Source organism: Symphalangus syndactylus, chromosome 14 (assembly GCF_028878055.3).
Source record: "Symphalangus syndactylus isolate Jambi chromosome 14, NHGRI_mSymSyn1-v2.1_pri, whole genome shotgun sequence".
Taxonomy (NCBI): Eukaryota; Metazoa; Chordata; class Mammalia; order Primates; family Hylobatidae; genus Symphalangus; species Symphalangus syndactylus.
In genome coordinates, this window is record NC_072436.2 from 38,733,064 (window position 1) to 39,021,421 (window position 288,358).

General features: G+C 42.3%; 4 protein-coding genes, 1 non-coding gene and 1 pseudogene across 14 annotated transcripts; 2 read left to right on the plus strand and 4 right to left on the minus strand.

Moving 5' to 3' along the window:
- Positions 1-22,245: 22,245 nt before the first annotated feature.
- MALL (mal, T cell differentiation protein like) lies at positions 22,246-57,869 on the minus strand. Of its 2 annotated transcripts, XM_055242935.2 has the most exons (5): positions 56,382-56,396; positions 55,295-55,491; positions 29,960-30,127; positions 25,982-26,104; positions 22,246-24,198 (listed from the first exon to the last, which is right to left on the minus strand). In XM_055242935.2, the coding sequence occupies exons 2-5, from the start codon at positions 55,397-55,399 to the stop codon at positions 24,136-24,138; spliced, it is 459 nt and encodes a 152-aa protein (XP_055098910.1). In that variant the 5' UTR covers positions 55,400-55,491; positions 56,382-56,396; the 3' UTR covers positions 22,246-24,135. The 2 variants fall into 2 exon arrangements, with proteins under 2 accessions (XP_055098910.1, XP_055098911.1); XM_055242936.2 differs by lacking the exons at positions 55,295-55,491; positions 56,382-56,396 and adding an exon at positions 57,627-57,869.
- A 4,937-nt stretch (positions 57,870-62,806) lies between these two features.
- NPHP1 (nephrocystin 1) lies at positions 62,807-162,542 on the minus strand. Of its 6 annotated transcripts, none has more exons than XM_055241761.2 (20): positions 161,556-162,035; positions 158,026-158,099; positions 137,217-137,277; positions 136,013-136,137; positions 127,459-127,651; positions 126,108-126,209; positions 122,726-122,826; positions 122,362-122,404; positions 120,735-120,819; positions 119,289-119,383; positions 117,809-117,937; positions 101,687-101,761; positions 86,891-87,001; positions 85,729-85,811; positions 83,468-83,544; positions 82,526-82,625; positions 71,167-71,279; positions 68,675-68,748; positions 65,105-65,149; positions 62,807-63,532 (listed from the first exon to the last, which is right to left on the minus strand). In XM_055241761.2, exons 1-20 carry the CDS (start codon positions 161,622-161,624, stop codon positions 63,260-63,262), a joined length of 2,028 nt encoding a protein of 675 aa, XP_055097736.1. In that variant the 5' UTR covers positions 161,625-162,035; the 3' UTR covers positions 62,807-63,259. The 6 variants fall into 6 exon arrangements, with proteins under 6 accessions (XP_055097736.1, XP_055097735.1, XP_063473637.1 ...); XM_055241760.2 differs by having other exon boundaries at positions 120,735-120,822; positions 161,556-162,034; XM_055241763.2 differs by lacking the exon at positions 62,807-63,532 and adding an exon at positions 64,658-64,793 and having other exon boundaries at positions 120,735-120,822; positions 161,556-162,040.
- On the plus strand, positions 141,602-142,801 carry LOC129462087 (alpha-centractin-like; annotated as a pseudogene).
- A 671-nt stretch (positions 162,543-163,213) lies between the features above and the next one.
- Positions 163,214-163,320, plus strand: LOC129463399 (U6 spliceosomal RNA). Its single transcript, XR_008651168.1, has one exon. It is a non-coding gene; the product is annotated as a U6 spliceosomal RNA (small nuclear RNA).
- Positions 163,321-168,666: 5,346 nt separating this feature from the next.
- MTLN (mitoregulin) lies at positions 168,667-173,646 on the minus strand. Its single transcript, XM_055243416.1, is given in 5 exon segments — positions 168,667-168,757; positions 169,349-169,766; positions 169,769-169,948; positions 172,851-172,967; positions 173,518-173,646. Coding segments are annotated over 4 exon segments (702 nt in total). The 3' UTR covers positions 168,667-168,757; positions 169,349-169,490.
- Positions 173,647-202,623: 28,977 nt separating this feature from the next.
- On the minus strand, positions 202,624-243,447 carry BUB1 (BUB1 mitotic checkpoint serine/threonine kinase). 4 transcript variants are annotated; one of them, XM_055240919.2, is made up of 25 exons: positions 243,302-243,447; positions 239,778-239,837; positions 239,558-239,696; positions 238,145-238,341; positions 235,982-236,025; positions 234,918-235,015; positions 233,283-233,335; positions 233,007-233,191; positions 231,744-231,895; positions 227,022-227,281; positions 225,428-225,486; positions 224,062-224,190; positions 223,858-223,968; positions 222,991-223,090; positions 222,477-222,558; positions 221,184-221,361; positions 218,894-218,981; positions 216,012-216,250; positions 214,708-214,851; positions 207,090-207,205; positions 206,612-206,773; positions 206,277-206,434; positions 206,008-206,179; positions 204,683-204,789; positions 202,624-202,951 (listed from the first exon to the last, which is right to left on the minus strand). In XM_055240919.2, exons 1-25 carry the CDS (start codon positions 243,325-243,327, stop codon positions 202,756-202,758), a joined length of 3,255 nt encoding a protein of 1,084 aa, XP_055096894.1. In that variant the 5' UTR covers positions 243,328-243,447; the 3' UTR covers positions 202,624-202,755. The 4 variants fall into 4 exon arrangements, with proteins under 4 accessions (XP_055096894.1, XP_063472690.1, XP_055096896.1 ...); XM_063616620.1 differs by having other exon boundaries at positions 222,991-223,089; positions 223,854-223,968; positions 243,302-243,427; XM_055240921.2 differs by lacking the exon at positions 206,277-206,434 and having other exon boundaries at positions 206,008-206,166; positions 243,302-243,427.
- Positions 243,448-288,358: the final 44,911 nt, after the last annotated feature.

Genomic DNA, 288,358 nt, shown 5'->3' on the forward strand with positions numbered 1-288,358 from the left:
CTGCTGTGCCCTGGAGCTAGAACAGTGGGCACTGGGGTCCAGGGTGCAGGCTGTGGGCAGAGCAGTGGCCCTGTCCTGGGGAAGAGGTCTCCCGTTCACAGCTCAGCCTGAGTGTCCCCTGGGGAACGCAGCCACAGGGGCTTCTGGTTGCACTGTTTGTGTCTACGGGTCCAGTGGGGGACAAAGCTCTGAACATCACACTGGGGACACATGGCTGGGCAGGGAGGTTGGGCCCAGGACAGATGCTCGCCTGGGCTGCTCCTTGTCCCCACGGGGCATGGCACTGGGAACAGCGTCCCCTGCGGGCAGTAGTGGCCTCCGGGGCAAGGTCCGTCGAGAGAAAAGGCAAAGTTTCTCTGGGGCGTGGGGCTGGCAAAGCCCCCCTCACAGTAGTAACTGGCCGAGCAGGGCCCTTGGGTACAGAGGGGTGTGGGATTTCAGGATAGAAGTCTCCCCAGCTTGTATTTGAACCTGCCTGAGTGTGGGAGGCCCAGGTCTTGCCCCCGCAGTAAGCCCCTGCCCCTGGTTGCTGTCCCTAACCCTGGAGAGTCATGGAAATTAAAGAAGGAAGAAAGCAAAGGGGAAGCAAGGAACTGCAGAGCAGCCTCGGTGTCCGGGGCCCACAGCCTGCAGCTGGCGGTGTCCACACAGCTCTGGCATCGGTGTTGGCAAGGACGCCAGCAGCGTGAGGAGTGACAACTGGGGATGACAGCGGTGGGCACTGTCCAAGCCAGACCGAGCTCCTGACAGCAATGACCTCACTCTACACAATAGCTGCAGGAGGTGAGTGCTACTGTCAGCTCAGTTCATAGGCAGGAGACCCAGGCCCAAGAGGGCAAGGGCCTTGTCTGGCATCACATCAGCACTAAGCTCCAAGTGAGGCAGGCGTGGCTCAGTGGCCCTGCTCTTGGCCATGGGGCTGAGACCTCTTAGGGGAGGAGCAGGAAGTGGCATGAGGAGGTGGGTGGGAGCCACAGGCCTGTGCTGCAGCCCTGTGGAGGAGCTGGACATTCGGGACCCCTGACACCCTGAAGCAAGGATTCAGGGCATTGGTTTTGAGTTCTGTGTGATGCTGCAAGCCTGCTCTGTGTCCCTGGCACCTCTCTCAGTCTTTGCAGCACCAAGCTGCCTCCCGTAGGAGTCCCAGTGGCCTCCTGTTCTCAGCCAGCAGGCTATGCCATGGGGCCAGTCCCCTGGCCACCCGGTCAGTTCCCAGGACACACTCTGTGTGGGCATGGGTACCTACCCTCAGGCTGCCCATTGCCCTCTCCTGGGCAGTACCTCCCTGCAGGGCAGGGCTGGCAGGCCCCAGGGGATACAGCACCCTCCCGCCGGCTCAGGGTTCCCTCTGGGCAGGGGCGGGCAGAGGACGTCCTGGCTGGGCAATAGTGACCTGCAGACAAGACCAGGGTGAGCGCCAGTGTCCCAATCCCATGACTGCCCCGCACTCCACAACCTCCCATCCTTTATGGAAGAGAAGTTAGGGCAGCCCCGAGGGTGCAGAGACCACAGCCAGAGGGCTCGAAGGGGATGCTGGTCCAGAATCCAGGCCAGTGGGGTGGAGTCTGTGTCCGGGCAGCTGAGGTGGGTGTGACAGTGAGTGTGTGTGTGAGCAAGTGTGAGTGGAATGTGAGCCAATGTGAGTGGAGTGTGTGTGCCAGTGAGTGTGAGTGTGACAGGGTATGAGTGTAATGGTGTGAGTGAAAATGGACGTTACAGTGAGTTTGAGAAATGTGAATGTGTGTGAGCATGGGTGTGTACATGAGTGTGTGCACATGAGCACATGTTTGTGTCTGTGTGTGCACGGGCTGTTCCTTAGGGAGAGGTGGGCCCAGGGCAGGTGTGGTCTGGCTCTGCAGGGCTGAGAGGGAAAGAGCTTCATGTCCTGGAGAAAATGAGGCCATGTGTCCCTGTCACCCCTGCACTACCCTGGAGCCCACAGGCACCACTAGATGCCCCAGAGGTGACCTAGAGTCTCAAACCAGACCCGCCACAGTCCCCTCTGGAGGTGTTCCTGCTGGGATGGGGCTCCCACAGGCACCAGGCACCACGGTCTCATTTGCAAATGGGTTTGGTCTGCCCAGGGGTGCAGTGCCTTTGAGTCAGGGAGGAGCCGACCCCAGCGTCCAGCCTCTCAGGACAGGAGAGTACAGTGCGGGAGGCTGCCTGGCCGTGTCCCGTGTGCTCCCTCCTTCCCCCTGCACAGCCACACGCTGGGGACAGCTGAGCAGTGCCCAACACAGACCGTGCAGGGCAGGGGCTGGCACAGTCCCCAGGTGTTGTGGCCCCCACAACACCCTTCTCCCAATGGCCTCCCTCTGTCACATGATAAGCCCATTTCATAGGTGGGTCACCGGTGGCAGCGCAGGGTTAGGTGACACTCAACACCCAGCATGGCGCTCTGGACAGACCTGAGCTCAGAGAGCCGGGGGTGTGAGATGCCAATGTTCTTTGCCTTGGAGGGCCAGGGCAAGGTGGCCTGAGGATGTTACCTTTGGGGCAGGTGGTGGGCTCCACGGTGGCAGCCTTGTGGCAGTAGGTGCCCTCTGGGCAGGGCAGGCAGGTAGCAGCCCCAGGCAGAGGGCTGAAGGTGCCAGGCTCACAGGGCAGCTCCCTGTGGGCCCCTGGGGGACAATGGAAGCCAGGGGGACGTGTGTATCCATCCGTGGCTTCCATCGGAGGGTGAGGGGACAGCGCTGCCTTCCCGGCAGATGTACCTGGGGAGACAGAACTGTGGCTGAAACTCCCGTAGCTGCCGGCCGGGCTGTTTGGAGCCCTGGATATCAGGCTGTGCTGCAGGGACAGCCAGTGTGGCCACAGCTGAGGGTCAGAGGCTGAGCTGGGCCATCCCTAGGACCAGAGGGAGTTGCAAATGCAGCAGGAGTTCTCTGATTCCTCAACCTTAAAACATGCTTGTGTCCCTACCATGAGAAACTAAGTAGTAGGGGCCTCAGGAAAACAGTCCTGGAAAATGTCTGGCATTTCCCAGAATAAGGACGGCTCCCATCTCCAAACTGTCTCTGTTCTCAGGACCCCTGAGCAGGTGAGGCAGGTCGTCCTGCACACAGGATCTGGCTGGAGCCTCTGGTGGTCATGGCCAGTCTCCAGCCCTCTGGACAATGAGGGAAAATGCACTTACTGGAAGCCTTGGATGCACGTTGGGAGAGGATGTTGGCCAGTGGGGTGAAGACCAAGGCCTAGCAGTGGCTGTGGAGGGAGTGGAGGTGCCCTGAGGAAGAGGGAGACCTTGGGGCTGGTCCGGCACACCCAGGGCTCCTTGGACTGCAGAAGGTCAGTGCTGAGCAGCCTGTGAGGGTGTGTCCTGTTCAGCCCTGTGTCCAGGGACGGAATGTCTGAGGCCTGCAAGCAGGGAGAGAGTCACCCTGGCCTGTGCTCCCCAGAGGGTCTGCGGAGAGACCATGGGAATTTAGGACCTTTTAGTTTGTGACCTGGAGGCCCTGGCAGGCTCTGTCTTGTGCTGGGGACCCTCCTCCCTCCTCTTCCTGAGGAGCTCAGGGCCAGCGCCCCCTTACCCTGCATCGCAAATCCCCGCCTCCAGGGCGCTGGTCAGCCCCGGTCGGCTGCAGTAGCGCCCTGAGGGACACGGCTGGCACTGGTCCTTGCCGCCCAGGCTGGGAACAGAGGAGTAAAACCCAGGAGGACAAGGCACTGGAGAGCTTGTTCCCTTAGGGCAGAAGCAGCCAGTGGGGCAGATGTCATTCCCAGAGAGTCCTGGGGCATCCACCTGTGCAGGAGAGAAGCAAGAAAGGACTTCAATCAGGGCCCCTGTCTGTGCTGCATATACGGGGGGTGGGACCTAAAGGAGAAGCCGGGACCAGCATCTATTTGAATGCTACATTGCAATTAAGATTACATGTAGGCTGGGTGTGGTGGCTCACATCTGTAACCCCTGTACTTTGGGAGGCTGAGGCAGAAGAGTCTCTTGACCCAAGCGTTTTGAGAACAGCCTGGGCAACACTCTTGTTTCCTGAAGAGATCTAGTCTCTTCAGGAAATAAAAAAGTTAGCTGGGTTTCAACCATTGTGGAAGACAGTGTGGTGATTCCTCAAGGATCTAGAACTAGAAATACCATTTGACCCAGCCGTCCCATTACTGGGTATATACCCTAAGGATGGTAAATCACGCTACTATAAAGACACATGCACACGTATGTTTATTGCAGCACTGTTCACAATAGCAAAGACTTGGAACCAACCCAAATGTCCATCAATGACAGACTGGATTAAGAAAATGTGGCGCATATACACCATGGAATACTATGCAGCCATAAAAAGGATGAGTTCCTGTCCTTTGCAGGGACATGGATGAAGCTGGAAACCATCATTCTAAGCAAACTATCACAAGGACAGAAAACCAAACACCGCATGTCCTCACTCATAGGTGGGAGTCGAACAACGAGAACACATGGACACAGGGTGGGAAATATCACACACTGGGGCCTGTCAAGGGGTGGGGGGAGGGGGGAGGGATAGCATTAGGAGAAATACCTAATGTAAATGACGAGTTGATGGGTGCAGCAAACCAACGTGGCACATGTATACACATGTAACAAACCTTCACGTTGTGCACATGTACCCTAGAACTTAAAGTATATAAAAAAAAAGGCTGGGCGCGGTGGCTCACGCCTGTAATCCCAGCACTTCGGGAGGCCGAGGCGGGCGGATCATGAGGTCAGGAGATCAAGACCATCCTGGCTAACACGGTGAAACGCCGTCTCAACTAAAAATACAAAAAAAAAAAAAAAAAAAAAAAAAAAAAAATTAGCTGGGCCTGGTGGCAGGCACCTGTAGTCCCAGTGGGAGGCTGAGGCAGGAGAATGGCGTGAACCTGGGAGGCAGAGCTTGCAATGAGCAAAGATCGCGCCACTGCACTCCAGCCTGGGCAACAGAGTGACACTCCATCTCAAAAAAAAAAGTTACAAAAGTTAGCTGAGTGTGATGGTGCACACCTGTACTCTGTTACTTGGGAGGCTGAGACAGAAGGGTTGCTTGAGCCCAGGAGGTCGAGGCTTCAGTAAGCTGTGATTGTGCCACTGCACTTCAGCCTGGGCAACAGAGTGAGACCCTGTCTCTAAAAGAAAATATTACATGTAAAACCACCTCACTAATTTGTGTTTTGGCTGTGTCCATGAGGCCTGTGAAGGATGAGCTGGGAGGACCCCATGGGAGGGTTTTGGCTTCTGAAATCCTAGTGTTAACTCAGCGGCCTCCTTTCCCTCCTTCTGTCATCTCCCGCCTTTTTCTCTCCTCTGTGCCATTGATATGGAATTCTCAGAAGAAAGAGCAGTCTCTTTTCTAAAAGGGAGGCCTGGGCCCAGAGAGGAAAGGGCCATGCCTGCCTCAGGTCACACAGCAAGTCAGTAACAAGATGAGAGTCAGTCAATCAACGAACACTGGCCACTGTCTCTCCATCCATCTGCCCAGCCCTGTCTGTATGTTCATCCTCCCAGCTACTCTCCACGACTCTAGGATATGATGATTCAACACACAGACGCCTCTGGCATTTGCCGGAATAAGGATGGCTCCCGTCTCCAAACTGGCTCTGTTCTCAGGGCCCTGCAGCAGGTGGGGCAGGTCATCCTGCACACAAGACCCAGACTCCCAGGCTCTGAACCTTCAAGGTTCCAGCCTTCCCCTCCCTAACCGCCCCGCACAAGACAAGATGCCTTATTCTTTGTCTGATTTCTGGGCATGCTGACCATCTGCAGAGAAGGTGCATGACCCAGGAAAGCACCCCACATGGCCTTGAGCAAGCCAATTACCCCATGCTCCGGGTCTCTTCATATCTAAGATGGGGTGACTCTGCAGCCTTGTCCCAGCCATGAGGACTCCTGAATTCCCATGGACACTCAGAGTAAACAGTTCGCGCGTCAAACCCAAGATGACAATGGCTAGAAGGCAAGCTGTTATCTCACAGACCATTTAAAAGAAATACACCCCTGCTAGCCTTGGTGGTCAGACACCATCGATTATAAGATGCTGCTGATTTTAGGGTTAAGTGTGAACAAGATTCACATATTAGAATCAAAGAAATGTGCTATTCCTGGGCCCTGTGCCGGGCCCTGGAGACAAGAAGGTGAGGAGGGTCCTGCCCTCAGGGAGCTTCAGCCCTGCTGGGAGGAGCCCCTGGTCAGCCTCATGGTTCTGAGCCAATACATATCTGGGTGTTCCAGGGTGGTCCTGACACCCCTCTGGGGTGCCAGGGCCTAGCAATACCTACCTTGTGTTTGATGGGGGTGGGGGACACAGCCCCCCTGTGCAGTAGTGGGCTGAGTGGCAGAGCCCCGAGGGCTGGGGTAGCCCTTCCGATGAACAGAACATCCCTGGAAATGGCAGATTCAAGGAGAAGCAGATGGCAGAGGGACCCTTGCTGCTTTGGCAGCCACCCTGCCTCTCTTGGGCCTTGCCCCACTGCCCCTCCCTCCCCAGGATCAGGCAAGCAGCAGGTGTTGGGGCTGACAGAGTGGACTTTTTCTTAGGTAACATACCAATGAGGTATTGCAATCAAACCCTGTGCTTTGATTCCATCATTGACATTCACAAATGTCACAAATCTCACAAAGGTCAAAAACAGTCCTAATCTGATTCTCATGATATAAACATTTGCCAATTCACCAGATCTTACAAAGGGCTCCCAAGTCAGAAGAAGCTTCCTTCCTTCCTTTATGAGGCCAGCAGATGCCAAAGATCGCATGTGGATAGATCAGAATTCTGGACTAACTTGGCCAGGTGACAAAATTAAGTCCTATAACTGCCAAAACAAAACCAAAGGCCTTCTCTATCAGATTTAGCAACCCCTTCTGTTCCTATGGATTGACAGAGACGCGTGGAGGATAAAGATGCACAGATGCCACTATGACAGAAGACAAGGCACCGTAACAAACCCCAACCTGGGAATCACCAGTCCCACTCTGACCTTGTTTGTAAACAATTCTGGTCTTTTTATCTTTGGTGACAAGGTGTATAAAAGAGCCCCACCTAGATGATCGGAGCAATGTGGATGCAGATACTTAACACCTCTGTCACCAGGTACTCTAAATGCTGGAACAGTCACTGCACTCCATCCTGGGCAACACAGCGAGAGCCCCGTTTCTTTCTTTCTTTTTTTTTTTAAAAAAAAGGTAAGAAAAAGAAAAGATGGAGAACATCTCCTTCCCCACAGGGATCCCTCATGCTGCCCTTTTTGGCCAAACCCACTTCTCTCCTTAGCCCATGGCCCACTAATCTGTTTTTTATTTCTAAAATTTTGTCATTTCAGGAGTATTATTTAAATTGAATCACACCATATATAACATTTTAGGACTAGATTTTTTTTTTTTTTTTTTTTTTTGAGACGGAGTCTCACTCTGTCACCCAGGCTGGAGTGCAATGGTGCAATCTCAGCTTGCTGCAACCTCCACCTCCTCCTGGGTTCAAGCGATTCTCCTGCCTCAGCCTCCCAAGTAGCTGGGATTACAGGCACATGCCACCGTGCCTGGCTAATTTTTTTTTTTTTTTTTGTATCTTTAGTAGAGACGGGGTTTCACAGTGTTAACCAGGATGGTCTTGATCTCCTGACCTTGTGATCCACCTGTCTCGGCCTCCCAAAGTGCTGGGATTACAGGCATGAGCCACTGCGCCTGGCCTAAGACTATTCTTTCTCTATTGGATTGTTCTTGCATCTGATATGGTCTGGCTGTGTCCCCACCCAAATTATATCTTGAATTGTAGCTTCTGTAATCTGCACATGTTGTGGGAGGGACCCGGTGGGAGATCACTGAATCATGGGGTGGTTTCCCCTATACTGTTCTCATGGTAGTGATGAGGTCTCACAAGAGCTGATGGTTTTATAAAGTGAAGGTCCTCTCACTTGGCTGTCATTCTCTCTCTTGCCTGCCACCAATGTAAGATGTGCCTTTCACCTTCCGCCATGATTGTGAGGCCTCCGCAGCCACGTGAAGCTCTGAGTCAATTAAACCTCTTTTTCTTTATAATTTACCCAGTCTTGGGTATGTCTTTATCAGCAGTGTGAGGACAGATTAATAAAGCATCCTTGTTAAAAATCAATTGACTGTGAACGTGGCGAGTTGTTTCTGGACCCTTAATTATATTCTGTTGTTGTGATGTCTGCAATTTTGCTAATACCACTTTTACTGTATTGATTACTGTAGCTTTGTACTAAGTTTTGAAAGTAGGAAATGTGAGCTCTCTACTTTTGTCCTTCTTTTTCAAGATCAAAATCATTTGGGCCATTCTGGGTCCTTTGCATTTCCACTTGAATTTTAGGGTCAGCTTGTCAATCTCTCCAAATTGCCATTTCCCATTGGGGTTTGCTGGGGATTGCATTCCTCTGTAGATAAATTTGAGAAATGTAGCCTTCTTAATATTAGGTTTTCCAATCCATAACCATGGATTCCTTTCTATCTATTTAGGAGTTTTTAAATTTCTTTCAACAGTGTTTTGTAGTTTTCAGTGTGCAAATCTTGCACTTTTTAATTGAATTTACTCCTATGTTTCTTTTTGATGCTATTTACATGAAATTGTTTTCTTAATTATACTTTTGGATTGTTTACTACTAATGTTTAGCCAGCAATCACTTTTAATAGGCCTTTGATGAAAACCATTTGCTTTTTTTTTTTTTTTCTGACAGAGTCTCACTGTCACCCAGGCTAGAGTGCAGTGGTATAGTCACAGCTTACTGCAGCCTTGACTTCCTGGGTTCAAGCAGTCCTCCCACCTCAGCTCCCAGAATAGATGGGAATATAGGCATGTGCCATGATACTCAGCTAATTTTTTTTTTTTTTTTTTTTGAGACGGAGTCTCGCTCTGTCGCCCAGGCTAGAGTGCAGTGGCACGATCTCGGCTCACTGCAAGCTCCGCCTCTCGAGTTCACGCCATTCTCCTGCCTCAGCCTCTCCGAGTAGCTGGGACTACAGGCGCCCACCAACACGCCTGGCTAATTTTTTGTATTTTTAGTAGAGATAGGGTTTCACCGTGTTAGCCAGGATGGTCTCGATCTCCTGACCTCGTGATCCGCCCGCCTCGGCCTCCCAAAGTGCTGGGATTACAGGCTTGAGCCACCACGCCCGGCCGCTCAGCTAATTTTTTAATTTTTTGTAGAGATGGGGGTTTCACTATATTGCCCAAGCTGGTCTCAAACTCCCAGCCTCAAGCAATCCTCCTGCCTCAGCCTCTCAAAGTTTTGGGATTACAGGCTTGAACCACCTCACCTTGCCAACATTTGGTGCAACTGCAAATTTAATTAAGGAAATATCTTCCAACATTCTAAACTGCCTTTATAAGTTTAATATACTCATTTTCCTTTTTAATTATGTCAGTGATCTGAGAATAAATTGGTTTTCAGTGTCTTAAATGAGCCTTTGTATCAAGTAAGTTAAATTTGAAATATGATGAACTTTATATTCTCTTAAATGTTCCAACAGTTTGTTAACTTAGATTTCAACCTGAAACCACAAGTCTAAAGTAACTATGCAATTACACACCAGAGGCTAGGTCCCAAATCTCTAATGTATTATCTGCAGAAAATTCCAAATGTGCAGACTTCTTAACACTGAGACATTAACACCTAAACTTTCCCGAACTCATGCAAATCCTTCTGAGATGGGCATGTGTGTGCCTACTGGGAAGGGCAGTTGCTATCCCCATTGCCTGCAGAACTTGTTGGCAGTTTCGCTCACCTAAGGAATAATCTTAATCAGTAATTGTAGCTGGTTCAAGCAAATGGACTTACACGAAAAAGTATTTCCGTAAATGCAAGCCCAAGTTTCTCATTACGTTTTTTAAAAAGCCTTTATTTTGATGTTTCGTATCAATTCCACCTTTAATGCCTCCCAATACCTTTGAAATTATTTTTATCATAGTTAAATGTATACAGAAAGGTAATGTGATGATTTTTTTCACTAAGTCCCTACTTTATTCCATTGTGCAAAAAAAAAAAAATTGTATTATTTTCTATGCATTTCATGATATGTAAAAAGATTGGGAAGTAAAATATAAGAAGGTTCTATGGTGCCAGGCTCTTGATCCATATTTCCTTATTTAATTCTCACAACAGAAGGCAAAAAGGTGAGTGAATTGCCCAGGACAAGTCTCTCACTCCTAACCAGCTGGCTCTCGAGAGATACTTGCCAAAGGAAGAAATGGCTTATGTCTACCATTCACACTTTAGTATGAATTTTTTCCTACAGTATTATTTCCACTCTGTGTCTGAAATGAAAGACAAGTGTTTCATGCAACCTGCACTAGTAAGAGATGCCTAAGAGGCTGGCTGGTTTTTGCTGTGCAAGTGGTTCAACTGTGCAAGTGGGGCTGCAGAATACTCTGGCCTAATTCAGAGCTGAAAACGCAGACACCGTGGACCCAGGAGTCCACCTGCCTTGGGTGTTGTGACTGCACCTGGGCAGGAGCGGAGCCAAAAAATAAAAACAGAAGAAGCTTTGGCACATAGTAGAACCTTCTTATATTTTATTTACTTCCCAACCTTTTACATGTCGTGGAATGCATAGAATACGATACAATTTTTTTGTTTGTTTGTTTTTTTGCAGAGAGTGGCTCCCAAAGGTGGAAGCTATTTGGGGGAACCTTGCTGATCTTGCCCTCTTCCTAAACGCATGGGAAATATAACCCGTTTATCACACAAGCTGTCTGAGGACGCAGTAGCCTGTGAGGTCAGGGGAAGAGCCCCGGCTCCTCTGAACCTTCCTCTTGGTAGCACAGGCCATGGCTCTTCGGCATGTCAGATCTAAGCCAGAATGCAACCTCCTCAGTCACCCACCCTGTGAGCTGTGGGCTGGCAGCCTGATCTCTCTGAGCCCAAGTGGGTGAGGAACCCTGCCCAGGGCCGTGGTGGGGTGGAAGGACCAGATGTCATGTGCCTGGCACATTGTGAGTCCCACCTCATGTCCTTTCCCTCACCCTCCATGTTCCCTCAGCTGAGCTGGACCCAAACCTTCATACCAGGGAAATGGGACCCAGTGACCAACTTGGCTGTGCTACCGCAGGCACCTTTGAAATGAGCCCAGGGGAAGCAGTAAGAAAGCAGCAGGCTATGCTTGGGGAAGCGCCCGTCCTGTCCACCATCCCTCCACCTTTCTCCCTTACTCCTTACCTGACCCACCCCAACACCGGTGGCCAGAGGCAGGAGGGCTCCCCAACAGCTCCTACAGGGGTTCCCTGCAGCTTCCAGCCAATTCTCACACAGCGACAGCTGTTCTTCTGGCCTTCGCTTGGGCTCTGAGCCCAAGCACATGTATCCACATGTGCGAGTTCAGGCTGAGCTCCCACGGTGGGCAGCACCCTGTGTGTGTGTGCCTGTGCATGTGTGCACGCATATGTGTGAACTGTGCAGGCTGTAATTTCCAAAACTAAATTTGGCTTTTTTCTATTTGTAAGTTATTTACATCAAAGATTTTAAAGAAGCATAAAATGAAATTAAGTTAAAGTTTTAGTGGATCACCTCTGAAAAAGAAAAACTTTTATTCTGTGAAATTGGATTTCTAAAAAATTCCAGGATTCCCCACAGTTAAAGGCACAAGGCAGGGACAAATTCAGGCCATGATCACATGCAGGGGGCACAGGCAGTACGAGTGGGAAATGGGGTTCGGGGCTCAGTTCCCCAGCACCTTGCTCTTCCTCTTTCTGACTCCCCTGGTTTGTCTTTTCCGGTGTCTGTGAGCCCCTCAAGGGCAGAGGCCCTTTCTCATTCATCCTAGCATCCAGTACCCAGGGCCCAGCCTGCCATGAGTAGGTGCCCAGCAATCTGTCAAAGAGTATTTAAGACTGGGTCCTGATTCTGTCTTTTGTCCCGTCCTTGGGTTCCCAAACTCTCTGTATTCTGCTCCTTCACATTTAAATTGACCCCCAAACAGGACCTCCCAGCCTCCTTGGAGATGTGGGCTCCATGCAGGGATGACAGGCTGGGGTCTGGAGCCTTCCCCCAGTGCCACCGAGCTGGAGCCTGCTGAGTTCGCAAATCATCACGGAGAATCCTCGGATCCTTCGGAGATACCACCCCTGGGCCTACTGGATTCTGAGATGGCAGCCCTATGGCCAACCTCATCCAGAAGTCATCACTCCCTGGGGGACTGTGAGGGTGTCATCGAATATCTGCCACATCTGCTGACAAGAAGACATCCCAATGGCCATGGAGAAAACATCTGTGCAAGGGCTTTGATCCTCCAAGGCTCCATGAGAACACTGCTATTATAACAGTTACTAAGCCTAATAAAAAGTATAATGATATAATATATATCATGATGCGGACCCAAAATGGCAATGTTTAGTTCTTAGCGAATTCAAAGTACACAGATTCTTGAGAAGGACACAGCTCTCAAAGAGACTCAGGTCACCTCCCTGCAGTGGTCACCCTCCCTGGTGGCCAGTGCAGGCACAAGGATCTGCCACTCCCTGCTTAAACCCCTCCCCCCATCCAGAGCTCCCCATTCCCTGTGGGAAGTCACAGGAACACCCAATCCCTGTGAGCCAGACCTTGGCCCAGACTCTCACTCGTCACCAGCCAGCTGGCTGCTGCTGTTCCAGTGCCCTTCTTCATGCAGTTCCCAGCGGACTCTCCCCACAGGCTGCCCTTCATCCTCCAGGGCTCCAGCAGGGTGATCCTAGACCAGAAGGGTCCATGTGCTTGACCAACAATCATTCTAGTAACTTTTGGGAGGTCACACTTTCTAGGAGGCCTCTAGTAAGTCCCTCCCCTCCACTTCCGGCAGGGGCCGGTGACCCCTCACCCTAAGATGTGAGGCCTCTAGATCTGCTTCATTCTGCTCCCAGCCTTCCAGGATCTGGAGAGCAGGAGGCCCTGGCCCAAGAACAGGCACCCAGCAGATGCTCAGCAGCCATGCTTGCAACAGAACTAAATCTTCCAGCTTTGGCTGAAAGCAAACATCATGGCTGCCTCAGCAGGCATGTACTCCCAAAGTTGTGTCCTTCCTGGAAGATCTCAGCTTCTCCCACATCTGTGTCTCCTGAATCCACACCAAAGGATCCTCCTTCAGAAGGGACCACAGGAAAGGGCACGGACACCTGTAATCCCAGCACTTTCAGTGGCCGAGGCAGGCAGGTGGTTGAGCCCAGGAGTTTGAGACTAGCCTGGGCAACATGGCCAAATCTGTCTCCACAAAAAATGAAAAATTAGCAAGATGGGTGGTGCACACCTGTAGTTCCAACTACTCGGGAGGCTGAGATGGGAGGATCGCTTGAGCCTCACAGGCCAAGGCTGCAGTGAGCTATGATCTAGCCACTGAACGCCAGCCTCTGCGACAGAGTGAGACCCTGTCTGAAAAAATAAATAAATAAAAAATAAAAGGAGGGGGCCCTGGGTTTGACTCGGGCCTCACGATGTGCCCTCTCACTGCACGAAAGTGGCCCAGGGGCACACTCTGCCCCTCTCTAGGAGGTGGTAGTGACTTGGGAGGGTCTTGGAGGGGATCTTTGTGTCCATCAGTACACGGAGAAGTAAACTGAGGCACAGAGAGAAGGGCATGTGTCCCAGATGGGGGGGGGGGGTCAGCGCTCGCTGGGGCAGCCCCTCCTGGGACCCAGGGGCAGAACTTCAGCAGCAGGTGGGGCCAAATAATAGGATCCAAGGTGCAAGAAACACCTGTGTCAATTCGTCTTATACGGCCCTGGAGAGGGAGGGTGGGAGCTGGGGCAGGTCAAGGTGCCCCTGGAAGCTTCTAGAGACCTGGATACACATCAGACAGCAGAGGCTGATAAAGGAAACAGGTGGGCTTTTAACAACGTGTGAACAGTTATGATTCTTCCCTTTTGCCCTGAGACTCCAACGTCCTTAGCCACGGTCCCTCAGCTGCCCCGGGAGCCGCCAGCGTGAGCCGGTGTCCCGTTTTAGCGCAGGCGTGCCCTGGGACACGGCGGGCGCTCAGTGACCTGACTGAGCAAAAAGGGGCTTCAAGTGGAAGCACCTTTTTCCAGGGACCTCCGTGTCACTCCTGCGCCTGCATGGGGTGCCTTCCCGGTAAGATCCTGAGACCGTGCCTGGGCCGGCCCGGGCTCCTGGCTCTGCCCACCTGATGTCACCCGAAGACTGCCCCTCCCAGCCTTCGCGCGGAGCCCAGGCGCCACCCAGTGGTGCATTCGAGTAACCGAACCCAGCTTTCAACCAGATCCCCGCCTCCAGCGGGCTCCCCAGTTATTTTCTCTTAAACAGGGCCTTAACTCTGCAGCGAGAAATAGCTCCATGATCTTAATGTAAAAGCGGCGGGATTGTTTCCTCTCATGGCTGAGGGAATGTCACCGGGTAGGTTCCTGCCAGGTGTGATGATGCAAATCAGTAATGATTCTTCATAGGCTTTCAAACCTTCTTCAGGCATACTTGCACATGTACCTCTCACCTGCACCTTGGCATAGCCTCACTGTCTTTGTCAGCTTGGGCCATCATAACAAAACACCAGATGACTTAAACAACATTTTATTTCTCACAGTTCTGGAGGCTAGAAGTCCAGGATCAAAAGTGCCAGGTGATTCCATTCCTGGTGAGGGCTCTCTTCCTGGCTTGCAGGTGGCAGCCTTGTCACTGTGTCCTCACATGGCAGAGAGTGTGAGCTCTCTTCCTTTTCTTATAAGGACACCGGCCCTATTGAATGAGGGTCCCATCATTATGACCTCACTTAACCTTAATTATCTCCTAAGAACTCTATCTCCAAATACAGTTACATTGGGAGTTAGGGCTTCAACATATGAATTTGGGAGCTGGCGGGCGGGACACAATTCAGTCCATAACACCCACCTTGACGTAACTACAACTTAACATGATGGCGCCTTGACATAACTACTTCTTGCCATATCTAAACCTTGAAGTAAATGCACCTTGACTTTGCTACACCTTGTTGTAATTACACCTAACCTAACTGCACCTTGACTTAACCTAACCTTGGAATAACCCCTTGACAGGATGGCATTAGCCACCTTGATGTAACTATACCTTGACATATGGTGTAGGAACCCCTATGCATCCCAATTTATGAACAAAAATTTGAATCTTTCAGCAGTGGCATGAGTTTCCTTAGTTGGCAAGGCCAGAAAGAAGCAGAAGTGGCCTCCTTCATGTTCTCCTTCCTGCTTCCCCGATCTCCAGATTTGGACCCTGGGTCAGGTAGCTTGTGGGAGTTGACCCTGAGAGAGTCATTCCCCATGCTTCCTTCTTCCTAAAAGTGACAGTGTGTTTCTGAGATGTAAATCCTGTTTCCTTCCTACTGCTGCTCTCAATGCTTCACTTCTGATACCAGAAGTGTGGGCATTTTCCCCACACCAACCACTTCTCCAATTCTTGGAACACCAGTTGGGTGTCCTATAATTTAACTCAATTCTGATACTGTCTACCTGGAGTTAGTATCAGATCCCACACATTATGGGCTCAGTCCCACAAGACCACCTCCATTTCAGATGCCAAATGCTAGTCCAGTTTGGCACCTGTGCTTCTGACCAACTAAAAACTGGAGGTTTCCACAACCCCCTCCTCATACTGGATAGTTTGCTAGAATGGCTCAGAGACTTCAGGGGAACAGTTTAGTTATAAACGATACAACTCAGGGATGCAAAGGCATAAGAATGATATAATGGTCTCTGGGGAGTTGGGGGGAAGGCTGGGAAGGGGGTGAGGGATGAAAGACTACACAATGGGTACAGTGTACACTGCTCAGGTGATGGGTGCACCAAAATCTCAGAAATTACCACTATAGCACTTATCCATGTATCCAAACGCCACCTGTTTCCCCCAAACTATTGAAATAATAATAATAAAAGGGATAAAACTCAGGGACAGCCAGTGGAAGAGATGTACGGAACCAGGTATGGGGAAGGGGCATGGAGGTTGCATGCCCTCTGCAGACACACCACCTTCCCATCACCTCCATGTGTTCACCAACCCAGAAGCTCTCCCAACACCATCCTTTTGGAGGTGTTCATTATGTTGGCATTTTTCAATGGAGGCTTCATTTTGTAGGCATGATTGATTAAATCATTGGCCACTGGTGATTAACTCCATCCCCAGCTCCTCTCCCAAACCAGAAGTCGGCAGTCAGTAGGGCTGAGTATTTCAACCGTCTAATCACACGGTTGATTTCCCTCACAACCAGCGCCATCCCGAGGCCACCCAGGAGCCCCCACCCTCCTAGTCATCTCATTAGTTACAAAAAGCCATATATCACTTTGGAGATCCCAAGGGTTTTAGGAGCTCCATTTCTTATTATAAGTCACAATGTCAGTCTTCACATAAGAAGCAAAGGCAGAGGAAGGAGATGCAGCAGAGCTGCTCCAGCCAGCTCCAGCTTCCTCCAGGGGGAAAGTGAAGACCCCTGCTCCATCTCACTCAAAGGCCACAATTGCTACTCCCGGCCCCCAAATCCTGCTGCTTCTCCAGTTCAGCTCTGGCATTTTTAAAGCCATTGTTCTAGCAGTTCCCTCAAAAGAGGTCCTCACACACAGGTCCTTGGGGCTCTGGTGGCACTTAACGCATTTTTATCAGCACTATGAAGAAAGAAAAGAACTTTTACCTGAGGTATGAGAGTCCTTTTAAATTGCCAGGCCCAGAGAGGCAATACAATGAGATAGTAATCAACCTTGAGCTATGTACTCAGCTCTTGAAACTGCTTGCCAACGATAAGGAGCTACAAATTAACCTAATAAAGCCACACCAGGCACTAAACCACGCAGTATAGCCTCACAATGTAGAGCCAATCACGAATCAATGTTATTTCTTTTTTCTTTTTTTTTCGATGGAGTTTCACTCTTTCATCCAGGCTGGAGTGCAGTGGTGCAATCTTGGCTCACTGCAACATCTGCCTCCCTGGTTCAAGTGATTCTCCTGCCTCAGCCTCCTGAGTAGCTGGGAAAAGCACCCACCACCACACCCGGCTAATTTTTTTGTATTTTTAGTAGAGACAGGATTTCGGCATGTTGGCCAGGCTGGTCTCAAACTCCTGACCTCAAGTGATCCGCCCAACTCGGCCTCGCAAAGTGCTGGGATTATAGGTGTGAGCCACTGTACTCAGCCTCAAAGTTATTTCTATAAACCAGTGAGAATTCCTGATGGATTTATATCAGCCCACTTGTTGTCCCCCCTTTTGCCTTTAAAAAACTTCTTATAACAAAGACCCAATGAAGCTTATTTCCAAGTTTACTTGGGTCTGAGTCTTCCAGGCAGCTGTCCTCACTTTGGCTCAAGTAAACTCTTTATATTTTATGCCTCAAACTCTTCCTTTTAAGTCAACAGCTACTAGTGCTGGGCCCAGAGCCAGGGGTGGCCTGGAATCAAGCTGGGCCCTTCCTCAGCTGGCCAGCCTTCTCTACAGCCAGGACATCCTTGGATCTGCATGGTGCATGGCCCTGTAGGGCCACCAAAGCTGGACTGGATCCTGGCAGTGGCAGGCCAGTCTCTTCCTCTTTGTACAGATGGGAAGCTAAAGTGAAAGGACCTAATCCACCATAGTGCAGGCCAAGGAGAAAAGGAAAGAAGCAGAGAACACCCCTTTTCCCCTGAGATGTAGACTGAGGGTTGGGGGTGAGGACTGGGAGGGCTTAAGAGCCAGCCATGTCATCCATCCCTGTAGCCTGGCTGTGGCTTTTGAAAGTCCCCATTCCTGTCAACAGTGTGAGCAGAGCACTCAGAGCTGAGGTTGGTGGCGTCAGGGGAGGGTGCTGGGCATAGGGAAGGGCAAAGATGATAAAAACATCCAAGAACCAAATTCCTGCTCATGGAATCTCATAGTCTTGTAGGGGAGACCAACACTGCATGAGTGGGTAACGCAGCACAGTGCAGCACAGCACACCACAGCGTGCACCCCGGGTGCAGAGGCGTCCAAGGAGGCAATGATTAACTGCACGGAAGGGCTGGGGGTGTTGAGGAAGACTTTGAGATTAAAAGATAACAAGAGTTTTTCCTACAGACAAGAAGAGGGCTTCATGTTCCCAGGGAGAGGGAATAGAATGTCCATTGCGTGCACGGATGCAACAGCAGGGCTGAGCTGGCTGCAGCTGCCATGCTGACACTGGACCATCAGGGCTGGGCGATGCAGGTAGCAGGAGCTGCAGCTGGACATAAGGCAGGGTCATACCTGTAATTAAGGCCTGGGAGGTCACTTTCCAAAAGGTTTGAACTTTATCCTGAGGACAGGGAAGAATTTGGGGTCAGAGATGGGCAGAATCTGACCATGGCTGAGAGACTGGCCCAAGTCTTTGGAGATGCTGCCTGACTCTGGGATGCAGGTTCTGCAGTACCCAATGGTGAGGGTGTGGGCAGGGCCTGGGAGGTAGGAGGAAGAAGACCAATTCCAGGTCCATTCTGGAGGTACAGTCTCTGGTTCAGGCCTGAGGGAGGACCATGCTTTGGAGGGAAGGCCCTGGTGGGCCTTTGGAGGAAGTGGAAGGTGGGAAAGAATACTTCTACCAGGCTGCAGTGCATTCAGCTGTATGTATCATGAGCTGACCACGGTGGGAAACGGATTTTGTCATCTTGGACTTCTTACAAAGTTCAAGCAAAGAGGTGGCTGGTGTTGGTCGAACAGCTGCCAGCATCTGGGCTTCTATTTTTGCCATCTCTTTGGCCATGAAGTCCTTGTCCAAGGCAGGAAGAGGAGGTGGCAGTGTAGTGGATGTGGTGGTATCCTGCCCAGGTCACCTGTTCAAGCTAAGGCATTCCCTACAGCTGCTGGGGAGAGCAGCTGCTACAGATGCCTTCACCCCTGCCTGGGAACTACCGTCTGACGTGAGAGACAAAGGCTCTGCCCACTTTACTCAAGGCAGGGCAGCTGCAGGGCCAACCAGCTCCAGAACTCCCTACAGTGTCAGCCACAGCCTCAGTTGCAACCTCATTGCCAGCCAGCTTTTCCCACTGCCCCATCCTGCCTCCCTCATTTGTCCCAGGTGCATCTTCCAAAAGCCCCCGCAGTAAACCTCCTGCATGCACAGGGCTCTCCGTCTCAGACTTTCTGTCCCCAGAAAGTCAGTCTAAGCCATGTATCAGGAAAGCAGCCCCAGCCCTGGAGCAGCTCTTGGCTTCTCTCTCAGTGGCCAGAATTGAGCCCTGGCTGCCAGGGAGCCCAGGCACAGTACAATCTCAGGAGTGTGCTAGCAAAGGAGAAGGCAGGAATGGGTGTCCGCGGCACTGACTGTCACAGAAGTTTCAGACACTTAAAACCACACATTTAATTTATCAAATCACCTGAGAAGACAGAATGCCCTGGGACAGTTAATGTTCCTGGGATGATGTTTTGCATGTTCCGATAAGCTGGGTCTGTCCTTTGAAAACTTCTTATGGCTAAGGGCTGAGATGAGGAAGAAAAGGTGGATAAATACACAGGTTGGCATTTAAGAAGCCTTAACCTAAGTGTTGACTGCCATGTGTTCTGGATGTGAAATCTGGACTGTTTCCTCGTCTGTCAGATGAGGACATGATGCCTCTGAGGAGTGGCCATGACCCAGCAAGGGAGGCCCTTCAGGGGATGGAGATCCTAGATGTGGACTCAGAAACCAGTGTGTTTCCTGGACCCTCCTGGCAGGTAAGTTAGAATAGAAGAGGCATCTACGTGGTGCCTTGATTCACCCCAGGTATTTTGCCACTAATTCCAACATTCCTTCTCTGAGAACACAAACATACATAGGAGATAGAGGGGTTTACAATCCCATTTCATACCTATACACAGAGTCCTGGGCCACTGAATCAGTAAAAGTTCATGGAGATTAAGCCTCTGCATGGGGGTGGTCCAGCATCACCATGGAAACATCACACCCTTCTCCCAGCCCAGGGAGTGATGGAGGGTGATGGGTAGGCACAGTGTCAGGAATCAGGCCTGGACAGAGGCACGTGCAGCACTGGAGATGACTGATGGATGGAGAGAGGCTCTGGAGCAAGGGAGCTCATCACCTGCTGGTGTGCCAAGGAGGACTAGATCCAACTGAGTGAATCTAGCAGCACAAATTGGGATCTGAGCTCTGCAGATCTGGGGGAGGAACTGGTAATGCTGCCTCACAGTCCCTGCCTTTGAACAGGAGCTGACCTTTGACTCTCAAGTCCAGCATCTAGTTATGATGTTAGCATCATAGTTAGCATGTAGATGCTAACAGCATCTAGTTAGCATGTCTAGAGACATGCTTCCCTGCAGATTCCTTCTGGGGAGGGAAGTAGGGCCACCAGTTTCCCTGGGGCCAACCCCAGAGATTAGGATGTTGTTTGTTTTTCAAATTTTAACATTTTATTGTGCTTTTCCCTCTATCTTTTAAAGATCATGGCCCAGTTATTGGCCAAAGCAGAGGCTCTGGCTGTCCTGGGACAAAGCTGCCAGTCAGAGCTGCTTGCTCAGTGTGGGGCATCTGGTGTGGCTGGTGGGACCCTGTGTCTCAAGGTACTGCACCCCAGTGCCCAGCACATGCTGGGGCCTCAGGAGATAACTGTGTCTGGGTCTAAGTTTCCCCATAGCCAGCCCTGAGACAAGATGGGTGCAGGATCCTGGGAAACCCAGGGGAAAAGACGAGTGAAGAACCTGGAAAGGAGAAAGCCTGTGAAGCTCATGCCAGAGCCCACTGTTATGGGAAGTCAGGGACCCCAAACGGAGGGACTGGCTGAAGCCAAGGCAGAACGTGGATTGTGAAGATTTCATGGACATTTATTAGTTCCCCAAGTTAATACTTTTATAATTTCTTATGCCTGTGTTTACTGCAGTCTCTAAACATAAATTATGAAGATTTCATGGACACTTACCACTTCCCCAATCAATACCCTTGTGATTTCCTATGCCTGTCTTTACTTTAATCTCTTAATCCTGTCATCTCATAAGCCGAGGAGGATGTATGTCGCCTCAGGACCATGTGATAATTGCATTAACTGCACAAATTGTAGAGCATGTGTGTTTGAACAATATGAAATCTGGGCACCTTGAAAAAAGAACAGGGTAACATCAATGTTTAGGGAACAAGAGAGATAACCTTAAACTCTGACCTCCAGTGAGCCGGGCAGAACGGAGCCATATTTCTCTTCTTTCAAAAGCAAATGGGAGAAATATCGCTGAATTCTTTTTCTCTGCAAGGAACATCCCTGGGAAAGAGAATACGTGCCTGGGGGTAGGCCTATAGATGGCCCCCCGGGCGTGGCTGTCTTCTATGGTGGAGGCTGTAGGGGTGAAATAGACCCCAGTCTCCCATAGCGCTCCCAGGCTTATTAGGAAGAGGACATTCCCACCTAATAAATTTTGGTCAGACCGGTTGTTCTCAAACCCTGTCTCCTGATAAAATGTTACCAATGACAATGGTGCCTGAAACTTCATTAGCAATTTTAATTTTGCCCCAGTCCTGTGGTCCTGTGATCTTGCCCTGCCTCCATTTGCCTTCTGATATTCTATTACCTTGTGAAGTACGTGATCTCTGTGACCCACACCTATTCGAACACTCCCTCCCCTTTTGAAAGTCCCTAATAAAAACTTGCTGGTTTTACGGCTTGTGGGGCATCACGGAACCTACCAATATGTGATGTCTCCCCCGGACGCCCAGCTTTAAAATTTCTCTTTTGTACTCTGTCCCTTTATTTCTCAAGCTGGCCGACACTTAGGGAAAATAGAAAAGAACCTACATGACTATCGGGGCAGGTTCTCCAGTAGCCCACTCCTGCTGGAGCCTGAGAAGCCTGCCAAGAGCCTCGGGGTGTTCCCTCCAGAAGACAAGAGCCTGGGGAGACTCCTACACTGAGAGGAGGGCTGCCCCTCAAGGCAGAAAGCAGCACTGCAACAGCTGCGGGTGGATGGACTCTGGGGGCCCAGGCTGAGCCTCTAGTGTCTGCACATGGGATGGGAGGCCGGTGTTTGTTGAGACTTGGACAAGTCTTGCAGTGTGGCAGGAGACGATGGCCAATGTGCAGCAGAGAGCCATGGGGGGTGGTCAGCTATCCTCCTGCTGAGCCCTCCTCACCTCTCCCAGCCCCTACTGGTGCACTCCCAATTTTGCCTAGGCTGTGTGAGTTTGGTTTCTGGAACTTGCACCCAAACTGTCCTTACTCAAATACAAATGACATTAAAAACCCAAAGCCCTGGAGTCAAATGTGACCTCCATTCGCTCTTGCTCTAGAAGCAAGGCCAGGTGGGCTGGGATCCCACCCTCAGAGAACTTAGGTTGTGAAATGCTCCAAAGGGTGCTTTTCTTGAAATTACTGACAGCACCTAGGACCTGATGGCCAGTTCCAGATGCTAACAAGATGAAGTCGACCAACTGCTCCTTTTTACCATACAAACAACTTTTATTTGCATGTGGCTACTTAGTAAATATTAAACAGTGATCATCCTAGACAGCTGCCAGGCAACAAAAGGAGAGACACATGGAGGCTTTTCAACGTATCAGGTTGCAAAAAAAAAGAAAAGTATCACAGTGATCAGAAAGTGAGCAGTGAGCAGTAGTGAAGCCAGAATTTTCTTTCCCATGACTCCTGTAGTTCTGTCCCTGCCCCTGCAAACCCCAGGAGGGGAAAAATGTTGATACAAAACTGTAAGGTCTCAAACTAGTTAGGACAAGTCCCTTTCTCATAATAATTTATTTCATTCCCAATGGCAGAAGGCACGTGCAGTTACAGGGCTGTGCTCTATTTGTCCGGGTCAGCAGAAGAGCACAGCTTTCTTTAGAAAAACATTTACTTTAAAACCAAGCACCTTGATTTGATATTTTAGCGTGCACAACTTTGCCCATTGAGGTCCTGGTGAGCCCTTGCCCAACCCCGTGGGCACCACCATTCTGCCAGGCTTTGGAGGGCCACCGGGTGCTTAAGAGAATGTGAGGGAGGTGAGTGCAGGTGAAGGAGCGTGGTCCCTGGGACATGGGTCCCTCACTCCTCGCTGAGATGATGCGGCAGCATTTTCTTCCAATGTGGTTGTGGCAGGAGAATCCACGGATGTAATGTTTTCACCTTTTTCCCTGAGGGTCTTTTCTGAGGAACCAGTCCTTAAGAGGTGGGGTCTTGGAGTCCTGACCCAGGCGTCCGGCAGCTGAGCAGTTTCTGAGATGTCAGACTCATGGAGGAGCAGGCTGTGCCCTTCCCTCCCCATTCCCCACCCCTCAAGCCCCAGGTCTTACTGTATAATAATTTATTTTCCCCACACATTTACTCTCAAAATTGGCTTCATGCAGATTTTCCTTGGATCCCAATGCTGGAGAGGAAAGGGGAGGGGAAGTGGGAGGCTGGTGGGCAGGGTGGCTTGACCCTGTCAGCATCCCCGGGAACTTGGGATCACGGCTCCCTAGCGCAGGCTGAACAAGGACCAGGAACAAGGTCTGTGCGTCTGCATTAGATCTGAAGGCCTTGGCAGCACCCCAGCACAGACTGAACAAGGACCAGGAACAAGGTCTGTGGATCTGCATTAGATCTGAAGGCCTTGGCGGCACCTCTTCAATTTTAAGAGAATCAGGCTGGGCACGGTGGCTCCCAGCACTTTGGGAGGCCGAGGTGGGAGGGTCACGAGGTCAGGAGATCGAGACCATCCTAGCTAATACGGTGAAACCCCGTCTCTACTAAAAATACAACAAAATTAGCCAGGCGTGGTGGTGGGCGCCTGTAGTCCCAGCTACTCAGGAGGCTGAGGCAGGAAAATGGCAGGAACCCGGGAGGCGGAGCTTGCAGTGAGTGGAGATCGTGCCACTGCACTCCAGCCTGGGTGACAGAGTGAGACTCCGTCTCAAAAAGAAAAAAAAAAGAGAGAGAGAGAGAGAGAGAGAGAGAATCAGACTGAGTATTCCCCTGCACCTACTCTAGGGAAACCCACAGCTGAGGCAAAATTCCCAAACAGACTTGGCATTAGTGGAGCTGGGATTCTCCATTAGTGGAGTGAGGGCTTTGATGTAAGTTGTCTAGAAGAGCAAGTTCATGGTTAGATAATTCCAAGAGACAGTTGTTTTCCCAGGAAAAAGAAAACCTTCCTCCTATGCAGCAGAGTGAATTTAAATGTCCAAACAAAATGTGGTGTCATTGCTCAGTCTGCAAGGACGCTGTTAATCCCGTGGACGTTTTAGTGGATCTTCTGTTTATCATCCAGATGGCAAACGTTGGAAGCTGCTTTTGGGGACCAATAATCGGGGTTTTCAAAGAGCATTTCCCCTTTGGCCTGGCGCCTGTGCATCAGCGGTAATAGATGCTGAAGGCATGGAGAATGTAGAGCAGCGTGGTGATGAAGGCAAAGAACTGGAAGGAGGTGGAGAGTGACTGTTAGAGACAGCCGCGCCAGCTCCTCCCCCTGCTCAGGGACCCTCAGCCCCACTGCCCAGGAGGCCACGAATGACCCTGTCTCCTCGCCTCCTGCCTGGCCTGAGGGCAGCAACCCCTGGCCAACAACTCCCTCTTTTGGAAACTTTCCATCAGGGCCTCCCGGGGCCATCCTGGTGTCCTTTCCGGACTGCAGTCTCTCTCATCTGCACCTGGCTGTGAAACAGGCTCACCTCCACCCTAGCCCTGGGCCCATATCCCACGCTGACCTCCTGCCCGAGGCCCGCTCTCCTCTGCCCACCTCCAGCAAACCTGTGTTCTGAACATTCCTACAGCTCCCCTCGCTGGTCCAGAACTCTGTCCTGAGCGGCTGCTTATCAGCTCCTTGTGAATGTTCAGGCCTCCTCCAGCTCTTCCTGGCTCACACTGAGCCCCCGACATTTCCTCACAAGCCTTACAAGCCCAGTGGGCCCCAGGGTCCTCCTCTCGCCCCACTGCCTGAGCCTGATGCCTGTGGCCCCTGGCTCCTCCTGCCTCCCTTGCCAGCCATATGCAAAGCCACCCCAAAGGCTACAGATTTCCCTGCCTAGCTCTTGGGACATTCATTTCTCCCTTGTCTCAGCCACCGGCATCCCTTGGCAGGACTCCTCATGGTGTCACTTGTCCACTTCTGCCTGCCCTGCCTCTCGAATCTGCTCCACCATTTGGTCAGGGCAGGCAGAAGTGGACAAGTGAGGACACTTCTCACTCATGGGGAGAACACAATCATGTTGCCCCATGTTGAAGCTGTATGATGGCTCTGCTCTTTTCTCAGGGTAGGGCCGTCACCTTCAATACTTTTCGGGCCCTGCCAAACATCCCAGCCCCACTCTGCCCCACTGTCCACTCACACGCTCCTCATTCAGTCAGTCAGTCCACAAATATCTTTTAAGCACCTGCTTTCCTTCAAGAACAACTGTGGGTATAACAGTGAAGAAAATATTCAAAAATTCCTGCCCTCATGGAGCTTACATTTGAGAGATAAGAAGCAGATAGCAGCAAGATAGACGAGTAGCACATACATGGGTTAGATGGAGGTAAATGCCACCCACTGTGGAGTGCACTGTGACCCTCTGGGGTGGCCACAAAATATTTCAGCTGCCTTCCAGCCTGTCTGCCTCCCTTCCCTCCTCATCAGGTGAGTTTAACTTCCTAAACTTGCAAGACCAGCAATGGCCCCTGCAGCCCTCCATGGCCAGCTGTCCCAGCTACATCACCCTCCTGGCTGCCCTTGAGCACACAGAGGGACCTTAGCAGGGGTAGCTGCCTGGTGGCCCCTGCCTCCTTCTGTCCTCTTGACAGGGCCTTCCCTGATGCCCCCTCCCCTGAGACCTTGGCTTTCCACTTTCCGCTTCCCTGCTTCATCTCTCAATAGTTCAGCCATGCCGAGGGATGCGGGCCCCATTCCAAAGGCAGTGGGTGCCATTGAAGGATTTTCAGTAGGAGAGAGACACCTGTTCCAATTTGTGTTTTGGAAAAAGAAAATTCTGCAGACAGTGTGGGGGGGTGTCTAAGAGAGAGGAAAGCTAGAGTGGGAACAATCGAAGGTAAAAGAGGACCCCTGAACGTGGGTGCACAGGTTTACAGGGACACACATCCCTCTCCCCTGCCCCCATGGCTCCTTCTACTGGAGGGCTCAGGGTCTATACAGCACAAGCAAAGTTAGGCCTCCTGCACAAAACATCCTCCAGCCAAGACTGCTGTCCTTGGCCAGCCCACTCACCGAGGCTGCCGAATTAATGTAGTAAATTCTCGGGTCCAGTTTCTCAGAAACGATCGTGGCATGTACTTGCAGGACGGCAGCGCTCATATACAGGATGCCAGTGGTCCCGTGGTACAGGCTGTCCTGGAAATGCAGAGCAGAGCCACGCATGGCCACGTCAATCAGGTGAGCATGTTCCTCTCTGGCTACACAGCTGTAAAGAATGAGCAAATGAGGCAGGCCAGCCCCCTAGACTCCTGCTTTTTTTTTTTCGCAGTGTGATTTGGTTTGGCTCTGTGTCCCCCCCAAATCTCCTCTCGAATTGTAATCCCCACATGTTGGGGGAGGGACCTGGTGGGAGATGATCGGATTATGGGGTCAGTTTCCCCATGCTGTTCTTGTGATAGTGAGGGAGTCCTCATAAGATCTGATGGTTTAAAAGTGTGACACTTCCCTCTTTCACTCTCTTCTGCTGCCATGTAAGGTGTGCTTTGCTTCCCCTTCGCCTTCCACCATGATTGTAAGGTTCCTGAGGCCTCCCTAGCCATGCGGAACTGTGAGCCAATTAAACCTCTTTTCCTTATAAATTACCCAGTCTCAGGTAGTTCTTTATAGCAGTGTAAGAACAGACTAATACAGAAAATTGGTACCTGGAGTCAGGCACTGCTATAAAAAAATTCCAAAGCAACTTTGGAACTGGATAATGGGCAGAGGTTGGAACAGTTTGGGGTACTCAGAAGAAGACAGGAAGATGTAGGAAAGTTTGGAACTTTCTAGAGACTTGTTGAATGATTCTGACCAAAATGCTGATAGTGATATGGACAATGAAATCCAGGCTGAGGTGGTCTCAGATGGAGATGAGGAACTTATTGGGAACTGGAATGAAGGTCACTCTTGCTATGCTTTAGCAAAGAGACTGGTGGCGTTTTACCCCTGCCCTAGAGATCTGTGGAACTTTGAACTTAAAAGAGATGATTTGGGATAACTGGCAGAAGAAATTTCTAAGCATTGAAGCATTCAAGATGTGACCTGACTTTTCCTGAAAGTGTACAGTCATATGCATTCACAAAGAGATGGTCCAAAATTGGAACTTATGTTTAAAAGGGAAGCAGAACATACAAGTTTGGAAAATTTGCAGCCTGACCATGTGGTAGAAAAGAAAAACATACTTTCTGGGGATAAATTCAGGCTGTCAGCTGCAGAGATTTTCATAAGTAATGAGGGTCCCCAAGACAAAGGGGAAGATATCTCCAGGGCATTTCAGAGATCTCCACAGCAGCCCCTCCCATCACAGGCTCAGAGACCTAGGAGGGAAAAATGGTTTTGTGGACCAGGCTCAGGGTCCTGTTGCTGTGCACAGTCCTGGAACACAGCACTCTGCAACCCAGCTGCCCCAGCTCCAGCAGTTGGGGGCCAAGGTACAGCTTGGGCCATTGCTTCACAGGGTGTAAGCCCCAAGCCTTGGCAGCTGACACATGGTGTTGGACCTACAGGCATGCAGAAGGCAAGAATTGAGGTTTAGGAACCTCTGCCATGATTTCAGAGGAGGTATGGAAATGCCTGGATGTACAGGCACAGTCTGCTGCAGGAGTGGAGCCCTTATGAAGAACCTCTACTAGGGCAGTGCAGAAGGGAAATGTGGGGTCAGACCCCCCACACAGAGTCCCCACTGTGGCACTGGCTAGTAGAGCTGTGAGAAGAGCTGTCCTTCAGACCCCAGAATGGTAGGTCCACTGACAGTTTGCATTGGTCACCTTGAAAAACCACAGACACTCAATGCCAGTTTGTGAAAGCAGCTGCAGGGGCTGTACTGTGATGAGCCACAGGGGTGGAGCTGCGCAAGGTCTTGGGTGCCCACCCTTTGCAACAGTGTGACTTGAATGTGAGACATAAAGTCAAAGGAGATTTTGGAATGTTGACATTTAATGGCTGCCCAGCTGGGCTTAGGACTTGCATGGGGCCTGTAGCCCCTTTGTTTTGACCAATTTCTCCCATTTGGAATGGGAGCATTTACCCAATGCCTGTACTCTTATTGTGTCTTGGTAGTAACTAACTTGCTTTTTGATTTTACAGGCTCGTAGGCAGAAGAGACTTCTCTTGTCTTAGATGAGACTTTGGACTTAGACTTTTGGGTTAATGCTGGAATAAGTTGAAACTTTGGGGGACTGTTGAGAAGGCATGATTGTATTTTTAAATGTGAGAAGGATGAGATTTGGGAGGGGCCAGTGGTATAATGATATGGTTTGGCTCTTTGTCCCCACCCAAATCTCATCTCCAATTGTAATCCTTATGTATCAAGGGAGGGACCTGGTGGGAGATGATTGGATCATGGGGGCAGTTTCCCCTATGCTGTTCTCATGATAGTGAATGTGTTCTCATGGGATCTGATGGTTTAAAAGTATGACACTTCCCCTCCCCCATCTCTCCTGCTGCCATTCAAGGCATGCCTTGCTTACCCTTCACCTTCCACTGTGCTTGTAAGTTTCCTGAGGCCTCCCTAACCATGAGGAACTATGAGTCAATTAAACCTTTCTTTATAATTTACCCAGTCTCTGGTTGTTTATAGCAATGTGAGAATAGACTAATACACAGTGTTTTTAATGTAATATCTATGTCATAAGCAATGGCAGATTAATAAAGATATTTCAGTTACCCAAAGTCAATCTTGGTCTGAAATATTAAATGAAAAATTCCAGAAATTAATGATTAAATGTGTGCCTTTCTGAGTACAATGATGAAATCTTGCACTGTCCCACCCTGTTCCACCTGAAATGTGAATCAGACCTTTGTCTAGCATGTCTACACTGTCTATGCCACCCATATTAGACACTTTGTACTCATCTGGGCTATCAGATCGACTGTTGTGGCATTGCAGTGCTTGCATTCAAAGAATCCTTATTTTACTTCATAACGGCCCCAAATTGCAAGAGTAGTGATGCTGGCAATTTGGATATGCCAAAAAGAAGTCATAGAGTGCTTTCTTTAAGTTAAACAGTATAAGTTTTTAACTTAATAAGAAAAGAAAAAAATATGCTGAGGTTGTTAAGATCTATAGTAAGAATGAATTGTCTATCTGTGAAATTGTAGAGAGGAAAAAGAAATGCATGCATAGCAAATTTGGGGTTCAGTACTCTCTGAGGATTCAGGCATCTCCTGGGGGGGGTCTTGGGACTTATCCTCCAGAGATAGGGGGACCACTGTATACTGTCTTAGGTATGCTGAGGAATTGTTTACTTTGTATACATGTGATAATGTGAGAAAGTTTGCGGGGGTTTTTTGGAAACATACTGAAGTGTGTGGAATAGAATGGCATGATTTTGGGGTTTGCTTTAAAATTCCTTAGTGGGGATAAAGGCTAGATGAAACAAATGTGTTAAGGTCTTCATAATGCTGGAATCTGGGTTATGGCTACATGAGGGCCTATAATACAATATTCTGTACTTTTAAATATGTCTTCAATTGTTCAGTGTGGAACACTTTTAAATGGTTTTTTGCGATGATGCAATAAATAAAAACTAACGATGTAATATTAAATGAAAGTATCTACATCCAAAATTATTTGTAGAGTACAATTAAAGTATATATATATATATACATATATACTTTGCATATAATTCATTTGGGATATGGAAGAAATAACCTGTCACAGGGATTGTGATAAGGCCTTGAGAATGAAGTGATTTTTTTCCTACTAGCTTTTTCTTCAGCATTGCTCCAAGGATTTTATCAGGAAGAAAATTTAGGGGGAACACATCAGAATATGCTTGATCACAGGTCATTGTGTATTCTCCTAACAGGGAAGACAGTGAAGGGGAATACCAGGAATTATTTACTCTTGTGGATAAATGTCTTCATTTTGGCATGTTAGTGAAAATGGTAAGATAAAAAATCTTGGTTCCATAGGAGCCTAGCCCAGGATCCCTCCCTGCCCAGAAAGGCCAATCGTCCTCACCCAACCCAGAACGTCCACCCAGGAAGAGCCATGCTGCTGGTCCTTACCAGAACTCTCCAGGATTCAAATCTTTTGTAAAATCCAAACAAGTAAGACAACAGGAACATCAAGGAGATGAGAAACGAGGTGAGCGAGACATACATCACCCATCCTTGCAGCAATGGGTATACTATGTGGGTGGCAGCTACCAGGGTCCAGACCAGGAACCCAAATATCTGGAAGATAAAAGCATAAAAGAAGGGGCTTCATTAGCTAGTGTGGAGTATGTTTCCCTTTGCAGGGTGTCTCTTTTCTGTCTCTAGTTACAAGTTCAGGTGAAGTTAGGAGGGAACCAAGAGGGAAATGGGGAAGGAAGGCTGGCCCCTCTGAGTCACGGTAAAGTCAGGTCCGATTGTTAGAAAATTCAAGGGGTTAATGCAGAGGTCACGAACAGAGGGACTCTAGGCCAAGTCTAGCTTGCGAATGTGTCTTTTGGCTCAAGCAGTATTGGCATATACACTTTTAAACAATTCTGAATAAGTTCCCAATATTCAAAACAGGATGTTTCACATGGAAAATCCAGATTTGGGACATTTCTTTAGAAATCCATGGTACTGGCCACAGTGTACCCATTTCTCAGGCCAGAGTAGGCTGAAATGAGTTGTGACTGTCTCTTTAAAAAGGACCTGGAGTCCTCAGTGGACCACATCCCCTCACCCCACTAACCTCACACCATGCTGTGGGACACTCCCTGTTGCTCACTGACACTGTGTAATTGTTTACTCATGAGATAGAGCTTATTTTTATATATTTGTTAGCCATTAATATTTCCTCCTCTGTAAAGTTTTGTATTTTTTTAATCAGTTAAATATTTTTAAATACATTTTTCTTTTTCTTATGGATTCATAGGAATTATTGCTAATGGTGTGGATTTCATGGACTGTCATAAACATTGCAAATATATTCTGCTAGCATTCACATATTTTATGGTTTCCTCTGATTAACTAAGCCGGTAATTTTAATGCAGTTGAATATGTCAATCTTTTCCTTTATTGACTATGTTTTTATCAAGTTTAAGAAATTCTTCTCTATTTTGAGTCATGAAGATATTCTTGCGTTCCAGATTTTCTTCCTGAGATAATTTTCCTTCTTCCTGGAGTGCAACCTTTAGTAGTCTCTTTAGTGAAGGTCAGAGGGTAGTAGTCTGTTTGATTTATTAGAAAACGTCCTTAAATTTCCCCTGACAATTATTTTCTCTCCGCACTTCCAAGATATATTTCCACTGTGTTGTATATTTTTCCATATTATTCTGTTGATTCTGGCTTCCATTGTTGCCATTGAAAGGTCAGCTGTCAGGTGAACTCTTGCTTTGTAGGGATCTGTCTTCCTTATTTGGCTATATTTAGTCTTCACTGTGTCTTTGGCATTCTGCAGTTTGTGAAACAGTGATACCATGTGTTGAGATGTGGATATCTTTTTATTACTCCTGCTTAGTATTCATTCTGCATTTAATATCTGAAAATTCCATTCACTTGGCCTTAATAGCTTGATTCTGCAGTTTGTGGCTTCCGTTAACTTCTATTCTTGTTCACTTGTTTCCTCTTATACTTAGTGAATTTTTATTGGGAGCTCATGTCCGTGGAGGTAGCTCAGTTCTGAATGATGTATTAGAAACTTTCTAGACCAAACAACTTCACTCACTTTTTTTTCTTGAGAGAGTCTCTCTCTGTCACTCAGGCTGGAGTGCAGAGGTGCAATCATGGCTCACTGCAGCCTCCAACTCCTGAGAGCAAATGATCCTCCCACCTCAGCCTCCTAAGTAGCTAGGACTACAGGTACATACTACCAATCCTGGCCAATTTTTATTTTATTTTTTGTAGAGACAGGGTCTTGCTGTGTTGCCCAGGCTGGTCTTAAACCCTTGGCCTCAAGCAATCCTCCTGGCTTGGCCTCCCAAGGTGCTGAGATTACAGGCATGAGCCACTGTGCCCCACCTTCACGCCCTTCTGTATAGCTCAGCCAAAAGATATACAACTTCAGTTCTGCTTTCCAAACTATATCCTTAGCTTTCTGGGACCAGCAGTTCGTACCTTACAACTGGCCAATACATAGACATAGATATGTCACCCTTTCCCTTCTGAGGCTTCCACATGCTGTTGTCTGGCAGTTGTCTTTGGATTTATGGAATATTCATGGTCTTTTAAGGAGAAAAATGAAAAGGGAGATGAGAAGCCAGAAGAGAACAGGAAGTTGACCACAAGGCAGAGACTCCTCAGCAAGGAGGACAATCATAGCTTTATGGGGCCGGAAAACAATTCCAGCAGCATGGCCACCTCTTAAAGCACCAGTTCTGGTAGCAAATTCCTCCTTAACAATCAATATCCAAGTGAATTTTGGAAGTCCTAGGCTGGTCTGAGACTGCCGGAGAATGAGTCAAGGCTGGCTTGTCCTAGGGAGAGGGTGGTGAGGAACAGAAGCCTCTGTCCTCTGGCTCCCCCTTAACTGTGCTGTTGCATGTCAATCCCAATGACAAGGGCTGCTGATGCTTCAGAAAGGTACCAGGGCTCAGCTTTAAGGCACTTGCCAAGAAGCCATGAGAAGTGTATTAAGATGCTGGCACATGAACAGCACCCAAACAATGCTGGTTATTAGTGGTTCACCAGGTACTTTACGGTTGATAAAATGCATTCACTCAGACTGCCTCATTTAGTCCACACAACAATTCTAACTCCCTTGGAAAGACCAGAGAACTAGCATTCGATACTTTCCACTGCTTACTGCCAGCTCACCTGTGCCAGGCATGGGGACAGCAAGGGAACCTCAGTCCCATCTTGCCAGTCAGTGCCTGCAGAGGGGTCCCGGTCCCCCTCTTGCCATCTGAAGCTTGCCTGGCCAGATACAGCCATATGCATGTTACTTACATTTGCGCATTTTATCTTTGCCACAGTCCATGAGGTAATACTGTACCGGAGGGGACTGGGGCCTGAGGTCACACAGGCAGTGCATGGTGGGACTTGGACATGGTGTAGGACACTTGTGGTTCTTGCCCTAAAAACCAGGTTTCAAGGCCAAAGGCAGGGCCAGGTAGAGGCTCCTAGAATGTGCCAGAGGGTGGCCTGCTAGAGCCTCAGCCAAGGTCTGCCTGGGGCATTAGAGGCCTTGATGGGGACATCATACCTGGAGTCTCAGGGAGCCCATCAGTGGCTTCCTCTCTCCGGGTTCCAGCTATGGCTTAGGGATCCTTGTCCTACCTTTCACAACAGGCCAGGGGCCTCTGAGCATTTGGGAATCTGCTCAAACATCATGGGAACCTTCCTGCAATGGCTTCAGTGTTGCAGAATCAATGTTCTGCAGAAGAAAGTCACTCACTTCTTATTTCCACACCCCTCTACCTCCTAAACAGGAGGAGGGACCAGAGCCAAGGGCTGCAGGTGGATTGAAACCCAGTAGAGTTCGTGATCTCATTTCTGTCTCAAGTAGTCTAGGTTGGATTCCTTATAGTTGTGAAAACTTTGAGTATTTGTTTTTACTTTTTCTTAAAGCTCATATTTGGCTTTCCAAAGTTCCTGGTGGCCTAAACTGCTTTCCCATTTTAATGCTTATTTTTGTATTTCCTCAGAGCAGGAGATATTTTTCAGTGGTTGGGGCTGGCCCTCAAAGTGGAGAAATATTTGATTACAGCGAGCCATTTAGAGCAAGTAGATTTCAAGCACAACTTTGGCAGATCCTTTTCTTATAAGCAAACACACACAGTCATATACGAATTTTCCAAGAGGCTGAACTGAAACTTGAAAGGACTTCTTAAGGAAAGATGGAGCTTAACAATAGGTTTTTAAAACCTGTTCTTCTCTAGAACACGAAGAGCTCCTTCATGTTTAGAAAGTTGGTTAAGAGCTAGAATGTAAGAACTGGGGTAACAACACCCAGACTGGAGTCCAGGAAGAAAGGGCTGATGCCAGGTTTGGAGAGGGAGGTTGAGCCTGGATGTTACCACACCAGAGAGTGAGAAAATTTCCAAAGGCTCCTGAGGTCCAGTCAAAAGGACTCAGCAGGCTCCTGCTGCCCAAAGATGGGACGGCTTGAGCTTCTTACAGCTATGATGGATTGGAATGCATCAACTAAGGTAAAATCCATGAGTTCAAAATGATACTTAAAACAAAAACTTCTTTGGTCACTTTTGGAGGATGCTTATTATTTTGAAAACTGCTTTAACAGAAAAAGAAGCTGGCAAAAAATGTGTTGTGGGGGCAAAGAGCTTCTCAAACACACGCATACCTGAGCACTACCCTCCAGGCAGCACTCCAAGTCCTGCTACTGCCAGAACACTTTGAGGACTTCAAGAAAGCCCCAGGGTCTGGGTCCTGCACCAGAGAGTCTGCTTGAACAGGTAAGGGAGGCTGCGTTGTTGAGAGTTCCCTAGCGGGGTGGCCAGGGCTGAGAAAGCCTGAGGCCAGCTCTCTGCTTCTACTCTCACCTCCAGTCCATGCACCATGCAGCGCCATTCCTCCTGGGTTTGAATCCCAGCTCTGCCTGGTGGGTAGGTCATTTAGCTTGTCTGTGCCTCTGTGTGCCTGTCTATCAAATAGAGGAGGTGGGGGTCTCAATGGCCCCTCTATCATCTGGCCTTTGTGAGGGTTTGGTGAGTCTGTCTGGCACATGGTGAATGTTGGCTGTAGCAGCCATAACCATTTGGAATGGCACAGAAGGCAGGAAGGGATGTTCCATGAGAAAGAAACAGAGGAGGGAATGTCCAAGAGACGCCTCTCTAAAGGATGGGAAATTCACTTTTGGAAAGGAGAGATGGGAGATCACTCAGCTGGGTGGGTGAGATAACATTTAGACGGCACAGACCCTTCTTATGAGTTGATGATAGCTTTGGTTGCCAAGAAAAATGTACCTACACACCACACACACACACACACACACACACACAATTTTTGCCTACAAATCTGGGGACTCACAGACCCCCAGTGTCCGTCTGCAACCTCCCAGTTGAAGTCCATTGCCACCTCCAGGTTAAATAACTGTGCCATCAACGACTCTATTATTTTGGCAATATTGATCAAAACATTAAATGCACATACTGTTCAACTCAGTAATTTCACTTGATGGAATTTGTCCTACAAATGATGCACGTGAGCAAAATGACAAATATAAAAGTTGTTTATTGCAGCCTGTTGATTACAGAAAAGCTAGGAAATGACCCCTTTATCCAGAGGCGACCAGTTAAATCAATTATGTCTGCAAAGTGAAACACTCTGCAATCTTCAAAAACAAAACAAAAAAAAAAAAAAAAGAGAGAGAAAATTCTATAACCCAAAATGGAACAAGCTCCAAGAATTTGTAAAGGCACAGACCAGTGTACCCAGTGTGCTATGATTTGTGCAGAAAAATAAGAAAATGCACGTGTGAGTGTCTGTATATATGTGCATTTGTTGCAGGTGAACAGAATATTTCCAGAATGAGACCCAATCAGCCAGTCAGTGCCTTGGACTCGGGAAGCAGAACCTCTTGGCTTGGAGACAGTTTTGAATGTAGGACCATGTTCACGTTTAAACTAACCCCAAACAAATAATATGTAAATTTAAAAAGAAAAGAAAGCTGCGTGGGCATTGGAGACTCATGGAGAATTCTGAATGGGAAAGAGATAAGGAGGATGGCCTTTGGAGAGAGTGGATCTGCTCACTTGCACAGAGCAGCTGGAAGCCCCTCATGGGCCGGAGAGGGGCTGCTGCAGGGGCTGGGATCACACACTGAGGTTCTGAGACAGACTCTGCCTGAGTAATGACGCCCTGGGAACAGTGAAGGATATGTCAAAAAGATGCACGGTCTCAGGTCTGTGTGGCCAGGGCTCTGGGCTGTGGCTGGGAGGTGTGGGTTTGGGGTGGGGCAGACAAGGAGCTGAGAAGCAGGGAGGAGTGCCAGGGGTGGGTACCTGGTGGCAGGTTTTTCCGCATAGCTGGGCATTGCTTCAGCATGGCAGGTTTCATGTACTGCCAACCCCAAATTCCTTTTCTTACTGCGTCTCTTAATTTTTATGACAGCTTTGCCTCTCCTTCTCTTCCCTGGCACTCAGATGACCACAGACTTCATAAAGCCTAAAAAACTTCAGGCTGAGAGGAAAAGACCCCAGTCAAGATGGGTGCGGCTCATGTCATCAGCACACAAGTGAGCCGGGGTCCCCTGGTCCCACCACGGGCCAGGCAAGAATGGGCTCTGTAAAGGACTCACGTGGGCGTTGCCCACAGTGGGAACCTTGATGCCCTGCAGGCTCCCTCTGCCACTGTGATGTTTCAGGATGAAGGAAACGATAGTCCCTCGCATTCACATATGCAGAGTGCATGCTGTTTAAGTCCAGGATCTCTTGTCTACTATATACCTCTCTCTCTTTTTAAAAATTGTGGTTAAATACATATAACAAAATCCACCATCTTAACCATTTTTAAGTGTACAGTTCAGTGGCATTCATGTTCATTCACACTGTCGTGCACCCATCACCACCATCCATCTCCAGAGTGCTTTCCATCTTGCAGGTCTGAAACTCTGCACCCATTAAACAACAACTCCCCACTCTTCTCTCCCCACAGTCCCTGGCAACCACCATTCTACTTTCTGTCTACTCTGGGTACCTGATACGAATGGAATCATGCCATATTTGTCCTTTTGTGACTGCCTTTTCTTGCTTAGCATAATGTCCTCAAAGTTCATCTGTGTGGTAGCATGTGTAGAATTTCCTTCTTTTTCAGGGCCGAATAATATTCCAGGTCTGCCAACTGTGTGTCACAGTTGGTTTATCCACTCATCTGCTTATACACACTTGGGTTGCTTCCACCTTTTGGCTATTGTGAATAATGCTGCTATGAACACAGGTGTCCAAATAGCTCTTTGATGCACACCCTTCAAAGGAAAAAACAGCTGGGTGCAGTGGCTCACACCTGTAATTCCAGCACTTTGGGAGGCCAAGGTGGGGATCACTTGAGCCCAAGTGTTCAAAAGCAGCCTGGGCAACATGGCAAAACCCTGTCTCTAAAAAATACAAACATTAGCCAGACATGGTGGCACATGCCTGTAGTCCCAGCTACTCAGGGGGCTGAGATGGGAGGATCACTTGAGCCCGGGAGGCAGACAGCCCTGATTGTGCCGCTGCACTTCAGCATAGGTGACAGAGAAATACCCTGTCTCAAAAAAAAGGAAAAACAAGACAAGGCCTACGCCGGGGCTGTGCTTCAGACCCCGTCAGGCAGTTGCCATGCAAAATGCCTCAAGAGTCACAGCTCTGTCAAACAGATGTGCACGTGTTCCTGCCACTTTCGCATCCCTTGGGAGTTTGGTTCTGTTCACACAAAATGAGTGGGAGTTTGCTTCTGAACACGCAGCACTAAGGGGACCTCGAAAAGGACACCTTATAGCACAAGAACTCAAACAGGAAGGCAGAGTGTCACCTTGCTTGACCTCAGCTGGGAACGTGTGTGCGTGTCTGGCAACTCAAGTTTTTCGCTGCTCGAGCATGTCAATGACTGTGAAAGCACCAAGTGTATTAATTTGGGGGTTACAAACACATCTTAGCAAGTGGGTGAATGTGCAAATACAGAATCCAGGAGTTATGAGGGTCCACTGTATTTTCAGTGTCAAAATTATCTTCCATCAAGTTGATAAAACCTCATTTACTCAATTAGGCCCTAGTCAGGGTATGTGGGGTGTTCTAGCTTTTTCCTGTCACAGATGATGCTGCAGCAAATGCCTTGTTGCAGAGCGAGTTCTCTCCTTATAAACTGTTTTTGTGGAGTGAGTTCCCCAACTGGGCTCTCACCAGTAAGGGGATGTCGCTGCCCACGCCATTAGGCTCATCACATTCCCTACTAGCGACACATACTTGACTTAGTCCTGGTCAACAAGACAGCGGGAAAGTCTACCCGGTGTCTAAGAAGGGGGCATAGGGCACAATGGTCCCTTTCTTGCTCTGGCCATTATTGTGCAGTGGTGAACCTGGAGCTATGAAATGGAGGAGGAGAAAGCTGAAAGGAGCTACATCCCAGATGACATGACCGAGCTGCTGACCCAGATCGCAGGACACGAGATAGTGCATTTCCCTTCTGTTAAGGCCAGTCCCAGCCGGCAGCAACCCTTTCATAGCACTGCTGAGGAGTCCCTGGGGTTCAAGTCTGTGCAGGTCACCCATACCCCTCACCCTCTCTTCAAACACTCCACTGCCTCCCCTGACTCCAAGGCCACACTCAGGACACCCACCCTCTGCCTTTATGCTGGGCTCCCCAAGCCTCCATCACTTCCCCCAGCCCTGGGACTGGCAAACTATGAGTGAGACTCATTCATGGATTGTGACTCCATTTAGAGGATTATCAACCAGCATTAAGAACTGAAGCCAACTGGGCATAATGGGTCACACTTGTAATCCCAGCACTTTGGGAAGCTGAGGTGGGAGGATTGCTTGAGGCTAGGCATTTGAGGCCAGCCTAGGCAACAAAATGAGATCCCGTCTCCAGAAAACACTTCAAAAAATTAACTGAGCACACCTGTAGTCCTAGCTACTTGGAAGGCAGAGTGCGGGGAGGATCCTTTGGGCTCAGGAGTTCGAGGCTGCAGTGAACTATACTTGTACCACTGTACTCCAGCCTGGGTGACAGAGCAAGACTCTGTACCCCCCCCCCCCAAAAAAAAGAACTTAAGCAGACTAGGATATAAAGTATAGGAGCGTATTGTGTACAGGAAAGGGAAATACTGTTTCCTGGATCTTTTGTTTCACTTACACACACACCCGCACCCGCCTATAGTGTACCAGGTTGCGATGGAAATCTCTCTCTTTCTGTGGGTGAGTTTGTGGAAACCCTTGCTCCAGCGTGCCTTCCTTCCTGCCCGCCCCTGGACCACTCCTCCCCTTCACAGCACTGTCCCATGGGTAGGCCACAGCCCAGCACAGGCCCCAGCCTGGCGGCTGCAGCAGGAGCCCCATCCCAGGGCCTGAGGGGCCATGCGGGGGTCTGGGTGGGAGTGGGAGCTGCTGAGGAAGGTGAAGGGAAATGTGGTGAGATGACAGGCCCGTTGTCAGGGAGAGTGGGAGGAGCCCTGGAGTGCTCTACCTCTGTGCGGCTGGAACTCCCTGTACCAAAGCTAGGGTCTTCCACACGCATGTACCCCAAGTGCCACAGCTGGAGGTCAGGGACCCAGCCAGGCTGTGCTGGGTGCTCCTGGGCAGGGTTCACCTGACTGCAAGTCTCCCTGTGGGTGGCTAAGAGACCCAGAGCCCACCTGGGTGCTGCTTACAGCCCATGAGGCAGCTCCCACCCCCATGTCACTGGCCCTGCAGCCTCATGAAGCCTGAGCAGCCGTCCTTATCTCCTTTGTGCTTTGAATACAGGAGGATGCTGGCTTTAAAAGGCAGAGGGGCATCCTCAGTTACCCAGTAGGGGCGTGGCAGGTCTGTCTCCAGCACCCCAAGAGCACCCTGAAAACAAGTAGCATTGCACGAAAGTTCCACACTCCGCAGTTCAACCTAGCACACTTCCAAACCCTGAGTCACTGCATCCTGACTCGTGGAGGGAGAATTTTCTTTTTCTGTGGCTTTAAGGCTAGCAGGAAATTGCCAGCCCAGGCTCCTAAGGCCTCCAGTGAAGGCCGGGTCTCATCTCCCACTGGATAACAGTGTTGGCAGGAACTTCCATCCAGCACTGGTGGGAACTCGTGTCCGCAGCTGCTCCTGGCTGAGCGAGTCATGTAAGGGCGTCCTTGGTACTCATAAGCACTCACAGAATGGGGCTGGCAGTGCGCCCGGCCTCTCTGGGATGGGCACACCAGAGTGGCAGGAAGCGCAGTCTGGGGGGGCCCTGAGTCAGGGCCAGGCATCCCCAGTCCTGCTTCCTCCTCGCCCAGCACCACTTCCGCCCATTCAGACTGACTGCCTTCACTTTTTACTGACCAAACAGCACAGATTTACAATGTGACATAAAATTGACTAATTAGAACATTCTTTTCCACCCAAAGTCTAAAGCCCTTTTCCTTCTTGTCTCTTAAAAACAAGGAAGAGGACAAAATTAAACACAGCATTTGGGGGGGCATATTTTCCCTTTTGTCTACCCGTGTACCTTAGAAAAGCACAGAAGTGCTGTAAAGCAGCAAGGGGAAGGCATCCTGCTCCTGCTGCGGCCCCGTGGCTGGGCTTCCCCACTCTCCCTGGCCCTCTGCCCCAGTGTCCTCTTTCTCACTCTCCCTGTTTGGTCCCCGTACATTGATTAACTTCATGTTCCTGCCCATGTTCCCCCCAAGAAGTTGCCTGATGATCCCTGGACTCAGGCTCAGGGGAAGTCCCATACCCTCCTTTCTCCTCAGGAGCCCACAGACTTTTTGTGACTAATAACCTGCCCTTCATTAGGCACCGGGTCACTTAGTACTGGTTGATGGATTGCTTGCTTGGCTCTCCCCAGCTGATCCCCAGTCTATCTATGACCAGACCTTGAAAGGCAGGGACCAGACCATGTCACCTACTCCAGGAAGCCACCCTTGACTACCAAGCCCCCCAGCACACCTCCCTTAGGGTCACTCTCCACTTTCATTGTCTCTCTTTGTCTCTTCCCTGCCTCCTGTTGGAACTCTGAGCTCCTGCAGGCAGGACTGTGCCCTGAGGTCTCTGTCTCTGGAGTAAAGCACGGAGCCTGGCATAAAGCAAGTGCTTGGTACATGTCACTGACTCACTTGAGAAAGGAGGAGGGGGCTGCTGAACACACCACTCACTAGCTGCTCACAGCCTCAGCTTCCTGGGACAGATAGATGCCCATGAAGGTGGCACCACCTGCTACCTTCTGGGCATTCCATTGTGGCCCAGCCACAGACTGGCATTCCTGCCAGGAGCCTGAACCAAATGGTGACAGACGTGTATTTGTTTCATCCTCACATATTTCCTGCTCCATCACCTCCCAGGCCCCAGAAATTCTCCCAGTAGGGTAGGGAGCAACCTGCCCTCAGGATTCCCCGGGAAGGCTTTTCCCACCACTCTGCCTCCTCCCTGACCCCACTGGCACCCCTTGTCATCCTGAGATGCCCCACTGCCCTGGTACATAGGACACACTACTAAAATATGTGCTGTCAGAGAGGACGGTGCTCAAATTAATTCACATCCCCCTCCATGCCTCCCCCAACATCACTGGGGCAGAGAGAGAGTCCAGATGGGCAGTGTTGGAGGGAGGCTGGTGGGGGGAATCTGTGAATAGTGCTGAAGTAGAAAAGCAAAGCTCAAAGAATCCAGCCTTCTTTGAAAGAGGTCCGAAGACTCTGGAGTCCCAGACCCATGATATTTGGCCCCTCTGGATGGGGATCCCACTGAGGCTGTACTCTGGGATCCCGCTGGTATCTTCTAGGGACAGTTTGTGGCCAGGGGACAGGAAGTGGTGCCACAGGGAGCTAGTGCTGTGGAACGTGCTATAAGGGCTGGCCCTGTCCAATGGGGTGGGGCCTGTGTGGGGCCTGAGCAGCCATCCATTCTGGCTGAGATGGGGGACCCTGACCAGGTGGTGACTGAGGGAGAGGCTGGTCTCTTCAGGAGGCAAAGAGGGCCCGAGGCTAGGAGCTGGCTGGCAGGGATGGACAAGGCAGGGGAGGGGCTGGAAAGAGATGAGGCGGCAAAGGCCGGGGTCCTCGAGCTCCTCCGCACTAGGGCCCTTTGCCCTGAGTGTTGCCAATCTGGACAACACTCTAGGAGCCTCTCCTGACTCCCACAGATCTGCCCTGCCCAGGGGAAGGTTCTCTGGGGAGAAAGCTCCTGGGAATGGTGGAGAGAGCCAGCACTTCTACTGGCAAGGCTCCTTGTCTGGGGCTCGCCCTGGGTCCAGTGGGTCAGACTGCCCAGGGCCTCTCTGTTAGGCTCCGTGCCAGCAGCCGGTGGCTCCTTCAGGGCAGCCGTCAATGCTGTGGACCCCTCCGGGTGGGCTGGCCTTCTGACAGTGTGCTTGGTTGTTTGTCTTGGCCGAGTTGAGAGAGGTCACTGGTTCAGGGACGGCTGCTCATGGTCCTGCTGGACAGCCAGGGAAAGACCAGGGCTGGAAGTTCAGACAGGGGCCGGAGTGGCCAGGGATGCGGGGCCAGGCCAGATGGTTCCCAGCGTCTCTTTGCTGTGTGGTGTGGGCTCCCTCGGTGGCTGATTCCTTGCTAGGTTCTGGCAGGGGAGGACTTGGAGGGAGGCTGGGATGTTAGGAGAGAAGTGGGGGCTTCCTGCTTTCTTTTCCAGGTCTTGCCATTGTCTCTCCAGAATCAGCAGCAGCAGCTGGAAATGAGGGTCCCAGTGCCCTTTCTTTAGGGTGAACACTGTCTCCCAGCACCCCCACACTGTTCTGAGCGCTGGCAAGGCAGAGACAGCTTCATCTATATGTTTGAGCATCAGCATCGCTGCCCCTCTGTCCCTGATTCTGGCGGTGGGTGGCAGCTACTGTGAGTGCTTATTATTCTCCGGATTGTTCAGTGGCCCCTTTCTGTTCATCCAGCCTTCCAACAACTGTGTCAACAAGTCCTTGTATTGAATCCCCTCCGTGTGAAGCACCTATCATGGTTTCTGTTTCCTACTGGACCGTGACAGGCACGGCGCCTTTACAGATTTCCTTGGCTGTTCTCCACCGCCCTCATTACGCATCAGGCTCCACAGGCAGGGGCCATGTCTGTCTTGTTTATTTTTGTATCGCCAGTGCTTGGCAGAGAGAGAGTAGGTGCTCAGCTTGAATGAATACTTGGGATTTAAGTGGGGGATTTAAGTCTTTCTTGTACCCTGACTTTATATATTTGTTAATTTCCTGGTCCCAGGCAGTCCTAATCTGAACAAGAAAATGCGTCACCCATCAATCCAAGCCCTTCAAGAATGTCAAGCTCCTCCTTGAATCATCTTGTCCCGACACCAACTGGCTCTCGGGGCCTCTGGGCAGCTGTGGCTGTGCAGCCCCTGCCTTTCACCTGTCTCCTGTCCTGGAGTGCTCATTGCATCTTCAGTGTGTTAGTTGCAGCACTCCTTTAAGAGAGGCTCATGCCTTACCTTATCCCCTCAATGACTGTCTTATTTTTGTATGCCCCTAAGAGCAGAGCATGGGGCTAGATTGGCAGTAGTGTTTCAATAAACACTTGTTGACTTACAATTGTTACTTGTCTTACAATGCACTTTCTAGTAAGAGGTCCAATGACCGCCAACGCTAAAGTAGTATGGGCTGGCATTATGGAGCACTCACTCACCATGTCCTGACATTTCCTATGAAGTCCACATTCAAACCCCACAGCTGTCTTATAGGATCCTTGTTTCTATTTATTGTTTCTGTTTCCATTGTTGACGAAACTGCGGCTCAGAGTGATTAAGTAACCTGCCCAGGGTCTCACAGCAATGAAGAAGCAGAGCCAAACTTTAGGCCCCATCCTGACTGACTCTATTTTACTGAACCTGAATACACAGTGGCCTCCCAGAGTAGGGGCTGGGCCTGGCCAAGGGGCAGGAAGGCCAAGGTGGCCACAGGCAGCGTGGGGAGGTTCGCATCCAACTCCTGTCCCATGGCCTTTTTCATCTTCTCTCCTGGGAGGCCTTGCTCTTCCCCAGCCCAAGGCCTTCCCTTTCCCCATGTTCTCCCGTCCTTGTCTTCCAGGGGACATCCTCGGCCATTATTCCAATGGGACCCCATGGTCCCATGGGCACAGAGGTTGGTGGCTCCCATGTCCTGCAGGAGAACAGAAGAGAAGGGTGCTTCCCTGTGGGAGCCGGACCAAGGACAGGAAGAGGCCACATGGCAGTGAGGGGAGTGAAGAGAGGGACAGAGACAGAAAGGCTGAAGCATGAAAAGAAAATTATAAAATAAACTGGGGTAAATTGAGTTAACTTTGCTGCTCCTGGAAGTATGGAGAACTGACGGGGGAGCAGAGGAAAGCAAGGGAGATGATTTCTCCTCCTGGAAAACTCAACTTCTAAGGCACAGTTAGAAGGAAGAGGAAGATGCCTGCCCTAAGGTCCGGCCTAAGAGGGGCCCTAATTTCTTCTCCCAGCCCCATCCAGTCACTTTCAGTCCACACAGAGTTGGCCCTAGGGGGCTCCCCGGAGGCCCCTGGCTTCAGTGAGTTTCTGACAGGCTCTTCCATATAAACAGAGTAGAAGCAGCAGCAGGTTGGAATGAAGGTGGTACTGGCCATTTGGGTTAGACATACAACGAACTCGCCGAACTGGAAGAGCTTGGGATGAACCTCTAAGGGCTCAGAGGATTTCTCTCTGACTAATGTGCTGGCGAGTTAAGCAGCTGAAAGGAAAACATCTAACATCAAACAAAGAGTTTGCATGGTCTCCCCTTTTAACTTTCTGAACCTCTAGGAATCTTAGCTGTTTGTTTTAAACTAGTCAAAAATCTCATCAGTCAACTAGTGACAAGGTTGACAGTTAAAATAATTTATTGGAGTCATATTCATAAAGCATTTCCTTGTTCACAGTCACCTGGGTGAGCTTGCAGCTTCCACCCTTCAGCTTATAAAAAAGCTGATGAGTCACCTCGCATTGTACAGGTAATGGCATGGTTGGCCCCCAGCACCCGCAGACAGCTGGCTCCAGAGCAGGGCAGGGGTGTGAGCTGCACCCACCCCAGGCTCCCTAGAGGCACACACACTTGCTACATGAAGGAGAGAGAAAATAAATGGATGTCTGTTCTCATCTTAAAATTCACCCATTCAAACCTTTTCTGCATTTGGAGATTATGTTTCAAAATTAATATTGTCTTTAAATAAGAAATCTAAATTCACCAGTAAACTACATAAAACATGAACTTTACTGATAAAGTTTCATCAGTCTCTAGTGGGGATGTAAAACGCAGAAGTTATTCTCCAGCCACTCTGGAAAATAGTTTGTCAGTTTCTTAGTAAAGCGTACATTTACTACACCACCCAGCAATCATACAGGGGCATTTTCCCTGGAGAACTGAGCATTACCCCCACACAAAAGCCTGCACACAAGTTTTCACAGCAGCTTTATTTGGAACAGCCAAGAACTGGAAACAGGCAAACTGTTTCTCAATAGGCGAATGGTTAAACAAATGACGGCAAAGCCAGACCACGGAACGCTACTTAGCAGTAAGAGGGAAGGAGCTATTGACAGAGGCCGCAGCTTGGATGGTGCTCAAGAGCACTAGGCTGAGTGGAAGAAGCCAACCTCAAACACCCATATACTGTGTGATTTCATTTATTTATATAACTTTCTGGAAATAACAAAATTGTAGGAATGAAATTTGTGGTTTTCAGGGGTTTGTTCAGGAGGGGGCAAGGGAGGGCAGGGTAGGGGGTGCACACTGAAAGGGTAGCACGGAGGAGCTCTTTGTGGTGAGTGGCAGCCCTGTGCCTTGATGCAGTGGTGATTCCCTGAATCTACACGTGAGAAAAGTGGAGCCCCCCAAGTACCAAGGGCAGCTTCTGGGCTCTGATACTGTACTACTGTTAGGAAAGATGCAGCCACCAGGGGAAGCTGGGGACGGGGACAGGAGGCCTCTCTGAACTATCGTTGCAACTTCCTATGAATCTATAATTACTACAAAATAAGTTTAAAAATGTGAACTTTACTGGCAAAGACTTGAAAATAAACCATTTTAGGCAATGATCCATGAGAGCAAGCTCAGGGGAGCAGAGGTGGTAGAGAAACTGCAGACTCCCCAGGGCCTGGCCCATCCCTGCCTGTCATCACCAAGAAACAGGGGATCCGGCCTGGCTAGCAGAGTGGCTTGGGGCCTAGGGAAGCTGGGGGAGGAGCCGGGGCCTTGTGTGAGCCCATCTGACTATGCTTTCCTGGCACATCTGGCCTCTTGTTCATATGGAAAGTCTGCCCCACGGGCCTGCTCTCAAGGATATCTCGTCAGCAGCAGCTAGAGGGAAAGGTCCTCCCTGGGCTGCCCCCACCGTGGATAGCATCAGAATCCCATTACTGGATTTCGAGTTCTTTGTCCCTTTGCTGGCCTGGTTTTACAACCCACTCTCTGTACTCACATCCTTAGAAAAACAAGCCTATCCGTGAGATTTTAGGCCCTGAGACAGAATCTGCTGGGCCCCCAAGGCCTGGTGCTCTGGGGTCAGCCCCAGTGGGCATCAGCAGCTGCACCCCCAGGAGACCAAGGCAGAAGAGGGGCCTGTGCTAAGCTGATTCTGTACTCGCCTCTCCAGCCAGTATGTCTTCTGTTCAATGGGATCAGAATCACCCACCCACCTCAACATTCTCCCTCTCTCCCATTTACCTCCCATTCCTCACCCCAGGTATAAGGCACACGTGATTCTAGTTCCATGCTAGGAATGCTTATTTAAGGGAAAACCAGGTACAGAACAGCAGGTACAGAATAACCCCATTAAATAGGTGTGTACACATATATGAGTATGTGCACACATATGGATCATATTTATTTCTGAACTTTCTCAGTTTTCGATAATGAATAGGATTACTCCTGAATTAAAAATAAACGAAGTTATAATGAGTAAACATCAGAGAAGATCAAATTAAAAGACATTGTACAAAAATAACTAATCAGAAGGCAGAGGGGATCCTGGCGGATGGGAGGCAGGATTAGATTACAGCTCCGGACAGAATAGCATGCGAAGGCTTGCACTGTGAATTTTAGCTACAGATCGACTGCAAAAACAGACCAGCAATCCTGAGAGGACCCACAGACCCTCTGAAGGAAGCAGTCTGTTCCTGCAGGACCCAGGAGACACCCCGAATACTGTGAGTGCCCCAAATGAGGAAGTAGGAAAGGGAGAGCCTCCTCTTCCAAACACACCCCCCCACTGGAGAAGCTGAAGGTCTGTTTGCAAGAGAAGTTTCCAACTTTACCTGGAGCCGAGTCAAGTTGGAGAGCCAAGCAAAATATAGGGGTAGAGGAAGCAGCAGAAAGGCCCTGGGAGCTCATTGGGTCCCCAAGCAGCCCATTCCTGCCTGGCACCACAGGGATTCATCGGGAGGGTGGCCAGAGGAGCAGGGGGAAGGACTTCTCTAGCTGAGCTTTGTAACAATTTGAATGGGGACAGATGCCTCCTGGCCAGAACTCAGGGGAGGTCACGAATCGAGTGTGCAGACTTTACAGGCGGGGGAAGAACTAAAGCCCTTTTCTCTTGCTTTGGGAGGAGGATATCCTTGGGCAAGTTTTCAAACCCATCTTGCCCTCTGCCTAGAAACAGACTTGGGGCTGCTGTTGGGGGTACACAGGGAGTGAGACCGGCCATTTGGTTTGTGTGGAAGCTGGGTGAGGCCTGTGACTGCCAGCTTTCCCCCACTTCCCTGACAACCTGCATGACTCAGCAGAGGCAGCCATAATCTTCCTAAGCGCACAACTCCAGTAACTTGGGAATCTCACCTCCACCCCTCACAGCAGCAACAGCAAGACCCACCCAAGGGGAGTCTGAGCTCAGACATGCCTAGCCCTGCCCCCATCTGATGGTCCTTCCCTATCCACTCTGGTGGAAGACAAAGGGCATATAATCTTGGGAGTTCTAGGGCTCCACCCCCCACTGGTCCCTCTCCATACTACTACAGCTGTTGCTTTTTGGAAAGTGTCACCTCCTGGCAGGGGGCCAACCAGCACAAAAATAGACCATTAAACCACCAAAGCTAAGGACCCTCACAGAATCCACTGCACCCTCTGCCACCTCCACCAGAACAGGCACTGATATCCAGGGCTGAGAGACCCATAGACAGTCCACATCACAGTACTCTGTGCAGACAATCCGGAGTACCAGCCTGGAGCCGGGTAAATTCGCTGGGTGGCCAGATCCAGAAGAGAGACAACAATCACTGCAGTTTGTCTCGCAGGAAGCCACATCCATAGGAAAACGGGAAGAATACTACATCAAGGGAACACCTTGTAGGACAAAAGAATCTGAACAGCCTTCAGCCCTAGACCTTCACTCTGACAGAGCCTACGCAAATGAGAAGGGACCAGAAAACCAGCCCTGGTAATATGACAAAACAAGGCTCTTCAATACCCCCAAAATCACACTAGTTCACCAGTAATGGATCCAAGCCAAGAAGAAATCCCTGATTCACCTGAAAAAGAATTCAAGAGATTAGTTATTAAGCTAATCAGGGAGGGACCAGAAAAAGGTGAAGCCCAATGCAAAGGAAGTCCAAAAAATGATACAAGAAGTGAAGGGAGAAATATTCATGGAAATAGATAGCTTAAAGAAAAAACAGTCAAAATTCAGGAAACTTTGGACACACTTTTAGAAATGTGAAATACTCTGGGAAGTCTCAGCAATAGAATTTAACAAGTGGAAGAAAGAAATTCAGAGTTCAAAGACAAGGTCTTTGTTATTGTTAACTCAATCCAACAAAGACAAATTAAAAAAAAGAAAATACGAGCAAAGCCTCCAAGAAGTCTGGGTTTATGTTAAACAACCAAGCCTAAGAATAATTGGTGTACCTGAGGAAGAAGAGAATTCTAAAAGCCTGGAATACATATTTGGAGGAATGATCAAGGAAAACTTTCCCGACCTTGTGAGAGACCTAGACAGCCAAATACAAGAAGCACAAAGAACACCTGGGAAATTCATCACAAAAAGATCTTTGCCTAGGCACATTGTCATCAGGTTATCCAAAGTTAAGATGAAGAAAAGGCTCTTAACAGCTGTGAGACAAAAGCACCAGGTAATCTATAGAGGAAAAGCTATCAGATTAGCAGCAGATTTCTTAGCAGAAACCCTACCACCTAGAAGAGACTGGGGACCTATCTTCAGCCTCCTCAAACAAAACAATTATCAGCTGAGAATTTTATATTTAGCAAAACTAAGCATTATATATGGAGGAAAGATATAGTCATTTTCAGACAAACAAATGCTGAGAGAATTTGCCATTACCAAACCACCACTACGACAACTGCTAAAAGAAGCTCTAAATCTTGAAACAAATCCTAGAAACACATCAAAACAGAACCTCTTTAAAGCATAAATCACAAAGGACCTATAAAACAAAAATACAAGTTAAAAAACAAAAACAAAACCAAAGTAGACAGGCAACAAAGAGCATGATGAATGCAATGGTACCTCACATTCCAATACTAACATTGAATGTAAATGGCCTAAATGATCCACTGAAAAGATACAAAACTGCAGAATGGATAAGAACTCACCAACCATCTGCTGCCTTCAGGAGACTCACCTAACACATAAGGACTCAAATAAACTTAAAGTAAAAGGGTAGAAAAAGGCATTTCATGCAAATGGACACCAAAAGCGAGCAAGGGTAGCTATTCTTATATCAGATAAAACAAACTTTAAAGCATTATCAGTTAAAAGAGACAAAGAGGGGACAGTATATAATGGTAAAAGGCCTTGTCCAACAGAAAAATTTCACAATCCTAAACATATATGCTCCTAACATTGGAGCTCCCAAATTTATAAAACAATTACTAATAGACCTAAGAAATGAGATAGACAGCAACACAATAATAGTTGGGGACTTCCATACTCCACTGACAGCACTAGACAGGCAATGATGACAGAAAGTCAATGAAGAAACAATGGATTTAAACCACCTTGGAACAAATGGACTTAACAGAAATGAAACAGGAGATATTACAACTGACAGAACATTTCATCCAACAACTGCAGAATACACATTCTATATAACAGCACGTGGAACTTTCTTCAAGATAGACCATATGATAGACCATATGATAGACCATGAAACGAGACTTGATAAATTTAAGAAAATTGAAATTATGTCAAGCACTCTGTCAGACCACAGTAGAATAAAACTGGAAATCAACTCCAAAAGGAACCTTCGAAACCATTCAAATACATGGAAATTAAATAACCTGCTTCTGAAAGCATTGAGTCAAAAACAAAATCAAGATGGAAATTTAAAAATTCTTCAAACTGAATGACAATAATGACACAACTTATCAAAACCTCTGGTATATAGCAAAGACAGTGTTATGAGGAAAGTTCATAGCCCTAAACACCTACATCAAAAAGTCTGAAAGAGCACAAACAGACAATCTAAGGTCACACCTCAAGGAACTAGAGAAACAAGAACAAACCAAACCCAAACCCGGCAGAAGAAAGGAAATAACCAAGATCAGAGCAGAACTAAATGAAATCGAAACAAAAAAAACCCATAAAAGATAAATGAAATAAAAAGCTGGTTCTTTGAAAAGATAAATAAAATTAATAGACCATTAGCAAGATTAACCAAGGAAAGAAGAGAGAAAATCCAAATAACCTCACTAAGAAATGAAACAGGAGATATTACAACTGACATCACCAAAATACAAAAGATCATTCAAGGCTACTAGGAACACCTTTATGCACATAAACTAGAAAACCTAGAGGAGATGGATAAATTCCTAGAAAAATACAACCCTCCTAGCTTAAATCAGGAAGAATTAGATACACTAAACAGATCAATAACAAGCTGCAAGATTGAAACGGTAATTTAAAAATTACCAACAAAAAAAGTCCAAGAAAAGATGGATTCGCACCAAAATTCTACCAGAGATTCAAAGAAGAATTGGTACCAATCCTTTTGATATTATTCCACAAGATAGAGAATGAAGGAACCCTCCCTAATTCATTCTATGAAGCCAGCATCACCCTAATATCAAAACCAGGAAAGGATATAACCAAAAAAGAAAACTACAGACTGATATCTTTGATGAACATAGATGCTAAAATCCTTAACAAAATACTAGCTAACTGAATCCAACAACGTATCAAAAAGATAATCTACCATGATCAAGTGAGTTTCATACCAGAGATACAAGGATGGTTTAACATACGCAAGTCAATAAATGTGATACACCACATAAACGATTTAAAACAAAAATCACATGATCATTTCAATAGATGCAGAAAAAGCATTTGACAAAATCCAGCATCACTTTATTGTCAAAACTCTCAGCAAAATTGGCATATGAGGGACATACCTTAATGTAATAAAAGCCATCTATGACAAACCCACAGCCAACGTAATACTGAATGGTGAAAAGTTGAAAGCATTCCCTCTGAGAACTGGAATGAAACAAGGATGCCCACTCTCACCACTCCTCTTCAACGTAGTACTGGAAGTCCTAGCCAGAGTAATCAGACAAGAGAAACAAATAAAGGGCATCCAAATCAGTAAAGAGGAAGTCAAACGGTCACTGTTCGCTGATGATATGATCGTTTAACTTGAAAACTCTAAGGACTCTTCCAGAAAGCTCCTAGAACTGATAAAAGAATTCAGCAAAAGTTTCTGGATACAAGATTAATGTACACAAATCAGTAGCTTTTCTATACACCAACAGCGACCAAGCACAGAATCAAATCAAGAGCTCAACCCCTTTCATGATAGCTGCAAAAAATAATAATAGTAATAAAATACTTAGGAATATACCTAACAAATAAGTTGAAAGACCTCTACAAGGAACACTATAAAACAATGCTGAAGGAAATCACAGACAACACAAACAAATGGAAACAGATCTCATGCTCATGGATGGGTAGAATCAATATTGTGAAAATTACCATACTGCCAAAAGCAATCTACAAATTCAATGCAATCCCCATCAGAATACCACCATCATTCTTCACAGAATTAGAAAAAAAATTCTAAAATTCATATGGAAGAAAAAAGAGCCCACATAGCCAAAGCAAGACTAAGCAAAAAGAACAAACCTGGAGGCATCACACTACCTGATTTCAAACTATACTATAAGGCCATAGTCACCAAAACAGCATGATACTGGTACAAAAGTAGGCACATAGACCAATGGAACAGAATAGAGAACCCAGAAATAAACCCAAATACTTACAGCCAACTGATCTTTGACAAAGCAAACAAAAACCTAATGTGGGGAAAGGACATCCTTTTCAATAAATGGTGCTGGGATAATTGGCTACCCACATGTAGGGGATTGAAACTGGATCCTCATCTCTCACCTTATACAAAAATCAACTCAAGATGGATTAAGCACTTAAACTTAAGACCTGAAATTACAAAAATTCTAGAAGATAATGTTGGCAAAACCCTTCTAGACATTGGCTTAGGCAAGGATTTCATGACCAAGAACCCAAGAGCAAATGCAATAAAAACAAAGATAAATAGCTGGGACCTAATCAAACTACAGAGCTTTTGCACACCAAAACGAACAGACAGCAGAGTAAATAGATAACCCACAGAGTGGGAGAAAATCTTCACAATCTATACATCTGACAAAGGGCTAATATTTGGAATCTACAAGGAAGTCAAACAAATCAGTAAGAAAAAAAAAATCCCATCAAAAAGTGGGCGAAGGACATGAATAGACAATTCTCAAAAGAAGATATACAAATGGCCAACAAACATATGAAAAAATGCTCAACATCACTAATGATCAGGGAAATGGAAATTAAAACCACATTGTGATGCTACCTTACTCCTGCAAGAATGGCCATAATGAAAAAATCAAAGAACAATAGATGTTGGTGTGGATGTGGTGAACAGGAAACACTTCTACCCTTCTGGTGGGAATGTAAACTAGTACATCCACTATGGAAAACAGTGTGCAGTTTCCTTAAAGAACTAAAAGTAGAACTACCATTTGATCCAGCAATCACACTACTCGGTATCAATCCGGAGGAAAAGAAGTCATTATTCAAAAAAGATACTTGCACACATGTTTATAGCAGCACAATTCACAATTGGGAAATTGTGTAACCAACCCAAATGCCCATCAATCAATGGGTAGATAAAGAAACTGTGAGATATATATATATATATATATATGATATATATATATATATATATATATGATGGAATACTATACAGCCACAAAAAGGAATGAATTAACAGCATTCACAGTGACCTGGATGAGCTTGGAGACTATTATTCTAAGTGATGTAACTCAGGAATGGAAAACCAAACATCATATGTTCTCACTGATATGTAGGAGCTAAGCTATAAGGACACAAAGGCATAAGAATGATACAATGGACTTTGGGGACTTGGGGGGAAGAGTGGGAGAGGGGTGAGGGATAAAAGACTACAAATATGGGCCGGGCGTGGTGGCTCACGCCTGTAATCTCAGCACTTTGGGAGGCTGAGGCAGGCGGATCACGAGGTCAGGAGATCGAGACCATCCTGGCTAACACAGTGAAACCCCATCTCTACTAAAAATACAAAAAAAAATTAACTGGGCCTGGTGGCATGCACCTGTAGTCGCAGCTACTCAGGAGGCTGAGGCAGGAGAATGGCATGAACCTGGGAGGTGGGGCTTTCAGTGAGCCAAGATCGCGCCACTGCACTCCAGCCTGGGCGACAGCGAGACTCCGTCTCAAAAAAAAAAAAAAAAAAAAGACTACAAATATAGTGCAGTGTATACATGGATGATGAGTGCACCAAAATCTTACGAATCACCACTAAAGAACTTACTCATGTAACCAAATACCACCTGTACTCCAATAATTTATGGAAAAATAAATTTTCCAAAAGCAGAAAAAAAGAAAAAAAACTAATCAGTACTCTTCAGAAGTGTCAAAATAAGGACCCAGATTTTCCCAGATTAAAGGAGATGAAGGAGATATGACAACTAAGTGCCATGTGGGATCCTGGACCAGAAAAAGGACATTAGTGAGGAAATTAGCAAAACTGGAGTAAGGTTTATAGAGTACTTGATAGCACAGTATCAGTGTTAGTTTCCCGATTTCAAGAGTTGTACCATGGAAGATGCAGGCATTACCGGCAGCTGAGGGAAGAGTACACAGAACTTTCTCTACTATTATTGCAGCTTTACTGTAAATCTCACGTTACTTAACAATACAAATAAATGAAGAAAATTGGGCCAATGTCAATTTTCATTGTCATTGAGCCCCTCACCCCCACAACACGTAAGGCCCCAGAGCCCAACACAAGCGTGCACTTTGCTCTTCCAGGAGTTTCACTGGCAGGAGCAGGACAGGTGGGGCCACCATGACCTCTCACGGTTCTCACCCTGGGTACTGTCCTGATTCCAGAAACTCCGTGCCTCTAGCCTCCTTCCAGGACTTCTCCCCTGGCCTCTAGGCCTTTCCCTCTCTTTCCCCCAAGCCTGTAAATGCCTGTTCTTTGAGGTCCAACTCTTAGTGGCAGGCCTGGACCCCTCCTTGGCCTGGAGAGTTCAGATGGTCCCTCCTTGCTGAGGCCACCATCCAGTTGTTGGGAGGAAATGCTCAGGAGTCTCTCCCCGGCAGACAGGAAACCACCAGGAGGCAGTGCCCTGTCACCAGGGGCTTGCAGGACTGACATGAACCACAGGCTCAATAAAAAGAGGCAGAGTCAACCAGTACCCCGGTCACCCATGCAGCTGCTCCAAGGTGAGGGGCACACCCAGGGCCTGGCACGTAGGACTCATCAGAGCACGGTTATATCATCAGTCTGGCAGGATGCCCACGCTGTGCTGGGGATGGTAGCCTTGGCAGAAACCTGCCTCTTAGGTGGGGTTTCAGCTGGAGCCACTCAGATCCTAGGCCCACACTGCCTGGTTCTCTTTCTGGTTGCCATCAATGGCCACCCGTTAGCCAGTTTGCCTAAAAGTGGCTTGATCGGGCCCAACTTTGCAGGCAGATATGAGAATGAGAAGGGTTGGTTACGTCCGATTTAAAAGTAGATCCACTTTCTATCTTTCCCCCCTGCTCAGGGACAGCACTGCCAAATTCAGGGCAGGTAAGAAAATATCACCCACAAGCTAGACATTTCAGAAGGTGCTGGAAAAAGAAAATACTTCTTTGCCTTGATTGGACCCCAGACTTGAGTGTGCTCCTCCGTGAAGAGGATGTGGTGCCAGCCAGTTCAGAGGGGACTTGTGCAGTGTGGAACACTGCATACCCACAGCTCTGCCGATGGGAGCAGGCAGGATCCCCAGGGCTCAGGGCCACGACTCAGTCGTAGGGCACCCCAGAGAGTAACACAGCGACAGGTTCTCATTTGCAACCAGGGTGCCTCAAAGGACTGTTTTATGGCAGATGTTGCCATAGCTACCTTGTGTGGGAAACCCCACAAAAGTCAAATTTCAAAGTCAGCAGACATGACAATTAAGAAAACACTGGAAGACCTGCTCTCAGAGGGAAACACAGTCTCCTCACTTCAAACCTGAAAGGCACAAATAGTTGGACAAAAGAAGCCATGTAATTAAAATTCATTTCCAACATCTTCCCGGGAATCCTGGATATTTTAGCAACGTCCCCCCAGGCCTCCACACTCAAGTGGGTTTTGTTTTGGAAGGAGGAACCCCCTTGGCGGCATAAGACGGGGCACAGAGTGGGATCTGCCTCTTGAGTACAGCTGCACCCCGCTGTGCGCCCGGTGGGAGACTGGCAGCCACCGCAGCCCCTGTGCTTGCTCCCCCGTCTCTCGGCGCGGTCCGGTCTGGGTCCGAGGCCGGTTTCCCCCTCCCTCTCTGCAGGTGGCCGGGGGGTGCCGCACTCACCAGCTCGGGCAGGAAGAAGGCGAAAGGGATGGAGAGGAGCAGAGCGACCCCCGAGGGCACGTCGGACGGGGCGTAGCTGGTGACGGGAGGGTCGCGCGAGGCCATGCTGTCAGCCCCTGCTGGGCGCTCCGCGGCAGCTCTCCCGCGCGCAGCCTGTCAAATATCACCTCCTGCCCGACACACCCATCGGACGTCGCCTGGGAGGGGAAAAAAAAAAAAAAAAACGTTCCAGCCGAGCAGGTCCTTCCACTCGCTGCAGCCAACAGATCCTCAGTGAGCGGCCCAGCGGCATCGAATGGCTCTGCCTGGCCAGCGGGGGGCACAGCGCTGGTGCAGGAGGCAGCAGAGCGGGAGTCTCTTTCTAGACCTTTCCAACTAAGGAATCTTTGACTCCTGGAGCATGTTATTCCAGGGGATGCCAGCGACAGCCACTCCCCTGGGCCCAGAGTGTAGGCCCAAGCTGCTTGGCTACGAGGGCTGTGTACTGAGGACCAACAATGAGCCAAGCTATCTGCAGACAGCCCAGGTGCCCACCACGGCCTGCACGTGGCTGTTTTTCCCTTTTCCGAGTGAGGAGACTGAGAATCAGTGAGGTCAAGTCAAGGCCACAGAGCTGGTTACTAACAATGCTGGGTCTTGCCCAGCTCTCTCCTTTTCCACTCTTGGGGGCAGCTCTCAGTCCCCAGCCTCCCCTGGGAGGAGCAGCCCTCCCTTCCAGCTCATGCCCCTGGGACTTGGTGTTTCCTTCTCTTTCTGGATTCCTTTCCATGGTCCTCCACTCTTCTTTTCCTCATGGGGCAGATGAAGGCCCCCCACTCTCTGGGAGAGGACCATACCAGCAGGCACCAGAGAAGGGCTGGGCTGGCTGGCTGCTGCCTCTAGCGGACAACCTCCTTCCTTCCCTGGCCTTCCTTCCAGCCAGTGCCTTGCCCCTAACTGGGCTTGAGGCCAAGAAGTTTCTTCCTGACTCCCAGGCAAGTAGGGGAGCTGAATGCAGGGCTGTGGCCCAGAGGCAAGCAACTCCTTTCACACAAATGCAAGTCCCAAAGGCTGAACCATTTTCCCCTCCACCTTTGAATTGGCGAACCTTCATTTTCCCGACCCACCCTGAGTCTGCTCAGGATGCTCGGGGTTGGGGTCCCTTCTTCCTGCCCCCTGCTCCTCCCTGGTGTGGAGAGCATGTGGGGAAGATTGCGTGAGGGCTGGAGTAATTAGGAGAGGCCATGTGCTGATCTCATTAGCAGAAATGGTGAATTCCAGGTCCTGCCCTCAGGGCCACAGGTGGGGAGACCAGCCAGCTTGGCCTTTGCCTGGTCTGGGGAGAGCCAAGGGAGAGAGGAGTTTGGACAAATGAAGCTAAGAGTAAAGGCATTGCAAAGAAAGGCAATGAACCCCCCAGTGGATCTCAAACCAAACTGATCATCCCTTTTTCCCAGGCTATGGAAACTAGGAAGTAAGGGAGACCCTAATCCCACCTGCCAACCCCAGTCTTACCTACACCACCTTGTTTACAGGATTAATCCAAGCAAAGGAGGGATTTCTCCATGAATCCCACATCTTGCCACCTCTCTTAAAGGTTGCAAATAAGCACTGTGCCACTCTTACAGGCTGTAGGATACCTTTGACTTGCCCATGGACAACATGGCATAGTAGGAAAAGCTTAAGTAAGAAGAAAAACAACCTTCTTAGGCTCATATTTATGAAATGGAGAAAATAATACAACCCATAACCCCTTAGTCTCTTAAGTTGAGAGGCCCTGAGCCACTTCCACCTTCTGAAACAATTAGTATGTTAAGAAATGAAGATATGCCTTGGTCCTCTGGCTAAAGACCAGGGTTTTCATTTTCCTTCTCTGCTGTGCACTTCTTGTAACTGGGTCTGTCTTCGGGACCAAAGCAGTGTGTGTGTGTGTGTGTGTGTGTGTGTGTGTGTGTGTGTGTGTGTGTGAGAGAGAGAGAGAGAGAGAGAAACACAAAGGTGAAAATTATTCCCCCCCATGCTTTTAGGATCATGGTTCCTCTGGTCAGAGACAAAGGTTCCCCTTTCCCAGAGTTCCAGGTACCTGCCTGGCTGCTACTTCCATTGCCACCACCACTGTCACGAGATTGCCCAGGGCTAAGGAAGGAAAGAATAAACAAACAAACAAACAAACAAAAAACAGAGATTTTCTACACTCTCTCTGACTCTTTGGGGCTCTCTTTCCCATTCCTCAGACCAGAAACATGGATTCTTTTGGAGATGTCTTTGTCTGCATCCTGTGTACAGTTCTGGGTTTCAGGTGGTCTCTGACACCGGCTGAGAGGTACCAGAGGAAAGAAAATGGGAAACTTACCAACAGCTTAGTAGTGTTTTGAATTCTGGTTTCCTTCCCAAATATTCCTGCTCCTTTTTTTTTCCTAGAATCCTCAGTTACCTTCTCCATGCATTCTGTCCAGGGCTGTTAATTGCATTTCGTGAAAGGAAGAGGAGGAGTATCCTTCTCTGCTTGACCAGAGCCCAAATAGCAACATCCTGCTTAACTCTGCAAGCACTTTTCACTACCCAAGATTTCCCCGATTTATTAATTTGCCTATTGTTTGTCTCCCTGCCCCTGTCCCTCTCTAGGATGTGGGCTTAAGGAGAGCCAAAACTTTGTTCATGTGGTGAACCACAGCCATGTCCACCATCTTGAATACTGTCTGATACACAAAAGGTACTCAATAAATGTTTTTGAATGATTGAAACAGTCATGAAAACAGTCGTAAAGACTTTGGAGACAACTGCTTATCTCTTTTTTTGACTCCTCTTTATTAAACTCTTTTCCCACTAAGAAATTGCTTTGTCTATATTTCAGAAACCATTTACTAGTTGCATGAAAAAGAAGAGACAGGCCAGAAGAAATCCAGAGATACCTGGGGGAAAGAATAGACAGTTGTATCCATTGGGATTCTTTCAATAACAAAAGTTAGAAAAACCCATTCCAACCGGCTTTAGTGATGAAAGGAACTTATTACCTTAGGAAGTGAGAAGCTGAGAGGTAATAATGGCTTCGGGTGAGACTTCATCCAGTGACTTGAACAATGCCACTCAAGGTGGAGGTGATGTTACCAAGAGAGAAGTATATGGAGGCTGGGCAGCAGAAACACCAGATATCCACTACAGTAGCCTCCCACTGTAGAAATAGGAGCAGAGCTCTCCCCTTTCCTGCTGCAAGAACACACATGTCCCATTGGCTCTCGCCTGGAAGACACAACTAGATTGCAACTATTATTTCTACAAATCAAGGTCTCTTTAACTCTCAAATGCGGTAGATAGAATGCACACACTGATAGACTCGGGAAGACGCTGTGATTAATGTTCGTAGCCATGAGGCAGAATTGAGTCTGGCTTCTTTTGTCTCTGGAGTTGGGCAAGTACAGAACAGCTGCCAGGAAAGAGGAAGGACTCAATGGGATAATGTCTGGGTCATCCCGAGATTCCTACCTGGAGAAGAGCTCAGAAAGCATGGAGACCTTTTTATTCCCCAAAATGACCTCTTTGAAAGGGCAAAGTTCTGCAAAGTTAATCTTTGCTGGCAAAGTCAGATGCAAATGAGCAGGTTAAGGTCCAGTCTGTCTTACAGAGTATCAGAAAAGGGCTAAATGACAGGCACACTATCAAAGTCCCAAATGTGAGCTGTATTCCATTAATGATTTCTGTTTTATATTGCTGCACACAGACCTGCATGCCTCATTCAGTATCAGTCATCACTGGGCAGAACATACTCAACCTCCATTTTCCTGCCTATGAGACAGTATAGCCTATAGCCTTTCACTTGCCATTCGTTTACTATTTGTTTGAGACAGGGTTTCCCTGTTGCCCAGGCTGGAGTGCAGTGGCATGATCACAGCTCACTGCAGGCTCAACCTCCTGGGCTCAAGTAATCCTCCAACTCAGCCTCCTGAGTAGCTGGAACTACAGACCTGCACCACCATACCTGGCTAATTTTTGTATAGATGGGGTCTTATCATGCTGCCTAGGCTAGTCTTGCATGCCAGGGCTCAAGCACCCTGCCTGCCTTGGCCTCCCAAATGTGTGAGCAACTGTGCCTGGCCCATTCACTTATCTTTATACCCATCCTTCTTTATCCAAATTGACTTGGTTACTGCATTCAAATATCAGAATTCAGAGAGCAAGTTTGAGTTTTGAGGGATACAGTATTACCAAATCCATGTGTCCTTGAGTTTCAGATAGTAAATATGGGAGTTCAAATAGTGAGGGATTCATCTGAAAATGTATTTGAATCTAACTGGTCCCCAACAACAGACAGTGGGGTTGGGAGAGGGAGAGTGAGGATAGGAAGGAACGCCTGTACACTTACCATTGACTTCGTGCCTGCCACAGGGCCACTAACAGACCCAACCATAGTACCGTTGGAATTAATTTTTGTGTTTGGCTGATTACTGTCCACCTCATGCATTGTAAGGACAGAGATCTTGCCTGTCCTGTATCTTCAAAGCCCACTGCTGTGCCTGGAGCGTGGCAGGTGCTCAACACTTGTTGATAAATGATGAATGGATAATTGTAACACTTAGATGCAAAGTGCCCTAAGTAAGGTTCTTTCTCTGCCTCTTTGTTTTGAGGAAACAGATCACAGCAGCTAGGTGACAGCTGTCTTTGATCACCTCCACACCCCAAGAAAGCCTCCCAACTTAGAATGCTTCATGCAAGAGGAAGCTGAGGCAGTTCACAGCAAAGGATATCCTATAATGCTGTAAATTGACAAAGCCCTCAACTGGCAGAGGACACTGCTGGCTTCCTCTGTTAAACTGATAGTTTCCCAACTGCTACCAGGTTGGCAAGTCAAACTTGCTCCATTTGTACACAGGGTCATGTATGTCAACTGGTTTTATGTGAGTTGCTCTGGCCTTGCATATTAGATCATAAACATTGAAGACAGAGACTATACCTGCTCTTTAACATCTGCCTCTGCCCCTTGACTTTCATTCCAAGCACCCAGGCACGCGAGTTGCAATATTTTTCACCTCTGCAGACCTGATGGATATGACACTCAACCAATTAAGAGGTTGGGAGGGTGGGGAGGAGTGGGCCACGTAGTTCACTGTTCAGACTCCCTGCCCTGCCCGCCCTCCCATGGTTCGGGTGTGGTGAGTCCCCTGGCCTTGCAGGTAGGCACCACATGTGTGGTCACTCAGCAAAGCCCTGCTGTTCACCCTGCTGCTGCCCGCCCCCCACCACCATGACTCTTAACAATTAATTCAGTGAGTTGCTAAAGTCACACTCCTTGAGGCAGACCCAGGAGGACTCATTTCCAGGATGTTTTTGGCTCCTTGACAACCTTTTCCGTTTTGGAAGCCAGTAAGTGGCATTTAAAGTCAGAGATTTTATTGTTTGGAAAAAAAAAAAAAAGATTCCACTGACTGAAGAGAAGGTGGAGTCTCTTAATGGCAGAAATGCCCACACCCCTGGGTCTCTCCCTTCCGTATGTACCTCACTTTCTGGCCTAAGCTTCACTTAAGCTTTTTCTCTGGTGTCCCTATACTTTCCTAATGTGTCAGAAACTATGAAGTTGTCCATATTTGTCAGCTCATGACACATTCTCAAATGAACATGGAAGACAGTCTTGGAAAATGCATTCTAATAAAAAGCCTTCTCTTCCTCCATGTTGTACATGCACTGAAAGAAATTCGCTAGCATTTTCTTTCACTCAAAATGCCCCACCCCTGGCTTAACGCTAAGAATAAGCCAAATGGTTAAAAAAAATAAATGAAAAAGATGGCCAAGCATGGTGGCTCTGAAATCCCAGCACTTTGGGAGACTGAGGCAGGAGAATTGCTTGAGTCCAGGAGTTCAGGACCAGCCTGGGCAACATAGTGAGACCCTGTTTCTACAATAAAAAACACAAAAATTAGCCACGCATGATGGCACGTGTGTGTGCTCTCAGCTACTCAGGAGGCTGAGGTAGGAGATCACCTGAGCCCGGGGAAGTTGAGGCTGCAGTGAACTGTGATTGCACCACTGCACTACAGCCTAGGTGACAGAGTGAGACCCTGCCTCAAAAAATAAATAAAAATAAATAAAAAGGTAGAGCTTAGAAATTAAAAGTCGTTTCTACAGAGAAAGGACTTTCACAGTGAGGAGTGATATGGGCTCATGTTCTTGCAAACACAGGACTGCAGGGGACTAAGAGTAAGAGGAGGCAACTCAGTAACAGCGTAGGAAAAAGTCGCTGTGCACACTTACCACCTCCATTTGAAAGGCAAAGCCCTCCCTGGGAGCAGGAGCTGGGGAGGGCCACGGTGCTAGAGAAGTGGTGGCACCATTTTGTAAGCGTGCTCAGGCAGCTGATGGGCAAAAGGAAGGTGTTTGCCACACTCAGCCTTGTATTGTGTGGTTGAGGGCAGAAGGGCACGCACGGGGAGAGATCTCCTGAAATGAGTTCCTGGAGAATGAAATCTCTTTTCCAATGCCCAGTTCTCACTTGTCACATTTGTGGCTGGGAACCCTTTCTTTTTTTTTTTTTTTTTTTGAGATGGGGTTTCGCTCTTGTTGCCTAGGCTGGAGTGCAATGGCGCGATCTTGGCTCACTGCAACCTCCGCCTCCCAAGTTCAAACAATTCTTCTACCTCAGCCTCCCAAGTAGCTGGGATTACAGGCACGCACTGCCACGCCCAGCTAATTTTGTGTTTTTAGTAGAGATGGTGTTGGCCAGGCTGGTCTCAAACTCCTGACCTCAGGTGATCCATCCACCTCGGCCTCCCAAAGTGTTGGGATTACAGGCGTGAGCCACCGTGCCTGGCCTGGAAACACTTTCATACCATGTTAATTTCTGAAACTGGGGCTCAAGTTAAATTTAGGTTAAGGGTTTAGGATAAGTTAGCCAAGATAGCCCAGAAGTTTCATAATATGACAGATCTCTAAAAATAAATGGCTCTTTTAAGGCAGCATGCCATAAAAAAAAAAAGTACCGCTAATGGGATTCTAATTATTTAGGTTAAACTTTTTCTCTTATTTTATTTTCACATGGAATCCTAAAAGGTTTGCACTGATAAGGCAGAACATCTTAGGTTGTAGAAAACTATACACGGTATCTTTACTTGGAATATTAGCTGTGCCACTTATTAGCTGTGACCTTAGGCAAATTACTTCATCTATCTGGTCTGTTTCTTCCACAGTAATAAAAAAAAACAGTACCTATCTCCTACAGTAGGTGTGAGGATTAACTGGGCTAATGAGAAATGCTCAGACACACAGTAGGTGCTCAATTAACGCAGGGTGCTACTATTTATCACTAAAAGGAAAGGCTTGGGACATTTTACCAGCAATCACAAGTTTATCTGAAATGCAACAAAACCTGAAAGGGTGAATCAACTCCACTCTCCAGTGCCTGAAAGTTTCTTTTTGTTCTTTTGACAGAGCACTTATTTTCTTGATTTGAAAAGGCAAAAGCGACTCTGTTTTTATACTTAATTAGGGGTAAATCACATTCAAGTATCAGACTGAATTAAGTGATACAACTTTCTCAAATGGATCACTTTAACTTCCTCTTTATTGAACAAGATAAATTTTATTAACACTCATAAATTTAAATATTTTGGATACTAGACCCTTATCAGTTCGATGATTTGCAAATATGTTCTCCCATTCTATAGGTTGTTTTTTTCACTTTCTTGAATAATCATAAATTTTGTTTTTGACAAAATCTTGCTTTTATAGAAATCTATACCATTAAGTAGCTGCTTTTGAAAAAAATAAATACTGTTTAAATTTAGATATAACAGTATTCCTTAAAAAAATTTATTTCATAGTTTTAAAAAATATTTAAATTATTGTATAAACATATCTTTAAAAATATGGTCTGTAGAAAGAAAAGAGTAAAACCTAAGTTGTAAAGTGACAGTGATTTTTGGTTCCATCATTTTACTCACGTAATCGTGGAGGATCCATCTGATTCCGTGGGAAGCTGAGGGCTAGAGGCTGCCACTGTCACACTGCACTCTTTCTCATTTCACCCAAGAAGTCATAGGTCTGCTCTGAAAGGTCAAAAGGTTCATGAACTCCGTCTGGTGACAGCAGAGCTTGGAGGGCGCCCTGGTTTTCTTGGTTTTGCTTAAGGAAGTCAGTGATAACTTTCCATCGTGCAGTCTCAGTCTCTTCTTCTGCCCACCTGAACGGGGGTAGGCGTGTGGAGTGGAGAAGTGGGAGCACACAGTCATGGTAAACCAGGAGAAACGTGGACTTCAGGAACTCTTTGTCTCTCTGGGAAAACACCACCCCCACAAATAACATTGTTATTTTTAAAGTGTTAAATTCTAAGAACTCTATTAACTAAAAGCCACCTAAGAGGTAGGATGGAGGGTGCCATTAGTGCCTGGCAGGTATCGGCTCTGAGTCAGCTGCTCAGGCAGGACATGGCACTTCAGAAGTGGAAGTGAGCAGAGTTACACAGAGTACAGCGGAGCAGTTCTCCCTGAGAGCCTCTACGTGGCTCCATGAGACCAGGGTGTCTCCTAAGCTCCATGGAGGGTGTCTCACACATTCTGTCAAGGTGTTGCAGTCTAATTTTGGTGACACCAGTGTGGTTAGGGGTAAATATAACTGAAACAATGCCAAGTCAGCTGAACCTACTTACTGACAGCATATCAGAGGTAACTGTCATGTTATCTAAGAGAATTGTAGCAGGTGTTCTGCATAGGATCCAGAGTTGTTGGCTTATTTCCAGCAATGCCTGGGATGGAGGTTGAGGGGTCCTTTGGTGATGCGGATGTCAGACCCTTCCCAGATAAGAATGGTGCAGTATCAGCTGTACCCATGTCAAGCCCCGATGCCCACAGGCCATGGTGGGAATCTCAGAGAGCACAGCAAGCTGAGGCCAGAGCTGTCCATAGGCAGCAGAGTCTACACAGAGATATCACCCATCCCACCACACATGCCCACATAAGGGCAATGTCTACAGGCCCAAGGCTGCTGTACTAGAATAGCACTAAGCCTGACAGTTTTGGCAAAGTCACACGTATGTAGATGGTACTGATCAAATGGAGGCTGAAATAAGGATACAATGTATAAATTGTTTCCTAATTTTTAGGGTTTTCAGCTCATTTGTTACTTCATTTTCCTTGTAGATAACGAATACTTTAGATCAGGACTGGTAAAGTATGGACTGTGGGTCAAATGTGGACTGCCACCTCTTTTCATAAATAAAGTTTTATAGGAAAACAGTCACATTTGGTCATTTACTTATATTGTCTGTGGCTGCCTTTGTGTTACAACACCAGAGTTGAGTAGTGTAACAGAGACCATAAGACCTGAAAAGCCAAAAAGATTTTCCATCTAGCCCTTTCCATTTGCCAAATCCTGAATGAGAGCAGTCAAACCACTACTCACTGATTAAAGCAAGTTCGGATTGGTAATTACCATGATTTTATAGCAATGTAAGCAGAAGCAGTGCATTGTTTTCAATATATGGTACAGCTCAGGCCATTTTTTTTTCCTTCTCTTTACCTGATACAGGCTTTGAGAGCTAGAGAAGTTTTTTAAAAATAAAAGAAATTTGATACACAACTGAGAGACTTTGGCTTAGAAACTTCCCCTTTATTTAAATAAAACTCAGTAATCTGAAATGGCTGTCTTGAACAAGTGTTCCTTCTCATATTAGTTAACAATCATGCATAACCCTCTTGGAATGTGTTTTTGCAGCCATAATGAAACAGTTTCCCTGGTTAAGAGGGATTATGACTACAGCTACTTTCGCTAAAAAAGAGACATTTTTAGAATAGGCAAGCAAACACCAGGTACTGCAAATATGAAGTTCAGTGTGGAAAATCATATTACCTTCTCTGATCTTTTTAATGTACTTTCTTTTTCAGCCCATGAACTCTAAAGAGCAAACAGAAATATTATATTAGTCCAAGTAGTAACAAGTCCTTGCAACACTTATGCAAATTTACTCTGTAAATAAACTTATGGACAGGGTTAAAAATGCTGTACAGATTCTACACAAGCAAGAAGTGAATCTGTAATTAGGAATCTACTGCAAATGACCCAGCACCAGAACGACTAGGCAGATGTATCTGTGAAAAATGCCGTAGAAGCCCATGATAATTATAAATCAAAACTAACTTAAGAATAGAATCAGTGAAACACTAACACATCCATGCAAACTATACAAACACAGCACCTGAATAATAAGATAGTATTAAGCTTTCCAAGTAAGACAGTAATGAAAATAGAAAACACTGCCAAATACCAAACTTTTCTACAATTCTCTCTGTTGTGATTATGACAATGGTCAGAATGAGACAGACTGAAGTACAATTTTGTAAGTAAATATTTCTAATCTGTCCACAAGGCTTCACAGAAATTTCTTTAAATAAATAAAAACCTCAGAGTTCAATTAGTCCCACAGAAGTATGAATTTAAGACTTTCACTGTGTCATTTCCTGGCAAACTGAACGCGTGGGTGGAATATGACCAGTCTCACGGCTGCCTGTTCCAGGGTCTGGGTTCTGTGCATGTCAGTAGATATCCTCCTGTTGGCACCTGATATCATGAGTAACCTGAAAGCATCAGACCTTTCTCAGCAGGGAGGCCCTGGGATGAATATAACATATGGCACCAATAAAGAGATTCTCCATAAAATAAATGATGCATTGATGGAGCTGTTATCTCCTCCTATCAGCAGGAGATAACAGACTATGACACTCATGAGAACATTTTGGAATGTTCATACCTATTACCACGTGAGGGGACTATGGTCCTCCACCCTATTAACTGCTGTGCTATGGGTCCTTAGGAGTTTGAAGAGGACCCTTACAGAACCAGAGTGTTTTACTAAACAGGCCAAGTGCCATTCTTCTTCTTATTAAAATGTCATCCACAAACTGAACTGTGCTAGGTAAGTAAACACTAGGAGGCTCACATGCTGTACATTTTAAATTTTATTCGGTTGGTGCAAAAGTAATTGTGGTTTTTGCTACTACTTTTATGGCAAAAACCACAGTTCTCTTGCACCAACCTAATAATATGGCTTAACATGAGTATCACTTAGCAAATGCAGACTTAGTGTCTGGTAAAATTTGTCTATTTTTGTTAGTTACAGATCAATGTCCCACCTTATTTTTCATTCAGCCACCAGCAAACAGTAGGATGTTTCACTTAGACTAACTCATTTGGGAACAGCAAACGTGTTAAAGGTCACTATTACCTCACCAAGATCCACTTCCTTTCTTCTGGAACAAAAAGAAGACTATACCTCCTTTGAAGTTAAATGGACTGTGTGACTGGTTTTGGCCAATGAAATGTGAGCAGAAGTGGCCCAGGCCCCTTTGGAGCAAAGGCAGTGAAAGCCCAAGAACAATTCTCTATTCTCCCTCTACTGCAGGGCAACTGGCAACAGAGGCAGCTACTTGTTCCAGATGGTGCTGTGAGACAGTGGAGGCTCCACCAGCCTGTACCCTTGGGTGACTGTGGAGCACCGTCTTCCACTGATCCATGCTGGATACATACCATGGGTGAGAAACCTGTGCTAACCACCACAGCACAGCCGAGCTTCTCCTAAGTAATACACTATGCCACGGAGAGAAGAAGGCTCATGAGTTTAGAAACAACCACCACTTTCTTTTTTAAAATTATCATTCCACAAATAATTCAATGTGAAAAAATTAAGAAAATGTAGGTAAAATAATCCAACATCCAGAGATATTCACCAATACTCTGGAATATATTCTTCCAGATCTTTTCACAGGCAGGTATATAAATGTATATATATTTATGCTTATTATGGCTCAAATGGGGTCTTTTTGCTAAATAACGTATGTGCACAACTTTACCCTCATGCTTTCAAGCAGCCCGTGGCACATAAGGGGTGCACCCAGAGCTGACCTGCAGGGACAGCCCTGGCTGGGTCACAGCTGAGCTCCATGGCCGGCCAGGTCACTGCACGTCTCTGGGCTGTCTGCTCATCAGGGAAATGCAGATTTTAGACTAGATTAGGGTTCCTAAGGTTCCTCCTAAGAACAAGGTGCAGATTCCTGTTACACACCTAGGGAAATATTCCTGTGGCCAGCACAGTGCCTTACATTAATACATAGTGGGCTCTTGTGAAATCTTTGTTGAAGAATCAGTGTATATATGTTCTGTATAATGAATAATTATTATAATACTAGTGACTTTATAGGAGAAGAAAGAGAAATTCTGCATTATCTAGCTATAGTGCCAGATGAACTTATCTAAAATTACAGGGGATCATATGCACCATGAACATTTTCTTAAGCATCTCTGTTGAAAATGTCATTATTACTATTGACACCCCCCAACCCAGCCAAGCTAGCATATGAATTGGTTTCAAAGTCTAATAAGAACCTTTGTAGATGACTGAGTCCTCCTTCCGTTTCTGCTGTCAAGTCCACATGGCCTAGTTTTTATCAGCAGGAGTCACCCCCTAATCTGTTCACCTCCCTCCTGCACATGTTCTGCCTCTTTGCACTTGGCAGAGTTTGCCTAAAGAAGAAACCTTCCTGGGTTACCCAACACCTACCACCACCCTCAGCCTCACACCGAGACTCAGGCTTACCTTGCCCATCTACCAACCACTCCCTTACTTGCATCTGACATGCCAAGCTGGACTGTCAGCTCTATTCCTTCCTGCCTCAAATGTCTGCTCATGCTAACCCTTCCACCTGCAATGTCTTCACCGCCATCTCAGCAGGTCAAAATCCTCTTGGCCCTGGCCTCTATTAGGCTCTCTCATGCAGGACCTCTCTAATGAAACAGAATTTGGATCCTTCTTTGCTGCCTTCTTTAAATCTTCAAGGTCCTGGGTTATACCTCCCCCATAGCACTTGTGATGTTACCTGTGTATCTGCCTTGCATGCATGCAGCTCTTCTACTTATTGACCCTGATGTATTAGGCTAACCCATATGAAACTGCCACTTAGAGAGGCCAAAAATGGCTGAAAATTGGAGATTTCATATGATTTAACGTAATACCCAACAGTTATTTCAGACAGCAAACAGCACACATGGAATTAAATTAAAGATGATGTGCATGCCCTGATTCTCCCCTGGAAATTCAACTGATCGATCTTACAGACCATTTTGGATTTTTGCTCTTAGGACACAATCAGTGGCCATCCTAAGTCAAGGAAAAAATGGGCAAAGATTGCAAATAGTGTACATAGCAGGCACTCCATCTGCTCCCTGGGTCAGGGAAGGCAGCCCTTGGGAATTCATGCTAAGATGGGAAAGATGAGGACTGAGTTACCTAGACAATGGATAGGGATTGGGAGACATCATCCTAGTAACAAAAAAAAGGGCCTAGACCAGATGACAGAACTCATTAATACAGAGTGTGTAACTGCTTCCATAAGCCAGCAGGTTTCCACTGCAACGCATGCTACCCACCCTGAGGGCATCCATCACATCAGGCTGCTCCAAGAGCACGGGGAAGGTGGCCAGCATGGGATGGCTAATTAAATCTGAAATGCAAAACAACAGAAAGAATTTTATGCAAACTTTACTCAATGGGTTTTATTGCAATAGACACAAAAATATTCAGATGAAAATTATTGTGCCAAATGATTTGTTGATGACACATTCTACACACTTTGACTTCTAGGAGAGCTCAAAGCTGTCCCTTCAACCTTCATTTGCCCCTATACCCATATCCTGGTGAGTTCCTGGACCAAATTAATGGAGCTTTTAGAGTGAGGGCAAGGAGGCTCTGAACAGAATAAGACTAGAAAATTTTGTTCTGTGTTTTTCTTCAACTTCTCTTTCTCCCTTATGGCTGTGGCATGGTAAAAGGAATCTTCCCCTTAGAGGTAGCCCTGCTCTTGGGAGACTGAGCAGAAACCAGGAAGCACTGGGGGAAAGGAGGCAGAGGGCCTGCTGCTCAGGTCTGATACCGGTCCACCAGTGCTCAGGGAAGGACCCAAACTTGTGTCTGGAGCCAGCAGACAGTGGTAGGTGAAACTGGAAGAATTAGGAATTGAGGATTCTGGCCATATGACCAAACACAATGGGGGAGAATATTCACATTTCACAATAGATAACAGCACATGAAAAATCTGTGCAAAGAAGCACACCAGGAAAGACATGTCTTAGTCTATTTGCACTGCTGTAGTGCAATACCTGAGACTGGGTAACATAAACAAAATAAAATTATTTCTCCAAGTTCTGGAGGTTGGGAAATCCAAGATCAAGGTAATGGCATTTAGTGTCTGGTAAGGGCCTTCTTACAACATCCTCCAGAGGGGAGAACACTGTGTCATCATGTGGCTGAAGGCAAAAGGGTAAGTGAGACAAATTCCCTTGTCAAGCCCTTCTGTAAGAGTCTCTAATCCCATTCATAAGGCAACAGCCCTCATGGCCTAATCACCACTCAAAGGCCCCACTTTTCAATACCATTACGTTGGTAACATGAATTTTAGATGGGACACATTGAAACCATAGCAGACACTTTTGAAATGGCAAGGGCAAGGTATTCTATAATCTGGTGTCCTCAGTAGAGAAAAATTCATTCTTTAGATATTATTAGGATATTTTATTCTAATGATTAAATTCAAACGAAGTCAACAATTCTGAGTAAACTTCTTATCTATTGGGAAAACTAACAAGCCTTATCCTCTTTAAGAGGTCATATCGTTCATGAAGTTTCTCAAGAGTCATGAAAATGAATTCAAAGGCAATGGTGATTAAAGGTTTACCCGTCCTCCCCCTTAGAGTTATAATGATTCCTTGAGAACTTTCTGCGCTTCTCTGCCTTTGAGTCCCACTTCTACCTATCTATCCAGGTGATAAGTCCCTGGGAGAGGACTCCTGCCTATGAATGTTATTTGTCCACAAGTGCTAAGCCTCTCACTCACTCTGCTCCATCCATACTGGCCTGCCTCAGTTTCAAGCCCTCCAACACATGCATGTCTTCTTTCCCTGGGTCTTTAGACATGCTGGCTCCTCTACCCAGAAAGAATCCTTCCCCACACACTTCCCTCATAGGTCTAATTCCTCTCTCACATCTTTTGTTAAATATTACTCACTCAAAGAAGCCTTTCCTTGCCCTCCACATTAATCAAGTCTTCCCAGTGCATGTTCTCGTTGTGTATTTTCCTTCACAGCACTTATTTCAAAAGGGTGGAAAGAATTATTGATGAAATTGTGTTTGAGGCCTGGGACGCCTATGCCTGTCTCATTCATCACTGGGCCTAGCATAATATCTGGCACATACCAGGTACTCAGTACATATCTGGTTACTGATTTATTGAATTGAAAGAAGAACCAATAAAATTAAACTGCTTTTCTTTTTGAAGGCAATTATTATAACACATGCATTTCTCTTTGTAGGTTCAATCATGTATGGTGACTCATTGATTTTTAAACTTATTTTTTAACATTTTACTTGGTAAAAATTTCAAACATACAAAAAAGTTGCAAGAATAAAGACAGTACATAGGACACCCAAATACTCCGTATCTGGATTCACCAATTTAAACTAATCCATTTGATACTTACACTTCATGCACTAAGAACCAGCTATTTTGGTTGATATTGGTTTCTCTTCAAAATGATGATGTGCACACCAAACACACGGGAAAAAACAGATTACTCAGAGACATCAAGGGAAAATATGACTATATCTGACTCTTGGGATCTCAAAACTCTAGAATTTGAAATGTGAAAATACATACGTTTGAAAGAACTGAATATGTGTTGAATTCACAAAGCTGAATGCTTTGGATCCAAAGATGTCCCATAAGTAATGTATTAACATCAATGCTGTTCTAAATATTTTATTCCAAAAGTCACAATCAGAAACAGAAGATACAAGATGGTATAGGTTACCTTTACTCAGAGTATGAAGCATTACTGCACAAAAGGAAGTGACAAAGCCCACTTACCAGTACTTTGCAAGCTCATCCTGTCTTTCAGAAGCACATCTCCAAGAATTTGTCGATAAAATACCAACAAGTGAATAGAACACACACTTCCAATTAATGTTTCTGGCAGTAGACTATTAAAGAAGAAAAAAATGTATTCATTAGACAATCCCCTACAATCCAACTTATAATGTTTTGATGTATATTACTTTAATAAACAGTCCCAAATTTTGCTTCATTACTGGAACACATTTTTAACTATTTAAAGAAAAATTTCTACTACAAGTAGGCCACATTAAATTTCAGATAACATTTTTTATTTGTTTACACTTTTGAGTCTCAACTCTATGTTACCATTTTTGTGCTTCCATGTTAGCATATATACCGATGTTAAATATCAAATAAAAAAGGGAAGCCACTAATTATATGTTTTGAAAAGAAGGGAACTAGTCAGCTACAAGCTTTGACAAAGGCATGTGGCTGCCATGCCTGATTTGGTGAATGCAGAAGAAATACAAATTCAGGCTGTTCACAGTACTGGCTGGGACATGGGAGGGTGTGACAGACCTATAAGTCTGGACTTTGTCACTTCTTAGCTATGTGACTTTAAATTAATTAATTCATCTCCTTGTGCTTTGCTTTCCTCATTGGATACCAATAGTAATACTTGCATTTCAGAAGGTTACTAAAAGGATTAAAATTAAGTAAGTGTGGGCTGGGCGTGGTGGCTCACACCTGTAATCCTAACACTTTGGGAGGCCGAGACGGGTGAATCGCTTGAGGTCAGGAGTTTGAGACCAGCCTGGCCAATATGGTGAAACCATATCTCTGCTGAAAATACAAAAATTAGCCAGGTGTGGTGGCGGGCACCTGTAATCCCAGCTTCTCAGAGGCCAAGGCAGAAGAATCCCTTGAGCCTGGGCGGTGGATGTTGCCATGAGCCAAGATTGTGCCACTGCACTCCAACCTGGGTGGCAGAGCAAGACTCTGTCTCAAAACAAAACAACAACAACAACAACAACAACAACAACAACAACAAATGAAGTAAGTATGGAGTGCTTAATGTAGTGTCTGGTATACAGTAAGGGCTAAAAAACAGAAAATAATTCAATATCGAAGTTAAATTGGTATCAGTTTAAAATAGACTGCTATAACCTTAGGATGTTGTATGTAACACCAAGTTAAGTTGGTATTAGTTTAAAATAGATTGTTATAACTTTAGGATGTTATATGTAATACCATGGTAACCACAAAGAAAATAACTATAGAATATTTTCGAATGGAAAGTAAAAGGGAATCAAAATTTGTCACTATGAAAAATCAAACACAAAGGAAATCAGTGAGGGAGGAAATTAAGAACAAAAAAAGCTATAAGATAAGCAGCAAATGAGTAATAAAATGGCAAAAGTAAGTCTTTCTCTATTAGTAATCACTTTAAATGTAAATAAATTAGACTCCTCAATCAAAAGATACAGATTGGCAGGATGCACTAAAAAAACACGATTTAATTATATGCTATCTATGAGACTCACTATAGACTTAGGACATTCATGGGTAGAGAGTGAAAGAACAGAAAAAAAATTTTCATGTAAATAGCAACTAAAAGAGAACATGTTTAGCCATACTAATATCAGACAAAATAGACTTCAAGCCCCCCAAAAGTTACAAGAGACAAAGAAAGATATTGTACAATCATAAAAGAGTCAATTCAGAATATATAACAATTATAAACATATATGCACCAAACATCAGTGCTCCTAAATATATGAAGCAAACACTGACAGAATTGAAGGGAGCAATACACAGATCTACAATAATAGAGAAGATTTCAATATCCTACTTTCGATAAGGTATAGAACAATGAAACAAAAGATCAGTAACACTGTAGACTAATTGGATCTAGCTGACATTTACAAAACACTCTACCCAGCAACAGCAGAATACATATTTTTCTCAAGTGCACATGAGATATTCTCCAGGAAAGACCATATGTTGAGTCACAAAGTAAGTCTTAATAAATTTGAAAAGATTGAAATCATACAAAATATCCTTTTTCAATCATAATGAAATGAAACTAGAAATCAAAGCAGAAGGAAAACTGGAAAACACATAAATATGTGGAAATTAAACAACACACTCAAACAACCAATGACTCAAAGAAGAAATCTCAAGAGAAACTAGAAAATATCTTGAGAAATGAAATGAAAACACAACATACCAAAATTTACAAGATACAGTGAAAACAGTCCTAAGAGGGAAATTTATAGCTATAAATACTTAACGTTAAAAAAGAAGGAAGAGCTCAAGTCAACAACCTAACTTTATGCCCTAAGGAACTAGAAGAACAAAACTAGCAGAAGGAAAGAAATAATAAAGATTAGGTCAGAGATAGACAAAATAAAGAATAGAAAGACAATAGAGAAAATCAATGAAAGCAAGAGTCTGTTCTTTGAAAAGATGAACAAAATTGACAAACCTTTAGTGAGAATGACTAACGAAGACTCAACTAAAATCAGAAATGAAAGAGGGGATATTAGTATTGATTTTACAGAAATAAAAAATGTGTAAGAGAGTACTATAAATAGTTGTATGCCAACAAGTTGGATGACCCAAATGAAACAGGCGCATTTCTAGAAACACACAACCTACTAAGGCTGAATCACAAAGAAATAGAAAATCTCAATAACAAGTAAGGAGATTGAATCAGTAATTAAAAAAATCTCCTGATAAAGAAAAGCCCAGCATCAGATGGCTTCACTGGAGAATTCTAGCAAACCTTTAAAGAAGAATTAACATCAATTTTCCTCAAACTTTTCCAAAAAATGAAGAGGAAAAAACACTATGAAACTCATTATGAGGTCAGAATTACCCTAGTAAAAAAGCCAACAATGCTACAAGAAAAAAAAGAAAAAAGAAAAAACTACAGGCCAATATTCCTGAATATTAATGCAAAATCCTCAACAAAATACTAGCAAAGTGAATTCAACAGCACACTAAAAAGCTTGTACACCATGACCAAGTCAAATTTATTAATGAAATGCAAGGATGGCTCAACATCCAAAAATCAATCAACATAATGTGCTACATTAACAGAATTAAGGGGAAAAACCCACATTATTTTCTCAATTGATGCTGAAAAGCGTAAAATTTGACACCCTTTCATGATAAAAACACTCAACAAACTAGGAATAGAAAGAAACTACTGCAACATAACAAAGGCCATATATGAAAAGCCTACAGCTAACATCATACTCAATGGTGAAACACTGAAAGCTTTTCCCCTAAGGTAAGGAACAAGACAAGGATCCTGCTCCTGCCACTTTTACTCAACATAGTAATGGAAATATTTTTCTAAAAAAAGAAAAGCATCTTTGTTTGCAGACAAAATGATGTCGAAATATGTAGAATATATGTAGAAAACCCTAAATACTCCATGAAAAATAGCTTCAGAATAAATGACTAGCAAAATTGCAGAATACAATATCAACAAGTAAAAATCGTACTTCTATACACTAACAATGCACAATTTGAGAAGGAAACTAAGACAACAATTTACAATAGCATCAAAAAATAGCCAGAAATTTAAAAATATAAAAATTTCAATATTTAGATTTCAAAATAATAATCTGGAAACATGAAAAGTGAGTTCTTTAAGACCCTCACACATGATATATACTAAATACTGGGAATATATCATGCACAAGATTCAACCTTTGAAAGTACTCAAGAAAATATCTTAGATCATTCTAATATACATTTCTAATACTATTTTTAGAAATATATAAACTCTGTCATTAAGCATGAAGAAGGACCATATAGAAAATCTCAAAAACCTTACAAATGATATGTTGTCTTCTATCAAAAGGAAGATATCTTTGGGTTGAGAAAAATCACCAAAGATTTAAAAAGAGATCTTACTTTTTGTAAATTAATCCTTTATCTTAATTCCTAAGATTTGATTTTTAGAAGGGAAAATTATCACAGAGGTAATATTCAGGATTCCAGCCTGTTGGAACAGAACAGAATGAATGTGACCACTGAGATGAGGTGACAGCAATGGATTCCATGAGTAATTAAGTTTCACGGAATGCATCAAAAAGCTTATCCACCATGATCAAGTGGGCTTCATCCCTGGGATGCAAGGCTGGTTCAACATATGCAAATCAATAAATGTAATCCATCATATAAACAGAACCAACGACAAAAACCATATGATTATCTCAATAGATGCAGAAAAGGCCTTTGACAAAATTCAACAACGCTTCATGCTAAAAACTCTCAATAAACTAGGTATTAATGGGATGTATCTCAAAATAATAAGAGCTATCTATGACAAACCCACAGCCAATATCATACTGAATGGGCAAAAACTGGAAGCATTCCCTTTGAAAACTGGCACAAGACAGGGATGTCCTCTCTCACCACTCCTATTCAATATCGTGTTGGAAGTTCTGGCCAGGGCAATCAGGCAGGAGAAGGAAATAAAGGGTATTCAATTAGGAAAAGAAGAAGTCAAATTGTCCCTGTTTGCAGATGACATGATTGTATATCTAGAAAACCCCATAGTCTCAGCCCAAAATCTCCTTAAGCTGATAGGCAACTTCAGCAAAGTCTCAGGATACAAAATCAACGTGCAAAAATCACAAGCATTCTTATACACCAATAACAGACAAACAGAGAGCCAAATCATGAGTGAACTCCCATTCACAACTGATTCAAAGAGAATAAAATACCTAGGAATCCAACTTACAAGGGACGTGAAGGACCTCTTCAAGGAGAACTACAAACCACTGCTCAATGAAATAAAAGAGGATATAAACAAATGGAAGAACATCCCATGCTCATGGGTAGGAAGAATCAATATTGTGAAAATGGCTATACTGCCCAAGGTAATTCATAGATTCAATGCCATCCCCATCAAGCTACCAATGACTTTCTTCACAGAATTGGAAAAAACTACTTTAAAGTTCATATGGAACTAAAAAAGAGCCCACATTGCCAAGTCAATCCTAAGCCAAAAGAACAAAGCTGGAGGCATCATGCTACCTTACCTCAAACTATACTACAAGGCTACAGTAACCAAAACAGCATGGTACTGGTACCAAAACAGAGATATAGACCAATGGAACAGAACAGAGCACTCAGAAATAATGCCGCATATCTACAACTATCTGATCTTTGACAAACCTGACAAAAACAAGAAATAGGGAAAGGATTCCCTATTTAATAAATGGTGCTGGGAAAACTGGCTAGCCATATGTAGAAAGCTGAAACTGGATCCCTTCCTTACACCTTATACAAAAATTAATTCAAGATGGATTAAAGACTTAAATGTTAGACCTGAAACCATAAAAACCCTAGAAGAAAACCTAGGCAATACCATTCAGGATATACGCATGGGCAAGGATTTCATGTCTAAAACACCAAAAGCAATGGCAACAAAAGCCAAAATTGACAAATGGGATCTAATTAAACTAAAGAGCTTCTGCACAGCAAAAGAAACTACTATCAGAGTGAACAGGCAACTACAGAATGGGAGAAAATTGTTGCAATCTACTCATCTGACAAAGGGCTAATATCCAGAATCTACAGTGAACTCCAACCAATTTACAAGAAAAAAACAAACAACCCCCATCAAAAAGTGGGTGAAGGATATGAACAGACACTTCTCAAAAGAAGACATTTATGCAGCCAAAAGACACATGAAAAAATGCTCATCATCACTGGCCATCAGAGAAATGCAAATCAAAACCACAATGAGACACCATCTCACACCAGTTAGAATGGCGATCATTAAAAAGTCAGGAAACAACAGGTGCTGGAGAGGATGTGGAGAAATAGGAACACTTTTACACTGTTGGTGGGACTGTAAACTAGTTCAACCATTGTGGAAGTCAGTGTGGCGATTCCTCAAGGATCTAGAACTAGAAATACCATTTGACCCAGCCATCCCATTACTGGGTATATACCCAAAGGATTATAAATCATGCTGCTATAAAGATACATGCACATGTATGTTTATTGCGGCACTATTCACAATAGCAAAGACTTGGAACCAACCCAAATGTCCAACAATGATAGACTGGATTAAGAAAATGTGGCACATATACACCATGGAATACTATGCAGCCATAAAAAATGATGAGTTCATGTCCTTTGTAGGGACATGGATGAAACTGGAAACCATCATTCTCAGCAAACTATCACAAGGACAAAAAACCAAACACCACATGTTCTCACTCGTAGGTGGGAATTGAACAATGAGAACACATGGACACAGGAAGGGGAACATCACACACCAGGGCCTGTTGTGGGGTGGGGGCAGGGGGGAGGGACAGCATTAGGAGATATACCTAATGTTAAATGACGAGTTAATGGGTGCAGCAAACCAACATGGCACATGTATACATATGTAACTAACCTGCACGTTCTGCACATGTACCCTAAAACTAATAATAAAAAAAAAGAAAAAAAAAGTTTCATGGAATTAAAGAAATATCCTTGACCACTCTTTAAATCCTGAATTTCTAGAAACATCTAAAAATATAATACAGGTTCTCTTAGCACAGTTATCTTGATATACAACATGTTGATACATAAAATCAGAAACTGTCTTTTTCAAACTGTCTTTTTTCAACCTGGCTAAATTCTGATCTTGTATACATTTGACCTACATTTTAAAGACGGGATGCAGGGGACCATTTCAGCTGCCTCAGCGTCATCACCACATGCTTTCTCAGGGATCAGGCTGTGATTCTGGGTTGTTCTGGGACCATGGACATGTTCATGAGCAGGGGGCAGAACAACCTGAGTTCATGAACAACATGTTCATGTTCTGCCCATTGGTCCACGGTCCCATTGCACAGTGTTTCAGCTGCATGCCCGAACTCAGGGCTCATGATGAAGAACAGCCAAGGTTTTGCCAGGGAAAGGGGTGGGAATTTCCTTCCTTCTGCTTGGCCCTCTCCTTTTCTCGTAGACCTGCCTGCTTTGCCTGGCAGGCATTGGTCCACCCAGTGTGGGCACTCCTTTCCTTCTGGCACCTTCTCACAACATGAAGCAACGCTGCTTGCCCTTTATTAGATTTTCTTTAGAGAAAGCATCTGATTTTCCCAAACTTAAGACGACTAGAAAGTTCTGGGCTGCTAAAGTTAGCTGAATTAAGTAAGTAAAAATATACTTCCTTCTGAATTCACATGTAGACCCAGCAAACTCTGGCAATGAACACAATGAATGAGTCTCAAGCATTTAAGCAACTAACATTATTACCTTATTTATTTTTAGCAATGATATAATGAAAGTAAAGGAGAAAAAAGATGGAATGCATCAAAAAAAGGATAATTAATTTATAGCAAATTTACACACACACACACACACACGCAACCTACTTCTACAGATCAGGGTTTCTTGATATTTAGAACTCATGCACTGGAAATCTGAAGTCAAATTCAGGGCTTTCCCTCCTCAGGTGTTTATACACATGCTTTTGGTCAAATCACATCAAGTTAAACCCTTTTGAAAAACAGCTCCAAAAGACAAATGTTGGTGAAACTGAAGCATCTATTTGCTCTCTTTTTCTTATGTTGACAAGGTCGCCATGATCACAACCTACTCCACAAAACAAGACTGCCAAGCCCCGTGAGCAGGACTCTGGTGCCATTGGTCTACACTGAATAATTCACATTTTCACAGGATTCCTGATATCCAAAAGATATACATGTGTAGGACTGCTGGCTGAGTCAGAGAGGGCAGTGTAAAGCCAAACAGCAAGGGCACTGGGTAAAAATGGGCACTAATGCAAACTCTAACTAGGCTTTCTGCCCTTGGCCTTGTCTCCACTGTCTCATGTCCTTTGGCATAATGGAAAGAGCCCCTGTCCTTTCGCCTCTGAGCAGAGAAGTTTGCACAAACAAAGGTGAAGTTTGTAAAGAAGGGAGGGTGAGGATAGAGGCGGGGCATGCCTTTGAAGGAGAGGAGGAGAAGGACTATTGGTGTCATTACCTGTCTTGTTCTCCCACCTACCGAAGGTTTCGGGTCAAGGGAGGAGAGGATGTTGAAATGGATCAGTCCTGCTTCAGTCTCCACCTCCAGGATGCACAGGCTCAGTGATGTCCAAAAGGGCCCAGGCTGGTGCCTAGCCTCTTACCTTGAACCCACAGCACAGCCCCACCCCGCCCCCTGACTATGGCCCCCAGGGCCCTGCTGCAAGGCCCAGGGCCTCTGGTTTCACTGCCCATGAGCTGGTTTCTGTGCGAGCCAGCCTGGAGTTGCACCAGCAGTGTGTCCCAACTCACTTTTGAAATTCCCAGGAATGTATATTTTGCGGTCATGCAAAGTGGAGAGGCAATTTCAAGCCAGCACTCAAGTCTCTCTGTGGAAGAGCACACACCAAGACAAGGCAGAGGGAGGCCAGGGACAGCTGGAAGCTGTGCAGAAGTCCTGAGGAGTATACTTTCACACTAGCAGGGAGAGCTCTGCTTTGAAATTATTTCACAAACATTTTTTGGGTGCCTATTCTGTACTGTAATGAAACAAATGACGCAGTCCTGAGGTATGGAGGACAAGGACACAGGACCTTTAAGAACCCAGCATACAGAAGAGCATTCACTGCTTAAGAAGAAGGGGCTGCCTTGCTAACTTCTGCACCACACAGTCCAATTTGATCTTGAGGTCATACAAAGTATCTGAAAACCAGTGTTTGGGGGCCAAAGAAACACTATTAAGAGCTGTAATTGAAAGATGCACATGGAAGTGCTTCCGGACTCTTGGAAGCTTATCAACAAGATGAGTAGTGAGGAGGCCAAAGATGCAGGAAGAATGAGGCCAAACAAGATTTGGCTTTTCTTTCACAAAGACTGCTACTGTGCTGCTTTCTTTCTAATCTTGAAAAATAACAATTTTCCAAGGAAAGACTGGCCAAAAAAGAGGATTTACAGGCTCTATGAACATCCAACGGGGAAAAAAGCTAAGAGAGTAAATAATACCCATGAACACATTATTAATGGCTATTGAAAGATTGAACTGTTAACACTATAATTATAAAATAAATTTCAGTAGTAGTGGTAAGAACAAGGGGTATTTAAGTTAAGACTATGATCTGGAATGAGAAAAACCATTCACAGGAGCATGCCAAGTCTTCACTGACTTCCCTACTTCTTAATAATCTGTGAGCAATGAGCAGGTCATGGTGGGACAGTTCAGCTGCAACAGTCTCTGTCCCATGCCATGCTCTTCCTTCCCCCTCTTGTCCTCGTGCCTCCTCTGTGGAGCTCCTTTCCTCTGCATCTTCCCAATCCCTCAAAGGTGATTTCAAATGCCCCCTGATTTTGCCAGCTACACATCTTCATTTGAACAAATTTTATGATATAGCACCATCTACCTGGCTTTATATTTACATTTATCTATATATAAAACAATTATAGTAGTAAATAACTATAGCTAACACTATTGTGTTAGTTACTATGTGCCACACACTGTAAATACTGGCTAACTGTTTTATATATTTTCTTTCCATTAAACCTCATTATACCTTTATGGGGTTGATATTATTATTATTATGTCCATTTTAAAGATGTAGACATTAAGACCCTGACAGAGATGTTAAATGACTAGTCTAGGGGGGTACTGAGTGAGAAACTGATAGATCTGAGATTTTACTAGTTTACAAACTCCCTGAGGAAAATGTATATTTAAAACACCATGAGAAACCACTATTCTCATTTATTAGAATGGCCAAAACAGAAAAACTGATCATATCAAGTGCTGTCAAGAATATAGAGTAACTGGAACTCTCATACATTGCTAATGAGAGTGCAAAGTTGTACAGTCATTTTAAAAACAGTTTGGTAGTTTCTTATAAAGTTAAACTCCATATGTCCCAATAATCTCACTCCTAGGTATTTATACCCATGAGAGATGAAGACATAGATCCACAAATATGCAGAAAATTTGTACACAAATGTTTAAAGCAGCTTTATTTATAATTGCCCAAACCTAGAAACAACCCAAATGCCCATCAATTTGTGAATGAATAAACACATTGTAGTATATCTATCAAAGGGAATTAAGATGCTCCTCAACTTATGGTGGGTTATATCCCCAGAAACCCATCATAAATTGAAAATATCATAAGTTGAAGATAATATCGTAAGTTGAAAATGCATTTAATATACCTAGACTTTTTTTTTTTTTTTTTTGAATCAGGGTCTCATTCTGCCACCCAGGCTGGGGTGCAGTGGCACCATCACAGCTCATTGCAGCCTCAACCTCTTGGGCTCAAGCAATCCTCAAGCAATCCTCCCACCTAAGCCTCCCAAGTAGCTGGGACTACAGGTGTGCGTCACCATACCCAGCTAATTTTTTTTTTTTTTGGTAGAGATGGGGTTTTGCCATGTTGCCCAGGCTGGTCTTGAACTCCTGGCCTCAAGCGATTCTACCACTTCGGCCTCCCAAAGTGCTGCAATTATAGGTGTGAGCCACCATGCCCAGCCTACAACTAGCCTACTGAACATCAGAGCTTAGACAGGCCTACCTTAAACATGCTCATAACACATTAACCTACAGTTGGGCAAAATCATCTAATACAAAGCCTATTTTTTAATAAAGTATAACTATCTCATGTAATTCATTGAATCTGTACTGAAGTATAGTGTCTACTGAATGGGTTTTGCTTTTGCACCATGGTAAAGTTGAAAAACCTTGAGTAAGTCAGGGACAGTCTGTACTATTTAGAACAAAAAGGAACAAATTACTGGCACATGCAATGGCATGGGTAAGTCTCAAATGCACTAGGCTAAGTGAAAGAAGCCAGACTCAAAAGGCTTCCAAGTGTTATGATTCCCTTTGTATGACATTTTGGACAAAGCAAAACTGCTGGGAAAGAAAATAGGTGTGACTGCCTGAGGCTGGGGCTACAGAGCTGACTACAAAGGGGCATGAGATAACTTTTTAGAGTGAGGGAAAGTTCTCTATCTTGATTGTAGTGGTAATCACATGACAGTATACATTTGTCAAAACAGAAAGAACTATAAACTAAAAAGAGTAAATTTTGCTGCATGTAAATTATATCTAAATAAACTTGACATTAGAAAAAGTTCCCTGAGGGTAGAATCATGCATTGGTAAGCCCCATTTAGTCAAGTCTTCTATTTACTAGTTAGCTCAAATAACAGATTTGGTTAGAAGAGCTAACTAGTAAATAGAAGAGTAAGCTAATTTCAGCTTTGTTACCCATTTCCCTACTGACCTTTGGGGGAAGAATTAAAGAGGACAAAAATATTAAAACAAAAGATGACTAAATATGAGGAAAAGCCAAAAGCAGAGATGGTCTCCAAGTGCTGAATGATCCCAAATTCACTGGACAGGTAAAAGCAGGTACCAACCTTAGTACATTTCTTGATCTTCTGTTCAAGGATCTCAGTTTTACTAGAAGTTGAGGCTGCCTTCTCATTGTCATCATCTGGTAGAAAACACTACCGTGTGCTTTTAAGAAAAATCAAAAGTAACTCACGAAACTTTTAAGTACTTGAGACAGTGAGTATAACAAAACAAGTATTTCATGAAAATATACCACCTAGTAGTGCTGAATTGAATGAAAGGCAAGAGTCATCCATATACCCTAAATGAGCTGAGAGACCTCCCTAAGGGCACAGGATTGTTTGCTAAATCAGATGAGTTACAGCATTATTGCTGCCAGATTACAAAGGAAAACAGCATGTCTGACTGCAGGTAGAACCAACTGCATCCCAGACGCCAAACTCCTTTCTGTCCCAAGAAGGCAGGACTGGCGTTGTGGGGGCAGCAGAGGTCCTGAATCACCAAACAAATAGATGGGTGGCTGAGGAGTGGAAATGGAATTCCAAATCTGTCAGGCTCTGAGCCCCATGAGGCAATGACCATATCTGTCTTGTTCTTCATTCTCCCATTATATAGCACAGTGCCTGGTTAATGAACATAGTAAAAGATGCTCAGTATTTCTAGAGGGCAATTTGGCATACATATTACTGTTTCAAATGTCTGCATCGTTTGACCTAGCAATAGGCAGTCTCTGTATTAGTCACAAGTATCAGTTCAGTGGTCAATGAAAAGGAACTAGCATTAGTTCTCATTCTTCATGATTTCATTCTTCATGATTTCTTAGAGTCTCATATGTGTTACCAAGAAAATAAGTACTTAAAATGATTAAAATTTTTACATCAAATGACATATTTTGGAAAGTGTGAATCCAAGTAAAAAACGCTATGCTTATTAGAATGTAGCTACCTCTCGGATGCTTCTATTTGTTTAACCTTTAAGGAAAGGAAGACAACACATGAGAGCCATACCTCTTCTGGATACTGAAGGATCCACTTCAATACCTTTTTCATAAGGAGTACCACCATTCAAGAAAAGCTCGTAAGTTCTGTAAAAGAATAATATACAATGACAGAGATAAGCAGTGGACATGTAGAAAACACTGGAGTCAGTAGTTACGTATTTTTTAGCACTAATATACTCACAGACATTTTATTTATGCCTCATTGGTAAATGAAAAGAGTAATTGTTGATCCCTCCATGAGGTACTATCTGGGCAAATAAACAGTCTTTCTTTCCTAATTATAAGCTGCAGAAAATTATCTTTCCTAACTATACACTGTAGAAAATACATTTTTCCTTGAAAATGAGAAAAATTAATTCAAGTCATTAAAGTGTTCAGACCTTAATGACTTATGCTAATGACAAGTGATTGTTTTTTAATGTATTTTTCAAATGTGTTGCATCATTATTTGAAATGAGGCCATTATGAACTTATATTATTTTTAAAATATAAAAGTAACATGTAGATTATTATAAAAAGTTTGAATGGCAGAGGAATGATAAGTAAAAAGTGAAAAATCCCTCCCCATGCCGCCTTCTCTAGTTTGGTTAATCTCCTGCCCTAACTTTTTCTATGCAAATGCAAACAAATGTATAAACACGGTGAATTTCAAAACTAACACATGCTTCAAAACTAACAGACTACATGCTTTTCTTTTGAAGTCACATATTAAGTGTAGAAAGAAGAAGGTAAAAGAGCCCTTTAACTGTAATGCACCACCTCCTCAATTCTGCTCCTCAGAGGCAACTTCTGGGAAGAGTTTTGCTTTGTTTTGTTTTTGTTTTTTGGAGGCAGAATCTCACTGTGTCACCCAGGCTAGAGCACGGTGGCATGAAAACTGCTCACTGCAGTCTCGACCTCTCAGACTCAAGCAATCCTCCCAGCTCAGCCTCGTGAGTAGCTGGGATTACAGGCGTGTGCCACCATGCTTGGCTAATTTTTTTATTTTTGTAGAGACAGGGTCTCACCATGTTGCCCAGGCTGGTCTCTAACTCCTAGGCTCAGGTGATCCTCCCACCAAGGCCTCCCAAAGTGCTGAGACTACCGGCATTGTGAGCCACCTCACCTGGCCCACAAATAGTTTTTAATGAACAAAAGTGGAGTCGCAGTATTCAAAATATTCTGCAACTTTTTCCACATACTAATACACTGAAAATGTGTCTATATTAATACACAGAGCTCTACTTCATTTAAAAAAATATCTGCGACTTCACTTTCAGAAAGATGGAATAGATACACAATTCCTTATTTCTTCCACTAAGCACAACTAAAAACCCTGAGCATATTAAAAGACAAAAACAAAAAAGCAAATAACAATCACAAGAAACCAGGCACCCCGGGTAAGGCACCCTCTAGGATGATGTCAAAGGACTTGAGTCAGGACTTCTACCTCTGCCCAATGGCAAGGAGGCCACATAAGGAGCATTATCTAAATTAATCCTCACAACAAGCCTTTGGAGTAGGAATTATTACAATCTTCCAGATTAAAGATAGGTGAAATTCAGACTTGGAGATGTTAAGAAATCCACCTACAGTTACACGGGTAGAGCTGGCACTGGAGCCCAAAATTTTATAATCCAAATTTGGGATCTTAATCACCATCCTACTGCCTGCCCATTTGTGTCCTTTCTTGAATTTCTTGTTTACATCCTAGATTTAGATCTTTCTTTTCCTCCATTTTAAAATTTGGATTATCTTTTTCTTATTAATTTTTGAGAGTTCCTTTTATACTAGGGATAATGATCTTCTAACTCTTCTGTACATATTGCAGTATTTGCTTCCAGTCTGCCTTTTGATCTTAAAGTTTAAATCATTTACCGTGGTTGCCACTATGATTTCAACGTCCCACCTACAGAGGAAGGGTAGAGACTCACAGAGGACCTCTGGACTCTGGACTTAACTTTCCCACTCTTTGAAGACAACTAGGCTCTGTTTTCAGCATGGTGAAATGTGTTAATACTATAGGAAATTACTGAAAGAATATTCTCAGCAGACAGCTAGTGCAAACATCTTTTAAAATACCTCTTCTCTAGGAGTCATTTCTTCCTCCTTAGGATGAGACTGTGCATGCTGTTTTCATATATTTCCTAAACAACACTAAAGTCAACATAAAAAGCCCTCTCCCCAAAAGTTACTGGCATGTTCATAGAACAAACTTGAGGTATCAAGAGTCTAAAAAATGAATTTTCACAGAAGTATTCATTCGTTAGGAATATATAGCCAACTTACTTTGCTGGAATAGGAACTCCACTGGCATCAAAAAGTTTAAGAAACACCCAGCCACAGCTTAACTCTCCTCTTTCACCAGTTGACTAGGAAATAAGACAAGTATATGAAACTTAAGGTCTGAACTAGTCAAATTTATAAGCACATATGAAGTCCTTTTAAAGGAACAAAATTAGTATTCACCTTTAGAACTAAAAAGTTCTTCACAAGAAAATAAAATGAAACATAGTAGAGTCCCATTTTGCCTGCGGGTCAGATATTAAAGGTAGTATATCAAGTGACAATCATATTTTGTCAAAATTGCTCTCGAAAATCCCTTAAACCAGTGATGTGGCAACTGGTGCCATTGTCTCTTGACTGATACAAGCATTTTGTGGAGTGATCTCAAATCACATCAGTACTACATGGGATTATGAACCTTTGTTTCACTGACAGATAGAATGCAGATATTACTCATTCAAGGGCTTTTCTGCTTGGAATTTTACCCCCAATGTCAGTTGCTAGAGGCCCCTAAGGCTACCTTTGGGGGGCTTGCTCCTTTCCCCAGTCCTACCCCCTCCACAATACATATGGATGAATCTGCCTTAAACAAATGAATGGACAGTGTAATACCATTAATGTAACATCTCTGTAATGCTCTCTGGGTTACCATGAGGTCAACTATATATACTATACCTATCAACTATTATTAGTCTGTGGAAACATTTAATTACTAGCACAGAGCCCCACCCACTGGTTCAGTAGTTTATATGACATAAGTTAACCTTGCTTTATAAAAGTCATTACTCTGCTAAGTCCCTTAATTAGAAACCTCAGTTACAAGGCTAAGTATACTCGGCCCCTGGAGGACAGAGGTGAACCATGGGGCTGAGATGCCAGTGAGCAACTTTTATCACTTCTGCAAAGTCCCATCCTTTTTTGAATTTTTATTCTTTAAAAGCACTGGAGTTCACTCAAGCTATAAATGTGAATAAATACACTTATTTTAAATGCTACGAAAACAAATCAGCACACGCAAAATTAGAATCACTGGCATTCTCATTCCTCAAGGGATTAAAATTCTATTACACATAAAGACTTCAAGGATTTCCTTGTCAATAGACACATTTTTTAACCTTCCCTTTTAACTGATACATTAGAAAGCCTTATCTTTCAACGGACATACATTGCACATGTAAGAAATTCCAAGTTCAAATAATATTCCAAGATCTGGAGATGCAGAATTAGACCTGATAAAGCAATCACCATCAAGCAAACATGGCAAGATGCGAGTAACCTGAAATGATAAAAAATTAAAGTTATTGATAAAAATAAAAAATGGGAAGGGGGTTTGATATTGATTCATATGATATGAATAAATGTCCCCCACCAAATTTCATGTTGAATCGTAATCCCAATGTTGAAGTTGAGGCCTGGTGGGAGGTGTTTAGGTCATGGGGGCAGATCCCTCATGGTTTGGTACTGTCCTCACCACAGTGAGTTTGTTCTCAGGAGACCAGTTTTTTTAAAAGTGCGTGGCACCTCCTTCCTCCTTCTTGCTCCTGCACTGTCATGTGAGATGCCCGCTCTCCCTTCACCTTCTGTCATGATTGGAAGCTTCCTGAGGCCTCCCTAGAAGCTGAGCAGATGCCTGTGCCATGCTTCCTGTACAGTCTGCAGAACCAGGGGCCAATTAAACCTCTTTTCTTTATAAATTAACCAGCCTCAGGCATTTCTTTATTATTATTATTATTATTATACTTTAAGTTTTAGGGTACATGTGCACAATGTGCAGGTTTGATACATACGTATACACGTGCCACGTTGGTGTGCTGCACCCATTAACTCGTCATTTAACATTAGGTATATCTCCTAATGCTATCCCTCCCCGCTCCCCCAACCCCACAACAGTCCCTAGAGTCTGATGTTCCTCTTCCTGTGTCCATACGTTCTCATTGTTCTACTCCCACCTATGAGTGAGAACATGCGGTATTTGGTTTTTTGTCTTTGCGATAGTTTACTGAGAATGATGATTTCCAGTTTCATCCATGTCCCTACAAAGGACATGAACTCATCATTTTTTATGGCTGCATAGTATTCCATGGTGTATATGTGCCACATTTTCTTAATCCAGTCTATCATTGTTGGACATTTGGGTTGGTTCCAAGTCTTTGCTATTGTGAATAGTGCCACAATAAACATATGTGTGCATATGTCTTTATAGCAGCATGATTTATAGTCCTGTGGGTATATACCCAGTAATGGGATTGCTGGGTCAAATGGTCTTTCTAGTTCTAGATCCCTGAGGAATCGCCACACTGACTTCCACAATGGTTGAACTAGATTACAGTCCCACCAACAGTGTAAAAGTGTTCCTATTTCTCCACATCCTCTCCAGCACCTGTTGTTTCCTGACTTTTTAATGATCACCATTCTAACTGGTGAGAGATGGTATCTCACTGTGGTTTCGATTTGCATTTTTCTGATGGCCAGTGATGATGAGCATATTTTCATGTGTTTTTTGGCTGCATAAATGTCTTCTTTTGAGAAGTGACTGTTCATGTCCTTCGCCCACTTTTTGATGGGGTTGTTTGATTTTTTCTTGTAAATTTGTTGGAGTTCATGGTAGATTCTGGATACTAGCCCTTTGTCAGATGAGTAGGATGCAAAAATTTTCTCCCATTTTGTAGGTTTCCTGTTCACTCTGATGGTAGTTTCTTTTGCTGTGCAGAAGCGCTTTAGTTTAATTAGATCTCATTTGTCAATTTTGGCTTTTGTTGCCATTGCTTTTGGTGTTTTAGACATGAAGTCCTTGCCCACGCCTATGTCCTGAATGGTATTGCCTAGGTTTTCTTCTAGGGTTTTTATGGTTTCAGGTCTAACGTCTAAGGCTTTAATCCATCTTGAATTAATTTTTGTATAAGGTGTAAGGAAGGGATCCAGTTTCAGCTTTCTACATATGGCTAGCCAGTTTTCCCAGCACCATTTATTAAATAGGGAATCTTTTCCCCATTACTTGTTTTTGTCAGGTTTGCCAAGATCAGATAGTTGTAGATATATGGCATTATTTCTGAGGGCTCTGTTCTGTTCCATTGATCTATGTCTCTGTTTTGGTACCAGTATCATGCTGTTTTGGTTACTGTAGCCTTGTAGTATAGTTTGAAGTCAGGTAGCGTGATGCCTCCAGCTTTGTTCTTTTGGCTTAGGATTGACTTGGCAATGCGGGCTCTTTTTTGGTTCCATATGAACTTTAAAGTAGTTTTTTTCCAATTCTGTGAAGAAAGTCATTGGTAGCTTGATGGGGATGGCATTGAATCTATAAATTACCTTGGGCAGTATGGCCATTTTCACAATATTGATTCTTCCAACCCATGAGCATGGAATGTTCTTCCATTTGTTTGTATCGTCTTTTATTTCATTGAGCAGTGGTTTGTAGTTCTCCTTGAAGAGGTCCTTCACATCCCTTGTAAGTTGGATTCCTAGGTATTTTATTCTCTTTGAAGCAATGGTGAATGGGAGTTCACTCATGATTTGCCTGTTTGTCTGTTATTGGTGTACAAGTATGCTTGTGATTTTTGTACATTGATTTTGTATCCTGAGACTTTGCTGAAGTTGCTTATCAGCTTAAGGAGATTTTGGGCTGAGACTATGGGGTTTTCTAGATATACAATCATGTCATCTGCAAACAGGGACAATTTGACTTCCTCTTTTCCTAATTTAATACCCTTTTTTTCCTTCTTCTGCCTGATTGCCCTGGCCAGAACTTCCAACACGATGCTGAATAGGAGTGGTGAGAGAGGGCATCCCTGTCTTGTGCCAGTTTTCAAAGGGAATGCTTCCAGTTTTTGCCCATTCAGTATGATACTGGCTGTGGGTTTGTCATAGATAGCTCTTATTATTTTGAGATACGTCCCATCAATACCTAATTTATTGAGATTTTTAGCATGAAGCATTGTTGAATTTTGTGAAAGGCCTTTTCTGCATCTATTGAGATAATCATGTGGTTTTTGTCTTTGGTTCTGTTTATATGCTAGATTACATTTACTGATTTGCGTATGTTGAACCAGCCTTGCATCCCAGGGATGAAGCCCACTTGATCATGGTGGATAAGCTTTTTGATGTGCTGCTGGATTTGGTTTGCCAGTATTTTACTGAGGATTTTTGCATCAATGTTCATCAAGGATATTGGTCTAAAATTCTCTTTTTTGGTTGTGTCTCTGCCAGGCTTTGGTATCAGGATGATGCTGGCCTCATAAAATGAGTTAGGGAAGATTCCCTCTTTTTCTATTCATAGGAACAGTTTCAGAAGGAATGGTACCAGTTCCTCCTTGTACCTCTGGTAGAATTCGCCTGTGAATCCATCTGGTCCTGGACTCTTTTTGCTTGGTAAGCTATTGATTATTGCCTCAATTTCAGAGCCTGTTATTGGTCTATTCAGAGATTCAACTTCTTCCTGGTTTAGTCTTAGGAGGGTGTATGTGTCGAGGAATTTATCCATTTCTTCTAGATTTTCTAGTTTATTTGTGTAGAGGTGTTTGTAGTATTCTCTGATGGTAGATTGTATTTCTGTGGGATTGGTGGTGATATCCCCTTTATCATTTTTTATTGCATCTATTTGATTCTTCTCTCTTTTCTTCTTTATTAGTCTTGCTAGTGGTCTATCAATTTTGTTGATCTTTTCAAAAAACCAGCTCCTGGATTCATTAATTTTTTTGAAGGGTTTTTTGTGTCTCTATTTCCTTCAGTTCTGCTCTGATTGTAGTTATTTCTTGCCTTCTGCTAGCTTTTGAATGTGTTTGCTCTTGCTTTTCTAGTTCTTTTAATTGTGATGTTAGGGTGTCAATTTTGGATCTTTCCTGCTTTCTCTTGTGGGCATTTAGTGCTATAAATGTCCCTCTACACACTGCCTTGATTGTGTCCCAGAGATTCTGGTATGTTGTGTCTTTGTTCTCGTTGGTTTCAAAGAACATCTTTATTTCTGCCTTCATTTCATTATGTACCCAGTAGTCATTCAGGAGCAGGTTTTTCAGTTTCCATGTAGTTGAGCGGTTTTGAGTGAGTTTCTTAATCCTGAATTCTAGTTTGATTGCACTGTCGTCTGAGAGACAGTTTGTTATAATTTCTGTTCTTTTACATTTGCTGAGGAGAGCTTTACTTCCAACTATGTGGTTAATTTTGGAATAGGTGTGGTGTGGTGCTGAAAAAAATGTATATTTTGTTGATTTGGAGTGGAGAGTTCTGTAGATGTCTATTAGGTCTTCTTGGTGCAGAGCTGAGTTCAATTCCTGGGCATCCTTGTTAACTTCCTGTCTCATTGATCTGTCTAATGTTGACAGTGGGGTGTTAAAATCTCCCATTATTATTGTGTGGGAGTCTAAGTCTCTTTGTAGGTCACTCAAGACTTGCTTTATGAATCTGGGTGCTCCTGTATTGGGTGCATATATATTTAGGACAGTTAGCTCTTCTTGTTGAATTGATCCCTTTACCATTATGTAATGGCCTTCTTTGTCTCTTTTGATCTTTGTTGGCTTAAAGTCTATTTTATCAGAGACTAGGATTGCAACCCCTGCCTTTTTTTGTTTTCCATTTGCTTGGTAGATCTTCCTCCATCCCTTTATTTTGAGCCTATGTGTGTCTCTGTATGTGAGATGGGTTTCCTGAATACAGCACACTGATGGGTCCTGACTCTTTATCCAATTTGCCAGTCTGTGTCTTTTAATTGGGGCATTTAGCCCATTTACATTTAAAGTTAATATTGTTATGTGTGAATTTGATCCTGTCATTATGATGTTGGCTGGTTATTTTGCTCGTTAGTTGATGCAGTTTCTTCCTAGCCTTGATAGTCTTTACAATTTGGCATGTTTTTGCAGTGGCTGGTACCGGTTGTTCCTTTCCATGTTTTGTGCTTCCTTCAGGAGCTCTATTAGAGCAGGCCTGGGGGCGACAAAATCTCTCAGCATCTGCTTGTCTGTAAAGTATTTTATTTCTCCTTCACTTATGAAGCTTAGTTTGGCTGGATATGAAATTCTGAGTTGAAAATTCTTTTCTTTAAGAATGTTGAATATTGGCCCCCAATATTCTGGCCAATATTGGGTTTTTTGTGTCTCTATTTCCTTCAGTTCTGCTCTGATTTTAGTTATTTCTTGCCTTCTGCTAGCTTTTGAATGTGTTTGCTCTTGCTTTTCTAGTTCTTTTAATTGTGATGTTAGGGTGTCAATTTTGGATCTTTCCTGCTTTATCTTGTGGGCATTTAGTGCTATAAATGTCCCTCTACACACTGCCTTGATTGTGTCCCAGAAACTCTGGCTTGTAGAGTTTCTGCCAAGAGATCAGCTGTTAGTCTGATGGACTTCCCTTTGTGGGTAACCCGACCTTTCTCTCTGGCCACCCTTAACATTTTTTCCTTCATTTCAACTTTGGTGAATCTGACAATCATGTGTCTTGGAGTTGCTCTTCTCAAGGAGTATCTTTGTAGTGTTCTCTGTATTTCCTGAATCTGAATGTTGGCCTGCCTTGCTAAATTGGGGAAGTTGTCCTGGATAATGTCTTGCAGAGTGTTTTCCAACTTGGTTCCATTCTCCCTGTCACTTTCAGGTACACCAATCAGACGTAGATTTGGTCTTTTCACATAGTCCCATATTTCTTGGAGGCTTTGTTCATTTCTTTTTATTCTTTTTTCTCTAAACTTCCCTTCTCGCTTCATTTCATTCAGTTCCTCTTCCATCACTGATACCCTTTCTTCCAGTTGATCGCATCAGCTCCTGAGGCTTCTGCATTCTTCACGTAGTTCTCGAAACTTGGCTTTCAGCTCCTTTAGCTCCTTTAAGCACTTCTCTGCATTGGTTATTCTAGTTATACATTCATCTAATTTTTTTTCAAAGTTTTTAACTTGTTTGCCATTTGTTTGAATTTCCTCCTGTAGCTCGGAGTAGTTTGATCGTCTGAAGCCTTCTTCTCTCAACTCATCAAAGTCATTCTCCATCCAGCTTTGTTCCGTTGCTGGTGAGGAACTGTGTTCCTTTGGAGGAGGAGACGCACTTTGCTTTTTAGAGTTTCCAGTTTTTCTGCTCTGTTTTCTCCCCATCTTTGTAGTTTTTTCTACTTTTAGTCTTTGATGATGGTGATGTACAGATGGGTTTTGGTGTGGGTGTCCTTTCTGTTTGTTAGTTTTCCTTCTAACAGACAGGACCCTCAGCTGCAGGTCTGTTGGAGTTTGCTAGAGGTCCACTCCAGACCTTGTTTGTCTGGGTGTCAGCAGCGGTGGTTGCAGAACAGCGGATTTTCGTGAACCACAAATTCAGCTGTCTGATCGTTCCTCTGAAAGTTTTGTCTCAGAAGAGTACCTGGCCGAATGAGGTGTCAGTCTGTCCCTACTGGTGGGTGCCTCCCAGTTAGGCTGCTCAGGGATCAGGGACCCACTTTAGGAGGCAGTCTGTCCATTCTCAGATCTCCAGCTGCGTGCTGGGAGAACCACTACTCTCTTCAAAGCTGTCAGACAGGGACATTTAAATCTGCAGAGGTTACTGCTGACTTTTTGTTTGTCTGTGCACTGCCCCCAGAGGTGGAGCCTACAGAGACAGGCAGGCCTCCTTGAGCTGTGGTGGGCTCCACCCAGTTCGAGCCTCCTGGCTGCTTTGTTTACCTAAGCAAGCCTGGGCAATGGGGGGCGCCCCTCCCCCAGCCTCGCTGCAGCCTTGCAGTTTGATCTCAGACTGCTGTGCTAGCAATCAGTGAGACTCCGTGGGCATAGGACCCTTCAAGCCAGGTGCGGGACACAATCTCCAGGTGTGCCATTTTCCAAGCCCATTGGAAAAGCATAGTATTAGGGTGGGAGTGACCCGATTTTCCAGGTGCCGTCTGTCACACCTTTCTTTGACTAGGAAAGTGAACTCCCTGACACCTTGCACTTCCCGAGTGAGGCAATGCCTCGCCCTGCTTCAGCTCGCACACGGTACACTGCACCCACTGTCCTGCACCCACTGTTTGGCACTCCCTAGTGAGATGAACCTGGTACCTCAGATGGAAATGCAGAAATCACCCGTCTTCTGCGTCGCTCACGCTGGGAGCTGTAGACCAGAGCTGTACCTATTTGGCCATCTTGGCTCCACAAGAAAAGGTGGCATTTCCTTACAGCAATGCAAGAATGGCCTAACACAGGGTTTCAGCCCTATTTGTTAGTAAATAATTTATGCCTTTGCATTATAATAAAAGTCTTTTAAGAAAACCAAAAAGCAGATGGACTGAATTCATCTATGCCAATGATTATAAATTTTAAAAATTTAACTTCTCTTTTAAAGGGAAAATACCTTTACCTTCGCTTATTCTTTGCTTAGAGGAGAGGCTAATAGTACTGTGCCTAGGTCTCCAGAGGTGTTACAAATAATAGTTTATAGACATTTTAAGATATTTATATTAACCACTGTTCTTCATAAACAGAAGAAAAATTAAAGACTGAATACACATATTTGCTCAACTTTCCTGATGTGTGCCTTGTGAATTTTCATTTCTCTTCTCTTTTGCTCATTCAATTCCCTCTCCCTTGACAACCATATCCCTCCCTTCTTGCCTGTAAAATCTATCCATGCTTCAAGACCTAGTTTCTCTTCTAGAAAACTTTCCCTGAGCCAAAGGACTAGAATTAACTTTACCCTCCTGTGTGCTTCCAAAGCACTTGGAGCTCCAAAGCCATTACAATCTGCCTGAGTGGTAGCTACCAACAGTACTCGCCCCACATGGCTACTCTGATTAAATAAGGTAGTGTACATAAGAGCCTGGCACAGGGCCTAGCACACAGTTAGGGTTCCATAAGTAGATGATATTGTTATTCCTCATGTACGTATTTTCCCCTACTAATTTTGCTGGAATAGGAACTCCACTGGCATGAAAAAGTCTCCACATGTCTAGGAAAAAATGTTTGCACGTAACTGTTTAATTTCATTCAACAGAATAACACATACTCCCAACAGTTCTTCCTTCTACCCCAGGAAAAACATTAAAAAATTCTACCCTAAACACTTCACATACACAGAGACACAATAACAGAATTGTGAAGTACTGTGTCAAAAGAGAAGCTGTGCTTCTCACCAGAGGAAGGGTGCTAAAAAGATCAAGATGGACTTGGGGAGGAGCCAATAGGAACAGCTCAGGTCTACAGCTCCCCGTGTGAGTGACGCAAAAGACAGGTGATTTCTGCATTTCCAACTGAGGTACCGGGTTCATCTCACTTGGGGTGTGCCACACAGTGGGTGCAGCACACTGTGCGTGAGCCAAAGCAGGGCAAGGCATTGCCTCACCCAGGAAGCGCAAGGGGTCAGGGAATTCCCTTTCCTAGTCTAAGAAAGGGGTGACAGATGGCACTTGGAAAATTGGGTCACTCACACCCTAATACTGCGCTTTCCCAATGTGCTTAAAAAACGGCACACCAGGAGATTATATCCCGCACCTGGCTCGGAGGGTCCTACAAACACGGACTCTTGCTCATTGCTAGCACAGCAGTCTGAGATCAAACTGGAAGGTGGCAGTGAGGCTGGTGGAGGGGCGCCCGCCATTGCCAAGACTTGATTAGGTAAACAAAGCGGCCAGGAAGCTCGAACTGGGTGGAGCCCACCACAGCTCAAGGACATCTGTAGGCTCCAACTATAGGGGCAGGGCACAGACAAACAAAAAGACAGCAGGAACCTCTGCAGACTTAAATGTCCCTGTCTGACAGCTTTGAAGAGAGTGGTGATTCTCCCAGCATGCAGCTTGAGACCTGAGAACGGGCAGACTGCCTCCTCAAGTGGGTCCCTGACCCCTGAGTAGCCTAACTGGGAGGCACCCCCCAGTAGGGGCGGACTGATACCTCACACGGCCGGGTACTCTTCTGAGACAAAAGTTCCAGAGGAACGATCAGGCAGCAGCATTTGCGGTTCACCAATATCCGCTGTTCTGCAGCCTCTGCTGCTGATACCCAGGCAAACAGGGTCTGGAGTGGATCTCTAGCAAACTCCAACAGACCTACAGCTGAGGGTCCTGTCTGTTAAAAGGAAAACTAACAAACAGGAAGGACATCCACACCAAAAACCCATCTGTACGTCACCATCATCAAAGACCAAAGGTAGATAAGACCACAAAGATGGGGAAAAAACAGAGCAGAAAAACTGGAAACTCTAAAAATCAGAGCACCTCTCCTCCACCAAAGGAACGCAGCTTCTTACCAGCAATGGAACAAAGCTGGATGGAGAACGACTTTGACAAGTTGAGAGAAGAAGGCTTCAGACGATCAAACTACTCCGAGTTACAGGAGGAAGTTCAAACCAATGTCAAAGAAGTTAAAGACTTTGAAAAAAAAGTAGACGAATGGATAACTAGAATAACCAATGCAGAGAAGTCCTTAAAGGACCTGATGGAGCTGAAAACCAAGGCATGAGAACCATGTGACGAATGCAGAAGCCTCAGTAGCTGATGCGATCAACTGGAAGAAAGGGTATCAGTGATGGAAGAAGAAATGAATGAACTGAAGCGAGAAGAGAAGTTTAGAGAAAAAAGAATAAAAAGAAACGAACAAAGCCTCCAAGAAATATGGGACTATGTGAAAAGACCAAATCTACGTCTGATTGCTGTACCTGAAAGTGACAGGGAGAATAGAACCAAGTTGGAAAACACACTGCAGGATATTATCCAGGACAACTTCCCCAATCTAGCAAGGCAGGCCAACATTCAAATTCAGGAAATACAGAAACGCTACAAAGATACTCTTCGAGAAGAGCAACTCCAAGACACATAACTATCAGATTCACCAAAGTTGAAATGAAAGAAAAAATGTTAACGGCAGCCAGAGAGAAAGGTCGGGTTACCCACAAAGGGAAGCCCATAAGACTAACAGCTGAACTCTCAGCAGAAACTCTACAAGCCAGAAGAGAGTGGGGGCCAATATTCAACATTCTTAAAGAAAAGAATTTTCAACCCAGAATTTCATATCCAGCCAAACTAAGCTTCATAAGTGAAGGAGAAATAAAATACTTTACAGACAAGCAAATGCTGAGAGATTTTGTCACCACCAGGACTGCCGTGAAAGAGCTCCCGAGGAAGCACTAAATATAGACAGGAACAACCGGTACCAGCCACTGCAAAAACATGCCAAATTGTAAAGACCATCGAGGCTACGAAGAAACTGCATCAACTAACGAGCAAAATAACCAGCCAACATCATAATGACAGGATCAAATTCACACATAACAATATTAACTTTGAATGTAAATGGGATAAATGCTCCAATTAAAAGACACAGACTGGCAAATTGGATAAAGAGTCAGGACCCATCAGTGTGCTGTATTCAGGAAACCCATCTCACGTACAGAGACACACATAGGCTCAAAATAAAGGGATGGAGGAAGATCTACCAAGCAAATGGAAAACAGAAAAAGGCAGGGGTTGCAATCCTAGTCTCTGATAAAACAGACTTTAAACCAACAAAGATCAAAAGAGACAAAGAAGGCCGTTACATAATGGTAAAGGGATCAATTCAACAAGAAGAGCTAACTATCCTAAATATATATGCACCCAATACATGAGCACCCACATTCATAATGCAAGTTCTTAATGACCTACAAAGAGACTTAGACTCCCACACAATAATAATGGGAGACTTTAACACCCCACTGTCAACATTAGACAGATCAACGACACAGAAAGTTAACAAAGATACTCAGGAATTGAACTCAGCCCTGCACCAAGTGGACCTAGTAGACATCTAAAGAACTCTCCACTCCAAATCAACAGGATATACATTCTTCTCAGCACCACACCACACCTATTCCAAAACTGAGCACATAGTTGGAAGTAAAGCATTCCTCAGCAAATGTAAAAGAACAGAAATTATAACAAACTGTCTCTCAGACCACAGTGCAATCAAACTAGAACTCAGGATTAAGAAACTCACTCAAAACCCCTCAACTACATGGAAACTGAACAACCTGCTCCTGAATGACTACTGGGTACATAACGAAATGAAGGCAGAAATAAAGATGTTCTTTGAAACCAACGAGAACAAAGACACAACATACCAGAATCTCTGGGACACATTCAAAGCAGTGTATAGAAGGAAATTTATAGCACTAAATGCCCACAAGAGAAAGCAGGAAAGATCTAAAATTGACACCCTAACATCACAATTAAAAGAACTAGAAAAGCAAGAGCAAACACATTCAAAAGCTAGCAGAAGGCAAGAAATAACTACAATCAGAGCAGAACTGAAGGAAATAGAGACACAAAAAACCCTTCAAAAACTTAATGAATCCAGGAGCTGGTTTTTTGAAAAGATCAACAAAATTGATAGACCACTAGCAAGACTAATAAAGAAGAAAAGAGAGAAGAATCAAATAGATGCAATAAAAAATGATAAAGGGGATATCACCACCAATCCCACAGAAATACAAACTACCATGAGAGAATACTACAAACACCTCTACGCAAATAAACTAGAAAATCTAGAAGAAATGGATAAATTCCTTGACACATACATCCTCCCAAGACTAAACAAGGAAGAAGTTGAGTCTCTGACTAGACCATTATTGCCTCTGAAATTGAGGCAATAATCAATAGCTAACCAACCAAAAAAAGTCCAGGACCAGACGGATTCACAGTCGAATTCTACCAGAGGTACAAAGAGGAGCTGGTACCATTCCTTATGAAACTATTCCCATCAATAGAAAAAGAGGGAATCCTCCCTAACTCATTTTATGAGGCCAGCATCATCCTGATACCAAAGCCTGGCAGAGACAACCAAAGAAGGGAATTTTAGACCAATATCCTTGATGAACACTGATGCAAAAATCCTCAATAAAATACTGGCAAACCGAATCCAGCAGCACATCAAAAAGTTTATCCACCATGATCAAGTGGGCTTTATCCCTGGGATGCAAGCTGGTTCAACATATGCAAATCAATAAATGTAATCCAGCTTATAAATAGAACCAAAGACAAAAACCACATGATTATCTCAATAGATGCAGAAAAGGCCTTTGACAAAATTCAACAATGCTTCATGCTAAAAACTCTCAATAAATTAGGCATTGATGGGACGTATCTCAAAATAATAAGAGCTATCTATGACAAACCCACAGCCAATATCATACTGAATGGGCAAAAACTGGAAGCATTCCCTTTGAAAACTGGCAGAAGACAGGGATGTCCTCTCTCACCACTCCTATTCAACATCGTGTTGGAAGTTCTGGCCAGGGCAATCAGGCAGGAGAAGGAAATAAAGGGTATTCAATTAGGAAAAGAGGAAGTCAAATTGTCCCTGTTTGCAGATGACATGATTGTATATCTAGAAAACCCCATAGTCTCAGCCCAAAGTCTCCTTAAGCTGATAAGCAACTTCAGGAAAGTCTCAGGATACAAAATCAATGTGCAAAAATCACAAGCATTCTTATACACCAATAACAGATAAACAGAGAGCCAAATCATGAGTGAACTCCCATTCACAATTGCTTCAAAGAGAATAAAATACCTAGGAATCCAACTTACAAGGGACGTGAAGGACCTCTTCAAGGAGAACTACAAAACACTGCTCAATGAAATAAAACAGGATACAAACAAATGGAGGAACATTCCATGCTCATGGATAGGGAGAATCAATATTGTGAAAATGGCCATACTGCCCAAGGTAATTTATAGATTCAATGCCAACCCCATCAAGCTACCAATGACTTTCTTCACAGAATTGGAAAAAACTACTTTAAAGTTCATATGGAACCAAAAAAGAGCCCACCTCACCAAGTCAATCCTAAGCCAAAAGAACAAAGCTGAAGACATCACGCTACCTGACTTCAAACTATACTACAAGGCTACAGTAACCAAAACAGCATGGTACTGGTACCAAAACAGAGATATAGACCAATGGAACAGAACAGAGCCCTCAGAAATAACGCCACATATCTACAACTATCTGATCTTTGACAAACCTGACAAAAACAAGAAATGGGGAAAGGATTCCCTATTTAATAAATGGTGCTGGGAAAACTGGCTAGCCATATGTAGAAAGCTGAAACTGGATCCCTTCCTTACACCTTATATAAAAATTAATTCAAGATGGATTAAAGACTTACATGTTAGACCTAAAACCATAAAAACCCTAGAAGAAAACCTAGGCAATACCATTCAGGACACAGGCATGGGCAAGGACTTCATGTCTAAAACACCAAAAGCAATGGCAACAAAAGCCAGAATTGACAAATGGGATCTAATTAAACTAAAGTGCTTCTGCACAGCAAAAGAAACTACTATCACTGTGAACAGACAACCTACAGAATGGGAGAAAATTGTTGCAACCTACTCATCTGACAAAGGGCTAATATCCAGAATCTACAATGAACTCCAACAAACTTACAAGAAAAAAACAACCCCATCAAAAAGTGGGTGAAGGATATGAACAGACACTTCTCAAAAGAAGACATTTATGCAGCCAAAAGACACATGATAAAATGCTCATCATCACTGGCCATCAGAGAAATGCAAATCAAAACCACAAATGAGATACCACCTCACACCAGTTAGAATGGCGATCATTAAAAAGTCAGGAAACAACAGGTGCTGGAGAGGATGTGAAGAAATAGGAACACTTTTACACTGTTGGTGGGACTGTAAACTAGTTCAACCATTGTGGAAGTCAGTGTGGCGATTCCTCAGGGATCTAGAACTAGAAATACCATTTGACCCAGCCATCCCATTACTGGGTATATACCCAAAGGATTATAAATCATGCTGCTATAAAGACACATGCACACGTATGTTTATTGCGGCACTATTCACAATAGCAAAGACTTGGAACCAACCCAGATGTCCAACGATGATAGACTGGATTAAGAAAATGTGGCACATATACACCATGGAATACTATGCAGCCATAAAAAATGATGAGTTCATGTCCTTTGCAGGGACATGGATGAAACTGGAAACCATCATTCTCAGCAAACTATTGCAAGGACAAAAAACCAAATACCGCATGTTCTCACTCATAGGTGGGAACTGAACAATGAGAGCACATGGACACAGGAAGGGGAACATCACACACCGGACACTGTTGTGGAGTAGGGGAAGGGGGGAGGGATAGCATTAGGAGATAAACCTAATGCTAAATGGCGAGTTACTGGGTTCAGCACACCAACATGACACAGGTATACACATGGAACAAACCTGCACATTGTGCACATGTACCCTAAAACTTAAAGTATAATAATAATAAAATTAAAAAAAAACAGATGGACTTTTAGGTGTGCTCTCGGCAAGTGTGGACAGGCACAGCACACAACTGAGGTGGCTGGCCTCATCCACATCCTGAGCCCTCTCATTGAACCTCCATCTTGCCTTAAGATCTTTTGATGCAACAAGAGGAAAGGTAACTAAGGGTTTTTAGGATGCAGTTATGCAAGGGAGTTAGCTGTGGGAAGGAAGTAAATACTAAATCAATGAGACCTTGGAGGTAGACGAAAGTAATGTAAAATAAATACAGACAATTGATACTATAAAAACAACATGAAGACATCTTTGTCCTCCCTACATCTATGCAATGCTGACTCAGTGGTTTAAACCCACCTAACGCCATTCCCGTCTTGACAGTATGTGGGTGTAATGTAGCAGTCCCTTAGGTGTCATCCCTGACTATCTGAAGAAAGCACAGCTTTTATTAGCACAGTTGGAAGATTTCATCTTTGAAAAACACCCCACTTCCTAAATGTTATCTTTATGTTTTCATTTTTCATCAAATGAGAATTTTCTAAAAATGAACCCTGAAACTGATTGAATGGGGTGATTCACAGGAATTACTAACATTGGTGAGTCAGAAACATGAGTAATTTTTATCAATGTCCTCATAGAACACCAAAGAATCTAAAGATTTATATCTGTTCCCACATACTCTGTGCTATTTATAGAAATATGAATATGTTCTAATGTTCTACTTTGAAATTCACTCACTCCACTCATTCAGCCGATTACTTACCTGGGGAGAAAAGGTCCATGCTTTGGGCTTTTTAGATTGCCATGTGGCTCTGACTGTATGAATGTTGCTCAGAACCTGAAATGAGATTTTCCCTTTTGAAATCATGTAAAAAGCTCTTTGAAACGTCACCATTTCCATGTCCCAAAGAGTTAACAGTGGCTACACTGAGTGAGGAAGACAGCGACGGGAGAACTTTCACTTTTTACTTCATGCAATTCTGTAATGTTTTTCTTTTTATATCAGGTACGACATAAATGAATTCAGAGTTGGACTCCTATGTTAATAATAAATTATATTAAGTGAATTCCTTAATGTCTGAGATAGGTTTGCCAGAAAAGTAATTGAAATTTTAGGTAAAAATGGCCTTTATTTATTTATTTTATTTATTTGTTTAGAGAGGGAGTCTTGCTCTGTCGCCCAGGCTGGAATGCAGTGGCATGATCTAGGCTCACTGCAACATCCACCTCCCAGGTACAAGTGATTCTGCTGCCTCAGCCTCCCAAGTAGCTGAGATTACAGGTCCCCACCACCACACCCGGCTAATTTTTGTATTTTTAGTAGAGATGAGGTTTCACCATGTTGGCCAGGCTGGTCTCGAACTCCTGACCTGAGGTGATCCGCCTGCCTCAGCCTCCCAAAGTGCTGAGATTACAGGCATTAGCCATCGCACCCAGCAAAAAACTGGTCTTTTAAAAGAAAAGATGTGACCCGGTTGCGCACAGTGGCTCACGACTGTAATCCCAGCACTTTGGGAGGTTGAGGCAGGTGGATTACATGAATTTGGGAGTTTGAGACCAGCCTGGCCAACATGATGAAACCCTGTCTCTACTAAAAATACAAAAATCAGCTGGGTGTGGTGGTGTGCACCTGTAATTCCAGTTACTCAGGAGGCTGAGGCAGGAGAATCGCTGGAACCTGGGAGATGGAGGTTGCAGTGAGCCGATACCACACCACTGCACCCAGCCTGAGCGACGGAGCAAGATTCAGTCTCAAGAGAAAAAAAAAAAGATGTGACCCATACAAGCATTTCATATGCAGTTAATTACTCTGTCACTAAGACAGACAATCCTAATAGTTCAGATACAGTTATATTTTTTCCTCAAGATCTCTAGGCCCATAAATTATATTTTTCTTGAAATTCAATCTCTTATAAAATGCTCTATGCAAGAAGTTCATCATAAAATTTACATAAAACGATGAAATACAAAGGGAGCAAAAACTTTATGGAATGAAGAATTCAAATTCTAAAATGTTATGGCCAAAATTGACATCTTCCAAAGGAATGGATAATAGGTAATTTTTATTTTAGATGAAAATATTTTAGCATAACACTTCCAAAACAAAGCTTTAAAATAATAATTTAAAATAATCCCAAATGTGTTATATTAGGTCAAATTCAACTCACTGTATTCCACATCCCTTGTAATAGGAATATAGGAGTATTTTATGGGCAGCTGGATTGTTTTCCACATTAACAAAATCCCACTTCCTTCAATTACTAATATATATATGTTTAAACTTTTCCTGAAATTATGTATATTTACCACCCGGACTCTTGGAATACAAACTCCTTGTAATTACTACCTTGTGATTACTGTAAGACTGCATGTTATTTATTCTAAGGTTCTTCTTTGTTTTTCAAGAAATGTTTTCTACTTCTAATGGCCAAGAAGTCCTTTGCTATAATCAAAATTGAAATCCTATACTATCTCTGCTTTTATCTTTTCAATTTGGAGAATCCTAATTTTGAAGTCTGGAATCAAGAGTAACTTCTTCTGTTTGATAATTTTATATCTTTCTTGATATATTGACTCTAAGAACTAAAAAGGACTTAGTCCAACCATCTCATTATGCATTTCAGAAAACTGCAGCGACAGAGGGTGAATGACTGGCTTAGAATCACACTGCTTTCTGTGCAAAACCAGACCCAAAGAATGAAGAACTGAAGAGTCAAAATAATTTAGATTTCGTTCAGCAAACTGCATTAAAAATGCAAGAGGGGCTGGGTGTAGTGGCTCGTGCCTGTAGTCTAACTACTTGGGAGGCTACAGCAGGGAGATTGCTTGAGCTCAAGAGTTTGGGACCAGCTTGGGCAGCATAGTGAAACCTTGTCTCTATTTTTTTTTTAAGAATGTACAAGAACTTCTCAACCAGTTTATGCTTCAACACAGCCATTCTGCTCCATATATGAAGCAATGAAGCAGTGATAGTTAAAAAGACAGAGTAATACCCAAAAGTAAGATGAATATGTCAATGGACCACAAATAGAAGATAGAAGAGTAAGGTGAGACTAAAACTAGAGGTTTCCTGGGCTCTGAGTCCAGAAGGAGCATGTGATAGCAAGGGGCTGGATTTGTATGTTATATATATATCACCCCATGATAGAGAAATAGATATTGCTTTACTGCTGCCGGAAGCCAGTAGGGTTAAAAAAAAAAATGAAGGTTGCTCCTCCTTCTCATAAAAAGTAGTGAGCCTAAGCAAGTAGGAGGACAAAGACATAGCCATGACACCAGGATCAGAACCATGTCAATGAGTGGGGCTTTTAATGGATCAGTGACATATCTGACATCATCTTAGATCAAGAACTCTAAACTCTACTTCAAGATCTGGTTCTGAACTCGGATTGGGAGAGGAGGGTGATGTACTGTTAACAAAAACCACAACACTACTAGATAGAGGGAAAAAGCACTGGAAGAAATAATTGGAGTTGCAAAGGTATTTGAGAAAATAATGGCTGAAAAAAATCCCCAAATTTGGCAAAAGACAAACCTATAGATTGAAGAAGCTGAGCAAACTCCAAGCAGGGTAAACCAAAGAAATTCATGCCAGATACACCATAAACTTCTGAAAACTGAACACAACGAAAATACCTTGAAAACAGTTAGAAACAACATTTAGGTTAGCCAACAGGAAAAAAACAATTTGAATGATGATGAATTTCTCACTAGAAGCCATGGAGAACAGAAGGAAATGACACAATAATTTTCAAGTGTCAAACAAAAATAACTGTCAACTCAGAATTCTCTATCTAATTAAAATATCCTTTTGGAATGAAGAGGAAACAGGGACAATCTCAGATAAAGTATAAAAATCTGTCACCAGCAGACCTACCCTAAGAGAATAGTTAAAGGAGATTCTCTAAATAGGACATGATAAAAAAGAAGACTCTTAGAGCATCAGGAAGAAAGAATAAACAATGGAAATAGTAAAAATATAGGTAAATACTATGGATCTTCTTTCAGGTTTTCCAAATTACGTTTGGTGCTGTGTGATAAGATTCTTAATGTATGTAGAGGAAATATTTAAGACAACTATATTACAAGCTAGGGAAGGTAAAGAACTAAAGGAAGGTAAGGTTTTATACATCACTCCAACTGGAATGTTAACACTAGTAGACTGTGGTAAGTTATGCATTTATAAACTTAATACCTAGAAGCAACCACTAAGGAAACTAGCCAAAAAGATACACTCATCAACACTACAGATAACTCAGAATGGAGTTCTAAAAAACGTTCAAGTGGGGTGGGTGCAGTGGCTCCCAAAGTGTAATCTCAGCACTTTGGGAGGCCGAGGCAGGTGGATCACCTGAGGTTAGTAGTTTGAGACTAGCCTGGCCAACATGGTGAAACCCCATCTCTACTAAAAATACAAAAAATTAGCTGGGTGTGGTAGCGAGTGCCTGTAATCTCAGCTACTAGAGAGGGTGAGGCAGGAGAAATGCTTAAACGCAGGAGGCAGAGGTTGCAGTGAACTGAGATTGTGCCATTGCACTCCAGCCTGGGTGACAAAAGCAAAACTCCATCTCAAAAAAAAAAAAATGCTCAAGTGACACACAGGAAGTGATAGGTTTCGCTGTATCCCCACCCAAATCTCATCTTGAATTGTAACTCCCACAATTCTCACATGTCATGGGAGAACCCAGTGGAGGGTGATTGAATTATGGGGACAGGTCTTTCCAGCGCTGTTCTCATGATAGTGAATGAGTCTCACGAGATCTGATGATTTTGAAAATGGGAGTTTTCCCTGCACAAGCTCTCTTCTCTTGTCTGCCACCATTTGAGATGTGCCATTCACCTTCTGCCATGATTGTGAGGCCTCCTCGGACACGTGGAACTGTAAGTCCAATAAACCTCTTTCTTTTGTAAATTGCCCAGTCTCGGGTATGTCTTTATCAGCAGCATGAGAATGAACTAATACAGTAAATTGGTACCAGGAGTAGAGTGTTGCTGAAAAGATATCCAAAAATGTGGAAGCAACTTTGGAACTGGGTAACAGGCAGATGTTGGAACAATTTGGAGGGCTCAGAAGAAGACAGGAAAATGTGGGAAAGTTTGGAATCTCCTAGAGACTTGTTGAATGGCTTTTTGACAAAAATGCTGATGGTGATATGAACAATAAGGTCCAGGCTGAGGTAGTCTCTGATGGAGATGAGGAACTTGTTGGGCACTGGAGAAAATGTGGCTCTTGTTATGTTTTAGTGAAGAGACTGGTGGCATTTTGCCCCTGCCCTAGAGATTTGTGGAACTCTGAACTTGAGAGAGATGATTTAGGGTATCTGTTGGAAGAAATTTCTAAGCAGCAAAGCACTCAAGACATGACTTGAGTGCTGTTAAAGGCATTCAGTTTCATAAGGGAAGTGGAGCATAAAGGTTTGGAAAGTTTGCAGCCTGATGATGTGATACAAAAGAAAATCACATTTTCTGAGGAGAAATTCAAGACGGCTGCAGAAATTCACATAGGTAACGAGGAGCCAAATGTTACTCCCCAAGACAATGTGAAAAATGTCTCCAGAGGATGACAGAGGTCTCCACAGCAGCCCCTCCCATCACAGGCCAGGAGGCCTAGGAGGAAAAAATGGTTTCATGGGCCAGGCCCAGGGTCTCCATGCTGTGTGTAGTCTAGGGACTTGGTGTCCTGTGTCCCAGCCATTCCAGCTGTGACTAAAAGGGGTCAAGATACAGCTCAGGCTGTGGCTTCAGAGGGTGCAAGCCCAAACCCTTGGCAGCTTCCACGTGGTGTTGAGCCTGCAGGTGCCCAGAAGTCAAGAACTGAGGTTTGGGAACCTCTGCCTAGATTTCAAGAGGAGGTATGATATGTCTGAATGTCCAGGCATAAGTTTGCTGCAGGGGCGGGACTCTCACGGACAACCTCTGCTAGGGCAGTATGAAGGGAAATGTGGGGCTGGAGCCCCCTCACACAGAGTCCTTACTGGGGCACCACCTAGTGGAGCTGTGAGAAGAGGGCCACCATCCTCCAGACCCCAGAACAGTAGCTCCACCAACAGCTTGCACCGTGCTGCTCGAAAAGCTGCAGACACTCAGCGCCAGCCCATGAAAGCAGCCAGGAGTGGGGCTATACACCGCAAAACAACAGGGGCTGAGCTGCCCAAGACCATGTGAACCCACCTCTTACATTAGTGTGACCTGGATGTGAGCCATGGAGTCAAAGGAGATCATTTTGGAGCTTTAAGATGTGACTGTCCAGCTGGATTTTGGACTTGCATGGGGCCTGTAGCCCCTTTGTTTTGGCCAGTTTATCCCATTTGGAATGGTTGCATTTACCCAATGCTGGTACCTCCATTGTATCTGGGAAATAACTAGCTTGCTTTTGATTTTACAGGCTCTTAGGCAGAAGAGACTTGCCTTGTCTTAGATGACATGTTGGGACTGTGAACTCTGAGTTAATGCTGAAATGAATTAAGACTTTGGGGGACTGTTCAGAAGGCATGATAGGTTTTAAAATGTGAGGACATGAGATTTGGGAGGGACTAGGGGAGGAATTATATGGTTTGGCTGTGTCCCCACCTAAATCTCATCTTGACTTGTAACTCCCTCAATTCTCACATGTCATGGGAGGAAACCAGTGGGAGGTGATTGAATTATGGGGGCAGGTCTTTCATTTTTTTTTTTGGAGATGGAGTCTCGGTCTGTAGCCCAGGATGGAGTGTAGTGACGTGATCTCGGCTCACTGCAACCTCCACCTCCCAGGTCCCAGTTCAAGCAATTCTCCTGCCTCAGCCTCCTGAGTAGCTGGGATTACAGGCACATGCCACCATGGGGGCAGGTCTTTCTTGCACTGTTCTCATGATGGTGAATGATTCTCATGAGATCTGATGGTTTTAAAAATGGGAGTTTTCCCTGCACAAGCTCTCTTCTCTTGTCTGCCACCATGTGAGATGTGCCTTTCACCTTCTGCCATGATTGTGAGGCCTCCTCAGCCATGTGGAACTGTAAGTCCAATAAGGCTTTCTTTTGTAAATTGCCCTTTCTTGGGTATGTCTTTATCAGCAGCGTGAGAACAAACTAATATAGGAAGATAGGAAAAAGAAAAGAGACAAACTAAAAAGAGAGAAAACAAAGAGAAAAAAATAAATCAGTAGACTAAAGGCTTGAGGCTCCTCTCCAGTGTCTGCCTGCTGCTGAATGCTCTGTAGTGCCTTCACATAGTTGCTTTTTATTTTGCCCAGAGTTTACAGTTGCCATCTCTGGGTGGGGTGGTCCAAGAGGAGCTGACTCAAACATTAATGGAAGTTGTGTCTCATTAGTTAGTTTTAGTAACAATGCCTTTGGTTTTGTGTGTGTATGTGTTTTTGTTTTTGTTTTTTTTTTTTTCTGAGACAGTCTCGCTCTGTCGCCAGGCTGGAGTGCAGTGGCGCAATCTTGGCTCACTGCAACCTCTGCCTCCTGGGTTCAAGTGATTCCCCTGCCTCAGCTTCCCAAGTAGCTGGGACTACAGGCACACACCACCACGTCCAGCTAATTTTTGCATTTTTTAATTATTATTATTATACTTTAAGTTTTAGGGTACATGTCCACAATGTGCAGGTTTCTTACATATGTATCCATGCACCATGTTGGTGTGCTGCACCCATTAACTCATCATTTAACATTAGGTAAATCTCCTAATGCTATCCCTCCCCCCTCCCCCCACCCCACAACAGTCCCTGGAGTGTGATGTTCCCCTTCCTGTGTCCACGTGTTCTCATTGTTCAATTCCCACCTACGAGTGAGAACATGTGGTGTTTGGTTTTTTGTCCTTGCGATAGTTTACTGAGAATGATGATTTCCAGTTTCATCCATGTCCCTACAAAGGACATGAACTCATCATTTTTTATGGCTCCATAGTATTCCATGGTGTATATGTGCCACATTTTCTTAATCCAGTCTATTGTTGTTGGACATTTGGGTTGGTTCCAAGTCTTTGCTATTGTGAATAGTGACATAATAAACATACATGTACATGTGTCTTTATAGCAGCATGATTTATAGTCCTTTGGGTATATACCCAGTAATGGGACAGTTGGGTCAAATGGTATTTCTAGTTCTAGATCCCAGAGGAATCGCCACACTGACTTCCACAATGGTTGAACTAGTTTACAGTCCCACCAACAGTGTAAAAGTGTTCCTATTTCTTCACATCCTTTCCAGCACCAGTTGTTTCCTGACTTTTTAATGATCGCCATTCTAACTGGTGTGAGATGGTATCTCATTGTGGTTTTGATTTGCATTTCTCTGATGGCCAGTGATGACGAACATTTTTTCATGTGTTTTTTGGCTACATAAATGTCTTCTTTTGAGAAGTGTCTGTTCATATCCTTCGACCACTATTTGATGGGGTTGTTTGATTTTTTCTTGTAAATTTGTTTGAGTTCATTGTAGATTCTGGATATTAGCCCTTTGTCAGATGAGTAGGTTGCAAAAATTTTCTCCCATTTTGTAGGTTTCCTGTTCAATCTGATGGTAGTTTCTTTTGCTGTGCAGAAGCTCTTTAGTTTAATTAGATCCCATTTGTCAATTCTGGCTTTTGTTGCCATTTGCTTTTGGTGTTTTAGACATGAAGTCTTTGCCCATGCCTATGTCCTGAATGGTACTGCCTAGGTTTTCTTCTAGGGTTTTTATGGTTTTAGGTCTAACATGTAAGGCTTTAATCCATCTTGAATTAATTTTTGTATAAGGTGTAAGGAAGGGATCCAGTTTCAGCTTTCTACATATGGCTAGCCAGTTTTCCCAGCACCATTTAATAAATAGGGAATCCTTTCCCCATTTCTTGTTTTTGTCAGGTTTGTCAAAGATCAGATAGTTGTAGATATGCGGCATCATTTTTAAGGACTCTGTTCTGTTCCATTGATCTATGTCTCTGTTGTGGTACCAGTACCATGCTGTTTTGGTTACTGTAGCCTTGTAGTATAGTTTGAAGTCAGGTAGCGTGATGCCTCCAGCTTTGTTCTTTTGGCTTAGGATTGACTTGGCGATGTGGGCTCTTTTTTGGTTCCATATGAACTTTATAGTAGTTTTTTCCAATTCTGTGAAGAAAGTGACTGGTAGCTTGATGGGGATGGCATTGAATCTATAAATTACCTTGGGCAGTATGGCCATTTTCACAATATTGATTCTTCCTATCCATGAGCATGGAATGTTCTTCCATTTGTTTGTATCCTGTTTTATTTCATTGAGCAGTGGTTTGTAGTTCTCCTTGAAGGGGTCCCTCACGTCCCTTGTAAGTTGGATTCCTAGGTACTTTATTCTCTTTGAAGCAATTGTGAATGGGAGTTCACTCATGATTTGGCTCTCTGTTTGTCTGTTATTGGTGTACAAGAATGCTTGTGATTTTTGTACATTGATTTTGTATCCTGCGACTTTGCTGAAGTTGCTTATCAGCTTAAGGAGATTTTGGGCTGAGACTATGGGGTTTTCTAGATATACAATCATGTCATCTGCAAACAGGGACAATTTGACTTCCTCTTTTCCTAATTGAATACCCTTTATTTCCTTCTCCTGCCTGACTGCCCTGGCCAGAACTTCCAACACTATGTTGAATAGGAGTGGCGAGAGAGGGCATCCCTGTCTTGTGCCAGTTTTCAAAGGGAATGCTTCCAGTTTTTGCCCATTCCGTATGATATTGGCTGTGGGTTTGTCATAGATAGCTCTTATTATTTTGAGATACATCCCATCAATGCCTAATTTATTGAGAGTTTTTAGCATGAAGCGTTGTTGAATTTTGTCAAAGGCCTTTTCTGCATCTATTGAAATAATCATGTGGTTTTTGTCTTTGGTTCTATTTATAAGCTGGATTACATTTATTGATTTGCATATGTTGAACCAGCCTTGCATCCCAGGGATAAAGCCCACTTGATCATGGTGGATAAGCTTTTTGATGTGCTGCTGGATTCGGTTTGCCAGTATTTTATTGAGGATTTTTGCATCAATGTTCATCAATGGTATTGCTCTAAAATTCTCTTTTTTGGTTGTGTCTCTGCCAGGCTTTGCTATCAGGATGATGATGGCCTCATAAAATGAGTTAGGGAGGATTCCCTCTTTTTCTACTGATGGGAATAGTTTTAGAAGGAATGGTACCATTTCCTCCTTGTATCTCTGGTAGAATTCGACTGTGAATCCATCTGGTCCTGGGCTCTTTTTGGTTGGTAAGCTATTGATTATTGCCACAATTTCAGAGCCTGTTATTGGTCTATTCAGAGATTCAACTTCTTCCTGGTTTAGTCTTGGGAGGGTGTATATATCGAGGAATTTATCCATTTCTTCTCGATTTTCTAGTTTATTTGCATAGAGGTGTTTGTAGTATTCTCTCATGGTAGATTGTATTTCTGTGGGATCAGTGGTGATATCCCCTTTATCATTTTTTTATTGCGTCTATTTGATTCTTCTCTCTTTTCTTCTTTATTAGTCTTGCTAGTGGTCTATCAATTTTGTTGATCTTTTCAAAAAACCAGCTCCTGGATTCATTAATTTTTTGAAGGGTTTTTTTTGTGTCTATTTCCTTCAGTTCTGCTCTGATTGTAGTTATTTCTTGCCTTCTGCTAGCTTTCGAATGCATTTACTCTTGCTTTTCTAGTTATTTTAATTGTGATGTTAGGGTGTCAATTTTAAATCTTTCCTGCTTTCTCCTGTGGGCATTTAGTGCTATAAATTTCCCTCTACACACTGCTTTGAATGTGTCCCAGAGATTCTGGTATGTTGTGTCTTTGTTCTCGTTGGTTTCAAAGAACATCTTTATTTTGGCCTTCATTTCGCTATGTACCCAGTAGTCATTCAGGAGCAGGTTGTTCAGTTTCCATGTAGTTGAGGGGTTTTGAGTGAGCTTCTTAATCCTGAGTTCTAGTTTGATTGCACTGTGGTCTGAGAGACAGTTTGTTATAATTTCTGTTCTTTTACATTTACTGAGGAGAGCTTTACTTCCAACTATGTGCTCAGTTTTGGAATAGGTATGGTGTGGTAATGAAAAAAATGTATACTCTGTTGATTTGGGGTGGAGAGTTCTGTAGATGTCTATTAGGTCTGCTTGGTGCAGAGCTGAGTTCAATTCCTGGGTGTCCTTGTGAACTTTCTGTCTCGTTGATCTGTCTAATGTTGACAGTGGGGTATTAAAATCTCCCATTATTATTATGTGGGAGTCTAAGTCTCTTTGTAGGTCACTCAAGACTTGCTTTATGAATCTGGGTGCTCCTGTATTGGCTGCATATATATTTAGGATAGTTAGCTCTTCTTGTTGAATTGATCCCTTTACCATTATGTAATGGCCTTCTTTGTCTCTTTTGATCTTTGTTGGTTTGAAGTCTATTTTATTAGAGACTAGGATTGCAACCCCTGCCTTTTTTTGTTTTCCATTTGCTTGATAGATCTTCCTCCATCCCTTTGAGTCTATGTGTGTCTCTGCACGTCAGATGGGTTTCCTGAATACAGCACACTGATGGGTCTTGACTCCTTATCCAATTTGCCAGTCTGTGCCTTTTAATTGGAGCATTTAGCCCATTTACATTTAAAGTTAATATTGTTATGTGTGAATTTGATCCTGTCATTATGATGTTAGCTGGTTATTTTGCTCGTTAGTTGATGCAGTTTCTTCGTAGCCTCGATGGTCTTTACAATTTGGCATGCTTTTGCAGTGGCTAGTACCGGTTGTTCCTTTCCATGTTTAGTGTTTCCTTCAGGAGCTCTTTCAGGGAAGGCCTGGTGGTGACAAAATCTCTCAGCATTTGCTTGTCTGTAAAGTATTTTATTTCTCCTTCACTTATGAAGCTTAGTTTGGCTGGATATGAAATTCTGGGTTGAAAATTCTTTTCTTTAAGAATGTTGAATATCGGCCCCCATTCTCTTCTGGCTTGTAGAGTTTCTGCCAAGAGATGAGCTGTTAGTCTGATGGGCTTCCCTTTGCGGGTAACCCGACCTTTCTCTCTGGCCGCCCTTAACATTTTTCCCTTCATTTCAACTTTGGTATATCTGACAATTATGGGTCTTGGAGTTGCTCTTCTTTAGGAGTATCTTTGTGGCGTTCTCTGTATTTCCTGAATCTGAATGTTGGCCTGCCTTGCTAGATTGGGGAAGTTCTCCTGGATAATATCTTGCAGAGTGTTTTCCAACTTGGTTCCATTCTCCCTGTCACTTTCAGGTACACCAATCAGATGTAGGTTTGGTCTTTTCACATAGTCCCATATTTCTTGGAGGCTTTGTTCGTTTCTTTTTATTCTTTTTTCTCTAAACTTCCCTTCTCACTTCAGTTCATTCATTTCATCTTCCATCACTGATACCCTTTCTTCCAGTTGATCACATCAGCTCTTGAAACTTCTGCATTCTTCAAGTAGTTCTCAGAACTTGGCTTTCAGCTCCATCAGCTCCTTTAAGCACTTCTCTGCATTGGTTATTCCAGTTATACATTCATCTAATTTTTTTTCAAAGTTTTTAACTTGTTTGCCATTGGTTTGAATTTCCTCCTGTAGCTCAGAGTAGTTTATTGTCTGAAGCCTTCTTCTCTCAACTTGTCAAAGTTATTCTCCGTCCAGCTTTGTTCTGTTGCTGGTGAGGAACTGCATTCCTTTGGAGGAGGAGACGCACTCTGCTTTTTAGAGTTTCCAGTTTTTCTGCTCTGTTTTCTCCCCATCTTTGTAGTTTTTTCTACTTTTAGTCTTTGAGGATGGTGATGTACAGATGGGTTTTTGGTGTGGGTGTCCTTTCTGTTTGTTAGTTTTCCTTCTAACAGACAGGACCCTCAGCTGCAGGTCTGTTGGAGTTTGCTAGAGGTCCACTCCAGACCCTGTTTGTCTGGGTGTCAGCAGCGGTGGCTACAGAACAGCGGATTTTCGTGAACCACAAATTCAGCTGTCTGATCGTTCCTCTGGAAGTTTTGTCTCAGAGGAGTACCTGGCCGAGTGAGGTGTCAGTCCGCCCCTACTGGGGTGTGCCTCCCAGTTAGGCCACTTGGGGGTCATGGAGCCACTTTAGGAGGCATTCTGTCCGTTCTCAGATCTCCAGCTGCATGCTGGGAGAACCACTACTCTCTTCAAAGCTGTCAGACAGGGACATTTAAATCTGCAGAGGTTACTGCTGACTTTTTGTTTGTCTGTGCCCTGCCCCCAAAGGTGGAGCCTACAGAGGCAGGCAGGCCTCCTTGAGCTGTGGTGGGCTCCACCCAGTTCGAGCTTCCTGGCTGCTTTGTTTACCTAAGCAAGCCTGGGCAATGGCGGGCGCCCCTCCCCCAGCCTCGCTGCCACCTTGCAGTTTGATCTCAGACTGCTGTGCTAGCAATCAGTGAGACTCCGTGGGCGTGGACCCTCCGAGCCAGGTGTGGGACACAATCTCCTGGTTGCCATTTTCCAAGTCCGTTGGAAAAGCGCAGTATTAGGGTGGGAGTGACCCGATTTTCCAGGTGCCGTCTGTCACCCCTTTCTTTGACTAGGAAAGGGAACTCCCTGATCCCTTGCACTTCCTGAGTGAGGCAATGCCTCGCCCTACTTCGGCTGGCGCATGGTGCGCTGCACCCACTGTCCTGCACCCACCGTTTGGCACTCCCTAGTGAGATGAACCTGGTACCTCAGATGGAAATGCAGAAATCACCCATCTTCTGCGTCGCTCACGCTGGGAGCTGTAGACTGGAGCTGTTCCTATTCAGCCATCTTGGCTCCACCAAAATAATCTAATTTTTGTATTTTTAGTAGAGACGTAGTTTCCTCATATTGGCCAGGATGGTCTAGATCTCTTGACCATGTGCTCCGCTCGCCTTGGCCTCCCAAAGTGCCGGGATTACAGGCGTGAGCCACTGTGCCCAGCCCCATGCTTTTTTTTCATAACTAGGTTTAGATTTATTAAAGAAGCACTCTTACATAAACAGCATGAGTATCTGTGCAGCTACTAAATATGTTCCATAACTCTCAATTTGGACATCTCACATAAATTTCTTTCATAAAGTAAATTTCATTATTTTGATATATTATTCAAAATAAAATTCCATTCCTTTTTATGTTCTTATATATGAGAACACAGAGAGGTACAGGAAAAAGTATCAAACCAGATGTATGAAACAGAAACCAATTCAGCTCTTGGTCACCGAGGACACCTACTGGCTCATTTGTGGCAGTGATTTTGTGCAGAATGTATTATGGAAGTGAGGGAGCATCACCATCCTAATATAAGTTCATTTCTTTACCCCAAGTTCAGATGAAATAAAGGCACTTTCTTCATGCTGGGTGTTAGCAGTATACTCAGCATGAGCAAAACCAAGCCCATGTCAACCCCTCCAAACCTGGTCCTCTTCCAGTGTTCCCCATCTCATTGAATGTTGCCACCATCCATCCAGATGCAGAAGTCAGAGACTAGGTGTCATGCCTATACCCCACTCCTCCTCTCTCCTCCATATCCAGTCCATCACCAAGTTTCGTTGATTTTTACTCCCAAATATCTTTATCTACATCTCTCATCTCCACCTTCACCCCTCTAAGTTATCTTCACCACCTCTCATCCAGACACTCTTTGAAAGTACTTACTGTGTTCTTTCTATGTATAACATCATTCTGATAACTTCCCTTACATTAACTCATTTAATCTCACATTGACCGTTATCAGCTCAAGCAGCACTGTCTTCTCAGGAAGGAGTTTTGACTGTAGATTTGAGAATTCTTTTCTAATATAAGCATCTAGTGCTATAAATGTCCCTCTAAGCAATGCTTTAGCTAACATTCCATAAATTATGATATGTTGCATTTTCATTTTTTGTTCAGTTCAAAATATTTTCTAATTTCCCATGAAATTTCCTTTTAACCCTTTGATTATTTAGAAGTAGTTTTTAAATTTCCAAGTATTTAAGTATTTTTCCATTTATTTTTCTGTTACCGATTTCAAATTTAATTCCATGTAATCAAGGACCGTACATTATATGATTCCAATTCTTTTAAATTTGTCTAGGTTTGTTTTCTGACCCAGGACTGTCTGTCTTGGTGACTATTCCGTATGTACTGAAGAGAATGTGTATTTTACTATTTTGAGGTGAAGTGTTATGTGAATATCAATCTAATCCAGTTTGTTGATATGTTATACAGTTCTCTTACATCCTTACTAATTTTCTGTCTGCTTGTCCTGTATTACTGAGAGAGAAGTGTTAAACTCCCCAACTATAATGGAGGCCCCAACTATAATTGTGACTTTGCCGGTTTCTCTTTTCAGTTCTAACCATTTTTATTTCTTGTATGTTAAATTTCGGATGTTAGGTATGTACCCACTTAGGATTACTATGTCTTCTTGGTGAACCATCTCTTTTATCACTATGTAGTGCCTGAAGTCTACTTTGAATGGTATATCTTTTCCCATCCTTTTTTTTCTCTTAAGCTACCTATAGCATAATATTTAAGGTGGGCCTCTCATATATAACATATAGGTCGGTCTCTCTCACTGTGGTTTTCATTTGCATTTCCCTGATGACTTCTTACATGTTGACTATCTTTTTTTACTTCTAGTGGTTTTTGATATTTCTTTTTTGAAGAGGCTATTCAAGTCTTTTGTCCCTTTAGAAAACTGAGTTATCTTTTTATTTCTTGGATATCTTCGACTTGTTCCTGGTCTTAGGAAAAAAGTGTTCAGTATTTCACTGTTAAGTATGATAATGCTAGTTTTAGGTTTTTTCTTGTTGCATTTTACCAATTTGAGGAATCTCCCTTCTATTCCTAGTTTGTAGATAGTTTTTTAAAAATCATAAATGGGTGTTGAAATTTGTCAAATACTTTTTCCTTACCTCTTAAGATGATTATATGATTTTTCTTATGGCAAATTATAATGATTGATTTTCAAATGTTAAAGGTGATTACCCAGGAATGTACATTTGAATTCCTGAAATAAACCCCAATTGGTTATGACATAATGTCCTTTTTATATATTGCTAGATTCAATTTAATAATACTTTGTTTAGAATTTTACTTTCTATATCTATGAAGGATACTGTCTGGTAATTTTCCTTTCTTGTAATGTCTTGTCATATTTTGGGGTCATGTTTTTTCTGGCCTTATGAAATAAGTTGGGAAGCATTTCTCCTTCATCTGTTCCTTGGAAGAATTTGTATAAGATTGGTATTATTTCTTCTTTAAATGTTTGAAGAAATTCACAAGTGAAGCCACCTAGGCCTGAAGTTTTCTTTGTGGCAAGATTTTTTTTTAATTATAGGTTTAATATCCTTAACAGAGGTTATTCACATTTTCTATTTCTTCTTATGCCAGTTTCGGTAAATTATGGTTCTCCAGGAATTTATCTATTTCACCAATGTTATCAAATTTACTGGTATAAAGCTGTTTATAATATCTCCTTATTGGCCTCTTAGTGTCTGAAGGATCTGTGATAATGTCGGTATTTCCATGTCAGATGTTAATAGTTTGTTTTCTTTTACTTTTTAAAAAATGTCTTAATAGTCTCACTATGCATCTTTCAGTTTTATTAATGTTTTCAAAGAATCAACTTTTGTCTTTTTTTAAATTTTCTCTTTGGTTCATCTGTTTTCTAGTTCATTAATTTCTACTCTTATCTGTATTATTTCCTACTTTCTACTTTCTTCAGGTTTAACTCACTCTTCTTTTTCTAGCCTCTTGATCTGCTAGCTTAGATCACTGACTTTTAAATCTTTTATCTTTTTTCTAATATATGCAATTAAAACTATAAATTTCCATCTAAGTACTGTTTAACCTGTATCTCATTTAAAAAATGAATTTTTTAAAGAGTCATTAAAACTTTTCTTTGGTACTAGGTAAAAAATACTCTCTTAGGAATTGGGGAGGAGTTGAACGGAAAAGAATCTAAGGGAATGTTTCTCCATAATCCTAGTATGAATTGATTTACTTCTCAGTAAGCTTACCTTATTACCATCAAATAGACAGAGGCGTACATGTCTGCTGAGAACCTGTATGCTCATTCCTGGAAGAGGAATCATTTTACAGTGCCATAATGTCAGAATCAATGAAATACGACTTGGTCTCGACCTAATCTGAAAGAAAAATCAGTTATAAAAAAGTTTATTTTTATGATTTCTAACACAAATCTGTCTTTTGTAAATTCAGCTTATGAAAATGTATACAGAATTTTTAAAAAAGAAAAAATTTACACATATACAATAAAAGTTTCAATACTCTGTTCATTGAAAATTAAAATCAGTCATTTTAGGTAAATTTTTCATAGAGTTACATTTGAAATATTTGCATTTTTCTTAAATGCTTAAAAACTGTGATGAAAGGAACAATAAATACTGGCAGGTAAAATGTATATGATCTATGACTATAGAATCACTGTATTCCAGTCCCGGTTCACTCCTACAGAATGTGGGTAAGTGCAGAAGGCTAACGCAGCATAAAACCAATGCCACGTGGCATTAAGATTATCCTACTATTTTTTATTCCAAGCAATTATCTACATAGTTCCTTAGTTTCTTAACAGGCGTTTTAACAGAGAGAATGCACTATCTGATATATTTATTCAGATCTACTTCATAGGTATAATTCAGATTGTGAGTAAATAAATTGGCATTCTGATTTTTTTATTTTTTAAGAACAGCTTCAATTAATTAAACTTTACATTCTTCTTTTTGGTCATAAGCCTTTTCATTTAAATAACTTATATTAGACTGGGACTGGTGGCTCACACTTGTAATCCTAGCACTTTGGGAGGGATAGGAGGGCAGATTACTTGAGCTGAGGAGTTTGAGACCAGCCTGGCAATGTGGCAAAACCCCATCTTTACAAAAAATACAAAAATTATCTGGGCTTGGTGGTGTAGGCCTGTGGCCTACTAAGCTACTCAGGAAGCTTAAGTGGGAGGGTCGTTTGAGCCCAGGAGTTTGAGGTTACAGTGAGCCATGATCACATCACTGCCCTCCAGCCTGGGTGACAGAGGGAGACCCTGTCTCAAAAATACTACTACTACTGCTACTACTACTATAAATGATAATAATGGCTAACATCTATTGAGTTATTTTCATATGCCAGGCATTATTCAAAACCCTTCACACACATAATTTTCAAAATAACTTTATGTTGGAAGCATTACTATTACTCCATTTTTACAGATGAAGAAATTGAGGCAAAGAATGATTAAGATAGAAACCTAGTATTATTTCCTTTCTCACAATGAGAGAAGAGTGCAATGGAGAAGAGAAACAAGATAAAGTCAAGGTAGCAAGTCCAAATTCTGCCTTAGTTATAAAAATATCGCTATTTCAAAATTATCATAAACAATTTTTTTGTTTTTTATAATTCATTAGTCAATTAACGTGTTGTTTGTCTACTTGCAACCATGACAAAATCTGGAAGAGTTACAGTTTTACTGATATTAACTATACTTACAGTGCCTTCTGTAGCATCCCACATCAGATCTCTGAAGGCCAGTTGTGAAGGCATGAGCTCTGGTTGTAAGAAGTAACTTGCTCGAAATTGATTCCCTGAAAAAATCATTTTTTCTTCATTTTCTTACAAAGAAAGAAACTCAAAATCAAAAATCCATAATGTTATGCTATGAACTAGAGTAAAGGCACTTCCAAAATGCCACGCTGGTTACTAAGAACTTGCTTTCCAAAATAGAAGCACCAGTATAGATTTATGGATAAAAACAGCAGTATGAAACTTACAGATACAAACACATAAAAGATCATCTTAAAGTTCCTTTAAGAAAGACTTTTAGGCCAATAATATGCCCCATGATGACAATGATTCATTCAAATATTTTTGTAAAATGCAGAAATCTGTGAGCACTTTTTGGAGACCTCAGAAGAAACACATAGTCGTTAGTTTTACTTCTGAACACAAAAGCATTTTATGCTCTTCTTCCATGCTTTAATCATGAATAATACTCATAACAACATCATTTATCCATTCAAGAAATAATTTTTGAGTTTCTACTCTTGCCAGATACTACACCAGGTTCTAGAAATACAAAGATAAATCAGAGATATGTCCCCTGCCTTCCATAGTTTACAGTTGAATGGGAGGAAAATTTTTTTTAGGAAATAAGTAGACAAGCAAATAAATAAAATAATTATTAGGGGACAAAGAGCTATAAAGGTGTTCACATGAATGGGAGTAAGGGAAACCCACATTACTCAAGGAAGGCATCTCTGGGAAGGCAGAATTTACACTGAGACCTGAAGGATGAAAACATGGGAATTTAGGGAGTACTGGGAAGAACCTTCCCAGCAAAGGCAACCTCAAAGCAGCCCTTCCATGACAACTCAACAACTCAGGGTATACAGGACACCCCTCGTCCCACAGCATGATTCCTCTTTAAAATGAGCTTATAGACAAAAGTTGCCAAGTACAGGGAAAGCCAAGAATGAGTAAGGAAAATGAAAATTCCAAATGGAGATAATTCTTTGGAAAAGTCTTGCTGGGAAGAAGATCAGAGAAAAGGAGGTTTTGGCTAGAATGGGATAGGATTCAAGGGGCTGATCCTTAAAGGTGGGGAGAATTAGGTGTGCTGACAGCACAGATGAGGGAATGAACCAGTGTGGGAAGGTGGGCCAGCTAAAGACACAGGAAAGGGCTGAAAATTAAAGGAGTCACATTTTTTAAAAAAAGAAAGGGGCTGGAACCCGGAGCACTGGTAAACCGGCTGGCCTCTGATAGGATCAGGGATCTTTCTTCACTGTCATAGGAAGGATGAGGAAAAGATGAACACCAAAGAGATGTGAGATTCAACATCTTCTTCAACAATGTGTTTTCCCTGTGATAGAAAAATTAGACATGGATCTTGACTGCTTTGCTGAAAGAGTGCAGTGGCTGATAGGCACGCATTACCTTCCTCCAGAAGCTGTGAGAGTGTGGAAGGCCTGAACCCTGCAGGAATAGCTCCCATCGTGGTTAACACATCAACAGTGTTTATCTGCTGAAGATAGTAACATCAAAATGGATTTGTTTTCAGTCATGTTTCTGAATCTCTATAATACTTTCTCTTTATCACTAGAATAACTATAACCCAAAAAAGAAAAATATAAACATACAGACTTTAGTGGAAGAATAATACTATTTGGCCCCAAATTCCTGAGAGGATGCCATCACAGCACCCTGGCCTCTCCTAAGGACCTAAGCCCCATACAGTGCCCAGCGTGCAGAGCTGTGTGTTCTGGAGCAGCTGCCGCAAGTACACCCTTATCAAAATGTCCCTGCTCCTGTCCTGCTCCACCCTGCGCTTCCATTTCACAGGTAAGTTAATGTCTATTGGCAAATCATATGCACTGAACAATTAATGGATTTTTTTTGTATACACATACACACAACTCATAGACACACACCCTCACACATACAAGCATGTACTTATAAGAAATAAATAAAGAAAAAGGTCAGGAAGGATACTTACTAAATTGTTAATGGTGATTACTTATGAGTTTGAGGAGGAGAATTTTCATTTGGCTATGTAATTATTTTTTTGTTTTTTGAGACGGAGTCTCGCTCTGTCGCCCAGGCTGGAGTACAGTGGCGTATTCTCAGCTCACTGCAACCTCCGCCTCCCAGGTTCAAGCAATTCTCCTGCCTCAGCCTCCCCAGGAGCTGGGACTACAGACACGCGCTACCACGCCCAGCTAATTTTTGTATTTTTAGTCAAGGTGAGGTTTTGCTGTGTTGACCAGGCTGGTCTTGAACTCTAGACCCCAGGTGATCCATCCGACTTGGCCTCCCAAAGTGCTGGGATTACAGGTGTGAGCCACTGTGCCCGGCCTGTACTTTTTTTTTAATGACAGAATTATGGATCATTTCTTCCTTTAAAAAAATTTAATTAATTACTTTTTTTTTTTTTAAGACAGAGTCTTGCCCTGTCACTCATGCTCTGGAGTGCAGTGGCACAATCACAGCTCACTACAGCCTTGACTTCCCAAGCTCATGCAATCCACCCACCTCAGCCTCCCGAGTAGCTGGGACTACAGGCATGGGCCACCAAACCTGGCTAATTTTTCTTATTTTTTGTAGGATAGGGTCTCACTGTGTTGCTTAAGCTGGTCTTGAATTCCTGGCCTCAAGTGATCCTCCTGCTTCAGCTTCCCAAAATGTTGGGGTTACCAGTGTGAGTCACCATGCCTGGCCAATTTCTTACTTTTTATTAAAGCCTTTCAGGATTTTTCGAATAGTAATTAAAATTTAACATCTGTTTCCACTCAAATGATAGGAAAGCACGATCAATGAGAATGTTTCCAAGCCCTCGAGTGACACCATGAATAAGATTATCTATTCTTTTTGTACAAAAAAAAAACTAATGAGAAATGTTACTTGGAGCACAGGCTTAGAAACCAGAAATATATGTCCTCTGCTCTGTACATTCCATGCCCTGAACCCTGTTTCAGATCCACTGCTATCTTCCACAGTCTCCATCCTGTTTCTCATCAGAGCTATTAGGTAACAAAACATCATTAATAAGACAGAAGATACCCACCTCTGAGATCACTTTTTGAACAGCACTCCAGTGGGAATCAGTTCTCGGGAGACAAAATAGCAAAGTGAGTCAGGACAGGTTATGCCTATTCACTCAATTAGGGAACTTCTTTAATCACAGTTTATAATCATCAGTAAGTTTTGAAAACCTAACAGTTTCCAGATGAAAACAAGGTAGAACTAAATGTATTAAAAATAATTACAAAATTAAAATAGTAATGATCTTTAAGCAGACAATAGTATGAAAAGCTCTCCAGGTATAAGCTGTCTCCATTTCAAGAAAGTATTGAATTAGTTATAATAGTAAAAATAAACAAATAAAATGTTTCCTAAACCTACTTTGATATCCTTTCCCACTTTTGTACCTTTGCTTAACTTCTGCTCCATCTGCTGTTTCATCTACCACCTCTACATCTTCTTCACTGCCCTCTTCACTTGATTCTTGGCCTTCTTCTTCACTATAAGGCTAAAAAACCATTGAAATGTGAAGTGCTTTTTAACTAATGCAAAAAACAACCAATAAAAACACCAGTACTGCCACCTAACCCTCCGGTAAAAACAAAAACATGCTTTTCTGTTTAAAAAGAAAAAACAAAAGCATCAGTACTTTCAGAAAATCTCGAGCATAGATGGGAATTTAGTATATATGATGAGCATATAAAACTCAGTGGGAAATAAATTTTCAAAACATGGTTAATAACTTCGCTATTTGGAAAAATAAGAACTGAGATAGACAGCAAGTTTAATCCAAATAAATTCCAGATGGAATTTACTTAAATAAAAAAGAAAAGACGTTAAAGATAAAAATAAAAGAAATATAAAAGCATTAGAAGAAAATCTAGAGATGGGGAAGCCCTTTCCAATCATGATACAAAATCAAAAATCAGAAGTGGAAACACTGACAGATTTAGCTACATAAGAAATAAACATGACCTAAAGTCAACAAAGAAAATATCTAACACATAACTTAAGCAAATCCTGAGGGGAAAAAAAGAAAATAGCTCACACAAATATCTAAGGATTAATATCCTGATTATTAAAATATTATAAAAGCTCTTAGAAATCAATGAGTTTTTTAAATCCCTTAGAAAAAAATATCCAAAAGAACTGAAAAGGTACCAACACATAAAAATGATAAGCACTCAAGGTGATAGAAATCTCAAATACCCTGACTTGATCATTACACAATCCATACAAGTAAAAAGCACTCACACAAATACATAAAATATTATGTATCAATAAAGAAAACTGAAAGTGCCATTCACAAGACACACAAATGGTCATAAAGCATATGAGATGATGCTTAACCTCATTAGGAGTACAGTAAATGCACATTAAACCACTAATGACACTTTTTTTGCTGGTCATATTGGCAAAAATTTTAAAGATTGCTAACAGCCATCACTGGCAATTGTGTGAGGAAACAGCACTCTCTGATTGTTAGAGGTGGGAGTACAAATTGGCATAACTTTTCTAAAAGGCAAATTGGAAAAATAAATCAAAATATAAAGGTATAAACCCTTTGAACCAGTGATGAACATCTAGGAATTTATCTAAGGGGATAATCGGGCAAGTGTGCAAAGATGCACGCAGGCTTGATGACAACACAAGTTGCTGGCTGGCTACCACCTATTCCCCACCTCCTCTTTCAAACGAAATCCCTGATTTAACAATGATCCAGTTAAAAGACTACATTTCCCAAGACTTCCTTGCAGCTAAGTGTTGCCAGAGAACTAAATGCTGGTCAGTGAGCAACAACTGAAACTTTTTTTGTGTAACTTCCAAGAAACCTTCTTAAAAAGGCAGCAGCTTATGCCTTTTGACTTCTTTCCCCTTTTGCTCCTTGGAATCCTTAAAAGATCCAGCAGCTGACTTAAAACTAAAGAGATAACTCTAGGCAGAGCAGCCTCACATCAGAAACAGGATAAAATACTGGATAGGATCTTAACCAATGCTTGATTGCTTTTCTCCACACTTTTATGCTTGAGAGAAATACGCTTCTACCTTATTTAAGCTACTTTTGGGGGGGATCTTTTTGCAACTGACAGCAGATGCTAATCCCATGTTCTTTGCAACATAATCAATAGTGATTATAGGTTGGAAACAACTTAAATGACCATCTAAATGAGATTAGAAGACTTGATACCATTGAGAAAGATGATCTAGACCTGCCCTATGTAATACAATAGCCCTTTGGCCACATGTAGCTAGTGAGCTCTTGAAATTGGTCCAAACTGAGAAGTGCTGTAAATGTAAAACACAAATTGGATTTTGAACTTAATGTTAAAAAAGCAAAATGACTCAATATTTTAAAATATTGATTATATGTCAAAATAGTATTTTTGATATACTGGATAATATAAAATATATTATTAAAAATAATTCTACCTGTTTCTTTTTACTTTTTAAAAATGTGTGTAATGAAAAATATGTGTTTGTTCTTTGTCACTGGTTCCTGGCACAGAGCTCCTGAAACCCTTGGAATTTCCTGAATGATAGGAGTATGTTTTCTTACTCATCAAGAGTCCCCTTCAGTCACTCCTGAGTTTATGCTAATGAGGTAACTCTAGGTGGGCACCTAAACAGCTTCAGGAAGGGGACAGGTTACCAGAAAAACCAACCCACGTATTAGAGGTTAGAATTTTCAGCCCCACCCTCCAACCTTCAAAGAGGGGAGAGGAGCTGGAGACTGAGTTAATCACCAATTGCTAATGATTTAGTTAAACATGGCCAATGAAACCTTCAGAAAAACCCCTAAATGATGGGGTTCCAGGAACTTCCAGGATGGTGAACACAGCGAGGTGCTGGGAAGGTGGAAGGCCCAGAGAGTGCATGCCAGCCACCCCCAACCAATACCTCACTCTATGGCTGTTCCTGAGTTGTATCCTTTATAATAAACTGGTAAATGCAAGGAAAGTGTTTTCCTGAGTTCTGTGAATCATTCTAGTAAATTACTGAATCCCTGAGGTGATGGTATGGGAACTCGTGAACGTATAGCCAGTCAGTCAGAAGTATGGGTGGCTCTTGGGACTTGTGACTGGCAACGGAAGTGGGCAGCAGTCTTGTGGGACTGAGCCTTTAACCTGTGGGGGTCTGTGCCAGCTCCAGGCATTAGCATCAGAATTGAATTGCTGACACTGGTTGGTGTAGAAGAACTGATGTAGTAACACATATTTGGTGTCAGAGAAAAACCACATACTTGGTGTCAGAAGTGGCATCAGCAAAAAGATATCTCAATGTGGCTACTGAAAAATTTAAATTACATGTGTGGTTTGCATCATAGTTCTACTGGACAGTGTTGATCCAGACAGAAATCTATATATCTTGGCACAGAAAATGACCATGTTATTTTATGAAATAAGAAAATACAAGCTACAAACACACATGTATAGTACGTTCACATTTTAGTAAGGGGATCACATATTTGTGGAAGTTAACACAAAGTTAACTGCAGTTATGTTTTACAATAAACAGTAGACACCTATTATTTGTTATGATCAGCATTAATCCACAAAGCATCCCCTCACTGTGAGGTCACGTTCCAGGGCTCACATGTGTAAGAGCACTTCACAGGTCCCAGGACCATTAATACACAATGTTTCTCCCAGGTCCTGTCCCTCCAAAATTAAAGCAAATTCTATATCTCAAGTCATTCACTAGTCAACTGACAAAAGAACACAGTTAAATGTTTTATTAAAAGCGAAAAAAAAAAAGTCTTAGAAAAGGAAAGCATAAACCAAGACTAACCTCTAGGTAGGTTCTGGGAACAAGACCTTCATTTCCTTTGGCATCCTTAGCTATCCACCAACCATCAGGTTTTTTTTCAATTACAAGGAGAATTTCCCCTTTCTTAAAGCAAAACAAAGTAAACCATTTTAAATAAAATTCAATAATCATGAGTATATATCATTACCAATGATTCAAAATATGGGCTGAAAAAAAGGCAAAATCTTTTTTTAATCCAATGTTTATCCTAAGGTTTATCAAAAGCTTCCCTATCACCCGACCCCTATGTATTCTGCCTAACTCACCTAAAACCACAAATGTGACATAGTTTAATGAATCATTCCTTTTGGTTACTTAACATACACTTGAACCATTTATGCAAATGGAACCATTTTTCACAATCATTTTTAAGCCCCCATACTTATTCCAAAAATTCAATTACTGCGTAAAATATTTTTGAAAGTTTTAATATCTCTGGAAAAGTGTCTTTAAGAAGTAGCATATAAATTCCCAAAGAATATCAATTCCATTAAAGTTAAACCCTATTTTTGAGCAAAAATAGTATTTACTGAATACAATTAACCACTTAATTCACCAGATATGTTTTGAATAACACTCACTCTTTATAAAAATAAAATTCATCTTTGAAGACAAAAGCATTTCCACCACTGAGGACACTACAAAAGCAAACACTTTATTAAAATATACATTATTGTCTAATATTGATGCCATTTTCCAGGAGAATTTGAAAAAAAATCTATAAATTAAACCATATAATTATTTGCAGAATATTCTTATGTATTTTATTATTAATCAGTTACTAAACTTTGAAATTTAATATAAGAACTAAAATTCATATATTCACTTAAATTTCTTTGGCTCATTTCTCTAGCAGAAAACACAGGCTCAAAATCACAACTTTAAAAATCACAACTTTATTGTTCTGTTCCACCTGCCACTTATTTATTCCCAGGCCAAGTAAGCATGGATGCAAGCCCCTCTCATATCTAAGCTAACAGGAAAGACTACTACAAAATGGCAGGAAGTGCTCCATTCTACCTCCACCTATGGACATTGCCTAACTCACTTGAATGAATTTATACATGACATTCAAAAACAAATTATGAAATTTTACCCCTAAATTAGGAATTCTCAACATTAAAGCTACTTTCAAAAATCTTTAGAAGAGGTAACTTTAGTAACACAATCTCATATCACTACTGCTTGTAAATCGTAATTATCACTTATTTAAATAGATGGTTAAAAAACTTCGTTTTAAGAATCTGTAATACAGGTGTACAGGCAGAGTTTTCTTATTCTGTTAGGTATGGACATCGACCCTTAGGTTAGGTTTCAGTCTTATTCTACCTACCTTAAATGTAAGATCTCCAACTTGCTGAGCAGTAAAATCTCCAATAGCGATGTATTCTTCACTGGTTGACTGTTTGTGAGATTCATTTTCCTCTTTCTCTTCCTCTTCCTCCTCTGCATCTTCTTCCTCCCCACCACTGTCTTCACTGTCTTCACTTTCACTTTCTTCCTCTTCTTCAGTAGGTGCCCCAACTCTACAAAAAGTGTTTCTGAGTAGGACTACTTGAAATAATATACAAGAACAGACCAGCTATGAGTGTAACTTCTATATATACATGAATATCCCATATTTGGAGCTGGCAAATAAAAGAAATACAAGAAAATACAACAAACAGTTTCTACCATCTAGCTAAGACAGTGTGCCTGGAGAGACGGAGGCAGAGAGGGAGCTGAGTCATGTATGTGAGATGGCAGAGCATTACTGGACTTGAGGCCAGGAGACTCCAAATTCAAGTCTTGGATTCATCCATTCAGAAAATGCTGTTCAAGCATTATTATGAAGTACTTAGAGCATAGGCTCTGCTAAATTTAAATTCTGACTCTATTCCCTCTTTGCTGGGTGACCTTGAGTAGGCTTATTTTAAGCTCTTCATTTCTCACTGGTAAAGTGGAGATAATAGTAGAACCTGCCTTCTAAGATTGTTATGAGGATTAAGATGAGTTACTACTTGCAAAGTATTTAGAACAGTGCTTGCCCATAGCAAGCTTTCCATAAAAGTCAATTATGATGATGACACTGATGCTGTAGGTCAAGTTCCGTGTCAGAGAGATACACAGTGGACACAAAGGTAAACCAGACATGATTCCCCATCCTCAAGGAGCTTGCAATGAGACAATCTAGAAAATGGAGAGTTATAAAATAGTGCAATAGGTACACAGGATACTAAGAAATCAATCACACAAGAGGGACACCTAACCCAGGTTGCATGAATGGGAGACAGAAAAGGCTATAATTAGGTCTTGAGAGATGATATGGAATTAATCAGGTAAAATGGGAGTAGAAAGGAAGGGCAGGGAGAGGAGAAAGGAGATTTGAGACTAGGAAACATCAAGTAGCTCAGGAATGGTAGGGCAAGGCTTGAGGAAAATGAGTGAGAGTTGAGACTGAAAAGAGGTATGCAGAATGTAGCCCAGGTGAACTTTACCTTTAAAGTCGTCCCTAAAAATGAGTAGGGGAAGGACATGATATGATTCCCACTTTAGAAAGGAGACAAAGCTATAATGTGGGGAACAGATTAGAAGAAGGGCTAAAGGTGAGGGTGGCTGTTGAAAGTGAGAAGTGACAACACTATGAACTAAGAAAACAGCGTAGGGATGAAGAGAAAGGTGAATCCGAAGGTGAGGAAGAGAGAAATGCCAAAATAACGTTAGCTTGGGCACATCACTAAATCTTTCTGACTTTTATTTATTCATTCAACGTTCAGCAAAGTTTAAATTTTGGGGGGTACCTACTGTGTGACAGACACTATGTGCTTGGGCTATAACAATGAACAAAACCAAGATCTTTGCCCTCCTAAAGCTTACGTGAGAGAAGCTTATCTTTAAAATGGGAAAACAATACTTAGACTAATGCAAATGAACATCATTAACCATAAAACTAGTCAAATATAAGATTTTCTCTGGAATAAAAAGGAATATTAGCTTAACTTTGTTTAAAATAATGGTAGGACACTCTTATACCACAATGATCTAAAACATAAACAGGGATGTAACAACCATTTTTATACCACAAGACTAAAAAATCCATAAAATGTCATATTGATTTTCAATGTGTCTCTTTCCTTCTTTAGGAGATATTTTGCACATATTTTATATGGGTCAATTATTCTAAAATGTTGCCGAAAATAATGTGAACTTGATACGGTTTTTCCCCTTCATTAATGTAATGAATTTCAATGATTGATTTTTTAATGTTAAGCCAACCTCACATTCTGGAACAAATTCCACTTGGTCATGATGTATTACCCTTTTGAAATGCCTCTAGATTTTACTTGCTAATATTTTATACTGAGTTTGTGCATCTGTTCATGAGGGCCTTGCAATTTTCTTCTAGTGTTCTTGTCAGGTTTCGATATCAGTGTTATTGAAAGCTTATAAAATGATTTGAAAGTGTTTCTTCTTTGTCTGTTCTCTGGAATGATTTTGTAATATTGGCACTATTTCTTTCTTAAATGTTTACAATAAATTCACCAGAAAAGCCACCTGAGAGTTTAATCTGTGGAAAGGCTTTTAATTACAGATTCAACTTCTTTAGTAGATATTTTAGTAGAACTTTTCAGATTTTCTATTCATCTTGTGTCAATTTTAGTACATTTTCTTTTTAAAGAAACTGATTTTATCTAAATTTCAAACTTATTCACATAAGTTGTTCATAGTCTCTTCATAGTATCTTTTTAATGCTTGTAGAATCTGTATTGATTTCTGTTTTTTTCTCTCTCCCTTTTCTTGATCAGTAATGCCAGCAGTTTATCCATTTAATTAATTTTCCAAAAACCAGTTTGGCTTTGTTGATATTGCCTACTGTATGTCTGTTTATTGTTCACTGTTTTCTGCTTTTATTTTTATTATTTCCTTCCTGCTCTCCTTGGGTTTGTTGTCCTTTTTCTGGCCCCTAAAGTTGGATGTTTTAGTAATTGACTTTCAACTTTTTTTTCAAACTATACATTTAAAGATATAAATTTCTGGCCAGGTGTGGTGGCTCACACCTGTAATCCCAGAACTTTGGGAGGCTGAGGTGGGAGGACTGCATGAGCCCATGAGTTCAAGACCAGCCTGAGCAATACAGTGAGACCCTGCCTCTACAAAAAATTTAAAAAATTAGCCAGGCATGGTGGCACACGCCTGTAGTCTCAGCTACTCGGTGAGGTGGAGGTGGAGAGGATCACTAGAGCCTGGGAGGTGGACGTTGCAGTGAGCCAAGATTGCACCACTATACTACAGTCTGGGTAACAGAGACCCTGTCTCCAAAACAAACAAAAGATGGAAATTTTCCCTCTAAGCACTACGCTGGTTGCAACCCAGTCATTTTATTACCATTCCAAATATTTTCTAATTGCCACTGTTATATTTTCTTTGACTCACGGTTTATATAGAAGTGTGTGACAATTTGCAAACACGTAGTAATTTCTTTTTTATTTCTTTTTTTTGAGACGGTGTCTCATTCTGTCACCAGGCTGGAGTGCAGTGGTACGATCTTGGCTCACTGCAATCTCCGCCTCCTGGGTTCAAGCGATTCTCCTGCCTCCGACTCCCGAGTAGCTGGGACTACAGGCACGCGCCACCATGCCCAGCTCATTTTTGTATTTTTAGTAGAGATGGGGTTTCACCATGTTGGCCAGATGGTCTCTATCTCTTGACCTCGTGATTCGCCCGCCTCAGCACAGGCATGAGCCACCGCACCTGGCCACATGCAGTGATTTCTAATTATTTTTCTGTCATTGGGTTTTAATGTCATTCCAAGTCATCAAAGAAAATATATATATATTCTACATAATTTCAAACTTTTGAAATTTGGTGACAATTACTTTATGGTCCAATATGGTTCATTTTGGTTAATGTTACAGATGCACTGAAAAGAATATGTATTTACATAATACATACTTGGGTGCTGTGTTGTACACATATATAGTCATGTGCTGCACAACAATGTTTCAGTCAACAATGGGCCACATATACAATGATAGTCCCATACATATAATACCATATTTTTACTGTACATTTCCTATTTTGGGATATGTTTAGATATACAAATACTTACACCATTGTGTTACAATTACGTACAGTATTCAGCACAGTAACATGCTGTACAGGTTTGTAGCCTAGGAGCAACAGGCTATACTATAACTATATAACCCAAGGGTATGGTAACCTACACCTTCTAGGTTTGTGCAAGTACATTCTATGATGTTTGCACAATGATGAAATCACTTAATGACTCATTTCTCAGAACATATCCCTATCATTAAGAAAGGCTTGACTAATACATGTAATTAGATCAAGGATTGTGAATTATCTAGCTCTGTTTTAGTTCTGGCAACTTTTGCTTTATACATTTGAACCCATGTTATTAAATGCATACTCATTTAGGAAGATTTTTTTTTTCCTACTGAGTCGACCGTTTCTTTTATCATTATGAAATATCCTTTCCTAAGTAGTAAATTACTTTTAGCCTTAAATACCTGATATTATTGTAACCATATCACCTTTGTTTTGGTTATAGAACAAATAATATCTTTGTTGTAGAACATGGAATACCTTTTTCCAGTTCTTTACTTTCACTCTCTCTATAACTGCATACCAAAGTGTATCTCTTCTAAATAGTATATATTTGGGTTAAAAAAATTCAATCTGACAATCTTTGTTGTAATTGGAGTGTTACTCCATTTACATTTAATGTAACTATCCAAATGGCTGCATTGAAACCACGTTACTATTTGGTTTCTATTTGTCTCATCTGTTTATTTCTCCTTTCTTGCCTTTTTTGGGTTAATCAAATCACGTTTAGTATTCCATTTTATTGTGTTGTTTTACAAGCTACACTTCTTTGTATTATTTTGTTAGTGATTGTTTTAGGTATTACAATATGCATCCCTAACTTATCATAGTCTAATTTAAATATCACACTTCACCAAAGATAAAAAACTTTAAGATAAATAATATAATTCCATTTACCTGCTAGTCTTTGTGCTATGCTGTGCTATTGTCACATTTTCCTTCTACATATAGTCAGTCCTTGTAACATGCGGATTCTGTATTTATGAATTCATTGGCTCACTAAACTTTATTTGTAACCTCCTAATTAATACTCACAGTGCTTTTGTGGTCATTTGTGGACATACACAAAGCAGCAAAAAATTTGAGTTGTCTGGCATACACATTCCCAACTGAAGTTGAACATGGTGACACCTGCCTTTTTTTTCAGCTCTCATACAGGAAAGTGTCCCTTTTTTGCAGTCTATTTAGTGCCACAGTTTTTGCATTTTTGTACTTTTTATTTATTTATTTATTTATTTTGATGATTTTGTTGTTTAAAATGGCTCCCAAACATAGCGCCATGTGGTATTTCTAAGCACAAGAAGGCTATAATGTACCTCTGGAGAAAATAAGTGTGTTAGATAAGACTTGTTCATGAATAAGTGATAGTGCTGTTGGTGTGAATTCAATGTTAATGAATCAATAAAATATATGAAATAAGGTGTCTTTAAACAGTAACACAAGGTTGTATGTTACTCAGTTGACAAAAACATTGTGACCAGAGGCTCACAGGAGTCTTAAGTCTGTACTAATCGAGTGTTCATGGCAACATAACTACTGCAAATAATGAGAATCGACTGGATATTATAAATCCCCACATATATCTTTTGCTTTACATAATCGAGTGTCTTTTAAAGGCATGTAGAAAAGAAAAAAATAGGCTTTTATATGTACCCACGTACCCATCTTCTTCAATCCTTTTTGAAGATCCAAATTTCAATGTGGGATCATTGTCTGCTAGCCTCAAGAACTTCCTTTAACATTTCTTATACTGCAGATCAGTTGACAAATTTTCTCAGCTTTTGTTTGCCTGAAAATGTCTTTATTTCACTTTAATTTTTTATACTTTTGCTAGATACAGAATTCTGAGTTGATGGTTTCTTCTTTCAATGTTTTCAAGATGTTACTGCATTGTCTTCTGACCTGTATTTTTTCTCATAAGATGTCAACTGTAATTCTGTCATTTGTCTCTACGTTTCCTTTGTTCCCTTGGCAGCTTTTAAGATTTCCTATTTATCTTTGGTTTTCGGTAGTTTGATGTATCTGTGTGTGGGTTTCTTTATATTGATTCTGTTTGGGGTTCCCTGAGATTCTTGGATCAGTGGATTGGTATCTCTCTCAGATCATAATTTTTAAATGTTTTCAGTCACTATCTCTTTAAATATTTCTTGTGCTTCATTCTCTCTCTTATTCTGAGACTTCAATTACAAATCTGTTATAACTTTTAACAGTGTCCCACCTCTCTCTTACATTGTTTTGTTCTTTGCATTTTTTTATTTTTGTGTATCAATTTGAAAAACTTTTAAGCTGTCTTTGGGTTCACTGATCCCTTCTTCTGTTATATCCAATCTTCTATTAAACCACTCAGCAATTTTATTTCACATATTATATTTTTTTAGTTCCAGAATTTTCATTTTGGTCTTTATTAGTTCCCATTTCTCTGCTTAAGATTTCACTCTATTCATCTTATCAATCTTTTCCTATAAATTATTTAACATATTAAAAATTGTTGTTTTATGGTTATTTACTAATTCTCACATCTCTGAGCTACTGATTATTTATTCTGTTGATTTTAATACATTTCCCAGATTTTTGAGTCTATACATTGAATCAGATTTTGGAAGTTCTCAGGCATTACTTTATCAAATATTATATTTTTTAGTTACAGAATGTTCATTTGATTTTTCTATATTTGAATTAAATACACCCATTTCCCATTTCATTCATCTTTTCTTCTATTTTTTTTTTTACCGTATTCATCATTTTATTTAGAAGTCCTTGTCAGCTAACTCTATATCTGGATCATATCCGGGTCTGTTTTTATTGACCATCTTGTCACTTATTGATCATGTATTTTCCCCTGCTTTTTTGCATTTCTAATTTTTTTTATACTGGTTGCTGTGATGGACACATTACACGATGCACTTACAGACTTTGGATTATGTTATATTCCTCTAAGAAATTTTAAATTATTTTAATGTTACACAGTTAAATTATCTTGCTCCTGATAAGGTCTGCTTTTAGGCTCTTTTAGAGAAGACCTACTTCAGCTTTGTCTTTATTCCTAGATCATGGTTGTTACTCTCAGGGTGTTTTCTTTACTCCTAGGGCCTGGGCCTTCTGTGTCCTCTACTAAACGCCTGAAACATTTCCCAAGTCTCTTTACTAGAACTAGGTACAAACTCCAGTGTTTTTCCAGGACTATACGATTTCCAGAATCCATTAAGCTCTCAGTCTCCCAGCAGGTACTTTCTGCCAGGCCTTGCAGGCATCATGCCCTATACAGCCCAGGAGACCTTTCAGATTGCTGGAGTTGTTTCTCTGCAGCTCCCTTCTCTCTTTGGCACCTTGCTCCACAACTCTCAGTGAACTGGGCAGCTCCAAAGTGTGATCTCTGTCTCCTCAGTCAAGTAAGACTACTATTCCCTGCTTGGAATCTACCTTCCTCCACCACAGCTCATAAATTATTCCCAGGGAAAAAGCCTAGGTGAATGTAGGATTCGCTTCATGTGTCTCCCTGTATCAAGAATATCAACCCTGCTTGGTAGATGCTCAATGGCTTCAAACAGATGCTTTGTATATTTTGTCCAGACTTTATAGTCATTTATGGTGGGAAGGTAAGTCCAATACCAACTACTCTGCCATTCTCAGTACTAAGAATCGGTGGAAATTCTAGATCCTTGCATCTACCACCTTCAGCATTTTTTCCCAGGATACAGTATGAAGGTTGGAGAACAACACTGAAATAGTCTGAATAACTGATTTTTTTCTTTTGCTTCCCACAAATTGGGTTTGTTCATACAGGTTGGGTATCCCTAATCAGAAAATCCAAAATCCAAAATACTCCTAAATCTGAAACTTTTGGAGCGTCAAAATAACACTCAAAGGAAATGCTCATTGGAGTCTTTCAAAATGTAGATTTCCAGATTAGGGATGCTCAACGAGTAAGTACAATGCAAGTATTCCAAAATCCAAAACAATCCAAAACTGAAGATCCTTCTGATCCCAAGCATTTCAGATAAGGAATACTCAACTTGTATATGTAAGTCTTCTTTACAACTTTCAGAAGCTATTACTAACATACACTCTGGCAGAAAAACTATGCATGTCCCTGCTTCAATTTTTTTTTTTTTTAATAGAGACAGTGTCTCACTCCGTTGCCCAGGCTAGAGTGCACTGAGGTGATTATGGCTCACTGCAGCCTGGAACTTCTGGACTCAAGCAATCCTCCTTGCCTCAGCCTCCCAAGTAGCTGGGACTATAGGTACGTGCCACCAAGCCTGACTAATTTGGGGTTTTTGTAGAGACGGGGTCCACTATATTGCCCAGACTGGTCTTGAACTCCTGGCCTCAAGTGATCCTCTTGCCTCAGCCTTCCAAAATGCTGGGATTACAGGTATGAGCCACCACACTCACTCTTTGCTTCAACTTTTTAAAGAATGTTTATGAAAGGGAGAATAATGCAAGTAGACATTCCAAATCATTTCCCTTTTACACATCAACATTGACATTAAATATATCATCTTTATTTTCTAACATTTGTTCATTTAGCTTTTCAGATCTCTGTTTTGTTTCCTCAACTAAATTATAAATTGCCTGAGGGCAGAGACTATGACTTACACTTCTTTCCATCTCTCATGGGATCTAACACTTTCTATTATACACAATAAATAAATGTTGACTGATTCTATTGTTAGTGTCATTTGTTTATATCTATACTGCTATATGTCTTTGAGTTAAACATTAAAGCTATTGGTATACATCTTAAAAAAAGAAAAAAGAAAGGTAGAAAGGAAGCATACTCAGTTATATTTTCTCTACTTATTGTCACAGCAAGGCTCTGCAGTTGTTGGGTAAGCTTGTCCAAAAGAATATGCTCCTCTTCTTTTCTCTGATTGTAGTTTGCAACAGGTGCAGATTCATCAGCCTATGAGAGAATATAGGTCTATTTCACTAAAAAATTAATTTCAGCTTCCTAATTTCAAAAGAACAACAAAAAATTCCAGTAAGTGCTATATAACAAAGTAAATATCAGTGTGACATTACGCCTATCTTAGGGAAATAAATTAGATTTAAAAGAAACAGGTGATTGTGTTGGAATGCAAACCAAACGAAAAAATAAAATTATACCACTTGTTTTAGGTTTTTGTTTTATTTTCTTGCTAAGTATTATAGACCTTCCATAGTCAGTAAGAGATATGTTCTGACAGAAGATCGGCTTTAAGGTCAATAAGACAGGCACCAATCCCAAGTTCTGCCACTTATTGACAGAAGAGGCATGGCTGCTTCACCAATGAGAGCTTCAATTTCTTCACCTGTGAAACAGGAATAATTAGGTTTTCAAACAGTCTAAGTTGAAAAGTTTTGTGTCACTGGAGAAATTTGGATGAGCTCTTCAGTGACCACATATCTCAGATGCAGTAAAGGGGAGTAATATACAGCTGGAGAGCTGACTTTCAGGTGCCTTCCACTTTAAAGACTCCATGAGTCTCTGGACCTGGACATCTAGCTGTAGCCAAGGCTCATGTGAAAAAAAAAAAAAATCCTGAAGGGATTGTCAAGGTTAAATTCCTGTTCCTCCTATTTCTGCAGAGACATTGATATCAGAGCTGCCATTTGATACAAGAAGCTTCTTTACCACTTACCCTCAGGGCCAGATTATGCATTATTTCCCCACAAAGAAATTAAAATAAAAGTAATTCTAAACTGTAAAACAAAGAACTCACAAAATGCAAAAATAAAAATAGCTCCTTCCAGGATTGTCTGAATCCTTAATAGTAGGTGAGTTCATCAAAGCTGAACATTTTTCGGTAGTTGGAGCCCTGGGTTTTACTTTGCTGCCAAGCACAGACTTAGCAAGCCTGTTCGGCAAGCCAGCACTGGCTGCAGTTAGACTATGTCACTAATGTAAACCCAGGAACTTACCAACTTGAATTAACTCCCACTTAATAAAAATACTTGTATAGGAAGAGACGTTTTAATAATGTGATTAACCTCAATACTTACTTTGCTTAATTTTTGAAGAATATTTTTATTTTCATCTATTGCCTGCTTTAACTGGATACATCTAAATTTAAAAAAAAAAAGAAAATATATTGATTTTTCTATTGTCCGAACCAGAAAGCTATTTTATAAAATCATTCAGTCGTTGAGCAGGCAAGGCAATTAGCCACTGTATGAACAATGCTAAAAAACTGACATATAAATGCTTTTCCACCTATTAGCTCAGATGATCCTCATAGCCAAGCTGTAAAACACATAGACATGATAACCAAGCCTCAGAAACCTTCAGTGTCTCTGGGCATCAGTTTCCCCTCTCTAAAATAAGGAAAAACGCTGGACTTTAAAATGCTTCTCCAGCTCTACAACTCCATAAACCTAAGAACGAGCCTCAGAGACAAAACTGATAATAGTACCTAAAGTTGATTGTGCCAACCATGTTAAGCAGTTTACAAGCATTACCTCATTTAAGCCTCATAACAACCCTCACTCCACTTAAAGAAAGAGAAGTTCTAAAAAGTGTCCAAGTCCACATAGCTGCTCAATGATACAGTAACAATATGAAGGCAGTTTAGGATTCCACAGTTGGCCTATTCCCACCACAGCACACTCCTGCTTTGAGCTTGGCTTGTCCAGACAGGTCCAGAGTTTTATTTATTCCATAGATGCCTCAATTCAGCATTAAGTCTTAGATACCCAAATGAGAAGTACAAAAAATGACCAAATATGAGCTATAGCTCATGATGAGATTTTTTAAAATTCAAATGCTTTACCAAACAATAACCTACAAAAGTCACTTTTTTATGCTGTTTGAGTCTTTTTTTTTTTTTTTTTTTTTTGCTTATAGATGTGAGTGAAATGAAATAAGCAGTGAAAAAGGGAATAACAATGTTGATCCAAGATGGCCGATTAGAAGCAGCTGTGGTCTGTGGCACTCACTGAGAGGAATGAAGAAGGGCAAGTGAATTCAGCACTTTAAACTGAAATATCCAGGTTCTCACATTGGGACTGACAGGGCAAACAACTTGACCCATGAGAATGTAGAAAAGCCAGGGAACAAGGGGAACAACAGCCAACCTGGGAGTGGCATGGAGCCAAAGGAACCCCCATCCCCAACCAAGAGAAGGGGTGAGTGACTGTGCAACCCTGCCCAGAAAACCATGCTTCTCCCACGGATCTCTGCAACCCACAGATCAGGAGATCTCCTGAGTTCATGCCACCAGGGCCTTGTGTCAAATACACAGAACTGTGTGGTGTCTCGGCAGAGCAGCTGCTCAGGCACATACAGTGACCCCGGAATTTTACATACTCTTGGCCCCAGGATCCCCAGCAAGGGGGGGATATCCATCTGTATATATCCCTAGAAAGGGAGCTGAATCCAGGCAGCCAAGCAGTATTGTTCTGTGGGCCCCACTTCCATGGCCCCTACTTCCATGGCAACTCACAAGTTAAGACCCACTGGCTTGGAATTCCAGCCAGCCAACCAAAGCAGTCTGGAATATTTCTGAGGCAGTTCCGAGTGACCGGGGCAGGGGTGGCTGCTATCTCTGGGGTTCAGTAGACTTAGCCATTCTAGCCTGCTGGCTTTGGAAAATACAAATGGTCCAGACAAGAAAGAGTCCCCTCCTAATGCATCATATGTGCTCTACCAAAAAGCAGCCAGACTGCTTCTTTAAGTGGGTCTGTAATCCCATTCCACCTGACTGGGTGAGACCTCCCAAAAGGGGTTTCCAGCCACCTCCTACAAAGTGCGTTTGGGCTGGCAACAAATCAGTACTCTCCTGGGACAGAGCTTCCAGAGGAAGGAGCTGGCTGCCATATTTGCTGTTTTGCAGCCTTCACTGGTGATACTTCCAGGTATGGGAAAAACGGAGGCAATTAGGGTCGGGAGTACAGCAAACCACAGCAACACTACAGTAGAGTGTCCTGACTGTTAAAAGAAAAACAAACAGAAAACAACAACATCAACAATAAAAACCCAACAAAAATCCTATTTAAAGGTCAGCAACCTCAAAGATCAAAGGCAAATAAGCCCACAAAGATGAGAAAGAATCAACACAAAACGCTGAAAACTCAAAAAGCCAGAGTGCCTCTTCTGCTCCAAATGACCACAACACCACTCCAACAGGGGCACAGAAGTGGGATGATGCTGAGATGGCTGAACTTACAGAAGGACGCTTCAGAAAGTGGGTAATAAAAAACTTTGTTGAGTTAAAGGAGCATGTTGAAACCCACTGCAAAGAAGCTAAGAATCATGATAAACCAATACAGGAGCTGATAGCCAGAACAGCCAATTAAGAGAAGAACATAACTGACCTGATGGAGCTTAAAAACACAAGAACTTTATAATGCAATCACAAGTATCAATAGCAGAATAGACAAGGCAGAGGAAAGAATCTCAGAGCTTGAAGATTATCTTTCTGAATTAAGACAGGCAGGTAAGAATAGGGAAAAAAGAATGAAAATGAATGAACAAAACCTTAGAGAAATATGGGATTATGTATAGAGACCAAACCTATGACTGATTGGGGTACCTAAAAAAGACAGGAAAAATGGAACCACATTGAAAAACATACTTTAGAATATCATACAGAAGACCTCCCCCAACCTAGCAAGACAAGCCAAAATTCAAATTCAGGAAATCCAGAGAACCCCAGTAAGGTACTCCATGAGAAGATCAACCCCAACACACATAATCATCAGATTTTTCAAGGTCAAAATGAAAAAAAAAAAGTTAAAGGCAGCCAGAGAGAAAGGCCAGGTCACCTACAAAAGGAAGCTCATCAGACTAACAGCACACCTCTCAGCAGAAACCCAAACCCTACAAGCCAGCAGAGATTGGGGGCCAATATTCATCATTCTTAAAGAAAAGAAATTTCCAACCCAGAATTTCATATCTGGCCAAACTAAGCTTCATATGTGAAGGAGAAATAAGATCCTTTTCAGACCAAGCAAATGCTTAGGGAATTTATCACCACCAGGCCTGCCTTGCAAGAGCTCCTGAAGGAAGGACTAAATATGGAAAGGAGAAATTGATACCACCCACTATAAAAACACACTGAAGTACACAGACCAGTGACACTATGAAGCAACCACATAAACAAATCTGCAAAATAACCAGCTAGCATAATGATGATAGGATCAAATTCACACAAAACAATACTAACCTTAAATGTAAGTGGGTTAAATGCCCCAATTAAAAAGACACAGAATGGCAAGCTGGATAAGGAGCCAAGATCCATCAGTAGGCTGTCTTCAAGAGATCCATCTCATTTGCAAAGACACACATAGGTTCAAAATAAAGGGATGGAGGAAAATTTACCAAGCAAATGGAAAAGAGCAAAAAGCAGGGGTTGCAATTCTAGCTTCTGACAAAACAGACTTTAAACCAACAAAGATAAAAAAAGACAAGGGCATTACACAATGGTAAAGGGTTCAATTCAACAAGAAGAGCTAACTATCCTAAATATATATGCACCCAAAAAAAGAGCACCCATGTTGGGAAGAGACCCCCAAATCTGGCCATAAACTGGCCCCAAAACTGGCCATAAACAAAATCTCTGCAGCACTGTGACATGCTCATGATGGCCATGATGCCCATGGTGAAGGTTGTGGGTTTACCAGAATGAGGGCAAGGAACACCTGGCCCACCCAGAGCGGAAAACTGCTTAAAGACGTTCCTGAACCACAAACAATAGCATGAGCGATCTGTGCCTTAAGGACATCTTCCTGTTGCAGATAACTAGCCAGACCTACCCCTTTATTTCAGCCCATCCCTTTATTTCCCATAAGGAATACTTTTAGTAAATCTATAATCTATAGAAACAATGCTTATCACTGGCTTGCTGTCAGTAAATATGTGGGTAAATCTCTGTTCAAGGCTCTCAGCTCTGAAAGCTGTGAGACCCCTGATTTCCCACTCCACACACTATATTTCTGTGTGTGTGTCTTTAATTCCTCTAGCGCCGCTGGGTTAGGGTCTCCATGACCGAGCTGGTCTCGGCAACCCAGATTCATACAGCAAGTTCTTATGATTTTCAAAGTGACTTGGACTCCCATACAATAATAGTGGGAGACTTTAATACCCCACTGACAATATTAGGCAGGTCATCCACATAGAAAATTGACAAAGATATTCAGGACCTGAACTCAGCTCTGGATCAAGTGGACCTGATACATATCTACAGAACTCTCCACCCAAAAACAACAAAATATGCATTCTACTCATCACCACCTGGCACTTACTCTAAAATTGATCACATAATCAGAAATAAAATATTCCTCAGCAAATGAAAAAGAATTGAAACTATAACAGACGAAAATGCAATCAAATTAGAACTCAAGATTAAGAAATTCACAAATGGCACTAGCGGCAGACCTGACTGGTAGTTCCTTCCCCAGGAGAGATTCCTCTGCCGTGGAGTCCTACGATGTGATCACCAACCAGCCTGTGGTGATCGACATGGATCTGGTGTGATTAAAGCTGGTTTTGCTGGTGATCAGATCCCCAAATACTGCTTTCCAAACTACATGGGCCTACCCATGCACATTCGTATCATGGCAGGAGCCCTTGAAGGTGACATCTTCATTGGCTCTAAAGCCAAGGAGCACCAAGGGCTGCTCTCAATCTGCTATCTCATGGAGCATGGCATTGTCAAGGACTGGAATGACACGGAACACATCTGGCAATATGTCTATTCTAAGGACGAGCTGCAGACTTTCTCAGAGGAGCATCTTGTGCTCCTCACTGAGGCGCCTTTAAACCCACAAAGACACCAGGAACAAGCTGCTGACGTTTTCTTCAAGAGCTTCAATGTGCCTGCTATTTTCATCTCCATGTAAGCTGTGCTCAGCCTTTATGCCACAGGCAGGACCATGGGGGTGGCGTTGGATTCTGGGGATGGCATCACCCATGCTGTGCCCATCTATGAGGGCTTTGCCATGCCACACTCCATCACGTGCATTGACATCACAGGCCGGGACATCTCTCACTTCCTGCACCTCTACCTGCATAAGGAGGGCTACGATTTCCACTCATCCTCCGAGTTTGAGATTGTCAAGGCCATAAAAGAAAGACCCTCTTACCTATCCGTAAACCCCCAGAAGGAAGAGACACTAGAGACAGAGAAGGCTCAGTACTACCTGCCTGATGGCAGCACCATTGAGATTGGTCCTTCCCAATTCCAGGCCCCTGAGCTGCTCTTCAGGCCAGACTCGATCAGGGAGGAGAGTGAGGGCATCCACAAGGTCCTGGTGTTCGCCATCCAGAAGTCAGACACGGACCTGCAGCTCATGCTTTTCTCCAACATCATCCTCTTGGGAGGCTCTACCTTGTTCAAAGGTTTTGGTGACAGGCTACTGAGTGAAGTGAAGATCAGGATATCTGCACCTCAGGAGAGACTGTATTCCACGTCGACTGGGGGCTCTATCCTTGCCTCCCTGGACACCTTTAAGAAGATGTGGGTCTCCAAGAAGGAGTATGAGGAAGATGGTGCCTGATCTATCCACAGGAAAACCTTCTAATGCTGGGATATCATCTTCACCTCTCTCTGAAGTTAACTCCACTTTAAAACTCGCTTTCTTGAGTCGGAGTGTTTTTGAGGAATTGCCTGTGTGTGTGAGTGCATGTGTGGATACAAGTGTGTGAGCATATGCAACAGCCGTGTGGCCCAGGGACCCCAGGCCCAGAAAGGATGATGAACTACCCGCGATGGTGATGGCCTGAGGCCTGGGAGTGACCACTAACTGGCTCCTGACAGGGAAGAGCACTGGCAGAGGCTGCACTCCCTCCTCAGGTGGGCCTCTGACTGGCTGCAGGGGACTCCGTTTACTACCACAGAGAGACAGAGGGAGATAAGCCACCCCCTGGGAGACCTTGCTGCTGCCCATCCTAGGCTGGACTGGCCCCACCCTCACTCCCACCTGCCAGGGTGCCCTGAGGCCCCAGGCAGCTGCTGCCTCCCCTTGCTGGTCACTCCGCTATCAATGCCCCCTGACTGGGCACTGAGGACTGGGGCTGGGGTTGAGCTCTGTCTGGTTTTGTTGCCATTTTGGTTTGGGAGGCTGGAAAAGCATCCCAAGAGCTAACACAGAGACTGGAAAGTCAGGAGAGAGCAGGAGGCCCTCATATTCACCAGGGAACAGGACCACACCAGCCACTGGAGGAGGGCAGGAGTAGTCATCCCCCGAATGGCTGCAGAGAAAATGTTCCCAGCCCATTCCCCTTCCAGGGGCCTTGGGACAGTTTAAGGTGCCTGCTGATTCCAGGTCCTTGCTTTCCATCCGTTCTTGTTGCAATGCCATCTTCAGTTTTATTTATTGAAGTGTTTGTTCAGTAAGGGGATGGAGAGAGGGAGCTCACTGCCTCCTGCCCTGCCACACTAATGTTTATAGCACCTAAGCTTAGCCTAGCCTCCAGGGCCCCGCCTCTCCCTGCTGATGGTGAGCTGACAGCGTCCACAGGTTGCAGGACCATTTGAAATTGGAAGCTATACTCAAAGACACTCCCACCAGCCTCTTTCTCCCTCTTCCTCTTGCTCACTGCCATAGAATCAACAGGCTGGTTGCTGGTTAGATTTTCTGAAACAGGAGGTAGACTTTTTCTTTGGCAGAGGCCCCTAAGCAAGGAAGGGGTGTTGGAGAGCCAGTGTCCTTAGGACTGGAGAAAGCTGCAATTAACCATGTTGCCTTTTGCCACCGTAGCTGACCAGGCAACTAAGCTGTAGAGGTAGGATGGCTCCCTCTTGGCTGATCTTGGGCCATTCTTGACCTTGGACCTGCTTGGTTAAGGAGGAAGAGGGCCAGACAAGAATGCCAGGAGCTAATGGAGCCAGGGCTGACTCCTAGGAGTGGTCCAAAGGCCTTTAGCCCAGGTGGTGCAAAGCTGGGGCCAGCCTGTCTTCACTGGCACCCTCAACTGTGACACCATGACCCACCCCAATCCCAGACCCCATGCAGTAGTCTCGCCCATGCCCCCATGCTGTCCTATGACCAAAGGCCCCTGCCAGGTATGGGCCAAAGCAGCAGGTGTGTGTGAAAGCAATGTAGCACTCTGCAGACTGCAGTGCACTTAACAACTCACCTCCCTTCTCTTAGCCCAAGCCTGTCCCTCACACAGCCTCGCACAAACCACACTGCCTGGTGGGGCTCACTGTACTGAAATAAAGTCATTCTGATAGACACATTTAAAAAAAGAAAGAAAGAAAGAAAGAAATTCACTCAAAATCACACAACTACATGGAAAATAACAACCTGTTCCTGAATGACTTGGGTAAATAATGAAATTAAGGCAGAAATCAAGAAGTTCTTTGAAACTAATGAGAACAAAGAGACAACATATCAAAATCTCTGAAATGCAGCTAAAGCAGTGTTAAGAGGAAAATTTATATCACTAAATGCCCACATCAAAAACCTAGAAAGATCTCAAGTTAACAACCTAACATCTCAACTAAAAGAACTAGAGAACCAAGAGCAAACAAACCCTACAGCTAGCAGAAGACAAGAAATAACCAAGATCAGAGCTGAACTGAAGGAGATAGAGACACGAAAAACCCTACAAATTCAGGAGCTGGTTTTTTGAAAAAAATTAATAAACTAGATACACCACTAGCTAGACTAATAAAGAAAAGAGAGAAGAATCAAATAAACACAATCAGAAATTATAAGGGGGATATTGCCACTGACCCCACAGAAATACAAACAATCAGCAGAGAATACTATAAACACCTCTGTGCACATAAACTAGAAAATCTAGAAGAAATGGATGAGTTCTTGGACACATACACCCTCCCAAGACTGAACTAGGAAGAAACTGAATCCCTGAACAGATCAATAATGAGTTCTAAAATTGAGGCAGTAATAAATAGCTTACCAACCAAAAAACTCCCAGGACCAGATGAATTCACAGCTGAATTCTACCAGAGGTATAAAGAAGAGTGGGAACCATTTCTACTGAAATTATTCCAAACAATTGAAAAGGAGGGACTCCTCCCTAACTCATTGTATCCAGCATCCTCCCAATACCAAAACCTGGCAGAGATACAGCAAAAACAGAAAACTTAAAGCCAATATCCTTTATGAACATCGATACAAAAATCCACAACAAAATACTGGCAAACCGAATCCAGCAGCACATCAAAAAGCTTATCTACCATGATCAAGTTGGCTTCACCCCCGGGATGAAAGTTTGGTTCAACATACACAAATCAATAAATGTGATTCATCACATAAACAGAACTTAAGACAAAAAAAAATGATTATCTCAATAAATGCAGAAAAGGCTTTCAATAAAATTCAACATCTTTTCACGTTAAAAACTTTCAATAAACTAGATATTGAAGGAACATACCTCAAAATAATCAGAGCCATATATGACAAACCGACAAATAATACCATACTGAATGGGCAAATGCTTGAAGCATTCCCTTTGAAAACAGGCACAAGACAAGGATGCCCTCCCTCATCACTCCTATGCAATGCAGTGTTGGAAGTTCTGGCCTGGGAAGTCAGGCAAGAGAAAGAAAGAAAGAGTATTCAAATAGGAAGAGAGGAACTCAAATTATCCCTGTTTGCAGATGACATGATCCTATATCTAGAAAACCCATTGTCTTGGCCCAAAAACAACTTAAGCTGATAAGCAACCTCAGTAAAGTCTCAGGATACAAAATCAACGTGCAAAGATGGCTAGCATTCCTATATGCCAACAACAGGCAAGCAGAGAGCTAAATCCTGAACTCACATTGACAACTGCTACGAAAAGAATAAAATACCTAGGAATGCAGCTAACAAAGAAAGTGAGAGGGACCTTCTCAAGGATAACTACAAACACTGCTCCAGAAATCAGAGATGACACAAAAAAATGGAGAAAAATTCCATGCTTGTGGATAGGAAGAATCATATCATGAAAATGGACATACTGCCCCAAATAATGTACAGATTCAATGCTATTCCCATTAAACTTCCATTGACATTCCTCACAGAATTAGAAAAAACTATTTTAAAATTTATATGGAACAAAAGAAGAGCCCAAATAGCCAATACAACCCTAAGCAAAAAGAACAAAGCTGGAGGCATCACACCACCTAACTTCAAACTATATTACAAGGCTAAAACAGCATGGTACTGGTACAAGAACAGACACACAGGCCAATGGAACAGAATAGATAACTCAGAAATAAGATTTGCACATCTACAACCATCTGATCTTTGACAAATCTGACAAAAACAAGCAAGGGGAAAGGGACCCCTATTTAATAAATGATGCTGGAAGAGCTGGCTAGCTATATGCAGAAAATTGAAACTAGAACCCCTTCCATACACCACATACAAAAATTAATTCAAGATGGATTAAAGACTTAAATGTAAAACCCAAAACTATAAAAACTCTAGAAGAAAATCCAAGCAATAGCATTCAGGACATAGGCACAGGCAAATATTTCATGACAATAAAAAGCCAAAAGCAATTCAAACAAAAGCAAAAATTGACAAATAGGATCTCATCAAACTAAAGAACTTTTGCACAGCAAAAGAAACTATCATCAGAGTGAACAGACAACCTACAGAATGGGGGAAAATGTTTGCAATCTATCCATCTGATGAAGGTCTAATACTCAGAGTCTAAAAATAAGGAAATTTATAACAAAAAAACAACCCCATTAAAAAGCAAAGGACATGAAGTGTCACTTCTCAAAAGACACACATTCAGCCAAGAAACATGAAAAAAAGTTCAACATCACTGATCATTAGAGAAACGCAAATCAAAATCACAGTGAAGTAGCATCTCACGCCCGTCAGAATGGTGATTATTAAAAAGTCAAAAAAACAGATGTTGGCAAAATTGCAGAGAAAAAGGAACACTTGGGGCGGTTCCAAGATGGCCGAATAGGAACAACCCCAGTCTACAGCTCCCAGAGTGAGCGACACAGAAGACAAATGATTTCTGCATTTCCAACTGAGGTACTGGGTTCATCTCACTGGGGATTGTCGGACAGTGGGTGCAGGACAGTGGGTGCAGCGCATCGAGTGTGAGCTGAAGCAGGGCGAGGCATTGCCTCACCCGGGAAGCGCAAGGGGCCAGCGAATTCCCTTTCCTAGCCAAGGAAAGGGGCGACAGACAGCACCTGGAAAATCGGGTCACTTCCACCCTAATACTGCACTTTTCCGATGGTCTTAGCAAATGGGACACCAGGAGATTATATCCCGCACCTGGCTTGGAGGGTCCTATGCCCACGAATCCTTGATAATTGCTAGCACAGCAATCTGAGATCAAACTGCAAGGTGGCAGTGAGGCTGGGAGAGGGGCGCCTGCCATTGCCGAGGCTTGAGTAGGTAAACAAAGCGGCCTGGAAGCTCGAACCGGGTGGAGCCCACCGCAGCTCAAGGAGGCCTGCCTGCCTCTTTAGATTCCACCTCTGGGGGCAGGGCATAGCCAAACAAAAGGCAGCAGAAACCTCTACAGACTTAAATGTCCCTGTCTGACAGCTTGGAAGACAGTAGTGGTTCTTCCAGAACGCAGCTTGAGATCTGAGAACGGACAGACTGCCTCCTCAAGTGGGTCCCTGACCCCTGAGTAGCCTAACTGGGAGGCACCCCCCAGTAGGGGCAGACTGACACCTCACACGGCCAGGTACTCCTCTGAGACAAAACTTCTAGAGGAATGATGAGGCAGCAACATTTGCTGTTCACCAACATTTGCTGTTCTGCAGCCTCCACTGCTGATACCCAGGCAAACAGGGTCTGGGGTGGACCTCCGGCAATCTCCAACAGACCTGCAGCTGAGGGTCCTGACTGTTAGAAGGAAAACTAACAAACAGAAAGGACATCCACACCAAAATCCCATCTGTACGTCACCATCATCAAAGACCAAAGGTAGATAAAACCACAAAGATGGGGAAAAAACAGAGCGGGAAAACTGAAAATTCTAAAAATCAGAGCACCTCTCCTTCTCCAAAGGATTGCAACTCCTCAACAGCAACAGAACAAAGCTGGGCAGAGAATGACTTTCACGAGTTGAGAGAAGAAGGCTTCAGACGATCAAACTTCTCCGAGCTAAAGGAGGAAGTTCGAACCTGTGACAAAGAAGTTAAAAACCTTGAAAAAAGATTAGAAGAATGGATAACTAGAATAACCAATGCAGAGAAGTCCTTAAAGAACCTGATGGAGCTGAAAACCATGGCATGAGAACTATGTGACGAAGGCACAATCTTCAGTAGCTGATTCGATCAACTGGAAGAAAGGGTATCAGTGATAGAAGATCAAATGAATGAAATAAAGTGAGTAGAGAAGGTTAGAGAAAAAAGAATAAAAAGAAAGAAAGCCTCCAAGAAATATGGGACTATGTGAAAAGACCAAATCTACATCTGATTGGTGTACCTGAAAGTGACGGAGAGAATGGAACCAAGTTGGAAAACACTCTGCAGGATATTATCCAGGAGAACTTCCCCAATCTAGCAAGGCAGGCCAACATTCAAATTCAGGAAATACAGGAAATGCCACAAAGATACTCCTCGAGAAGAGCAACTCCAAGACACATAATTGTGAGATTCACCAAAGTTGAAATGAAGGAAAAAATGTTAAGGGCGGCCAGAGAGAAAGGCTGGGTTACCCACAAAGGGAAGCCCATCAGACTAACAGCTGAACTCTCGGCAGAAACTCTACAAGCCAGAAGAGAGAGGGAGTCAATATTCAACATTCTTAAAGAAAAGAATTTTCAACCCAGAATTTCATATCCAGCCAAACTAAGCTTCATAAGTGAAGGAGAAATAAAATACTTTACAGACAAGCAGATGCTGAGAGATTTTGTCGCCACAAGGCCTTCCCTGAAAGAGCTCCTGAAGGAAGCACTAAACATGGAAAGGAACAACCGGTACCAGCCACTGCAAAAACATGCCAAATTTTAAAGACCAACGAGGCTAGAAAGAAACTGCATCAACTAACGAGCAAAATAACCAGCTAACATCATAATGACAGGATCAAATTCACACATAACAATATTAACTTTAAATGTAAATGGGCTAAATGCCCCAATTAAAAGACACAGACTGGCAAATTGGATAAAGAGTCAAGACTCATCAGTGTGCTATATTCAGGAAACCCATCTCACGTACAGAGACATACATAGGCTCAAAATAAAGGGATGGAGGAAGATCTACCAAGCAAATGGAAAACAAAAAAAGGTAGGGGTTGCAATCCTAGTCTCTGATAAAACAGACTTTAAACAAACAAAGATCAAAAGAGACAAAGAAGGCCATTATATAATGGTAAAGTGATCAATTCAACAAGAAGAGCTAACTATCCTAAATATATATGCACCCAGTACAAGAGCACCCAGATTCACAAAGCAACTCCCTAGAGACCTAGAAAGAGACTTAGACTCCCACACAATAATAATGGGAGACTTCAACACCCCACTGTCAACATTAGACAGATCAACGAGACAGAAAGTTAACAAGGATATCCAGGAATTGAACTCAGCTCTGCACCAAGTGTACCTAATAGACATCTACAGAACTCTCCACCCCAAATCAACAGAATATACATTATTCTCAGCACCACACTGCACTTATTCCAAAATTGACCACATAGTTGGAAGTAAAGCTCTCCTCAGCAAATGTAAAAGAACAGAAATTATAACAAACTGTCTCTCAGACCACAGTGCAATCAAACTAGAACTCAGGATAAAGAAACTCACTCAAAACCACTCAACTACATGGAAACTGAACAACCTGCTCCTGAATGACTACTGAGTACATAACGAAATGAAGGCAGAAACAAAGATGTTCTTTGAAACCAATGAGAAAAAAGACACAACATTCCAGAATCTCTGGGACATATTTAAAGCAGTGTGTAGAGGGAAATTTATAGCACTAAATGCCCACAGGAGAAAGCAGGAAAGAAATAAAATTGACACCCGAACATCACAATTAAACGAACTAGAGAAGCAAGAGCAAACATATTCAAAAGCTAGCAGAAGGCAAGAAATAACTAAGATCACATCAGAACTGAAGGAGATAGAGATACAAAAAAACCCCTCAAAAAATCAATGAATCCAGGAGCTGGTTTTTTGAAAAGATCAACAAAATTGATAAACCACTAGCAAGACTAATAAAAAAGAAAAGAGAGAAATCAAATAGATGCAATAAAAAATGATAAAGGGGATATCACCACCGATCCCACAGACATACAAACTACCATCAGAGAATACTATAAACACCCCTATGCAAATAAACTAGAAAATCTAGAAGAAATGGATAAATTCCTTGACACATAAACCCTCCCACGACTAAATCAGGAAGAAGCTGAATCTCTGAATAGACCAATAACAGGCTCCGAAATTGAGGCAGTAATTAATAGCTTACCAACCAAAAAAAGTCCAGGACCAGACGGATTCAAAGCCGAATTCTACCAGAGGTACAAGGAGGAGTGAGGAGCTGGTACCATTCCTTCTGAAACTATTCCAATCAACAGAAAGGGAGGGAATTCTCCCTAACTCATTTCATGAGGCCAGCATCATCCTGATACCAAAGCCTGGCAGAGACACAACCAAAAAAGAGAATTTTAGACCAGTATCCCTGATGAACATCAATGCAAAAATCCTCAATAAAATACTGGCAAACCGAATCCAAGCAGCACATCAAAAAGCTTATCCACCATGATCAAGTGGGCTTCATCCCTGGGATGCAAGGCTGGTTCAACATACGCAAATCAATAAACATAATCCAGCATATAAACTGAACCAATGACAAAAACCACATGATTATCTCAATAGATGCAGAAAAGGCCTTTGACAAAATTCAACAACCATCATGCTAAAAACTCTCAATAAATCAGGTATTGATGGGATGTATGTCAAAATAATAAGAGCTATCTATGACAACCCACAGCCAATATCATAATGAATGGGCAAAAACTGGGAGCATTCCCTTTGAAAACTGGCACAAGACAGGGATGCCCTCTCTCACCACTCCTATTCAACATAGTGTTGGAAGTTCTGGCCAGGGCAATCGGGCAGGAGAAGGAAATAAAGGGTATTCAGTTAGGAAAAGAGGAAGTCAAATTGTCCCTGTTTGCAGATGACATGATTGCATATCTAGAAAATCCCATCGTCTCAGCCCAAAATCTCCTTAAGCTGATAGGCAACTTCAGCAAAGTCTCAGGATACAAAATCAATGTGCAAAAATCACAAGCATTCTTATACACCAATAACAGACAAACAAAGAGCCAAATCATGAGTGAACTCCCATTCACAATTGCTTCAAAGAGAATAAAATACCTAGGAATCCAACTTACAAGGGACGTGAAGGACCTCTTCAAGGAGAACTACAAACCACTACTCAACGAAATAAAAGACGATACAAACAAATGGAAGAACATTCCATGTTCATGGATAGGAAGAATTAATATTGTGAAAATGGCTATACTGCCCAAGGTAATTTATAGATTCAATGCCATCCCCATCAAGCTACCAATGACTTTCTTCACAGAATTGGAAAAAACTACTTTAAAGTTCATATGGAACCAAAAAAGAGCCTGCATTACCAAGTCAATCCTAAGCCAAAAGAACAAAGCTGAAGGCATCACGCTACCTGACTTCAAACTATACTACAAGGCTACAGTAACCAAAACAGCATGGTACTGGTACCAAAACAGAGATATAGACCAATGGAACAAAACAGAGCCCTCAGAAGTAATGCCATATATCTACAACTATCTGATCTTTGACAAACCTGACAAAAACAAGTAATGGGGAAAGGATTCCCTATTTAATAAATGGTGCTGGGAAAACTGGCTAGCCATATGCAGAAAGCTGAAACTGGATCCCTTCCTTACACCTTATACAAAAATTAATTCAAAATGGAATAAAGACTTACCTGTTAGACCTAAAACCATAAAAACCCTAGAAGAAAACCTAGGCAATACCATTCAGGACATAGGCATGGGCAAGGACTTCATGTCTAAAACACCAAAAGCAATGGCAACAAAAGCCAAAATTGACAAATGGGATCTAATTAAACTAAAGAGCTTCTGCACAGCAAAAGAAACTACCATCAGAGTGAACAGGCAACGTACAGAATGGGAGAAAGTTGTTGCAATCTACTCATCTGACAAAGGGCTAATATACAGAATCTACAATGAACTCAAACAAATTTACAAGAAAAAAACAACCCCATCAACAAGTGGGTGAAGGATATGAACAGACACTTCTCAAAAGAAGGCATTTATGCAGCCAAAAGACACATGAAAATATGCTCATCATCAGTGGCCATCAGAGAAATGCAAATCAAAACCACAATGAGATACCATCTCACACCAGTTAGAATGGCCATCATTAAAAAGTCAGGAAACAACAGGTGCTGGAGAGGATGTGGAGAAATAGGAAACTTTTACACTGTTGTTGGGACTGTAAACTAGTTCAACCATTCTGGAAGTCAGCGTGGCAATTCCTCAGGGATCTAGAACTAGAAATACCATTTGAGCCAGCCATCTCATTACTGGGTATATACCCAAATGATTATAAATCATGCTACTATAAAGATACATGCACACGTATGTTTACTGCGGCACTATTCACAATAGCAAAGACTTGGAACCAACCCAAATGTCCAACAATGATAGACTGGATTAAGAAAATGTGGCACATATACACCATGGAATACTATGCAGCCATAAAAAATGATGAGTTCATGTCCTTTGATGGGACATGGATGAAGCTGGAAACCATCATTCTGAGCAAACTATCGCAAGGACAAAAACCCAAACACCGCATGTTCTCACTCACCGGTGGGAATTGAATAATGAGAACACATGGACATGAGAAGGGGAACATCACATACCTGGGCCTATTGTGGGGTAGGGGGAGGGGGGAGGGATAGCAGTAGGAGATATACCTAATGTAAATGACGAGTTGATGGGTGCAGCACACCAACATGGCACATGTATACATATGTAACAAACCTGCACGTTGTGCATATGTATCCTAAAACTTAAAGTATAATTAAGAAAAAGAAAAGAAAAACGAACACTTATACACTGTTGTTGGGAGTGTAGATTACTTCAATCATTGTGGAAGACAATGTGGTGACTCCTCAAAGACCTAGGGGCAGAAATACTATTTGACCCAACAATTCCATTACTGAGTATATATCCAAAGGAATATAAATTGTTCTACCAAAAAGAGACATGCACACGTATGTTCACTGCAGCATACTCACAATAGCAAATACATGGAATCAACCTAAATGCCCATCAATGATACACTGGATAAAGAAAATGTGGTACATATACACCATGGAATACTATGCAGCCATAAAAAGGAACAAAATCATGTCCTTTGCAGGGACATGGATGGAGTTGGAAGTCATTATCCTCAGCAAACTAATGCAGGAACAGAAAACCAAACTCTGCACATTCTCACTTATAAGTGGGAGCTGAATGATGAGAACACATGGACACAAGGAGGCTAACAACATACACTGGGGCCTGTAGGAAGGAGGTATTGGAGGAGGGAGAGCATCAGGAAGAATAGTTAATGGATGCAGGGCTTAATACCTAGGTGATGGGATGATCTGTCCAGTAAACCAGTATGGCACATGTTTACCTAGGTAACAAACCTGCACAATGCCATACATGTATCCCTGAACTTAAAAGTTAAAGAAAAAACATAAAAAACAGTAATAAATAAAAAACGTTTTAAAGGAACAAAAGTCCTTTGTCAAAAGGGTAGCAAAAGAGAAGGGGAAACATCAAACTGGGGCTGACCCTACTAGCAACCTCCCCAAAAGCCCCTTTCCCACCCTTCCTCTTTGCTGGCAGTCAGCTTCCCACTGGCACCTATGTTCTCAGCCTCCACTGCAGGCAGGGTGGGCAGGGGGTCCAGGGGTGCCAGTGTAATATAAAACATGTATATTGGGATTGCCTCCCATTTTATCCTCCCTTACCAGGCATGAAAAGAATCCCTCCTACATCTGCTCTTAGATACTGAGGGTATGGACTTTGTAACTATGAGGAGACTGAGGATATGGACTTTGTAACCATGAGGAGAGACATCACCAATAAGCAAAGGATGGCAGAGTGGAATGACAGCAAAGGCTGGTCTCTGAGGATATCACAAGCCATAAATCCACCCTGAGAGAACCTAGCTGCAGGCTTTTGTCAAATGAGACTAACGGTAAAGCCGCTTATTTTGGCAGGTGTCATGTTACTTGACCAAAAAAATATTTACTGAAACTTAGACTCAGAAATTTCACTTAAAGGCCAGAGTGGAAAACTATTTTAATATAATATACCGAGAAAATAAATTATTTATTACAATTACCTCCTTTATAACTATGTAATTATCAAAATCCTCAAACAGTTGATATTTTAAGACTCCTGGTTCAGGATAAAAACTAAGCACACATTCATCTTCACTGGCTCCTGAAACCCCACAAAAAATGATTAAAACGTTTGAAAAGGCAACAAACTCTGAAAACTGCAAAGAAGGAAAGAGGGACGACTAGCCAGCAAGAGATTTCAACAAATTTCTGCTCCATGGAAAAAGGCTGGAAGCATGTTCTCCTATAAAGGGTGGAAGACATGACACAAGCATAAGAGGGAGATAATCTGCCAGGCTGAAAACTCCAGGACTTGAGTCAGCAGACATAAAGGACCAAAGGTTAACTAAACTAAATCATAGAGGGACACATTATGAAATTCTGCAGATGAAAGACATGCACAGTGGCTGGGGTTTACTTTATACATTATCTAATATTATTGTGTTATATTGTGTAAATTAAATCATATGCACACATCTAAGCTTTGAAGAGGGAAATCAATGTTAAAGCAATCTAAGATCTTTATATTAGCCAAGGGAAGAGTAATGATACTGATTAAGTTTAGATTTAGTTGGGGCTCTTTCTTTTAAAAGTCTATTTACAGAAAACCTGAGCCAGTTAGCTCCCTTTTCCCCTCTGCTCTCCCTCCTTACCAGGGGATTCTTCCCTAAAAACAAAAAAAACAAACAAAAACAATTAACAAATGACCTGAAGAGAATCATGACTGCTAAAGAAGTTTCCCATACACCAGGGTTAGAGCTCACCCTATTCTGGCACTGGGGGCTCCTCAGACTAAAAGCTACTTCCCAGCCTGTGATAAGCCCTATCAACACACAGAATTTCATTCTTATTCAGGGGATGGTACTAGCAGGAAAGACCCCTCTCTATCTAACAGTAGAAAAGCCCATGAGAGATCTCTGGAATAATCAACCTAGTCCCTCATTGTTCAATAAAAATAGATAAGCCAGACCTAATAAAGAAAACCGGCAACATGAAGATAAAATTTAAGAATAACCAAATATAAATTAATTAATTAACTAATTAAAAAGAATCTGAGCCCAGAGAAAGCAAAAACAATTCAGAGAACAGAAGAGAACTTAAGGAAAAAAAAAAAAAAACTTCCTAGTCATGGAAGTAGTAAGAAGGCAATCAATATGAAAACAGGAACATGATGCTATGAAAAAAGAACAATTCGAGAACAAGAGAAAACACTTGTAAATTAACAACATGACTGATGATGGCCAGGCACGGTGGCTCACGCCTGTAATCCCAGCACTTTGGGAGGCCATGATGGGTGGATCACCTGAGGTCAGGAGTTTGAGACCAGCCTGGCCAACACGGTGAAACTCCGTCTCTACTAAAAATACAAAAAATTAGCCAAGTGTGATGGCGTGAGCCTGTAATCCCAGCTACTCAGAAGGCTAAGGCAGGAGAATCGCTTGAACCCAGGAGGCAGAGGTTGCAGTGAGCCAAGATCGTGACAGAGACTCCATCTTAAAAAAACAAAAAACCAATATGACTGCTGAAATAAAACAATATGGCTGTTGAAATAGGTAATAAAGAAAAGTGTTAAAGTCAAGAGAATTGCCAGCATGGTAGCTCATGGCGGGGGAGGGGGGCATCCCTTGAGCCTGGGAGGCAGAAGGTACAGTGAGCTATGATTGTGCCACTGCATTACAGCCTGGACGACAGAGTGAGACCCCCCCTCTTCCCCCCAAAAAAACATCTCCCATACAAACAGACAAAAAAACAGAAATTATTAACAGGAAGTTATGGGATCTAGAGGATCAGTCCAGGATATTCAATACCTGACTCAAAGGTGTTTCAGGAAGAAACAGACACATGGAATTAACGAAATAATCGTTTTGTAAAATAAAATCTCCCAGAGCTCATGAGACATGAGTTTTCAAACTGAAAAGACTCAGAGCATTGGGCAGATAAAAATGGTACTAAATGACATTTTCAGACATGCAAATGTCAAAGTGAGTTTTTAAAGGACAGTAACAATCTTCGTTTCATGCACAGAGAAGACTATGGTTACTTGGGCTTAAAAATAATTATTGGGGCCAGGCGCGGTGGCTCACGCCTATAATCCCAGCACTTTGGGAGGCTGAAGCAGGCAGCATGAGGTCAGGAGATCGAGACCATCCTGGCTAGCACGGTGAAACCCCGTCTCTACTAAAAATACAAAAAATTAGCGGGGCATGGTGGCACACACCTGTAATCCCAGCTACTCGGGAGGCTGAGGCAGAAGAATTGCTTGAACCTGGGAGGCGGAGTTTGCAGTGAGCCGAGATCACGCCACTGCACTCCAGCCTGGGTGACAGAGAGAGACTCTGTCTCAAAAAAATAAAACATAACAATTATTAGGCTGGGCACGGTGGCTCACACCTATAATCCCAGCACTTTGGGAGGCCAAGGCTGGGGGATGCCTTGAGGTCAGGAGTTTGAAACCAGCCTGGGCAACGTGATGAAACCCATCTCTACTCAAAATACAAAATTTAGCAAGGTGTGGGGGGGCACGACTCTAATCCCAGCTACTCAAGAGCCTGAGGCAGAAGAATGGCTTGAACCTGAGAGGTGGAGGTTGCAGTGAGCCGAGATTGCACCACTGCACTCCAACCTGGGCAACAGAGCGAGATTCAGTCTCAAAAAATAATAATTATTATGATTTTTAGTTTACTAACATAAAATTTAAAAACGTAGTTTTCCCTGGGCCTTCAAATTCAGTCTATAAATCTTATTCTGTTTTTAAATCTAGTAAAGCAAGAACAATAACCTTTGCTTTTCTTTCATTACTGTTAATTCAACTTGAACTAAATCCCTTAAACAATCAATCCTACTATTATAAATTAAATTCATTTGACATTTCAAACTTCATTTGTTTTGCCTTTAAGCACTCTGAATGCCTGACTTTAAACTTTTCCAAACAATTACAATTCACTTAAATTAATAGAATGAATCTCATGTTCTTTGGAATGTAATAAAATCTTTAAATATCTCAAAAACAAAGATTATCTTAATGATGTCCTAAACTTAATACAAATGTTATGAATTAATAGTCTAAATTTGACGTAGTTCATCACATTTATTTAAACTCTCCCAAGGATTTTTTTCTTTTAAGTAAAAACAAATACAAAACAAAAAACACCCACCTAGAAAACAGTGTTTTCTTCTCATGGGCGTTAAAATTAACATCCCAATGAAGTACTAATTGCTTATAGACAGAGGTTTCTGACCAGGTCATAGGATCTGGGCTACATAGGCCAAGGATTTAGGGTAATCCTGCCCAAGTCACCTATGTTTACATTAAGCAGTTTTTATAGTTGCTGTCACAACAGCAAGTCCACAACCATCAGGTTTAGCTTGGTTTCTTCTACATTCAACTTACAACACTATGTGATTCTTCCATTTGATTCCAAAGGACCAATCTCTATGCCTTAAATACTATGCATTGAAATGTAAGTGCGGTTCCTGCAAAGCTTATATAATTTAGCATACTTTACCTTTGATAAATATCTTGTCTTTTATTGTGTTCTAGAGCTTCTTTCAGTTGGCTCTCAGAAAGCAAACTATCAACCTATGGAGACCATTTAAAATATCACATTGTTAAATACCATAATAGCCTTAGGAAAGAAAACCTCTTTTTTTATCCAATATTTTATAATGAACACTTTTAAACATACAACAAAGTTTTAAAAATTTTACAGTGAAAACCCATATACCCACTACCTAGAAAAAACATTAACATTTTACTATACTTATTTGATCTATCCATCAACCCACCTTATGCCTTTCAAAGTAAGTTGCAGTTATCAATACATTTCTCCCTAAATAATGGACTATGGATGTCACTAACTAAAGTTTAATATAAAATATGCATATAGTGAAAGGCACAAATATGAGGTATACATTTGCTGAGTTTCGACAAATGCATACAACTGTGTGACCAAAATTCTTATCAAGATGTAGAAAACTACCATCACCCTAGTAAGTTCCCTCATGCCCTTGCCAGTAAATCCCCTCCTTATTCCTCCATAGACAAACCTGTTTTGATATTTTTCCAACATAAATTAGTTTTGCCTGTTCTTGAAATTTTATATAAATGGACTTATACAGTAAGCCCTCTTGTGTAACCTTTCCACAAAGCATGTTTTTGAGATACTTCCATATTGTTGTGTGTACCATTAGTTCATTCCTTCTCATTACTGAGTGGTATCCATTGTATTGAATGTATCATGACTTTGTTTCTCTTGACTTACTAGTTTAAGTTTACTAACACTATATGTAACTTTGTCAATATACTCTCCAAAAAGGCACATACTTCTTTGGTCTGTTTTCTATAGATTACGTAGAGAAGATAAAGTGGATGAAAAAAAGAGAAAATTCCACTAGTTTCTCCTCTACTCTTGCAATTTGGCATCCATCTGAGTGTTATTTACAAAATTCACACACCTAGTGATAGAGCCAGTCATCACAGGCCTGACCCAGAGGGGCTGTTGATTACTTGTCCTACGGACACCGAATAGAAAATCTGTTCCATATTCAGCTTCAGGTGTCCTCTGTGAGGACAGGGAAGAATTAGCTAATACTATCAAGATAAACTTTCCAGATAGTCAAGGTATCAACAGGCTCCAGAGCCAATATTTCTCCAGGGAGAATAATCATTGTAAAAGTTTGTTTTAATAATCATTTTTATAGTTTCCTTCTAAAACTTTTCCTGGTTTTCCTAATGTCCCACTAAATTTAAAATTAACTCATCATGACTAATCATCAGAGAAAGGCAAATTAAAACTACAATGAGGTACCATCTCACACTGGTCAAAATGGCTATTATTAAAAAATCAAGAAATGACAGATTCTGGTGAGGCTGACAAGAAAAAAGTACACATATACACTGTTGGTGGGAATGAAAATTAGTTCAGCCACTGTGGAAAGCAGTTTGGAGATTTCCCAAACAACTTAAAACAGAACTACCATTTGACCCAGCAATCCCATTTCTGTGTATATACCCCCCCCAAAAAAATGATTCTACCAAAATGTCACATGCATGTGTATGTTCCCTACAGCACTATTCATAGCTATTCATAACAATAGCAAAGACATGGAATCAACATAGATGCCCACCAATGGTGGACTGGATAAAGAAAATGTGGTACATGTACACCATGAAATAATATGCAACCATAAAAAAGAATGAAATCATGTCCTTTGCAGCAACATGGATGGAGCTGGAGGCCATTGTCCTAAGTGAATTAGCATAGGAACAGAAAACCAAATACCATATGTTCTCACTCGTTCAGTACACATGGACATAAAGATGGGAGCAATGGACACTGGTAACTGCTGGGGGTGGGGAGGAGGAAGAGGAATGAAGACTGAAAGGCTGCCTATTGGGTACTATGTGCACTGCTTGTGTGATAGGCTCATCTGTACCCCAAACCTCAGCATAACACAGTGTCCCCATGTGACAGACCTGCACATGTACCCCCGAATCTAAAATAAAAGTTGAAATTTAAAAATAAGACACAGAACCATATTAAGATCCACCGAAGTTCAGCATAAGTCAATGCCAGAAGAGCATTTTTTTATTTTATTTATTTAAGTAAATTACTTATTTAAATTTTTTATTTCTGCCAGAAGAGTATTTAGCTTTTGTTGCACCACTGTGATTCCAATACACAGTCACCTAAATATTTACCTTCCAAATCCTTTTTACTTTAAACAAGAGAACAAAAATGGATAAAATATGAGCATCAGTGAATCTCTTACTGGCCTAAGATTATAAAATAATTTTACTCAGTGGAAAAATACTTGGTAATAGATCACATGAAAAAAAATTAAAATAAAGTAAAATTAAAATGTCAGAAAATAAACCCACTGGTTGCTATTTACTTTTTTCTTATTTTTAATAAGAACTCAGTGTATTTTTAAAAAGTTTTTTTTTTTTTTTTGAGACCAAATCTTGCTATGTTGCCCAGGCTAGTCTCGAACTCCTGGGCTCAGGTGATCCTCCTGTCTCAGCCTGCCAAGTAGCTGGTACTACTAGCATGAGCCACCACACCTGGCCTAAAATTTTTTATAAATATGAAAAAGAATAAAGAAAATCGTAATAATCATCAGCATCCTGTCACAGAGAAATACCATATTAGCCTGTTCCCTTCTATGCTGTTCTGTGTATATTATATAAGTAACAATGCGATGAATACTTTTATACATCAATCTCTGTCCTACTTTCTCATTATTACATATAGCAGATCCCTGGAAAGGTAATTTTTGAGCCTAGGTGCCTACACATATGTTACACCTTGTCAAGCTGCTTTCCTGAAATGCTGTACAAGCACCTTATACACGGGAGCAGTGAATGTGCCTGCTTCAGCACATCTTCCTCAAGACTGAGTGTTGGGATTTTTAAAATTTTTGTGATACTTTATGTGCTTTGCAATTACTTGAGTATCTTTGAAGTTAACATTCCTCATATGTTTATGAGTTACTTGTATTTCCTCTCTCGTTCACCTCCTTTGCTCATTTATCAGATCTTAATGTTCTTGCGTATTAAGACTATTCCTTGACACCTATTTCGCTTGAGTTCACGGAGGCAATAATAATCTCCACTTGAGGAAGGCTCAAAGGAAATGGGCTTGGAAAGTGGAGGAGAGGAGCTAGGCTCAGAGTTGGGTTGGAAATGGTTACACCACTAAGTTTAGATTGGGAGATGAGGTGGGTTAGTGAGTTGTTAGGGTAGAAGGTTGAGACGTTAGGTGGGAGTGAGGGTCGGAGGAGGGGGCGCTTAGTTGATGGTCACGAATTTTGGGAGGTTTCGCCTTTGGCTGGGGGTTGAGTTGGGATCAGGAGGGGTTTAAATCGGGGTTGGGTGCTGGAATGTTACGGGGTAAGGGGACGTTACAACCTGGGAAGGTAAGTAGACTGGGGGCAAGCTCCCAAGATTAGGTGGGGTCACGGTGGGAAGGCGCAGTACGCGCAACTGCGTCCGCCTGTCGCCCGCCCCAGGGCCCTCTGCACAGCCTGACCATACCTGTTGCTTCAGCTCCTGATTGCGGCGCCGCAGGGCCTGGAGAGGATCTCGCTGTCGTGTCGCCAGCATCTCTCTCGCTGCGGTGCCCTGATTGCTCCAGTTGCCAGGGAAACCAAGCGGCGGCGCCAGAAGGTGACGCCATCGATGTGCGTCCGCCTCCCACCCCGCCCCGCCCGGGCTGGTCCCGGGAAGGGTCAAAATGTTCTCTTGCGGTGGTCATCCCACGCCACCAGGCAGGTCACAGCCGGGGGAGTCATTTTTCCTCGCCAATTCCTAAGGATAGGGGAACGTCCCCCAGCGCCTGAAACTACATTCCCCACAATACATCAGTAATAACACCACCTTGTTGCTGGGATACCTGTTTTATGGCATTTGCTTTCTGATACCAATTTTGTAAGCTAATGTTAAGATACAATTTTAGCATCTTAAATTCTTTCATTAACTGCAAGGATAGCTTTCCTATGGAATATATGGTTCTGTTCCATACTCTCATTTCGAAAGGCAGTTTTTAATTCTTTGCCATTTAGGCTACTGAAATTTCATTTCATTCTAATATTGCACGTTGTCAATTCTGAATTCTGTAAGGATGGTAATTGTTCTACAGCAAATCTATGAGCAAATTATTAGTTCTCACTATGATTCCCAGTTTACATCAAGTCTCAGGAAGGTTGTCATGTTTCCCCCATATGGGACTGCCTCCCATGAATCCAATTCCAAAACTCCACTACACGAAAATTGGACTTGAATAAGAATGATGATGCTTGGGGCTCACCTTCCAAATGATGGACCCCATTAATATAAATGAATGTTCTTCAGAACAACCACAGGCCAGGCTGAACCATTATTTATGTACTTTTTTCTTTAAGTATAATACCTACAGAGAAAAGTGTACAGACTTTGCTCTGAAAACCTTCCACCCCATAACAGCACCCAGATTATGAAACAGAACATTATCTGCCTACTAACAGTCTTCCTGTCTTTCTAGTCCCTGCCTACCCCCACCCCCAACCTCTCAACCCTCTCACTTCTCCACCACACACCAAAGGTGAACAATATCCTAACTTATAAGAGCACAAACTTGTGTTGCCTTTTTTTGTACTATACAATGAAATTATGCACTGTGTGGTGGCTTCTCCTGTCCTTTAAATATCACATTTGTGAGATGCATCTATACTGTGTGTGGCTGTAGTCTGTTCATTCTCACTGCTGATATTTCACATATGATATACCGTAACATACTCATTGATTCTACTGTTGCTGGGTAAGTGGGCAGTTTCCAGCTTAGGGCTAGTATAAATAGGGCTGCTAAGAACATCCTGGTGCAAGTCTTCTGGCAAACACGTACCACTGCTGAGTCACAGGGCATGTTATACATCAGCTTTAGTAGATACTACTACCTGGTTTCCCAAAATGGTTATACTAACTTATACCCTATCAGCAGTGTACGAGTTTTTGTTCTTTATGTCCTTGGCAAGATTTGGTACTGTCTGTTTTGTTGCAATTCATGTCTTATTTTGAATTAATTTCTCTATTATGGCTCATGATAATTAGTTCACTTAAACAGCCACACATAGGATTTCCATTAAAAATCTTTACAACAAATGAGAAAATGCTATAGAATATTTCTAAGTGAATTATTAAATCAATAATTCAGGTGAGTGCTTGCTTCGGCAGCACATATACTAAAATTGGAACGATACAGAGAAGATTACCATGGCCCCTGCGCAAGGATGACACGCAAATTCGTGAAGCGTTCCATATTTTTGCACATATACACCATGGACTACTATGCAGCCATAAAAAATGATGAGTTCATGTCCTTTGTAGGGACATGGATGAAACTGGAAATCATCATTCTCAGTAAACTATCGCAAGGACAAAAAACCAAACACTGCATGTTCTCACTCATAGGTGGGAACTGAACAATGAGAACACATGGACACAGGAAGGGGAACATCACACTCCAGGGACTGTTGAGGGGTGGGGGGAGGGGGGAGGGATAGCATTAGGAGATACACGTAATGCTAAATGACGAGTCAATGGGTGCAGCACACCAACATGGCACATGGATACATATGTAACAAACCTGCACATTGTGCACATGTACCCTAAAACTTAAAGTATAATAATAATAAAAAAATTATAATTACAGGTGATGAGATGAGCAAAACGAAAAAAATTGCTCTAAAATACTTACGAAATTCTCAGTCTATAAATAAATTAGAAAAAATTATTCTGTATCTACTTATTTATAGGGATTTCCATATTTTAAATGGAAAAGTTAATATCATCATGGATACAGTTTAATTCTGTTGGTAAAAATAAACTAATAAACCCCCCAAAATATGTGTCAATATATGAACAACAATAAGGAAAGGTGCAAAAAAGTGTATTACTCATTCACCTCAGGTGTGAAGATGTTTGACTTTATACATTTTTGCACCATATTGTTTCAGTTACAAGTATTCATTACTTGCGATTCCTAGATCAGCATCAAACACCTGGGACCTTGTTAGAAATGCGCATTTTCAGGCCCCACCACAGTCCTAGTAGAATCAGAATCTGTATTTTAACAATACTCCAGTGTTTCATGTGCACATTCAAGTTTGAGAAGTACCACTGAGGTATTCAGTGTGCTATAAATGATATGATTACTCAGCTAACGATTTTTCACTAATAACTGTAATATTCAGGACAGTCACGTTAATACTAGTCATTATTCCTCTGTAGTTATACCTTGATGCCATTATAAAAAACAACATAACATAAAACAAGAGAGATGTGCAGTGAGGTAGCCAAAAGAAACTAAAGCAAACCATGGCCAGTGTTTCTCCTGAGAGCAAGCTACTTCATAAAACTCATCATGATTTCTATCAGTGTGTTAAAACGAGTAACAATTTTGAATTGCTTCCTCACAGGCAATACTGAAAAAGAATTTAACAGCTTCCAAGAGACTCATAATGTAGACAGAACCAGTGGAACAGGACGACTTGGAATCAATAAAAAGATTATAGCAAAGAGAATACAGAAGTGTGCAGTTTTAGGGCCTTAAAAGAAAATTCAGGCTGGGTACGGTGGCTCACGCCTGCAATCCCAACACTTTGGGGAGCCGAGGTGGGTGGATCACCTGAGGTCAGGAGTTCGAGACCAGCCTGGCCAACATGGCAAAACCCTGTCTCTACTAAAAATACAAAAATTAGCCAAGTGTGGTGGCACATGCCTGTAATCCCAGCTACTCAGGAGGCTGAGGCAGGAGAATCACTTGAACCTGGGAGGTGAATGTTCCAGTGAGCGGAGATCACGCCAGTGCACTCCAGCCTGGGCAACAGAGTGAGACTGTGTCTCAAAAAAAAAAAAAGAAAAGAAAAGAAAAGAAAATCCACCTCATATAAAAATGACAAATATATACCTTGGTGCAAGGCACTGTTTAGGCCTGTGGTACAAGATGTTTAACACTACTCTCAAAGAGCTTCCAAGCTACAGTAATAGACTAGAAACATGAAAATTGTACCAACCACTTACCACAGAGGTGCTACCTGGTGTACAGAATTCCCTGCCAAATGAACAGCTTATGATTAAATACACTGAGTTCTACAGTAAGGTCATGCATTGAATATGTCCACTAGACAGCTGAAAGAGTGAAGCTGGAATTGAAGGAAAGGACCAGAGGGAGGGGGCTCTGCTTGGATATGCTAGTTAAGCCAAGAGAATGGCTAGGGTAATCACAGGAGAGCACAGAGCAGAGAACCAAGGCGAAAGTTTGAGGAACTTGAGAAAGGCTGCAATAGTAGCAGTTTGGAAACTCAATAAACTTTTGTATTAGAGAAGCAAGGGAGGAGAATTTCAAGGGACAAAGTGGCCTCATCAAATACCCTCAAGGTAAAATGTGAGGATTCAGAAAGAGCCATAGATATTAATGTTTCTGGAAGGTGCAGAGGGCAGATCACAGCAGACCAATGGGCAAAATATTTGGAAAGAAAATATTGGCAAATGATAGCATCAACTAAAATAAATTTTAAGTCAAAATCCGTGCATTCGTTAGCCGGGCATGGTGGCAGGCACCTGTAATCCCAGCTACTCGGGGAGGCTGAGGCACAAGAATCACTTGAACCCGGGAGGCAGAGGTTGCAGTGAGCCAACATCACACCACTGCACTCCAGCCTGGGGGACAAAGTGAGACTCCGTCTCAAAAAAAAAAAAAAAAAAAAAAAAGAAAATGTGCGTTTGTAAATAGAAAACAGGGAGAGACTGCAGACGCAAGAAAGAGATGATGTACTGGAGAACAAGGAAGGTCCTGAGGGAGATGCAGAATTCTGCAGAGGCCAAAGAGGAGACAGCCTTGGAAAGCGCCCGTGTGTCTTCTCTCCTGGTAAAGGAAACCTAATGAGGCAGAGCTTCAAAAACAGTAGTTTTCAACCTCAGCTGACCATCACAATCACCTGAAGAACTAAAAATTCTAATACCCAGGCTATATTCCAAATGACAGGAATCAAAATGTCTCGACAGTGGCATGCAAGAATTAGTATTTTTAAAGCTCCTTAGATGATTATGTGTAGCCCTGTTGAAAACTACTGCTCTAGACAAAACTATCGAGAAAGACGAAGGAATTCCCAGCTAATGGCCTTTATCTTCTCATATGGTTGATCTACTAGGAATGAAAGGCATCAAGAAAACTGGGAGTTTAAGGAACTCAGGTGCTAAGAAATGAGACAGACACAGTCACAATAGAACCAATTTGTAGTGAGCCAAGTGAGAAAGGTGAAGTCTTTAAAGTTCAGCGGCTCAAAAGAGCAAAAGCAGTGGTGAAGGTAAATGTACAAGCAGGGATGGAGTCTAATCTGATCAGGGAGCCCAGGATGACTCATGAGGATGGAGTCTAATCTGACCAGGGAGCCCAGGATGACTTACGAGGTTAGCTGGAAGGGTAAGACAACTAATAGTCTCCAGAGCGGGCAGTTCTATAGGAGATGTAGAGGATGTAAGCTGTCCTAATGAGGTGGGGTTACCCCGAGACTAAACAGACCAAGTATAATATAACAAAGTCCAGGCCTGTTGATGATAAGGTCCAGAGTATGGCTGAAGCAATGTGGAGTAGAACAGGTGGTCTGGGAAGCCCATATTGGGGGAGAAAAGGAGGCAGGGTAGGGTAGTAAAAGTGGGCCAAGACATGTAGATGTCATGACTAAATGGCAGTGAAAAATGGAGGTGGGGGAATATAGATTCAAGGAGTCAAGAGTGTCATTTCCAAGTTATGACTGGCACTGACTCCTGGCTCCCAACTTTCCATTTCCAGTTTTGGCTAACATAGGAAAAGTGCTATCTCCATAGTATTTTCGGGGGGGAAAAAACTACCACATTTAAGTAGGGCAAAGGTAGAAAAAGTGACGTAACGTCAAAGGTAGTTGCCCACTACAGAAGTGAGGAGTACAGTCAGTGTAAAAAGGTAGTAAGCAGACAACTAGAAAATTAGGAGCGGCAGAGTGGCTAAAAATCCCATAATGATATAGACAGGACTCGGAAGTAGCACACGCCCAGAGGCAGGGTTACCTAGAGCAGAGACGGGAGAGGGGCATGACTGTGTCAGGGTGCTGTACGTAAGTAATGAGAAAGAACCAACTTGGAAGGACCAGGTCCACCAGGAACATGGCACAAGAATGGGTCCAAACAGGCAGAACTAGGCCAGTCACAATCCAGATGCTTAACCAGGCACATTCCAACAGTTTGGGGGTAATACGTCCCTCAAGAAACCTACGTTGTCTCAAAGAGTCTCAACTCTTGGAGGCTCAATTAGGGGCGGACACTAGGAAGCTTCAGCAAACTGCAGCCCAGATGGGACTGAGCTCCAAGAACCATTTCAGTCCTTGACTACTACATTCACAGAATGAAAACAAAGTTGGAAGTAGTAAGGCATAATAGCCCCACTAAAATGGGGGGAGGGTGGGGGGTGCTTCATGTAGAAACAACTTTTCGATGTTAACATGAGGTTGAGACACGAAATTAATCTTCGTAGGAATGAGCAAGGGTGGTGTTCTAGAAACACTCATTGTAAATCAAAGGAACCAGGCACTCACTCTTGATTTTTAGATATAGGTAGGATTTATCACTAAGCTCTGTTCAGGAGGGTTTCTCCTTCACGTGTATTCCATAATGACACATAAAAGAGATTTTGCCAACAAAAACTTATACACTGGCCAGGCACAGTGGCTCATGCCTGTAATCCCAGCACTTTTGGAGGCCAAGGCGGGTGGATCACCTGAGGTCAGGAGTTCGAGACCAGCCTGACCAACATCATGAAACCCCATCTCTACTAAAAATACAAAAACTAGCCAGACATGGTGGCGCATGCCTGTAGTCCCAGCTACTTGGGAGACTGAGGCAGGAAAATTGCCTGAATCGAGGACGCGGAGATTGCAGTGAGCCAAGATTGTGCCACTGCACTCCAGCCTGGGCAACATGAAATTCTGTCTCAAAAAAAAAAAAAGAAAAAGAAAAAGAAAAGAAAAAAACTTATACTCTGTACTTGGAACACACTGTTTTGTTTTGGGTTGAGACAGGGTCTCGCTCTGTCATCCAGGCTGGAGTGCAGTGGTGAGATCACAGCTCACTGCAACCTTAACCTCCTAGGCTCAGGTGATCCTCCTGCCTCAGCCTCTGGTTTACAAATTAGCTGGACTCACAGGTGTGTGCCACCACGGCCAGCTAATTTGTAAGTTATTTGTAGAGACTGGGTCTCCCCATGTTGCCGTGGCTGGTCTCCAACTCCTGGGCTCAAGTGGTCCTCCCACGTCAGCCTCCTAAAGTGCTGTGATCATAGGCCTGAGCAGGGCCAAGGAATACACTGTTACTCTTGGAAATTCAAAGGTCTTACATATAGCACCCTTACCTCAGTTATGTTTACACAGTCCTTTGCTTTCCAACAAGTTCAGTAAAAGAACCCATAATGGTCCCACAGCCAAGTCTGCTTTGTGCCTGTACCAAAGAAGGGGCACGTGTTACATAATACGTCTGCTCAAAAACACTAGTAAGTCCGTTTTGAAAATGCAGAACTCTTGATGCACTAAATTGCATGAAAAACATGACACTTCCCCTTATGAAAAAATAAAAGTTCAAAGATGTTTAATTTTTTTATTTTAAAAATAAAATTGATTCATAAAGTGCAAGAAGTCATTTCTTTCCAGTAGTCTATATGCATCTTCAACGAGCTGTTAGAAACAGAAAAGAGAAAAAAATTAGAAATACACAATCTGTAACTTCAAACTGTACTGTGGTATTAAACCATGAACCATAAGATCTGATGTTACGACAAGAAAACTGAGGTCCTGAAAATTAATCATGCACAGCTCTTCTGAAGCTAAGACTGGATGCGAGGTTCCTGACTTCCAGGCCACTGCTCTTTCCACTTTACCAGGCTGCCAACAACCTAAGAATTTAGTATGGAGTTTACAATCGCCAAGGCGGAGATGTGCTAACAAGGATGTTACTGAAAAGAACTGGGGGTGGCAAGATCACCTCCCCAGTTCCTTTTTTCTTTTGTTCTTTCCAGTATTTTCTATACTGATGTTAAATGTTGTCAGGATGAACGACAACATAGCACGTTGGTAAGACATTCTCATTAAACGCCCAGTGAACTAAACCAAGACACCAAAGAGCAAGTTATCAGGGAAGACAAAACTTCCACCTTTTGTTGTCTGTGGGAACAAGTCCTATCTTCTGCGACCTAGCCAGAGTTGATCCTAAGATATCCTCCCGACCCCAAAGTCTCCCTTTGCAATGTCACTATGTGTACTGCTCACCAACACTCCAGGAAGAGCCGGCCATGGCAGGCGGGGACTGCGTGGCAAGCCTGGTTCTGGCCGCCGCCGGACCGCAGCTCCGGCGCGGACATGGCAAGGTGGCCATGCGGGGAATCAAGAATGGGCCGGAAGGCGCGGAGTCTCAGGCCAGGTCCAGCTTCTTCTGCGTCGCCGCCAGCTTGTCCTGCAGCCTCCGTTTCCTCCAGTCCAAGTAGCGCCTCCGCAGTCGGTTCGCCTGCCAGCCCAGGAGTATTCCAGAAGCGAAGGCTACTAGCACTGACAATTGCAGCGTCCTCTCCGACACATCCGCCATGACTGCCTCCGGCGTGCAGCGCGGTCTACGGCGCGGCGGCGGGGTCAAAAGGCGCCGCGCGTTCAGGGGTAGGGCGTGGGGCAAAAATGAAGCCAAGGTGGCGAGGCCCGCCCCGCGCAGCCGGCGAGGCGTTGGTTCGCTGGAAACTCACCAATAGTCCCAACTGTCTCGCCTTCAACTGAAGACTTTCCCAGTCCTTGGACGACCCCACCTTCCCCTTTCCTGAACCCCCACAACATTTCTTGTTGATGCCTTACATCATTAGCTAACACTGGGGGCGTATCTTGCTAACCCGACTGTAAGCTCTTCACCGCTCTGTATTTTCTCTCAGCAATAGAATGGGAGTGACTTGCGTAACTTTAAATTTTCTGGTAACCTGTTTTTTAAAACATAAAAACAAAAACATGGAATTGTTTTTAATAATATATTTACTTTTCCCAACATATACGGGATGTTATCATTTCAACATGTAACTCGTTTTTAAATTATTAAGGAGGTGCTTTTTTTTCATACCAAGTCTTTGAAAACTGGTCTGTGTTTTACAGCGAAAAGCACATCTCAATTTGAACACTGAATTTTCAATGGAGATACTTATCAGTGTCTAGATTTCATAAAATGTACAGCTGAAAAAGTAGATTCATATACCCAAGTTGTTCTAAAAACACAAACATTTTTCCAATAACTGAATGGAGTACCAATTTTTAGATTAAATTTAAATTCATTAAAATTTTTTAAAAATTAAAAACTCAGTTCTTCAGTCACACTAGCCATATATGGGACCAGTGGCTACCATATTGGACAACCCAGGTCTGGGGGCTATGCTGTACCAGAACTAACATGGGGTCAAAATTGTTGGGATAGGAAACAAACCAACACATTTCTAATGATGAAAGTCATTTTGACACACACCCCCCCCACCACGACTTCCACCTCCTGGTGTTCAGGCCTTTGTGTAATCCCCTCCCCTTGAGTGTGGGTGTGACCTGTGACTTGCTTCTAACTAATATATAATAAAGCAAAGGGGATGAGGATGTCACTCCTGTGATTACTACGTATATTAATCTGTTCTCACACTGCTAATAAAGACATACGTAAGACTGAGTTTATAAAGGAAAGAAGTTTAATTGACTCACAGTTCCACGTGGCTGGGGAGGCCTCACAATGATGGCAGAAGGCAAAGGAGGAGCAAAGGCACATCTTACGTGGCAGCAGGCAAGAGAACCCGTGCAGGGGAACTTCCCTTTATAAAACCATCAGATCTCATGAGGCATATTCACTATCACGAGAACAGCATGGGAAAGACCTACCCTCATGATTCAGTTACCTCCCACTGGGTCCCTCCCATGATGTGGGAATTATGGGAGCTACAATTCAAGATTTGGGTGGGGACACAGCCAAAACATGTCACTGTGTATATACAATTTTTTAGCAAGTTAAAGACTCTCCTGTGGCTTGATGAAGTGGACATGCTGGAGAAGCTCACAGAACAAAGAACTGCAGTGGCCTCTAGGAAAAGCCTCCAGCCAACAGCCAGCAAAAATCTGGAACCCTCAGTCCCAAAACCACAAGGAAATGAACTCTGCCAACAACCTGAATGAGCTTGGAAGCAGATTCTTCCCCATTTGAGCCTCCAGATGAAAACACAGCCTTACACATTGATTGCAGTCTTGTGAGATTATAACAGAGGACCCAGCTTAATTGTGCTTGGATTCCTGATCCATGGAAAATGTGAGATAATAAATGTGTATTGTTTTAAATGACTACATTTGTGGTAATCTATTACATGGTGTAAGATATGGGACAAAACAGAGTGTTTTTCCCACTTTAACTCTCAATACAGACCACCTCTGGTGACTAAACGATATATTCAATACTCTGACGCCAGAGTTGGGGTGAGGGAGACCTTTTTCCTATACACCAATAAATTCTGCAGCAGACAACAACTGGATGTCCTCTAATTCAATTTAATTTTGACACTTACCTACCTGGATATAGCATCAGGTTCCATAGGTTGAGGGCTCAGTCCCACAAGACTTCTTCCTACTTCCAATGCCAGTCACAAATAGTAGGTTGTCACCTATACCTCTGAAGAACTGGCTATAAATCAGGAATTCCAACAACCCCCTCCTTAGGTTTGATTAATTTTCTAGAGCAGCTCACAGAACTCAGAAAAAACACTTTACTTACTTTTACCCACTTATTATAAAGGATATTACAAATGATACAGTTAAACAGCCAGGTAGAAGAGATGGATAGCATAAGGCATATAGGAAAGGGTATGGAGCTTCCATACCCTGTTTAGGACCACCATCCTCCAGGAACTTCCACATGTTTAGCTATCCAGAAGCTCAATCAAACCCAATCCTTTTGGTTTTTAAGGAAGCTTCATTACATAGGCATAACTGATTACATCATTGGCCATTGGTGATCAAATTAACCTTCAGGCCCCTTCTCCTACCTGGAAGCTGGGGAGTAGGGCTGAAAGTCTAATCATGCCCTGGCATTTCCTGTGGCCAGTCCCTGTCCTAGGGACCTGCAGTCATCTCATTAGCATACAAAAGGCATTCTTATCAATCACTTGAGATTCCAAGGATTTTAGGAGCTGTATGCTAGGAAACAGGAAAGAAAACCACACACACACACACACACACACATATATATTCACAATATCACACACAGTAATAGAAATGAATAAAGCCCTGAAAGGAAGGTCAGCAAGTGGAGCCTGAACTCAGCCTCTCTGCAGACATCAGCAAATGGACTTTCCTACTTGAGGCAAAACGTATCTTAGGAGGGAGATGATAAGGACAGTGTTGGGTCCAATGTGAATTCACATCTGCCACACTTAATGTTCATTTACTCAATAAATATTTATTGAATGCTGCAGTAGGCATTGGGAATGTAAAGGTGAATACAACACAAGGTCTTCCCTTAGCTTAGCACAAAGTAGAAGAGGTAGAAAAAAAATTTATGACACAGTGTGATGAGTTGGAATATGTGTGTATGTATGTTGCTTAGACTTAAAAAAAGAAAAAAATCCTCATCATTGTAGTTTGTGAAAGCAAAACAAAACAAAACCCTTAGAGACATTCTTTCTCTTAAAATCCATCCAATCTCTCAGCCAATCCTGTTGGTTCTATTTTTAAAACATAGCCAGAATGAAATCGCTTCTTACCACTCTACTGCTACCAACAGGTCCAAGCTGCCATCGCCTCTTTTCTGAGTGATTGCAATAGCCCTATCAGGTTTCCATGCTTCTATATCTGTCCACCACATTCTCTTCTCAATACAGCAGCCAGAATGGGCCTTTGAAATCAGAAAAAGTTGAATCATGTCACTTGTGAAAGTTGATCATACCATTTGGGTCATTCTCGTCATACCCAATTAAAATAGATTTGAGAGGGCAGAGGGTAAGGCACTCAGGACACAAAACATTGCTCCAAGAATGTAATTCTCTGCAAGCCTGGCTGCTGAAACTACCTGCTATCACCTGAAACCAGTCTTACCTATAGCTACTGAAACAATCTCCTGAAACTCTAAGAATAGTTTAACCCATTGCTGTCACTTACCAATCAAAACTTGTCAGCTCCTCAAAACCTTACTAGTGCCAATGAACTTCCTGAGAGCAAAACATAACATTTCCCTTTTTACAATGAAACCTCTAAGCTTCTCTTTGTTCTGCAGACATACTGAAGACCACTCAGTCTGCATGTATGTCCCAAGTTGCAATTCTTTCTTTCCAAATAAGATTTCCAAATTTCAGAGATTTGTCTCCATGTTTTGACTTTGACACACTCTTCTGCTAGAACTCTGCAGTGGCCAAAGCCCCTATGGTCATCCCAAGTGTTCTGCAAACCTGTTTCCCTTCCACCCCCGAAGCTGTCACTTGCTCACTGTGTCTTGAACTCCCCAGGCATGGTTCTGCGTAATAGCATTTGCATGTGTGGTCCTCCCGCTTGGCATACTCTTCCCCAGATCCTTGCATGGGTAACTTCCTCACCTCCTTTAAGTTTGCGCCAGATGTCACCTTCTCAATGAAGCCTACTCAACTATTTAAAAATCACAAACTCAACCATCTCCCACTCAGGCACCCCTGATCCCCATGACCCTGTTCTGTTCTCCTCCAGAACTTACTGCCTTCAACACTTATTATACTCACTGTTTACTGCCTGTTTCCCATGCTAGAATGTAAGCTGCTCCAGGGCAGGGATTTTTGTCTCCATTGTATACTGGTGAATCCCAAGTGCCTAGAACAAGGACTAGCATATAACAGACACTCAGTAAATATTTGGTGTTGATGACAGTGGAGAGTGGTCAGGGAAGGCTTCTGAGTGGATAGCTGAAATGTATCTTGAAAGATAAGTCACAAATTGAGAAGAGACTAAATTTCTCTGTGTCTCACTTGACTCATTTGTAAAATAAGGAGTTTAGTGTTACTCAACAGCTCTAAGACATTTTAAAGAGCCACTTTTGGCAGACTCAAGTTGCATACTTGGGCCACTGGTGTTACTGCAAATTTGAACCTCGCTTGGAATTCTGGCCTCATCCCTAAGATGTCTTTAGACTAAAAATAAGCTAGATCATGTATACCAGAGTCTTGAGTATGGGAAAACCTTAGACACACAGAACTGGAAGAGACTATAGACATGACTTTGTTGAAGCAGAAGGAAACTCTGGCCACTGGGGAGAATACAGCTGCTGGGGAGAAGGCAGGGACGTAAATGTTAAAATCCCTCTTAAAGAGCCACTGTGTCCCCAGCTTGCCACTTTGTGTTTTTCCCCTGAGTGAATTGTTTCAATGGAGCATTTTAGTGGACTTCACAATGGTAAACCAGCTTTGAGGTAATGCTTAAATTTGGATTAACAGGCTCAATAGTCAAGCATAGTAAGTTAATTGATCGCAAGAATGCCTTTTGAAAGATACATTAGCTGCTACTGTTGAGTTTGCTGTTTGAAGGACTTGCCAAGGGGAAATATTTTACCATTTGTAGTGTTAGATCTTTATTGATTGTAAATAAGTTCATTTAAAGTGTATAAAAGAAATCAGTTTCCTCTGCAACTCCCAGACCATAAACAACAAAATGATCGCTTTATACTTTAAATTTAGCCCCCATAAAAGGTATAGCTTTGCCATGGCTAAAATGGAGCACTCACCTCAATAAATCCTTGAGTTCTGGCCCTAAAGACTCTCGCTGGGCCTGTTCCACCTGAGACACAAGCAGAGAGCCCAGTGTCTTGGGGGTCTAATCACCAGGTCCTTTGTCTCCCATTCTCTTCCTCTGAGCTATTGGGAATGGGAAGGGAAATCCCTGTAGGGTTCGGTGATATGCTGAAATTCTTCACCTGCCCCCACAAGTACCAGCAAACACACACCCCACGAGGCTGAGACTTAGAGGAGGTAGGCAGGAATACTAAGTAGATGGGCTAGGTGTGTGATTTCCAAATGTGGATCATTTTCTCCCAGTGCAGGGCAAGAACACAAAGTGTTCCATAAGGGAAGGCTGAGCCTCGAGCTTTGATCCTTCTTTTTCACAGGAACAAGCACTTCAAGTCTGCCTCTCCATTCTGTAATTCTGAAGACACACTGTACAATAGCCTTCTATAACCCTACAAGAACAGGAAAATCCTTCTGAGTAACACACAAGCCAGTCTCATAATTAATTCCAAGGTTAAGTTTTCATCTATAATTCACTGATGATTCCAACAAGTGTTTCCTCAGTGCATACTGTGTGCCAGATATTCCATGCTGAGCCAGTCTCAAGGATCTTACTCTCTAGGAGAGAGAATGACAACAATCAAATACTCACACAAATAAACACAGCGGTACAAACACTGATGAGTGCTCTGATAGAAAAGTACTGTGTGCCATATCTGTGTACCATGAGGATGCACAGAGGAACCTAACTGAGACTGGGAGGGTGGAAATGGTCAAGGGAGGCCTCCTATAGCTAAGACCTTAAGTGAGAAACAGAAATAGAAATGAGAAGGAAGGGATTTTTGTGGGCTGAGGGAATGCATTTGTGAACATTCTGGGGCTGCAAATAGCTGAATCAGGCTGGGTGCAGTGGCTTACACTAGTAATCTCAGCACTTTGAGTGGCCCAGGTGGGAAAACCACTTGCCTCCAGGAGTTTGAAACAAGGCTGGACCACATAGTGAGACCCTGTCTCTACAAAAAATAAAAAAATTAGCCAAGTGTGGTGGTGCATGTCTGTATTCCTAGCTATGTGTGAGGCTGAGGTGGGAGGATTGCTTGAGCTTGGGAGGTCAAGGCTGCAGTGAGCCATGATCTCATCACTGCATTCCAGCCTGGGTGACAGTAAAACCTTGTCTCAAACAAAATTATGTTTTAAAAATGCTGAATCAGCAAGAGTTAGAAGAATAGGTGTGGAATAAAGGTAGAACAAGCAGACAGAGGCTTGCAAGCCATGTCAATGGCTTTGGATTTTATTCACAGTGAAATCAGCAGCCTTTTTTTTTTTTTTAAGCAGGGAATTGTATAATCCTGTTTACATAGTAAAAACATTAATTTGATTTCAGCTGGAGAATAGATTGGAAGTCACCAAGGATGGAAGCAGGGAGGCCAGTTGGGACACTATTCCAGTAGTTCACATAAGAGACAATAGTAGTATAGCCTGTGGTAGGTGATGTTGGGTTGATTTGGTGTTGTTCTGTGTGGGAAACATGTGAGGGGAGAAGAAAAGACACATGCACAATATCTTTAATGGTAATCAACCTTTATCCTATGTAAATGGCAATGCAGATATAATAAGCAAATGATATAATAAGCAAATTGATATAATAAGCAAATTGCAATGGGAAGGGGAGAAGGGAAAAGATATGTATATGTATATATACACTCACCAGACTATGGAGGATTCATCGCCAGACCGAGAAGCAACAGCCTGAGCTCCAGAGTCGGACGCTACACTCACCAGACCATGGAGGATTCACCACCAGACCAGGAAGCAACAGCCTGGGCTCCAAAGTCGGCCACTCATCCATGCGCAGATGAGGAGAGGTCTCATGAAGCTAAGGCACAGTCTGAGACCCTAGCTCTTTTTGTAACAAGTCACAAGGGCCCTTCGTGACTGGGCTCAAGGAACACAACAAGGTCAACTTGGTTTTAAGATTGTCCATTGTTTTTCAATAACTAACGTATAGGAATAGATTGAAATAGAGATTTCTCCGAAACAGCACTGGATGAATGCCTCAAGGGGCTTACATAACCTGTTCTAGGACTTGGTGACCATTGTTTGTGTCCATGTTCAATTGAGTTCAAATTTAATATTTAACTTTTCCTCCACAGGTGTAGACGATAAAGCAACTCCATCTTGGATGCTAATCTACCATACTGACTTCTCATTCACCCTTGTTCTGGGAATGCCTTTGAGATTTCTACTTTTTCTACTGTTCATTCTAGCCTCTCACTGAGGGGTTGATTTCAATTGTTACACATTCCTTCCCTGTGGTATATAATCCCTGGACCTGGGGGATAAGGGCTCAGGGATCCACTATCCCTTCTCATGGCTGCCAAAGGATATCACTTCTGCTTGTAAGTCCTTCTTAAATATTGCTTTCTGATAAGCCGGATATGTCAGCCTTCTTTCACCTCTCAGCTTCCTGGGCTTTGGGGTTAGGTTTGCATAGACTTGCTCACCACGGAACATTTATGGTTGACAGTTTTTTTCTTTTAGCACAAAGATGTTCCATTGTTCCAGTTTCTGTAGTTTTGGAAAAGAAGTCTGCTGAAATTCTTATCTGTATATAATGTATCTTTTTCCCAATAGCTGTTTTTAAGACTTCATAAGGATGTGTGAGCAATTGGTCACGATATATTTTAGTATGGTTTTACAAAGTTTATTCTGTTTCAGATTTGTTGAGTCTCCTGGATCTGTGGGCTTATAGTTTTTACCAAATTTAGAAAACTTTTGGCCATCATTCCTTCAAATATTTTATGTCTCCCTTTTTTCTCTGACTTCAGTTACACGCATCTTAGACTGATATCCCACAGGTCACTGAGGCATTATTCTCTCTCTGTTCAGCAACTTTATTTCCTATACTTTGCCTGTAAATTCTAGCCACCTGTGCCTCCAGGGTACCAGTCTCCATCTCCTCAACTCAGTGGGACTCTGTTTGCTTTTGCCCTCCCTGCACTGTGGCCTGGAAACTCTCTCCAGGCAGTATACCGGAGCAATCATAGGACTGAATTCATTTGTTTTCTTTCCTTTGGGGATCATAGTTCTGTGCTACCTGTTGCACCATGTCTGAAATTAGTTATTCAATGAAGTTTGTGCATTCTTAAATAGTTATTTATGGTAGGCAGGCAGTTCCTATAGCTTATAATCTTTCCTGGGTGGACACAGTTATACATTTTATATATTTTGGTATGTCTATTTGATTAATGTCTGCCCTTCTCCACTAGACTGTAAATTTCATGAGAGCAGGGACCATTTTTGTTTCTGTTTAACATGTTTCCATATAGTATGTGCTCAATAAGTACTTGTAGAATAAGACAACTATTTTTAAATCAAAAATACTTATTTAGAATGAGGAATCACAAAAATCATATTTTAAAAAAAATTTTAACAAATGCCATCAATAATACAATGTCCAGACAAATGGTATAAAATTGTAATTACGTTGAAGGAAGAGGCCACTTCTTAATATCAGAAATAAAAAAGCTGAATTGATTACTTTCTAAGCAAAGTTAGAGCTGTACCTGTAAAGCACAGTCTCTCTCAGCAATGCAGAGTTGGTCTTGTAATACAGAGTTCAGGGATTGGAGGATTTTCAAAAATAGGAATGTTGGCTGAGTGCGACAGCTCATGCCTGTAATCCCAGCACTTTGGGAGGCCAAGGTAGGCAGATCACTTGAGGTCAGGAATTCAAGACCAGACTCGTTAACATGGTGAAACCCTGTCTCTACAAAAAAAAAAAAATACAAAAATTAGCAGGGCATGGTGGTGCATGCCTGTAACCCCAGCTGCTTGGGAGGCTGAGGCATGAGAATCACTTGAACCTGGGAGGCAGAGGTTGCAGTGAGTTGAGATTCCGCCACTGCACTCCAGCCTGGGTGATGGAGTGAGATGCCGTCTCAAAACAAAAAACAAAACACCCAGGAGTGTTTAGGGTGTTTTTTGTTGTTGTTGTTGTTGTTTAATGTTTAACTGTGAAAGCAAGTAACACCATTGATGGCTGGCTAACTTTCAGAAGCTTGTTCACTGAATAGAGTGAAAAACTGTTGCTAATTGGCTGATTTCAGGGAGTGTATTTACTGATGTGAAGTTGTCATGATTGATTAGGATGGGTTTAAAACTGGCTTTGGTCGTTATTTGTTGCCATGGTCAGATAATAATAATTCCTTTCTAGGAGGATAGAATTTTTTTTCTCAATCCCCCTTTTTAATCCTCCATCAGTCAGAGTTGCAGAAAATAATCTAGGAATTCTCCAGGGCTTTACCACTGTTCCTGATTCTTCTTAAAGATGGTTTTTATTTTCAGTGGTTTGATTTTCTGTTACGTACCAACCAACATATTCATCTTGTTTTGTCTTTGATCAATAAACATTTGTAACACTAAGTAACAGACACTGAGCTATGAGAGAGACAAAAATAACTAATAATAAGATGGGACTAGTGGGCACTTAGAAACCAATCACCCAATGTGTTTTCTCAGGCTTGAAGACAAGTCTCAGATTTGTTGAGTCAACAACTTCCTAAGTCTACCTAAGGTAGACAGGTTGCCTTTTCTCTTAGTTGTCCCAGCACCATTTGTTGAAAAGACTATCCTTTCACCATTGGATGGGTTTTGGCAGCCTTGTCAAAAGTAAGTTGACCATTATGTCTGTCTTTACACCAATAGCATACTGCCCTGATTGGAGCAGCTTTGTAGTAAGTTGAAATTAGATACCATGATTCCTCAACTTCAGTCTTCTTTTCCATAACTGTTTTAGCTACTCTAGATCCTTTGCTTTTATGTATAAACTTTAGAATTATTTATTAAATCATCAATTTCTGTTTCAAAAAGACTGCTGAGATTTTGATTATAATTGTATTGAATTTACAGATAAATTGGGGGAGAATTGATATCATAATGATACTGAGTGTTCTGATCTATAAACAAAGTATCTTTCTATATTTATTTATTTACTTATTTTTCTTCATTAATGTTCTGTAGTTTTCTTCATAAAAAATTTTCACTTAGATTTTCTCTAAATATGTAATGATTTTTGATGCCACCATAAATGGTAGTGTTTTTTACATTGTAATTTGTAATTTATAATTTTTATTGCTAGCATATAGAAATACATTTAATTTTTGTGTATTGCTTTTATATACTCTGATATTGCTAAACTTCTGGTACTGTTTCTCTAGATTCTTTGGAATATTCTATGTAGACAATCATGTTGTCTATGAATAAAGACAGTTTTGTTTCTTCCTTTCTAATCTGTAAAATGTTTTCCTCTCTCACCTTATTGCACTTGCTAAGCCTCCAGTACAATGTGGAGTGAGTGGAAATCCTTGCCTTGTTCTCAATCTTAGGGGGAAAGCATTACACCTTTTCCCTTTTTTTGTCAGAATTAAATTTTATTTCACATTGAAATAAACTGTGAAAAGAATTTACATTTTCCCATATTACAGCACAACATCTTAATGAAATATTTCTTGCCGTAAATAAGATCTTGTTAGTTTGAATAACTGAAACAATAGTTTATGTTCTTCAAGGTAAAGCAAAATGACTTAGCAAATAATAGCTTAAAAGTTTTAAATCCAGACATAAACATATGGCTTCATTATTAACATCCTTTATAGTACATTACAAAATTATTCCCATTATCAATTAGCGCCCATTTACAAAGATGCATTCCTAACTTCATTTTGGTCAGTTGAAAAACAGCAGAAAAATTAGCAAAGCTCAGAAATCTCAAGCATACATTTTTGCTGCATAATAAACTGTGTGGTAACTACACCATACAGTCACAGTTCTAGCTAATCTTTATTACCCACAAATTTGTTTTCAAATAATTTTTACTAATCTGAAAAATTTGACTATTTAGAAGCAAATGATTGTAATTTTTATGGTTGCACAAAATACTAATTTTTAAGTCATTTATGCTAATATTTTAGAAAATAAAGAAAAAAATTAAAAATACTTTCAGAATGTCAATTCTAATATTTCAAAAATAAAAAAAGAAAAATTAAAAATTAAATATTATTTATTCAAAAAGTGAAATTTTCAAATAAGTTCATTAGCAAATAAAATAATGAAAATTTTCTAATAGATTGCTCATTTTCTACAGTAGTTGGCTTCAAAAATACATATGAAATAAGTAAATGTAAACTTTTACTTATTTAGTAACAAGGAGAATCATCTTAGAAATTAGTTTTGAGATCAGTCTTAAATATTTCAGAACATACTAGAATATGACCTATTCAGTTGATTACAGAAAGATAAAACCACAGAATTATTCCTGTTAACTGGATTGAAAATTTTAATTACTAAATGGGTCTAAATTTGGACTAAAGTACAGTTTTTTGAAATAAGTAATGTAGAAAGTTTTGAGTAACATCTACTCTCTTTATAAAGTATACATACACTTTAAATACCATGTGTCTGTAATTCAGGATGTCAAATTATAGCATGCATTGACAGTACATGTCTATGGTAGGGAGATAGTATTTGGTCTGTTAGGGACAGTAAAGGAAGAAAGAATATTTCTTGAGAGAAAAAAAGAATATTAAATAGAAACATCAGGGAAAAGAAAAGCCTGGTCCTCAAAATAAAAGGGCCATTAACTGAAGAGAGCAATATTACTCTTTACTGACACTTAAAAGCATTATCTCTGTTATTAGGAATAATGTAATACTACCTCACGCTTATTACATATTACAATCATGTATATTTGTGCTGTGTGTATATATATATATATATATATATCTACACACACTCAACATATATATTTATGTATATTTATCTATTTGTACACAAACTACATATATAGTATATATGCTGTGTGTGTATATATGTAGTATAATATATATATAGTGTGATTGTGTGTGTGTGTGTATATATGTTCTGACACTGCATGATGACATGGTGATATTTTAGCAATTTTTAAAAAATCTTTTTATTGTATTTTACTTTAAGTTCCAGATACATGTGCAGAATGTGCAGGTTTGTTACATAGGTATACATATGCCATGGTGGTTTGCTGCACCTATCAACCTGTCATCTAGGTTTTAAGCCCTGCATGCATTATGTATTTGTCCTAATACTTTCCCTCCTCTTGCCCTCCACCCCCCGACAGGCCCTGGTGTGTGATGTTCTCCTCCCTGTGTCCATGTGCTCTCATTGTTCAACTCCCACTTATGAGTGTGAACATGTGGTGTTTGATTTTCCGTTCCTGTGTTAGTTTGCTGAGGATGATGGTTTCCAGCTTCATTCATGTCTCTGCAAAAGACAAGAACTCATTCTTTTTATGGCTGCATAGTATTCCATGGTGTATATGTACCATATTTTCTTTTTTTTTTTTTATTATTTCTTTTTTTTTATTAATTTTTTTTGCACACAAAAACAATAAACATTTTCTAAAAATACAAACAAAAAGATGTGTATCAAACATATTAGGAAGGTTGCACATGGGAAGCCGGGGAATAGAAATGGGGGGTGGGAGTTAAAATAAATGAGAGGGACTTTATATGGATCAGTGATAATAACTCAATCCTCTATTTGACAAACAAGAGGGAGAAGGAAGAGGAAGAAAAAGAAAGTGGGATAAAGGATCAGAAAGGGAGGAAAATAGAAAAAATTAGAGTATGACTCCAGGGTAGACCTGTTTTGTTGTCACTGAGTTGGTTGGTTGGTTTGTCTGTTGTATTTTTCATGTTTCGCCAAGTTGGCCAGACTGGTCTCGAACTCCTAGCCCGAAGTGATCAACCCGCCTCGCCCCCCAGAGTGCTGGGACCACAGGTGTGAGCCACCACGTCCAGCCCCCACATTGCTTCTGGCCTCCGTGGTAGACCTCCCAGATGGAGTGGCCGGGCAGAGGCGCTCCTCATTTCTTCCCAGACACCGGGCGGCCGGGCAGAGGCGCTCCTCACTTCCCAGACGGGGCGGCCAGGCAGAGACGCTCCTCACTTCTTCCCAGACGATAGGTGGCCGGGCAGAGGCGCTCCTCACTTCCCAGACCGTGGGTGGCCGGGCAGAGGCGGTCCTCACTTCCCAGATGATGGGTGGCCGGGCAGAGGCGCTCCTCACTTCCCAGACGGGGTGGCTGGGCAGAGGCGCTACTCACTTCCCAGACGATGGGTGGCCGGGCAGAGGCGCTCCTCATTTCCCAGACGATGGGTGGCCGGGCAGAGGCACTCCTCACTTCCCAGACGATGGGTAGCCGGGCAGAGGCGCTCCTCACTTCCCAGATGGGGCGGCCGGGCAGAGGCGCTCCTCACTTCTTCCCGGACGGGGCGGCTGGGCAGAGGCGCTCCTCACTTCTTCCCTGACGGGGCGGCCGGGCAGAGGCGCTCCTCACTTCTTCCCTGATGGGGCGGCCGGGCAGAGGCGCTCCTCACTTCTTCCCAGACGGGGCGGCCGGGCAGAGGCGCTCCTCACTTCTTCCCAGACGGGGTGGCCGGGCAGAGGCGCTCCTCACTTCTTCCCAGACGGGGCGGCCGGGCAAAGGTGCTCCTCACTTCCCAGAAGATGGGTGGCCGGGCAGAGGCGCTCCTCACTTCCCAGACGATGGGTGGCCGGGCAGAGGCGCTCCTCACTTCCCAGACGATGGGTGGCCGGGCAGAGGCGCTCCTCACTTCCCAGGCGATGGGTGGCCGGGCAGAGGCGCTCCTCACTTCTTCCCGGACGGGGCGCCCGGGCAGAGGCGCTCCTCACTTCTTCCCGGACGGGGTGGCCGGGCAGAGGCGCTCCTCACTTCTTCCCAGACGGGGTGGCCGGGCAGAGGCGCTCCTCACTTCCCAGATGGTGGGTGGTCGGGCAGAGGCGCTCCTCACTTCCCAGATGATGGGTGGCCGGGCAGAGGCGCTCCTCACTTCCCAGACGGGGTGGCTGGGCAGAGGCGCTACTCACTTCCCAGACGATGGGTGGCCGGGCAGAGGCGCTCCTCATTTCCCAGACGATGGGTGGCCGGGCAGAGGCACTCCTCACTTCCCAGACGATGGGTAGCCGGGCAGAGGCACTCCTCACTTCCCAGATGGGGCGGCCGGGCAGAGGCGCTCCTCACTTCTTCCAGGACGGGGCGGCCGGGCAGAGGCGCTCCTCACTTCTTCCCGGACGGGGCGGCCGGGCAGAGGCGCTCCTCACTTCCCAGATGGTGGGTGGCCGGGCAGAGGCGCTCCTCACTTCTTCCCAGACGGGGCGGCCGGGCAGAGGCGCTCCTCACTTCTTCCCGGACGGGGCGCCCGGGCAGAGGCGCTCCTCACTTCTTCCCGGACGGGGTGGCCAGGCAGAGGCGCTCCTCACTTCCCAGATGGGGTGGCCGGGCAGAGGCGCTCCTCACTTCCCAGACGGGGCGGCCGGGCAGAGGCGCTCCTCACTTCTTCCCGGACGGGGCGGCCGGGCAGAGGCGCTCCTCACTTCTTCCCGGACGGGGCGGCCGGGCAGAGGCGCTCCTCACTTCTTCCCGGACGGGGCGCCCGGGCAGAGGCGCTCCTCACTTCTTCCTGGACGGGGCGGCCGGGCAGAGGCGCTCCTCACTTCTTCCCGGACGGGGTGGCCGGGCAGAGGCGCTCCTCACTTCCCAGATGGTGGGTGGCCGGGCAGAGGCGCTCCTCACTTCCCAGACGATGGGTGGCCGGGCAGAGGCGCTCCTCACCTCCCAGACGGGGTGGCCGGGCAGAGGCGCTCCTCACTTCCCAGACGGTGGGTGGCCGGGCAGAGGCGCTCCTCACTTCCCAGACGGTGGGTGGCCGGGCAGAGGCGCTCCTCACTTCCCAGACGGTGGGTGGCCGGGCAGAGGCGCTCCTCACTTCCCAGACGGTGGGTGGCCGGGCAGAGGCGCTCCTCAGAGGCGCTCCTCACTTCCCAGACGATGGGTGGCCGGGCAGAGGCGCTCCTCACTTCTCAGGCGGTGGGTGGCCGGGCAGAGGCGCTCCTCACTTCCCAGACGGGGCGGCCGGGCAGAGGCGCTCCTCACTTCCCAGACGATGGGTGGCCGGGCAGAGGCGCTCCTCACCTCCCAGACGGGGTGGCCGGGCAGAGGCGCTCCTCACTTCCCAGACGGTGGGTGGCCGGGCAGAGGCGCTCCTCACTTCCCAGACGGTGGGTGGCCGGGCAGAGGCGCTCCTCACTTCCCAGACGGTGGGTGGCCGGGCAGAGGCGCTCCTCACTTCCCAGACGGTGGGTGGCCGGGCAGAGGCGCTCCTCAGAGGCGCTCCTCACTTCCCAGACGATGGGTGGCCGGGCAGAGGCGCTCCTCACTTCCCAGGCGATGGGTGGCCGGGCAGAGGCGATCCTCACTTCCCAGACGGGGCGGCTGGGCAGAGGCGCTCCTCACTTCTTCCCGGACGGGGCGGCCGGGCAGAGGCGCTCCTCACTTCTTTCCGGACGGGGCGGCCGGGCAGAGGCGCTCCTCACTTCCTCCCAGACGATAGGTGGCCGGGCAGAGGCGCTCCTCACTTCCCAGACGATGGGTGGCCGGGCAGAGGCGCTCCTCACTTCCTCCCAGACGATAGGTGGCCGGGCAGAGGCGCTCCTCACTTCCCAGGCGATGGGTGGCCGGGCAGAGGCGCTCCTCACTTCCCAGGCGATGGGTGGCCGGGCAGAGGCGCTCCTCACCTCCCAGACGATGGGTGGCCGGGCAGAGGCGCTCCTCACCTCCCAGACGGGGTGGCCGGGCAGAGGCGCTCCTCACTTCCCAGATGGTGGGTGGCCGGGCAGAGGCGCTCCTCACTTCCCAGACGATGGGTGGCCGGGCAGAGGCGCTCCTCATTTCCCAGACGATGGGTGGCCGGGCAGAGGCGCTCCTCACTTCCCAGACTGGGTGGCCGGGCAGTGGCGCTCCTCACTTCCCAGACGGTGGGTGGCCGGGCAGAGGCGCTCCTCGCTTCCCAGACAGGGCGGCCGGGCAGAGGCGCTCCTCACTTCCCAGACAGGGCGGCCGGGCAGAGACGCTCCCCACCTCCCAGACGGGGCGGCGGCCGGGCAGGGGCTGCAATCCCAGCACCCTGGTAGGCCAAGGCAGGCGGCTGGGAGGCGGAGGCTGCCGCGAGGCCAGACCACGCCACCGCACTCCAGCCCGGGCAACACCGAGCACCGGGTGAGCGAGACTCCGTCTGCAGTCCCAGTACCTCTGGAGGCTGAGGCGGGCAGAGCACTGGGCGTCAGGAGCTGGTGACCAGCGTGGCCAACATGGCGAACGCGTGCCTGCAGCCACCATATTTTCTTTATCCAGTCTATCACTGATGGGCATTTCAGTTGGTTCCATGTCTTTGCTATTGTAAACAGTGCTACAATAAACATACGTGTGCATGTGTCTTTATAGTAGAATGACTTATATTCCTTTGGCTATGCACCCAGTAATGGGATTGCTGGGTCAAATGGTATTTCTGGTTCCAGATCCTTGAGGAATCACCACAATGTCTTCCACAATGGTTAAACTAATTTACATTTCCACCAACAGTGTAAAAGCATTCCTATTTTTTCACAGCCTCGCCAGCATCTATTGTTTCTTGACTTTTTAATAATTGCCATTCCAACTGGCGTGAGATGGTATCTCATTGTGGTTTTGATTTGCATTTCTCTAATGATCAGTGATGATGAGTTTTTTTTTCATATGTTTGTCAGCTGCATAAATGTCTTCTTCTGAGAAGTGTTCATATCCTTTGCCAACTTTCTGATGGGGTTGTTTGTTTTTTTCTTGTAAATTTAAGAATCCTTGTAGATTCTGGATATTAGACCTTTGTCAGATGGGTAGATTTCAAAATTTTTCTCCCATTCTGTAGGTTGCCTGTTCACTCTGATGGTAGTTTCTTTTTTTTTGCTGTGCAGAAGCTCTTTAGTTTAATTAGATCCCATTTGTCAATTTAAGCTTGTGTTGCCATTGCTTTTGGTGTTTTCATCATGAAGCCTTTGGCCATGCCTATGTCCTGAAGAGTATTGCCTAGGTTTTCTTTTAGGGTTTTTATGGTTTTGAATTTAAATTTAAGTCTTTAATCTATCTTGAGTTAATTTTTGTATAAAGTTTAAGGAAGGGATCCAGTTTCAGTTTTCCACATACGGCTAGCCAGTTTTCCCAGCACCATTTATCAAATAGGGAATCTTTTCCTCATTGATTGTTTTTGTCAGGTTTGTTGAAGATCAGATGGTTGTAGATGTGTGGTGCTACTTCTGAGTTCTCTGTTCTGTTCCATTGGTCTATATGCCTGTTTTGGTACCCGTATTGTGCTGTTTTGGTTACTGTAGCCTTGTAGTATAGTTTGAAGTCAGGTAGCATGATGCCTCCAGCTTTGTTCTTTTTGCTTAGGATTGTCTTGGCTATAAGGGCTCTTTTTTGGTTCCATATGAAATTTAAAGTCGTGTTTTTCTAATTCTGTGAAGAAAGTCAATGGTAGCTTGATGGGAATAGCATTGAATCTATAAATTACTTTGGGCAGTATGGCCATTTTCACAATATTAATTTTTCCTATCCATGAGCGTGAAATGTTTTTCCATTTGTTTGTGTCCTCTCTTATTTCCTTGGGCAGTGGTTTGTATTTCTCCTTGAAAAGGTCCTTCAGGTCCCTTGTAAGCTGTATTCCTAGGTATTTTATTCCCTTTGCATCAGTTGTTAATGGGAGTTCATTCATAATTTGGCTCTCTGCTTGTCTATTGTTGGTGTAGGAATGCTTGTGATTTTTGGACATTGATGTTGTATCATCAGACTTTGCTGAACTTGCTTATCAGCTTAAGGAGTTTTTGGGCTGAGACGATGGAGTTTTCTATATATAGAATCATGTCATCTGCAAATGGAGACAATCTGGCTTCTTCTCTTTCTATGTGAATACCCTTTATTTCTTTCTCTTGCCTGATTGCCCTGGCCAGAACTTCCAATACTATGTTGAATAGGAGTGGTGAGAGAGGGCATCCTTGTCTTGTGGCAGTTTGTAAAGGGAGTGCTTCCAGCTTTTGCCCATTCAGTATAATATTGGCTATGGGTTTGTCATAAATCACTCTTATTATTTTGAGATATGTTCCATCAATACCTAGTTTATTGAGAGTTTTTAACATGAAGGGATGTTGAATTTTATCAAAGGCCTTTTCTACATCTGTTGAGATAATCATGTGGTTTTTGTCATTGATTCTGTTTATGTGATGGATTACTTTTATTGATTTACATATGTTGAACCAACCTTGCATCCAAGGGATGAAGCCAACTTGATCATAGTGAATAAACTTTTTAATGTGCTGCTGGATTCAGTTTGCCAGTATTTTATTGAGGATTTTCACATCAATGTTCATCAGGGATATTGGCTTGAAGTTTTCTTCTTTTGTTGTGTCTCTGCCAGGTTTGGGTATCAGGATGATGCTGGCCTCATAAGATGAGTTAGGGAGGAGTCCCTCCTTTTCAATTATTTGGAATAGTTACAGGATGAATGGTACCAGCTCCTCTTTGTACCTCTGGCAGAATTCGGCTGTGAATCCATCTGGTCCTAGGCCTTTTTTGGTTGGTAGGCTATTAATTACTGCCTCAATTTCAAAACTTGTTATTAGTGTATTCAGGGATTCAATTTCTTCCTGGTTTAGTCTTGGGAGGGTGTTTGTTTCCAGGAATTTATTCATTTCTTCTAGATTTTCTAGTTTATTTGCATAGAGGTGTTTACAGTATTTTCTGATAGTAGTTTGTATTTCTGTGGGATCAATGGTGATATCTCCTTTATCATTTTTTATTGTGTCTATTTGGTTATTCTCGCTTTTCTTCCTTATTAGTCTAGCTAGCAGACTATCTATTTTGTTAATTTTTTCAAAAAAACAGCTCCTGGATTCATTGATTTTTTGAAGGGTTTTTCATGGTCACTACATGGTGACATTTTAGCAATTTTAGAATAAATCCATAGACTAAATCACAGCATGCATAAATCATTTATATCTTAATGGCTCATTTAATTATTTTATTTTATTTTACTTTTTTTAGAGACAGGGTCTTGCTCTGTTGCCCAGGTTGATAGGCAGTGGCAATTATATATAAGTCACTATAGCCTTGGACTCCTGGGCTCAAGTGATCCTTCTGTCTCAGCCTCTTGGGTAGCTGAGACTACAGGTGTGCACCACCACACCCTGCTAAATTTTTAATTTTTTGTAGAGACAGGGTCATACTGTGTTGCCCAGGCCGGTCTTAAACTCCTGGCCTCAAGTGATCCTCCCCTTTTGACCTCTCAAAGCACTGGGATTACAGGCTTGAGCCACCATGCCTGGCTTTAACTGCTCATTTAAACCTGAACAAATCTTCATTAAGCATACTAGTAATTTTTTTTTTTTTTTTGAGCTCTTTCGCCCAGGCTGGAGTGCAGTGGCTCCATCTCAGCTCACTGCAACCTCTGCCTCCCAGGTTCAAGCAATTCTTCTGCCTCAGTCTCCCAAAAAGCTGAGACTTACAATGAGTGGTTGGGAAAGAATAAGGCTGTGCAGTACGGATTGAGATGCAGGGTGGGGCCCATAGACATCTTTGAGAGTCTGCACTGTCCCCTAAGATATGCACTATCCCCATGCCAGAGGGAAGAGGGAGTAACATTAAATAGCAAATAAATAGCAATGTGACAAGGAGACAGGAAAAGAAAAGGATAAAAGAGAAAAAGGAGAGGGGAGAAGTAGGGAGACTTACCTGAGGAACAACAAAAAAATCTATGCTCTAATGTCACGTTTTGCCAGCTTTTTGGACAGAAGGGCTCACATTTTCACTTTACACTTGCGCCTCTGAGGGCAGTGTCTCTCCATACTCCCTTCTCCTCCAGGCAGGAGCTGCTCCTCCCCCTTCTCCCTTGGGCCTGAGGACAGGCCTGAGAGGGTGGTGCTAGCTCTGCCTCCCCAGCCCTAGAGATTGTTCTGGACCCACTACATTTCACCCCCCACCCCCACCTTTGTAAGTAGTCCTTTTATTAAACCCTCCTCATATCCTCCTAATTTGAGCGTCACATGTTTTTACTGCTTGAATGCAGAGCAATACATCCTCCCACCTCCACCCCCAAAGACCTGATTGTTGTCCTGTATTTCATATGAAGTTGAGCTGCATAATTTAGAGCTCTGTGTCAGTTAGTTTGGCACATAAAACAAGGTTGTATATTGACTGATTGATGAAAATACTGTGACCAGAGACTTGCAGGAACCCAAACCTGTATGTCCTGTAGGAGCAATGGTTCAGTATTTGCTAATTCACTGTTTGTGGCGACTTTATAACCAGAATAATGAGAATCAACTGTACTTCAACTTTTTCAGTTTCAATACACTTCTAAAAATCTAATTACATGCTCACCAGGGCTTTATTTTTCTAGTCTTTTTTCCCCTGCTGAGGTAATGGATTTTGAAAATCTACAGGTTTGAAAACTACAGCCACTGTAAAGCCCCCCAGAAACCCTGGTGAATTGTTTGTAATTAGCAGTGCAGATCAGTGGCTCCCCCACTCTACCAGGAATGGAAACCACCTGTGGACTTGTTTCAAAATACAGTGCAGAGGACCCAACACCAGACCTAAGTCAGCATTTTCAGAGACAGGATTTGGGCATCTAAACTTTAAACACTTTAAACAAGTGCTGCAAATGATTCTGCCTGGCAGCCGGGTTTGGGAAACGCTGATGTAGCTCTTACTTATTATGTATCCATATGTTTATGTTGTTTGTTTCTTTTTGCTCTTCTCCTTTCCTACCTCCTGACAGCCCCATTATGGTGCCATTGGCTTTATTGTACGTCTCCTATTATTTTACCCCTCTCTCTCCAGTTTCTAGAATATTTCTCCACAAACCGAGAGCTCCAGAATTGATGACTCAGAGTGAACCGAGGAGATCACTACTGTGCACAAATTTGCCTCCAAACAACTGGGTGATGCCTCCAAACAGGTCAGATGTTTTTCACCATATTTTAGAGATAGGAACATGTAGCTATTGGGTACCTGATGTGTGACCATGAAAATCCCAGGAATTTTAGGGGATATCTTAAAGTAACTCAATATTAATGCTGCTAAATTTAAGGAGTCAAATTGGAAAGAGTTGTACATTTTAAAAATATATTATGGATAATTTAAAATATATACAAAAGTAGAAAGAAAAATATAATAAACTCTCATGCCACTGTCATACAGCTTCAACGCTGATTAACTCATAATCAACCATGTTCCATTTGTATGCCCCCTCACCCCTCATCATTTTATGCATAAATATCTCTAAAAAGATATGATCATCTCTAAAAAGAATTCTTTATAAAATTTAATAACAACATCATTATCACATCTAAAAATGTAATAATCCTTTAAAATTATCAAATATCCAGTTAGTTCAATTTTCTCTGTCACATAATTTCTTTAACAATTTTTTTGTTCAAACTAGGATCCAAACTGAAATTGGCCAATTGGCCAATATGTCTATTAAATCTCTTTTGAGGCTGGCTCATGCTTGTAATCCAAGCACTTTGGGAGGCTGAGGCAGGAGGATTACTTGAAGCCAGGAATTCAAGACAAGCCTGGGCAATACAGTGAAACTCCGTCTCTACAAAAAAATTTTAAAAAACTAGCCAGGCGTGGTGGCACATGCCTGTAGTCCCAGCTACTCTGGAGGCTGAGGTGGGAGGATGGCTTGAGCCTAGGAGTTCAAAGTTGCAGTGAGCTATGACTGGACCACTGCACTCCAGTCTGGGTGACAGAGCGAGACCCTGTCTCAAAAAATTTTTTAAAAATTTCTTTTGATCTATAGATTTCTCTCCACTCCCCTTTGTTTCTTCATTTGTTGAAAATAGGTGGTTTGTCCTCTAGAGTTTTCCACAATCTGGATTTTATTAATTACATCCCTCTGGTGTCATTTAGCACATTCCTTGGTTGCCTGTATTCCTCAAAACTCAGCATTAGTACTGGAGACCTGGACAGATTCAAGTTCTAATTTTTGGCAAAAGTGTGTCTTAGGTGTTAGTGTGTTCTTGCATTGGGAGAAAAAGACATTTTTCTTTTTTGTGTGATGTTAGTAGTCACTGATGGTCATTGCCCATATCCACTAACTCATCAAGGATTGCATGCGGTTATATTTTAATTGTACATTTCTTTTTCATTTCTCAGCTGGAATACTTCAATAAGGAGAAGCTTTCCACTACCTACAGTTTGGTTACCCTGAATATAGTTTGATTCAGAAAAGCAGTATCCCACCTTTCAAGATGCTTGAATCTTCCCCTCTGCTTACCAGTTTTCTAAATAATGAAGTGGTTTTCTAAGCATTCTCTAGTTATATATCTGTATCATTAGAAATGCACAGACTTTTAGCATACTTAATATGTTTCAATGTTTTGTCATTATTATCCTTATTGGTGGAGAAATGGTCTTATTCTGGCTAGCAGAAACTCTTTAAGTTGGTCCCTGAGCCCTTCGGACATGCTGCTAGCAGTCTCAGACAGCCTCCTTGGTTCCTGGTATGACAAGATGTTTTAGGTTTATTTGTGTATTTCCTTCTCCAGATCTGGAATCATCCATTTCTCCAAGGATCTCTGCTTCTTCTTGTAAAATAAGCTACTTAAGGACTACAGTCTGAGCATTAAGGGGAGTCCTTTTCCTCATTCTTCTAAAGCTCACTTTGAAAGAAGTTTTTAGTATGTCCTTCCTTTGGTATTTTAATATAAGCAAATATGTTTTTATATTCATATTCTCTCTTAGATGAATAGCAATATGCTATACACATTTATCTCTACCTTGCTTTTTCACTGAATATATCCTGGCCATCACTTCATAGTATCCAGAGACAGACTCCATTTCTTTTTATGGCTGAACAGTACTCCATTGTGTGAAGGTTCCACTTTTTCCCACCAGTCCCCTCCTAATGGTCATTTATTTCCATCCTTTTCTGCACAAACAGTAAGAGCAGTGAATTATCTAGAGGAAAAAAATGTAAGTCCAAGTGTGCAGTAAGGAACTAACCATAAGCAAAGAAAGTTCTAGTCTTTGCCTTCAGCTATTGGGAGGTGATCCAGGGAGGCACCTGCAATGCCCTGCCTTACAGGAGTATCTCTGTTTGTCTGGGGGCTTTGGGCCACATGGTATTAGTTCTGAGTTCCAGAGGAACTGAAGCCTAAAGGTATTAGCCAGACCTCTGAGAGAGGCTGGAGATGAAAAGCCAGTCACGCAGACAGCATGTGATCAAGCCCTAATACAAACTTTGGACACCAAAAGCTTGGGTAAACTTCCTTGGATGGCAATAACCTGTGCTCATTGTCACAGGTCATGGCTGGGAGGAGGTCACACTGTCCAGGACTCTACAGGGATAAAAAGATAGAAACTGCAAATTTAGAGCCCTCCCAGGTTCTGCCTGATGCACTTCTTCTCTTAGTGAATTTTAATATGCATCCTTTCACTATAATGGACCATAACCATGTGCATAACAGCTCTCAATATGTTTTGTGATTCTAGCAAATTATCAAACCTAAAAGTGGTTTTGGGAACCCCCCAGATCTTCAGTTGGCATCAAAAGTGAAGGCAGCCTTGTGGGTCCCTCAGACTTTGCAGTTTGGTTAACTTCTCCAAAAAAGAAACTCATGTATTTTAAGAGAATTGCTGTTTTCAAAAGTGCAGACTTTAAACAAGGACAATTGCTCAAATGAAATAGAACTATAAGCAGCTTGTTATATGAGAAAAGCCACAGTAATGCTTTATTTTACCTAGTGTTTTAGTTCTGGGCCTCAATTTTGTTTATAAAATTCTCAAATTGTAAGAATCAGCATTTTAGACTGTGAACTTTACTTTTGGAATCTCACATGGCTTCAAAGGATAGCTAGGTGAGAATTACGGCTGTGGCAACAGCCCTTCTGCTGTGACCACAAGTGACCAACTCCCCATTAGAAGACAGGCAAGATGCAAAATGGGTCTCTGGGCCTCCCACAGGGCACAGGGAAGGGGAATAGGAAGGCTTGAGGAAATCGTGTTCTCTTGTAGCCTGAAGCCAGGACAGCCTCATACATCCTCTTTTCTGTGGTTAATTGCAAGGTTTTGATGGAAACCATTCCACACCACTTACAGAAAGTCTCACTCAACAAATAGTTTTTGAAAACCTTCTGTTTTCTGGACACTATTTTAGGTGCTTGGGAAATACCTGTGCACAAAATAAAGATCTCCACCCTTGTGGAGATTGTGTTCTATCAGGAGTACACAGATAGTTAAGAATAAATGGAAGATATAAAGAATCGTATCGTGTGGCAGAAGGTGATAAGGGCAATGCAAGGAAGTAAAAGATCATGGGGGAGGGAGCATGAGGGCAGCGGTGGGCTGAAGAGTTCAGTAGGGTGGGGATCAGGGTCTGCCTCCCTAAGAAGGTACGATCTGAGCAAACACTTGGGTGTCTGGGGAATGCATCATCCAGGCTAAGGGAATAGCTAGAGCAGAGGCCCTGGGGAATGTTTGAGGAGCGTAAAGGAAGCCATTGAGGCTGGAGTGGAGTGGAGTGAGTGAGGGGAAGGGGAAGGAGATGGAGCCAAAGACAGCAGGGCTCCTGCGTGCCCTGCCTTGTGAAGGCATTGGAGAAGGTTTGGCCTCTATTTTCAACCACCGCTGTTGACTTTGCCCCTACCTCTTGATTGCCACATTGCACTATTTTAAAAAGAATTCCACAAAATCCTGTGGAATCTAGGAGATAACTGGCAAATGGAATTGGGTGGAATTCTCAGGTCGAATATGGACTTTGTTCATTTTCTCAATTGAAACTACCCAGTAGCTGCAGAGTAGAGTGGAGATGCCTCTGTGCTAGTAGCTCTGGGTTTGCAATCCCAGTGCTGCCATTTTCAAGCTGTGTGACCTGAGGCAGGCTGATGCTCCTCTCTGAGCCTGCATTTCCTAAGCTCTAATGTGGATGTTGTAATCAGTACTTGTTATGGGCTCAATTGTATCTCCTCAAAATTCATATGTTGAAGTCCTAACCCCCAGTATCACAGAATATGATAGGGTCTTTAAAGAGGTAATCCAAGTAAAATGAGGTCCTTAGGGCAGGCCCTGACCCAATAGGACTGTCCTTATTAGAAGAGGAAACTTGGACACAGATACACACAGAGGGAGCACCGTGTGAAGACACAGAGAGAAGATGGCCAGTTACCAGCCAAGCAGAGAGCCCTTACTGTAAACCAACCCTGCCACATCCTGATCTCAGAATTCTGGCTTCCAGAACTGTAAGGAAACACATTTCTACTGTTTAAGCCACTTGGCCGGGAGTACTTGGTTATGGAAGCCTGAGCAGACTAAACCAGCACCTCAAAGGGTTGTTATAAGGTATGCTTAGTGGTAACTGGTTCCTAAAGGACTTGCTTTCTAAGGCTGACTCCTTCTCACCCTGCAAGGATGCATTCTCCCCACTGGCAGATATGCAACCAGGAACAGGCATTAACACGCTTTATTCTCAGAGTTTTAATTTTTTCCATTGCATAAAATATTTGTTCATGAAAATGACAAAATTGCTATTAGATTCTATCACCACATCTCTGTTGACTTTACTATCTGCAAACACATAAAAGTAATGTAGGCATATGGTTAAAAATGAAACCTTATCCTGTAGTTCCAGCTACTAGTGAGGCTGAGGCAGGAGAATGGCATGAACCTGGGAGGCGGAGCTTGCCGTGAGCCCAGATCAGGCCACTGCACTCCAGCCGGGGCAACAGAGCGAGACTCCATCTCAAAAAAAACAAACAAAACAAACAAAAAACAAAACAAAACAAAAAAAACTTACAGACAAATACAAAATGAGAAGAAAAAGTCCCTTTCCCTTCATGCCTCTACTTCCTGCCGTATTCTCAAAGGTAAGCACTGATCACAGTTTACTTATGGATTTTTCCAGGAAATTATTTTATGCATTTATCAGAAAATGTAAGTATATGCATCCTTTAAAATTCTGCATAAATCAAACTCTGCAGGGTACTATCTTCCCATCCCCATTTGATATTTTGTATATCTTTTCCTATTGGCTGTACAGATCACCTCATTCTGTCTCCTGGGACATACAATATAGCTCACATAATTCTAAGTCTGAAGGTTGGTCCAAATGGTTCCAAGGATGCAGGTACCAAAAAGTAGTCTCTTGAAGAGGCCATCAGAGACCTGGCTGTTTGTATCTCCCTCCTCTGCCATCCACAGTGTCATCTTCACCCAAGGTGGCTGGAGAAGCTGTTAGGAATATGTGTTTTTTTAAAAATTACATTCATAGGAAAACGGGAGGGAAGAGAGGAAGAAAGCCTCTCCCCCTAAGCTCATGGCTCTTTTTAGTCAGGCTGGGCCAACTAAAGTCATGTACTTCCCTTAGATAGGTAACTGTTGCCAGGAAAATGCCCTGTGTGGATTGGCCTGGACTAAGCAGGATCCTCCTCTAAAGAGAGAGATGAGATGAATGCCTGACCCAAGTCTGGGATCCTGGGTGGGAGGGGTGTGGATAGTAGGTCAGAGGTCAGCAGTGTCTGCGGTTTAGGATGTAATCCCATCTCCACAGGGCTGCATACATGCGTGTTTAAGTGTGTGCAAGTGATTACCTTTGATTAGTAGTTTCAACTCTTTACAATGAACACATTTATCTTTTTAAAAAAATAAAGCCATTTTAAAAGATCTTGCCATAAAACAATCATTCCATAAGTCACCATTTAGGATAGACCTAGAATATTTGTCCTTTCTCAAGAGCACCAGAGAGTTTTCTGGTAATCCATGCAATAAACAGTTAAAAAAAGTAATTGTTGAGATCAGGGGAAGATGGCAGATAGGAGGCAGTGCTAATGTGTAGCTCCCACATGGATGGACAGAACACCATGTGGAGACTCACACTGTGACCCTGTTGTGCTCCAAGAACTATCATAGGAACGTACTGGGATAACTGAAAGAATTCACGGATCCTTTGAAAGAAGACGCACACCACTGTAAATTCTGTGGAACAGGAGAAAAACTGTGAGTTCCCAAAGTGTGAGAAGGGGACAACCTACCTTTGAACACACATCCCCACTGGGGAATCTAAAAATCTAGATCATAAGAGAAGGATTTAACCTTAACTAGAGATGAAATGGGTTTAGGGAGTTGTAAGAAAAATAAAAGTATGAGAGTAGTAGTGGGAAGTGCCTTGAATGGACTCCCAGTCTCCGGCTTGAGCCCTGGGAAGCCATCCCTGACTGTATCTCACAGAGTCACTCAGGGAAGTCAGCCAGTGGAACTGGAGAGGGGTTGCAGGGCAAAGGAAGCTCTCAACTGAAATTGGTAGTGGTTTTGACTGGGCACAAACTTTCTCGAGCAGAGTCTGGAGGATGAGCGGGAGCTGCTGTGGATACAAGCAAGAGAGTGCAGGAGTGCAGGAGCTGCTGCTGGCAGAGTGGGCAGACAGGGAGGGGTGAGGTCCTTAAGCCATGCTTGCTTTCTCAGCAGGGTAGCTCACGGCCTGAGCAGGGGCACTGTGGGAGTGAGACCGACCTCGCCAACTGCTTGGGAACTGGGCAAGGCCTCGTATTAAGGGCTATCCAACGCTTCCCTGGCAAACTATATAACACAGCAGAGGGCCAAGATCCACTCTAGAACAGAACCCCATTAGCCTAAGAACCACTCCTTCATTCCCCACAGTGGCTACTGCAAGCCCTGTCCAAGGAGAGTCTGACCCCAGACCCACCTAACCCTGCCGCCACTTGATGGTATTTCCCCAGCCACCCTGGTAGCCCAGCACAAAACACAGAACCTCTTGGGAGATTTATGGCCATGCCCATCACTTGAGAAACCAAAATGCTTACCCTGGCCACCTTAGGACAAGCTTAGAGCCCTCTACTACTACGGCAGCTGGTGCTCTCTTGAAAGTGCCACCTCATCGCTGGAGGCCAACCAACTCAAGCCATTACAGCAACTCATGACAGAATAATGCTGATCTTAGGAAGGAGAAGACAACACCTAATTCTACTGCCTGCAACATCCTGGCTAAACAGAGGTCCTGAAGATGTCCACGTGACAACTTCACTGTTACGACAACCAGCATTCAAGAAAGCCAGCACACTAAACCTATCCATAACCAAGGACTCTCACAGAGTCTACTTCACTTCCCTGCCACCTCTACCAGAGCAGCTGCTGGTATCCATGGCTTGGAGACCTGAAGATAGATCACATCACAGGAATCTTTGCAGACATCCCCCAGGACCAGTCCAGAGCCTGGTAGCCTCACTGGTAGCTAGACCCAGAAGAGAAATAACAATCACTGCAGTCCAGCTCTCAGGAAGCCCCATTCCTAGAGGAAAGGGGGGAGTACCACATCAAGGGGTTACCCAGTGGGACAAGAGAATCTGAACAGCAGGCCTTGACTTTCAGACCTCCCCACTGTATTAGTCTACCCAACTGAGAGGGAAGAAAAGTAATTCTGGTAATATGACAAAACAGGTTCTAGAACACCCTCGAAAGATCATACTGGCTCTCTAGCAATGGATCCAAACCAAGAAGAAATCTTTAAATTGCCAGATAAAGAATTCAGAAGGTCAATTATTAAGCTATTCAAAGAGATACTAGAGAAAGGTGAAAACGAACTTAAAGAAATAAAAGGCTGGGTGTGGTGGCTCACGCCTGTAATCCCAGCACTTTTGGAGGCCGAGGCGGGTGGATCACAAGATCAGGAGATCAAGACCATCCTGGCTAACACAGTGAAACCCCGTCTCTACTAAAAATACAAAAATTAGCCGGGTGTGGTGGTGGACGCCTGTAATCCCAGCTACTCGAGAGGCTGAGGCAGGAGAATTGCTTGAATCCGGGAGGTGGAGGTTGCAGTGAGCCGAGGTTGCACCACTGCACTCCAGCCTGGGTGACAGAGTGACTCAAAACAAATAAATAAATAAATAAATAAATAAATACATACATACATACAGGATATGAATGAAAATTTATCCAGAAAAATTACAAATTATGAAATAGTTGAGATGCCCTGAATTATAAGCCACAAATAATAGAATAAGCAAAATTTGGACTTAACAACATTTTTCTTAAACTGAAGTATTTGAATATTAGAACCTATGAAAAAATACACATTGGGTTTGATTTGGGATTTCAAAATAGTTTCGGTATAAAGTTCAAGAACAAATTCCACTGCTTTACTATTTCTCTGTGAATGTTAAAAATGCTACTTCATTAAACCTATATAACAACCTAGTGAAAGAAGGCAGTAAAATCTAGAAGACATTGTGCCTAAGAGAAGCAACTTGTTTAAGAGCAAATACCTGTTGGCTGTAGAGCCAGGACCTTCCAGTAAGAGCCAGGAAGGTGACTTTCCATTATGTCAAGCTGATTTGAGATAGTTTGCTGAGCTATACTGCCTTCACTTCATGAGTACTTCACCTGTTTTTATTATTTAATTAAAAAGGTACTAAGAAGTTTGTAGAGCTTACAGAAAAGTTTATAGGATAATTAACATCTTGATATTGTTTAAAATACTCTAATAATTTAATATATTTGGTAAGTTTTTGATAATAGTATTAACATTAATTTCATTTATTAATTTTTATGCATAGCATTATCATACTATTTTCTGAATACAAAGAATAAATCTAAAGAGCTTTCTATAAATAGCAATCCAGGTAGATTTCTGATAGTGAATTACTCTTGATGGTACTACCATAGATGAAAAATAAGGATGTTTTGATTACAAAAAAAGCAGTTTAAAAAATCACTGTTTAAATTGCATGCATTTGAAAAATACTTTCTTAGTAGTCTAGATTTCATAATTATTTAAAAAGTTAATTGTATGTAATTTATAATCTCAAATAATATTGTTTGACAAAATTATTATTTAATTATGGTTCCTAATATTCTAGATGATCTTTTTGTGTAAATAAGAAAACAAATTTTTAAATTATTATGTTGTATGTTTTCTTTATAGTCACATTATAATGAATTAGACTTTTTATATAATTAGAACTTCTATTTAATTTGTAAAATAAATTCTTTGCAATTAGTAAATGAACAATAACTACAGTTAACCCTTGAACAACATGGGATTTAGTGCTGCCAATCCCTATGCAGTTGAAAATACATATTTGGTATGTTGTATGTGTTATATATTGCATTTTGAGTACAAGAAAGTAAGCTAGAGAAAGGAAGCTTTTGCAGTAAAGCTGTGGTTTCCTTGTAGTTCAATCCTTGAACTGCTATCAATATAGTGTGAGGTATTCACCCATCCATGGTAAAATGAATAAAGTAAATAAGCTCCATTTACTCATTTTAAAATTTGGTCTTTTTCTTGCCCTTATGCCTTCGTTTGTTTTGCTTAATTTTTTATTTATAAAAAAACAATAATAGTTGGTAGGGAATTTTTTTCCCGTGAAAGCCATCAGTGAAGAGGCCATGTTGATCTAGGAAATATAAACATATTTATTTGGTAGCAGTAGATATATAAAACAGAAGCAGAAAAGAGGTACAGTTAATATGATTTAGTGAACACTGAATGTAAAACATTAGTGGGGAGAGAGAAATCTTGGATCATTCACAGGCTTCCAGGTTGTGTACTGGCCTTTATACTGCACAAGAAAAAGGAGTAGGATGTGTTCGGTGAATGGAGAAGTACAGCTGGTCAACAGGGAAGAGTGCAAACTGGATCCCTTCCTTACACCTTATACAAAAATTAATTCAAGATGGATTACAGATTTAAATGTTAGACCTAAAACCATAAAAACCCTAGAAAACCTAGGCAATACCATTCAGGACACAGGCATGGGCAAGGACTTCATGTCTAAAACGCCAAAAGCAATGGCAACAAAAGCCAAAATTGACAAACGGGATCTAATTAAACTAAAGAGCTTCTGCACAGCAAAAGAAACTACCATCAGAGTAAACAGGCAACCTACAGAATGGGAGAAAAATTTTGCAATCTACTCATCTGACAAAGGGCTAATATCCAGAATCTACAAAGAACTTAAACAAATTTACAACAAAAAAATCAAACAACCCCATCAAAAAGTGGGTGAAGGATATGAACAGACACTTCTCAAAAAAAGACATTTATGCAGCCAACAGACACATGAAAAAATGCTCATCACTGTCCATCAGAGAAATGCAAATTAAAACCACAATGAGATACCATCTCACACCAGTTAGAATGGCCATCATTAAAAAGTCAGGAAACAACAGGTACTGGAGAGGATGTGAAGAAATAGGAACACTTTTACACTGTTGGTGGGACTATAAACTAGTTCAACCATTGCAGAAGACAGTGTGGTGATTCCTCAAGGATCTAGAACTAGAAATACCATTTGACCCAGCCATCCCATTACTGGGTATATACCCAAAGGATTATAAATCATGCTGCTATAAAGACACATGCACACGTATGTTTATTGCGGCACTATTCACAATAGCAAAGACTTGGAACCAACCCAAATGTCCATCAATGATAGACTGGATTAAGAAAATGTGGCACATATACACCGTGGAATACTATGCAGCCATAAAAAGGGATGAGTTCATGTCCTTTGCAGAGACATGGATGAAGCTGGAAACCATCATTCTGAGCAAACTATCGCAAGGACAGAAAACCAAACACCGCATGTTCTCACTCATAGGTGGGAATTGAACAATGAGAACACTTGGACACAGGGTGGGAAATATCACACACTGGGGCCTGCTGTGGGGTGGGAGGAGGGGGGAGGGATAGCATTAGGAGATATACCTAATGTAAATGACAAGTTAACAGGTGCAGCAAACCAACATGGCACATGTATACATATGTAACAAACCTGCACGTTGTGCACATGTACCCTAGAACTTAAAGTATAATTAAAAAAAAAAAAAAGACATATTTTTTCATCTATCAGATTGGCAAAAGTCAAAGAGAGCCTGATCTGTCCTAATGAGAGTATGGAGAACAAAGACGCTTATAGATGTCTGATACAACTCCCATGGGAGGCTATTTGCAGATATTAATACAAAATTTTAAACGCACTCACCTTTGACCCAGCAATTTCACTTCTAGGCATTTATATGACAGATATATCACATAACCAACTAATACGCGACTGTTAAAAAGCATGAGGTCATTCCATATGTAGTTATATTCTCTGTTGCCACACATTAAGTTAAAAAAAGCACAACTATGCTAGTTGCTTCAAAAACACAGTATATAGAAATATGCATTCCATTCTTTTTGGAAAGATTCATAAAAAATGTGGTGTGATTGCCTCTGGAATGGGCAACACGATGGCTGATAAGGGTAGGAGGAAGCAATTCACTCTGTCCTCCTGAATTGTGCATAACCTGGGATTTGTTTTCATCGTAATGCTAAGGGAACAAGGGAAGGAGGGATGGAGGAAGGAAGGTCAGTCCAGGCTAGAAGGCCCTTCCAGCTCTGAAAGTCAACAAATGCCAAGTTGTCTGCTATAATTTTAGAGATGGTTAATTAATGATCTATATAGCTTATAAGAAAGACTTTAAGATCTGAGATTTTCCTTTGGTACTTTTAAAAAATAAACAGGCTTAGGATTTTTATTTCGTAGAGAGCAATGAAGAACAGGTACAATAAAGGACAGGCAAGCTTTATTCATAAAAACTTGAAGTCCCTTGGAAATGTTAGGGAAACGTGTGTATGTGTGTGTGTGTGTGTGTGTGTGTGTGTGTGTTTACACAGATACCAAACTTCAAATTTGGAAAATAGCTGTCTTGGCCCTTTTTTGGCTTAAACAGGTCAGTGTTTAAAAAGTGATTTCTAGAGAATGCTCATGTCTGAATTATTCTCACAAATGCTTGCATCCCAGAAGCAGCCCAATCAGCCTGCTACATAGGGACCTTATGGGGTTGTATATTTTGTTGAAATATTTATAACAACTAAGTCACATGGAAATATTCCGTGGGATTTATTTTTAACAAACATTTACATAAACAATAAATGAAAAAAATCAAGGTTTAAAGTGAGCAGATTCATATTTACAGTGTGATTTTTAAGGACTGTCTATATCCAAATCTTATTTTCGTGAACGCTTACATTCTAAGAGCAGTACAATTAGCCTATTACGTAGGGCCCTAATCTTGTTAGTATAGTGTTGTTGAAATACTTTCTTCAGCTTTTGCCTTAACAAATCCAAAGATGGAAGATGATGACAATCTGGAATATTCAACATAACGTGAAAAAATTCATTCCACATATCCAAATGAGGAAGCCTGAAAAAGACAAAGCATAAATAATGGCTAAAATGTAGCCTTCAGTTTGCAGGATAACCCCACCGCTGCATCTGTCTTCCACAGGCTTGGACAGTTTAGTGTAACAACTCTCACCTAAACACAATACAATGCAGCAAGTATGGAAACACTATATCTATTATACATGAGAGAGATTAAAGACCCAGTTAACTGTCTTATAGATCTTGTTCCAAAAAATAAGATAAGTAATCTTTTTTTTTTTTTTTTTTTTTTTTGAGACAGAGTCTCACTCTGTCGCCCAGGCTGGCGGTTTCACCGTGGTCTCAATCTCCTCACCTCATGATCCGCCCACCTCGGCCTCCCAAAGTGCTGGGATTACAAGTGTGAGCCACCGCGCCCGGTCAGTAAGTAATCTTTTAGCAATACTGCAAGTCAAAAAATTTTCTCTCTCTCCCTTTAAATAAAAACCCAAACTATCTGCTTCTGGCTAGCTGTACATACAATACTGCCAGAATTGGATAACCTGGACAAATGCTTCTGTCAAACCTAATTGCATATGCACCAGGACCAGGTAGACAGGCTGGACTGCCCAGGAGAGAGCTCAGAGTTAAGAGTTCCAACTACTATAATTGTTAAAATTAACTGCAGAAACTCCAGAACATGGAGATAAAGCGTTGGAGAGAAAGTAGAATACAAAGGAACTGTGCTCCAGACAGGAAATGCCACCAGGCCTGCTGAGGGTTAACTTCCAGCTCTTCTTCACACTGGTGGTCAGAGATGAAACTATCTGGTCCTTCAATTTTGAGCCAAAGATGGAATAAAGTATTTACTAAACATGAGGGCTCATTATGCAGAATAAAGAATAGTTGTTATAAGCTTTCCTCCAGGGCCTGAACCTAACCTTACTTATGTACGGTATATGACATTTCATAAAATTATTGCCATTTTTCTTTTTTTTTTGTGGGGGCTGGGGGAGATGAGGTTCACAGGAATCCCATCTTACATTTTCTCAAGAAGATATAAACATTTGTAAAAGTCCATTAGGCTGTACACTTAAGAGGAGTGTACTTTTCTGCATATGTTTTTATGCCTCAAAAAAGAAAGTATAAGTGATATAATGAATATGCAGGTACCAAATACTCAGCTTAAACAAAACATTCCAACAGTTTGTTCACACATTGTGTTAGGAGAGCCATCCATGTTGACAGGAAGAGCTCTTGCCTAATCATGAATTTTCACTGTGATTTATAGATAAAAAAAAACAATCTTTGAGAAGCTCAAGTAACACAGGGCTAGGACTGTCCTGTGAGAGACAGCTACTCATATTACTTTATAATTTATGAAGCATTTTCACATACACTATTTCCTTCGCTTCTTATAAATATCTGACAAAAATAGGATCAGTATTTCCACAGACCAAAAAAAAAAAGAAAAGAAAAGAAAAAACAAGTGAAAACCTGAGGGCCAGTGACATTAGGTGATTAGGGGTGGAAACATTTGCGTGTGTACAGGATGTCAACCATTTGGCCAGGAGTTTTCAGTGAGGACATCAGCTGCCCCAGTGGGGAGAGAGAAGTGGTAAAGTTATGCAGCTTATTCCCTGTGCCCAGTGCCCAGGACTGTCCTGTCACCATACTGCCCAAGGCATAGGATTTCCATGTGGTGGCAGAGATCCTTTTTTTTTGCCAGATGGAACCCAACATTTTACTATAGTTATTCTCTTTTCACTACAGCACCAACGCTAATACCCACCTTCTAAAAAGACCTTCAGGCTTACACTCTCCTCCTTCATTTTTCACTTTCATGTAAGTACCAAAGAGCATGCAATATACTGTTGCAGCAACCCCAAAGTAATCGATCTATGAAGAAGATAGAGGTACATATGACTTAAGTAGTAATTTACACATGACTATATCAAGATGCCTGTCTAACTTAGGCAGCAAGTTAAATACTCACAGGATTTTACTTTTAAAACATTTTGGAAGGCATTTGTTCAATCGCCCCACTAACATGTCTTACTGAATAGCTAGGCTTTGCCACAGGCTTCCACAGACAGCAGACTACCCTCCACCTCCTACGGTAGTCTCTTGGAAAGCTCTGCCCTCCTGAGCTACCATGTCCCTCTCAAGTCCTTCATTCTGTCACACAGATGACAAACACAACACTCTAAGCCCTCTTCCACATAGACAGCTTGGAAGTCCTCCTAGCTCACTCCCCTGGGACTCTGGTTGTAGTTCTCTAACTCGCCCCCATGGCCTCTTGTTGTGTGATATGTTCATAACTGAAAAGAACACTCCAGCCCCATCCACATCCACAGGATAGAAGATGACCATCTCCTAAGGCCTCACTAGCAGTGACAACATACTAGAAACAAGATCCCTCCCCTCCCCACCTAATCTTTGCCCCTTTTACCATGGGCTCCTGGAAAGACATAGCTTTCACCAGGGAACTTGGCAGTTGGTTTTGTTAACCCAGGTTCAAAACTTTTCATTTATCCCAATTAGCATTCTCCTCGCTGGTCATCTAATATTCTAGTTGGTTGAAAATTCTGCAATCTTCCATTAGAATAATAATGATCCATTTCTTGATCTGGCCAGTTGGGAATCTGGCTGTACCATCTATTACAGTCAAACCCACCATCCTGCCTGAGAGCATCCCAGATATATCCAACATGTGCTCAACTCTGCCTGGAGTGGGCATGCGGGTCTCCCTGTTATCCCTGATTTAGGAAATTGGGCTGGCCTACCTTGATCTCAATAAACCAAGCTGTCTCTTTGCTGCATGACTTCCTTTCTGAAGGGTTCACTAATCATTAAATACTCTTCCCTATGATCAAACTCACAGAATATATCTGCTCCCCTTTCCTGATAACAGGATCTGTAATGGACTAATAAGAAAGCAGAGTATTCTTCAGGAATAGAATTCTATCCCTGCCACGTTGGCCTTAGGCTCATCTCTCCTTCAACTGCTCCTCAAAAGACCACCTCAAACTACCTAGATCCCCAAATTCATTTTGAAAATCTGATAAGCGCAACACAGAGAAATATTTCCAAGTCCCTCACTTTTTAGTTTTATACCTGGTAGTTCCATGGTTTGTTGCTGAGCATCTCAACACACTGAAAACCAGATGTTTCACACTTTGCTGTGAATATAGTTCCTTTTGGAAAAAGTTTCATATCTATACTCTGACCCAGGTCAATCAGTGCCAAGCCAGCAGATAAATCATCTTCGTCATCCTGTTCCAAAAATCTATATTAAACACAAAGCCAGGCTGCATGAGCACAAATGATGAAAGGCTGCTATGGAAATAGGAAGAGAAGAACCCTGTTAAAAGTATAACACTTGCCTATTTCCAAGTATGAAATTGTCTGGCTTAATGTCTCCATGAATGATTTCACAGTCATGCACTTGCTCAATCATGTAAAGCATTCTCATAGCAAAAGAGATGACGAGACCTTGAGGCATCACTTTTTCAGGGGTATTTTTATAGAGGTTAATGGCATTCTAGGAACAATGGAAAGTGGAATCCTGAGTTAGTTGCACAAGATTAATAAAATTTCAAATTGAGAGCTTTGCCCCTGCCCACCACTCCACAAAAGCCCCAACCACAAAAGTACATGCAAGGTACAAGCCAAAAATGCATTTTAAATTCATGTGCTCATCATAAAAATGAATACTTACTAATAATGTTCCATAGCTGTAGAGCTCTCCTACTAATACACTGCCATTCTGGAATAAGTGGGCAGAATAGAACTTCATAAACATGTGCTGCATAGATGGCTTTAGTCTTTCCATCAACTGGGTCCCAATGTAGAATTCCCAGGGGTTGGCAGGCTTCTGGACCTGCAAATCAGGTATGTGAAATTCATATCCAGTCTCATATTCTGAAAAATGATAGCAATAAAGCAACCTCTATCCCAATAAAAGATGTGGTGTTGACAGTGATGACAAGCTATGAACTGTTGCTACAATGTGGGGGTTGCTGCAAGACAATTTTAGTGGGAAAAAAATTCTAAATCCTTTGTAGTTTTTGTTTTTTAATTGCCAACTGTAGATATAAATAAAAACACCACTATCTTAAAGAAAAAAAAAATTATTGGCAAACTCCAGTTCTGAAATTCATTTCTATATCATACAAAAGACAACTCAGGTCATTTACCTTTAAAACAAATTTCTGTTTATTTTTAGCATCATTCAGATCTCCCTGGGTAGCTTCGTACACCTGGGCAAAGGCTCCTTCTCCAAGAAGGTGATGGACATAGACCAGCTTAGAACCTTAGAAGATAATTGAAAATTTTAATTTATGTAAGCCTTTTAAATAGTTTTCAATTTACAAAGAAGTTACAAAGACATAGAGTTTTCTGTATCCTTCGCATCCACTGTCTGCAATTATTAACTCTTATATAACCATGGTATATTTGTCACAAATAATCAATCAACCAAAGTATTATGCTCCTATTAACTAAGCTGTACATCTCACTCACATTTCACTAGTTTTTGCCTATGTTCTAGTATACTTTATGTTTAGTCATTAGAGTCCACTTAGCCTCTTCTGGGCTGTGACAGTTTCTCAGATGTTCCTTGTTTTTGATGATGACAGTTCCAAAGAGTACTAGTCAGGTATGTTGTAGAATGGCCCTCAAATTGGGTTTGTTTGATATGTTTCTTGTGGTTACTTTGGAGTTATTGGATTTTGGGGGAAAGACCACAGAGGTGAAGTTGTAGTAGTTTTTTGTTTGTTCTTTAGAGACAGGCTCCTGAGAAGCCAGGACCACAGGCGTGCACCACCATGCCCAGCTAATTCTTAAATTTTTTGTAGAGATGGGGTCTCACCATGTTGCCCAGGTTTGTCTCAAATTCCTGGCTTCAAGTGATCCTCCTGCCTTGGCCTCCCAAAGTGTTGGGATTACAGGAGTGAGCTAACACACCTAGGCTGTACTAGTAGATTTTTAAATTAAATTAAAAACAGGAATTCACATGTTCAAAATCAGATGTAAAGTAGTAGATTTCTGGTTCTTGGTCCAGCATATGAGGAGCTTGGAGTCATCACTCCACCCTCACAGTAAGCCAAATGGCTGAAAATCAACGTCACTTCTGAGATCCATTAGAGAACTGAGGTCAAAGGACAATCTGCTTCCTCCAAAATTAGAGAGACAGAGAAGTGGACACAGAGAATCACAGCTTGCCAAAGTAGAAGCCCAGGAACAGAAACCACAGCTGGAACCAGTACTGGGGGAGTTATAATGTAAAGAACTGCACATCTCAGACCTTATTTAAGAAGTCCCTAGGGAAACCCAAAGACAACAAGGGAAACAAAAATAAGGACACAAAGGGCAATTATAGCCTCTTATGTAGTGACAGCAAACAGTAAACACAGCCTAACCCATAGGCAGATTAAGCATGAAAGCTCACACTGAAGGTCTATTTAATCCCATTTCCTTTTAGCTCATATATTAGGTCCGGCTCTTAACAAAAACTCACAAGGCATAGTAAAAGACAAAAATCACAGCCTGAAGAGCCAGAGTAAGCATCAGAAACAGATACACATATGGCAGAGATTTTAGAATTATCAGACTAGGATTTTGTTGTTTGTGTTTTTAGAGATAGGTTCTCACTGTGTCACCCAGGCTAGAGTGTAGTAGCATGAACATAGCTCACTACAGCCTCAAACTCCTGGGCTCAAGTGATCTTCCTGCCTCAGCCTCCCATGTAGCTAGGACTATAGGTGCACACCATCAAGCCTTGCTAATCTTTTAATTTTTTGCAGACAGAGTCTCACTATGTTGCCCAGGCTAGTCTTGAACTCCTGGCCTCAAGTGATCGTCCTACCTCAGCCTCCTAAAGTGGTGGGATTATAGGAATGAGCTACCATGCCAGGCCCACACTAGAAATTTTTTTTTTTAAATTCTAATTGACATGCTAAGAGTTCTAATGAAAAAAGTAGACAGTGTGCAAGAAGAAATGGGTAATATAGGCAGAGAGAAACTGAGAAGCAAAAAAAGGTACTAGAAATAAAAACCCACTGTAATAGAAATAAAGAATGCCTTTGATTGACTCACCAATAGACTATACATGGCATGGAAAAGAATCAGTGAGCTTGAAGATAAGCCAATAAAAACTTCCAAAACTGAAATGAAAAAAAAAAAAAAATAGAAAGAAAGAAATAGATAGAGTATTTAAGGAATGTGGGACAACTACAAAATGTATAACAGATGTAGAATGGGAATACCAGAAGGAAGAAGGGAGAAAGGAACAGACAAAAATATCTGAGGCCGGGAGCAGTGGCTCACGCCTGTAATCCCAGCACTTTGGGAGGCCATGATGGGCGGATCACTTGAGGTCAGGAGTTCAAGGCCAACATGATGAAACCCCATCTCTACTAAAAATACAAAAAATTAGCCGGGTATGGTGGCGGGCATCTGTAGTCCCAGCTACTCGGGAGGCTGAGGCAGTAGAATCACTTAAACCCTGGAGGCAGAGGTTGCAGTGCACCGAGATTGTGCCACTGCACTGTAGCCTGGGCAAAAAGAGGTAAACTCCGTCTCAAAAAAAAAAAAAATTGAAGTAATAATAGCACAGAATTTTCCAAAATTAATGATAGACACCAAACCACAGATCCAGGAAGCTTAGAGAGCACCAAGCAGGATAAATACTGAAAAATCAACATCTAGGCATATCATATTCAAACTGCAGAAAAAGACACAGAGAAAATATTGAAAGAAGCAAGACAAATAAAACCATCTTACCTATAGAGGAGCAAAGATAAGAATTACACAGGACTTCTCAGTAACCATGCAAGCAAGAAGAGAGTGGAGTGAAATATCTAAAGTACTTAGAAATTTGGAATCCACCAATCTAGAATTCTGTATCCAGCAAAATTATCCTTCAAATGTGAAGAATAAAAATTTTCTTACACAAGCAAAAAAGATTAGTTGTGAGGTATATTGCAAACACTAGGGTAACCACTTAAAAAAATTTTAAAAGAAGTATAATTAATACACTAAGAGAGGAGACAAAATGGAATTATGAAATAACTCAAAAAATCAGAGAAGGAAGAAACAGAATAGTAGACAAAGAAACAAAGAACAAGGGCAAGGAATAGAAAACAAATATAGTGACAATCCAATTATATCAACAATCACTTTAAATATCAGTGGTCTAAATATACCAATCAAAACAAAGACATACTTTAAATACCAAGACAGATGAAAAGTAAAGGGATAAGGCCAGGCACGGTGGCTCACACTTGTAATCTCAGCACTTTGGGAGGCCAAGGAAGGTGGATCACCCGAGGTCAGGAGTTTGAGACCAGCCTGACCAATATGGTGAAACCCTGTCTCTAAAAAAAATATAAAAATTAACTGGGCTTGGTGGTGTGCGCCTGTAGTCCCAGCTACTCAGGAGGCTGAGACAGGAGAATCACTTGAACCTGGGAGGCAGAGGTTGCAGTGAGCCAAGATCACAGTACTACGGCACTACACTCCAGCCTGGGTGACAGAGCGAGACTCCTTCTCAAAAAAAAAAAAAAAGGAAAGGGATAGAAAAAGATATACCATGCTAACACTAATAAAAGAAAATGTAATAATAGCTATATTCATTTCTGACAGAGCAGACTTCAGAGCAAAACAATTATCAGCATAGAAAATGGCATTACGTGTGTGTGTGTGTGTGTGTGTGTGTGTGTATAAGACAAGGTCTTGCTATATTCCCTGGCTAATCTGAACTCCTGTGCATAAGTGATCCTCCAGTCTCAGCCTCCCAAGTAGCTGGGACTTATAGGCACATGTCGCCATGCCTGGTTAATTTTTTTAAAAAAATATTTGTAGAGACAAGGCCTCACTGCATTGTCCAGACTTGTCTCAAACTCCTGGCCTCAGCTGATACTATTGCCTTGGCCTCCCAAAGTGCTGGATTACAGGTGTGAGTAACTGTGCCTGGCCTGCATTATATAATGTTAAAGGGATTAATTCTCCAAGAAGACATAATGTGTATAAGCCTAACAAGAGTGTCAAAATATGTGAGTCAAAAGTTACCAAAAACTAATAGAACTACAAGGAGAAAAAGAAGAATTCACTATTATAGTTGGCGACTTCAACACCCTTCCATCAGAAATGGACAGATCAACTGGGTGTGGTGGCTCACACCTGTAATCCCAGCACTTTGGGAGGCCAAGACAGAAAGATTGATTGAGGTCAGAAGTTCGAGACCTAGGGAACATAGTGAGAACCCTATCTCTATAAAAAAAAAAAAAAAAAAAAAAAAAAAAAAGCTGCATGTTGTGGTGCATGACTGTAGTCCTAACTACTCAGGAAGCTGGGGTCAAAGGATTCCTTGAATCCAGGATTTTGAGGTTGCAGTGAGCCAAGATTGTACCACTGCACCCCAGTCTGGATGACAGAGTGATACCCTATTTCAACAAAGAAAGAAAAGAAGTGGAGGGGAGGGGAGGGGCAGGACAGGGAGGGACGGGAAGGGGCAGATAAAGCAGGCAGGAAATCAGCAGTAAAAACATGGTTGAACTGAATGGTAGCATCAATCAATTGGATCTAATTGACATTTATGGAATACTTCATCAAATAACAGCAGAATATACATTCTTCTCAAGCTCACATGGAATAGTCACCAAAAGAGACAACATTCTGGGCCATAAAACATTTTACCAAATTTAAAAGAACAGAAATCATACACAGTATGAAAGGTAGTTGTAAAGTCCCCCAAATACTTAGAGATTAAACATACTTCTGAATACCACATTGGTCAAAGAAGTCTCAAGAGAAATTTAAAAATATTTTGAACCAAATGAAAATGCAAATACAATTTACCAAAATTTGTGGGACGCAGTAAAGGAACATTTGTAGCACTAAATACATATACTAGAAAAGAAGATCTAAAAATCAATGAGATTCTACCTTAAGAAACTAGAAAAAAGAGCAAATTTAAAGTAAGCAGAATAAAAGAAATAAACATTACAGTAGAAATCAATAGTGGAATGCCATATCCACAAATGAGAATTGAGATGAAATGAACAAATTCCTTGAAAGACGCAATCTACCAAAGCCCACAAAAGAGAAATAGATAATATGAACAGTCCTATATCTGTTAAAGAAATGGAATCAGTAATTGATAACCTTCCAAAATGGGAAGCACTAGGCTCAGATGGGTTCACTAGTGAATTCTATCAAACATTTGAGGAACAAATTATATCCATTCTCAACAATCTCTCGCAGATGAAAGAAGCAGAGGGAATACTTCCTATCTCATTCTAAGGGGTTCTAAGGGGCCAGCATTTCCCTGACACCAAGACCAGATAAAGATATTACAAGGAAGGAATACTATAGACCAGTACCTCTCATGAACACGGATACAAACATCTTCAGCAAAATATTAGTAAATCCAATCCAACAATGTGTAAAAAGAATTATAAGTAAATCCAATCCAACAATGTATAAAAAGAATTACACACTATAACAACCAAGTGCAATTTATCCCAGGTATACAAGGCTAGTTCAACACTTAATTAATTAATTTCAATTAATGAAATCTATCACATCAACAAAGAATCATATAATCATATCAATAAATGCAGAAAATATTGAAAGGAGCACGATAAATAAAACACCCACTTATGATTGAAAAAAAAAAGCCTCTCAGCAAACTAGGAATAGAGAGATACTTTCTTGACAAAGAACATTTACAAAAAACCTATTCACAATAGCAAAGAGTTGGAACCAACCCAAATGTCCAACAACGATAGACTGGATTAAGAAAACATGGTACATATACACCATGGAATACTATGCAGCCATAAAAAATGATGAGTTCATGTCCTTTGTAGGGACACGGATGAAACTGGAAACCATCATTCTCAGTAAACTATTGCAAGGACAAAAAACCAAACACCGCATGTTCTCACTCATAGGTGGGAATTGAACAATGAGAACTCATGGACACAGGAAGGGGAACATCACACTCGGGGGACTGTTGTGGGGTGGGGGGACGGGGGAGGGACAGCATTAGGAGATATACCTAATGCTAAATGACGAGTTAATGGGTGCAGCAAAACAACATGGCACGTGGATACATATGTAACAAACCTGCACATTGTGCACATGTACCCTAAAACCTAAAGTATAATAATAAAAAAATAAAAAATAAAAAAAACCTACAGCTAAAATCATACTTATAGGTAATAAACTATGTAGATGCTTTCCCCCTAAGATCAGGAACAAAGCAATGATAAGAAACCAACCAACCAATTAGAAAATGGACAAAAGATCTGGATAGACATCTCACTGAAGATATACTCATGGCAAATAAGCATATGAAAAAATATTCAATGACGTATGTCTTCAGGGAATTGAAACTTAAAACAAGATTGAGATATCACTGTTCACCTATCAGAATGGCTAAAACCCAAAACGCTGACAACCACCTAATGAGGGCAAGACTGGGGAACAGGAGCTCTCATTCACTGTTGGTGGGAATGCTAAATGGTACAGCCACTTTGGAAGTTTCTTACAAAAGTAAACATACTGTCATCATACAACCCTGCAGTTACACTCCTTAGTATTTACCCAAATTATGAGTTGAAAACTTATGTCCACACAAAAACTTGCACACAGATGTTTACAGCAACTTTATTCATAATTGCCAAAACTTGGAAGTAACCAAGATCTCTTTCATTAGATGAGTGGAAAGGTTTAACTGTGTGGTACATTCATGCACTAAACATTATTCAGTGATTAAAAAAAAAAGCTATCGAATCATGAAATGACACAAAGGAACCTTAAATGCACATTGCTAAGTAAAAGATGCCAGTCGAAAAGGCTATATACTATATGACTCCAACTATATGACATTATGGAAAAGGCAAAACTACACAGACAGCAAAACAATCAGTGGTTGCCAGGGGTTGGGGACAAGGAGGAAGGGATGAATAGGTGAGGCACAGGGGATTTTTAGGGTGAGGAAATGATTCTGTATGATACTGTAATGATGGATACATGTGATTGTACTACATTCGTCAAACCCCACAGAATATACAACCCAAAGAGTGAACCCTAATGTAAATTAGCACTTCGATTAATAATGCGTCAACATTGGCTTAATTTTAACAAATGTACCACACTCATGCAAGATGTTAGTAGCAGGAAAATCTGTGTGTGTGTATATGGGGAGGTAGGAATATGTACTTTATGCTGAATTTTTCTGTAAGCTTAAAACTTCTCTTAAAAATAAAGTCTATTCATTAAAAAAGTTAAAAGGGAATATTGTGAAGTCTTGCTCCCATTGTTTCCCACTCCCACCTACAGCTAACTGTTTTAATTGTGGCATATAATACATACGGCTCTGCCCTTTTCATTTAACAGTATGGTATGTTTTGGAGCTCATTCCCTATCAGTACAGAGTGAGCTTTCTTGTTCTGTTGCCAATGTTACTATAGTATTTTACCATAGAAGTATATAATAATATCTGTAGGAAATCCTTAAAAGTGGATAGCTGGGTTTAAAAGTAAGTGCATTTTTAATTTTAATAGATATTGGCAAATTGCCCTCTATGAGTTATAGGAGTTATAGTCCCAACAGGAAGCACAATCCTACAATCATGGCTTAACAAAATGTTCAGTTTAGTATTACAGATACAACTCCCTATTGGAGGTTGGGGGGCAAATAGGAGAATCTCTCTCACACACACACACACACACACACACACAAGTTACCTTCAGCTTCTCATAGAGAAACAAGAATTTAAAGTTATATTATCCAAATAATTCTTACCCAATTGAAATTCAGTCTTGGGCTTGATGGCTGGAAGTTTACATTGCCATTCAAAAGTATTTGGATAGGAACTCACTGGTTTAGAAAGCCCAGATAAAAGCTTGAAAATCAGCTTATCATCCCATGGGTTCCCAACAATGAAGTCTTAAAGGAAAGAGAAAAAAAAAAAAAGGAACACGAATTGAGTACTCAAGAACTTTACCAAATAAATTATAGACAGTGAGTAGAGATATTTACTAAATAAGCTTTCAAAGCCTTATACTTTTAAGAGCATTACTTCAAAATAAGAAAGAACTATTTTTAAAAGTCAAAATTGGTAGCTCTGCACAGTTTATTATTTGCCATTTTAGATCTACAAACTTGGATCAATATTCAGTTGTGACAAAGGGAATCAACTCTAGGTGCATTTGCTCCACTCAACTGGAACGGCTAGATTCTATCTTTAACACAATTAGGAATACATGTCTTAAGGGCAGATGTGGACATTAGTTACTTCTAATGTGCTCCGATAGACACATATTATTTAATTGCTTTTCCACTTATAGCCACAAAACTTATACTACCTATGTACAATTTGCGTATATGAGATATACTTTGGGTCCACAAAAGAGAAATAATATCTAAAAGTAAGAAAAAGCTTTCTCTCCAACCTGGAATGTTACAAAAAATTTTATTAGTGGCAGTTATCAAACACTAATCCAACATGGTTAACACTCATTCAGCGCTAAGCACATGCAGAACACTGTTCTCAGTGCTTTATTAATTTACTTGGTTCTTACAATAAGCCTCTAAGGTAGGTACTAGCATCAGCTCAACTCTACAGAAAAGAGGGATACGGAAAATTGGAATGATCTTGGTCAAGATCATGTGACTACTTAGGTGCGGGAGCTAGGATTAGAACATAGTCAGTCCATCTTCAGACTCTGTGCTCTTAACCACTATGCCAGACTGTTTATGTGTAACAAGGGGGTGGAGGGGTGTCTCTTTAAACTTGAGCCTCAGTTTACTTCTGTAAAATGTAAAATATAATCGTATTAGATTAAATGCCTGGCACGTAGTAGGCTGTCAAATTCTAATTCCCTCTTCCAACAGTAATTATTTTGATACATTCTAAAATTAAAATTGATTTGCCCTTCAAGTATGCTGTTACTCCGTTGTGATGCATTATGCAAGTTTTGTCTGAACTCACTGACATCTGTTCTACTCAGTGACATTCAAGTCCCACTGTGGGTTTCTTTCATGGGACAGCTTTCCCCATGCTCCTGTCCTGATTCAACGGCATAACAAAGAGTGAGTGTTCGTACTTGGAGCATCAGCATTCCCAAGTGAACTCATCTGCATCCATTCTGCTTGGAGCCCAGCAATAGCATCTGGTGGATCTTCTGCAATGGCAGCGTCAGTGTCTGTAAGTCGGCAAGCCTCAACGCCCAATTCTGCCTCACAGTTAAGTACCCCACCTGCAGCAGGCTGGCTCAGACGGAGTAAGGATGCTGAATACATGTGAGACGAGAAGGCCTGTTCTGGGCTTTTCTCTTGAATTGGACTGGACATGTGAAAGGAATAAAGAAACCAAAACACTGCATGATTAGAAATCTGTTGGATTCAGTCACATGAAAGTCCCTTCTCATTCTAGAAATGACATTTCACAATAGCCTCACAGACTAAAAGTTGATTAAAGCATTTTTAGACAAACAAATCTATGAAAATATACAGCTAGTACAATATGAACAGAAATAATAAAATCAAGATATGGTTATATCAGATAAATAGGTGAGGTAACACATGGGATATTCTTTAGTAGGAAATGTCAGGAGTGGGTTTATTTCTCTAAGCTGCATCTATGTGACACTACTATCATCAAGACTGAATATTTAACTTTATTCCAAAAATGGCTGCTTTAATAACATTGAAACAAACAGAAAATGTCAATCACAATACAACACTCCAGTACACTTCAATATGTATAGTCACGTGCTGCATAACAACAATTCAGAGAACAGCATATGCAATGGTGGCCCCATAGGATCATAATGGTGCTGAAAACCTCCGGTCTCCTAGTGATGTCTGATGATCCTGACCCTGGGTGCGCAGGCCTCAGCTAATGTGTATGTTTGTGTGGTCGTTTTTAACAAAAAAGTTAAAAAAGTGAAAAAAAAATTTTTTTAATGCTTACAGAATGATATAAAGAAAAAATATTTTTGTATAGTTGTACAATGTGTTTGTTTTTTAAGCTAAGTGTTATTACAAAAGTCAAAAAGATAAAACTTTTTAAGTTGATAAAGTAAAAAAGTCACAGTAAGCTCAGGCTAATTTATTACTGAAGAAAAATTTTTCTTAGTAGTGTAGCCTAACTATAGTGTTTCTAAAGTCTACAGCAGTGCACAGTAATATCCTAGGCCCTCACGTTCACTCACCACTCACTCACTCACTGACTCACCCAGAGCAACTTCAGTCCTGCAAGCTCCATTCATGGGAAGTGCCCTATACAGAACACCATTTTTTATCTTTTACACTTTATTTTTACTATATCTTCTCTATGTGTACATACACAAATTCTTACACCACTCTGTTGCCATTGCTTACAGTATTCAATACAGTAACATGCTGTACATGTTTGTAGCCTATGAGCCACAGGTTATACCATATAGCCTACGTGTGTAGTAAACTAATCAAACCATCTAAGTTCATGTAAGTACACTCTGATGTTCATGTAACAATGAAACTGCCTAAGGACACATTTCTCAGAAAGTATCCCAGTTGTTAAGCAACTGCATGACTGTATATGGAAGTATATGTATACATATACATCCATACACACACACACACAGACACACACACACACAGTATACAGTTGATCCTTATTATTCATGGATTTCATATTTGTGAATTCACCTGTATGCTACAATTTATTTGTAAGCTTCAAATCAATACTCATAGTGATTTTTCAGTCATTTACAGATATGCAGAGCAATGAAAAATTGAGCCACCTAACATACATGTTCTGAGCTAAGGTTGAACAAGGTGACACTCAGCCTTCCTGTTCCAGCTCTCATACTGCAAACAAGTATCCTTTTCAAGCTGTACTTAGTGCCACAATTTTTGTGTCTTTGTGCTTTTTCTTGGTGACTTTGGTATTGAAAATGGTCCCGAAGTATAGTGCTGAAGTGCTCTCTAATGTTCCTAAGCACTAGAAATCTGTGAAAATATGTGTATTAGATAAGCTTTATTTAGATGTCAGTCAGTGTTGCTGGACATGAATTCAATGTTAATGAATTAACAATATATAAGGTGTTTTTTTAACAAAATGTTGTTATTAGAGGCTTGCAAGATGCTGTCTGTATTCCCCTTAAGAATATTCAGTATTCACTAATTCAGTGTTTGTGGTGACTCTATAGAATTATAGTGAATAATGAAAACTGACTGCAGATATATCTCCACATACACCCCCAATCAATATCTACCTAAACATACTGAAGTATGTATTTTTATACAAATATATTTATACATGCAATTTCATACACTGCTATTTTCACTTGTCACATTTTTCCTGTTGTAAACTTTTTTCAACTATACTTTCTTTGTAATAATTTTAGGTATAAAGAAATGTTGCAAAGATAATAGAGAATTCCTGTATACTCCTCACTCAATTTCTGCTAAGATTATCCTTTCCTATTGCAATGGTACCTTTGTCAAAACTAATAAACCAACATTTGTTCCGTTACTATTAACTAAACTGTAGACATCATTCGATTTCACCACTCTTTTCACTAAGGAACTTCTGCTTCAGGATCTAGTCCTGGGTACCAGATTGCATTTAGTTGTTATGTCTCTTTACTCTTCTTTCATCTGTGACAGTTTCTTAGTCTTTCTTAGTTTCCCAAGACCTTGACAGTTTTGAGGAGTACTGGCCAGGTATTCTGGAGAATGTCCTTCAATTTGGGTTTCTCTGATGTTTTCTCATCAAGCACTGGCCTGATATATCAAGTGTTTAGGTTCACTGTTGTATGTATATTCACGGAGAGTACCTTCTGACTTAAAGCTACTAGTCCATACAATCTTTATTAGCCTTTAAGGCTAAAATTAGGTATCCTATTACAGCCAAAAAGGCAAAGCTAGAATGAAAATGGTAAACAATGTTAGAATGGAAATGAAGAGAATGGCAGAACCAAATAAACCCTCACAATACCTGAATTTTCCATCCCTTGAAGGCACCACCATGTTTTCTTCACAAGAATCCAAAGTCACCTGGGTACATTGTTTTGCTACCACATTTTCTGAAAGATTCAAAAATTAGAGAGATATGTTAGATGCACATGTGTGCACAACACACACTATTTGATATGGTTACAAAGTCTAGGATTTCTTTTGACACTGACTTGCATTATGATTTCAAAATAGTGTTCCATTGTAAAATGTATAATAAGATTCAAAAAATGGGAGGAAAAAATCACTTTTAAAAAATCTACTACTGGCCAGGCACAGTAGCTCATGCCTATATCCCAGTGCTTTGGGAGGCTGAGGTGGGAGGATCACTTGAGGCCAGTAGTTTGAGGCAAGGCTGAGCAACATAGTGAGACCCTATCCCTAAAATAACTTTTTAAAATTAATTAGATGTGGTGGTAGGAGCCTGTAGCCCTAGCTACTCAAGAGGCTGAGGTAGGAGGATCACTGAGCCTAGGAGTTTGAGGCTGCACTGCACTCAGCCTGGGCAACATAGCAAGACCATATCCTTAAAAACAAACAAATAAAATCTACTACTAATATATGTGAGCATTTCAACTCTACATCTAATCCCTACAATCCTTCAAGAAAAAAGGGGTCGAGAGAGTGGCAAGAACATGTGAGCAGGATGATCAGACCATGGGAAGTCACTGGTATGGATGGCAGGGCTACACCCAGCTTCAGGAGAACCTGAAGACAAGAACATGGAGAGTAAAAGGCTACAATGGTTCTGGAGGGCAGAGATTTTGGGTCTTTCACTTTAACATGTTGTAGTCAATTAGATGATTAAGTTAGCATTTAATTTATTGAAACGATTTTGTGTTTAAATCAGAAAGCAACCTGGCAATATTTATTACTCTCTATAATTAAAAAAAAATCTATCTATAGATAGATAAACTAGGAAGAACAGAAATACAGAATAAACTTCTACCAAGTGATTATAATACTGCACACAGCCAAGTATATTGGATTACATTTTATCAGATATTCCTTCACTGAACAGGTGTTACTACTTTTTAGCACTAGAACATTAGTTTTTGTTTATAAAGCCAAAGTGGCAAATACTCTTAAGAATAGCCAATATTGACTTTTTGAAAGATTATTTAGACTCATTAAACTACGTTTCCTGGATGGAAAAGGCTTTAATCTTTTTTTTTTTTTTTTAATTAAAGGCAAGCTTGTGATGGTGCTTGGCAATTGTCAAAGTTTCAATTGACCTCTCCTTTAAGATTCAGAAAAGAAATGTATTATATTGGATTAGCACTCTAGGAAATTCTTGGCCAAAAATGTTTAGGTCTATAGGCTCAGAACCCACATTAAAATATGCTTCCATCCAATGAAGTGAAATTCTTTGGCAGCTCTTCTATTATTGCTTTGGTAAACAATTGCTGTATTTTAAAAGCGTGAGCAATGATACAGTTAGTATACAGTCAGCCCTCTGTATCCACAGGTTCCATATCCACAGGTTCTGCAGGGTCAACTGTGGAACTTGAGCATCCACCTGGATTTTGGTATCTGCAGGGGTTCCTGGAACCAATCCTCTGTGGATACCAAGAGGACTGTCTAGTTTGTAGGTTGGTACTTAATAGTTAACAATTATCTGTGCTCAATGACAATGTCATATGTTAGGATTCAATTCAGATATATGATGAATTTTTAAATATATAGGGTGATAGATTTGAAACGGTAGAAATAAGGACTACTCGTGAGTTTTATCATTACTTTCTTAAAGTCAGATCACTAAAAGTAAGAAAAATAATACTTTCTGACTATTGTACTTGGCTATGTCTAATAAAGTTGACATATGTGTGTAGACACACATCTAGGACTAAAATTGGTTATCTGTTATTCTTATTAAATTAGAAAATATAAATGTTCATTATTTTTAGCATTCAAATAATTTAATGTCTGTAGTGGCTGTTTTGTTTGTTATGAAACAAAGTAAACATGCTCTATCTATACAAATGGGTTGGACCTTATTTCCTTTAATGCTTCTATAGATTTTCTCCCATTCTACCTATAATCTAAGCTATTATATTTTAAAAATACATAGACTTTAGGAAGACAATATGCCAAAGGAAAAAAAAAACCTATGAACAAAAATACAATGAACAGATTTTAAGTTTCTTCTTTATGATTTTCAAAGTTCCCATGTGGAATTTTCATGAAGAAAACTATAAGAATCAAACTTCATGAAGAAAACTGAAAGAATCAAAGTTGGCAGAAGACAGACACTAAAACAGTGTAACACACACCTTTATCTTCTAAAATGTGCACTGACTCCGCTGGAAGCTTGTGGAATGGTGTAGACGCAAGTTGTGCAGCAGATGTGAAGTCTCCTGGGCTCTTAGGACTGGGTGCCAGGGTTTTGTTGCAGCGAATACCCCATATAGTTGAATCATCCAAAAACTCTTCAGCATGAGGCACTTCCTCCTATAACAGAAGATGAAATGAAAAAAAGCAGCAATCTCCCTCTTTTGTCCATGAAACCTTATTCCGTAACACTTTAAGATCCAAAGAAACAAGGATTAAAGAAGAAACAGATGTCAACCCCTGGCTAACACAGCCCACAATATCATGGTTCAGTTCTTTTCCCCAGAACTGGAAAATCAGTGGAGTTACATTACAGCAAGAGCCACATTTTTGTTTTATATATTTTTTAATTTGGAAAAGTTGTGGTTTACATAAGAGTTACAAAGATAGCACAAAATTTCCACATATCCTCCTCACCAAGCTTCCCCTAATGTCAACTTCTTATAGAACCGTGGCACATTTGTAAAAACGAAATGGGTACTATTAACTGTAGAGTATTTGGATTTCACCTTTTTTTTTTCCCCACTAATGTACCTCCTCTGTTCAGGGATCCAATCCAGGATCCCATGTCACCTTTAGATGTCAAGTGTTCTTAGCCTCCTTGAGTCTGTCATTGTCTATTGGCCTTTCCTAGTCTTTCTTGTACTGACACTTTTGAACACTAGTCAGAAACTCTGTAGAATGTCCCTACACAGTTTGGGCTTATTTGATGTTTTCTCATGATTAGACTGGGGTTACGGATTTTTGGGAAGGATGTCAGAGGTGAAGTGTTCTTCTCATTACATCATATTAGGGGATATCTGCTGTCAACACAACTTATTCCTGGTTAACCCAATCACTTGATTAGGCAGAATCTGCCATGTTTCCCTACTGTAATCTAATTTTCCCTTTCCCTTTGCTTTTTATCTGAAGCAAGTCACCAAATCTAGCCACACTCAAAAGGAGATGAATTAAACTGGAGGAAAAAATTCAAAGAATTTGTGGATAAATGTGAAACCACCACAGTAATTAATATTAATAAATAATTTTGGTAGGACACTTGGAAAATATGCATATACCCTATTTCTTCTTGAATAATTATTAAATAATGTCCTAAAAGAAACATATTCTTCCTATGTTTCATATTTTTCAGCATAGTTTCACATACACATTATCCTCTGACTGGCATAATCATTTGGTAGAATAAAGCAGATGGGTTGTAGGACCCATTTCATAGATAAAACAGGTTTGCTTACCTTTGGTTTTGAAGGAAGTCTGCTGACAGAGCGTTCTCCAAAGGTCCTGGCTCCTGTGGATTTATTTTTAGGCTGTGGTAATCTAAGGAAAGATTTGCTAAATTATAAATAGTAAAATATGCTAAGGAAATAAATGCTATCACTTGACCATTAGAAAAGTTCTCTACTTACCCTATTTAATGAGTTAATCTTTATATAGATATTCCTTGCTTTTATAGCAGTTCTAGCAAAACTGAGTGTAATCAAATTAACATGACTTATAAAAGTAGACCTATCATTACTTAAGTGAGGGTAGGAAATACAGAAATTTCTGTCACATAACTTTTAGAAGCCAAAAATGAATTCCTGCAGTACGGTAGATCTGGAGAACTTCGGCAACACGCCCCTGGTCGTGTGGTCAAAAGGCTCATCTGACCATGTGATTGACAGTTCACATTCTGTCCTCACCACCACACCACCTCTGGTCCCAGAGAAAACTCTGCAGCATCCCATTAACTAGATGGTATTTTTTTACCCATAATTTTCTTTGTTTCCATCTTCAAACACATGAAAAGCAGATGACAAAGAAGAGATGATCTTATTGACTCCCCAAGCCCCAGACGACCTTACATCTTCTGCAACAGAATAAAAAATAGCATCTAATTATTGTAGTAGGAAAAAACATCCTTTATGTTAAACTTCAACTACAAATAAGAAAAAGGAATAACAGCTGACAGAAAAGAACTAATATCAGCCTTTCAAATACTAGGCAGTAAGTCACTATAGTGAGATGAAGTGACTTAACTATAGTAACAGGATTTTGTACTCAAGTCCCAGGTCACGAGTCCCTGCCACATATCAGCAAGGTGTTAATCATTCTCCTAAATCACTACTATTGTCACCTGACTCACTCAATAAACGCTCTCAGGGTTTTGTTTTCCATTTCCTTCAAGAAAGAATTAACCTCTTAGCTTTACATTTCAAGTCCTCCTGAGTCTAACTGGCTTCTACTTATCTTTATCATGATCTCTGGCTTCTAGCATGAATCCCCTGACTCTAGACAAATGTGGGCTAGCTGCCAGCCTCCTCTAACACTCTGCCCCAGCCATTCCTCTACCAGTGAAGGCTCAAGTCACACCTTGAGTACTCAGCCCTTCTTATCCATGGGGGTTTTGTCCTTCTTTAGCACTATTCTTTTTTTTTTTTTTTTCCCTTTAATCAAGCAAATCTATCACACACATTGAGTACCTTGTCAAGAACTGTCTTATTTTTATTTCATGCATTCCCTGCCCTTATGTGACAAGCTAATCAAGGGCAGGGCCACCTCTTAAATAATTCTTGATATTTTCCGTGATAACCACCTATAATGCTATGCACTTAGTCGCTTTTAAATAGTTATTACTTTGAAACTGGGCTTCAAATGCATCTTCATTTTGATCCAGAGATTGCCATTCATCTTTGTCATCAGAAATATCAGGAAGTGTAGGAGCCTGAAACATATTCATGATGAAACCTTAAAGAACAAAAAGAATAACTGTAAACAGGTTGCAAAAGAGCTTTCATTAACTTGTCATCAGGTGCTACACACTCAGATAAAATACTTTACCTAATGCTTCTTTTGTGTGCACGGTGGGTGATGGCTGCACTTTGGATGGCGTTGCCTGAACCATTCCCAGTGATGTGTTTGGAGTTGTGTGAAAAGAACTTGTGTTGGCAACCTTATGTGTTTCACACCCTAGCGAAGAAATGGAGACAAAATGTGGTATCAGTAGGGACATCAGAATAACTTAAAAGACACACAATTTAAGTAAGTCACAATTAAAACAGTTTGTCATTGTTAAAAATTATCACTAAGAATTTCCAGTATTATAGTGCTTTCATATATTTCATTTTTATCTTTATAATAGTCCTATGAAGTAAATGAGGTGAAAATTATCCTTTTACAGAAAAGGAAATGAAGGCTCAAAGAGATTGAGTGGTTGGTCTGGATTATACCATATTAGCAACTTTGTCATAAATTATACCCTTAGTGCCCCTGTATACCAAGTTCATAGTCACAATGTAAATCTTAAGATTGGCTTACCATCTCATTCCACTGCAGTCAGGCATAGAATACAAGGCCCTGCACAGCCTGGGTCCTGTTTGATCAGGCCTCACCTTTCTCCTCTTCCTGCTTACCTCCCCACATTGGTCCCTTTGCTGTGCTTAGAATATATCAGAGATTTTCCTGCTTGAGGGCTTAGCACTTAATATTCCCTCTGCTTGAAAGTTTGCCCAAGCTAATGGCATGGTAGCTCCCTAACTTTAGCCCTTTACCCAAATATCACCTTCTCTGAAATTTCAACCCCACAACTCCAATGTACATTTCTTTCTCCCTCTGTGTGGATGGAGATTTTTTGTTCATGACTTCATCCCTAACCATGTATAACAGTGCCTGGCACCTACAGAGCAGGCTCAGTAAGTCTTGGTTCAGTTAATGAACCTCCAGCTATTTCAAACAGCCCTGCTCCTCACCAAACTGTCCAGAAAAAAGATGTCCAAGTCACACAGGGGGAAGTGAAAGCCCAACCTGTGTGTCTTATTATTTATAAGACTTATCTCCTATGCAAATGCCTCTAACAAAGTAGTACCGATTAACAGTGTAACACTCCTAATTAAACTTTTGATAACCTTTCCTACCTAACATACTAAAGATGACTCTGTTTTGGATTAATTTCCTGAGAAATTTACTAGAAATGTATTCACAAATTACGTTTCCAAAGAATGTTAAACTAAGAAGATGTGACTAACAAGTGGATTTCTACATTTATTTGAAATAGTTCAGGGATAAATAACTTATACTCTAAGAATAGGAAAACTAACACTCAGGTTCATTAAGGCCTGAAGGCTTCATAAACCACAGCCACAAAATACACCTCTGAGTGACATAGAGGAATCTGGACAGAAACACATCTATTATAATTAAACATTACCTTCTTTGATCTCTGCTCCACTCTGTGGCTTGAATTCATGAGTATTCTTATTCACACATCTGGAAGAGAAAACTCTTGAGACACACTAGAGAATAAAATGCTTGATCTAGGCTGGACACGGTGGTGGCTCACACCTGTAATCCTAGCACTTTGGGAGGCCGAGGCAGGAGGATCGCCTGAGGTCAGGAGTTCGAGACCAGCCTGGCCAATATGGTGAAACCCCTTCTCTACTAAAAATACAAAAAAAATTAGCGGGGTGTGCTGGCAGGCACCTGTAATCCCAGCTACTTGGGAGGCTGAGGCAGGAGAATCACTTGAACCCAGGAGGCAGAGGTTGCAGTGAGCCAAGATCGCACCATTGCACTCCAGCCTGGGCAACAAGAGTGAGACTCCGTCTCAAAACAAAAAAAACAAACAAAAAAAATGCTTGATCTATTAGAATTTTTAACTAACTCTCAAGAAATAATGGTAGAAAGAAAAAAGAATCAGTCAATAATTACAAGCCTGTTAAAATACAGATGGAACTACTTAGGGTCTACAGTGTTGGTAAATAAAATGTTTTTTTTCCTTTGAGTTCCATTTCAGGAAAAGAATTCTTACAGAAAAGACCAGGTACTAAACAATTGTGTGACATAGTGATTACAGGGATAAGAACCATCTCTATATGTGGTAGAGTCCTATGACTATTCAAATGATCACATTCATTACAGAGGTTAAAGAGTTGAGCCCGGCTCCAGGCAGCTAACCAGAGTCAGGACGTGGAGAAGCACTGGTGCGCCTCAGCTGTGCAGGATACCTTTGCTGTGATGAGCCAGCAGCCACAGTGCAATGTCCTCTAGTGTTTAAAAGTAATGGTTATCAAGAAAGAAAAAAATGATACACAAGCCATTTATATCACACTTTAAGTGCACTTGGGGTAGTGGATCTAACATGTCTATTTAACATTGCTGGAGTTCCCTGTTAAGGTATAAAGTAAAACATGCAAAGCATTTTTAATTTTACAAATCCCTATAAAAACGAGCTAAAAGAGAGCCAAAATGACCGGAGGTAAAAATGTAAATTAAACAAGCGATACGACATTAACTATAATTTCTGAAATCTGGAAAAATCCCTCAAAATTGGGGTAAAAACTTCCAGCGCAGAGGTACATTTTGAGAGACAGAATCATGTGTATTAATCCCAAACTGCTCCCTGTGGGAAGACAGAAGGAATATGAGAACACATGTCAAATAATTGTCTAGACAGTTATGATCCCTGCAGGTATTCAATCAAAGCCAGTGAGCAAAGGCGATTTTAGCCTAACAGCTGTATATTCTTCAGTTACAAAGTGACTGTTGACTTTCAGGGTACTGAAAATTTTTAATTCACAAAAGTATAAAATAAAATAAATACTCTAAAAGAAGCATGAAATAAGTAAGCCTAAAGGATTGGGAGCAATGTTTTGCCACTTGCTTTTTCAACAACATACCTATCTAAAAATAAAAGGCAGATGTCATTCATCTTTTACATACTGTTCCTGATAATGCAAGTCATGTAAAGAAGGTGACAGGTGCCACTCACATCACTGTCATCTCTAGGACTACCTTCAGCTTACCCAGCATCTTTGCTGGCCACTGCAAACATGGAGTCTGTTACTGTCTGGGCTTTCAAAGGAAGAGGAGGAGCAATGCTCTGGCTGGTGGCTGGGGACACCAAAGCTGCAGAAATAGCATTTGCCAAAGGAGGAACAACAGGAGGTGCCTCTCTTGGGTTCTTTTCCATGTTCACTGATGTCTGCTGATAGGTGACTGGAAGACATGGAGCTCTCAGTTGCTGCTGGGAGCCTACACTTGGCCCCATACATGCTGGATTAACCTTTCATGTTGAACAAACAAACAACAAAAACAAAACCATGAAGTCCAGAATACTACTAATCAGGCATTACAACTTCTCAAAGCATGGCATCTGTCTTCAATAGATTCCTTTTTCCTTGAAGTTTACCCATACTCCTTCTTCAAGCATTCTGAAATGTACAGTCAACAACAAAAAGACCACTCTACAAAATGGATGCTTTGTAGCTTCTGAACCACAGACACCATTAGCAGCTCATAATTTCTAACCACTGAAATAATAAGTCTCTATAGTTGTATCAGCATTTAAGTATTATCTTATTTCTCTTTACTTAATTTTGGGAAAAGGTCAACAAATCAGTGTTATCAAAAGCTCATTACGGTTTTCCTCCCATTAAAATACCCTTAGATTGGTATATGAGATAGGGCTTGAAAAAGGGAAAAAAATAAATAAATAAAATACTTTTCATAGCCGTTTTCACTTGAAGAATAGGAAACACAAATATAAATTGCAATAATAACTGCCACAAAAGCCTGTCTCACAACAGGAAGCATAATAAGCTCTAAATTTAAAATCTTTGCTTTGCTACTCACATCAGTGTAAGATTGTAATTGTATGCTTTAGTGTTATAAAGTTAGATGAGTTAATTTCTCACCATATAAAAGTATGCTTATAAATTGTTAAGAAAAACACCAGTCAGGCATGGGTGGCTCAAGCCTGTCATCAATCCCAGAACTTTGGGAGACAGAGGCTGGTGGTTTGCTTGAGCTTAAGAGTTTGAGACCAGGCTAAGCAACACGGCAAAACCCTGTCTCTACAAAAAATACAAGAAATTAGCTGGACATGGAGGCATGTGCCTGTAGTCCCAGCTACTCAGGAAGCTGAGGTGGGAGGATCACTTGAGACTGGGAGGAGGAGGCTGCAGTGAGCTGAGATTGCACCACTGCATTCCAGCCTAGATGACAGAATGAGACCCTGCCTCAAAACACAAACAAACAAACACACACCACCAAATGTCTAGGGCAAGAATAGTTATTTTACAGACTAATGGAAAAAAATATAAAAACCTCATCCTCACTTGTCAGCAAAAATGATAACCTACACCTTTTCTCACCTACCAAATTAGTAAAGATTAAAAATCATCATAATATTCAATTCTGAAGAAATATTCTGAACAATACCAGAGATTTTCTCCACTAGACACCAAAACACATAAGAAAGTTGGAGGCCGAGGTAGGTGGATCACGAGGTCAGGAGTTCAAGATCAGCCTGGCCAACATAGTGAAACCTCATCTTTATTAAAAATACAAAAAATTAGCTGGGCATGGTGGCGGGCACCTGTAATCCCAGCTGCTCAGGAGGCTGAGGCAGGAGAATTACTTGAAACCGGGAAGCAGAGGTTGCAGTGAGCGGAGATTGCACCACTGCACTCCAGCCTGGGCGATAGTGGGAGACTCCATCTCAAAAAACAAGAAAGTTGTAGTAAATACACCTATGAAATGATCAAGAAGAGATCTACTGACTAAAGCAAAGGTATAGATATTTTAGAATTGGATCTCATATATATGAAAATTTAGTACATGGTAAAGATATTTTAAATCAATGGGGAAAGGCTGAGCAGATCAATAAATGATTTACAGACAACAGGCAATCCACTTGGAAAATATATCCTGATGCTATTCATACAGAGAAGTAAGTTTGAAAAAGGGAGGCTTCTAGTTAAAGACAGTGGCTTGATATACTCCCAAAATCTCACCAACATGACAGTGAAGGAATTCTAACACTTAACATAGCTGTTGAAGGAGGCTAGGAGCGGTGTATCCCTAATTGCTAGACAAGTTCAGAAATCTACAATGCTAGCTACACCTCAGAATGGAAGTGAAGGTGGAGGTGAAGACAGGAACATTGTAAAAGTGTTTAAAAGCAGATGCTGGCCGGGCACTGTGGCTCAAGCCTGTAATCCCAGCACTTTGGGGGGCCGAGGTGGGCGGATCACGAGGTCAGGAGATCGAGACCATCCTGGCTAACACGGTGAAACCCTGTCTCTACTAAAAATACAAAAAAAATTAGCAGCAGGGCATGGTGGCAGGCCCCTGTAGTCCCAGCTACTGGGGAGGCTGAGGCAGGAGAACAGCGTGAACCTGGGAAGCGGAGCTGGCAGTGAGCCGAGATCACGCCACTGCCCTCCAGCCTGGGCGACAGAGTGAGACTCCATCTCAAAAAAAAAAAAAAAAGAATTTAATAAGATGGCCATAAAAATTAAGGCAATCTCAAATAAAATTAGGGGGAAAAAAGGACAAAGATAGAAAATGGTGAAATTTAAGAAAATTAAATGACCAGTCCAGGACAGACTAACAGAGAGTATGAGGAAAAAATATCCACCTCTAAAAATATATATCAAGAAAATTCCCCAGAATTGCAAAACTAGAACATTTAAGCACAAAGTATAATGGATGAAAAGATAAATACCAGATACATCACTATGTCACAATACAGCAGGGAAAAATGATTCTATACCCCCTAGAGAAAAATAAACATCACATCAAAGAATTAAGAATCAGAAGGACTCTGGGTTTTTCCACACCAATAGTGCAAGCCAAAAAACAATGAAGGAGTGTCTTTAAAAACTCTGAGGGAATGTGATTTCCTTCCTAGAACATTGTGCCCAACCAAATTATCAACCAAATGTGAGAGTAAAATAAAGATGCTTTTAGACATGCAAGAGACCTCAAAAACTAATCCCTCAAACATGCTGCTGTTGCTTTCTTTTTTTTTTTTTAAATAAGCTACTGGAGAATGTGTGCCTTTGAAATGAGGACATTAAGAAGAGATAAAGACATGGGAACCAGGGATATACCACAGGAAAGGAGCCAGGGAGAACAATTTATTAATAATTTCTTGTAACTATCCAGGGAAAATATAAATTATACAAAAAAAAAATCCAAATAAATCAGAAAAAAATGAAATGACTCAATAGAAAAATGGACAAAGCCATTCAGTCAATTTAAAGGAAAAAAGTTAAACAGCCACGAAATGTATCCAAAAAATGTCCAAATCTACCTATAATTAAAGAAACTACATCAGGTGCTTGAAAATATTTAGTATAGTTAATGTTAGCCAAATGTGTACAAGAAACAAGTCCTTTTACACACTATTAATGTGAGTGCACAATCCTAAGTTTATAGAGGGCAGACTGACAGCATTTTAGGTACATACACTTGAAAGGCAGCATGATTTCTAACAGTTTCTACATGATACACTCCCTTTATAAGGTATGACAGAAGACTATGCTGCAAGTAGAATTAGTTAGATATCTACGCGATAGTAGTGAAAGACCTATCAGAGGTATTAGGTAGAAAAAGCAGAAAATAAGTCTTATTTATGTAGAATGTTCTATTGTATTCGTATTTATGTGTTTTCATACACAATAAGTCTGGAAAGATACAAACTATAGCAGTTAGCAATAAAGGAGAACATTCAGACCAGACGTGGTGGCTCACACCTGTAATCACAACACTTTGGGAGGCTGAGGCAAGAGGATTGCTTGAGCCCAGGAGTTTGACACCAGGCTGGACAACATGGCAAGACCCCATCTCTATTAAAAAATAAATAAAAAATTAGGTGGGTGTGGTGGCACATGCCTGTGGTTGCAGCTACTAAGGAGGATACAATGAACAGTTATCATACCACTGCACTCTAGCATGGGCGACAGAGCAAGACCCTGTCTAAAAATTTAAAAAAAAAGAAAAAGGAGAATGTGTGTGTGTGTGTGTGTGTGTGTGTGTGTGTGTATGTGTGTATATATACATGCATACATACATACATATATACAAATGAATGCTCTCCTTCATATATACATATATACACACCTTTCATGTGATATTTTAAAAAACCATCTAGTCACATTTTTATACTTTCCAAATATGTAAGAAAATAAAGTATCTTCATGGTAAGAAAATAAAGTATCTTCATGGTATCCTATGTCATAGACAGACATATAATATGAAAGATTAAGCAACCATTATACAGTTTAAATGAGTTTATTTCCAATCTCCTTCATTCACTACTAATTTTAAGAAAATATATGTGGCTCTAACACACTCATCACTTCCCTGCTTTTCCAAGATGAAATAATGGCAAACAAAAAATATATCTAAATGATAAATTATTGAGAGTACTATACTCCAATTTTCATTACACAGTAGTCACTGTACAAAAACCAGAAAAAGGTCTATATATAAATACATGAATATATAGACATGTACACATACACACAAACATGTAAAACATACTACCATTCTGTTTTGTAACTTTCTACTCTCACTCTACATTGTGAACTTCTGTGTCAAATTATTTTAGACTTTCTCAGAAAGTTACTAGCTAAATTAACATCAGAATTAACTCTAAAACAGCACATAGAAAGGAACAAATCAAACTGCCATTCCTGCTGCTGGGCACAGGACATGTCATGAAGGGCACAACATACCTCGGACCTTTCCTGGGAAGCGGGCAGATTCTCATGGGATGTCTCCACCACCTGGTGCAACTTCTTATGAAGTTCATCCATTTTCTGTTTTAATAGCTGTTCTTCAAAAGCATTTGCTTCTTTCCTTTTCATATAATGTCTGTCTTCATTTACTTTAGGAAAGATAAAAATGGTTTGCATGCAAAATTTAAATCCAGGTCATCATAGGAATACGTGCAAAATGCGGAAAGGGTTATATTTTAGGGGGCCGATTTTTTTGTTAGTCTTTCTCATATTTGGTTTTAGAAGTGAAACTTGTATCACCTTTTAATTTTTACCTGCCCACAGCTTGGCTACTATATGTTCAGGGCATGTAAGCTACTAAAAAAAAAAAAAAAAAAAATCTACATGCTTATCAAAAATAATAATAATAGCACAGTATAATAGTAAAGATTTTGTTAGTCATCATATACATGATTGTTCTTGTAAACAATCATGATTGTGCAAATCATTTTAAAATAAATTTTTATTTGTTTTTAAAAGATAAAAATTTCTAGAGACTTTCTAAGTAGAAGTGAAGTACACTAGATGATCAGGGCTTCAAGCATGCTGTGGTCAGTCCCATTTCCAACAACTGGTTAACAGAGCCATGCCACAGACAAGTCAAAGAGTCTGGCTTAAGACTTTTGGTCATGGTACGTGAAAGAAAAATGCATCTATGCCCAGTACAAAATGAGTCCTCTGTGTTAACTGACTTGCCTTCTGTGTTGTCAACCGAGTATAAAAAGTAATGAACAAAAAAGAAAGGCCCAGAATGGCTATAGCCCAAATAACTTAGATAGTATAAAAGTCCCGAGTGGAATAAAGGTTCAAATAACTGACATAGAGGTTTAGAATTACTATATACAGATAATACTGAAAAATTTTTAAATATTTATTTCATTAAAGCTAAGATGACAGTGGTATGGATATCCAATTTAGTACTCTTTCAACTATGAGTTTGCTGCCAAGACATCAATTTAGTCCTTGGACTAAGTTGGCTGCTACACTAGTGGTTAAGCAATTTCCAATTCAGAAAAAAAAGTGCAGCTCACTGCCAGCGCAGTTTTCTCGGGGCAAACACAAAATGGGTTAATAATGATTTCTGGGCTTCTGATAGGATGAGATGAAGACTTTTTTGCAGTCTTTCAACATAGTCAATTATTCTCTAATAAAGTAATTACTCAGAGATGAGGATTTTTTTAGGTGACATAAGAATAACTAAAAATACAAGATTGCAAGTACCCCATTGCTCATGCTTTCTCCGTTGATTATATTTCTGGGCTCTCAGTTCTTCAAAGGAAAATTCTGATTCCCCACGAATAAGCTTCTCCTTGCAATACATAACAACCTGCTCAACATCGACTTTGGATGCCAAAGATGAGTGCACAGAATATTCTGATTTAGAAATCATGATCACTCTTTGTTCCCTACAATGGGGGAAAATACATTATTTACAACAACGTACCGAGGAGCACTTAAAGGAAACTAATAATAGATTAATGCACTGATTATACTTGCATATTTGACTCTTTATCACAAGCTGAAGATATCACTCCAGAAAGCTCTGAACCCTAAAAAACAGAAAACAAACATGAGCCTTCACTTATCTGAGAAGAAAGCTTCACCCAAATGATTTCACAAAACAATATGAAAATGCTTGAAGGGAAGAGGGACCTTAATCCCAAGTAGATTTATGTAATTTTAAATTAGGATTAATATCAAAAGATTGTTTGTATCAACAACCTTACAATAACTATTGTAACTTAATCTAATCAAAGAAAGAGGTTTTTTTTGTTGTTTTGTTTTGAATAAAGTCCTACTCAGCAGTAGAGAAGAACCATAGTTGATTTCCCTTCAATTCATAGTCTAGTAGCTACAGTATAGTGTCTGAACATTATGTGATTGACATTCCCAACTGCTGTGTTAAATTTTTTTTTTTAATTAAAATTTTCCTCAGGTACTACTCTGCCCTCAAGAGTTCTCAAATTCATTCACTAAACAAATATATGCCAGACACCTCCATGTCACACTCTGAGCTAGGTCTGGGAAATGTGACTGCAATCAAGACCCGTCTCTACTGTCTAGAGCTTAGACAGGATAATAGGAGGTCAGGAGGCTGGCAAGCATGTGTAGGACGTAAAATGTAAATTGGGACAAGCTGCACTACCTGTCAAAGTCACGAATGCATATTCTACTTCTAAGAATGTGTTACATTAATAAAACCTGTACATACACCCTAAGCACAGAGGCATTTCCATTGGATTTTGCTTCAAGGAGGTCCTTGATGAACTTTGAAAGAAAGTTGTACTGGGGAGGGTAACATGGGAAACATAGTTGGGAAACATGAGGCTGCGGGAAGAAGAGAGACTTGATTATTTTCCCATGTTGATACACCATGGAGGCAGAAGAGATCTCCATAGGGCAAAAATCTTGATGAGGATAAGGACAAGCACAGATAGAAGGCCACCTTTTCTCACAGGGAAGGATGCAGTTACATTTATTGGTTGGTGGCAGAAAACTGACAGATGTCGCTTGATGGCATCTGCTATCTGTTGAAATAGTATTTTTGAAGTTCCTGAGAGGCTAGAGGTAGCCAGGTCCCAAGTTTGAAGAGACTGAAAAGAAGTCTAAAATCACTATAGTTTGGGGCTAAACAGTGAACCTGGAAACATAAGAGATACACAAAACATAAAGAGTGAATCAGACACTGGAAGCATGTCCCAGTGCCCGGGAGTATGAGACCTCCCTGTTACTTGAGGTAACAGGCACCAATCCTTGAGGCTCTGAGTTTTGAAAGGCAGGCTCAGGAGCCCCCAGGTGGATGCATTCCCAGGTAGGGATTTCCAGAGCCTATGCAGAGGCCAGCAGAACAGAGGAAAGGACATTGGTAAGGGAAAAGCTGGTGGGGAGAGTAAAGACAGGAGGCTGTGTGGTGAGGGCCTCTGGGTTAGACAACAAATTGTATTTGAGGTGAGCTGTGGGGGAGAATAACAGGCCCAGGAAGTTGCCACAGGAGCAGGTGGCTGACATGGAGCTTAGAGCCATGAGTGAAAAATCAAAGAAATGAGATGTCAAAGTGGATGTAGAAGGCAGCCAGGCTGGCTATTCAATACCATTCCCAGTTTCCACACAAGCTACAAATGTCATTATTACCTGATTCTTAGAAACGCAGGCCATGTTATTTCCTGGATTTGATTTTGATGTCATTTGATTTAAAACCTGAACGTTATGCAGAGGTTCTGAGGTTCTAGCTATGAGGGAAAAGAGGATAAAATAAGGAGAAATTAAGGGTAAAACCATAATAAGTAAAATTATCACATAATAAATTCCCGATTCTTCCCGTAGGAATCATTAGAAGTAAATCAACTCATTCACACTGTCTCAGAAATTGCAACTAAAACGTTTTTAAAATAAGTATTATACAATTTTCTGATCAATTCAAAATGCCAGGAAGTACCCAAAAGAAATGTAAAACCTAACTAATAATTTTAAATAACCGGATAGGATAGGCAACGCTTATTGCTGAAATGTGATATTTAGTTCTAAGAAAAAGAAATGGCTATATTTCTTTAAAAGTTGCATTAAACACATTTGATTCCATTCAAAATAGATGGAGTCCAGATTAAGTATTTTGCTCAATTTTGAATTAAAAAAAAAAATCCTAGAAATACAGTGAAATTATCAAGCTTTTTTTGCAGGTTTGAGTTTTTAAAATGCTAAGACAAAGCCTCTGCTCTTTGGGGCTATTTAGTGGGCATTATGATGATCAGAATGCTTTCTCTGTTACCTGAGAGTACAATTTAGTTTTCATTAAAAATTGGATTTTTTTTTTTTTTTTTTTTTTTGGTGGAGATGGAGTCTCACACTGTCGCCCAGGCTGGAATGCAGTGGCATGATTTCAGCTCACTGCAACCTCTGCCTCCCGGGCTTAAGCAATTCTCCTGCCTCAGCCTCCTGAGTAGCCAGGACTACAGGTGCCCACCACCACACCTGGCTAATTTTTGTATTTTAGTAGAGATGGGGTTTCACCATGTTGGCCAGGCTGGTCTCGAACTCCTGACCTCAGGTGATGCACCCATCTTGGCCTCCCAAAGTGCTGGGATTACAGGTGTGAGCCACCATGCCCAGCCGGGTTTGTTTTTTAAAGAAAAGGAAATACTAGTACAAATCCAAGACTAAATGGACAACAACAGGCATTTTAGAAAGCCTGATTTTACCTTGAGCTGGCAAATGGGTTTCAGTGAGGCGTGTCTGAAATAACCTAAATGACAGCAGAAAAGGCATCAATGTAGATTATAAACTTACAGTACATAGCTGTTAGAGTGAAAACTAAATACCACAGACAACTTATTATAAGCTAGTGAAGTCTGACATCAAGATAGAATGTACAGTTGCATTTTAGAGTTGCTTCGAAATTAAAAAATAAAATTCTGGAAATATTTTTATATCTAGTACATTATCTGTATTACAAAAATTCCTCCTTTTGCCTAGTTTATGTTAGTATTTCTCAAATTCATATAAAAATGCACCCTCTTTCTCCATGTGTCAAGTCTGCAAATGTTTTAACACAGGATATTTGACCTCCTACTTTAGGTTCTTTATACGTTTGGAACATAATGAATATATTTGGAAGAAAGAAGTGAAAATACAAAAGTACTTAGATTACTGCTTCAAAAGGCAGACATATCATTGTTCATGCTCTGTGAGAAGTTCTCAAATATGTCATTTCATGGCATATTTCATTTTCAACTCTACCTGTCGAGTAATGTGCAATTCCCATGCCTGACATTTCTGAGCAATGCGAGCCAAAGTGCACACTATAAAGCAACCAAGTGGTAACCCTTGTTGGCTCTTAAGTCAAACAAACCAATGGTTAAGAAGCCATTTTATGTGATGAGGAAAGACTGAAAATTACGTGATATTAAATAATTATTGTCAGTTTTCTTAGGTATGATTATGCAATAAGGCTCTGTAAGAAATAAGATTTTAGAGATGTTTACAATAGGGTTTGGGGGAAAATATTTTGCTGTTATGGATCGGCTTTAAAATTCGTCAGCATTGAGAAACACGAAATGTTAATTATTAAAAGTTGGTGATAGGTAAATGGAAGTTTATTATACTAATTTTTTTTATGTGTGTTTGAAAAATCTCAATGACATTTTAAAAAAGCATGAGTAATATAGAAAAATTGAAAAGATGAGTATATTAAAGGCTGGCAAAGGGTGCAGTAGATAATAGGTCTCAAATTCTACTAATGAGAGGGGAAGAGTAAACAATTGGTATAACCTTCAAGTAGGTAGTTTGGTTACATGCACCACAAGTGTAAAAACTCTTCATATACCCTTTGACTTAATAGTTTCAATTCTGAGATCTATGAGAAGAAACTAAGTAAAAATAGGAAATATACTAAAAAATACTTTTATGTTGAAGGAAAAAGACCTTGACACAAAGCTGTATATATACATAAAGCATGCATGCAATCCTGTAACAAGAAGAGAAAAAAGCACCAAGGAAAATGCCAAAAGGTTTTCTTTCGTTTTCTGTATTTTCACAATTCCCTAAGTGAGATATGTTTAATCATAGAAAAAGTTTTAAAAATGTGAACAATGTTATTAAGAAATATATTCATCACAGGCCAGGCGCAGTGGCTCACACCTGTAATCCTAGCAGTTTGGGAGGCCGAGTGAGGCAGGAAGATCACTTGAGGTCAGGGGTTCAAGACCAGTCTGGCCAACATGGCGAAACCTCGTCTCTACTAAAAATACAAAAATTAGCTGGGCATGGTGGCAAGTCCCTGTAGTCCCAGCTAGTCAAGAGGCTGAGGCAGGAAAATCTCTTGAGCCCAGAAGTGGGAGGTTGCAGTGAGCTGAGATTACACCACTGCACTCCAGCCTGGGCAACAGAGTGAGACTCCATCTCAAAAACAAACAAACAAACAAACAAACAAACCAAAAAAAGTATTTATCATGGTGCTGTTTATAAAAATCAAAATGTAAACAACTTCAATGTCCAATTGGAGAGTGGATTATGACACAATACTGTGACAGATTTCACAACTACTATAGAAGTAGTTTAAAAGCTCATAATTTCTTAAGTATTTCTTTGTATGTACAACTAGACATACAATATGATTTGCTGTTAAAATATATAAACGCAAAGATACCCACACAGGCACAGGAAAAGATACTAGAAGGAAATGTACCAGTTATTGTTAACAGTAATATTTCTGAGCAGTTTTTTTCTTTACACTATCCTGTATTATCCACATTGTCCAAAACTAGAAGGATTTCCCTGTACAAATTGCTAATGATACAATTTTTAACAGCAAACATTACTTTTCAAAGTCAGAATCATCACAGGGAGTTTGACTTTGTAACTACCTGTATTGTTGTTGCAGGAACTCTCTGGGTTCAGCATGGTTTTGAATTCCTCTCTGAAGGACAGCACTGGCCTGCTGCAGCTCTCCTCGGGCTTCCAGATGCCCCGCCCAGGCAATGTACAGAGGGGACGACAGGGTTCCAATCCCATGGTTGTACAGAAACTCAAAAAACTGATGGAGGTCACTGTTGTACTCAGCCTACACGAACCCAAAACAAAAAGACATAAGAATAATGAAACTGCTAGTCTATGTCTGGTGAGGAGTTAGCCAGCTAAGCTGGGAGCCCCTAGGTAGCTTCAGATGGGAGCTGGTCATCGGCAAAACCAAGGCAGGCTTAGAGGGTTAGGCTTTTCAGCCCCACCGCTGAACCTCCAGGGAGGGAAGAGGGACTGAAGTTTAAGCCAATCACAATGGCCAACGATTTAATCAATCATGTCTGTGTAAGGCACCTCCATAAAAACCCAAAAGGATAGAGGTCAGACAAGCTTCTGGAGAGCTAAATACATGTAGGTTCCTGGAGGGTGTCACACATGGAAAGGGCAAGGAAGCTCCACACACCTTCCCCAATACCTTGCCCTAAACATCTCTTCATCTGGTGTTCATTGGTATTCTTAATAATATCCTTTATAATAAAACATTAACCATAAGTGTTTCCCTGAGTTCTGTGAGCCACTCTAGCAAACTGATCGAACCCAGACCCAAGGAGAGGGTTGTGGGAACTCTGCTTTGTAGCCAGTCAGTCAGAAGCACAGGTAAAACAACCTGTGGCTTGCAATTGGCATTGGACGTGTGAGGCAGTCTTGTGGAACAGAACCCTTAACCTGTGGAATCTGAAGGTATTTTCAGGTAGTGCTGGAATTGAATTGGAGACACAACTACAGAATTGATTGACTGGTTGCTAGTAGAGAGAAGTCCACACATATTTTTTTTTTTGGGGGGGGGGTGGGGACAGAGTCTTACTCTGTCACCCAGGCTGGAGTGCAGTGACATGATCTCGGCTCACGGCAACCTCCACCTCCCAGGCTCGAGCAATTCTCCTGCCATAGCCTCCCAAGTAGCTGAGATTACAGGTGCCTGCCACCATGCCCAGTTAATTTTTGTATTTTTAGTAGAGACAGGATTTCACCACGTTGGCCAGGCTGGTCTCGAACTCCTGAACTCAAGTGATCCACCTGCCTTGGCCTCCCAAAGTGCTGGGATTACAGGCGTGAGCCACTGCGCCCGGCCCCTACATACTTTTTAATCACTAGTGGCACAGAAGTCTGTTGAATCAGAGAATGAACAGTTTTTCCTCTCCATATCTTCAGAACTAGAAACAAGGAATTAAAAGCCTAAAATGATCTTACAATCTAAGTTTAAAAAGCAAAAGTACAACATGATTATAGTTTTGATTATACATCTTAAGTATACTTACAAATTTTAAACAATAATTGATGAATCTTGGGTCATTGTGGTATTTCTTCTTATCTAAAAATTCCTTCATTAAATATTCTAGTAAAGTTATCAAGTATACTTTATTCTCAGGAAAATTCTCTTCTACCCACTGTATGTATCTAGAAAAATATGGATAATGTTAATTTTCCACGGGGCAGCGTATAGTTTGTTTAAGGGAAATAAAATAATTAAATGCTGACCTTTCCCATTCACCAAGAGGGTCATTGCCCTTATAGCTCTGCATGTGGGCTTCAAGCATCCTAGAAGAGAGAAAGGTATGCACATGGGATATTAGGGATAATTTCTACAAGCAAAAGATATACTTCATTTTATATATACCATTTATATGCACTAAAACAAAAATCTTAAATATCAATCCAAAATTTTAAGAAGCATTCGCTCAGACATAGTCAGAAAACTCAGAAGCAGCCAGTGTTTTTCCAGAAGTCCCAGCTCTATCCCCAAGAGTCTCCTTCTCCTCTCACGGAACCCCAATGTCACTACCACCATGAGGGGCAGTGTCCAGAAGTTTGCTCCTTCTCCTAACAAGAGGATCCAAGCATGGCACTGACTCAGACTGCTGCCCTTCCAGCGGGATCCAGGCATGGCACTGACTCAGACCTCTGCCCTTCCAGTGGGATCCAGGCATGGCAGTGACTTAGACCCCTGCCTTTGCTTCCCAGGAGCATGGCTGAGACACGACTAGAACAAGAGTCAAAGAGGGCTTGTAAATGGGTGAGGCAGCCCAGAGTACCACAAAGTAGAGTTCCCAGACACAGTTTGTTTTCATGGCTTCAAGTCCCTGAGGAAGAGCAGATGATAGCAGCGCTCAGAAATCAGCCACAGAGCTCCCAGGGAACTCCGCATCCCCCACTTCCATATACTCAACCACAGCTGAAAAAAATCAGCCAGGCAAAGCAAAATTCCCCTTGGGAATTCAGATGCTAGAGGGGCTAAACAAAAAGAAACATGCAAAGTAATGTCGGGTTATATTCAGTACTCAGAAGAACAAACAAAATAAAATATAACAGGAGAAAGGGTGAGAATGTGATAAGAGTTACTATTTTTAGACAGGGTGGTCAAGGAAGTCCTGCCTCTCAGAGGCGGTGACGTGTGATCAGTGCCAGACAGCCATGTAGCTATCTGGGGGGGAAATGGTCAAGGCTGAGAGAACTTCAAGAACAGAAAGCAAGCCAGTGTGGTTTAAGTGTGATGAGCAGGAAAAGGTGGGGGTGACAAGACCTAATTTGCATTTTAATGTCCCTCTGTGTGAAGAAGGAGGTAGAGGTGAGAACAGAAGTGGGAAATCAGTCAGGAAGACTCCTAGGTTATCTATCTGAGACACTATAAGATTTTTTTTTTTTTTTAAAAAAAGATGTAAAAAGCAGTATGTATATTTATTTTTATTTTTTTAGAGATGGAATCTTGCTCTGTTGCCCACGCTGGAGTGCAACAGTGCAATCAAGGCTCACTGTAACCTCGAACTCTTGTGTTCAAGAGATCCTCCTGCCTCAGCCTCCTGAGTAGCTGAGGCTACAGGCACATGCCACCATGTCTGGCTAATTTTTTATTTTATTTTTTGCCGAGATGAGTTATCACTATATTTCGCAGACTGGTCTTGAACTCCTGGCCTCAAGTGACTCTCTCACCTTGGTCTCCCAAAATGTTAGAATTACAGGCATGAGCCACCATGTCCTGCCTAAAAAGCAGTATTTACTTCTAGCTATCACCTTGGTATATGAATGAAATCAATGTTTCTTATGACTTAAAATCCAGAAGCCACAAAAGAAAAGCTAAATAAAGACAACTATATATAAATAAAAACTTCTGCATGGCAAATAACCAAAACAAACAAAAAACCCACAAAATAGTCAAAAGAGAAATGATAAACTGGAAAAACAATGAGCTTTTAGAAGCTGAGAAAAAAGTTATTAACCCATTTTTTTTTTTAATGAGCAAAGGGCATAATAAATTATTTCACAGAAAAACATGCATGGCTCACAAACATGAAAAATGTTCAATCTCTCATAACAGAAATTCACTTCGCTGAGATACAATTTTTCACTCATCAGATTGGCAAAAATAAAAAACATGTGAAAAGATTGTGTAGGTGCAGCAATGGGAAGCAGGCTCTCTGTCACATCTTGCTTGTAGGTGTGCATGTGCTCAATTCCTGCCAAGGGAATTATCTACCAAAATTGGACTGATTTGCTTTCGATCCAACAAACCACTTCTGCAGATCTAGAAGACACATACACATGTGTATCCGCAAAATGTGATGTACAAGATTTTTCACTGTGCCACTATTTGAAACAGATTGTCAACAATCTGTGTCTATAAATAGTTGACTGCTTAGATCAATTATGGTACATGGAATATTACACAGTTGTAAAAAAAGAATAAGAAAGAACTTTATGTATTGGTAGAGATCTCCAGGCATATTGTTAGGCAAAAGAGCAGTGTATATACTGTTATATTTTATGTGTGGTAAAGGCAAAAAATGTATACAAACATGCAGACATTGAATATATTATAATAATGTAAATATTTATATTTCCAAAAAGAAACTAGAAAAACGGTTACATGTGACAGAGTAGGACAGTAGTCAGGTCCAGGAGTTCTCGGTAAATACTGTTCTAAATCTTCTTTTAGTCATATAAACGTATTGCTTATTTTTAAAACTAAAAAAAGTAATAATTCTGAATTTTGAACGTCTCTCTTGCCTTATAGCAGAGGGACAAATCCCTATTTCCGAACCTTTCTTCCAAAATATGTCTAGTAGGCTCGCCCAAGGTAAACATTTCATATTCTAACACCAACCACATTTCTCTAGTAAAATGACCTAAATACACTGTAATAGTAAAACATCCAGTTCATTAAAGCAAATTAATCTTTAGTAAGTCAAAATAGGACCAGGAATATCTGCTTTCCCTTTAAAAAAGGGGCGGGACACTTCTGAAAGAAAATAATTTGCTGGCTAGGTTGAAGCCTACAGAAAAAGTCTTAGAGCAAATGGATTTTTGTTTTGACTGTATTTAACAGTCTCGGTCTTCTGATCCCAAAGAACTGATAAAACGGACCAGTTTTACTTCCTGCACCTATGACTTAATTGTTTTAAATGCCTTTAAGTAACAGTCTGGGTAAATCATCTAAGTCATAAAACAAAGGCGTAGGAACTTTAAAAAGTTAGTGATGTTAGCAGGTTGGCACACATCACCAATAATGAGCAAAGCTATTTTTTTTCAATTTTTTTTTTCTTAAAGTACACTGTATTCAAAGACTTTTAAAAAATAGCAGTGAGATTACGGATAGGAGAGCAACTTTAAATTCGTTCCCTACTGTAGTCGAATTGTTAAATACGTGACTTTGAAAATGTATCATAAAATCTAAACACAAGATTCAGGATTTCTGTTAGTTTGAACTGTCAGGAGGGGATTCCTTACAAAGAATAAACGAGAGCTCTGAGGGCCTAACGAATTATCCAGATTGCTCCAAACGGCCACCGTGGCGCACATGGGCGGACAAGCGCCAGGCCTCAGCGGAACCCAAGGTGCCGGAGCCCTCCCCGGCTCTCAAGCAGCCCACGGCCTTGCTGGGTGGGACACATTCCAAACCCAGGAAGGGGGCGAAGGGGGCAAAAGAAGGCAGGTCTGGGGCGGGCCGGGCCCGAACCCTAGGCGCCCCAGCCCGCTGGGCTTCCCCACCCCACCAGACGGACACTTACTGAATGACATTTTCCGGGGTGCCCATGGCCAGAGGACGCTGGCCGGCAGCGGCCAAACTTGAACCTCAAACCAGAAACCGCCGCCGATTCGAATACCCCGCGCAGCCTCAGTCGGCTCGCCGAACGTTTCAGGGCCTCTGCCCATTGGTGGCGGCGGCAGAAGGTTGGCCAATCACCGGGGCCGTTGCTCGGAGATCAAGTCCCGCCTCCCTCCCTTGAGCCAGTAACTCCTCCCACTTCCCGTGGTTTTCGGTTGAACCGAAACCTGGCGGTTGCTGAGCGAGCGCTGGGGGTTTGGAATGCGGCGCGGCGAGGGGGAGCTGGTTTGGCTCGGGCGTAGGGAATTGGGTTTTTGTTTTAGCTATCCAGGTTGTAACTGGTTTACATAATTACACGATTAAGCCATCATTGTGGGAAAGGCTTTGCAGGAGAAAAATGTCTTAACTGGAGGTCTTTGAGACAGAAAAGCCCTGCCTCAGCCCTTGGGTCCTGAGAATCGCGTTTCTTCTCCCCTTAGCTTAAATATGTAAACCAGAATCATTATGTCTGGTTCATGGAACGGAGGAAAAAAATCCGTGTGCAGGGTCGAGACTGTCGTGGCGTAAGCTGCAGCACCCGGGAGGCAGGTGGCGAGAAAAAACGGGACCTGCTGCCAGGGACGCCTCCCGTTTTCTGGCAGTTTTCTAATTCAGCGTCTTCGGCTGTGAGAAAACATCCCAGATGCTGAAATCAATAGTCTTAGTCCAAAATCTCAAATGCCGTGGCAAAGAGGGAGTGACGACGGCCTGTGGAAAAACCTGAGGAGTTTTTGGCTTAGCGACTTCATGTAGAGGGGACGTGGAGGCGGGGAGGGCGTTCTAGGGTCGGCTACGTAATTATACGAGGCACTGGAAAGTGATGGGTTAGTGTCCTTGGAGTAGACCCCTGGGCTTTATTGAACTGATCTGAAAGGCTGGGCCCTGAGCCACACAGGGGACCTGTCAAACAGCTTCAAGCGGAAGATGGGGCTCACGGGACTGGACTCTCTCTACAGCCAGCTGTAATTAACATAAAAGCAGAAGAGTTTGGGTAGATTATAGAATGCCAGCTTTCAACATCTTTTGGGGGACAGGGCACTCTGTGAGACCAAGTTCTTAGACACCATAAAATCAAAAATAGACACCTCTTTGTAGAGGAGTCCAGATGTCTAAAGAGGAAATATGTAATACGCTGATGTTTCTTTTGTTTTCTTGTCTTTTTTTTTTTTGAAAAGTTAAAATACTAAGTTTATATAGTGAAAAAGTTACAGTAAGCTAAGGTTGACTTATTGAAAAAAATGTGCTTATACTGTGGAATGAGACCACCACTTCTCCTGTTGTCCCTCCCAGCTTCTCCCCCACCTCCCCTTTTCCCTAGTTTATAAGACAGGAGAAAAGTGAGAAAGCAAAAAGTTAGAAAGAAACAGAAGTAAGATAAATAGTAGACGACCTTGGCGCCACCACCCGGCCCTGGTGGTTAAAATAATAAAAATAATATTAACCCCGACCAAAACAACTTCTGTTATCCGTAAGTTCCAGACATTGTATGAGAAAGCACTGTAAAACTTTTTGTTCTGTTAGCTGATGCATGTAGCCCCCAGTCACGTTCCCCACGCTTGCTCGATCTATCAGAACCCTTTCACATGGACCCCTTCAAGTTGTAAGCCCTTAAAAGGGCTAGGAATTTCTTTTTGGGAGAGCTCGGCTTTTAAGATTCGAGTCTGCCAACGCTCCTGGCCTAATAAACTTCTTCCTTCTTTAATCCAGTGTCAGGAGTTTTGTCTGCGGCTCGTCCTGCTACAATATGTATATCAAGGGTTTCTTTGTTGGTGTCTGACACAGACACAGAACCACTGATGCCCAAGCCAGTGCTCTCTACACACAGAAGCCACCAACCTCATCTTGAGAAATGGGGCCATGAGGCCACCCCAGACATCGAGGGCTCCATGGAGGCTGGGGGGTCCGTGGGACTGGGCACATCCCAGCGGGTCTTGGATCCTGGCCTTTCCCCTTCTTGATGCCAGGACCTACTGAGTGCTCGCAGGTGTGCAATGCTGGGCTGGGGGTGCTGCTTGTGTGGCAAGAAGCCTCGGGGTGCCTCCCTCCTTCTCACACCTTTCCCAGTTGGCATGAAACAAGGGGATTCATGATCAACCCCGGTGGCTGCTCATGTTGAACTGGTGAAGCTCCCTCCCTGTTGTCTTCTGGGGACGTGGAGGGCAGGGCTGGATCCCCTCAAATGAGCTTAAGTGGTACTGCAGACAAGAACGCGCTGCATGGCCCTCGGAATCCTGCATGTCGTAGCCTGACCGGCACCTCAGCCCCTCCCTCATTAAAGCAGCCTATGGCGGGCTCAGCCCAGTGGGTTCAGGGGCTGCTATGGAGAGGGTGTAGGGTGTCTGTTCCCTGGAGGATGTTCTCAGGGCTCCTTCACTTGCCTTTAGAGATTTCCACCATGAAATACAAAGGCCACAACAGGTCAGGTCAGGCTCTTCAGCATCCTAATCCTCCTTGAGCTCGCTAGGTTTTATTTCTTCTGCCTCTTCAGGGTTTGTCTCTACTGCTTTTTCCGCAGGTGCCGGGAGAGGACTTGTTGGTATATGCTGACGGTCATCTGCACACTTGGGCTCTTCCATATCTGCTCCAGAAGCTGGAGCATCTCCACCACTTGCAGAGTCTTTGTCATTATGGGTTTCAGAAAAGTTGTTGTCCTCAGAGCTTCCATTCTTCTGGTCTGCCCAGGTAGCCTTCAAATGCTGGGGAGCATCCTCAGCTGAGCCTTTGTTGCTCAGGGGCTCCTCTGTCGCTGATGTTTCTTAAGAGTGAGTTGGGAGAGTTAGCCTAGTCTTCTCTGCCCCCTGGTCTTTAATAACTTTTTACTCCACGTCTCAAAAGTGTTTCAAGAGCCACTTGACAATACAGAATAAAGAGCTGTTCATGCTAGAAGGAGGTTGGGTGGATGTTTCTGCTTCCTTGGCCTCTTGAGTTAAATACCTAAAAAAATAAGGCTGGGCACGGTGGCTCACGCCTGTAATTCCAGCACTTTGGGAGGCCAAGGCGGACAGATCACCTGAGGCTAGGAGTTGGAGGCCAGCCTGGCCAACATAGTGAAACCCCGTCTCTACTAAAAATGCAAAAATTAGCCAGGTCCTGTCTCTATTAAAAATACAAAAATTAGCCGGGTGTGGCGGTGCGCGCCTGTAATCCCAGCTACTCTGGAGGCTTAGGCAGGAGAATCGCTTGAACCCAGGGAGGCAGAGGTTACAGTGAGCTGAGATCGCGCCACTGCACTCCAGTGACAGAGACAGAGTCCCTCCAAAAAAAAAGAAAAAAGACATGCGCGGTGGCTCACGCCTGTAATCCCAGCACTTTGGGAGGCCGAGGAGGGCGGATCAAGAGGTCAGGAGTTTGAGGCCAGCCTGACCAACATAGTGAAACTCCGTCTCTACTAAAAATACAAAAAATAGCCGGGCGTGGTGGCACGCGCCTATAATCCCAGCTACTCAGGAGGCTGAGGCAGGAGAATCACTTGAACCCGGGAGGCAGAGGTTGCAGTGCACTGATCGCAACACTTCACTCCAGCCTGAGCGACAGAGCGACATTCTGTCTCAAAAAAAGAAAGAAAGAAAGAAAAGAAAAACAAAAAACCAAAAACCTAAACAAAAATTTAGCTTGTGGAAATCCCGATGCTCACTGAGTCCGGATATTTCTTCCAGTGTGTTGATGGCTTTGAATCTACCTGAGTCTCCAATTTGTGGGGTTTATTACTCAAAGGGTAATAAACTCTGAGGTCTTTAGATAAGTGCTAGATTCTGCTAACCATCACAGGAACTAGGACACTTTTGGTTCCATCAACTCAAGTTTTCATCTGCTTCTGATAGCGGCTCAATCAGTAATCAACAGGAAATGTTGATGGAGAAGCCATCATGAGCTAGGTGCAAATTATAACCTTGTCTAACTCAAACAGAGTTAGACTCCTTAACTCTGAAGGAGTTAGTGATTTAGTCTGGGAAATGAGGACACGGAAATAAAGAATTATTTAAAGGTGGTATATATGTATATTAAGAGCCAAATGAGTTCAGACTGTATCTGCTAGGCCAGCAGTCCGCAGCCAATTTGACACCAGGGACAGGTTTCATGGAAGACAATTTTTCATGGTGGGGTGGGGGTGGGGGCAAGGGGTTGGGGTGGGCAGTGGCTGGGATGGTTTCAGGATGAAAATGTTCCATCTTGAATCATCAGGCATTAGATTCTCATAAGGAGCTCGCACCCTAGATCCCTCGCATGCGGCAGTTCACAATAGGGTTTGCACTCCTATGAGAATCTAATGCCCCGCTTATCTGACAGAAAGTTGAGCTCAGACGGTCACCCGCCAATTACCTTCTGCTGTGCGGCCCAGTTCCTAACAGGCCATGAACAAGTACTAGCCCATGGCCTGGGACTGGGGACTCCTGTGCTAGGGGTATTCAGAGGAGGAAGAGGTCATGCGGACCTGGACCTGTTGGTCAGACAAAGCTTCATAGGGAAGGTGGGGCTTGAATTGGGCCTTGAAGGGAGGAGGGATGGATATGGGTCTGGCAGAGCCCTGGGGAGGTCATTCCATGTGTAAATCAAGATTTTAGAAGGAAATCACTCTTGAGGATTCATGAGCATTAGAGGTTCTTTTTCGAAAGACTGGTTTGCTATTTTGATGTTAAATCTTGAATGCTAGACTAAGAAGTTTGTACTTCATCACTTTAGTAATGGTCTTTTTGAAGCAAATAAGCATGTGATCATAAGGACCTCATGATAGTTACACTTAGCTCTACCCTGTTTTCTAAAAGCCATAGAGACTGTTTACCCTCCTTCACTTCTGTTATTAGGGGTTCCTGTCCCACCACGCTTGTTTATGGGTGAGGTATTATAGATACTCTTCTACACTGCCCTTAAAAAAGGCACACTAACCCCTTGTCAAACTCCAATGCCAATCACCGCAGGTATATCCAGGAGTAATAGAAATAAAATACCAGCATTGTCAGCAGTAATTAGAAACCGACATTTTCCTAGGAATAATGTCCTGGCTTACTCAATGGCTTTCCTTTATTCTCACTTACGGCAGTCCCCCTATGCCATTATTCTTAGAGGAAGAATTAAAGTGATCTGTCTACACAATGTGTTTATCTTAATATCCCTATTAGGCTAATTAACATAAAAATCTAAAGAGCCTAAATCCTGAACCTGGTAGTGTTCAGGATTTATTGGAGACAGGGAGAGGGAGGGGCAGAAAAGGCAGAGAAAAGTAATTTGCAGACTTCAAACTGGTGTTGCAGGCAGAGAGAATGGAAGATGAAGGAGGGAATCAGATCATATGGAAGGACAATTCTCAGAACACAATGATACCCTTAATATACAGGAAAAAGAAAAGAATCCAAGATAATTTGAGAGCATAGGAGAATTAATAGAAACAGGCCATTGGTGCTGGGAAGGCTGCTACTTTGGTTTTAGTATGTTGAGTTGGGAGGGTTGCCAGGCCTTTTTCTTCTACACAATAGGCCTTGTAAAAGAACAGACAACTATGGTTCACAGGCTTCAGAAGCTTATTGAAAGAAGTTTCAGGTTCCACTTCCTAAGCCTAGAATGATTTTTTTTTTCCTAAGAGCTTCACATTATCTCTACATGCCAGGGATAAATGAAGAACCTCTGAATATTTTGATACTTTGATAAAGAAAATCTGTAAACCTCAAAGAAATACACACTGGCAATTTATATATATCAATATAAGCAGAAAATACCAAAGGGCTGGCAAATGTGTTGCTCATTTTTAAAAAATTCACCAATTGGAAGCTCGTGCCACTGATAGCACCCCGATTTCTCTGTTCTCACCCTTGTCTTCTTTAATCTTCTTCCTCTGCCATTTTGTCTCAGGCCTGAGTTGAGAATTCAGCAGTTGTCATAGAATATCTGAAAGTCTATTAAATGATAATTCTTGCTTCATTAATTTGTCCCTCCCTCTTACTTTTGCTTTAGTGTTTCTGTTGCCTTTTTATTATTATTATTATACTTTAGGTTTTAGGGTACATGTGCACAATGTGCAGGTTTGTTACATATGTATCCATGTGCCATGTTGGTGTGCTGCACCCATTAACTCATCATTTAGCATTAGGTATATCTCCTAATGCTATCCCTCCCCCCTCCCCCGACCCCACAACAGTCCCCGGAGTGTGACGTTCCCCTTCCTGTGACCATGTGTTCTCATTGTTCAATTCCCACCTATGAGTGAGAACATGCGGTGTTTGGTTTTTTGTCCTTGCGATAGTTTACTGAGAATGATGGTCTCCAGTTTCATCCATGTCCCTACAAAGGACATGAACTCATCATTTTTTATGGCTGCATAGTATTCCATGGTGTATATGTGCCACATTTTCTTAATCCAGTCTATCGTTTTTGGACATTTGGGTTGGTTCCAAGTCTTTGCTATTGTGAATAGTGCCGCAATAAACATACGTGTGCATGTGTCCTTATAGCAGCATGATTTATAATCCTTTGGGTATATACCCAGTAATGGGATGGCTGGGTCAAATGGTATTTCTAGTTCTAAGTCCCTGAGGAATCGCCACACTGACTTCCACAATGGTTGAACTAGTTTACAGTCCCACCAACAGTGTAAAAGTGTTCCTATTTCTCCACATCCTCTCCAGCACCTGTTGTTTCCTGACTTTTTAATGATGGCCATTCTAACTGGTGTGAGATGGTATCTCATTGTGGTTTTGATTTGCATTTCTCTGATGGCCAGTGATGATGAGCATTTATGCATGTGTTTTTTGGCTGCATAAATGTCTTCTTTTGAGAAGTGTCTGTTCATGTCCCTCGCCCACTTTTTGATGGGGTTGTTTGTTTTTTCTTGTAAATTTGTTTGAGTTCATTGTAGATTCTGGATATTAGCCCTTTGTCAGAAGAGTAGGTTGCAAAAATTTTCTCCCATTCTGTAGTTGCCTGTTCACTCTGATGGTAGTTTCTTTTGCTGTGCAGAAGCTCTTTAGTTTAATTAGATCCCATTTGTCAATTTTGGCTTTTGTTGCCATTGCTTTTGGTGTTTCAGACATGAAGTCCTTGCCCATGCCTATGTCCTGAATGGTATTGCCTAGGTTTTCTTCTAGGGTTTTTATGGTTTTAGGTCTAACATGTAAGTCTTTAATCCATCTTGAATTAATTTTTGTATAAGGTGTAAGGAAGGGATCCAGTTTCAGCTTTCTACATATGGCTAGCCAGTTTTCCCAGCACCATTTATTAAATAGGGAATGTTTCTGTTGCCTTATCTCCTCAAACCCACCCCAGAGTGTGAGAGGAGAGGTGTGCTTTGGTCTGGCTCAGAGCAGCAGATCCAGCTATGTCTAAATATATGCCTTTCTTGCGTCTGATGCAGAAATGTGCAGCTATAAGTCTGTCTTCCTTTCCAACTCCAATTCCCCTTATAATTTTAATACTAAATGTCCATCTATCTAAAAATGACTCTGATAAATTTCTCTATTATGAACACCAATAGATAAAGTATCTTCATTTGTATATGGGCTTTCAATGTCTTGTGATTTTAACATCATAATTCCAAACTTAATGGAGAAGGAAAATCAGGCCACATCAGCGTATCTAAGATCCAACCTTGATTTTCCTAAGAAGCAGTAGATGAGGCAAATGACCTAAACTCTCAGTCTGGGTATCTGCTTCCTGATCTGTGAAATGAATGAGGAAACCTGTCCCTTTGTCTACGTAATGGTCCTTTGTCTTCCACTATCCAATAACCTCATAAGATTTTCCACTTAATTCCTAACGTATCTTGGATTGCCACATAATATCAAAGTTAGTGCTGTGTTTCACAAAGGAAAATGATTTTTTCTAGGTTCTGCAGATTGGATCTAAGCAAATAATCACAGATACTTGTATCTCTTCTTTTCCCTGAGAAACTTAGAGACATTCAAAGTAGTAGTACTAGATGTGTGGCTAGCACATAGTGCCCTGAAACATTATATAAGGTTGGAGATTTATAATTAGAATAGTTTCAGAAAACAAAGGAGTGATTTAGGAGACTGTAGAATATTAAGAATAAAGTCGACATGCAGAAAAGGAGATATATAACTCCATCTTAGACATTTTTCATCTGTGTGTGTTGTGTTTTTGGAGGATACCTATGGAACCAAAGCCCTGAGTCTACCCTGTATCACTGCAGACTGGGAGGAAAGACGGAGGGGAGATAGGGGAATGGGATCCCAACTCCCTCAAGAAACCTCCCCAGTAATCTTTGATAGATTGTGCAGTTCAGCACATCGTCCTGGTATTTATATGAAGGGCTCAGGTGATCCCTAAATGTTAATTCCATTTTAGGTGTGGTAATTGTATTAGTCCATTCTTGTACTGCTATAAAGAAATACGTGAGACTGGGTAATTTATAAAGAAAAGGTTTAATTGGCTCATGGTTCTGCAGGCTGTATAAGAAGCAGAGTGGCTTCTGCTTCTGGAGGGCCCTCAGGAAACTTAAAATCATGGTGGAAATTGAAGAGACAGCAGGCATGTCTTACATGGCTGGAGCAGGAGGAAGAGAATGAGAGAGGGGAGTTGCTACACACTTTCAAACAACCAGATCTCATAAGAACTGTATCATGAGAACAGCACCAAGGGGATGGTGCTAAACCATTCATGAAGGATCCATCCCCATGATCCAATCACCTCCCACCAGGTCCCACCTCCAACACTGGGGATTACAATTTGACATGAGATCTGGGTGGGAACACAGATCCAAACCATATCAGTAATAGATACTAGAGGCCATATTTCTTTCCTTTTCCTATTGGAGGCAATATGATTGTTCAGAAGCTAAGCCTTGAATCCTGAGCACTGATATATGGCTGCTTGTATTTCCTCCAAACTGGCCCACCTTAACTCTGTGCACTTCTTCAGACTTCCTCCTTCTTGTCAGCTACAGAGTTCCTTAGCTTCTGTTCTTGAACTTTGGATTTTTTCATTGCTGTGTAAGTTGCACTGACTTGGATTCTGGGGGAGACTGTCCTAATACTTAGGGAACTGGATGCAGCAAACTTCAGTCTTGGAACTGAAAGCACACATGGAACATGTCACTTTCTTCTTTAAGGGCATTATTCTAAATTTGTAGTCTCAATCCCCTCCAATTAGGCTCCTAAATCCTAGTTTAGTGGGATGACCTCTATGGGCAATGCCAGAGACCAACAGCTTTCCCAGCCTTCCTCTGCCTTCAGGCATTGAAGACAAAGCTTGTTTTCCTTTCTTCTTCACAGCTGCTGTCACCTTTTCGATCTCTTATGACTTACTCCCAAAATAGGATGGATGAGAATAGTCTCTTCAGATCCCACCATTTTTCCTTTGGATTCCTGAAAAACAGAGGCTTTTATCTTGAAAGTTTGCCAGAATGGATATATTTTAAATGTTTTGTAGCGTTCAGGAGATGTTGGTTAACCTATATTTTGTTTTAGCAATATGATCTGGCGCCTATAATTTCTATTACTTCAACTTGTTCTCCTTCCCCTCTTGATGGAAACATGCTGTAGAATTAAAGCAAAATTATGCTGTCCCCTGAGCCTGTTATGTCTTGAACTGCTGCTCTTCAATGGTTCTTCTTCCCAATTTCAACGTAGGGAAGTCTATAATCTTACTACTCAGATCATGGCCAAAAATCAGCAGAGTCACCATCACTCGAGAACTTACTAGAAGTGCAGAATCTCAGGCCCGCTGAATCAGAATGCGCAGCTTCAGTGAGCCCCCTGCTGATTTATCTGGGGAAGGGAAGTTCTCCTTTATCTTGAGTGTACGTGACATTAAATGTGTATTGCAAATTTACCTGTCCCAGATTTTTGTTCATCTTTTATTTCTCTGGCTATGTTCGAAACACAATCTTTTTTTTTTTATTATTATACTTTAAGTTTTAGGGTACATGTGCACAATGTGCAGGTTTGTTACATATGTATCCATGTGCCATGTTGGTGTGCTGCACCCATTAACTCGTCATTTAGCATTAGGTATATCTCCTAAGGCTCTCCCTCCCCCCTCCCCCCACACCACAACAGTCCCCGGAGTGTGATGTTCCCCTTCCTGTGTCCATAAGTTCTCATTGTTCAATTCCCACCTATGAGTGAGAACATGCGGTGTTTGGTTTTTTGTCCTTGCGATAGTTTACTGAGAATGATGGTTTCCAGTTTCATTCATGTCCCTACAAAGGACATGAACTCATCATTTTTTATGGCTGCATAGTATTCCATGGTGTATATGTGCTGCATTTTCTTAATCCAGTCTATCATTGTTGGACATTTGGGTTGTTTCCAAGTCTTTGCTATTGTGAATAGTGCCGCAATAAACATACGTGTGCATGTGTCTTTATAAGCAGCATGATTTATAGTCCTTTGGGTATATACCCAGTAATGGGATGGCTGGGTCAAATGGTATTTCTAGTTCTAGATCCCTGAGGAATCGCCACACTGACTTCCACAATGGTTGAACTAGTTTACAGTCCCACCAACAGTGTAAAAGTGTTCCTATTTCTCCACATCCTCTCCAGCACCTGTTGTTTCCTGACTTTTTAATGATGGCCATTCTAACTGGTGTGAGATGGTATCTCATTGTGATTTTGATTTGCATTTCTCTGATGGCCAGTGATGATGAGCATTTTTGCATGTGTTTTTTGGCTGCATAAATGTCTTCTTTTGAGAAGTGTCTGTTCATGTCCTTCACCCACTTTTTGATGGGGTTGTTTGTTTTTTTCTTGTAAATTTGAGTTCATTGTAGATTCTGGATATTAGCCCTTTGTCAGATGAGTAGGTTGCGAAAATTTTCTCCCATTTTGTAGGTTGCCTGTTCACTCTGATGGTAGTTTCTTTTGCTGTGCAGAAGCTCTTTAGTTTAATTAGATCCCATTTCTCAATTTTGGCTTTTGTTGCCATTGCTTTTGGTGTTTTAGACATGAAGTCCTTGCCCATGCCTATGTCCTGAATGGTATTGCCTAGGTTTTCTTCCAGGGTTTTTATGGTTTTTGGTCTAACATGTAAGTCTTTAATACATCTTGAATTAATTTTTGTATAAGGTGTAAGGAAAGGATCCAGTTTCAGCTTTCTACATATGGCTAGCCAGTTTTCCCAACACCATTTATTAAATAGGGAATCGTTTCCCCATTTCTTGTTTTTGTCAGGTTTGTCAAAGATCAGATAGTTGTAGATATGCGGCATTATTTCTGAGGGCTCTGTTCTGTTCATCTTTATTGTCACGTGTATTCTGAATGGGATTTCAAACAAAATAATCAATACATACAGTATATTTCATAGACTACACATGCTCTTAAACTTGCCTGACAATTGAGCAGGTACACAATGACAATGGCACTTTAGTTGAATGTACACTTCCCAAGTGCTCTGTGGAAGTGTCCTGAATTGATCAGGTTAAATATATGTTTGGTGAATCCTAGTATATAATATTCTTTATTTCTCACACCCCTGTGCTGTCATAATGTGCCTACATTTCTTGTATCCTCTAGTTCAGCCTTCAGAAAGTTTCTTCATCCACTCATGGCAAGAAGGTATAATATATAAACCTCATCAAAAAGTATAATAAAACATCGAATTTGGCATACTTATACAAAATAAAGTTACTGAAAGCATTAGATATGAATAAGCTTTTCCATTTGGAAATTGCTCTGATATTCATTGAAGATAACCACTTTAGGAGTCAATTAATGAATTTAACATTATTTTTGTTTCTAACATAGTCTGGTTTGAAGGACCGTGTTATTTCCTAAAGAATTTTCATTAAATTGCTATTGTATCCAAAAGTTATCTCCTTGAAAAACAAAGCCAATGTACGCACATTCATGTTTATTTTATTTGAATAACTAATATCAATAAAATCTATGTCTCTGATTCCCAATAGTAACAAAGAGAAGTAATGAGTGACTGTGGTTTATCTGAATTCCAGTACTCTTTCCTTCTTCCAGTAATTTCTGGAGCAGCCACTAAATCCTAGTTTAGTGGGATGATCTCTACGGGCAATGCCAGAGACCAACAGCTTTCCCAAGCCTTCCTCTGCCTTCGGGCATTGAAGACAAAGCTTGTTTTCCTTTCTTCTTCACCGCTGCTGTCACTTTTTCGATCTCTTATGACTTACTCCCAAAGTAGGATGGATGAGAATAGTCTCTTCAGATCCCACCATTTTTCCTTTGGATTCCTGAAAAACAGAGGCTTTTATCTTGAAAGTTTGCCAGAATGGATATATTTAAAATGTTTTGTAGCGTTCAGGAGATGTTGGTTAACCTATATTTTGTGGTTTTTCCTTTATATGTTTTCCGAAGTCTTTTCTATCTCTTCTGCTAACTGATGATGAATCTTACTTTATCACTTGTTTCCTCCATAAAGGAATTGCTCTGTGCTCACTTTCAGTAGAGGGATGGCCTGTCAGGATGGACAACTGTTAGATTGCATAACTGGCCTCAGAACAAAACACCCTTAGACCACAAATATATTTTTGTCTTATTTGGGAATTTATTTTACAGATGCTTACAACAGTTAAATCACATTTAGTTCTAAGCATAACAAATTACCTTTATTGGGAAAGAAGGGAGTTCTGGCTTCTCTGGAAAAATCACCATTCAAATCATATGTCAGGTGGTCAGGCACGGTGGCTCATGCTTGTAATCCCAGCACTTTGGGAGGCCAAGGCAAGCGGGTCACAATGTCAGGAGTTTGAGATCAGCCTGGCCAACACAGTGAAACCCCATCTCTACTAAAAATACAAAAATTAGCTGGGCATGGTCGTGGGTGCCTGTAATCCCAGCTACTCAGGAAGCTGAGGCAGGAGAATCGCTTCAATCTGGGAGGCAGAAGTTACAGTTAGCTGAGATCGCGCCACTGCACTCCAGCCTGGGTGATAGATTGAGACTCCATCTCAAAAAAAAAAAAAGAAAAAATCAAATCGTACGTCAGGGAAGTGTTGAGCTCTGAGGAAAGAGAGCCACCTGCCACTAGGCCCTGGCCAGATTTATCTTAAAGGTGGTAGTTTGGGCATGTAGGCAGTGACAGCTGACCACATCGCTCTTGAGAGGTGACTGGCCAATCCCTTTCTTGATTCTGATAGAATGCTTTCTGTTTCCACTCCACCTGGATGTACTGCAATTCAATTCTGACACTAACTGCCCATAGTTAGCATCAGACTCTGCAGGTTTACGAGCATAGTCCCCAATAAGACTACTCTTACTTCAGATGCCAGCTGCAAGTTCAGGGGTTCTCAGGCCACCTGCACATCTGACCAACTGGCCACTAAATTGGGAGTTTCCATGACCCCCTCAGGTTCATTAATTCACTAGAATGGCTCACAGAGCTCAGGAAAGCCCTAAGCTTATTATTATAATTTTATTATAAAGAATACACCTAAGATGAGGTTTGGGAGGGTCCTAGACATGGAAGTTACATGCCCCACTCCCTGGGAAATTTGGTATGTCACTCTGCTGTCACATCAATGTGTTCGCCAACCACAAAGCTCCACTGAGCTTTGGTTTTCAGAGGTTTTATTGAGGTCTCATTACATAAGCATGATTGAATAAATACTTAGCTACTTGATCAAAATCAATCTTCAGCATATTGGAAGTCTGGAGAACAAGCTAATCTCTTGGGCTCAAAGCCTCAATCAATACTATTATCAGGTGCTTGGTCTTTCTGCTGACCAGCTTCCATTCTGAAGCTGTCTAGGGGCCCCACCATGGTAATACAGGATTTACTAAGAAATAATTTTTAGGTAGGTAGAAAGGGTGAGGGTTCTCAGTGGAAATTTCTTTTAATAAAAGCAACTCCCAAAACATTTCCTTCCTAATAGAAAAGCAGCTTGGAAAGCCAGGTTGGCAAGTATTGATATGCAAATTCCAGTGAATAGAAACTAGGTCTATCCAATTGGCAGTTCCTCCCCTCTTTGTCACCATGTGTGCCAGGTGTTGAAATGCCTAACCCTGTTTTTACTTTAACTCATTACTTTGAATTTTATCCTGCTTGTCTCTTTAATCACCTAGCCTTGCTCTCAGGTAAATAAGACTCTCTCTAGCTAGGAAGGCCAGACAAACTCCAATTGACCCCTTAATTTACAGGACACTAAGGGGTCCTCAGCCAACCCCCTTTCCTAAGGAGGTGGCCTGGGTAAACAGATCCTCAGCATTTCAAAGAGCCCAATTAACTGATAAGGTACTAACACCAACAATGTATGAAGTTCCCAGGATTTTTCTCCAAGAGATAACAACATAAAACCTTGAGTTCCTGTCTGGCATAGACCCTATATCTAATTATAATGAAAGATTTAGGACCTTGCACCTGGTACCGTTGCTCTTCTTGTAACCATTTGTCTTTTAAGTTGTTTATCACTCTGTAACCATTTTGCTTCTTTTGATTCTTGCATGTTTTTACTTCTGTAAAATTATTAAATTTGAGTCCCCCTCCCCTTCCTAAACCTAGGTATAAAAGTTAATCGAGCCCCTTCCTCGTGGCCAAGAGAATTTTGAGCATTAGTTGTCTCTTTGGCCACCAGCTTAATAAAGGACTCTACAAACTTCTTAGTACCTTTCTAATTAAACAATAAAAACAGGTGAAGTACTCATGAAGTGAAGGCAGTATAGCTCAGCAAACTATCTCACATCAGCTTGACATAATGAAAAGTCACCTTCCTGGCTCTTACTGGTAGGTCCTGGCTCTACAGCCAACAGGTATTTGCTCTTAAACAAGTTGCTTCTTTTAGGCACAATGTCTTCTTCTAGATTTTACTGCCTTCTTTCACTAGGTTGTTATATAGGTTTAATGAAGTAGCATTTTTAACATTCACAGAGAAATAGTAAAGCAGTGGAATTTGTTCTTGAACTTTATTGCTGAAACTATTTTGAAATCCCAAATCAAACCCAATGTGTATTTTTTCATAGGTTTTAATATTCAAATACTTCAGTTTAAGAAAAATGTTGTTAAGTCCGAATTTTGCTTATTGTTCTATTATTTGTGGCTTATAATTCAGGGCATCTCAACTATTTCATAATTTGTAAATAAATTTATTTACGAATGCATTATTTCATTAAAATAGGTAACATGATTGTTCACTATTATTGAGCTCATCAAATTCCAAGGGCAGACAACTAACAGATGTCAAGATCTGGCTTGGGCTACCACTGTTACTTCTCTACGGACTCTAACTGAACCAGCAGATGTTTGCTAGAATGATGGTTAATCTCCATCAGTGATGTTATCTCCAACTGACATGGAACACAAAACCCAACTTTCTTTTTTTTTAAGTTCCATGAAATAGATGAAAGTTGACATTTTCTCATTTCCAAGATATATACAACAAAACATTTACACAACACCCCATGTGTTACTTATCTCCATTCTCAGTTTATAGATCACCTTACACAAACGTTTCTGTAGTGAAAAATCACAATTCTAATATAACGTGCCACCCATTTTGTTTTGATTCAAACTATTACTTAGCTAGCCAGCAAACAGTCAAATGACCTTCCTGTGACTGCAAAATATGAAATGCTTCACCGTGCTAATTTTCTCCATATTGTTCCAATTTTAGTATTTGTGCTGCCAAAGCAAGCACAAAGCCTTACTTTTACCTATAACTGCTGATAAGTCATGGATGAGGGTTAGCTCTGTTAAATCTAACTAACAAACTTGAGACTCAGATAATTCTAATGAATGGCTTCCTGTGAAGTAGAATTTGAAAATATTTTAAAAACTTGAGATAGTGATGCAAGCAGCTTGAAAGATCTTCATTATTATAGAAAACAGATCACTGTTTTCACAGTCTGGGGAGAGGTCTGGGTGGTAAGGAGCTGAGGCCTCCAGTGAACAGCCAGGATTGGTTGGCCAGCCACCTGCATGAGCCACTGTAGAAGCTGATCCTCCAGCCCCAGTCAAACCTTCAGATAACTGCAGCACCATCTGATGTCTTTATTACCACCTCATAAGAGACCCCAGGCCAGAACTACCTAGCTAAACTGCCTCTGAATTTCTGATGCCCAGACACTGTGGGAGATAAAAGACGTTTATTGTCTTTTAAGCTGCCAAATTTGGCTAATTTCACAGCAACAGGTGACTGACCCTTTGCTTTATCACACATGTGCTACAGCTTCTTCCTCCTCCCTGGAGCTGCTCTGCTCCTGGGCCCAGTCAGATGCCCAGTCTGCATCCCCAGGGTGTGTCCTTTCTTGATCACTTTTGCTAATGATCCTCTCCCTGCTCTTCTTCTTCATCCAACTCTCGTAAAACCTTGGGAGTCCCTGTACAGTTTCTTCCCCTGTCCAAAGTCCCTCTTTGGGGTGGCTGAAAAATAAACAGTCTTAACTGAAACACTCCAATATTACCCTTCTCTTTATATCAAGGGTCTAATAATAATAGTTAATACTTATTAAGCACTTGTTATGTGCCAGAATCTTTGCTACGTGTTTTCAAAGAATTGCCTCATTCAGTCCTTAAAACAATTCCAAGTATACTATCTTTACCTTCAGTTTTTCAGATAAGAATATAAAAGTTTGGGTAGGTTAAGTACCTTGACTCAGGTGACACAGCCATACACTGTGGCTGCAGCCTCCTTCCTCATGAGCTCTCCTTAGGTCTGGTGTGTCCTGAGACACATCTGAGATGTCATCCTTTTGAAAGTATATTCTCTGTTTAATTTTCTTTGGGGTGGGTCTGCTATCTGTTGAATACAATTGACACCGCTTCTCTAGCCTCATCTGTCTTGGAGTTGAGTCCATGGTGACCACAAGGAGATTTTCTGCCCCTTGAACAGAGGATTACCCTCTGTGGGATGCAGGGCCTCTTAGCCAGTCTGGCTTTGTCACACAACAGCAGGACTGGTAAATGACTCACCTTGACTGCCACAAAGTCATATGACCTATCATCAGCACACACACACATTCCAGCCCAGGTGGGGACTTGTCAGATGGTGTGATCTTCAGAGGCTGGCTGTAATGCTTCTTACATTTCCTGACTACTGTTTCATAGCATCACACAGGTATTGTGGGGAGCTGCTGCCACGGACAACTTCAGACTTACTGAAGTAGCTTTTCCTTTTAAGCTGCACATGAGTGTAGTCCCTGGAGTTTTTGCCCACAATATCTATCTCAAAACAGGGGTCCATGTGTGAGTAGACCTTCTACAGATGTGAATGAAACCAGTGTCATTGTTGCTGGTGTCATTATGTCTATAGATTCAGGGTGTTAGAGGGTGGCTCTGCAGTCTTTTCTGTTTGAGGTAAAACATAAACAGCAAGTCCTGGAGGGTCCAGATGGGACTTGTCTTATGAATGGTGTGAATCATATTGGAATTTGGAAGCCTAATGGCCACCCAAGCCCATGGGCTGGGCAGTCTCTTCCCATGCATGCTCTAACATTCAGATGTGTCTGCAGATTCTTCAGTGTCTTCATGGCTCATGGCACTTGAGCACCCTTGTCTAAGGGATTCCAGACTTTCCTAGGCGGAAGGAATAAAATCTACCCCATATAATCAGTTCCATAGAATGCTGAGGGGTAAATATACTAAGATGGAAGCAGAGAGAGCCACATAGGAATATAGGATCCCCACATTACATCCAAGATCAGTGAGTATTTTAAACCTAGTTGTGATATATTCTCTTCATCCCTTTTTTTTCCTTGTGTGGGGCCTAGGAAGATTGTCTTCCTAATGCCCTTTTGTGTCTTTAATTAGGATTTATGCAGCCTAATATCCTGAAATCCCTTTCACTTTGTTCTGTTGTGATTTAGGGTGTAGTTCTTTCTGAAGTATTTTATCTTGTTTGTTTTGAAGTTTTTATGTACTCTTGTTTGCTTTACTTCTCCTTACTGTAAGGATGCTAAGATAAGAAAGAAGTTGAATTGTGGAGAAAGACTGAGATTTTGCAAGCTTTAAAAAGAGTTCACACCCTTATTGAGCTGAAACACTGCACCATTTACTCCTGTACCATCACCGATGTTAAATCAAGTTTAGCCTAAATCTGCCTCCTTACATATTTTAAGTTTGGCCTCAAGGTTTCTCTATACAGTGTGAACTATAACCTAAATATAGTTGTAAACAGACTATAGCCACCTCTTGTGCCAACCACCAAGTCTTGGCCAATCAAAGGTGGCCAGCTGTTCAAACCGTGTTCAAATAAGGCACAAGCCAAGCCATAACCAATCTGGCTGTTTCTGTACCTCACTTCCATTTTCTGTACTGTCACTTTCCTTTTTCTGTCCATAAATCTTCTTCCACCACGTGGTTGCACTGGAGTCTCTGAGCCTACTCTGGCTCAGGAGGCTGCTGGATTTGTGAATCCTTCTTTGCTCAGTTAAACTTTGTTAAACTTAATTTGGCTAAAGTTTTTCTTTTAATGTTGGCCATCATGAAACCAATAAAATCTGCTGAGAACCTAACAGCTAGATTTCTTTTTGCCTTTTTTTGTTTTGTTTGTTTTTCTTTTTTGATCTATTTTGTCTTTTCTCCGTTTTCTGGTTCTTCTTTCCCTCCTGGCTTATATTTCTAGCATCATAAGGGAAAATGTTTCTTTTTCTGGTAAGATATTAGAAATTTGGCCTGTTTAGTCTATCTCGTGGTTTTCTGTGTTCAAAAATATCTTTCAATTTTTCAGTCACAATTTGAAAAGCATTGTTAGCCCTGGTTATACAGATGTGCCTAGGATGTGACTCAGGTAAGCTTTTCTGTATTTGCTCTATTTCACTTCTGAAGCATCTCATTGGTAATGTCCAGCCAGATCTAAAAACCCCTCTCACTGGGCAGTCCTTCCTGAAGACCCCTTTGGTTTTCAGAATTAGTGGCGTTAGCCTACCCAACAGTCATGTGCCAATTCTCCTGTTCAAAAGATGCCCCTTGCTAAGGAATTTATTATCTCTTGGCAAAGTCTGATGAATTAATTTCATAATCATCTCTCTCCAGAAGCTGTCTGGTGAAATCTCCTATAATGTGTGGTCCTTGGTAACTCCTAAGCCCCTTCTGCCCCTCAAAGAGCCACAACCTGGCTTATGAACAAATGGCCACAGCTCTCCTGCTAACCACCATGGATTTCAGTGGGTCTCTCTGGTCTCCATTCCTGGTCTTCCTGAGAAGTAAGGTCAGGAGCAGCAGGGGCAGTTGGACTTAGGTCTAGGGCTCTCTTTCTGGTCATCAGGGGCAGTGCTGCAAGATCCACCAGCTCAAGGTGCTAACCTGAGCCTATCACCTCTGGACTAGATGGGGTAATGTGAATGGGTGATGTTGGACAACTGGAAGGAGGACTCAGGTAGCCCCAGCCAAAACAAAAGAGCTGAAGAATAAAAACATGCTGTCTGGCTGACATTAATGGCCAATATTTAAAAAACTTACATATCCCCTTGCCAGTTTATAGCTCTTAGATTTTTAAATATTTATTTTTTACATACAAAAATACTTTGTTTATATTAAAAATTTGAAAAAGATCCTACATACAATGTATAAACAGACAAGAAGGAAACCTACTAAAATGTTAGTGATTAAGATCTCTAGGTGGTGAGAGTATAAGTGATTTTATTCTTTACAGTTTTCTTAGGTTTCCAAATATTCTCCCATATGAATGTGATATTTTTAGACTCAGAAATGAATATACAAGTATACAAATTTCCATTTTCATTGTGACTATGGTGAGTTTTTTTTGTGTGTCCTTATCCTGCATTCCTTGAAATTTTCTCTAAAGAGATTTGTGTTGTTATTGAAACAGTAAATTTTATAAAAATAACTTTGTTTATGGTGTGTTTCATTGTACAGATATTTTTCCATACTGTTCTATATGCTTACATTTTATACATATATACACATGTGGGTATCTTTTAGTTCTTTTTCCAGTATGAATACAAACCAATATACTCTATATCATTTTTTCTTATATATTGGCTTTAAGATATTTTTCCAGTCACTTTTAGGTCTTTAATCTTTCTGGACATTTAGAGAATATGATACTTTAGGAACCTGGCTTTATTGTCCAAATGGATAGCTAATTATACCAACATCATAGATTGAAAATACCATATTTTCTCCACATATGTTAAACCATTAGTAGGCATAAATCTTTCTTTGCCATAAAAACCTGAAGTGTATGGTAGAAAATGAACATTTATGCCACATATCTTTGGTATTAAACACATGACTACAGATTCATTTTTTTTTGTAGAAAAAAAAGGCTCTCACATTTTTCACACTTTCACAATCCTAATGGTTCATCTTTTCTCCTGATGACAGTATGTACAGTCATCAAATGCCCTTGACCTTCCATGCCACAGCCTCCTTTCTGTTCCAGAGGGACCCCGCCAGCCTTCCCAAAGAACACTCTCTTGAGAATTCATTCAGGAAATTTTACAAAACTGAAAATCACTCAGTGCTGACTCAATTTTTCCTAGAGTGTTCAGCATTATCTATTAATAAAATACTTAACTTATGCCCTGTTATATAAATGTCCTCAGTGACACTAAAAAGGTTTCTTCCTTGGGAAAATTATACTGGAACCACAAGCAGTTTCCCTAAACTTTATCTCTTTAGACACCTTAACTTGTGAATACAGTCTAACCAGATTTGTTAACTGTAGACCTAAACTGCCTTGTTGCTGATATAGCTGAGAAAGAATTATGGGAAGAACATTTCCTGCAACCTTCAGTTTCTGTGGGGTAGGGTGTGGGTGACAAACAAACAAGAGTAGGTGGTGCATTCATTTCCTAACTGGCACGCAATCACATTGCATTCCAAGACTACATTACTTATAGGGTTCTCTTTTACAGACGCATGGCTGCTATGTAAAAATAGAATGTTTTATAATTCTCACCAAAATATTCTTTGAAACATACAGTTGCATGAGTCAAAATAAATCACAAAAGGAGTTCAGAAACATTTTGAACTGATTGATAATGAGAAAGCAGCACATCAAAATTTGTAAGAGGCAGGTCAAGTAATGCTTAGAGGGTAATTTTATAGCTATAAAGAGGAAAGAATTCTGCCTTCAGACTGGAAATTGCAACATGGACTCTGCCCTGGATCCCAGCCTGAGGGCCTGACCTGAAAATTTTGGACTTGCCAGCCCCCACAGTCATGTGAGCCAATTCCTTAAAATAAATCTCTTTCTTTCTATACACATGCACACCCACTCTACTTGTTCTGTTTCGCTGGAGAACTTTGACTAATACAGATTTTACTACACAGAGTGGTTCTAGGGAAATAGTCTTAAGGTTGAATTTCTGAATTGGTTCTGGGGTTTCTGGAATTGGTTCTCTAATCTGATCAGATTTAAAGGTATTAATGACTCTGTTTCCAGCAGCAAAGAGAACACTGATAGTTTACGGCATTATGTGATGATAGAGATATGTAGAATATCACTACTGAGTATGCTTAATCACATATTTATAAGACATAAAACTATGAGTGACCATGTATTTGATACCTTAGAACATTTTTGTTAAACTAATGAGGATGAGATTGGCTGGTTGCTCTTAATGTCATTGGACAACATGGAGAGAGAAAAGGATGAGCTCAGGGATTCAAATTTTCAGCTTAAGACTTACATAAATGATTTGAAATGTATGTCCTGAAAGAGACTCTTATCTCCTGTAGCTGCAGGGCTGAGATTGCTGAAAACCATAAAAATGATGGGGTATTTTACCAAAGTTCCCCTACTTATTAGCTGTATAGCTTCGGTTTGGGGATGCAAGTCCATTCTCTGCATGTTTATTTTCGAACTGCTATGCATTATCTAACCTAAAGATAGCATGTAAGGTTAAAAAAAAATAGGGACTTTTGCCTTGATTTCACCTCTTACTGGCTGTGTGGGCTCTGGTCCAGCTTAGTGAAACAGCTTCCTCATATAGTCAAGATGATGAAAATATGCTAGACTTATAGAATTGTTGTAAGAAAGAAATTGAGGGAACATTTTGTCAACTGTAAAATATTAATACAAAACAAGTAACCATTACTATATTATAAAATTAATTTGTAGTACCTTGCATTAGAGGGCTTGTTAGAGGCAAATACATACTCATGGTTTTGCATGTCAGCTAGGCGCAGTGGCTCGCGCCTATAATCCCAGCATTTTGAGAGGCAGAGATGGGAGGATCACTTGAGCCCAGGAGTTCCAGACTAGCCTGGGCAACAGAGCGAGACCCCGTCCCTACCAAAAAAAAAAAAAAAAAAAATAGCCAGGTATGGTGGCACATGCCTGTAATCCTAGTTATTCAGGAGGCTGAGGTGAGAGGATTGATTGAGCCTGGAAGGGTGAGGCTGCAGGAAGCTGTGATTGCACCATTGCGCTACAGCCTAAGCAATACAGCAAGAGCCCATCTCAAAACAAAGAAAAAAAAAAAAAGAAAAGAAAAAAGAAAAAAAAGTTTGCATGCCAAAAACATTTGTAAGGCACAGGAAGAAGTTTTGGAATAGAAACTGGCCCAACCATATGCCCAGTTAAAAGCTCCCAAGATCCCAAACGCCTCACCGTGTAATTAGCACACATTCAAAAGCTTTTGGCCCACACTGTTTGGACAAGTATATAAGAAATAAAAGCAACTCTCATCATTCCCACTCCTTTAGCCTTGTCTGAAATCATGATTTTTAAAAATCAAATCTTTTTTTCTAAATTTGGAAATAATATAATCTTTATGGCTTCAATTCCTACTATAACTTCCCCACAAAACAAAAAAAATTATAGCTTTAATTTGCTCATGCAATGAAAGTAGAGAAAAAAGTGATTATTTTCTCATTGGTCTGAAGCTGATATCAGGAGGCTGTTCATCCTGCCAAAGAAATTGCGGTGCAAAACCAGCCCCACACAGAATTGAACAGAAAATCCAATGGACACTCCTTAATCCAAGTAGCCCAGGCCTCCATGGGCACCACCCCTAACTGTAGCACACATGGTTTCCTGAATCCTCATAATTTGGCTATGAGCAAGTATAAGCTGTTTCCAATCCATTCAGGCAACCCAGGGACTCTCCTTGTCTTACTCTGATGGGCTGACTGGATGACAATATTGTCAGGCTACATGGCTCTCTCCACTGAGAGCAGAATGGCAGGGGTCCTTGAGATACCCATTCTCTTACTCCATCTGTCCTCACCAGAGTGTCCCATGGCACGTGTTTTGCAGGACCAGGTGTGGCATGGTATGCTGCCATGGGATGGAGTGAGCAGGACTGGGGTCTAGGGGACAGAAGTAACCTGGCACCAGAATGGTCCACTCCAGCTTCCTTCTTTCAGCCCAGTTTCAATACCCTTTTACTTGGCACAAAGGTTTGAGCGTTTTCAGGTGGTCTTGAAGCTACCAAATTACACATGTGACAGGGTGAGGGAATTCCTTCCCCTACCACTTCCCTGCCTTGCACCTGGGAGGAAGGGGGTCTTTCAATATAGCAAGCAGAGTGACCTCCCTGGAGGTGTGGTCAGTGGAGAAAGCAGTGCTGCCATGTAGATACTCCACTCTACGGATTTGGAAAGGACCAGGCATGCCCTCGCAGAAGACTGAGAACAGTGGGGTGTGGGCACCAAGTGGATGGAACCCAGAGGGAGAGGGCAACAAGCATCTACCTATCCAAGGCAGACTGGAAGACTCATTGGTGGGCAGGGGCAGGGAAGGCCCACTGGACCCAATCCCCTCGGCTCCACATCTTTCTGAGCAGCTTTGTTTCCTTCTTGGTAATGCACCTTGTCACTCTGTGGTAGGTTGGCAGGCTTTCCATGCCCATGTCCAAATAGATCCCAAAGGCCATCTGCCACCCACCCCCACCCCAGTCTCTAGAAGCTCAGCACTCAGTTGGCCCTCAGGAAATGTGGGCCAAATTCAATTACTAACCTGTTGTTACCCATGAGATCATAGCCAGTGATGCTGTTGGGAGGATAAAACCTTTACATTTCACCGATGGCACATATCTAGGCAGGCCCACAGCCAACAGTTCCCTGGCAGTGCCTGGACATAAGGGTGAATGCTCACAAGCCCACCAGCAATCTACCAGCTCACCTGATTCCCACCCTCATGCCGACATGCCAAGAACCTGACCTTTTGATCTTTACTTGTCTGATAAAGAATGGTATCTCCAGTTTGGGTTGAAATCTACATTTCTCTTACTGTGAGTGTGGTTTAACATCTTTTCAGATATACTTGTATATTTCAATTTATACTTTCACTGTTAACATTGAAACTGCTTAGTTGTATTTATTTTTGTGAATTCTATTTGTGCTACATGAGATACTGCTTTCCATTTGTGGTGGTAATATCAAGTTTCCTTCAAAAATAAATTTTTACTTAGGTAAGTTTAAGTAAAACAAGCGAATCGATTTCAACATAGATAGCAAACTTCCATTCGAAAATATGTATTGGGTACTTACCATGTACTAGAGAGTGTCCCAGAACCTTGGGATATAGCTAGAACCTTGGGATATAGCACACACAGAAGAATCCCTGCCTTCATAGACCTTAAGCTCTAGTGGGGAAGAAAGCCAGATACTAAAGAGGATAAATATATAAATGGCAGGAGGAGCAGAGATTGAAATAGGAGACGGAGCTTTTTTTTTTTTTTTTAGATTTGATTTGGAGTCTTGCTCTGTCGCCCAGGCTGAAGTGCGGCGGCACAATCTCGGCTCACTGCAACCTCTGTCTCCCAGGTTCAAGCAATTCTCCTGCCTCAGCCTCCTGAGCAGCTGGGATTACAGGCATGCACCACCATGCCCATATAATTTTTGTATTTTTAGTAGAGATGGGGTTTCGCCATGTTGGTCAGGCTGGTCTCAAACTCCCTACCTCGTGATCCACCCATCTCGGCCTCTCAAAGTGCTGGGATTACAGGTGTGAGCCACCACTCCCGGCCCAGAGCTCTTTTTTTAAAATCTGGTTGTCAATCAGTCTTGTAATGCCAGTAATATATAAGAGATCAGGAAGCCAGGAGTCAGGCCCAATGACACTGATGTGTTGCTTACTATACACTGGCATTGATAGTATTATCCAAGAGATGTGACTTCATGAAAACATTCAGTTCTCGTGTTAATTTCCTTTCCTTTCCCTCTGTGATCTGAAAGACAAACCAGAGCTAGAGTCGAGATGATGGGAAAGCTTTCTCCAAATGATGAACCTGAATCCTGCTAAATGGTCTGTTGAGAGGCCTGGTTTGTGGAAGGCGTACAGAATCACACAAGTGTTTGTATACTGGCTCCAGAGCTTGACTGCTTTCTTTCTCCCAAGCTCCTGATTCTTGCATCCTAGTTGTCTGACTTCAGGAAATTAATCTCTCTGAGCCTCAACAGACTCTACTGAAATTGGGGATAATAATTGTCCGGCTGTGAGGATTCAACCAGAACATTCATGGAAAGCAGTCACTGCAGAGTCTGGAAACATTGTAAATTTAGCTAAGCAAATGTTAGTATTAACTTGCCTATAATTAATTTCCTTCTTAGACTTTATGTCTGAACCTAAAAAGAACTTGGAACAGGTGAAACACTCCCCAAAAATGAAAGTGTCACTTGTTTCAGAATACAAAAGAAAAAAAAGAAAAGTGATGGACTGGGTTGACTAATGCCCTCTCCAAATCCATGTCCTTCCCGGAACCTTAGAATGTGAACTTAATTGTAGATATAATTAGTTAAATAAAGATAAGGTCACACTGGACTAGGATGGATCCCTAATACATTGTGATGTATGGCCTTTTAAGAAGAGAAGAGGAGACACAGAGACAGAGACACACAAGGTAGAGGTTGGATTTGTGCTGCACAAGCCAAGGAATGCCAAGAACTGCAGCAACCACCAGAGGCTGGGTGGGAAGCATGGAACAGATTCTCTTTCTGAGCTCCCAGGAAGGAACTTGCAAATACTTTGATTTGGACTTCTGGTATCTAGAACTACGAAACATATTTTACATTTCTGTTGTCTTAAGCTACCTAGTTCAAGGTACTTTGCTATAACAAGCTGACATGGTTTGGATCTGTGTCCCCAGTCAAATCTCATGTAGAATTCTTATCCCCAGTGTTGGAGGTGGGGCCTGGTGGGAGGTGATTGGATCATGGGGATGGTCCTTCATGAATGGTTTTAGCACCATCCCCTTGGTGCTGTTCTCATGATAGTGAGTGAGCTCTTGTAAGATCTTGTTTAAAAGTGTGTGGGACCTTCTGCTTTTCCCTCTTCCTCTTGCTATGGCCATGTGAAGCTCCTCGCTCCCCCCTTTGCCTTCCACCATGATTGAAAGTTTCCCGAGGCCTCCCCAGAAACGAAGCAGATGTCAATATCATGCTTCCTGTACAGCCTGCGGAACCGTGAGCCAATTAAGCCCCGTTTCTTTATAAATTACCCAGTCTCGGTATTTCTTTATAGCAATGTGAGGATGGACTAATACATAGCCCTAGGAAACGAATACAAATGATAATCCATGTTTTTTAAAAATAGCATTTACTCCTCTTTTAAGTCATATGGTATCCTATCCTGGAAAAAACATAGGCTGGAGAGTCAGAGGGACCTAGCTTTTAAAGATTTAAAAGGTAAAATGTCTTAACTTCTTTGTTTCTTTTCTACTAAAATCTTGGAGTCTAATGCCATTTATTCAGTTACTTATTTACTTTATGTTACAGCATACACAAGAAGTTTCAAAATAATAACATTACTACTAATAATAAAACTAGTGAATACGTTATAAAATTTCTCTGAGTTCTTCATTAGGCTATATTCCTAGTGAGCTATGCAGTGAAAGGAATGTATTTTAAGTGAATTGAAATAACTTTTCTCTTGTAGTTATGCCAGCAACCTGAAACAGAGTTGAATAAATTTGTTTCAGTTTGTTTTTCATCTTTAGTGACTGTATTTTTTTCGGTTAGATTTAAAATTTTAAGGTTATGTAAAACATTTACCAAATTCCAAAGTCAAAAATTTAAAAACAAGGTCAATTCAGGGAAGGGTACCTTCCATCCCTTTCCCCTCCAAAGTTCTATTGGTAACAATTTTAATTAGCTTCAGGTTTATCTGGTCTATTTTTGAAAATATAGGCAAATGTACACACACACACAACTACATAATACATATATTCCTCCTCTCTCTCACACGAAAGGTAGCACATTTTATACACTGTTCTTCACTTGCTTATTAAACAACAGTACCTCCCAGAGATGCCTGCATGGCACCATACAGAGAGAAACCTCAGAGTGACACAGGTGGGTCCATGGACTCACATTGAGCAGCTTTATTTTGGACTAGGAATGTGTGTCTTGGAGGAGGGACATAGGAAACAGAGCTGGCCTCAAAACCTGCTCGTCTTGCTCAGGGAAAGGCACCATCATAGTTTACAGCCTGATTGTTTCCAAGAATGGGGTGCATGGGAGTCAGCATGGGAGCCCCTGATGCCAGCCTGTCTGTGTGGGGATTCAGGCGGTGTGAGTGTGTGTATCCAGCATGGGCCACTTGTGCCTGGTGGGGCCAGTGGAGGCTGAAGTGAGCCTGTTGGAGCCTACTTACAGGAAGACTTTATCCCGGGGGAGAAAAGATGGCAGTTATGTGAGGGGTGACTCTGGAACAAAACTGTGGCTGTGTGGAAGGGAGGACATTCCTGACGACCACATGGTGGCTGTTTCTGAATTTGTTCCTTCCCCAGGCACATGTCTGGCACTTGGGGTCAGAGAAGGCAGGAAGTAAAAGCTGCTAGAATTTTCCCATTGCAACCTCTGCTCTAGGACCCTGTTCCCAAAGTGACAACATAAAAGGAAGCCATATTTCCTGGATCCTGTCCCCACATGCCAGCCTTTCATCCCACCCAGGGGGCTCCTTGTGGATCAGACAATGCCCAGTGGGGAGGCGGTAGAACTGCTGGTGAGCATATGGGAGAAACCCCTCAGGGCCCCTGGATGTGTGTCAGTGTGACAAGAAGGAGGGACTTCTTAGGCTGTGTGGGAGGTGAAGAAAAACCAAAATGAAAGAAAGAAGAAGGAAGGAAGGAAGGAAAGAAGGGAGGAATAGAGGGAGGGAAGGAAAGAGGGAAAGAGGGAAGGAAGGAAGAATGGAGGGAGGAAGGGAGGAAGGAAGGAGGAATGGAGGGAGGAAGAGAGGAATGAAGGATGGAAGGAAGGGAGGAAGGAAGGAGGGAGGGAGGGAAGAAAGGAAGGGGGGAAGAAAGAAGGAGGCAAGGAAGGAAGGAAGGAAAGAAGGAAGGAAGGACAGAGGGAGGGACAGAGGGAGGGAAGGAAAGAAATAAAGGAAGGAAGGAGGGAAGGAAGGAGGAAGGGAGGAACAGAGGGATGGAAGGAAAGAAAGAAAGAGAGGAAGAAGGAAGGAGGAATGGAGGGAGGAAGGAAGGAGGAATGGAGGGAGGAAGGAAGGAAAGAAGGAAGGAAGGAAGGAGGGAGGCTTACCAGGGGCCTAAGTCTTGGCATAGACAGGTGAGGCCCTGGCCAGGTAAATCTGAGCTATTACCTTTACTGGGACTCCTGAAGTGCTCAGACTGGGGAGTACTGGGAAACATGGGGGACACTGTAAATTAGTTTCCCAAATCATCCCATTTCTCCCTACTCAAACCCTACACAGCAGCCATGCCCTGCAGTGTCCTCACCTGAAAAGAAGGAACTGACTCGACAAGCTCCAGGGTGCCCCCGGCTCTGACGTTTTACGGTTCCATGATTTCTACAAAGCACACTGAAGTGCCCCTGAGAACAGACTGTGCCTCTCCACAGGACGCCGAACCATGGATTGTCACGTTCATGCCCCAGGCGTCCATAAAAACAGCATCCATAATGTTTGCCAAGGCCCCCAGGTTAGTCCTGTCTCGGTAGCATGATGTGCATGTGACTCAAGAGTAGTGTGAGCCTGGATAGGCCATTTGGAGGCCTGGGTCCTCTGACATTGAGAGCCAGGTGCCCTTGGGCAAGTCAGTTAACAAAAGGAAAGCTGCCAGCCAGATGCACATGGCCACATTAAAATCCACAGAGCCACCGTATGTGGGAATGCTCTCTCTTGCTGAGGGGTCAGCCTTTTATACCAAGGCCAATGGTCCAGAAGCAGCAGAGTGAAACTCACAGCAGCTTGTAGCCCCATCTCTTGTACTGAGGGCCTAGGACTACAGAGAGCCCCTGGGCAAACCCAGATGTCGTCGCCAGGCCACTGTGGATCTGTGCATCCTTCTCAGAAGCCCGTGACTGCTGTGGCTTCCTCAGGCTCTTTCTGCAGCCCAGCTGCGGGGATGCCAGTTGTCAGCCCAGCCTGCCTCTGCAGGCCTTCCTTCCGGCAGCTCTTTAGGGAGGATTTTCTTAGCCTGGCCCCACGGAAGCTCATACATCTACCTTGTGTCCTTCAACCTCTCATAGCCTATTGATGGTCTTGAAGGTGAACCCCCACAGAATGTTATTTGGGGTATTACTGTTTAGAGTAGCCTGGAGGTCCCTCCGATTCTGGAGAGGATGGCAGTCCTGTCCTGTTATGCTGCCTGCAAGGGTGAAGCCATTAGGGGAAAGGGCTGGGGAAGGATTCAGGAGGTGGGAGATGTGGCTGTGAAAAGCAGCTTGCAGGGGGCAGCTGGATGGGGCAGCAGAGAGGGCACCACCTCCCTACCAGACCCTGTGGCTGCTTTGCCACATCCTTACATAGTTCCTGTGGTGCCTCTCCCTACCCCAAGGGGTGGTTCAGATATATGAGCACCTGACCCCACTCTAAGCTGATACCAGTCCTTTCTGAGAGTTAGCACAATTGGAAATAAGGAAACAGCAAGGCCCTTTCTGATGGCAGAGGCTGAGGAATGTGAGGCTTGGGAACTGTTGGCCTCTGTGCCTTCTGGCTGGTGGAGGAGTTAGAGCCCTGAGACCTGGGCTTGTGGAGATGGGGGGTAGGGGGTGGGGGGTAGAAAGAGAGAGAGAGAGAGACAAAGAGAGAGAGAGAGAGACAGACAGAGTGAAGGCTGGTGGATTTTGGAGTTGGAGCAGCTGGCCCCAGTTGTCTGACACCAGCCACACTCCTGACCTTCTGTAGTTAGGACATGCATGTCTTCCCCGAGTTTCATGAGCCAATACATTTCTATTTTGTTACAGAGAATTCAGATTGGTTTTTACTACATTCTTGCATTGCTTAACAATGGAGATATGTTTTGAGAAATGTGTTGTTAGGTGATTTCGTCATTGTGCGAACCTCACAGAGTGAACTTACACAAACCTAGATGGTACAGCCTACTACAGACCTAGGCTACAAACCTGCACAGCATGTTACTGTATTCAATACTGTAGGCAATTGTAACATGAGTATTTGTGTATGTAAACATAGAGAAAATATAGTAAAAATAACAGTGTAAAAGATAAAAAATAGTACACCTGTACAGGACACTTCCCATGAACGGAGCTTGTAGGGCTAGAAGTTACTCTGGGTGAGTCAGTGGGTGAGTGGTGAGAGAATGTGAGGGCCTAGGACATTACTGTACACTGCTGTAGACCTTAGAAACACGATAGTTAGGCTATACTAAATTTATAAAAAAAAAAAACAAACCTTTTTCTTTCTTCAATAATAAATTAACCTTAGCTTACTGTAACTTTTTTACTTTACAGTAAGATTACTGTAACTTCCTTACTTTATAAACTTCTTTTTTTTTAACTTTTTGACCATTTCATAATAATATTTTAAAACACAAGCACATCAGCTATGCAAAAATATTTTCTTTATATCCTTATCCTGTATTTTTCTATTTTTATAATTTTTTATTTTTCAATTTTTAAGCTTTTTTTTTGTTAGAAATGAAGACACAAAGGCACATTAGCCTAGGCCAATACAGGGTTAGGATCATCAATATCATTGTCTTCCACCTCTGCATCCTGTCTCACTAGAGTGTCTTCGGGGCCATAGCACTCATGGAGCTGTCATCTCCTAGGATAACACTGTCTTCTTCCGGAATCTTCCTGAAGGACCAGCATGAGGCTGTTTTACGGTTAACTTTTAAAAAAATAAGTAGGAGTACACTCTAAAATAATGATTAAAAGTATAGTATAGTAAATACATAAACCAATAACATAATCGTTTACTATGACCATCAAGTATTATGCGCTACTGTACATAATTGTATATGTTACACTGTTATACAGCTGGTAGTGCAGTAGTTTTGTGTTTTTATTTACCTGGGCTCTGTGGACCTGATCACAGTAGTTTGTTGACCAGATCGCCAGAAACAAGTGAGTAATATGTTGGGCTATGACTTTACGACACCAATGATGTCACGTGGTAATAGGAATTTTTCAGCTCCATTATAATCTTACAGGACCAATGTCATATATGCAGTCTGTTGTTGACCAAAACGTTGTTATGTGGTGTGTGACTGTACTTGTAAGAGGAAGTCCTGCCTAACATAGATAGTCCAGGGAGCCACATTTTATTCTCTCTCTCTCTCTCTGTGTATATTTTTCAGACTCATTTGGAGTAAGTTGCCCCTTTACCCCTAACTACTTGAATTTGCTCCTAATGACAAAAACATTCATTTAAATATCCACAGTACAATTATCAAAACCATAAAGTCAACATTGATACAGTATTGTATTATCCATGTTGTTTAAATTTCACCAATTTTTCCCAATAATATAGTAATCCCCTGTGTAGCAAGATCAAGAACCATTGAGCCTAAGCCCATGGGCTGAGCCCTGGCTGCACAGTAGTAGAGTCACCTGGGGTGGAGAGGAGCTTTTAAAAACTACAGATGCCTACCTCTAGAAACTGGATTGATTGGCCAAGTCGTGTGTATTTGTGCGTCTGTGCGCATGGTTATTCTGATACACAGTTAATGTGGAATCCATTGATCTAAGCCAGTATATGGTCACTTCCTTTTCTTTCTTTCTCATTGGTCAGTTCCTATTAGTTCTGGGTGGGTATACTGGGTTGAATAGTGTTCCCTAAACGTTCATATCAGAAAGTGACCTTCTTTGAAAATAGGGGTTTTGCAGATGTAATCAAGTTGAGATGAGGCATGTTGGATTAGGGAGGGCACTAAATTCTACGACCAATGTCCTTTAAGAGGAGGGAGATTTGAAGACATAGAGACCCACAGAAAGGAAGGCCATGTGATGATGGGGCAGAGTGTGAAATGATGCTGCTGTAAGCCAAGTAATACCAAGGATTGCTGGGAGCCAGCAGAATCTAGAAAAGGCAAGGAAGGATTCTCCCCTAAAGCCTTCAAAAGTCACAAGGCACTGCTGAACATTTCAGATTTCTAGCCTCCAAATCTGTGAGATAATTATATTTCTGCTGTTTACCTAACCAAGTTTGTGGTAATTTGTTACTGTAGGAAAATAATGTAGTGGTCAAGGGACCTAGTTAAGCCAAGAAGGCCCAAGGGCAATTTTACTGGGTCATTTGTCAGCTATCCCTTCCTAATAACAAAAGATTCACAGGAGTGTGGTAGTCTTTAGCATTGGCTGGTGGGGGCACCTGGGAGGATTACACTTCTCTGGCTCTTAGAGAGAGGTGTGGCTTGTAAACAGATTCTTGAGGTATCTTCCAGGATAGGCTAGATTATGCTTGACACTTCTGGGTGTACATTTACAAGTCCGTGGGTGATTCAAACCGTGCTCTCATCCTCTGATGCAGAGACCAGTGATGCTTCAGATGGGGGTTGCTCGGATGGACAAGGCCCGGGAGTAAGATGGCTTGCTGGGAATCCACAAAACCTATTTGTTACAGGTTTCAGGTGAGACTCTTGATTCTATTCTTGCCACAAGGGGCAAGGGAGTAGAGTTTGAGGTTCCTGAATTTTAATGGACTTTTGTTACTAAATATTTCTCAGTTTCATCTTTTACTAATAGAAGTTGTGAAGCACTTGCCTCTCCCAACCCTAAAAGTCCCTGAACTTGTGGACTCTATTCCCTTCCATCCCTGCTTGCAAACTGGTCAATTCTTTTGTAAGCCCATCTCTTTCTTATAATGTCTTGTCAAACACAAGCAAAAGCGGCCAACATGCAATGCTAACCTCGTGTTTTCAGCATCTTCTCTTGGAGAGATAAGTTCCAAGTTAGGTATGTCTTCTGTCAGTGGCAGCTTTGTCAAATATTTGCCTCTTCATAAACGGGACCATTTTCAATTTTGGTCAACAACAATGCTTTGGTCAACAGCATCCTCCTTGCCCCTCCCAGCCTCTAAGCCAGTGTACCTATTTTAGTTTTTTATTTCATAAGCAACGTTCTTTTAGTATCTTCTATGATTGGCTAGGTAACAAATAACCCTCAAAAAAACTTAGTGGTTGGCCAGGTGTGGTGGCTCATGCCTGTAATCCCAGCACTTTGGGAGGTCGGGGTGGGTGGATCACAATCACCAGAGGTCAGGAGTTTGAGACCAGCCTGGCCAACATGGTGAAACCATGTCTCCACTAAAAATACAAAAAATTGCCAGTCTTGGTGGCGGGCACCTGTAATCCCAGCTACTCAGGAGGCTGAGAGAATCGCTTGAACCCAGGAGGCAGAGGTTGCAGTGAGCCAAGATCATGCTATTGCACTGTAGCCTGGGCAACAAGAGCAAAACCCCATGTCAAGAAACAACAATAGGCCGGGCGCGGTGGCTCATGCTTGTAATCCCAGCACTTTGGGAGGCAGAGGCGGGCGGATCACGAGGTCAGGAGATCGAGACCACGGTGAAATCCCGTCTCTACTAAAAATACAAAAAATTAGCCGGGCGTGGTGGCGGGCGCCTGTAGTCCCAGCTACTCGGAGAGGCTGAGGCAGGAGAATGGTGTGAACCCAGGAGGCGGAGCTTGCAGTGAGCCGAGATTGTGCCACTGCACTCCAGCCTGGGCGACAGAGCAAGACTCCGTCTCAAAAAAAAAAAAAAAAGAAACAACAACAACAAAAATCTTTGTGGCTTCTAAGAACAGAGGTCTTTTTTTTTTTTTCTCACTCAAGCAAACACTCACTCGGAAGTTAACTTAGTAACCTATCTTTTCAGTTTATAGGTCTCTGGATCAAGAGGAGCCACATCCTGACTTGATGCAAGGACCACTCTGTATCCCCCAGGGGCCTCAGACTTGATGTTGTGGAGGTGTGGGGCTTTGGCTGCTTCCCTGGAAGGATGGAGAGTGTATTTTGCCTGTGGAAGGGAGAGTGTGACCAGAGGGGCAGATTGAATAGTCACTAGCTCTGCTTACAGATGATTTTGGGTGTTGGCCTCCCGGGCATGTCCAGGGTGGTACTTCCCTTCCCCCACAGTCAGGAGTGAGCTGCTTTGTCTAGTGGATTGTGAGTTGAAGTTATGTGTGTCTCTTCCAGCTGGAAGCTTTAAAAGCCAGTGTGGCCATACAATCGTGGCTGTTCTGTCAGCCAGGACTGGACTGAGGGGACGTGGAACAGAACCCCCAAGTAGCATGAGTGAGAAGTAAACTCTGGTCTTTTTAGGCCCTAAGATTTGAGGGTTGTTGGTGACGGAAGTGTATGTGAAGTAGTTTTGGGGTTGTTTGTTACCACTACACTATTTTGGCTGATACAGAAGGAAATACTCCTCTTCTGCTTTGCACAGGGTAGTGCTTGGAGCTGCAGCATCCATCTTACAACTGGTAGAAGACAAGTTAAAAAAAAAAAGGTAAAGATTACATACAGAGAAAGGATGGTGGATGGTGGAGCAGAAAGATGCAAAGGACCTGGGTCCCCAGGGCAGAGCCATCAAATTCACCCTTGGGGCTTTCCTACCACCAGGCTTCCTGTGATGTGAGAAAACAAAGCCTCTTTTATCATGGATGATTGGGTATTATTACTTGCAGTTGCACAGGTGTGGTAGACAGAGGAATGGCTCGCCAAAGGTGCTCATGTTTTAATCCCTAGTACCTAAGAATGTGTTTCTTATATGGCAAAATGGACATTGCTGGCGTGGTTAAAGTATGGATCTTGTGATGCGAAGATTATTCCCATTGACCATGGATTATTCCCCTGGGTCCCATGTAAACAAGTCCTTTTAAAGGGAGGCAAGGAGGTCAAAGTCAATAGAAGATGGAACGATGAAAGCAGAGCTTGAAGTGATGCATTTTGAAGACAGAGGAAGGGGCCAGGAGCTAAGAAATGCAGGCAGCCTCCAGGAGCTAGAAAAGACAAGGAAATGCATTTTTCTCTGGAGCTGTGAGAAGGAACCCAGCTCTGCCAACACCTTGATTTTAACCCTGTAAGTCCTATTTTGGACTTCTGACTTCCAGAAATGTAAGAGAATAAATTGGTGCTATCTTAAGCCACTCACTTTGTGGGAATTTGTTACTGGAAACGAATACAGATGACATCCACTAACCTCATGACAGCAGACCGCACCATCATCTCCCCAGCAAAGTAGCCTCTGGAAGGGAACGGCTAACATTTCCTTGAGTATTTAAAAGGAGAATCAACAAGGTATACGAGAATTAGGGAGCAGAAAGGAAGGAACATTTTCCACTTAGGTTATAACTCATTTCCCTCCAGCCATAACAACAAAAAAAGGAGGGTCCTGGGAAATGACTATCGTGTTCGGGTTGATCACCTGGTCATGAATGCAGCTCCCAGCTACCCTGGACTCAATGCTGTAGACCTGGGACGCCTTTAGATTACAGTGATATTAGAGTTCACAGTAATGCCCAGTTCGGGGAAGAGGTGAGATACAGCTGAGGAGGGGCCAGAGCTGGGGCCAGGCTATCTTGGGTCATGGGGGTCAGGCAAAGTGACTGGCCCAGGGATTTGCTGAGTGGGTCAACCGGCTCAGTCCTGAGCAGCCGGGCCTCTGGTGCCCAGGTCCACGTGACTGGCACCCTTTCTAGGGATCTGATACTTGTTTCTTATGGCTCACAAACCTGGAGGGACAATTGATAACCGGAGGATAGAGTTTTCGGTTCCTCGGAAGGGCAAGGGGAGGCCACCGTAGGAGCGCCCACTTACGCTGGACCTCACGCCCCGGAAGCCAGGGCAGGGCAGGGCGGGGCCAGGGAGGGAGGGAACAAGAAGGTGAGGAGAGAGAAGACGGGCCCGGTGGGGTGGAGAGAAAGAGGGCGTGCGCTTCGGGCCCCACCTGCAGGGAGCTGGAGGAGGCGCGAAGCGAAGCCGGCCCTGCCAGCCGCGCTGAGAAGCAGAGGCAGGTGGGCGCGATGGAGCCGGCGCCGGATCTGGGGCTCGGGGGCTCCTCCCTGCACCGCTACCTGGACGGCGACTTCTGGAGCCTCAACAACTAGCTGCGCAGGCTCCTCGGCGGCTGCCCGCTCTTCCGGCAAAGGTACCGCGCTGCGGCCGTCGCCCCTGCCCCCGTCCCCGAACCCGCCGAGCGTGTCCCCTCGGTTCCCTGCGCGTCGCTGCGGACACCGCCCGGCGAGGGCGAGGTGGGGTGTGCGCTGCGCCTGAGAGGCAGGCCCCTTCCTCACCTGCAGGTGATGGGCTCTCCTCCCCAGGTGTGTGGGCGCAGCCGGCCGCCGCCGACTTCCTCGGCTCCCTGAGAGGTGTCCCTCGCCTCCCGAGCTCCCTCCTCCACGAGGCGTCGGGTGCAGGGCTGGGCCCCGCGGTGAAAGGCGCGGTGTCTGCTAAAACAGTGTGGCTGGAAGATCGGCTTTGGTTGTTTGTTAAACCTGTTTCTTGAGTCCCCACCCCGCGATGTCCCACCCTTGGTGGGGAGAATGGGACAGAAAAACCAGGATGGGATGGGCGCACAGGGATGGAGTGGCCCTGTCCAGGGCGTGTCTGGGCGTCGGGGTGGGACAGACTTACAGGACCCCCTCGGAGTGCAGGTGTGCGGAGTGGGCAGCTTCAGCGGGGCAGTTTGGTTATAAGAAGAACTCAGGTCCTGGATGTCATCCGAAGCCAGGACAGCTCTGAGAAGCAGGCAGAGGGTTGAGTGCAGCTCAAGTCTGGAGATAGAGAAATGGCTCAGTCACCGGACAGTCAGGATCAGAACTTGGCATTCGTGTCTCCTGTGGGCTCTCTTTCTCATACCCATTTCAAGCAGTCTGAAAAGCCCAGTTAGAGGCATGCTTTGGAGTTCTAGCTTAAGAAAGGCCCTATTAAAAATGTCAGTATGTGCCCGTGGAGGATTAATTGGTTAGCCATGCCCACTTAGCCCTCGTTTAATTTATTTTGCGGAAATGAGAAGGAAGGAGATGGCTTGAATGAACGTCAGGCTGTCCTTGGAGAATCAGGGGTTCCTGCACTGGGGTTACCTAGTGGGGAGTTGGGGGCGTTTGAAAGTTGAAAAGTGAGAAGTGTGGGATGGTGGGTATATCCATTGGTGTCTCCCCGACTTCTCTTTCCCTCTCTCTCATACATAGTTCTTTAAGTTATGGTTCTCAAAGTGTGGTACAGGGAGCCCTGGGGGTACCCAAGAGCATTTCAGGCGGTTCATGAGTACAAACTGTTTTTATAGTAATACAAAAAAATGTCATTAGCTTTTTCACTCTCATTCTCTCACTAATGTACGGTGGCGGTTTCCAGAGACCACATGATGTGTAGTATTCCAACAGAAAAAATATAGAAGCAGACATGAGAATGCAGCTGCTTTCTATTAAGACAGACAGTAAAGGGATTTGTAAAAATGTGGAACAATGCTACTCTTCTTGCTAACTTTTTTTGTTTTTGTTTTGGAAAATAGTTATTTTCATAAAATACACTAATAGGTTTATTAGTTATTTTCAAATGAATTAATAAACATTTGAAAACTTTTCTATTTTAATTTCTAATACAGGAAATATCAGTGGATATAACCCACCCAAATAAAAGCTCTTTGGGGACCTCATAATTTTTTTTTTTTTTGAGACAGAGTCTGGCTCTGTTGTCCAGGCTGGAGTGCTGTGGTGTAGATCTCAGCTCACTGCAACCTCCACCTGCTGGGTTCAAGCGATTCTCCTGTCTGAGCCTCCGGAGTAGCTGAGATTACAGGCACCCACGACCACGCCTGGCTAATTTTTTGTATTTTTAGTAGAGATGGGGTTTCACCGTGTTGGCCAGGCTGGTCTTGAACTTCTGACCTCAAGCGATCCGCCTGCCTCGGTCTCCCAAAGTGCTAGGGACCTCATAATTCTTAAAAGTGCAAAGAGTTCCTAAAATCAATAAGTTTGTGAATGGCTGCTTTGAGTCATACGGGGCTTAAAGTTGTTCCTGGGCTATCACCTCTTTGTCTTTCAGTTTAGATAACTGCAGTTTAAAAGATGGAACAAAATTGTAATAACCAAACTACTGATTTGAGGCAAGCAGAAAGGACTTCCTTGTGAATTCCATAGGGACAGAGGAAAGGCATGCCTGGACAGGGGGGCCAGTGCGGCAGTTTATTTCCTGTGGTGACCGTTGTCCTGGATTTTTTTCCCCCTTATTGACTTTACATTTGCTCACCTACAGAATGCAGATAATATCAATGCTGCTGTGTTATGAAGCTTGAATGAAAAACTGTTGTGTGGGCATGGAGTAAACACTGGTTGTGGTGGGATACCAAAACACACATGCACACAAAGGGAAAAGCAAAAATCTCATTACCCTGGCAAACACTTTTCCATTCTTTCCAGTTCTTGTTTATTTTCTTTATAATTCAGAGTTGTAGTAATGGCATGAACAACATTTCATATTTTTTCCCCAAATGGTTAAAGATTCTGATATCTATCTCTTTGAAAGTTCATATTGTACTATCAGATTTTACCTTAGCCCATGTTAGAAGATGGCGATTTTGATTTCTGGATGTTTTAACATTATGCTAACGTAAAATGTTCTATAGGAGGTGAGAAATAAAACTTCCTCCTCTCTGAGGCGATGCCAGATCTCCTGTGGCTTGTCCCCACCTTACCCCAAACAGGTCTTTGCAGTTAAAGTAGGTGTAGGGGAGAGGGTTGTGGCAGCATAGTGGTGAGTGCTGTGTGTACATAGTGAGAAGTTTGTGCAGGGCCAGGCAATCCCAGGGCATAAGAGCTCAGGAAACAATTTTCCTCCAAAAGAGGTTGTGCAACTTCCTACACACACGTGGGTGGCCACTCAGAGGAGGATTTCATTCCCAGAGTGCTGGCCATCAGCTCTCGGGGCAATGTGGGCACAGCTCAGGTTCCTCTTCTAAGGAGTGACCTTCTCTCTCCCAAGGACAAGCCTGCTGGGCTGAGTCCTCAGACTCTGAGAGCGCCCTGGCTGCTGTGGCCGCCCCTGTCCTATTGTGCATCTGACCAGGTGTGCTGTTTGTTGTGACAGCAGGAGCATTCTGGGTGACGGGTGGCTCCTCATTGGGATTTGCAGGGAATGTTAAAAAGCAACATCTGAAATGAGATAAGCTTTTGAGATTTTTCTGAGTTTGTTTATTGGCAAAGGGAAGCTCTCTCAGGAGAGGCTGGCTGGCAGAGGTAGGTACAGCACACACCTCTCACCCGGAGAACTGAGAAAGCCCCTCCACAGGATTCTGTTCTCCCAGGGCCTTCTCACACCCTTCTTCTCCCACTTGTAGCTCCTGTCTGCTTCCTTCTCCCTTTCTTTCTCTTTATCCCCTTCTCTTTCCTTCCCTAGAGCAATGCACATTTCTCTTAACATTTTTTTTTTAGATGGAGTCTCACTTTGTTGCCCAGGCTGGAGTGCAGTGGCATAATCTCGGCTCACTGCAACCTCCACCTCCCGGGTTCAAGCAATTCTCCTGCCTCAGTCTCCCAAGTAGCTGGAATTACAGGCGCCCACCACCACGCCTGGCTATTTTTTTGTATTTTTAGTAGAGACAGGGTTTCACCCTGTTGGCCAGGCTGGTTTCGAACTCCTGACCTTAAGTGATCCGCCCACATCGGCCTCCCAAAGTGCTAGGATTACAGGCATGAACTACCACGCCTGGCCAGCTTTTTCATCTGTTTTTAGTTTTTCTCCATAAGTATTTCATGAACACATTCTCACTAAGAAGAGTCAAATAATTCGGAAAACTTGAAAGTTTCCTAAAATGTTTCCTCCTACAGCCATTTTTTTTATTGTGGCAAAATACACACGATATAAAATTGACCATTTAACCGCTTCTGAATGTATAGCTCAGTGGCATTAAGTCCATTCACATTGTTGTGCAACCATCACCACTGTCCAGCTCCAAAACATTTCATCTTCCCAAACGGAAACTCTGTACATGTTAGACACTAACTCCCCACTCCCCTCTTCTCTCAGCCCCTGGCAACCCTCATTCTACATTCTGTCTCTCAGCATCTGACTATTCCAGGTACCATATAAGTGGATTCATATAGAATTTGTTCTTCTGTGACTGGCTTACTTCACTCAGTATAATGTCCTCATGGATCATCCATGTTGTAGCATGTGTCAAAATTCCCTCCTTTTTGAAGGCTGAATAATATTCCATTGCATGTATAGACTACATTTTGATTACTCTTTTTTTTTTTTTTTTTTTTCTTGAAACGGAGTCTTCCTTCTGTCCCCCAGGCTGGCGTGCAGTGGCGCAATCTCAGCTCACTGCAAGCCCCGCCTCCCAGGTTCACGCCATTCTCCTGCCTCAGCCTCCCGAGTAGCTGGGACTACAGGCGCCTGCCACCACACCTGGCTAATTTTTTGTATCTTTTAGTAGAGATGGGGTTTCACCGTGTTAGCCATGATGGTCTTGATCTCCTGACCTCGTGATCCGCCCACCTTGGCCTCCCAAAGTGCTGGGATTACAGGCGTGAGCCACCGTGCCTGGCCTACGTTTTGATTTTTCTTGTACCTGTTGATAGACATTTGGCCCCCCAGCCACTTTTACTTCTTTATTGTGGTTGTTTTAGTGTGTTTTGTTGTGTTAGTGTGGTTTTTCCACATTTTTCTATTTTTCTTGGAGTTCATATACACATGTGCACATCATTTTTTTATATAAGTAGGATCTCACTGTGTGTTTTGTTCTACAGCTTTCTCTTTTAAAATTTAATTCTTATTTTCATTTATGAAATGTATGAAAATATTTAATGAACTTATACTGTGAGGTTTATAATGAAAAACAGCCATGCTCTGCCTCAACCCTCTTCATCCCTCATTTCTTTTCCTTGTGGGCCACCACTCTCAATTCTCTTACTTCATTCTCATGTAATTTACTCCATATTCCTAAGTAACATGTCTAAAGAGCTATCTCTTGGTTATCTACTGGCTTACTCTTTAGAAAACGAATGTTTCTCACTATAGCACCATTTTCCTTTTCCTATTCTCTGAAAGTCAGTGTATCCCCATTTTTACTTAAATCAGTATCCAGTGTTCACATTGTTATGGCTATAAAAATACTATTTCCAGCCATGCCCCATAGTGTACCATATTTTATTTCCTTCTGTCCAACCTTTTTATTTCTTCAGAGATAATTGTCTCCTTTATCCATTTGCTTAGTTTTCTATAAGCCCATCATCACTCACTGACCTCCACACTAGACAGATATGAAACAGGACAGATACAACAGATTTATCACAGGACAGAGCAGTTCCACTCGTCCCACTGTGATCAAACCTGTCAGGTAATTGGCAGTTCCACCCCTCCTGCCCCACATGGACACATTCATTCTGGAGGCCTCCTTCCACAGCTTCAGTCCGGATGGGCTCTTCCTGCATCTTCACCACCCCCTTGGGAATTTTCCTTGCATTTCCTCCATGGTCAAGTCACTGTTTTCCCAGGCTTTCTCTTTCTTGGTTACCCTTTGTAGAAGCTTAGAGAGGACCACAGATTCATTAAGGCTACTCCTGTTGAGAAGTGTGGTTTGTGTCGCCTCCCCTTGATCTTGGGTAGTTTCATGACTGCTTTGGTCAACAGAAGGTAGCTGAGATGACAGTGTGACAGTTTCCGGACTCAGGCCTGAAGAGACTGGGACCCTCCACTTCCCATCTCTTGAGGCCCTGAGCTTCCATTTAAAAATTGCTACTTGCCTGTGGCTGCCATTGCTATGAGGAAGTCCAAGCTGATGCCTGTTGAGAGGCTGCATAGAGAGGGGTAAAGAGATGCTAACATTCCCAACTGCTTCAGCAGACAGCTATTTCTAAGATGGGACCTCAGACACTGGAAAGCAGAGAAAAGCCATCCCTATTTGTTTCCTGTCCAAATTCCATGGAATAATAACACACTGTTGCTTTAACTTTCCGAGTTTTGGGTGCATTCTTACATAGCCGTAGATAACCAAAACAGTCTCTCATCTAATAGCTTCGTAAAAGAGGGTACCTGGGAATTAACTTTTCGAGATTTTTAAAGATTTTCATGTCTAGAAATGCTTACTGTTCAATTGACTGAAAGTTTTTGTGGGTGTAGAGTTCTAGGCTGGAAATAAACTTTTCCTTAGGTTTTTAAAGGTGCATGCCATTACTTTCTAATATCCAACATTGCAATGAACAAATCTGACACTTTCTGCACCTTGATCTGTTACATATGACTTGTTTTTGTCCCTCCCTACTGGAAGCTTCTTTTTGGCATTGTTGTAGTGTAGAATTTCACGATGGGGTGGCTTGACATGGGTTCTTTTAGTGCATTGGGCATGCAGTGGGCCCTTTTAATATGGAAACTTGTGTTCAGTTATCTGCACTGTTCTGTCATCTGGAACTCCTTTTGCTCAGATGTTGTACCTCCTTGCCTTGTCTTCTAATATTTTTTCCTTCCTTTTTTATTTCCATCTCTTTATCTTTTGGTTCTGTGTCCTGGTGAGATTTTCTTAACTTTATCTTCCAACTCTTCTTGAGTTATTTTTAAATATCTGCTGTCATATTTTTAATTTTCAAAAGTTCTCTGTTCCTTTTTCAACAGCATCTGTTCTTGTTTTCCAGTTATAAAAATCTCTTATTTTTGAGAATACTTGATAGTAAGTTTTTTTTTTTTTTTTTGAGACGGAGTCTTGCTCTGTTGCCCAGGCTGGAGTGCAGTGGTGCCATCTCGGCCCACTGCAAGCTCTGCCTCCCGGGTTCACGCCATTCTCCTGCCTCAGCCTCCTGAGTAGCTGGGACTACAGGCACCCACCAAAGCGCCCGGCTAATTTTTTTCGTATTTTTAGTAGAGACGGGGTTTCACCGTGGTCTCGATCTCCTGACCTCGTGATCCACCCGCCTCGGCCTCCCAAAGTGCTGGGATTACAGGCGTGAGCCACCGCGCCCGGCCTTGATAATAAGTTTTTAAGTGTTCCCTTCTACTCTCTGCTTTGTCTCTGTTTTCTTGGAGTTCCTTTATTCCATTTGTATTTTTGTTCTTTTTTATGTTTGAGGCTTTCATTAAATGTCAAGTCAGTCATGGATGTTTGTTCACAATATGAGAAATGTGAATAGAAGGCTGATTGCAAATGGCGGGATTTGTTGGGCCCGGGCTTTCTTGATCACAAAGTAACTTCCTTTGGCAGATCAGTTTTGGTGTTTTGTTTAGGACAGGGTTAATTCCTCCAGTGATGAGTCTTTTAGTCTCCTGAGAGGTGGACGGGTGGAGAATGAGGGGCAGATCCTAATCCTCCTTCCTGGGACCTTGGAGCCCCCAGGCTTTCCATGCACAACGTGAGGCTAGTTAGAAAACCATCCTCCTTTCTCAAGATTTGCATTTGTATACCTGATTTTGTTAGAACAAATCACTTGATGCCATCTTCTGGGAAATGGTCTAGGGTATCCACAGCATGGAGGCCACCCCACATGATTGACTGCACCCTGTGCATTGGTAAGTAGTGGCTCTCACTGAGGGGTCTCCTACTGGCTCCAGTGTTCCCCATGTGGGTCCCAATGTTACCATCCCATGCCACCCTCTCCTAACAGTAAACCCTCAGGCTTTGATGGACTTGGAGAGGGTACTTGAGGATGCAGCTGCTTTCAGAGGTGCATGGAGCCTCCACTTCCCAAGCATTTATACAACCCAGTGGCAACAGCTAGTTGGCTCCCTCAGCCCTGTAGACTTAGCATCCTCTGTTCTGCTAAGTGAGTTACCACTTGCCTGTTCACTGTCTAGCTGACAGTGTGTTGCTGCTATCCCTTGTGGAATGTCAGTTTCTCTTGAGTTCTTGGTTGGTCCACATGGTTTTATGCCATAAATCATTTTATTATTGAATATCCCTGTTTAAATATGTTCTGATATCCAGAACTTGTAGATCTGTATTTATGTGTTAGTGTAGATAGGATTGTCTCATTCTTTTAAAAGCTGCATCAGTTATAATTGTACCAAATTTAATTATGCCATGCCCCATCAAAGGACACTCAGGTTTTGTTCAGTTTGTGTTATCTTAAACAATCCTGCAGGGTGTACCCTCGTATTCATAAGAAGAGATTTCTCTGGATTAGGTTCTAGAGGTGATGCCGATGGGACAGAAGTATCTGCATGGAAAACACTGACCACTATTGCCAGATTATCTTCCAAAGGCTCCAGTTTTATTGTTCCCAAAACTATATGAGGCAATTTCAAATCCAGTTTAATTGTGGGTATGTAGAGCCTAATCTAAATCCCAGTGTTTATCTCTTCATCATTTGAGATACTGTGTCAGGCCCTGGAGATGGGCTGGTGAGTGGTGAGGTGGGCCCTGGCTCCCAGGAGCTTCTGCAGCACATGAACCATGACTGACCTATGACACTGGCAGCCTGCAGCCCCACAGTCAGTTTTGGCATTCTCTTCTGCCCATTAACATACATAAATATCCCAGACATCCTATTTTCTACCATTCCCAGAATTTCAAGTCTCCAAAGGAGCACAAAAATATTTTGGCAAATCATAGGTTTTTAATATGTAAAATATGCCTTTGTATTTGTAAACTTGAATGTTAAGTTTTATGAACATTTATTGGATGTAGGGTCCAGACCTCCAGATAGGCAGTTGAGAGGGCTAAGGATGCTCCATGATACAGCCTGGGACAGGACCTCTGTCAGCCATCATTTAGGGACCTGATAGTGGGGAATTTACTGGCCCTGTCCTTTGGAAGCTACAGTCTAATGTGGCCGGTCCGGTGGGACACTGGGATGTCAGTGTGTTTGAATGTTGGAACATGGGGATTTTTCACAGTGAGAACACTGTTAGGTTGTGGCTGACGTGGACAGTTGTCCTTGGTCCTGTCTAGGGGCCATAGAAATACAAGCTGTTCATGTTGGAGGGGACCTTGCCCTTTATTGAAGAAGGAAACAAAGGCTCAAGGAGGAGAAGTGACTTACTCAAGTGTCATTCTCTTTTCTCCATTAAAATATGTAAAT

Bases quoted from the DNA above. Each gene is read 5' to 3' on its own strand.
- MALL (XM_055242935.2), bottom strand. From the start codon at position 55,399: ATGGCCTCGCGCGACCCTCCCGTCACCAGCTACGCCCCGTCCGACGTG. The intron at 30,128-55,294 runs GTGAGTGCGGCA...TTTATCTTCCAG, and splicing joins CCTTCTTCCTGCCCGAGCTG to ATATTTGGGTTCCTGGTCTG. The intron at 26,105-29,959 runs GTAAGGACCAGC...CTGCATTTCCAG, and splicing joins TTGAATCCTGGAGAGTTCTG to GACAGCCTGTACCACGGGAC.
- NPHP1 (XM_055241760.2), bottom strand. From the start codon at position 161,624: ATGCTGGCGACACGACAGCGAGATCCTCTCCAGGCCCTGCGGCGCCGC. The intron at 122,827-126,107 runs GTTAGTCTTGGT...ATGGTTTTTTAG, and splicing joins TTCCCAGAACCTACCTAGAG to CCTTATAGTGAAGAAGAAGG. The intron at 63,533-65,104 runs GTAATATGATTT...GTGTTTTCCCAG, and splicing joins CATTAAAAAGATCAGAGAAG to AGAGACAAAGAGTTCCTGAA.
- BUB1 (XM_063616620.1), bottom strand. From the start codon at position 243,327: ATGGGCACCCCGGAAAATGTCATTCA. The intron at 239,697-239,777 runs GTCAGCATTTAA...ATATTTTTCTAG, and splicing joins CCTCTTGGTGAATGGGAAAG to ATACATACAGTGGGTAGAAG. The intron at 235,016-235,981 runs GTAAAATCAGGC...TTTCCCTCATAG, and splicing joins AACCCATTTGCCAGCTCAAG to CTAGAACCTCAGAACCTCTG.